This window comes from Eleutherodactylus coqui, chromosome 1 (assembly GCF_035609145.1).
Source record: "Eleutherodactylus coqui strain aEleCoq1 chromosome 1, aEleCoq1.hap1, whole genome shotgun sequence".
In the NCBI taxonomy this organism is placed as follows: Eukaryota; Metazoa; Chordata; class Amphibia; order Anura; family Eleutherodactylidae; genus Eleutherodactylus; species Eleutherodactylus coqui.
The window spans coordinates 387,986,635-388,274,992 of record NC_089837.1 but is presented as its reverse complement, the minus strand read 5'-3'; the positions used below and the strand labels follow the sequence as shown (position 1 = coordinate 388,274,992).

Below are 288,358 nucleotides of genomic sequence, written 5' to 3'. Positions count from 1 at the left end.
CTCCGCACAGCGTCCCACGATCTTACTGGACAGGCTTAATAGAAGCCTGTCCAGTCCCTGCACAGAATGATGTAATGCCATTGCATTACATCATACTGTGTAGGACAGATTGTTCACATCTTGCAAAGTCGTAAATCGAACGTCGCAAGTCGGGGACTATCTGTACACGGAGAAACAGAGCATGCTGTGATCTATTTCTCGCACGTATCTATGCGCTAATGGGAACAGATCAATAAAAGTCCATGTACTTTCATTAACCACATACCACGCGGCCGTGCATCATGTGTGTAATACGCACTGAAATCACAGTTAAGTGAATGAGTCCTTAATTAGGTGGATGTCGATATGTTTTGGTTTTTTTAACTGCATAGGAAAGCACAGCAGACTGCAGTTTCCTGTAGTGGGAGCGACATGGGGAGTGATGACGACCCGACCCTGGGTCACATGAGCGCCGCAGCTATTAACCAGGCTGCCAGGGAGGCAGTGATTGGCTACATCAGTTATGTGGCCCATTTGTCGGGGACGTCATCGCCAGTTGCCTACAGTGGGAAGTGAAGACCAGCGAGGACCAGAGAGACGGCAGCAGGGAGAGAACGCGGAAGGCTGAAGAAGTTTTCGAACAAAACTATGGCCCAGCATACCCCCTTTAATATTGGGACTCACAAGACAAAGGAGACTCTTAATGCGGGTTGGAAGTTTGTGTAGTTTGGCCAAAATACCAACAGATACCTCATGATTATTATTTTAGGAAGAAGCTGACAAGTCTTAGGATTCTGGGGGAGCCTGTGGTGACGGTACTTGTCCTATCATTCTGCAAGATCAACCATTGTTTTAAATGGGGAAGGCCCTGCTGAAAACAATGGCAGAACTCTGTGATCCTCTGCTGCAGCTGTGACAACTGCAGCGGGGTGTCCCTTGGGCTTTCCCATGGTAACAAGTGCCTTATGTGGGCGGGAATGACGGTCTGATATCGCCCTCGCCAGTGTGAAGGAGCCCTAAACAATAGGCTGTAAATCTGCATGGTGACTGGCACCCTATATGAGCGTGCAGTATAATACATAGCTGTCCCCCCCTCATGAAAATAGTAGGTGTGTGAGTCTGTGTTCCACCAGTATTTTGCACCTGGTAACACCCATCCTGGAATTGGTGTTTGTACCTCTGCATAAGTGGGGTATTTTCTGTGATTTGAAAGTTTATCTCAACTTTTCAAAATAAGTTGCTGTGTGTATACATGAGCAATGTTACACTCCATTGGGCCATTCTATGACTTGAATCCTGTATGTTTTGCTCTTTTCCGGCTATACCGTATAGCTACTGTTCAGTTTTCTCTAAGACAGTTGGAAGAGTCTAGATGTTTTGCTGTGTTCTATACACTGTACATAGAGAAAACTGAAGATTGTGTACCCTGCCAATAACACACAGACCCACAGTCAGGTTGGGACAGAGGTCCGTATTATGGACACAAAAACACGGCTAAAATATGGTGGTGTGTCACTGTCCTTATGCAGTTAAACAAAAAATAAACCTTAATAGTAGCTGCAGTAAGTGTCTGTGTGAATCTCTATCCCTCCTGTAGCTCACTCCCACCTCTTCTCTCTATAGACGTCCATGAGCATCATGAGTCAGCACTAGAGATGAGCGAACGTACTCATCCGAGCTCGATGCTCGGGCGAATATTAGGGTGTTCGGGATGCTCGTTACTCGTAACGAGTACCACGCGGTGTTCGGGTTACTTTCACTTTCTTCCCTGAGAAATTTGCGCGCTTTTCTGGCCAATTGAAAGACAGGGAAGGCATTACAACTTCCTCCAGTGTTGTTCCAGCCCTATACCACCCCCCTGCTGTGAGTGGCTGGGGAGATCAGATGTCACCCGAGTATAAAAGTCGGCCCCTCCCGCGGCTCGCCACACATGCCTTGTGAGTTAGCTGAGGGACAGTGGTATCGTGCTGGAGCTGCTGTAGGGAGAGCGTTAGGAGTTAGTGTAGGCTTCAAGAACCCCAAAGGTCTTTCTTAGGGCCACATCTACCTGTGTGCAGGCTGCTGCTAGCAGTGTTTTTTTGTTTTTTTTTCTCAAAATCGGCAGTGCAGAGCATTGCACCCGGCATTAGGGACAGAAGTGGTGCTTAGGCAGGGAGAGTGTTAGGAGTGAGTGTAGCCTTCAAGAACCTCAACGGTCCTTTCTAGGGCCAAATTTAACCGTGTGCAGTACTGTGCTGGCTGCTGTTAGCAGTGTTGCATTTTTTTTTTTTTCTAAAAATCGTCTGTGCAGAGCATTGCACCCTCCATTGATACTACAGGGACAGAATTGTGTAGGCAGGGCCACAACACAGTTATTGTTCATTGAATATACGCAGTGGGGCCTTTCCTTTGCAAAAAAGGGAAAAAAATTATATTTGGCCTGCCTGTGTCAGTCCTAAGGTCTCCGTGTACGTGTGTGCTGCGTGGAGAACGTACAAAAATCAGACGCAACCAGCTACGGTTTACTGCAGGCTTGCGCCATTTTCTTTCCTGACTGGCAAATACCTGCTCTCCCAGAGTTAATAACTCTGCTACACTAAAGTTGTGTGACACTTTTTCTGGGCCACACCACAGTTATTAAACGTATACTATTGTTCATTGAATATACACAGTGGGGCCTTTCCTTTGCAAAAACGGGGAAAAAATTATATTTGGCCTGCCTGTGTCAGTCCTAAGGTCTCCGTGTACGTGTGTGCTGCGTGGAGAACGTACAAAAATCAGACGCAACCAGCTACGGTTTACTGCAGGCTTGCGCCATTTTCTTTCCTGACTGGCAAATACCTGCTCTGCCAGAGTTAATAACTCTGCTACACTAAAGTTGTGTGACACTTTTTCTGGGCCACACCACAGTTATTAAACGTATTGTTCATTGAATATACGCAGTGGGGCCTTTCCTTTGCAAAAAAGGGAAAAAATTATATTTGGCCTGCCTGTGTCAGTCCTAAGGTCTCCGTGTACGTGTGTGCTGCGTGGAGAACGTACAAAAATCAGACGCAACCAGCTACGGTTTACTGCAGGCTTGCGCCATTTTCTTTCCTGACTGGCAAATACCTGCTCTGCCAGAGTTAGTAACTCTGCTACACTAAAGTTGTGTGACACTTTTTCTGGGCCACACCACAGTTATTAAACGTATTGTTCATTGAATATACGCAGTGGGGCCTTTCCTTTGCAAAAAAGGGAAAAAATTATATTTGACCTGCAGGCTTGCGCCAATTTATTTCCTGCCTGTGAAATCAAATCACTGGTAATACAGCATGCTGAGGGGTAGGGGTAGGCCTAGAGGACGTGGATGCGGCCGAGGACGCGGAGGGCCAAGTGAGGGTGTGGGCACAGGCCGAGCTCCTGATCCAGGTGTGTCGCAGCCGACTGCTGTGCGATTAGGAGAGAGGCACGTTTCTGGCGTCCCCACATTCATCGCCCAATTAATGGGTCCACGCGGGAGACCTTTATTAGAAAATGAGCAGTGTGAGCAGGTCCTGTCCTGGATGGCAGAAAGTGCTTCGAGCAACCTATCGTCCAGCCACAGTTCTGCGCCGTCCACTGCTGCAAATCCGAATCCTCTGTCTGCTGCTCCTCCTTCCTCCCAGCCTCCTCACTCCACTACAATGACACATGCTCAGGAGCGAGAAGACTCCCAGGAACTGTTCTCGGGCCCCTGCTCAGATTGGGCAGCAGTGGTTCCTCTCCCACCAGAGGAGTTTATCGTCACTGATGCACAACCATTGGAAAGTTCCCGGGGTCCGGGGGATGAGGCTGGGGACTTCCGCCAACTGTCTCAAGAACTTTCTGTGGGTGAGGAGGACGATGACGATGAGACACAGTTGTCTTGCAGTGAGGTAGTAGTAAGGGCAGTAAGTCCGAGGGAGGAGCGCACAGAGGATTCGGAGGAAGAGCAGCAGGACGATGAGGTGACTGACCCCACCTGGTGTGCAACGCCTACACAGGACAGGTCTTCAGAGGCACGGGCAGCAGCAGGGCAGGTTGCAAGAGGCAGTGCGGTGGCCAGGGGTAGAGGCAGGGCCAGACCGAATAATCCACCAACTGTTTCCCAAAGCGCACCCTCGCACCATGCCACCCTGCAGAGGCCGAGGTGCTCTAAGGTCTGGCAGTTTTTCACAGAGACGCCTGACGACCGACGAACAGTGGTGTGCAACCTTTGTCGCGCCAAGATCAGCCGGGGAGCCACCACCACCAGCATGCGCAGACATATGATGGCCAAGCACCCCACAAGGTGGGACGAAGGCCGTTCACCGCCTCCGGTTTGCACCGCTGCCTCTCCCCCTGTGCCCCAACCTGCCACTGAGATACAACCCCCCTCTCAGGACACAGGCACTACCGTCTCATGGCCTGCACCCACACCCTCACCTCCGCTGTCCTCGGCCCCATCCACCAATGTCTCGCACCGCACAGTCCAGCCATCGCTAGCGCAAGTGTTGGAGCGCAAGCGCAAGTACGCCGCCACGCACCCGCACGCTCAATCGTTAACCGTCCACATAGCCAAATTTATCAGCCTTGAGATGCTGCCGTATAGGGTTGTGGAAACGGAGGCTTTCAAAGCTATGATGGCGGCGGCGGCCCCGCGCTACTCAGTTCCCAGTCGACACTACTTTTCCCGATGTGCCGTCCCAGCCCTGCACGGCCACGTCTCCCGCAACATTGTACGCGCCCTCACCAATGCGGTTAGTGGCAAGGTCCACTTAACTACGGACACGTGGACAAGCACAGGCGGGCAGGGCCACTACATCTCCCTGACGGCACATTGGGTGAATTTAGTGGAGGCTGGGACAGAGTCAGAGCCTGGGACCGCTCACGTCCTACCCACCCCCAGAATTGCGGGCCACAGCTCGGTGGTGGTATGTTCGGCGGTGTATGCTTCCTCCACTAAAGCACCCTCCTCCTCCTCCTCCTCCTCCTCAACCTCTGTCTCGCAATCTAGATGTGTCAGCAGCAGCAGGACGTCGCCAGCAGTCGGTGTCGCGCGGTGTGGCAGCACAGCGGTGGGCAAGCGTCAGCAGGCCGTGCTGAAACTACTCAGCTTAGGAGATAGGAGGCACACGGCCCACGAACTTCTGCAGGGTCTGACAGAGCAGACCGACCGCTGGCTTGCGCCGCTGAGCCTCCAACCGGGCATGGTCGTGTGTGACAACGGCCGTAACCTGGTGGCGGCTCTGCAGCTCGGCAGCCTCACGCATGTGCCATGCCTGGCCCACGTCTTTAATTTGGTGGTTCAGCGCTTTCTGAAAAGCTACCCACGCTTGTCAGACCTGCTCGTAAAGGTGCGCCGGCTCTACGCACATTTCCGCAAGTCCCACACGGACGCTGCCACCCTGCGCACCCTGCAACATCGCTTTAATCTGCCAGTGCACCGACTGCTGTGCGACATGCCCACACGGTGGAACTCTACGCTCCACATGTTGGCCAGGCTCTATGAGCAGCGTAGAGCTATCGTGGAATACCAACTCCAACATGGGTGGCGCAGTGGGAGTCAGCCTCCTCAATTCTTTTCAGAAGAGTGGGCATGGTTGGCAGACATCTGCCAGGTCCTTGGAAACTTTGAGCAGTCTACCCAGGTGGTGAGCGGCGATGCTGCAATCATTAGCGTCACCATTCCTCTGCTATGCATCTTGAGAAGTTCCCTGCAAACCATAAAGGCAGCCGCTTTGCGCTCGGAAACGGAGGCGGGGGAAGACAGTATGTCGCTGGATAGTCAGAGCACCCTCCTGTCTATATCTCAGCGCATTCAGGAGGAGGAGGAGGAGGGGGAAGAGACAGCTTGGCCCACTGCTGACGGTGCCCCTGCTGCTTGCCTGTCATCCTTTCAGCGTGTATGGCCTGAGGAGGAGGAGGAGGAGGAGGATCCTGAAAGTGATCTTCTTAGTGAAGACAGCCATGTGTTGCATACGGGTACCCTGGCACACATGGCTGACTTCATGTTAGGATGCCTTTCTCGTGACCCTCGCGTTGCACGCATTCTGGCCACTACGGATTACTGGGTGTACCCACTGCTCGACCCACGCTATAAGGAGAACCTTCCCAGTCTCATTCCCGAAGAGGAAAGGGGTTCGAGAGTGTTGCTATACCACAGGACCCTGGCGGACAAGCTGATGGTAAAATTCCCATCCGACAGCGCTAGTGGCAGAAGGCGCAGTTCCGAGGGCCAGGTAGCAGGGGAGGTGCGGAGATCGAGCAGCATGTACAGCCCAGGCAGTGCAACAGTCTTTAAGGGCCTGGACAGCTTTATGGCTCCCCACCAAGACTGTGTCACCGCTCCCCAGTCAAGGCTGAGTCGGCGGGAGCACTGTAAAAGGATGGTGAGGGAGTACGTAGCGGATCGCACGACCGTCCTCCGTGACGCCTCTGCCACCTACAACTACTGGGTGTCGAAGCTGGACACGTGGCCTGAACTAGCGCTGTATGCCCTGGAGGTGCTTGCTTGTCCTGCGGCTAGCGTCTTGTCGGAGAGGGTGTTTAGTGCGGCTGGGGGAATCATCACAGATAAGCGTACCCGCCTGTCAACCGACAGTGCCGACAGGCTAACACTCATCAAGATGAACAAAGCCTGGATTTCCCCAGACTTCTCTTCTCCACCAGCGGACAGCAGCGATACGTAAGCAATACGTAGGCTGCACCCGCAGATGGAAGCTACGTTCTCTCTCACCATCCAAAACGGGGACATTTGTGCTTCATCAATCTGTGTCTAATATTCCTCCTCCTCTTCCTGCTCCTCCTCCTGAAACCTCACGTAATCACGCTGAACGGGCAATTTTTCTTAGGGCCACAAGGCTCACTCATCTAATTTTTCTAAACAATTTTTATATGTTTCAATGCTCTTAAAAGCGTTGAAACTTTAACTTGAACCAATTTTTCGTTAAACTGGGCTGCCTCCAGGCCTAGTTACCACTTAAGCCACATTAACCAAAGCGATTAATGGGTTTCACCTGCCATCTTGGTTGGGCATGGCCAATTTTTACTGAGGTACATTAGTACTGTTGGTACACCAATTTTTTGGGGCCCTCACCTACAGTGTAATCATAGCAATTTGTATGTTCTTCGCCTGCACTCATGGTACAGAAGTGTGTGTGGGGTTGGCCTACACTTTAGCTACATAAATGTAACTTGGGCCTTGGCTATACTGCAGCTACTGAAATGAAACTAAGACTGCGCTCCCACTATACTGCTGCTTCGGAATTGTTACTGGGGCCTGTCTTGAGTGCTACTATTGCTGACATGGAACGAAGACTGCGCTCCCACTATACTGCTGCTTCGGAATTGTTACTGGGGCCTGTCTTGAGTGCTACTATTGCTGACATGGAACGAAGACTGCGCTCCCGCTATACTGCTGCTTCGGAATTGTTACTGGGGTCTGTCTTGAGTGCTACTATTGCTGACATGGAACGAAGACTGCGCTCCCACTATACTGCTGCTTCGGAATTGTTACTGGGGCCTGTCTTGAGTGCTACTATTGCTGACATGGAACGAAGACTGCGCTCCCCCTATACTGCTGCTTCGGAATTGTTACTGGGGCCTGTCTTGAGTGCTACTATTGCTGACATGGAACGAAGACTGCGCTCCCGCTATACTGCTGCTTCGGAATTGTTACTGGGGCCTGTCTTGAGTGCTATTATTGCTGACATGGAACGAAGACTGCGCTCCTCCTATAATGCTGCTAGTGATATGTTAGTGGGGCCTGTCCTAATGCTACGGCTGAAATGTTACGAATTCTGGGCTCTGCCTATACCGCTGCTAATGGTATGTCTCTGGGGTGTGGAAACAGAGGCTTCCCAAAGACATGATGGCGGCGAGGCCATTTCCCACCAACGCGGTTACTGTTAAGGTGCATATAACCACGGACACGTGGAGAGGACACGTAGTGCCTCAAAAACATCCCCCTCCTCCTCCAACAGGGAAAACATTCTTGCCAAATGCCTTTGCATTGGTTCGTCTGGTGGCAGTCCAAGAATTTCACCTTTACCGACACTACAAGAGAGCCCCCCCACCATCCCCCCGCCACGGCCCACTTAATCCTGGCCACATTCCGAAAACCAACAAAATAAAACCGCGCTACTAGGTCCGCAGTCACCACCACATTACCACCAACGCGGTTACTGTTAAGGTGCATATAACCACGGACACGTGGAGAGGACACGTAGTGCCTCAAAAACATCCCCCTCCTCCTCCAACAGGGAAAACATTCTTGCCAAATGCCTTTGCATTGGTTCGTCTGGTGGCAGTCCAAGAATTTCACCTTTACCGACACTACAAGAGAGCCCCCCCACCATCCCCCCGCCACGGCCCACTTAATCCTGGCCACATTCCGAAAACCAACAAAATAAAACCGCGCTACTAGGTCCGCAGTCACCACCACATTACCACCAACGCGGTTACTGTTAAGGTGCATATAACCACGGACACGTGGAGAGGACACGTAGTGCCTCAAAAACATCCCCCCGCCACGGCCCACTTAATCCGGGCCACATTCCGAAAACCAACAAAATAAAACCGCGCTACTAGGTCCGCAGTCACCACCACATTACCACCAACGTGGTTACTGTTAAGGTACATATTACCAGTTTGACTGGGGCATGCAGACACCTTTACAGAATGAATAGTGTGTGGCACATAGGTTCCCCATTGCTATGCCCACGTGTGCAGCTCCTGATGGCGGTGGCACAGGATTCTATTTCTCATTGCTTCTGTACAGCATTGTGGGCTATCGCCCCACCACTTTTAAAGAGGGTCGCTGCCTAGCCGTGCCAACCCTCTGCAGTGTGTGCCTGCGGTTCCTCCTCATGGTAGACACACTTATAAATAGACATGAGGGTGGTGTGGCATGAGGGCAGCTGAAGGCTGCGCAGGGACAGTTTGTTGTGCGCTGTGGACACTGCGTCGTGCGGGGGGGGGGGGGGTTGGGCAGCATGTAACCCAGGAGAAGTGGCAGTGGAGTGTCATCCAGGCAGTGATTGTGCTTTGTTGGAGGTAGTGTGGTGCTTAGCTAAGGTATGCGATGCTAATGAGGGCTTTTCAGAAGTAAAAGTTGTTGGGAGGGGGGGGGCCCACTCTTGCCGGTATTGTGGCTTAATAGTGGGACCTGTGAACTTGAGATGCAGCCCAACACGTAGCCCCTCGCCTGCCCTATCCGTTGCTGTGTCGTTCCCATCACTTTCTTGAATTGCCCAGATTTTCACACATGAAAACCTTAGCGAGCATCGGCGAAATACAAAAATGCTCGGGTCGCCCATTGACTTCAATGGGGTTCGTTATTCGAAACGAACCCTCGAGCATCGCGATAATTTCGTCCCGAATAACGAGCACCCGAGCATTTTGGTGCTCGCTCATCTCTAGTCAGCACCATTCTAATTCACTTCCTGTTCTCTGTCTTATTATCTTTGTTCTTATAGTCATTCATTACTTGGCAACAGGTAGTGGCCAGCATATTAGACTCAAGGGCAACCCATAGTAGCCAGCAAGTCAGAGGGATTTTTCAGCAAAAAAAAACAAAACATAATTTTAGGCCACATTCAAATCTGTGTTCCTGCTCCACTATGGGGGAACTTACACTTGTGCCACACAACCTGGGAGCATGTTCAGTGAAAGAAGACATATCTACCTACACCAGGGCACAACCAACTGCGCATGCACAGCTCAAGTACTGGAGGTGTCGGGGATGATGTAGGCACATCATCCTCATCAATCAAGCGAAGTCTAGCCAGTTCAAACAGAATATTTGGACCTAATTACCATATGGAGCATCAGTTTTGAAAAGAGCCCTTTTTTTTACAGCAACATCAGAATTATGTAAACTGAGATTTTGGAATTATTTTTTCCACATAGTTGCATTAAACGTTAACCCCTTAGTGACGAAGCCTGTTTGCGCCTTAGTGACGGAAATCAAATTTTGGAAATCTGACATGCGTCGTTTAACGTAGCATAACTTCGTAAAGGCTTTACATATCCAAGTGATTCTGACATTGTTTTTTCGCCACATGTTCTACTTCATTTTGGTAAAAAGAGACCGATATAATTTGTGTATGTTTATTAAAAGTGCCAAAATTGGGAAAATTTTGAAAACATTTTCATTTTTTCACATTTTCAACTGTAATATCTCAAATATGTCCAAAAATACTGTACAAATTTTTGATAAGATATATATTTCCATCTGTTTACTTTATTCTGAATGCACATTTGAAAAACTTTTGTTTTTTTAACCATTTAGATGACGTACAAATTTAACATTACTTTTCAGCATTTTGAGGAACACTTTGTTTTCCTGCACCAAGCCAAGTTTGCAAAGGCTCATGAGTGTCAGAATAATAGATACCCCCCTAAATGACCCCATTTTAAAAACTACACCCCTTAATGTATCCACTGAGGGGTGTCATGAGTATTTTGACCCCACCATTTTTTTTCAGGAATTAATTAAATTTAGAGGAGAAAAATTAAAATTTTATATTTTTGCAAATATGTCATTTTAAAGATATATTTTTTCCTATAGTGCCCATGAAAATGAGGATTTACACCCCAAAATTGATACCCCCGTTTCTCCCGTGTTCAGAAACATACCCATTGTGGCCCTAATCTTATGTCTGGATGCACAACGGGGCCTAAAATGAAAGGAGTAGTCGGTGTCTTTCAGAACTGAAATTTTGCTTGAAGGCGTTTTAGGCCCCATAGCACTTTTGTAGAGCTCTTGAGCGGCCAAAACCATAGAGAACCCCCACAAATTACCCTATTTTGAAACTAGACCCGTTAACGAATCTATCTAGGGGTGTACTACCTATTTTGACCCCACAGTTTTTGAATGAATTCTAGCAAAGCAAAAGGAAAAAATTGTGATTTTCGTATTTTTGTCAATTCTGTCATTTTAAAAACAGCACACACATGAATGAAGCCTTGCACCCCAAAATAGATACCCCTGTTTGTCCTGTGTTCAGAGACATACCCATTGTGGCCCCTTTTGTCTGGATGCACAACGGGGCCCAAAATGAAAGGAGTAGACGGTGGTTTTCAGAATCTAAATTTTCCTTGAAGGCGTTTTAGGCCCCATAGCACTTTTGCAGAGCTCTTGAGCGGCCAAAACCAAAAAGAACCCCCACAAGTGACCCCATTTTGAAAACTAGACCCCTTAACGAATTTATCTAGGGGTGTACTGACATACCCATTGTTGCCCTAATCTTTTGTCTGGATGCACAACGGGGCCCAAAATGAAAGGAGTAATCGGTGGCTTTCAGAACTGAAATTTAGCATGAAGGTGATTTAGGCCCCACTGCACACTTGTAGAGCCCTTGAGCAGCCAAAACGACAGAGAACCCCATCAAATGATCCCATTTTGAAAACTAGACCTCTTAACGAATTTATCTAGGGGTGTACTGACATACCCATTGTTGCCCTAATCTTTTGTCTGGATGCACAACGGGGCCCAAAATGAAAGGAGTAATCGGTGGCTTTCAGAACTGAAATTTAGCATGAAGGTGATTTAGGCCCCACTGCACACTTGTAGAGCCCTTGAGCAGCCAGAACGACAGAGAACCCCAACAAATGATCCCATTTTGAAAACTAGACCTCTTAACGAATTTATCTAGGGGTGTACTGACATACCCATTGTTGCCCTAATCTTTTGTCTGGATGCACAACGGGGCCCAAAATGAAAGGAGTAATCGGTGGCTTTCAGAACTGAAATTTAGCATGAAGGTGATTTAGGCCCCACTGCACACTTGTAGAGCCCTTGAGCAGCCAAAACGACAGAGAACCCCAACAAATGATCCCATTTTGAAAACTAGACCTCTTAACAAATTTATCTAGGGGTGTACTGACATACCCATAGTTGCCCTAATCTTTTGTCTGGATGCACAACGGGGCCCAAAATGAAAGGAGTAATCGGTGGCTTTCAGAACTGAAATTTAGCATGAAGGTGATTTAGGCCCCACTGCACACTTGTAGAGCCATTGAGCAGCCAAAACGACAGAGAACCCCAACAAATGATCCCATTTTGAAAACTAGACCTCTTAACGAATTTATCTAGGGGTGTACTGACATACCCATTGTTGCCCTAATCTTTTGTCTGGATGCACAACGGGTCCAAAATGAAAGGAGTAATCGGTGGCTTTCAGAACTGAAATTTAGCATGAAGGTGATTTAGGCCCCACTGCACACTTGTAGAGCCCTTGAGCAGCCAGAACGACAGAGAACCCCAACAAATGATCCCATTTTGAAAACTAGACCTCTTAACGAATTTATCTAGGGGTGTACTGACATACCCATTGTTGCCCTAATCTTTTGTCTGGATGCACAACGGGGCCCAAAATGAAAGGAGTAATCGGTGGCTTTCAGAACTGAAATTTAGCATGAAGGTGATTTAGGCCCCACTGCACACTTGTAGAGCCCTTGAGCAGCCAAAACGACAGAGAACCCCAACAAATGATCCCATTTTGAAAACTAGACCTCTTAACAAATTTATCTAGGGGTGTACTGACATACCCATTGTTGCCCTAATCTTTTGTCTGGATGCACAACGGGGCCCAAAATGAAAGGAGTAATCGGTGGCTTTCAGAACTGAAATTTAGCATGAAGGTGATTTAGGCCCCACTGCACACTTGTAGAGCCCTTGAGCAGCCAAAACGACAGAGAACCCCAACAAATGATCCCATTTTGAAAACTAGACCTCTTAACGAATTTATCTAGGGGTGTACTGACATACCCATTGTTGCCCTAATCTTTTGTCTGGATGCACAACGGGTCCAAAATGAAAGGAGTAATCGGTGGCTTTCAGAACTGAAATTTAGCATGAAGGTGATTTAGGCCCCACTGCACACTTGTAGAGCCCTGGAGCAGCCAGAACGACAGAGAACCCCAACAAATGATCCCATTTTGAAAACTAGACCTCTTAACGAATTTATCTAGGGGTGTACTGTGTATTTTTGCCCTACAATTTTTGAATAAATCTAAGCAAAGCAGTAGGAAAAAAATTACAATTTTCATTTATTTGGCAGTTGTATCAATTTAAAAACAGGTTTTTTTGTACAGCACACATAGGAATGAAGACTTTCACTCAAAATGGATACGCCTGTTTGTCCCGTGTTCAGAACCATACCCCTTGTGGTCCTAATCTACTCAAAGGACACATGGCTAGGCCTATAATGGAAGGAGCAGCCGTTGGATTTCAGGGTATAACGGAATAAATTCCAGGCCCTATTGCCCACTTATAGAGCCATTGAGCGTCTAAAGCGATAAAGAACCCCCACAAATTACCCCATTTTAATAACCAGACCCCTTAACGAATTAATCTAGGGGTGTACTGCGTATTTTGACCCCACAGTATTTGAGTGAATCTAAGCAAAGCAGAAGGAAAAAATAACCATTTTCATTTTTTTGGCAATATTGTCAATTTAAAAACATTTTTTTTGTACAGTGTACATAGACGTTCACCCTAAAATGGATCCCTCCGTTTGTCCCGTGTTCAAAAACATTCCCGTTGTGGCCCTAATCCACTTATAGGACACATGGTTAGGCCTATAATGGAGGGAACACCTGTTGGATTTCTGGGCACAACTGAATACATTCCAGACCCCATTGCTCATTTGTACGGAATAAAAACTGACTCCCTAAAAATATCCCCCTCCCTCCGCGCCCTTTTTGGCGTTCCCCAAATCTTAGATAAAAGTAATAATGTGAACTGTGTAGTATTTCCGAAGACAGAGGTAACTACGGAGGCTGGTTGGGATGGACCCATGGGGCAATAAAACCGGGTATCCCCCCTCCTCTCATGCTTTTTGAGGGTATTTCGTGACCTCAGTAGCGGGTATGGGGTGTAAAAAATGGCGCTCTGTGAGTCTCCGTAATCTTGTTTAGGTGCGGCGGTCTCGCACAGAAGACGCTCAACAAGCTGCTCCTGGAACTGCAGGAAGGCGAGCGTTCCCGGGGCTTCTTGTAAATTACGTATTACAGGTAGCAGTCTAAATAACACTGGGCTCACACGGCCGTAGGTGGAATCCGCTTGTGGAGGCCCGCAGCAGATCCCAGCTGTGAGCCGGCCGTGACCCTGCGCACGGCCGCGTAATGTACTGCGCATAACTGCCTACTCACACAGGTGAGTTGTGTATGGGCAGCAGGTATATCCGCGACCACGGAGCACAATGGGCTCTATGTTGCGAATATCCACGGTAAAATAGAACATGCTGCGTTCTCTTTTCTGCGAGTGGATTACACAATTCCAACCCACTAATGTGAGCGGAATTGTGTAATCCAATGCAATTGATCTGCATAATACCATGGATCAGATGCATGCAGAATCCGTAATTCTTTCCGGTCATGTGAGACCGACCTAAGGTAGATCACTACCTTTTTATCACGTGACCGGGGACCGCTCAACGAGGCCACCCATCACTGCTCCAGGCTCTCGGCGACCGTTGGTCACTGGGAGCAAGGTGATTTTAAATTTCCTGTGCTCCCCGACCCCTGCGCATGTGTCCGGTATTTTGCCGGCGGTCGCATGCGCAGAATCCGGGAAAGTTCACGGATGAGGATCGCGTCGGGGTGCAAATACGGAGGCCTCCGGTAAAAAGTTTCATCTCCTCTCACCGATCGCATCAGTGAGGGGAGATAAACCTTCAACTTTTTTTTTACTTTTACGTGATTGCCGTTATCCATTGGATAACGGCGAACACGTGACCAGAAACCGCTCACCGCGGCCCCCTGTGAAATCTCCAGGCTCTCGGCTAAATTTTGTAGCCAGGAGCAGGGAGATTTTAAATTACGCTGGCAATCCGCAGCTTTTGCGCATGCGTCCGCCACTTTGGGACGTGCGCAGAACCTGGGGTAAGGTCCGCGGATTTACGTCATTTCATCCTCCCTCACGGATATAATCCGTGGGGAGTGATGAGACGTAAGATTTTGTAACTTTTTAAAACTTTTTTCTTTTACTTTTTACACTTTTTTTTTACATTACATGATCACTGTCATCCATTGGATAACAGTGATCATCTCTGCAGTGACATCCCTCTGCTCCTGGCTACACATGGCAGCCAGTAGCAGAGGAATTTTTTCCGGGGCTCGAGCCCCTCTGTGCACGCGCCCGATGTCAATCATCGGGTGCGCATGCGCAGAGGGGGACTTCGGGTCCCGGAACATCGGGACACCGCTGAGGACCAGGGGTGAGTATTTTCACCTCCCCTCATGGATCCGATCCATGAGGGGAGGTGAAACGGACACTTTTTAAAAACTTTTAAAACTTTTTCGCGATCGCCGCTATCCATTGGATAGCTCCGATCGCAATGCCGGGAGCTGTCACGTCCACAGGCAAGTGGGCATCAATCCAAAGAGGATGCATAAAACTACGTCTTCTAGGATTGAAGCCCACTTTCTGAGGACGTAGTTTCCCGATGGGGCCGTCGTTAAGGGGTTAAATAACTTTAATGCTCCGTGAGAGCTTGTTTTTTCCGAGATGAGCTTTAGTTTTTATTTGTACCAATTAGGGATACACACGGCTTTTTTGATCACTTTTATTGCGTTTTTGGAAGGCAAAAAGAACAATATAAGCATTTTACCTGTTTTTTAGGGTTTTGATTTCTTTTTTTTGCCTTGCAGGGTAAATAGTATGTTTAATTTAGTGTACAGGTAATTAAAGATATGGTACCAAATATGTGCAGACAAGGAGCGGAAAAGGATGGTTGCTTAGCTCCGCCCCATCCCGCCCACTTCCATTGGAAACAGGCGGAGGAAAGGAGAGAGGAGGTGAGCCGACAAGCGGGATGGAAGGGGAGGCAACCGGATATGTGTCGGGCCTGTGCCATCTTAACGGGCGCACAAATGTTAGGTTTGTGCGCCCTTTCCACGTGTTTTTACGGAGCTGGTCGGTGAACATAAAAACGCCTACGCTGGTGGGAAAGAGGCCTAAAGCAGATGAGTTTAGCTTCCTTCTTTTGTGAATCCATTGTGAGAATGGTCCAACCTAAGTCAAGATCGTTCCAGCCATTAGCTTCCATTCACAGTGAGAGCCCTTTCACACAAGCGTATGAATTTTTACATTCTCTTGTTCTCGCCGTATATTCGCATGAATGGACATTTTTCTGCGATCATAGCCAGAGATAATTAGCGTTTTCCTGATCATTCACACGACTGGGTGCGATGTTTTAAGCGAAAAAAAACGTTGCACCTCAGAAAACCCTCGCTCCTTATAAATCCTCGGATTGCCTTCAATTGCCCAAATAGAGGCACTTGTAAGCTTTTCGCAGCATTGGACACTGCTAAAATGCCCCCCCTGCCTTTTTTTTCTTCAACTCCCATAGGAGCTTATGGGAGACGTTGCTGTATACCAGTCAAAAGATAGAACCAGAACTATCTTTTTACCAACCGTATACTCATCGGCGCGTATTTCGGTCATGCATGTTCCACTTTTTACAGTGAGACGTTTTTACGGGCCGTATATTTGCCAGTGTGAATGAATGCATTGGAAACTAATGCCTCAGTACAATAAAAAATGGAATATTTGTTAAAAATAAAATACATATAAAACATTAATTTATTCAAACAAGCTTAAAAGTAAAACAATGGAATAAATCACTATAAATATATAAATATAAGGAAACAAGACAAAATCTACAAAAGATTGTAATCTATATGTATATACATATAACAGATGGTGTGTACAGATGAGCGAGCGTACTCGGAAAAGCACTACTCGCTCCAGTAATTTGCTTTATCCGAGTATCGCTGTGCTCGTCCCTGAAGATTCGGGTGCCGCTGCGGCTGACAGGTGAGTCGCAGCGGGGAGCAGGGGAGAGCGGGCGGGAGAGAGGGAGAGAAAGATCTCCCCTCCGTTCCTCCCGGCTCTCCCCTGCAGCTCCCCGCTCCATGCCGGCACCCGAATCTTCAGGGACGAGCACAGCGATACTCGGATAAAGCAAATTACTGGAGCGAGTAGTGCTTTTCCGAGTACGCTCGCTCATCTCTAATGGTGTGATGTCTATTAATTACAAGAATAGTGCTAAAGCACAATAGTAGCTTGTATTGGTAGTATACATTGCTCACCATTTGACCAATGACATTACAATATCAATGTTACATGACTAAGGATGTCACAAAACGTAACTGTCACACAACTTGTGATGTCACTAGTATGATGTCACAATAGATCGGGAAGTTCAAAATGCCATGTAACGGATAATTCCATTGAGGGTTGTTGAAGGAGTTCTATAGAGAGGATCGCGCTCTTATATGTCTACAGAGATGGCGACAAAGCGTCCAAGATATCTTGTATGGTCTGACGCAGACGACAGTAGCGGGGATGAAGATTTCCATCAGGTGAGCCGTCACTTCTCTTTAGTCTTATCCAGGTTCATTTTGGTTTTTTCTTCCTCGCTTTCAAAACATCATAACTCTTATTTTCCCATTGAAGTAGTAGTTGTTTTTTGCAGGATACGTTGTTGTATTTTTCAATTCTACCATTTAATGTACCACATAATATACTGCAAAACGTTTTTAAAATTTCTAAAAAGTGTGAAATGCAATAAAAAATGCAATTCCACCATTTTTCAGATGGGTCTTGTTTTGCAGCAAAAATCACATGATAACTTTATTCTTTGTGCCAGTATGATTTTGACGATAAGAAATCTATATAGTTTTGGGGTTTTTTGCTATACTACTTTTGCCACATTCTCATTGCCATAACTTTTATAGTTTTCCATTGATATATCTGTATGAGGGCTCTTTTTTGCGAGATGGACTGGTACCATTTTGAAGTGCATATAACTTTTTGATCGCTTTTTATTTCATCTTCTCTTAGAGACAGAGTGACCAAAAAATGTAATTCTGGTGTTGTGTAATTTTTTTAAATTTTTTATAACATTCCCCGTTCGAGATGAATAATGCATTACTTTGATGAATCAGACTGTTATTGATGCTGCAATACCAAATATGTTTTTAGGCGTTTTTATTTTGATATTTTTTATTACAAATACAGGGAAAGGTTTTTTTAGATTTGCATTATCCTTTATTTTTTGCAATAATACTACATTTTTGCTAATACTACATTTAGAGAAGCCAATACATTGCATGAAAAATCTAGAAGTAGTTAGTCCTTATGTATGTAATAGTTCAATCAGAAGACCGGAGAACGGTCGAAATGTTGCAGTGCTGTGGAACGCATTTTTTGAATTAAAGCACTTCTGATCTTATGATCCTCTTGTGAGTGTATGCATAACTAACCCCCTGATACTGCTGCTCTGTCATACAATATATGGAGTGATATTTTTGGATCCTGCTGTCCGGATCTTTACACAGAGCGTGCAACATAGTGTGAAGTTCTGCTGCTCTCCCCTGGTGGGGTCATCTATTGTGGTGCCGCTGTATTTGTGGAGTATTTAATAATTCAATCACAATATGCAGAGAGATTTATGTAAAGCTTGTCCCTGTTTTTTTGTCATAAACTGTGCAACAATGTAGCACATGCTCCATAGATATTACTTAAATTAAAGGAGTTTTCCTTTTCTACACCGCGGCGGTTCTCCCAACGGAAATCTCGCAGTTTTTCGACGGGAATCCGCCCTGTGTGAACCCACCCTTACAGCTCCTATTACAGGGAAAACAAGGTCAAAACATGACATTTTATTAGTTGCAAATAGTTGGTTAATACTAGTTTTAATGTTAAACGCCTCATCTTCTTTATCATCTTCTTCTTGTCTTCTAGTCTCCTCCCAGTAAGAAACGGAAGCTTTCAAATAAAGACCAGGAAAGCGGTTTCCCAAGCACGGTTACACCAAGAAAACCAGGTACCGATCTCCTATATAATAAGGTCTCTATTACGCTGCTGTATGTCTTTACAATATCTTGATGTAAAACAATAGCAGCAAAATCCGTGTTTAGTAGTTTCGCTCCCCGGATCACTGACATCTGAAGTCAGGTCCAAATTGTCCTGGTAGATAAGATCTGTCTTAAAACAATTAGCTTTTTTTGATTTATGCCATTATTTAGCTAATACAATCAGACTAATACACTAAGACACATCTAATATTAGATCATCTTTAGAGTGTCCAAATGGAGAAAAGCTAAAATGTTCTTCTAGGGTTCTGATGAGGCAAATTTCACTGCAGTGTCAAAAAGTTTCCCTGGTTAGGATAGAACTACACATAGACCTGACAATACTTCTAATGCTGGTATGCACCGTACATGTGTGAGATTTCAGTCCCCATATAGACACTGATGGGTACAAGTGCATCCACCCGCTCATCAGTATTACAGCTTTCCATTAATAACCTCATACACTGGTCCATCATACTGGCAGATAACCTGTTATTGAGGAGTCTTGTAGGTAGCTGCCCTTCCAATAGACATTATTAGCTGTGCACACTATAATACATTTGTCTTCCTGAATTGTAAGCTCTCGTTAATATAAACCTTTCTGTACTAATTGTATCATAATGGGAGATTTTCACTACTTTATATTTCTATGCAGATAATGAAGTATTTGAACATGGAGATGAACCCAGCTCAGAAGAAAGGTAAGTTATTTGAAGTTTCATGTTCCTGCAATTAGTTTTGAGGAAGGTACACTTTCCTGCCTCCACCTGTCCGTACCTATTTCTGCTGCTTCATGCCCCTATGGTAGGTCCACCTTTTACTGATATTGCCCCTAGAGCAGCTCCACCTCTTTCCGATATTACCCCTACGGCAGGTCCACCTCTTAATCTAATTGTCCCTTATTTGTGATTTATTTTTGAAATGAACAAGGACTGATTGATACATGATTTCTTATTCTTTCCAGCAGACCTACTTGTAACATCAAGGACTGCTTTCTTCATGAAATTACCGCAGCGACATCCCCATATGTTACAAACTTCCAGGGGACCAAACAGGAGCTAGCACAAAGACTATTCAATCTTTACAATCAAACTGTGTTTGAGAACAAGGTACATTATACAGTATTTAGTCTATGGATTACACATCTTGCTGTCCATCTTCTTGGAGCTCTGGAGCCCTAATGCAAAATCTGTATTAGAGTCTCTCACCTAGCATGTGCCAGTTATAACCCTGGTGTCGTCTGATGTGGCAGAATGGTGTTCTGCCCTCTTAGGCACCAGGGCCAGGTTGGGCCTGCTACCTCCTCTGCACCCTATAGCTAGGCCCCTTAATGAGATTGTTAAGTTTTAACTTTATGGTCATGATTTGGGGATGAAAAAGGTTTTTAAAATTAACTTTAATCACCACTGGAATTAAAACTATTAAGTGATCATGTAGCTTCAGTTTTGAATGGCTGGAAATAACAAATAGGAAACAAGTCACAACATAGGTATTTGGGCTCTCTGGGGTGATGTGATTGCATTTAGCTCTGTGGTGATGGAAATGAAGGTTTAATGTTTTTTTTTTTCACCTGCTTCTTTAGCTTTCTAATTCCGTACTTGGGACCTGGATTGCAAGTACGACGATAGCAGCAGGAGCATGTTATAATGTAAATGACAAAGGGATCTGTTATTCTGTGATTGAGCTATATGAGAACATCTGTAACTCTGCTGGTAAGTTCCACAATCGCTCTACCCATTTTGGAGCTGCTTTGGAGTTTACATTAATGATACTTGTGATACATTGTGTTCTTATTACTGTGTATACTTTTATCTTTAGACCGTTTGAGAGACACTTTAGCACATGAAATGTGTCATGCAGCCTGCTGGCTCCTTGATGGAATCCTAGAGGATAACCATGAACACCTGTGGCTATTCTATGCAGAAAGATTCTCCCGTATCCATCCGGAGCTACCACCAGTGCAGGAGTATCACGATTTCTTGACCAATTAAATATTCCAGAGAGAACTGCGGTCCAAGTAGAAGATCAGTATCTGGAACAAACCAGCCAAAAACCAGGATGAGACTCACTGCTGGCTGTTCCATAAAACGCAAGCGCCCTACCAAATGTAAGTATATATGCTATTCATAATTAAATTGTAGAGTAACATCATACACAAAGGAGGTTTACAGGAGAGGTTTCCAATGACATGTGGTTACCTGGATAATCACAGGCTGTCTCTCCTGGCCCGGCACTGACCAGCACTGGAAGCTTTAGGATCATTTTCTTAGTTTATTCTGTCTTAAATATCATTGTTTATCTTAAAATAATCCCATTCAATGTATTCATCTAGTAAGGGCGCCTGCACACGAGCGGAAATTCCGCGGCGGGATTTCTCGCGGAATATCCGTCGCTGAAAGCTGCCATAGGATTGCGTTAACAAACGTAATCCTATGTAGATGGCCGCGATTTGGCTGAGCGAAATCTCGCACGGCAAACAAATCGCAGCATGCTCTATTAACATCACTGCCCGGCCGCCGGCTCCGCTCTGCGCATGCGCCGGCTGCCCGGCAAGCCGGCACATCAAACAGCCGGAGCCGCGGGCGAGTACGCGCCGCTCTCTGCAGGCGCTCGGGTCGGGTCCCGCGGCAAGAATCCTCACAGCCGGATCCGACCCATATTTAGGCTGTCTGCAGGCGGCCTAAATATGCAAAATAGATATGTTATATGTCATTTATAATTTATTCTATTTATCACTCTTTATAGAATACCATCAAGGACGCGTTTTGTCTTTTTTTGGAAGATCCTGTATGACAGCAAGCAGAGATCTTGAAGACCAAGAGGAACTAATATAGAAGGTATGAAGGACAATTGCAAAAATTACATTAATTTGATAATGAGAATAATATTTAATGGTTCGGTATATAAACTTTCTCATCCACATGTTAATATCTCATGTCTCATATGTATCAGGTTTTTCTCCCACCCAACCTGATACATATGACTGGGGTAGTGCTAAGTAACTCTTATAGCTTCTCTCACACAGAAAGTGAAATTAAAACATTTCATTTTGCCTATGAGTGGCTAATAGGTGTTTATTACTGGTTACTAAGTATTTATCTTTAGAATATATTTATTGGGCTGCTTGGAAAACATTTTACAGTTCAGTTTCTTATCTTGTTTCTTTCTTCTAGTCTCATCCAAATAAGAAACCAAAACCTCCAGATCAAGAGCAGGAAGGAGGTTTCCTAGCCAAGATAAGACCCAGCGAACCAGGTACTGATCTCCTATATAATAAGGTCTCTATTACGCTCCTGTCTGCCTTTACAATATCTGGATTTAAGACAATAGCAGCATAATCCGGGTTTAGTGGTTTTGCTCCCCGAATCACTGACATCTGAAGTCAGGTCTCAATTCTCCTGGTAGATAAGATGTCTTTTACCATTTGCTTTCTTTTGATTACTGCTATTATTTATCTAATACATCCATTTTTGTCTTTTTTTTCAGCTACAAATCCACCTAAACCATCATCCAGCAATGACATCTACAGGCGCTGAGCTCAGATCCATCAGCGTCTATTATCATATAAGATCCGGCTGGTTCCCGGGCTCTGGATTATTTCACCTTCTCTCATCTACTGATATCAATGATTTAATCCAGTTAATAAAACTTGTGATGTTTCCCAGCAGAGAATGGAACAAGAGCCTGAAACTAACAGAAAAGTACAAGCTTAAAGTTTACCTTACTCTTGTTACCTTGTAATAATAAGAAAACATGCTGTGTATGATTACCAAAGTTTATTCTATGTATAATGAAAACTAGAAATAAAGAATTAAAAAAAAATAAAACTTGTGATGTTTCAACAATCTTATTGCGATTTCTGATGATGATTCCACAAGCGAGGAAACATCAATTTGCAAAAGTAAGGAGTAATTTGCCAAGTTTTATAGATACAACCCAGAATTCTGGTATTGAACATAGTACATTGCTCACTTCTCTCTATTGTTATGTGTTCACTGGACTTCTGATACAGAAGCAGTTGATGCCTAATCCATGCCGATCTTCAGTGCTGATAAGTGACAGCGATGACGATTGCATGATAACACCGAGCACCAAATCTCTCCCCACCTTCCTAATCCAGTGGGGAAAAAAGTTTCCCCTTGCCAAAACTTTCTCCATATTTTCCAATTTAAAAAAAAACAAACCTTAATAGTCCTCTGCCTTCTTCTCCTAAGACTGGTTAATGGTCAGACGACACATATTGTGTACAGTTTTCGGCACCGGTACGCAAGAAGGACATATCAGAGCTTGAGCAGGTTCAAAGGCGGGCAAACTAAAGTAATAAATGAAATGAGTGGACTACAATACCCAGAGAGGTTATCAAAATTGGGATTATTTTGTTTAAAAAAAAGACGGCTGAGGGGCGACCTAATAACTATGTATAAATATATCAGGGGACAATACAGAGATCTCTAACATCATCTATTTATATCCAGGACTGTGAGTGTACCAAGGGGCCATCCTCTACATCTAGAGGAAAGAAGGATTGTACACCAACATAGAAGGGGGTTCTTTACCGTAAGAGTAGTGAGACTATGTAGCTCTCTACCCGAGCACATGGGGATGGCTAATCTACTGAGGACTTAGTCACACGGGCGCATCGGCCCGTGTGAAGAGACAACATGCGCTCCTAATGTATACAAGAATTGCTTAATTTGCTATTAAAAGTGAGAAGTAGGCGCCTCTGATCTCCAGTACTGATAAGCAGTCATACTGCCAGCCGTTTAACTGAAAGAAAGCTGCTCTGCGATGGTTGGCTAAACCTGCAGTCAGTCTGCTAAACCGTCTCCTGATCCGTTGGGGCTTCTCACTTGTATCGTAATTAGTGCAGTGTAAGAGCTTGCGGCGAGGCTCCCTCTACTGGTAGTAGTCAGTACTGGTTAGAGTAATATTAGTTAGCTGTTCTGGTGGTCTGTAGTCATAAATAAGAGCGATTTTTAACCAGTTTAGTTTTTTTTGCTGTCAGCCAGGAAGGAAGAAGCCCCCTGGGCTAATGTACTATTACTACACACTGCAGCTAACATGGCACGGCTCAGGGTATTTGTACGGACTGTGACTGCCATGCCAGAAGCTCAGGGTATTCCTACATACTGCAACAGACTTCTTGTAATTCAGGGTCTCCTACCGACTATGACTGGGGTGCCACGGCTGGGCGTCTTCCAACTGACTATGACTGGTGTGCCATGGATCGGGGGTCTTCCTACAGACTATGACTAGCGTGCCACGGCTTAGCGTCTTCCTACAGACTATGACTGGAGTGCCACGGCTCGGGGATCTTCCAACTGACTATAACTGGGGTGCCATGGCTCAGGGGCTTCCTACGGACTATGACTGGGGTGTCACAGCTCCAGGCTATAGTAGAAAAAATAGCTGTAAACAGCAGCAGCTGGAGACCACTAGAGTCCCCTGGTGTTATACAAGCCTGACTTCCAAGGCAAGGAGAGTATGATGCAAAGCCCAGTTATGAGGTCCGGATCCAGACCATAAATTCCAACTAATCAGCATAGCTTTCATTTCAAGAGGCGTATTTATCATTGCAGGCAGAGCATGCTCAGAGTGCAGAAAGCATGCCTAGCCTGTTCATCATTGCTAAGAGCATCTCTGGAGCATGCTCAACCAGCACTCCATTCAGAGTGAGGTCACTGCTGGGGAAGAAGTAACAGCAGAGCGGGACATGGGAGTCCTGTTCTTGAGACCTCCACCGATCAGCAATTTATTCCCTGTCTCCTGCTTTTCCCGCATCGTTGCTAAGCCATGACGTGGAATCCACAACCTTTCCATAATGTCAGTTGCAGAAGGGCTGCGGATCGGATGGCGCCCATTGACTTCTATGGAAGCCATCCGCATAAAATCCACGTAAAAATGGAGCATGCTTCCCCAGCAGCTCTACCCCACCCCTTATATGATTTGACCCCCATGTCCTTTTGTGTTCCCTGGTCTTGTCTAGTGTCTTTGTATACTGTTTAGCTAAGTTTTTTTAAATTTGCGTACAGTTTGTTTCCGTTTCTAATTAGACTAGGTCTCTTTTCGGTAAGCCGGTAGAGGCCCTGAAGAGCTCATGATATTTAAGTTATGAATCTTGCAATATAATTGAGTTCATGCATATTCTTGTAATGTGTTGGAAAATTTTGAATAAAATATTTTGAACCAAAAATGGAGCACGCTGCAATTGTTTAATCGTGAGCAGAAACCACAATTGGTTTCTGCTTGTGTGCATGAAGAATTATTTTGTCATAGCATGCCATTGGCGGTATTTGCTGTGGAATCCAAAGGTAGACACCAGCTCCGCAATTCAAATCCATCCATGTGCATTCACCCTTATTCAGAGGTCCTTATTTTGGGTGGTTGTGGCTTACCTCCAGCTATCATTCCAGTCGCTATACATGTAGTGCTCTAAGCACATCATCACAAGGGAAGCAGATTCAGTCTTTATTCCATTTGCCCTTTGTGGGGACTACTACCCAAGGGCATTCTCTGCCTTTTGTTTTTAGGTTCTCTATAGATGATATATAAGTATAGTAAAGCCCCCAGCATGCATATACCAAATATATCTGATGGAGCCAGCAGTGTGCTATTAGTCTTACGGCTCATTCATACAACCATATGCAGAAAACGCTGCGTGAGCCAGCTGTCATGTACAGTGTCACTTTTCTCTTTTTTAAAAAATGTTATTAATACATGCTCTATACATGCTCTGTCTCATAGCGGCGTTGCGTATGTATTGTCGCTCAGGTGCAATGTATTGCGTATGGACGGCATTGCTTACACTGCCCATAGAAAAGAATAGGGCTGATGCTGCATAGTACAGATGGTCCCCTACTTGTGAACAGGTTCCATTCCAGTAGCTTGCTCGCAAGCACATTTTATCGTATGTCCGAACAAATGGTTGTATGGAGGGGATCGCGGGTAGTTCCCGCTCCATACAACATCGGGTGCAGGATGTTCTTACAGCCAGCACCCGGTGGCAGCAGTTCCGACGCGCCGCACCACTCATCAGTACTGTTAACACTTTAAATACCGCTGAGCGGCGCGTCGGAACTGCTGCCGCCGGGTGTCGGCTGTAAGAAACAGCAGGCACCCAACGTTCAAGGGTCATGTACAGTGTCCTGCGATAAGATCGCGGGACGCTGTGCGATAGCTAGGCAGCCGGGGGTCTTCTAAAAGGCCGCAGGGCTGCCTATGCAGAGCGCCTATCAAGTGCACGATTTGATAGGCACTCTGCATAGGCAGTCCTAGGGCCTTTCAGAAGGCCCCTGGCTGCCTAGCCTCCGCACAGCGTCCCACGATCTTACTGGACAGGCTTAATAGAAGCCTGTCCAGTCCCTGCACAGAATGATGTAATGCCATTGCATTACATCATACTGTGTAGGACAGATTGTTCACATCTTGCAAAGTCGTAAATCGAACGTCGCAAGTCGGGGACTATCTGTACACGGAGAAACAGAGCATGCTGTGATCTATTTCTCGCACGTATCTATGCGCTAATGGGAACAGATCAATAAAAGTCCATGTACTTTCATTAACCACATACCACGCGGCCGTGCATCATGTGTGTAATACGCACTGAAATCACAGTTAAGTGAATGAGTCCTTAATTAGGTGGATGTCGATATGTTTTGGTTTTTTTAACTGCATAGGAAAGCACAGCAGACTGCAGTTTCCTGTAGTGGGAGCGACATGGGGAGTGATGACGACCCGACCCTGGGTCACATGAGCGCCGCAGCTATTAACCAGGCTGCCAGGGAGGCAGTGATTGGCTACATCAGTTATGTGGCCCATTTGTCGGGGACGTCATCGCCAGTTGCCTACAGTGGGAAGTGAAGACCAGCGAGGACCAGAGAGACGGCAGCAGGGAGAGAACGCGGAAGGCTGAAGAAGTTTTCGAACAAAACTATGGCCCAGCATACCCCCTTTAATATTGGGACTCACAAGACAAAGGAGACTCTTAATGCGGGTTGGAAGTTTGTGTAGTTTGGCCAAAATACCAACAGATACCTCATGATTATTATTTTAGGAAGAAGCTGACAAGTCTTAGGATTCTGGGGGAGCCTGTGGTGACGGTACTTGTCCTATCATTCTGCAAGATCAACCATTGTTTTAAATGGGGAAGGCCCTGCTGAAAACAATGGCAGAACTCTGTGATCCTCTGCTGCAGCTGTGACAACTGCAGCGGGGTGTCCCTTGGGCTTTCCCATGGTAACAAGTGCCTTATGTGGGCGGGAATGACGGTCTGATATCGCCCTCGCCAGTGTGAAGGAGCCCTAAACAATAGGCTGTAAATCTGCATGGTGACTGGCACCCTATATGAGCGTGCAGTATAATACATAGCTGTCCCCCCCTCATGAAAATAGTAGGTGTGTGAGTCTGTGTTCCACCAGTATTTTGCACCTGGTAACACCCATCCTGGAATTGGTGTTTGTACCTCTGCATAAGTGGGGTATTTTCTGTGATTTGAAAGTTTATCTCAACTTTTCAAAATAAGTTGCTGTGTGTATACATGAGCAATGTTACACTCCATTGGGCCATTCTATGACTTGAATCCTGTATGTTTTGCTCTTTTCCGGCTATACCGTATAGCTACTGTTCAGTTTTCTCTAAGACAGTTGGAAGAGTCTAGATGTTTTGCTGTGTTCTATACACTGTACATAGAGAAAACTGAAGATTGTGTACCCTGCCAATAACACACAGACCCACAGTCAGGTTGGGACAGAGGTCCGTATTATGGACACAAAAACACGGCTAAAATATGGTGGTGTGTCACTGTCCTTATGCAGTTAAACAAAAAATAAACCTTAATAGTAGCTGCAGTAAGTGTCTGTGTGAATCTCTATCCCTCCTGTAGCTCACTCCCACCTCTTCTCTCTATAGACGTCCATGAGCATCATGAGTCAGCACTAGAGATGAGCGAACGTACTCATCCGAGCTCGATGCTCGGGCGAATATTAGGGTGTTCGGGATGCTCGTTACTCGTAACGAGTACCACGCGGTGTTCGGGTTACTTTCACTTTCTTCCCTGAGAAATTTGCGCGCTTTTCTGGCCAATTGAAAGACAGGGAAGGCATTACAACTTCCTCCAGTGTTGTTCCAGCCCTATACCACCCCCCTGCTGTGAGTGGCTGGGGAGATCAGATGTCACCCGAGTATAAAAGTCGGCCCCTCCCGCGGCTCGCCACACATGCCTTGTGAGTTAGCTGAGGGACAGTGGTATCGTGCTGGAGCTGCTGTAGGGAGAGCGTTAGGAGTTAGTGTAGGCTTCAAGAACCCCAAAGGTCTTTCTTAGGGCCACATCTACCTGTGTGCAGGCTGCTGCTAGCAGTGTTTTTTTGTTTTTTTTTCTCAAAATCGGCAGTGCAGAGCATTGCACCCGGCATTAGGGACAGAAGTGGTGCTTAGGCAGGGAGAGTGTTAGGAGTGAGTGTAGCCTTCAAGAACCTCAACGGTCCTTTCTAGGGCCAAATTTAACCGTGTGCAGTACTGTGCTGGCTGCTGTTAGCAGTGTTGCATTTTTTTTTTTTTCTAAAAATCGTCTGTGCAGAGCATTGCACCCTCCATTGATACTACAGGGACAGAATTGTGTAGGCAGGGCCACAACACAGTTATTGTTCATTGAATATACGCAGTGGGGCCTTTCCTTTGCAAAAAAGGGAAAAAAATTATATTTGGCCTGCCTGTGTCAGTCCTAAGGTCTCCGTGTACGTGTGTGCTGCGTGGAGAACGTACAAAAATCAGACGCAACCAGCTACGGTTTACTGCAGGCTTGCGCCATTTTCTTTCCTGACTGGCAAATACCTGCTCTCCCAGAGTTAATAACTCTGCTACACTAAAGTTGTGTGACACTTTTTCTGGGCCACACCACAGTTATTAAACGTATACTATTGTTCATTGAATATACACAGTGGGGCCTTTCCTTTGCAAAAACGGGGAAAAAATTATATTTGGCCTGCCTGTGTCAGTCCTAAGGTCTCCGTGTACGTGTGTGCTGCGTGGAGAACGTACAAAAATCAGACGCAACCAGCTACGGTTTACTGCAGGCTTGCGCCATTTTCTTTCCTGACTGGCAAATACCTGCTCTGCCAGAGTTAATAACTCTGCTACACTAAAGTTGTGTGACACTTTTTCTGGGCCACACCACAGTTATTAAACGTATTGTTCATTGAATATACGCAGTGGGGCCTTTCCTTTGCAAAAAAGGGAAAAAATTATATTTGGCCTGCCTGTGTCAGTCCTAAGGTCTCCGTGTACGTGTGTGCTGCGTGGAGAACGTACAAAAATCAGACGCAACCAGCTACGGTTTACTGCAGGCTTGCGCCATTTTCTTTCCTGACTGGCAAATACCTGCTCTGCCAGAGTTAGTAACTCTGCTACACTAAAGTTGTGTGACACTTTTTCTGGGCCACACCACAGTTATTAAACGTATTGTTCATTGAATATACGCAGTGGGGCCTTTCCTTTGCAAAAAAGGGAAAAAATTATATTTGACCTGCAGGCTTGCGCCAATTTATTTCCTGCCTGTGAAATCAAATCACTGGTAATACAGCATGCTGAGGGGTAGGGGTAGGCCTAGAGGACGTGGATGCGGCCGAGGACGCGGAGGGCCAAGTGAGGGTGTGGGCACAGGCCGAGCTCCTGATCCAGGTGTGTCGCAGCCGACTGCTGTGCGATTAGGAGAGAGGCACGTTTCTGGCGTCCCCACATTCATCGCCCAATTAATGGGTCCACGCGGGAGACCTTTATTAGAAAATGAGCAGTGTGAGCAGGTCCTGTCCTGGATGGCAGAAAGTGCTTCGAGCAACCTATCGTCCAGCCACAGTTCTGCGCCGTCCACTGCTGCAAATCCGAATCCTCTGTCTGCTGCTCCTCCTTCCTCCCAGCCTCCTCACTCCACTACAATGACACATGCTCAGGAGCGAGAAGACTCCCAGGAACTGTTCTCGGGCCCCTGCTCAGATTGGGCAGCAGTGGTTCCTCTCCCACCAGAGGAGTTTATCGTCACTGATGCACAACCATTGGAAAGTTCCCGGGGTCCGGGGGATGAGGCTGGGGACTTCCGCCAACTGTCTCAAGAACTTTCTGTGGGTGAGGAGGACGATGACGATGAGACACAGTTGTCTTGCAGTGAGGTAGTAGTAAGGGCAGTAAGTCCGAGGGAGGAGCGCACAGAGGATTCGGAGGAAGAGCAGCAGGACGATGAGGTGACTGACCCCACCTGGTGTGCAACGCCTACACAGGACAGGTCTTCAGAGGCACGGGCAGCAGCAGGGCAGGTTGCAAGAGGCAGTGCGGTGGCCAGGGGTAGAGGCAGGGCCAGACCGAATAATCCACCAACTGTTTCCCAAAGCGCACCCTCGCACCATGCCACCCTGCAGAGGCCGAGGTGCTCTAAGGTCTGGCAGTTTTTCACAGAGACGCCTGACGACCGACGAACAGTGGTGTGCAACCTTTGTCGCGCCAAGATCAGCCGGGGAGCCACCACCACCAGCATGCGCAGACATATGATGGCCAAGCACCCCACAAGGTGGGACGAAGGCCGTTCACCGCCTCCGGTTTGCACCGCTGCCTCTCCCCCTGTGCCCCAACCTGCCACTGAGATACAACCCCCCTCTCAGGACACAGGCACTACCGTCTCATGGCCTGCACCCACACCCTCACCTCCGCTGTCCTCGGCCCCATCCACCAATGTCTCGCACCGCACAGTCCAGCCATCGCTAGCGCAAGTGTTGGAGCGCAAGCGCAAGTACGCCGCCACGCACCCGCACGCTCAATCGTTAACCGTCCACATAGCCAAATTTATCAGCCTTGAGATGCTGCCGTATAGGGTTGTGGAAACGGAGGCTTTCAAAGCTATGATGGCGGCGGCGGCCCCGCGCTACTCAGTTCCCAGTCGACACTACTTTTCCCGATGTGCCGTCCCAGCCCTGCACGGCCACGTCTCCCGCAACATTGTACGCGCCCTCACCAATGCGGTTAGTGGCAAGGTCCACTTAACTACGGACACGTGGACAAGCACAGGCGGGCAGGGCCACTACATCTCCCTGACGGCACATTGGGTGAATTTAGTGGAGGCTGGGACAGAGTCAGAGCCTGGGACCGCTCACGTCCTACCCACCCCCAGAATTGCGGGCCACAGCTCGGTGGTGGTATGTTCGGCGGTGTATGCTTCCTCCACTAAAGCACCCTCCTCCTCCTCCTCCTCCTCCTCAACCTCTGTCTCGCAATCTAGATGTGTCAGCAGCAGCAGGACGTCGCCAGCAGTCGGTGTCGCGCGGTGTGGCAGCACAGCGGTGGGCAAGCGTCAGCAGGCCGTGCTGAAACTACTCAGCTTAGGAGATAGGAGGCACACGGCCCACGAACTTCTGCAGGGTCTGACAGAGCAGACCGACCGCTGGCTTGCGCCGCTGAGCCTCCAACCGGGCATGGTCGTGTGTGACAACGGCCGTAACCTGGTGGCGGCTCTGCAGCTCGGCAGCCTCACGCATGTGCCATGCCTGGCCCACGTCTTTAATTTGGTGGTTCAGCGCTTTCTGAAAAGCTACCCACGCTTGTCAGACCTGCTCGTAAAGGTGCGCCGGCTCTACGCACATTTCCGCAAGTCCCACACGGACGCTGCCACCCTGCGCACCCTGCAACATCGCTTTAATCTGCCAGTGCACCGACTGCTGTGCGACATGCCCACACGGTGGAACTCTACGCTCCACATGTTGGCCAGGCTCTATGAGCAGCGTAGAGCTATCGTGGAATACCAACTCCAACATGGGTGGCGCAGTGGGAGTCAGCCTCCTCAATTCTTTTCAGAAGAGTGGGCATGGTTGGCAGACATCTGCCAGGTCCTTGGAAACTTTGAGCAGTCTACCCAGGTGGTGAGCGGCGATGCTGCAATCATTAGCGTCACCATTCCTCTGCTATGCATCTTGAGAAGTTCCCTGCAAACCATAAAGGCAGCCGCTTTGCGCTCGGAAACGGAGGCGGGGGAAGACAGTATGTCGCTGGATAGTCAGAGCACCCTCCTGTCTATATCTCAGCGCATTCAGGAGGAGGAGGAGGAGGGGGAAGAGACAGCTTGGCCCACTGCTGACGGTGCCCCTGCTGCTTGCCTGTCATCCTTTCAGCGTGTATGGCCTGAGGAGGAGGAGGAGGAGGAGGATCCTGAAAGTGATCTTCTTAGTGAAGACAGCCATGTGTTGCATACGGGTACCCTGGCACACATGGCTGACTTCATGTTAGGATGCCTTTCTCGTGACCCTCGCGTTGCACGCATTCTGGCCACTACGGATTACTGGGTGTACCCACTGCTCGACCCACGCTATAAGGAGAACCTTCCCAGTCTCATTCCCGAAGAGGAAAGGGGTTCGAGAGTGTTGCTATACCACAGGACCCTGGCGGACAAGCTGATGGTAAAATTCCCATCCGACAGCGCTAGTGGCAGAAGGCGCAGTTCCGAGGGCCAGGTAGCAGGGGAGGTGCGGAGATCGAGCAGCATGTACAGCCCAGGCAGTGCAACAGTCTTTAAGGGCCTGGACAGCTTTATGGCTCCCCACCAAGACTGTGTCACCGCTCCCCAGTCAAGGCTGAGTCGGCGGGAGCACTGTAAAAGGATGGTGAGGGAGTACGTAGCGGATCGCACGACCGTCCTCCGTGACGCCTCTGCCACCTACAACTACTGGGTGTCGAAGCTGGACACGTGGCCTGAACTAGCGCTGTATGCCCTGGAGGTGCTTGCTTGTCCTGCGGCTAGCGTCTTGTCGGAGAGGGTGTTTAGTGCGGCTGGGGGAATCATCACAGATAAGCGTACCCGCCTGTCAACCGACAGTGCCGACAGGCTAACACTCATCAAGATGAACAAAGCCTGGATTTCCCCAGACTTCTCTTCTCCACCAGCGGACAGCAGCGATACGTAAGCAATACGTAGGCTGCACCCGCAGATGGAAGCTACGTTCTCTCTCACCATCCAAAACGGGGACATTTGTGCTTCATCAATCTGTGTCTAATATTCCTCCTCCTCTTCCTGCTCCTCCTCCTGAAACCTCACGTAATCACGCTGAACGGGCAATTTTTCTTAGGGCCACAAGGCTCACTCATCTAATTTTTCTAAACAATTTTTATATGTTTCAATGCTCTTAAAAGCGTTGAAACTTTAACTTGAACCAATTTTTCGTTAAACTGGGCTGCCTCCAGGCCTAGTTACCACTTAAGCCACATTAACCAAAGCGATTAATGGGTTTCACCTGCCATCTTGGTTGGGCATGGCCAATTTTTACTGAGGTACATTAGTACTGTTGGTACACCAATTTTTTGGGGCCCTCACCTACAGTGTAATCATAGCAATTTGTATGTTCTTCGCCTGCACTCATGGTACAGAAGTGTGTGTGGGGTTGGCCTACACTTTAGCTACATAAATGTAACTTGGGCCTTGGCTATACTGCAGCTACTGAAATGAAACTAAGACTGCGCTCCCACTATACTGCTGCTTCGGAATTGTTACTGGGGCCTGTCTTGAGTGCTACTATTGCTGACATGGAACGAAGACTGCGCTCCCACTATACTGCTGCTTCGGAATTGTTACTGGGGCCTGTCTTGAGTGCTACTATTGCTGACATGGAACGAAGACTGCGCTCCCGCTATACTGCTGCTTCGGAATTGTTACTGGGGTCTGTCTTGAGTGCTACTATTGCTGACATGGAACGAAGACTGCGCTCCCACTATACTGCTGCTTCGGAATTGTTACTGGGGCCTGTCTTGAGTGCTACTATTGCTGACATGGAACGAAGACTGCGCTCCCCCTATACTGCTGCTTCGGAATTGTTACTGGGGCCTGTCTTGAGTGCTACTATTGCTGACATGGAACGAAGACTGCGCTCCCGCTATACTGCTGCTTCGGAATTGTTACTGGGGCCTGTCTTGAGTGCTATTATTGCTGACATGGAACGAAGACTGCGCTCCTCCTATAATGCTGCTAGTGATATGTTAGTGGGGCCTGTCCTAATGCTACGGCTGAAATGTTACGAATTCTGGGCTCTGCCTATACCGCTGCTAATGGTATGTCTCTGGGGTGTGGAAACAGAGGCTTCCCAAAGACATGATGGCGGCGAGGCCATTTCCCACCAACGCGGTTACTGTTAAGGTGCATATAACCACGGACACGTGGAGAGGACACGTAGTGCCTCAAAAACATCCCCCTCCTCCTCCAACAGGGAAAACATTCTTGCCAAATGCCTTTGCATTGGTTCGTCTGGTGGCAGTCCAAGAATTTCACCTTTACCGACACTACAAGAGAGCCCCCCCACCATCCCCCCGCCACGGCCCACTTAATCCTGGCCACATTCCGAAAACCAACAAAATAAAACCGCGCTACTAGGTCCGCAGTCACCACCACATTACCACCAACGCGGTTACTGTTAAGGTGCATATAACCACGGACACGTGGAGAGGACACGTAGTGCCTCAAAAACATCCCCCTCCTCCTCCAACAGGGAAAACATTCTTGCCAAATGCCTTTGCATTGGTTCGTCTGGTGGCAGTCCAAGAATTTCACCTTTACCGACACTACAAGAGAGCCCCCCCACCATCCCCCCGCCACGGCCCACTTAATCCTGGCCACATTCCGAAAACCAACAAAATAAAACCGCGCTACTAGGTCCGCAGTCACCACCACATTACCACCAACGCGGTTACTGTTAAGGTGCATATAACCACGGACACGTGGAGAGGACACGTAGTGCCTCAAAAACATCCCCCCGCCACGGCCCACTTAATCCGGGCCACATTCCGAAAACCAACAAAATAAAACCGCGCTACTAGGTCCGCAGTCACCACCACATTACCACCAACGTGGTTACTGTTAAGGTACATATTACCAGTTTGACTGGGGCATGCAGACACCTTTACAGAATGAATAGTGTGTGGCACATAGGTTCCCCATTGCTATGCCCACGTGTGCAGCTCCTGATGGCGGTGGCACAGGATTCTATTTCTCATTGCTTCTGTACAGCATTGTGGGCTATCGCCCCACCACTTTTAAAGAGGGTCGCTGCCTAGCCGTGCCAACCCTCTGCAGTGTGTGCCTGCGGTTCCTCCTCATGGTAGACACACTTATAAATAGACATGAGGGTGGTGTGGCATGAGGGCAGCTGAAGGCTGCGCAGGGACAGTTTGTTGTGCGCTGTGGACACTGCGTCGTGCGGGGGGGGGGGGGGTTGGGCAGCATGTAACCCAGGAGAAGTGGCAGTGGAGTGTCATCCAGGCAGTGATTGTGCTTTGTTGGAGGTAGTGTGGTGCTTAGCTAAGGTATGCGATGCTAATGAGGGCTTTTCAGAAGTAAAAGTTGTTGGGAGGGGGGGGGCCCACTCTTGCCGGTATTGTGGCTTAATAGTGGGACCTGTGAACTTGAGATGCAGCCCAACACGTAGCCCCTCGCCTGCCCTATCCGTTGCTGTGTCGTTCCCATCACTTTCTTGAATTGCCCAGATTTTCACACATGAAAACCTTAGCGAGCATCGGCGAAATACAAAAATGCTCGGGTCGCCCATTGACTTCAATGGGGTTCGTTATTCGAAACGAACCCTCGAGCATCGCGATAATTTCGTCCCGAATAACGAGCACCCGAGCATTTTGGTGCTCGCTCATCTCTAGTCAGCACCATTCTAATTCACTTCCTGTTCTCTGTCTTATTATCTTTGTTCTTATAGTCATTCATTACTTGGCAACAGGTAGTGGCCAGCATATTAGACTCAAGGGCAACCCATAGTAGCCAGCAAGTCAGAGGGATTTTTCAGCAAAAAAAAACAAAACATAATTTTAGGCCACATTCAAATCTGTGTTCCTGCTCCACTATGGGGGAACTTACACTTGTGCCACACAACCTGGGAGCATGTTCAGTGAAAGAAGACATATCTACCTACACCAGGGCACAACCAACTGCGCATGCACAGCTCAAGTACTGGAGGTGTCGGGGATGATGTAGGCACATCATCCTCATCAATCAAGCGAAGTCTAGCCAGTTCAAACAGAATATTTGGACCTAATTACCATATGGAGCATCAGTTTTGAAAAGAGCCCTTTTTTTTACAGCAACATCAGAATTATGTAAACTGAGATTTTGGAATTATTTTTTCCACATAGTTGCATTAAACGTTAACCCCTTAGTGACGAAGCCTGTTTGCGCCTTAGTGACGGAAATCAAATTTTGGAAATCTGACATGCGTCGTTTAACGTAGCATAACTTCGTAAAGGCTTTACATATCCAAGTGATTCTGACATTGTTTTTTCGCCACATGTTCTACTTCATTTTGGTAAAAAGAGACCGATATAATTTGTGTATGTTTATTAAAAGTGCCAAAATTGGGAAAATTTTGAAAACATTTTCATTTTTTCACATTTTCAACTGTAATATCTCAAATATGTCCAAAAATACTGTACAAATTTTTGATAAGATATATATTTCCATCTGTTTACTTTATTCTGAATGCACATTTGAAAAACTTTTGTTTTTTTAACCATTTAGATGACGTACAAATTTAACATTACTTTTCAGCATTTTGAGGAACACTTTGTTTTCCTGCACCAAGCCAAGTTTGCAAAGGCTCATGAGTGTCAGAATAATAGATACCCCCCTAAATGACCCCATTTTAAAAACTACACCCCTTAATGTATCCACTGAGGGGTGTCATGAGTATTTTGACCCCACCATTTTTTTTCAGGAATTAATTAAATTTAGAGGAGAAAAATTAAAATTTTATATTTTTGCAAATATGTCATTTTAAAGATATATTTTTTCCTATAGTGCCCATGAAAATGAGGATTTACACCCCAAAATTGATACCCCCGTTTCTCCCGTGTTCAGAAACATACCCATTGTGGCCCTAATCTTATGTCTGGATGCACAACGGGGCCTAAAATGAAAGGAGTAGTCGGTGTCTTTCAGAACTGAAATTTTGCTTGAAGGCGTTTTAGGCCCCATAGCACTTTTGTAGAGCTCTTGAGCGGCCAAAACCATAGAGAACCCCCACAAATTACCCTATTTTGAAACTAGACCCGTTAACGAATCTATCTAGGGGTGTACTACCTATTTTGACCCCACAGTTTTTGAATGAATTCTAGCAAAGCAAAAGGAAAAAATTGTGATTTTCGTATTTTTGTCAATTCTGTCATTTTAAAAACAGCACACACATGAATGAAGCCTTGCACCCCAAAATAGATACCCCTGTTTGTCCTGTGTTCAGAGACATACCCATTGTGGCCCCTTTTGTCTGGATGCACAACGGGGCCCAAAATGAAAGGAGTAGACGGTGGTTTTCAGAATCTAAATTTTCCTTGAAGGCGTTTTAGGCCCCATAGCACTTTTGCAGAGCTCTTGAGCGGCCAAAACCAAAAAGAACCCCCACAAGTGACCCCATTTTGAAAACTAGACCCCTTAACGAATTTATCTAGGGGTGTACTGACATACCCATTGTTGCCCTAATCTTTTGTCTGGATGCACAACGGGGCCCAAAATGAAAGGAGTAATCGGTGGCTTTCAGAACTGAAATTTAGCATGAAGGTGATTTAGGCCCCACTGCACACTTGTAGAGCCCTTGAGCAGCCAAAACGACAGAGAACCCCATCAAATGATCCCATTTTGAAAACTAGACCTCTTAACGAATTTATCTAGGGGTGTACTGACATACCCATTGTTGCCCTAATCTTTTGTCTGGATGCACAACGGGGCCCAAAATGAAAGGAGTAATCGGTGGCTTTCAGAACTGAAATTTAGCATGAAGGTGATTTAGGCCCCACTGCACACTTGTAGAGCCCTTGAGCAGCCAGAACGACAGAGAACCCCAACAAATGATCCCATTTTGAAAACTAGACCTCTTAACGAATTTATCTAGGGGTGTACTGACATACCCATTGTTGCCCTAATCTTTTGTCTGGATGCACAACGGGGCCCAAAATGAAAGGAGTAATCGGTGGCTTTCAGAACTGAAATTTAGCATGAAGGTGATTTAGGCCCCACTGCACACTTGTAGAGCCCTTGAGCAGCCAAAACGACAGAGAACCCCAACAAATGATCCCATTTTGAAAACTAGACCTCTTAACAAATTTATCTAGGGGTGTACTGACATACCCATAGTTGCCCTAATCTTTTGTCTGGATGCACAACGGGGCCCAAAATGAAAGGAGTAATCGGTGGCTTTCAGAACTGAAATTTAGCATGAAGGTGATTTAGGCCCCACTGCACACTTGTAGAGCCATTGAGCAGCCAAAACGACAGAGAACCCCAACAAATGATCCCATTTTGAAAACTAGACCTCTTAACGAATTTATCTAGGGGTGTACTGACATACCCATTGTTGCCCTAATCTTTTGTCTGGATGCACAACGGGTCCAAAATGAAAGGAGTAATCGGTGGCTTTCAGAACTGAAATTTAGCATGAAGGTGATTTAGGCCCCACTGCACACTTGTAGAGCCCTTGAGCAGCCAGAACGACAGAGAACCCCAACAAATGATCCCATTTTGAAAACTAGACCTCTTAACGAATTTATCTAGGGGTGTACTGACATACCCATTGTTGCCCTAATCTTTTGTCTGGATGCACAACGGGGCCCAAAATGAAAGGAGTAATCGGTGGCTTTCAGAACTGAAATTTAGCATGAAGGTGATTTAGGCCCCACTGCACACTTGTAGAGCCCTTGAGCAGCCAAAACGACAGAGAACCCCAACAAATGATCCCATTTTGAAAACTAGACCTCTTAACAAATTTATCTAGGGGTGTACTGACATACCCATTGTTGCCCTAATCTTTTGTCTGGATGCACAACGGGGCCCAAAATGAAAGGAGTAATCGGTGGCTTTCAGAACTGAAATTTAGCATGAAGGTGATTTAGGCCCCACTGCACACTTGTAGAGCCCTTGAGCAGCCAAAACGACAGAGAACCCCAACAAATGATCCCATTTTGAAAACTAGACCTCTTAACGAATTTATCTAGGGGTGTACTGACATACCCATTGTTGCCCTAATCTTTTGTCTGGATGCACAACGGGTCCAAAATGAAAGGAGTAATCGGTGGCTTTCAGAACTGAAATTTAGCATGAAGGTGATTTAGGCCCCACTGCACACTTGTAGAGCCCTGGAGCAGCCAGAACGACAGAGAACCCCAACAAATGATCCCATTTTGAAAACTAGACCTCTTAACGAATTTATCTAGGGGTGTACTGTGTATTTTTGCCCTACAATTTTTGAATAAATCTAAGCAAAGCAGTAGGAAAAAAATTACAATTTTCATTTATTTGGCAGTTGTATCAATTTAAAAACAGGTTTTTTTGTACAGCACACATAGGAATGAAGACTTTCACTCAAAATGGATACGCCTGTTTGTCCCGTGTTCAGAACCATACCCCTTGTGGTCCTAATCTACTCAAAGGACACATGGCTAGGCCTATAATGGAAGGAGCAGCCGTTGGATTTCAGGGTATAACGGAATAAATTCCAGGCCCTATTGCCCACTTATAGAGCCATTGAGCGTCTAAAGCGATAAAGAACCCCCACAAATTACCCCATTTTAATAACCAGACCCCTTAACGAATTAATCTAGGGGTGTACTGCGTATTTTGACCCCACAGTATTTGAGTGAATCTAAGCAAAGCAGAAGGAAAAAATAACCATTTTCATTTTTTTGGCAATATTGTCAATTTAAAAACATTTTTTTTGTACAGTGTACATAGACGTTCACCCTAAAATGGATCCCTCCGTTTGTCCCGTGTTCAAAAACATTCCCGTTGTGGCCCTAATCCACTTATAGGACACATGGTTAGGCCTATAATGGAGGGAACACCTGTTGGATTTCTGGGCACAACTGAATACATTCCAGACCCCATTGCTCATTTGTACGGAATAAAAACTGACTCCCTAAAAATATCCCCCTCCCTCCGCGCCCTTTTTGGCGTTCCCCAAATCTTAGATAAAAGTAATAATGTGAACTGTGTAGTATTTCCGAAGACAGAGGTAACTACGGAGGCTGGTTGGGATGGACCCATGGGGCAATAAAACCGGGTATCCCCCCTCCTCTCATGCTTTTTGAGGGTATTTCGTGACCTCAGTAGCGGGTATGGGGTGTAAAAAATGGCGCTCTGTGAGTCTCCGTAATCTTGTTTAGGTGCGGCGGTCTCGCACAGAAGACGCTCAACAAGCTGCTCCTGGAACTGCAGGAAGGCGAGCGTTCCCGGGGCTTCTTGTAAATTACGTATTACAGGTAGCAGTCTAAATAACACTGGGCTCACACGGCCGTAGGTGGAATCCGCTTGTGGAGGCCCGCAGCAGATCCCAGCTGTGAGCCGGCCGTGACCCTGCGCACGGCCGCGTAATGTACTGCGCATAACTGCCTACTCACACAGGTGAGTTGTGTATGGGCAGCAGGTATATCCGCGACCACGGAGCACAATGGGCTCTATGTTGCGAATATCCACGGTAAAATAGAACATGCTGCGTTCTCTTTTCTGCGAGTGGATTACACAATTCCAACCCACTAATGTGAGCGGAATTGTGTAATCCAATGCAATTGATCTGCATAATACCATGGATCAGATGCATGCAGAATCCGTAATTCTTTCCGGTCATGTGAGACCGACCTAAGGTAGATCACTACCTTTTTATCACGTGACCGGGGACCGCTCAACGAGGCCACCCATCACTGCTCCAGGCTCTCGGCGACCGTTGGTCACTGGGAGCAAGGTGATTTTAAATTTCCTGTGCTCCCCGACCCCTGCGCATGTGTCCGGTATTTTGCCGGCGGTCGCATGCGCAGAATCCGGGAAAGTTCACGGATGAGGATCGCGTCGGGGTGCAAATACGGAGGCCTCCGGTAAAAAGTTTCATCTCCTCTCACCGATCGCATCAGTGAGGGGAGATAAACCTTCAACTTTTTTTTTACTTTTACGTGATTGCCGTTATCCATTGGATAACGGCGAACACGTGACCAGAAACCGCTCACCGCGGCCCCCTGTGAAATCTCCAGGCTCTCGGCTAAATTTTGTAGCCAGGAGCAGGGAGATTTTAAATTACGCTGGCAATCCGCAGCTTTTGCGCATGCGTCCGCCACTTTGGGACGTGCGCAGAACCTGGGGTAAGGTCCGCGGATTTACGTCATTTCATCCTCCCTCACGGATATAATCCGTGGGGAGTGATGAGACGTAAGATTTTGTAACTTTTTAAAACTTTTTTCTTTTACTTTTTACACTTTTTTTTTACATTACATGATCACTGTCATCCATTGGATAACAGTGATCATCTCTGCAGTGACATCCCTCTGCTCCTGGCTACACATGGCAGCCAGTAGCAGAGGAATTTTTTCCGGGGCTCGAGCCCCTCTGTGCACGCGCCCGATGTCAATCATCGGGTGCGCATGCGCAGAGGGGGACTTCGGGTCCCGGAACATCGGGACACCGCTGAGGACCAGGGGTGAGTATTTTCACCTCCCCTCATGGATCCGATCCATGAGGGGAGGTGAAACGGACACTTTTTAAAAACTTTTAAAACTTTTTCGCGATCGCCGCTATCCATTGGATAGCTCCGATCGCAATGCCGGGAGCTGTCACGTCCACAGGCAAGTGGGCATCAATCCAAAGAGGATGCATAAAACTACGTCTTCTAGGATTGAAGCCCACTTTCTGAGGACGTAGTTTCCCGATGGGGCCGTCGTTAAGGGGTTAAATAACTTTAATGCTCCGTGAGAGCTTGTTTTTTCCGAGATGAGCTTTAGTTTTTATTTGTACCAATTAGGGATACACACGGCTTTTTTGATCACTTTTATTGCGTTTTTGGAAGGCAAAAAGAACAATATAAGCATTTTACCTGTTTTTTAGGGTTTTGATTTCTTTTTTTTGCCTTGCAGGGTAAATAGTATGTTTAATTTAGTGTACAGGTAATTAAAGATATGGTACCAAATATGTGCAGACAAGGAGCGGAAAAGGATGGTTGCTTAGCTCCGCCCCATCCCGCCCACTTCCATTGGAAACAGGCGGAGGAAAGGAGAGAGGAGGTGAGCCGACAAGCGGGATGGAAGGGGAGGCAACCGGATATGTGTCGGGCCTGTGCCATCTTAACGGGCGCACAAATGTTAGGTTTGTGCGCCCTTTCCACGTGTTTTTACGGAGCTGGTCGGTGAACATAAAAACGCCTACGCTGGTGGGAAAGAGGCCTAAAGCAGATGAGTTTAGCTTCCTTCTTTTGTGAATCCATTGTGAGAATGGTCCAACCTAAGTCAAGATCGTTCCAGCCATTAGCTTCCATTCACAGTGAGAGCCCTTTCACACAAGCGTATGAATTTTTACATTCTCTTGTTCTCGCCGTATATTCGCATGAATGGACATTTTTCTGCGATCATAGCCAGAGATAATTAGCGTTTTCCTGATCATTCACACGACTGGGTGCGATGTTTTAAGCGAAAAAAAACGTTGCACCTCAGAAAACCCTCGCTCCTTATAAATCCTCGGATTGCCTTCAATTGCCCAAATAGAGGCACTTGTAAGCTTTTCGCAGCATTGGACACTGCTAAAATGCCCCCCCTGCCTTTTTTTTCTTCAACTCCCATAGGAGCTTATGGGAGACGTTGCTGTATACCAGTCAAAAGATAGAACCAGAACTATCTTTTTACCAACCGTATACTCATCGGCGCGTATTTCGGTCATGCATGTTCCACTTTTTACAGTGAGACGTTTTTACGGGCCGTATATTTGCCAGTGTGAATGAATGCATTGGAAACTAATGCCTCAGTACAATAAAAAATGGAATATTTGTTAAAAATAAAATACATATAAAACATTAATTTATTCAAACAAGCTTAAAAGTAAAACAATGGAATAAATCACTATAAATATATAAATATAAGGAAACAAGACAAAATCTACAAAAGATTGTAATCTATATGTATATACATATAACAGATGGTGTGTACAGATGAGCGAGCGTACTCGGAAAAGCACTACTCGCTCCAGTAATTTGCTTTATCCGAGTATCGCTGTGCTCGTCCCTGAAGATTCGGGTGCCGCTGCGGCTGACAGGTGAGTCGCAGCGGGGAGCAGGGGAGAGTGGGCGGGAGAGAGGGAGAGAAAGATCTCCCCTCCGTTCCTCCCGGCTCTCCCCTGCAGCTCCCCGCTCCATGCCGGCACCCGAATCTTCAGGGACGAGCACAGCGATACTCGGATAAAGCAAATTACTGGAGCGAGTAGTGCTTTTCCGAGTACGCTCGCTCATCTCTAATGGTGTGATGTCTATTAATTACAAGAATAGTGCTAAAGCACAATAGTAGCTTGTATTGGTAGTATACATTGCTCACCATTTGACCAATGACATTACAATATCAATGTTACATGACTAAGGATGTCACAAAACGTAACTGTCACACAACTTGTGATGTCACTAGTATGATGTCACAATAGATCGGGAAGTTCAAAATGCCATGTAACGGATAATTCCATTGAGGGTTGTTGAAGGAGTTCTATAGAGAGGATCGCGCTCTTATATGTCTACAGAGATGGCGACAAAGCGTCCAAGATATCTTGTATGGTCTGACGCAGACGACAGTAGCGGGGATGAAGATTTCCATCAGGTGAGCCGTCACTTCTCTTTAGTCTTATCCAGGTTCATTTTGGTTTTTTCTTCCTCGCTTTCAAAACATCATAACTCTTATTTTCCCATTGAAGTAGTAGTTGTTTTTTGCAGGATACGTTGTTGTATTTTTCAATTCTACCATTTAATGTACCACATAATATACTGCAAAACGTTTTTAAAATTTCTAAAAAGTGTGAAATGCAATAAAAAATGCAATTCCACCATTTTTCAGATGGGTCTTGTTTTGCAGCAAAAATCACATGATAACTTTATTCTTTGTGCCAGTATGATTTTGACGATAAGAAATCTATATAGTTTTGGGGTTTTTTGCTATACTACTTTTGCCACATTCTCATTGCCATAACTTTTATAGTTTTCCATTGATATATCTGTATGAGGGCTCTTTTTTGCGAGATGGACTGGTACCATTTTGAAGTGCATATAACTTTTTGATCGCTTTTTATTTCATCTTCTCTTAGAGACAGAGTGACCAAAAAATGTAATTCTGGTGTTGTGTAATTTTTTTAAATTTTTTATAACATTCCCCGTTCGAGATGAATAATGCATTACTTTGATGAATCAGACTGTTATTGATGCTGCAATACCAAATATGTTTTTAGGCGTTTTTATTTTGATATTTTTTATTACAAATACAGGGAAAGGTTTTTTTAGATTTGCATTATCCTTTATTTTTTGCAATAATACTACATTTTTGCTAATACTACATTTAGAGAAGCCAATACATTGCATGAAAAATCTAGAAGTAGTTAGTCCTTATGTATGTAATAGTTCAATCAGAAGACCGGAGAACGGTCGAAATGTTGCAGTGCTGTGGAACGCATTTTTTGAATTAAAGCACTTCTGATCTTATGATCCTCTTGTGAGTGTATGCATAACTAACCCCCTGATACTGCTGCTCTGTCATACAATATATGGAGTGATATTTTTGGATCCTGCTGTCCGGATCTTTACACAGAGCGTGCAACATAGTGTGAAGTTCTGCTGCTCTCCCCTGGTGGGGTCATCTATTGTGGTGCCGCTGTATTTGTGGAGTATTTAATAATTCAATCACAATATGCAGAGAGATTTATGTAAAGCTTGTCCCTGTTTTTTTGTCATAAACTGTGCAACAATGTAGCACATGCTCCATAGATATTACTTAAATTAAAGGAGTTTTCCTTTTCTACACCGCGGCGGTTCTCCCAACGGAAATCTCGCAGTTTTTCGACGGGAATCCGCCCTGTGTGAACCCACCCTTACAGCTCCTATTACAGGGAAAACAAGGTCAAAACATGACATTTTATTAGTTGCAAATAGTTGGTTAATACTAGTTTTAATGTTAAACGCCTCATCTTCTTTATCATCTTCTTCTTGTCTTCTAGTCTCCTCCCAGTAAGAAACGGAAGCTTTCAAATAAAGACCAGGAAAGCGGTTTCCCAAGCACGGTTACACCAAGAAAACCAGGTACCGATCTCCTATATAATAAGGTCTCTATTACGCTGCTGTATGTCTTTACAATATCTTGATGTAAAACAATAGCAGCAAAATCCGTGTTTAGTAGTTTCGCTCCCCGGATCACTGACATCTGAAGTCAGGTCCAAATTGTCCTGGTAGATAAGATCTGTCTTAAAACAATTAGCTTTTTTTGATTTATGCCATTATTTAGCTAATACAATCAGACTAATACACTAAGACACATCTAATATTAGATCATCTTTAGAGTGTCCAAATGGAGAAAAGCTAAAATGTTCTTCTAGGGTTCTGATGAGGCAAATTTCACTGCAGTGTCAAAAAGTTTCCCTGGTTAGGATAGAACTACACATAGACCTGACAATACTTCTAATGCTGGTATGCACCGTACATGTGTGAGATTTCAGTCCCCATATAGACACTGATGGGTACAAGTGCATCCACCCGCTCATCAGTATTACAGCTTTCCATTAATAACCTCATACACTGGTCCATCATACTGGCAGATAACCTGTTATTGAGGAGTCTTGTAGGTAGCTGCCCTTCCAATAGACATTATTAGCTGTGCACACTATAATACATTTGTCTTCCTGAATTGTAAGCTCTCGTTAATATAAACCTTTCTGTACTAATTGTATCATAATGGGAGATTTTCACTACTTTATATTTCTATGCAGATAATGAAGTATTTGAACATGGAGATGAACCCAGCTCAGAAGAAAGGTAAGTTATTTGAAGTTTCATGTTCCTGCAATTAGTTTTGAGGAAGGTACACTTTCCTGCCTCCACCTGTCCGTACCTATTTCTGCTGCTTCATGCCCCTATGGTAGGTCCACCTTTTACTGATATTGCCCCTAGAGCAGCTCCACCTCTTTCCGATATTACCCCTACGGCAGGTCCACCTCTTAATCTAATTGTCCCTTATTTGTGATTTATTTTTGAAATGAACAAGGACTGATTGATACATGATTTCTTATTCTTTCCAGCAGACCTACTTGTAACATCAAGGACTGCTTTCTTCATGAAATTACCGCAGCGACATCCCCATATGTTACAAACTTCCAGGGGACCAAACAGGAGCTAGCACAAAGACTATTCAATCTTTACAATCAAACTGTGTTTGAGAACAAGGTACATTATACAGTATTTAGTCTATGGATTACACATCTTGCTGTCCATCTTCTTGGAGCTCTGGAGCCCTAATGCAAAATCTGTATTAGAGTCTCTCACCTAGCATGTGCCAGTTATAACCCTGGTGTCGTCTGATGTGGCAGAATGGTGTTCTGCCCTCTTAGGCACCAGGGCCAGGTTGGGCCTGCTACCTCCTCTGCACCCTATAGCTAGGCCCCTTAATGAGATTGTTAAGTTTTAACTTTATGGTCATGATTTGGGGATGAAAAAGGTTTTTAAAATTAACTTTAATCACCACTGGAATTAAAACTATTAAGTGATCATGTAGCTTCAGTTTTGAATGGCTGGAAATAACAAATAGGAAACAAGTCACAACATAGGTATTTGGGCTCTCTGGGGTGATGTGATTGCATTTAGCTCTGTGGTGATGGAAATGAAGGTTTAATGTTTTTTTTTTTCACCTGCTTCTTTAGCTTTCTAATTCCGTACTTGGGACCTGGATTGCAAGTACGACGATAGCAGCAGGAGCATGTTATAATGTAAATGACAAAGGGATCTGTTATTCTGTGATTGAGCTATATGAGAACATCTGTAACTCTGCTGGTAAGTTCCACAATCGCTCTACCCATTTTGGAGCTGCTTTGGAGTTTACATTAATGATACTTGTGATACATTGTGTTCTTATTACTGTGTATACTTTTATCTTTAGACCGTTTGAGAGACACTTTAGCACATGAAATGTGTCATGCAGCCTGCTGGCTCCTTGATGGAATCCTAGAGGATAACCATGAACACCTGTGGCTATTCTATGCAGAAAGATTCTCCCGTATCCATCCGGAGCTACCACCAGTGCAGGAGTATCACGATTTCTTGACCAATTAAATATTCCAGAGAGAACTGCGGTCCAAGTAGAAGATCAGTATCTGGAACAAACCAGCCAAAAACCAGGATGAGACTCACTGCTGGCTGTTCCATAAAACGCAAGCGCCCTACCAAATGTAAGTATATATGCTATTCATAATTAAATTGTAGAGTAACATCATACACAAAGGAGGTTTACAGGAGAGGTTTCCAATGACATGTGGTTACCTGGATAATCACAGGCTGTCTCTCCTGGCCCGGCACTGACCAGCACTGGAAGCTTTAGGATCATTTTCTTAGTTTATTCTGTCTTAAATATCATTGTTTATCTTAAAATAATCCCATTCAATGTATTCATCTAGTAAGGGCGCCTGCACACGAGCGGAAATTCCGCGGCGGGATTTCTCGCGGAATATCCGTCGCTGAAAGCTGCCATAGGATTGCGTTAACAAACGTAATCCTATGTAGATGGCCGCGATTTGGCTGAGCGAAATCTCGCACGGCAAACAAATCGCAGCATGCTCTATTAACATCACTGCCCGGCCGCCGGCTCCGCTCTGCGCATGCGCCGGCTGCCCGGCAAGCCGGCACATCAAACAGCCGGAGCCGCGGGCGAGTACGCGCCGCTCTCTGCAGGCGCTCGGGTCGGGTCCCGCGGCAAGAATCCTCACAGCCGGATCCGACCCATATTTAGGCTGTCTGCAGGCGGCCTAAATATGCAAAATAGATATGTTATATGTCATTTATAATTTATTCTATTTATCACTCTTTATAGAATACCATCAAGGACGCGTTTTGTCTTTTTTTGGAAGATCCTGTATGACAGCAAGCAGAGATCTTGAAGACCAAGAGGAACTAATATAGAAGGTATGAAGGACAATTGCAAAAATTACATTAATTTGATAATGAGAATAATATTTAATGGTTCGGTATATAAACTTTCTCATCCACATGTTAATATCTCATGTCTCATATGTATCAGGTTTTTCTCCCACCCAACCTGATACATATGACTGGGGTAGTGCTAAGTAACTCTTATAGCTTCTCTCACACAGAAAGTGAAATTAAAACATTTCATTTTGCCTATGAGTGGCTAATAGGTGTTTATTACTGGTTACTAAGTATTTATCTTTAGAATATATTTATTGGGCTGCTTGGAAAACATTTTACAGTTCAGTTTCTTATCTTGTTTCTTTCTTCTAGTCTCATCCAAATAAGAAACCAAAACCTCCAGATCAAGAGCAGGAAGGAGGTTTCCTAGCCAAGATAAGACCCAGCGAACCAGGTACTGATCTCCTATATAATAAGGTCTCTATTACGCTCCTGTCTGCCTTTACAATATCTGGATTTAAGACAATAGCAGCATAATCCGGGTTTAGTGGTTTTGCTCCCCGAATCACTGACATCTGAAGTCAGGTCTCAATTCTCCTGGTAGATAAGATGTCTTTTACCATTTGCTTTCTTTTGATTACTGCTATTATTTATCTAATACATCCATTTTTGTCTTTTTTTTCAGCTACAAATCCACCTAAACCATCATCCAGCAATGACATCTACAGGCGCTGAGCTCAGATCCATCAGCGTCTATTATCATATAAGATCCGGCTGGTTCCCGGGCTCTGGATTATTTCACCTTCTCTCATCTACTGATATCAATGATTTAATCCAGTTAATAAAACTTGTGATGTTTCCCAGCAGAGAATGGAACAAGAGCCTGAAACTAACAGAAAAGTACAAGCTTAAAGTTTACCTTACTCTTGTTACCTTGTAATAATAAGAAAACATGCTGTGTATGATTACCAAAGTTTATTCTATGTATAATGAAAACTAGAAATAAAGAATTAAAAAAAAATAAAACTTGTGATGTTTCAACAATCTTATTGCGATTTCTGATGATGATTCCACAAGCGAGGAAACATCAATTTGCAAAAGTAAGGAGTAATTTGCCAAGTTTTATAGATACAACCCAGAATTCTGGTATTGAACATAGTACATTGCTCACTTCTCTCTATTGTTATGTGTTCACTGGACTTCTGATACAGAAGCAGTTGATGCCTAATCCATGCCGATCTTCAGTGCTGATAAGTGACAGCGATGACGATTGCATGATAACACCGAGCACCAAATCTCTCCCCACCTTCCTAATCCAGTGGGGAAAAAAGTTTCCCCTTGCCAAAACTTTCTCCATATTTTCCAATTTAAAAAAAAACAAACCTTAATAGTCCTCTGCCTTCTTCTCCTAAGACTGGTTAATGGTCAGACGACACATATTGTGTACAGTTTTCGGCACCGGTACGCAAGAAGGACATATCAGAGCTTGAGCAGGTTCAAAGGCGGGCAAACTAAAGTAATAAATGAAATGAGTGGACTACAATACCCAGAGAGGTTATCAAAATTGGGATTATTTTGTTTAAAAAAAAGACGGCTGAGGGGCGACCTAATAACTATGTATAAATATATCAGGGGACAATACAGAGATCTCTAACATCATCTATTTATATCCAGGACTGTGAGTGTACCAAGGGGCCATCCTCTACATCTAGAGGAAAGAAGGATTGTACACCAACATAGAAGGGGGTTCTTTACCGTAAGAGTAGTGAGACTATGTAGCTCTCTACCCGAGCACATGGGGATGGCTAATCTACTGAGGACTTAGTCACACGGGCGCATCGGCCCGTGTGAAGAGACAACATGCGCTCCTAATGTATACAAGAATTGCTTAATTTGCTATTAAAAGTGAGAAGTAGGCGCCTCTGATCTCCAGTACTGATAAGCAGTCATACTGCCAGCCGTTTAACTGAAAGAAAGCTGCTCTGCGATGGTTGGCTAAACCTGCAGTCAGTCTGCTAAACCGTCTCCTGATCCGTTGGGGCTTCTCACTTGTATCGTAATTAGTGCAGTGTAAGAGCTTGCGGCGAGGCTCCCTCTACTGGTAGTAGTCAGTACTGGTTAGAGTAATATTAGTTAGCTGTTCTGGTGGTCTGTAGTCATAAATAAGAGCGATTTTTAACCAGTTTAGTTTTTTTTGCTGTCAGCCAGGAAGGAAGAAGCCCCCTGGGCTAATGTACTATTACTACACACTGCAGCTAACATGGCACGGCTCAGGGTATTTGTACGGACTGTGACTGCCATGCCAGAAGCTCAGGGTATTCCTACATACTGCAACAGACTTCTTGTAATTCAGGGTCTCCTACCGACTATGACTGGGGTGCCACGGCTGGGCGTCTTCCAACTGACTATGACTGGTGTGCCATGGATCGGGGGTCTTCCTACAGACTATGACTAGCGTGCCACGGCTTAGCGTCTTCCTACAGACTATGACTGGAGTGTCACGGCTCGGGGATCTTCCAACTGACTATAACTGGGGTGCCATGGCTCAGGGGCTTCCTACGGACTATGATTGGGGTGTCACAGCTCCAGGCTATAGTAGAAAAAATAGCTGTAAACAGCAGCAGCTGGAGACCACTAGAGTCCCCTGGTGTTATACAAGCCTGACTTCCAAGGCAAGGAGAGTATGATGCAAAGCCCAGTTATGAGGTCCGGATCCAGACCATAAATTCCAACTAATCAGCATAGCTTTCATTTCAAGAGGCGTATTTATCATTGCAGGCAGAGCATGCTCAGAGTGCAGAAAGCATGCCTAGCCTGTTCATCATTGCTAAGAGCATCTCTGGAGCATGCTCAACCAGCACTCCATTCAGAGTGAGGTCACTGCTGGGGAAGAAGTAACAGCAGAGCGGGACATGGGAGTCCTGTTCTTGAGACCTCCACCGATCAGCAATTTATTCCCTGTCTCCTGCTTTTCCCGCATCGTTGCTAAGCCATGACGTGGAATCCACAACCTTTCCATAATGTCAGTTGCAGAAGGGCTGCGGATCGGATGGCGCCCATTGACTTCTATGGAAGCCATCCGCATAAAATCCACGTAAAAATGGAGCATGCTTCCCCAGCAGCTCTACCCCACCCCTTATATGATTTGACCCCCATGTCCTTTTGTGTTCCCTGGTCTTGTCTAGTGTCTTTGTATACTGTTTAGCTAGTTTTTTTTTTTATTTGCGTACAGTTTGTTTCCGTTTCTAATTAGACTAGGTCTCTTTTCGGTAAGCCGGTAGAGGCCCTAACGAGCTCATGATATTTAAGTTATGAATCTTGCAATATAATTGAGTTCATGCATATTCTTGTAATGTGTTGGAAAATTTTGAATAAAATATTTTGAACCAAAAATGGAGCACGCTGCAATTGTTTAATCGTGAGCAGAAACCACAATTGGTTTCTGCTTGTGTGCATGAAGAATTATTTTGTCATAGCATGCCATTGGCGGTATTTGCTGTGGAATCCAAAGGTAGACACCAGCTCCGCAATTCAAATCCATCCATGTGCATTCACCCTTATTCAGAGGTCCTTATTTTGGGTGGTTGTGGCTTACCTCCAGCTATCATTCCAGTCGCTATACATGTAGTGCTCTAAGCCCATCATCACAAGGGAAGCAGATTCAGTCTTCATTCCATTTGCCCTTTGTGGGGACTACTACCCAAGGGCATTCTCTGCCTTTTGTTTTTAGGTTCTCTATAGATGATATATAAGTATAGTAAAGCCCCCAGCATGCATATACCAAATATATCTGATGGAGCCAGCAGTGTGCTATTAGTCTTACGGCTCATTCATACAACCATATGCAGAAAACGCTGCGTGAGCCAGCTGTCATGTACAGTGTGACTTTTCTCTTTTTAAAAAATGTTATTAATACATGCTCTATACATGCTCTGTCTCATAGCGGGGTTGCGTATGTATTGTCGCTCAGGTGCAATGTATTGCGTATGGACGGCATTGCTTACACTGCCCATAGAAAAGAATAGGGCTGATGCTGCATAGTACAGATGGTCCCCTACTTGCGAACAGGTTCCATTCCAGTAGCTTGTTCGCAGGTACATTTTATCGTATGTCCGAACAAATGGTTGTATGGAGGGGATCGCGGGTAGTTCCCGCTCCATACAACGTCGGGTGCAGGATGTTCTTACAGCCAGCACCCGGTGGCAGCAGTTCCGACGCGCCGCACCACTCATCAGTACTGTTAACACTTTAAATACCGCTGAGCGGCGCGTCGGAACTGCTGCCGCCGGGTGTCGGCTGTAAGAAACAGCAGGCACCCAACGTTCAAGGGTCATGTACAGTGTCCTGCGATAAGATCGCGGGATGCTGTGCGGTAGCTAGGCAGTCGGAAGTCTTCTAAAAGGCCCCAGGGCTGCCTATGCAGAGCGTCCATCAAGCGCACGACTTGATAGGCGCTCTGCATAGGAAGTCCTAGGGCCTTTCAGAAGGCCCCTGGCTGCCTAGCCTCCGCACAGCGTCCCACGATCTTACTGGACAGGCTTAATAGAAGCCTGTCCAGTCCCTGCACAGAATGATGTAATGCCATTGCATTACACCATACTGTGTAGGACAGATTGTTCGCAACTTGCAAAGTCGTAAATCGAACGTCGCAAGTCGGGGACTATCTGTACACGGAGAAACAGAGCATGCTGTGATCTATTTCTCGCACGTATCTATGCGCTAATGTGAACAGATCAATGAAAGTCCATGTACTTTCATTAACCACATACCACGCGGCCGTGCATCATGTGTGTAATACGCACTGAAATCACAGTTAAGTGAATGAGTCCTTAATTAGGTGGATGTCGATATGTTTTGGTTTTTTTAATTGCATAGGAAAGCACAGCAGACTGCAGTTTCCTGTAGTGTGAGCCACATGGGGAGTGATGACGACCCAACCCTGGGTCACATGAGCGCCGCAGCTATTAACCAGGCTGCCAGGGAGGCAGTGATTGGCTACATCAGTTATGTGGCCCATTTGTCGGGGACGTCATCGCCAGTTGCCTACAGCGGGACATGAAGACCAGCGAGGACCAGAGAGATGGCAGCAGGGAGAGAACGCGGAAGGCTGAAGAAGTTTTCGAACAAAACTATGGCCCAGCATACCCCCTTTAATATCGGGACTCACAAGACAAAGGAGACTCTTAATGTGGGTTGGAAGTTTGTGTAGTTTGGCCAAAATACCAACAGATACCTCATGATTATTATTTTAGGAAGAAGCTGACAAGTCTTAGGATTCTGGGGGAGCCTGTGGTGACGGTACTTGTCCTATCATTCTGCAAGATCAACCATTGTTTTAAATGGGGAAGGCCCTGCTGAAAACAATGGCAGAACTCTGTGATCCTCTGCCGCAGCTGTGACAACTGCAGCGGGGTGTCCCTTGGGCTTTCACATCGTAACAAGTGCAATATGTGGGCGGGAATCACGGCCTGATATCGCCCTCGCCAGTGTGAAGGAGCCCTAAACAATAGGCTGTAAACCTGCATGGTGACTGGCACCCTATATGAGCGTGCGGTATAATACATAGCTGTCCCCCCCTCATGAAAATAGTAGGTGTGTGAGTCTGTGTTCCACCAGTACTTTGCACCTGGTAACACCCATCCTGGAATTGGTGTTTGTACCTCTGCATAAGTGGGGTATTTTCTGTGATTTGAAAGTTTATCTCAACTTTTCAAAATAAGTTGCTGTGTGTATACATGAGCAATGTTACACTCCATTGGGCCATTCTATGACTTGAATCCTGTATGTTTTACTCTTTTCCGGCTATACCGTATAGCTACTGTTCAGTTTTCTCTAAGACAGTTGGAAGAGTCTAGATGTTTTGCTGTGTTCTATACACTGTACATAGAGAAAACTGAAGATTGTGTACCCTGCCAATAACACATAGACCCACAGTCAGGTTGGGACAGAGGTCCGTATTATGGACACAAAAACACGGCTAAAATATGGTGGTGTGTCACTGTCCTTATGCAGTTAAACAAAAAATAAACCTTAATAGTAGCTGCAGTAAGTGTCTGTGTGAATCTCTATCCCTCCTGCAGCTCACTCCCCCCTCTTCTCTCCATAGACGTCCATGAGCAGCATGAGCCAGCACCATTCTAATTCACTTCCTGTTCTCTGTCTTATTATCTTTGTTCTTATAGTCATTCATTACTTGGCAACAGGTAGTGGCCAGCATATTAGACTCAAGGGCAACCCATAGTAGCCAGCAAGTCAGAGGGATTTTTCAGAAAAAAAAACCCCATAATTTTAGGCCACATTCAAATCTGTGTTCCTGCTCCACTATGGGGGAACTTACACTTGTGCCACACAACCTGGGAGCATGTTCAGTGAAAGAAGACATATCTACCTACACCAGGGCACAACCAACTGCGCATGCACAGCTCAAGTGTTGGAGGTGTCGGGGATGATGTAGGCACATCATCCTCATCAATCAAGTGAAGTCTAGGTGTGTTTACAGAGAAAACCCCAGCCAGTTCGAACAGAATATTTCGACCTAATTACCATATGGAGCATCAGTTTTAAAAAGAGCCCTTTTTTTACAGCAACATCAGAATTATGTAAACTGAGATTTTGGAATATTTTTTTTCCACATAGTTGCATTAAAAGTTAAATAACTTTAATGCCCGGTGAGAGCTTGTTTTTTCCGAGATGAGCTTTAGTTTTTATTTGTACCAATTAGGGATACACACGGCTTTTTTGATCACTTTTATTGCGTTTTTGGAAGGCAAAAAGAACAATATAAGCATTTTCCCTGTTTTTTAGGGTTTTGATTTCTTTCTTTTTTTTTGTCTTGCAGGGTAAATAGTATGTTTAATTTAGTGTACAGGTAATTAAAGATATGGTACCAAATATGTGAGATTTAAAAAATTTTTTTTACAAAAAAGGCAAATGCAGAGCTAAGCTCTGCCCCCTCCTATTGCTGGCTGCAGACAAGGAGTGGAAAAGGATGGTTGCTTAGTTCCGCCCCATCCCGCCCACTTCCATTGGAAACAGGCGGAGGAAAGGAGAGAAGAGGTGAGCCGGCAAGTGGGATGGAAGGGGAGGCAACCGGATATGCGCCGAGCCTGTGCCATCTTAACGGGCGCACAAATGTCAGGTTTGTGCGCCCGTTCCATGTGTTTTTATGGAGCTGGTGGGTGCACATAAAAACGCCTTCACCTTCATCTTTATCAATGATTTCACCCAGATAATAAGACTTGTGAGGCTTCACTATTACACTTTATCCACTGATGTATGTATATTTGTTTTCACAGATCCAACCATGTCATTGTTATTTCTGATTATGAGGATGATTTTACAAGCGAGGAATCAATTCCCAAAAGTAAGGAGTAATCAGCCAAGTTTTATAGCTACATCCCAGGTTTCTGGTATTGGATATAGTACATTGCTCACTCCTTTCTACTCTTATGTGTTACTCACAGGACTCAAGACTTCTGATATAGAAGCAGTCGATGGCAAGCAGTGCACATCTCCCATTGCGATTAGTGACACCGATGATGATGATGATTGCACCAGAATACCAACAACCCATATCACTGGTCAGTTCCAAAAACAGTTTTCTGGATCTTTAGAGATAACTTCAATAAAAGATCAATTAGACTTTATATATTTTAAACTGTATCGGACACCAATATGAGCTCAAAATATTATCTTCCCATGGTGATTCTTGTACTAAATCCAGGCATAATTAATTATCTCTTTTGCCTGGAACATAACATGGAGTTAGTCACTAAGACACATCTAATATTAGATCATCTTTAGAGCGTCCAAATGGAGAAAAGCTAAAATGTATTTCTAGGGTTCTGATGAGGCAAATTTCACTGCAGTGTCAAAAGGTTTCCCTGGTTAGGATAGAACTACACGTAGACCTGACAATACTTCTAATGGTGGTATGCACCGTACATGTGTGAGATTTCAGTCCCCATATAGACACCAATTGGGAACAAATGCATCCACCCGCTCATCAGTATTACAGCTTTCCATTAATAACCTCATACATCTCTATCCCTCCTGCAGCTCACTCCCCCCTCTTCTCTCCATAGACGTCCATGAGCAGCATGAGTCAGCACCATTCTAATTCACTTCCTGTTCTCTGTCTTATTATCTTTGTTCTTATAGTCATTCATTACTTGGCAACAGGTAGTGGCCAGCATATTAGACTCAAGGGCAACCCATAGTAGCCAGCAAGTCAGAGGGATTTTTCAGCAAAAAAACCCCCATAATTTTAGGCCACATTCAAATCTGTGTTCCTGCTCCACTATGGGGGAACTTACACTTGTGCCACACAACCTGGGAGCATGTTCAGTGAAAGAAGACATATCTACCTACACCAGGGCACAACCAACTGCGCATGCACAGCTCAAGTGTTGGAGGTGTCGGGGATGATGTAGGCACATCATCCTCATCAATCAAGTGAAGTCTAGGTGTGTTTACAGAGAAAACCCCAGCCAGTTCGAACAGAATATTTCGACCTAATTACCATATGGAGCATCAGTTTTAAAAAGAGCCCTTTTTTTACAGCAACATCAGAATTATGTAAACTGAGATTTTGGAATATTTTTTTTCCACATAGTTGCATTAAAAGTTAAATAACTTTAATGCCCGGTGAGAGCTTGTTTTTTCCGAGATGAGCTTTAGTTTTTATTTGTACCAATTAGGGATACACACGGCTTTTTTGATCACTTTTATTGCGTTTTTGGAAGGCAAAAAGAACAATATAAGCATTTTACCTGTTTTTTAGGGTTTTGATTTCTTTCTTTTTTTTTGTCTTGCAGGGTAAATAGTATGTTTAATTTAGTGTACAGGTAATTAAAGATATGGTACCAAATATGTGAGATTTAAAAAAAATTTTTTACAAAAAAGGCAAATGCAGAGCTAAGCTCTGCCCCCTCCTATTGCTGGCTGCAGACAAGGAGTGGAAAAGGATGGTTGCTTAGTTCCGCCCCATCCCGCCCACTTCCATTGGAAACAGGCGGAGGAAAGGAGAGAAGAGGTGAGCCGGCAAGTGGGATGGAAGGGGAGGCAACCGGATATGCGCCGAGCCTGTGCCATCTTAACGGGCACACAAATGTCAGGTTTGTGCGCCTGTTCCACGTGTTTTTACGGAGCTGGTGGGTGCACATAAAAACGCCTTCACCTTCATCTTTATCAATGATTTCACCCAGATAATAAGACTTGTGAGGCTTCACTATTACACTTTATCCACTGATGTATGTATATTTGTTTTCACAGATCCAACCAAGTCATTGTTATTTCTGATTATGAGGATGATTTTACAAGCGAGGAATCAATTCGCAAAAGTAAGGAGTAATCAGCCAAGTTTTATAGCTGCATCCCAGGTTTCTGGTATTGGATATAGTACATTGCTCACTCCTTTCTACTCTTATGTGTTACTCACAGGACTCAAGACTTCTGATATAGAAGCAGTCGATGGCAAGCAGTGCACATCTCCCATTGTGATTAGTGACACCGATGATGATGATGATTGCACCAGAATACCAACAACCCATATCACTGGTCAGTTCCAAAAACTGTTTTCTGGATCTTTAGAGATAACTTCAATAAAAGATCAATTAGGCTTTATATATTTTAAACTGTATCGGACACCAATATGAGCTCAAAATATTATCTTCCCATGGTGATTCTTGTACTAAATCCAGGCATAATTAATTATCTCTTTTGCCTAGAACATAACATGGAGTTAGTCACTAAGACACATCTAATATTAGATCATCTTTAGAGCGTCCAAATGGAGAAAAGCTAAAATGTTCTTCTAGGGTTCTGATGAGGCAAATTTCACTGCAGTGTCAAAAGGTTTCCCTGGTTAGGATAGAACTACACGTAGACCTGACAATACTTCTAATGGTGGTATGCACCGTACATGTGTGAGATTTCAGTCCCCATATAGACACCAATGGGTACAAGTGCATCCACCCGCTCATCAGTATTACAGCTTTCCATTAATAACCTCATACACTGGTCCATCATACTGGCAGATAACCTAAAAGAAGTTAATGCAACCACAGCACTCACCAGAGTTGAAAGACTAAAACTCCGGATTCCACCAGAAAATCATCTGTTGTGGATATGGGGAGAAACATGCAAGAGCCTGGTGTGGTCCGGATCCAAAAACCAAACACAGCTAAATTTGTAAAGTAACCAGGCAGCAGCTGATGATTTTTTATAAAGATAGAAAAAACTTGTATTCCTCCATAAAAGTCAGACTGGCGACGTTTCGGTTTCGGTTTTCACTGAGAAAGGTTTCAGTGGAAACCGAAACGTCGCCAGTCTGACTTTTATGGAGGAATAAAAGTTTTTTCTATCTTTATAAAAGATCATCAGCTGCTGCCTGGTTACTTTACAAATTTAACTGGCAGATAACCTGTTATTGAGGAGTCTTGTAGGTAGCTGCCCTTCCAATAGACATTATTAGCTGTGCACACTATAATACATTTGTCTTCCTGAATCGTAAGCTCTCGTTAATATAAACCTTTCTGTACTAATTGTATCATAATGGGAGCTTTTCACTACTTTATATTTCTATGCAGATAATGAAGTATTTGAACATGGAGATGAACCCACCTCAGAAGAAAGGTAAGTTATTTGAAGTTTCATGTTCCTGCAATTAGTTTTGAGGAAGGTACACTTTCCTGCCTCCATCTGTCCGTACCTATTTCTGCTGCTTCATGCCCCTATGGTAGGTCCACCTTTTACTGATATTGCCCCTAGAGCAGCTCCACCTCTTTCCGATATTACCCCTACGGCAGGTCCACCTCTTAATCTAATTGTCCCTTATTTGTGATTTATTTTTGAAATGAACAAGGACTGATTGACACATGATTTCTTATTCTTTCCAGCAGACCTACTTGTAACATCAAGGACTGCTTTCTTCATGAAATTACCGCAGCGACATCCCCATATGTCACAAACTTCCAGGGGACCAAACAGGAGCTAGCACAGCGACTATTCAATCTTTACAATCAAACTGTGTTTGAGAACAAGGTACATTATACAGTATTTAGTCTATGGATTACACATCTTGCTGTCCATCTTCTTATTTTTAACTCTAGTCATAATTTGTGAGATTTATGGATTTATCCCTAGCAGCAATTGGTGGCTCCAATTCAACTTCAAGTGTGGTCGGATGTAGAACTTGGAGCTCTGGAGCCCTAATGCAAAATCTGTATTAGAGTCTCTCACCTAGCATGTGCCAGTTATAACCCTGGTGTCGTCTGATGTGGCAGAATGGTGTTCTGCCCTCTTAGGCACCAGGGCCAGGTTGGGCCTGCTACCTCCTCTGCACCCTATAGCTAGGCCCTTAATGAGATTGTTAAGTTTTAACTTTATGGTCATGATTTGGGGATGAAAAAGGTTTTTAAAATTAACTTTAATCACCACTGGAATTAAAACTATTAAGTGATCATGTAGCTTCAGTTTTGAATGGCTGGAAATAACAGATAGGAAACAAGTCACAACATAGGTATTTGGGCTCTCTGGGGTGATGTGATTGCATTTAGCTCTGTGGTGATGGAAATGAAGGTTTAATGTTTTTTTTTTCACCTGCTTCTTTAGCTTTCTAATTCTATACTAGGGACCTGGATTGCAAGTATGACGACAGAAGCAGGAGCATGTTATAATGTAAATGACAAAGGGATCTGTTATTCTGTGATTGAGCTATATGAGAACATCTGTAACTCTGCTGGTAAGTTCCACAATCGCTCTACCCATTTTGGAGCTGTTTTGGAGTTTACATTAATGATACTTGTGATACATTGTGTTCTTATTACTGTGTATACTTTTATCTTTAGACCGTTTGAGAGACACTTTAGCACATGAAATGTGTCATGCAGCCTGCTGGCTCCTTGATGGAATCCTAGAGGATAACCATGAACACCTGTGGATATTCTATGCAGAAAGATTCACCCGTATCCATCCGGAGCTACCACCAGTGCAGGAGTATCACGATTTCTTGACCAATTAAATATTCCAGAGAGAACTGCGGTCCAACTAGAAGATCAGTATCTGGAACAAACCAGCCAAAAACCAGGATGAGACTCACTGCTGGCTGTTCCATAAAACGCAAGCGCCCTACCAAATGTAAGTATATATGCTATTCATAATTAAATTGTAGAGTAACATCATACACAAAGGAGGTTTACAGGAGAGGTTTCCAATGACATGTGGTTACCTGGATAATCACAGGCTGTCTCTCCTGGCCCGGCACTGACCAGCACTGGAAGCTTTAGGATCATTTTCTTAGTTTATTCTGTCTTAAATATCATTGTTTATCTTAAAATAATCCCATTCAATGTATTCATCTAGTAAGGGCGCCTGCACACGAGCGGAAATTCCGCGGCGGGATTTCTCGTGGAATATCCGCCGCTGAAAGCTGCCATAGGATTGCGTTAACAAACGCAATCCTATGTAGACGGCCGCGATTTGGCTGAGCGAAATCTCGCACGGCAAACAAATCGCGGCATGCTCTATTAACATCACTGCCCGGCCGCCGGCTCCGCTCTGCGCATGCGCCGGCTGCCCGGCAAGCCGGCACATCAAACAGCCGGAGCCGCGGGCGAGTACGCGCCGCTCTCTGCAGGCGCTCGGGTCGGGTCCCGCGGCAAGAATCCTCGCAGCCGGATCCGACCCACCGTCTGCAGGCGGCCTAAATATGCAAAATAGATATGTTATATGTCATTTATAATTCATTCTAATTATCACTCTTTATAGTGTCAGGGTAAAATTCTAAGTACAGCACCAATCAGGCCCACCCCACTTGCCCCGCTGCCGGCGGAAAGAAGAAAACACCACACGGAGGTCTGGTATCGTTCCTCACACGGGGACATGACTGCGCTTCGCGCTTTATTACAGATTACATGAGATCTTATACCCTTTTGTCCCATCACCAGGAATGGGTGATGGGCTCATAACCATATATGGGAAGTCTGGATTTCCGGCCTGAGACAGTGAAAGTTATGTACATAGTTGAACAGTTGTTATCTTAATACTGGCGCCTCCGGGAAAACAGCCAAGTACGCGTCCTTCGTCCGATTCTTCTTTGCTGTGTTTAAAATACATTTTGTTCAAGATACATTTTGTCTTCACCTTGCAAGGCCTTTGGAATATCTGATGTAAAGCGACATATAAGTTTTTTCTCATTTGGAATTGAATAGAACTTGCATATAGGTATAAAGCATAAAAAACATTTGGCAATATATACATATACCCTCACAATAGAATACCATCAAGGACGCGTTTTGTCTTTTTTTGGAAGATCCTGTATGACAGCAAGCAGAGATCTTGAAGACCAAGAGGAACTAATATAGAAGGTATGAAGGACAATTGCAAAAATTACATTAATTTGATAATGAGAATAATATTTAACCCCTTGAGTGGCACGCCCGGAAATTTTCCGGGACTAGCTCCACTGCTCATAGCGATACTGCCCGGAAGATTTCCGGGCTGTGTATCACTATGGGAGCTGCAGAGCACAATGCCACAAGCTGTGACAGTGTGCTCTGCCTGCACAGACCCACACAGAGCAGTGCAAGGGCTTTGAAAAACCAGCAGAAGATATTGCCGATATGTCGGCAACCTCCTGCTTTGTTTACAGATTGCCATAGAGACAAGCCGATGGTCTCTGTGCAGGGAGAGCTTGGTGCTTGGCTGTCAGAGGACACCTAGGTACCTGCTCTTACAGCAGAGATCAGAGAAAACCTCCGATTGACTGCAGCATGTAAAGGGCTGTCACTGCAGCATGTACAGGGCTGTCACCATCGGACCCCTGGAATGTGATCAGGGGTCCTGATGGGTCCCTGTGGAAGTCCCCTAAAGGGACAAAAAAAAAATTTAAAAAAAAGGTAAAAAATTATTTAAAAAAATTATAAAAACACTTGTCTCCCTTTACTTTGTAAAAAATCAAAAATGCAATCACACATGTGGTATCCATGCGTCATAATGACCCAGAGAAGGAAGTTAATACATTATTTAACCCCTTAAGGACATGGCCCCTTTTTTTCTTTTTTCCCCATTTCTTTTTTTCCTCCCCCCTGTTTAAAAAAATCACAACTTGTCCCGCAAAAAACAAGCCCTCATATGGCCGTGTCAATGGAAAAATGAAAAAGTTATGGCTCTTGAGACGCAACTGCAAAATTAGTTGAAATTCAATGATTAGACCATTTTAAAAAATCTGCCCTTGTGGGCACGACAGGGTGGTAGGAAACCCGCCACTCAAGGGGTTAATGGTTCGGTATGTAAACTTCCTCATCCACATGTTAATATCTCATGTCTCATATGTATCAGGTTTTTCTCCCACCCAACCTGATACATATGACTGGGGTAGTGCTAAGTAACTCTTATAGCTTCTCTCACACAGAAAGTGAAATTAAAACATTTCATTTTGCCTATGAGTGGCTAATAGGTGTTTATTACTGGTTACTAAGTATTGATCTTTAGAATATATTTATTGGGCTGCTTGGAAAACATTTTACAGTTCAGTTTCTTATCTTGTTTCTTTCTTCTAGTCTCATCCAAATAAGAAACCAAAACCTCCAGATCAAGAGCAGGAAGGAGGTTTCCTAGCCAAGATAAGACCCAGCGAACCAGGTACTGATCTCCTATATAATAAGGTCTCTATTACGCTCCTGTCTGCCTTTACAATATCTGGATTTAAGACAATAGCAGCATAATCCGGGTTTAGTGGTTTTGCTCCCCGAATCACTGACATCTGAAGTCAGGTCTCAATTCTCCTGGTAGATAAGATGTCTTTTACCATTTGCTTTCTTTTGATTACTGCTATTATTTATCTAATACATCCATTTTTGCCTTTTTTTTCAGCTACAAATCCACCTAAACCATCATCCAGCAATGACATCTACAGGCGCTGAGCTCAGATCCATCAGCGTCTATTATCATATAAGATCCAGCTGGTTCCCGGGCTCTGGATTATTTCACCTTCTCTCATCTACTGATATCAATGATGTAATCCAGTTAATAAAACTTGTGATGTTTCAACAATCTTATTGCGATTTCTGATGATGATTCTACAAGTGAGGAAACATCAATTTGCAAAAGTAAGGAGTAATTTGCCAGGTTTTATAGATACAACCCAGAATTCTGGTATTGAACATAGTACATTGCTCACTTCTCTCTATTGTTATGTGTTCACAGGACTTCTGATACAGAAGCGGTTGATGCCTAATCCGTGCCGATCTTCAGTGCTGATAAGTGACAGCGATGACGATTGCATGATAACACCGAGCACCAAATCTCTCCCCAACTTCCTAATCCAGTGGGGAAAAAAGTTTCCCCTTGCCAAAACTTTCTCCATATTTTCCAATTAAAAAAAAAAACAAACCTTAAGGCCTCATGTCCACGGGGAAAATCAGATCCGCTGCAGATTCTCCATGGAGAATCTGCAGCGGGTCCCTCCTGCCCCGCGGACATGAGCGCCGAAAATAGCAATTTAAAAGTATTTACCTATCCGGCGCGGGCGGGGAATGTCAGCTGTTCCTCACGGCCGGATCTTCATTTTCGGCCGGCGGATGAATTCCTGACGCCGGCGGCACGTCGCCGGCACGTCGTCGACGTGCCGCGCGCATGCGCCGGGCACATCCGCCGAGCCGAAGCAAGGGAGATGCGGCCGTGAGGAACAGCTGACATTCCCCGCCCGCGCCGGATAGGTAAATACTTTAAATTCCTATTTTAGGTCTCCCGCGGATCCGGACGGCTTCCATAGGCTTCAATAGAAGCCCGCGGGAGCCGTCCCCGCGGGAGACCCGCACGAAAATGGAGCATGGTCCAGATTTTTTCATGCTCCATTTTTTTTAAAATCCCTTTTATTGACGATCCGCGGGTATTTATCTACCCGCGGGTGGTCAATGCATCCCTATGGGATGCGGATCCGCACGCGGGAGATCCGCTGCGGATCCTAAATCATATTTTGCCCGTGGACATGAGCCCTAATAGTCCTCTGCCTTCTTCTCCTAAGACTGGTTAATGGTCAGACGACACATATTGTGTAGAGTTTTGGGCACCGGTACGCAAGAAGGACATATCAGAGCTTAAGCAGGTTCAAAGGCGGGCAAACTAAAGTAATAAATGGAATGGGTGGACTACAATACCCAGAGAGGTTATCAAAATTGGGATTATTTTGGGGCGTGGCCTGGACGGAGACGATGGCAGACATGTTCTGAACAGCTCTGTCACTAAAATCAGCCATAAGCAACACAAAGCAAGCAGAGACTGCTAATTTTCACTCCAACTGACAGGGGAAGCTTTCCTGAAGCTGACAATGTCCAGGAGAAGAGTGGTGAAGTCCGGACCAAAGCGCCTGACAGACTTTTACCCAGCGTGCAGTCCGGAGGAAAAGACAAACAAGATGGCGATGCCTGCACGCAGGGAGAGGGGAGAACAAGTGACTGCAGCGGCAACCCCGACGGAACTCCCAGAGGGAAACAACGGTAAGCAAAACTTACCTAACATCCAGCAGCAGCTGTCTGCCCGCTCCGGAGCCTCTGCATCTCCTCACCCACGTTCCCCCAGCCCTACAACAGAGCAGACAGAGGGGAGGGGGACGGAGTGTGACCGGAGTGCTACAGGAGAGAGAGGGGGGCTGAGGGGGGGCCACCAGCTCTCCCAACACAGAATATAACTAAGAAAAAGTCACCTAACACCCAGCAACAACTGTCTGCCGGCTCTGGAGCCTCTCACTCACGTTCCCCCAGCTTTACAACAGAGCAGACAGGGGGGGGAGAAACGGACTGTGACAGGAGAGATGCAGGAGAGAGAGGGGGGGGGGGGGGGCTGAGGGGGAGCCACCAGCTTCCTCAACACAGAATATATCTAAGCAAAACTCACCTAACACCCAGCAACAGCTGTCTGCCCGTTCTGGAGCCTCTAAATCCTCTCACTCACGTTCCCCCAGCCCTACAATACAGCAGGCAGAGGGGAGGGAAACGGACTGTGACAGGAGAGCTGCAGGAGAGAGAGGGGGGGCTGAGGGGGAGCCACCAGCTTCCTCAACACAGAATATATCTAAGCAAAACTCACTTAACTCCTGGCAGCAGCTGCCTGCCCGATCTGGAACCTCTAAATCTCCTCACTCATGTTCCCCCTCCCCTACAAGAGAGCAGATGAAAGGGAGGGAGACGAAGTGTGACAGGAGCGCTGCAGGGGAGAGAGGGGGGGCTGAGGGGGGGCCACCATCTTCCCTAACACAGAATATATGCAACTCCGAAAAAAGAAGTATAAGCTCCCCCAAAGGAAGCCCTGAAAAAAGACGCCCCAGGAGAGAGAATACCTCTTCCCCCCCGGCCTCTAATGAAACAGAGTGGCTGGAGGAAGAGGACACTACAGATCCCCTATTCAATATTCAATGTTCCAACCAAACAGCCTCCGAATTCTTCATCCGGGATATGATCATAGCCCTAAAGGGTTCAATTAAAAAAGACATATCCCAAATGAATAAAAAGATTAATAATTCTATTGAAGAACTGGAGGAAAGAGTAGACCATCTAGAAAAATAAAACAGGAGAGATCACTAGCTCTCACAATGAACTCATTGATGCCCACTATAAACTTGAAGAAGAATTCGAATCCCTAAAAAACAAAATGGCGGACATGGAAGACCGCAACCGCCGCAACAATTTAAAATTCAGATGAATCCCCGAAACAGTCAAACCCGATCAACTGAATAAATACGCCCAAGACCTCATAAGAGCCCTCCTACCAGACTCAACAACCAATGACTGCATACTAGACAGAATACATAGACTCTCTAAACCAAAAGGTGTACCCGAAAGTGCTCCCAGAGACGTTATAGCAAGAGTACACTTTTACCACATAAAAGAAAATCTGATGAGAGCGGCCAGGGGCCTGAGAGACCTCCCTCCACCATTCGAAAATATCAAGCTGTACTCCGATTTTTCTCAGATAACTATGGCTGCGCGCAGAAAACTCTCCCCCATAACAATGTCTCTGAGAGAGAACAATATTCATTATAGGTGGGGTTTCCCCACCAAACTCTTCATCAATAGAGACGGAAACATCACCACCATAAACACTCAAGAGGAAGGCTTCAAGATCCTACAAAAATGGAACATCCCACTATCTAAAGCCTATAATCCAAACCACATCCCCAAGGACTGGTCACGGAAACAACCAAACAGAAATAACAAGGGAGGCGCCCCCAATCGCTAAGCCTCCCCAACCAAGATACAAACGATCTTTATCCAGATCTCGTGCTAAAAGAATAATGCTCAGAACACCGGCTGATTTACAAAGAACCCCAACCAAGACCTTACTCCAAAGACTCAAACCCAATCGTTGGAAAGGTCCTTTTCTGTTAATTCGTTATCAACGGTCAAAATACAGCTCAGGTAAAGTTCCTTACCTTGAGTATGAAGATCGCAACTGTTATCACCCCACCCCCTACTCCCTCTCTCCTACCCCCAAGTGGATTACATTCGCAAAAACATGGACCAACACTTCCACCAACCGAACCACAAAAAGAAGTCGGCTCCTCACTAACCTATAAACAAGGACAGTCAGTGCAAGCACTCTCATCAAGGGACCATACATGGATCTAAAACTAGTTTCCCTCAACGTTAAGGGACTGAACTCTCCCTACAAGAGATCTACTATGTGGAAGGAGGCTATCTCGTCGGAGGCAGACATATTTTGTGCCCAAGAAACCCACCTACCCAACCAGAATACTCCAAAGATGACTCATCCCAAATTCTCAAGACTCTTCATGGCCAACTCTCCCAAAAAAAAATCAGGAGTCCTGATTGCAGTTAAAGAAACGGTCAACTTCCAACTGGTAGAAGCAATAGAAGATGCAGATGGTAGATTTTTAATTCTAATTTGTAAACTCGATAATCTCCTTGTCACCCTGGTCAATATCTATGTCCCGAATTCTCGGCAACTTAAATTCTTGAACAGAGTGACGAGGAAAGTAAAGAAGGTGCAACAAGGCTCATTAATTATATGTGGGGATTTCAATGCTATTGCAGACGAAACCTTAGACTCCAGCAACATAAAAAGAAACAAGGGATCAAACCTGACCTCTTGGTTACATAATAACGAACTTTTTGATGCATTTAGGGCCCTGAATGTTAATTCCAGGGAATACACCTTCTACTCATTTAGACACAGGTCATTCTCACGAATTGACATGTTTCTGGTTGACTTCCAAATCCTTAGTAGAACACAAGAAGCAAAAATAGGGGTCACTTCATGGTCTGACCATGCCCCGACCACATTAAAACTAAAACTAGGCCCCAAAGCACCACACTTCAACAACTGGAGAAACAATACCTTCCTTATGAAGCTCCCGAAATACCAAAAGAAAATTAATGATACATTAATAGAATACGTTCACATTAATGATACCCCAGAAACATCTCGATTCACCCTTTGGAACGCCCACAAACCGGTGGTGAGAGGAACGATGATACAACAGGGCTCTATCTATAAAAGAGAAAAAATGGGCCTACTCAATAAAACACTAGAGGAACTAAAAATACTCGAGAAAGCTATGAGATCCAATCCCTCGCCATCCATTTCCAACGGACTCAGAACTACTAGACTAAAATTTCATAACATTATGATTGATGAACACGAAAAAAATCTAAAATCTATAAAATCAACTTATTACTCTGACAACAACAAAGGAACTAAATGGATGGCCAACAAAGTTAAACAAAAAAGAATTAAAGCAAAGATACCCTTCATAATTGACCCTCTAACAAAAAATAAAATAACCAACCCAATAGACATAGCCGAGGAATTCAGGAAATTCTACGAGGCACTATATAATCTCAAGAATGACCCATCAGTAGTCCAACCTACAGAAACAGCCATAAACGGCTTTCTATCCTCCTTACAGCTCCCTAAACTGTCAGAGATACAGATAGATAAACTGAACTCCCCCATCCCATCTCAAGAAATACTTCAAATCATCAACAAAACTAAAAAAGATAAAGCACCAGGCCCCGATGGTTTTTCGTATGAATATTATAAAAATTACAAAGACACCCTAATCCCACATATGAAAAATCTATTCAATAAAGCCATGATAGTCACGATCCCCAAACCAGGCAAGGAACCCTCTTCCCCCGCAAACTTCAGACCCATCTCACTGTTAAACAATGATACTAAAATTTTTGCAAAAATACTTTCCTTAAAGGGGTTGTCCCGAGGCAACAAGTGGGTCTATACACTTCTGCATGGCCATAATAATGCACTTTGTAATGTACATTGTGCATTAATTATGAGCCATACAGAAGTTATAAAAAGTTTTATACTTACCTGCTCCGTTGCTGGCGTCCTCGTCTCCATGGTGCCGACTAATTTTCGCCCTCCGATGGCCAAATTAGCCGCGCTTGCGCAGTCCGGGTCTTCTTCTTTTCTGAATGGGGCTCCGTGTAGCTCCGTGTAGCTCCGCCCCGTCACGTGCCGATTCCAGCCAATCAGGAGGCTGGAATCGGCAATGGACCGCACAGAAGCCCTGCGGTCCATGAAGACAGAGGATCCCGGCGGCCATCTTCAGCAGGTGAGTATGAAGACGCCGGACCGCCGGGATTCAGGTAAGCGCTGTGCGGGTGGTTTTTTTAACCCCTGCATCGAGGTTGTCTCGCGCCGAACGGGGGGGGGGTTTAAAAAAAAAAAAACCCGTTTCGGCGCGGGACAACCCCTTTAAGATTACTAGAGGTGATTCCGGATCTAGTTCACAGCGACCAAACCGGCTTTGTAAAGGGCAGACAGGCATCAGACGCAACAAGACGCTTGTTGGGGGTTGTGAATGGGGCCGAGAGCTCCCGAATGCCTTCTCTGCTCCTAACTCTGGACGCGGAGAAGGCATTCGACAGAATCCATTGGGGCTACGCCTTTTCAGTACTCGATAAAATGGGATTTAAGGGAAATATCATGCAAGCCATCCAAGCCTTGTACAGGTCACCCTCAGCAAGAGTCCTCACCAACGGAGTTATCTCCAAATCTTTTGAAATCACCAATGGGACCAGGCAGGGGTGCCCTATGTCACCTTCGTTATTTATACTCACAATGGAACCATTAGCTGAAGCAATACGAATCCACACTGAAATCAGGGGTATACCCTTGGCAAACAGACAGCATAAAATCGGCTTATTCGCAGATGATATAGTACTTATGCTCTCTTCCCCTCTAAGTTCACTCAGAATAGCCTCGAACCTCTTGACCCAATTTGGAACGATCTCTTTTTATAAAGTCAACCCATCCAAATCTAAAATCTTACCAGTTAACTTACAACCCGATCTTACAGAATTGATAAAAAAAGAATTCCCATTTGACTGGGACCCTGCCGGTATCCAATATCTGGGCACTACTATTAATCTACCACTAAACAATCTTATGGACCATAATCTCTCCCTGCTGACAGATAGTATCCAAAGGGATTTAAATAACTTCAACAAGACAGAACTTTCCTGGCTAGGTAGGATAGTTATTTACAAGATGATGGTCCTTCCAAAAATTTTATACATTTTCAGAACACTGGCCCTTAAATGCAACCCCAAAATACTAAAAACCTTACAAAAACAACTAATGACATTCATATGGAACAACAAAAGACCTAGAGTTGCAGCGGCCATAATGTACAAGCCCAGAAGGCTGGGAGGTCTAGGGGTGCCCAACCTAACTGCCTATTATGAAGCTAACATTATAGCCCAACTAAGACCTTGGGGGGTCCCCTCCAAAGAAGTAAGCTGGCCCACAATTGAGCAAAGCTCTCTGGGCAATAAATCCCTTGGGAACCTCCTACTAGCCTCAAGCATTAATGCAGATTCTGACCCTGCAAAAAATCCAATAGTCCAAAACGCTATTCACACATGGAAACACATCCTTCGTATCACGAAAAACTTCTCCCCTAGAACGGAGATCCCCCTCCCAATAGAGACGTTTGAGTTCCAAATAAAAAATCTTAACACAAAAAATTGGAGAAACAAAGGAATTAAGCTGATCTCCGACCTGGCGCTAGGAAGCAAAATAAAACCTTTCAACACTCTTCAAGAGGAATATGATCTCTCAAGTGGTGATTTCCTTATATATTCCCAAATTAAAAGTAAATGGCAAACTACAACAAGGAAAACCTCCTTGCCCTCCCACTAGCCAAACATCTTTTCTATCCCTCACCCTGCAAACTCCCTCTGAAGGACATTTACGAACTTATATGTAACGAAGGCAAACCCATACAAAACTCTCAGAAAAAGGCACATATTCTCAACTGGAAAAAAGAACTGGGAGAACCCCACTCAACTACTAAATGGATTACAGCATATAAATGGGCAAACCAAGCATCGGCTTGCGCCTCCCTGGTAGAGGTCCATTACAAGACATTAACCCGCTGGTATAGATCCCCAGTGAGACTAGCAGACTTCTTCCCGGGAACTTCGGATAGATATTGGCGGGGTTGTGGGAAAAGAGGTTCCCTTCTCCACATATTCTGGGGTTGCCCTATCATCAACTCTGTGTGGCTTGAATTTTTCATCCTTATAAAAAATATAACTGGAGAGCAGGTTCCCCCGTCTCCGGAGTTAGCAATATTGCTATTGGGCATAGAGAACATTCCTCAAAAATTTAGAAAGATGGTAGCTCACGGTCTACTAACCATAAAATTACTGATAACTAGAAACTGGAAGTCTTCAAACTCCCTTTCTTTATCAGACATAACTCATCAAATTTCCGAACATATAGCAATGGAAAAAATTTTTGCATTCAGACAAGATAGAGTCACCAGATTTAAAGAAGAATGGACCCCATAGATAAAGCACTTCCAATTAGACCAGGCCAACATTAGACTAGACCCCTAGAGGAAGTTCTTGACAACTCAATCTGTTCTAAAATTAAAGTGAAAAATAGTCACTGTAGTACTAAGTTGGATCCAATTAATGTATTATGCGAACAGATCCCTCTCCCTCCTCCTCCTTCTCCCACCTTCCCAATCAATCCTCCCCTCCCCCCCCCCTCCTCCTACCCTCCACAATTAAAACATCTTGAAATGTTATTCAGTTAATACGCTTTGTATTCAAGTGCATTTTGTTATCAGCAGTTTACCTTTAAATGCAATGTTGATGAACAGCTTGTTTACATGCTTATGTTATGTTATGTTAACTCTCAACATTTTACAATAAAAATTATTGAACAGTAAAATTGGGATTATTTTGTTTAAAAAAAAGACGGCTGAGGGGCGACCTAATAACTATGTATAAATATATCAGGGGACAATACAGAGATCTCTAACATCATCTATTTATATCCAGGACTGTGAGTGTACCAAGGGGCCATCCTCTACATCTAGAGGAAAGAAGGATTGTACACCAACATAGAAGGGGGTTCTTTACCGTAAGAGTAGTGAGACAATGTAGCTCTCTACCCGAGCACATGGGGATGGCTAATCTACTGAGGGCTTAGTCACACGGGCGCATCGGCGCCCGTGTTACTGCAGGTAGAAGATGGACGCACTTCAGGACCGACGTCTCTCTGCGGTGCCGGAAGAAAGAACATGTGGCCAGCTTCATTGCCAGTCATGTGTTTTTTCTTCAGCGCTGCGGGGAGTCGTCCATCTTGAGGTACGGCTGTCTTCTTCCTGCAGTAAGGGCTCGGTCACACGGGCGCATCAGGTTATAGTCACCAATTACTTCAGAAGGGTCACTGACCCAGGGATTATTCCAACTGCCAGATTAGAGTGGGGAAGGAAGTTTTTCTTAATAGGAGGAAAATTGGCTTCTAGCTCATGGAACTTTTTGCCTTCCTCTGGATCAACAATGCAGGATAATAAGCTGAACTGGACAGACAAGTATTTTATCAGCCTCACATATTATTTTACTAAGTTGTTAGTGAGAGCAGCAGAGACCATGGAACCCAGGAAGAGAGAAGAAATCACTGCAACTGGAGACCACACCATAGGTCCAGGGTCATGAGAATAGCCGCTGATGATTGGGCGGCCCAGCATGTAGAGCACCAGTGCATGGGAGCAAAGGACTGCCATGTCCGTTGAAAACAGCAGGTGATGTCAGCTGAGATGTCTCGACTTGTGAGAGATGGCACAGCAGACCAGCAGCAGATTGGTGTGGTGGGAGACGCAGGCTCAGAAAGGAGGGCATGGTGATCATTACTCCAAAAGAGTAATGATAGTGCATCCCTGGGGCACAGGAAGCCATGGGAGTAATGGAGGGTAGCTAACCAGGAGAAATGGCAATGACCCTCTCACGGCCCTAGCCTAATGATCTTGTGGGCATTAGGTTCTGTTGTTCTGCATTGAGCGGGCGTTGTGGTTGTCGACAATTTACAATATTAGAAAGTTTTATTGTGTCATGCAAAAAACTTGTGACGCTTCTGCCTGGTCACTGCATTCCCATCATAACAATTAACCAACATCTTGCAACTTCACTCTACACTACATTCCATGTATATTCATATATATTACTGTGCATTTACTAGACAACCCTGAAGTCATTATATACAACACCAGTATATGCATGCATCCTTGGGTCCAATGTACTCATAATTCCTCTCTATACACAAACTCCCAGTGTTAACTGGCAGGCAGATGATGTGGATCCAGCTTGCCACACACCGGTTTGACTTTGGGTTTTCTGAGGTCGAGCTCCTGTGCAACCCCAGTTTTCATGCTTAACTCCTCCAATAGGGATATCGGTTTTGCTGCATGGTCCCCAAACCACACACAGATAGTCCCGGTTATGTGGGACGGTACCTGTAGGATTGAATAGAGTCATAGTGAGGAAACAAGCTATACACAGGGCAGGTAGCACAGGTGTGTAAAAGAAATCTAAGCCAAAATGTCAGGTCAGACAATAGCAGAGTCCAAAATACAGAGCAGAGGTCGGGGGAACACATAAGTTAGGATGGTCAAAAAATGGCAAGGGTCAGAACTAGGAATGCATGTTAACTGGGGATTTGTCACAATGGCTAATGAGCCGAATTGCTTAAGCATCCTACATCGGCCCTTTAAGAAAATAGCGGGAGTGCGTGCAAACACTACAGAGACCCAGGTTGCCCAGCACCACTTGACAGACAGCATTTCCGACTGCAAACCTAGGAGCAGGTGAGCAGTGACATTGTGCAACAAAAATGACTGACACATACCTACTGGTAACTGAGTCATGAAAGGGTTATCCAACGAGGGAAAAACTTACCTCGTCCAGTTTAGGCCCAGTGGCACTGGCATCTCCAATTCAGGCACAGTTCTGACACGATCACATAGTACAGACCGTTTGTTTGCCAGTGACAGCAGCTCAGAATGTGCACTGACCGACTGTCTCAAGGTAGAGACAAAGAAGGAAGTTGGTTTAGTTCTTGACATCACCAACATCATGTCATCTGTACCATGTGCCCCAGTAGTGAAACCAGGCAAAAAGTGAAGGGGCCAGCACTACTGGACCAGGCACATCTCTTTCTCCCAAAACCACTTTTAAACTACTGTTAGTGGTCAGAGGTGACTATCATGTTACAGCATAACCACTATGCCAATAATACTAAAACAGGGGGCAAGAGGGGGTTTAAATGCTGAGTGAGGGCCATAAACATTGAGCTTCGGGTTCTCCAGAGGCTTAGGGCTCATGTCCACGGGCAAAATAAGAATTAAAATCCGCTCCGGTTCTTCTCTTCTCCGCGGCGCCATCTTCTCTCAGTCGCGGCCGGATCATTTTGCTTCGGCCCGGCGCATGCGCGGGGCACGTAACCGACGTCATCATGCACATCCGCCGAGCCGAAGAAAGAAGATCCGGCCGCGACGCAGAGAAGATGACGCCGCGGCGAAGAGAAGAAACGGAGCGGATGGGAGGTGAGTTTATTCTCATTTATTCTTATTTTCAGCCCTCATGTCCGCGGGGCAGGAGGGACCCGCTGCAGATTCTCCATGGAGAATCCGGAGCGGGCCTGATTTTCCCCGTGGACATGAGGCCTTAAAGATTGCCTCTGAGTCTGCTGGAGGCAGGTTCTCATAGGCCAATATAATACAGTACAATACTAAAAAGTAACATTAAAATTAAAAAAACAAAACAAAAAAAGAAAAAAATAATTCATAGCACCATTTAGGCTGCCTGTCCACGGGCGTATTTTCATTGCAGCGATAATCCGGCCGTGGGGAACACTTTCCATAGCGTTGCTATGCAAATCACAGCCCCCCTGTCCATGAGCGGACAATCATAGCTAGAGTTGAGCGAACATGCTCATCCGAGCTTGATGCATACTCAATGGTGTTCGGTACTCAAGCGAGTACCATGCCGAGTTCGACCCCTCCCTGTATTACCACTTACTGCTGTAACGTGCCAGCGTGCGCCCGTCCACAGCAGTATGTAGCTTCCTGGGAGAGAGAGAAAGAGAGGGGGGGGGAGAGAGGGGGAGAGAGAGGGAGGGAGGAAGGGAGAGGGAGAAGAAGAAGGAGAGAAAAAAAAAAAGGCTCGGCACTCGGCGGGTCCAATCCAAAAATTCTCGAGTCCCCCAGTGACTTCAATGGGGTTCGTTACTCGAATAGTGCTCTCGAATATTACGAAAAGCTTGACTCGATTAACGAGCACCCGAGTATTTTGGTACTCGCTCATCTCTAATCATAGCGATTCCCCGCTTGTGGCCGGCAAGTCACAGCATGCTGCGAATTGCCGCGATTCTTCACGGTCAGCCTGCCAGATAGGCTGACCGCGAAGATTCGTCTGCAGACTCCTGCTCCCGGGTGGCGGAGATCCGTCGCGGGATACCGCAACGCCCGTGGACAGGCAGTCTAATAGGAAAAAGTGTTAGGTGTCTTTGAATGTGCAAAAATATATAAAACGGGGAAAAAAAAGTAGCAAAACAAAAAGTAAAATAAAAGCCACAGTATAAACCTGGTATTACTGGAATGGTGCTGATCCAGAGAAAATTATGTTCAAAAGTTTTTTGTATACTTATGGGCTTTGGCTTATTTAGAAGACTATAAGAGGTAATGAAACTTTCCCCAACAGGCAGAAAAAGTAGATTCCCTAGCTTTATGCTGTGCTGATGCATCATGGGACTGATTTTAAAGCGTAAGTAAAAAATGTCACTCTCAAGATGGTGCCTGATAAGCATCAGACTGCAATACACAGAAGAGACTTCTGGAATGTGAATCAATCAGGTGAGGGGGCCAGGGATGGAAAAATGCGTTTTCAGTGAAGTGGCCCTTTAACCCCTTAACGACCGCCCCATCGGGAAACTACGTCCTCAGAAAGTGGGCCTTAATCCTAGAGGACGTAGTTTTATGCATCCTCTTTGAATTGATGCCCACTGGCCTGAGGACGTGACAGCTCCATGCTGTCGGTGCCCGCAGGTAGCCGACAGCATGGAGCTGTCATCCCAGGATGCGGGCAGTCCCCCCCCCCCCCCGGCATTGCGATCGGCGCTATAAAATGAATAGCGCCGATCGCAAAAAAGTAAATAAAACAGTGTAAAAAAGTAGTAATTCAGCTGCTATGATGGATCGGATCCATCACGGCAGCTGAAAATACTCACACGGCTTGTTGGCAGTGTCCCCCGGAGATCTGGTCCTCCCGGACCCGCCGGCGGCCTTCTGCGCATGCGCGCCTGACGATGACGTCACGCGCACGCGCAGAAGCCCGGGTGCAAATTTAAAACCTCCTGGCTCCCGGCTCCTAAAGGTAGCCGGGAACCAGGAGGTGTTACCGGGGACCACTGTGAGCGGTCCCCGGGCCCGCGATCACCGCTATCCATTGCGATAGCAGTGATCGCGAAAAAGTTTAAAAAGTAAAACAAAAGTAAAGTTTCACCTCCCCTCATGGATCGGATCCATGAGGGGAGGTGAAGATACTCACCCCCGGTCCTCTGCGATGCCCCGATGTCCCGGGACCCGAAATCCCCGTCTGCGCATGCGCGCCCGATGATTGACATCGGGCGCGTGCACAGAGGGGCTCGAGCCCCGGGAAATTCAAAATTGCTCTGCTCCTGGCTGCCATGTGTAGCCAAGAGCAGAGGGATGTCACCAGGGACATGATCACTGTCATCCAATGGATGACAGTGATCATGTAAAGTAAAAAAAAAAGTAAAAAAAAATAAATAAAAAAAGGGGTAAAAGGTAAAAAAAAAAAAGTGCAAAAAGTAAAAAAAAAGTTTTAAAAACTTAAAAAAAAGCTTGCGTTTCATCTCCCCCCATGGATCATATCCGTGAGGGAGGATGAAATGACGTACCTAAGGCCTGTGGATTTATCCGCGGACCTCACCCCAGCTTCTGCGCACGCGCCCGTCACCAATGTGGCAGGCGCATGCGCAAAAGCCGTGGTTTTTTAAAATCTCCCTGCTCCTGGCTACAAAACTTAGCCGAGAGCCTGGAGATTTCATGGGGGGCCGCGGTGAGCGGTTCCTTGTCACGTGTTCACCGTTATCCAATAATGGCGGTCACGTAAAAGTTAAAAAAAGGTGAAGCTTCATCTCCCCTCACTGATGCGATCGGTGAGAGGAGATAAAAATTTTTACCGGAGGCCTCCATATTTGCACCCCGACGCAATCTTCTTCCGTGAACTTTCCCGTATTCTGCGCATGCGACCGCTGGCAAAACACCGGACCCATGCGCAGGAGTCGGGGAGCCCAGGAAATTTAATATCTCCTTGCTCTCGGCGACCAACGGTCACCGAGAGCCTGGAGCAGTGACGGGTGGCCTCAGTGAGTGGTCCCCGGTCACGTGAAAAAATGGTAGCGATCTACCTTTGGCCGGTCTCACATGACCGGATAGGAATTACGGATTCCGCATGCGTTTGATTAGCGGTAATACGCAGATCAATCGCATTGGATTACACAATTCCGCTCACATTAGCGGGTTGGAATTGCGTAATCCACTCGCAGAAAAGAGAACGCAGCAGGTTCTATTTTACTGCGAATATCCGCAACATAGAGCCCATTGTGCTCCATGGTCATGGATATACCCGCAGCCCATACGCAACTACGTTGTATACGGGCTGCGGGTACCCGCGTCATCGCTAAGCGACGGTGTGGGAAATACAAACAAAAAAAAAAGTGTACTGCGCATGACCGCCCGTGTAAGTAGGCAGTTATGCGCAGTACATTACGCGGTCGTACGCAGGGTCACAGCCGGGATCCACCTACGGCTGCGTGAGCCCGGCGTTATTCAGACCGCTACCTGTAATACGCAATTTACAAGAAGCCCCGGGAACGCTCGCCTTCCTGCAGTTCCAGGAGCAGCTTGTTGAGCGCCTTCTGTGTGAGACCGCCGCACCTCGGCAAGCTTACGGAGACTCACAGAGCGCCACTTTTTACACCCCATCCCCGCCACTGAGGTCAAAAAATGACTCCCAAAAAGCATGAGAGGAGGGGGGGGGGTACACGGTTTTATTGCCCCATGTGCCCATCCCAACCAGCCTCCGTAATTACCCGTCTTTGAAAAAACTACACAGTTCACATTATTACTTTTATCTAAGATTTGGGGAACGCCGAAAAGGGCGTGGAGTGTGTGTGTGTGTGTGGGCGGGGGGGGGGGGATTTTAGGGAGTCAATTTTTATTCCGTACAAATGAGCAATGGGGCCTGGAATTTATTCAGTTATGCCCTGCAATCCAACTGGTGTTCCCTCCATTACAGGCCTTGCCATATTTCCTGTAAGTAGATTAGGGCCACAATTGGTATGTTTTTGAACACGGGACAAACGGGGGTATCCATTTTGGGGTGAACGTCTTCATTCCTATGTAAACTGTACAAAAAAAAAAGTTTTTAAATTGACAAAATTGCCAAAAAAATGAAAATTGTAATTTTTTTCTTCTGCTTTGCTGAAATTTATTCAAATACTGTGTGGTCAAAATACGCAGTACACCCCTAGATGAATTCGTTAAGGGGTCTAGTTTTTAAAATGGGGATATTTGTGGGGGTCTTTATAGTTTTGGACGCTCAATGGCTCTACATGTGGGCAATGGGGACTGGAATTTATTCCGTTGTACCCTAAAATCCAACGGGTGCTCCTTCCATTATAGGCCTAGCCATGCGTCCTTTAAGTAGATTAGGGCCACAAGGGGTATGGTTCTGAACACGGGACAAACAGGGGTATCCATTTTGGGGTGAAAGTCTTCATCCCTATGTGTGCTGTACAAAAAAAACAGTTTTTAAATTGATATAACTGCCAAAAAAATGAAAATTGTAATTTTTTTCCTACTGCTTTGCTTAGATTTATTCAAAAATTGTAGGGTAAAAATACACAGTACACCCCTAGATAAATTCGTTAGGGGGTCTAGTTTTCAAAATGGGATCATTTGTAGGGGTTCTCTGTCGTTTTGGCCGCTCAAGGGCTCTACAAGTGTGCAATGGGGTCTAAATCACCTTCATGCTAAATTTCTGTTCTGAAAGCCACCGACTACTCCTTTCATTTTGGGCCCCGTTGTGCATCCAGACAAAAGATTAGGGCCACAATGGGTATGTCTCTGAACACGGGACAAACAGGGGTATCCACTTTGGGGTGCAAGTCTTCATTCATGTGTGTGCTGTACCAAAAAAGCAGTTTTTAAAACGACAGAATTGCCAAAAAAACGAAAATCACAATTTTTTCCTTTTGCTTTGCTTCAATTCATTCAAAAACTGTGGGCTCAAAATGGGCAGTACACCCCTAGATAAATTTATTAAGGGGTCTAGTTTTCAAAATGGGGTCACTTGTGGGGGTTCTCTTTGATTTTGGCCGCTCAAGAGCTCTACAAAAGTGCTATGGGCCTAAAACTCCTTCAAGGAAAATCTATGTTCTTAAAGCCATCGACTACTCCTTTCGTTTTGGGCCCCATTGTGCATCCAGACATAAGATTAGGGCCACAATGGGTATGTCTCTGAACACGGGAGAAACAGGGGTATCCATTTTGGGATGAAAGGCTTCATTCATGCGTGTGCTGTACAAAAAAAAGCTGTTTTTAAAATGACAGAATTGACAAAAAAATGAAAATCACAATTTTTTCCTTTTGCTTCGCTTGAATTCATTCAAAAACTGTGGGGTCAAAATGGTCAATACACCCCTAGATAAATTCGTTAAGGGGTCTAGTTTTCAAAATGGGGTCACTTGTGGGGGTTATCTTTGGTTTTGGCCACTCAAGAGCTCTACAAAAGTGCTATGGGGCCTAAAACGCCTTCAAGCAAAATTTATGTTCTGAAAGACACCGACTACTCCTTTCATTTTGGCTCCCGTTATGCATCCAGACATAAGATTAGGGCCACAATGGGTATGTTTCTGAACACGGGAGAAACGGGGGTATCCATTTTGGTGTGTAAATCCTCATTTTCATGGGCTCTATAGGAAAAAAATATGTCTTTAAAATGACATATTTGCAAAAATATGAAATTTTATTTTTTGTCCCCTAAATTGAACTAATTCCTGAAAACAACTGGTGGGGTCAAAATACTCATGACACCCCTCAGTGAATACACTAAGGGGTGTAGTTTTTAAAATGGGGTCATTTGTGGGTGTATCTATTATTCTGACACTTATGAGCCTCTGCAAACTTGGCTTGGTGCAGGAAAACAAAGTGCTCCTCAAAATGCTGAAAAGTAATGTTAAATGTGTACGTCCTCTAAATGGTTAAAAAAAACACAAAAGTTTTTCAAGTGTGCATTCAGAATAAAGTAAACAGATGGAAATACATATCTTATCAAAAATTTGTACAGTATGTTTGGACATATTTGAGATATTACGGTTGAAAATGTGAAAAAATGACAATTTTTTCAAAATTTTTCCAATATTGGTACTTTTAATAAATATACACAAATTATATCGGTCTCTTTTTACAATCTAAATGAAGTACAACATGTGGCGAAAAAACAATGTCAGAATCACTGGGATATGTAAAGCCTTTACGGAGTTATGCCACGTTGAACGACGCATGTCAGATTTCCAAAATTTGGCTCCGTCACTAAGGCGCAAACAGGCTTCGTCACTAAGGGGTTAATCCCTCTACACTTTGGGGCATCCATGTGTGTCCTACAGCATTGGAGTTTGTATGGAGCGGGATCAGGAATCGATCGTACTACATACACAGCGGGTGCCAGCTTGTTTCTCACAGCTGACACCTGCCGGCAACAACCACAATTATCGCTGCTGCTGATCACAGCTGTTAACTCTTTAAATGCTTCTATCAGAGTTCAGGGCTCCTGAACAGCCCCCTTGTGATGAGATCGTGAGGTGATGGTTCCATTGTCACGGCACCTCGAAGCCTTCTGAAGGCTTCATCTTCACATTCCAGGAGCCATAACTTTTACATTTTTCCGTCGACATAGCCATATGAGGCCTTGTGTTTTGCAGGACAAGTTGTGAGTTTTAATGGCATCATTTTTCAATACATATAATGTACTGTATAACTTGTATTCATTTTTTTAAAGTGGGATTGACGAAAAAAATGAAATCTCCCCTTTAGTTTTTTGGATTTCATTTTTACAACATTCACCGTGAAGTAGAATTATGTTAAATTAATTTTGCATGCGGTACGATTACACGAATACCAAATTGATATCGTTTTTATTTCCTTGCAACTTTTTCCCCCACATTAAAAAAAAAATGTATTTTTTGTTTATCGCTGCATTCAAAGACCCCTGAGATTCTTCTTTTGCCAATTGTATAGTGAAAGGGGTTTTTTGGAATGAGTCGTACTTTTTAATGGTACCATTTGTTGATCCATGTGACATTCTGATCACTTTCTAATCTATTTAGTGGCAAGAATTAGCTATTTTTGCCATGTATTTTTTTCTTAATTCCGTGCACTGTACCGATTAAATAACATACTAACTTTTTTTCTGGGTCTTTACAAATGCTACAGTCCCACATATGAGAAGCTTTTTTGTATTTTTATACATAGTAAAGGGGCAAACATTTTTGTTTTTTAATTTTTTGTCCTTTTTTTTTAATACTTTAATTTTTTTTGTCCAAATACATCAGTATAGTAGTGCATTAGAAAGCCTAAGAAGTCAGCCAGAGGCTAAGCCTCATAGCCCACCGTAGCTGGCAGACCCGGAGGCTATATACAAGCCTCCAGGTGCTATAACAACCCATTGGGACCCTGCGGTCATATTGCAGGAGTCCGTTGGGCGACAGAGGGAGCCCCCCTGTCAGCGTTTTACTTGCACAGGACTAATTGGCTGTGTCGTGTAAAGGGTTAAACACAGAGGATCTGCCGTTTTTCTGGACCAGATTCTAGAGCAAGTGCTTGGCTGTCATCTGACCCACGCTGGGCTGTCAATAGACAGAGCTGCAGATTAAAGCCCCATAACAGCTGCCGTCAAAAGACGTATGGGGGGTTGTTAAGGGGTTAATGTGCTACTGAGCAAGAGGGACGGATTATGCGGATTGAGATAAATTTGGTGCTTACAGTGCTGGGGCTCAGACAAGGGCACTGATACTGCTACAGACGAGGGGGTAGTGGTCCAGGGCGGCCTTGCTGCTTTTCCCCTACAAGATACACTCCTTTTGTGAGAAAGCAGTATAGAGTTGTAGCTGTAGCTATCAAAAAGTTGTAAAATTTTTGCACAAGCATGGCTTGCGTCAAATTTTGTGATTTTTGTGAGTTTTTTGACATTAAAAAAAGTATGACAAATCTCCCCCAAATTTATATAAAAACAGATCAGGTTATAGTCTCAGCCCATAAAAGTGTATGGAGGGGAGAGTGGGAGAAGTAGGCTGCTGGAGGAAAACAAAGGCATGGAGACACACACATACATTCAACTGCAGCATCTAGTAAGAGTTCTAGCTCACCCCAGTTCTAGATTCACAGCTACACTGCTTAGTACTGCTGTAAAATATCTTTCATATTATTGTGTGTGTGCTACAAACAGTTAAGAAATAGAATCTGCCGTTTTCTCCATGTGTAGTGCATATATGACATAATAGTAGCTTGTCTCCACCCACCAGCTTAGAGGAAACTGACAATTAGAAATGAAAACATATCATATTAGCAATAAATGCTGTTATTCCTCATGTACATATTTGTACACATTGGGGAGGGGGGTCGACATTGGTGGAGGAGGGTAATAGGCTAAACTGGATGGATAGATGTATTTTTTCAGCCTTACATACAATTTTACACATGTCAGTTTATTCTGGAAAGTCATCCAAAAGTTTATTAGATCATGAAGACTCATGAAGTCACGTTGTTCATGCCAAAATAAACAAACAATGAAAGACATATTCCCCCCCCCCCCCCCCCCAATCTGACCTGTACTGCAAATAAATAAGAAATCAGTTTGACCGTATTGCAATTCTTCATACAGCTTTGGTCTACAAGTGCCACAAAAAACATGCAAATGGTGTGTAGTGCAGTTCCATTAATCTGCTATGGCCAGGGTTGGGCAGATGCCAGTTTATCAGATGTTCTGGGTGAGCAGTGTACAAGGCCCCCTTCACACAAGCATATGCATTTTTGCACATGTCCGAGTTCTGCATATTTGCGGCATCAGTATATTTTACTGTAATTTTTCCACCTGCCAGGCATGTTCATTTGCATGCAGCAAATTGATTGAAATGGCCAAATAGTCTAATGAGTTCCAGATTTGTTCCTTTCGCTGCGCAACTACGCAGTGTTTCACGCATCCCATAGCTGTTGTTCGCGCATTTGTGCATCCCTATTGACTTCTATGGGGACCTTTGGTGAACAAATGCACCAGAAAATAGAGCAAGCTGCATTTTTTTTGCACGCCACCGAAATGTAGAGAAAAAATGCGTGCAGGAAAATATGCCATTCTCTATGTACCGCATATGCAAATTTTGTGCGTGCAAATATACCCATGTGAAAGGGACTAAATATATAATATGAGTCTTTGGCTTTGTGTTCTATTTTTGTTTCTATGGTAACGAATGTTACATCACATGAAAGCCTTATGTGTCTAATACATGTTTTCAAAATTTTGCGTTTGTAGTTCATGGCAACAGGGATCTAGGCACGCGGGAAAACAGAATGGCGGAGTCTCAGGTGATATTCACGGCAAATGAGAGCAGAGGAGTGATACAATTATTGTTTCTAGAAAGAAAGTCTACGCAGGATATTCATGGTGATATGTTGCAGACATTGGGGGATCAATGACCTTCATATTCTACAGTTAAGGACTGGGTTGTCAAATTTAAAACGGGCCACTTCAGCACCAATGAGGAGGAACGTCCTGGACGACCGAGAGAGGTGGTTGTTCCAGAGATCGTTGATGCTGTGCACAACCTCATACTGGAGAATCGACCAATTTCAGCTAAAGGAATAGCAGATATCATGGGGGTTTCTCGTGAACGTGTTTGCGTAGTTATCCTTGAGCATTTGAACATGAAGAAGCTATCTGCAAAGCGGATCCCCAAATGTTTGACAACAGATCAGAAAAGCATGTGAGTGAAAACTTCCTGGTCCATTTGTCAGTGTTTCCGGACTGATAGGAACTTCCTAGATCGACTGGTCACTATGGATGAGACCTGAATTTATTTGTATGACCCTGAAACCAAGAAGCAGTCAAAAGAGTGGAGGCACAGTTGTTCTCCTCGCCCAAAGAAGTTGATGGCGTCTGTGTTCTGGGTTAAGAAGGGCGTGCTGCTAGTGAACTACCTTCAAAATGGTTCCACCATTAATGCAAGGTATTGCATTGAACTTTTGGACCAATTGAAGGTAGCTCTGAAGGCCAAAAGGCATGGCAAGCTGTCCAAAGGAATCTTGTTCCTGCAAGACAACACCTCCGCTCACACTACACAAGCGACCACGGCAAAACTGGTGGAGCTAAGTTTCCAGCTGGTGGACCACCCACCCTATTCACCAAATCTAGCTCCCTCCGACTATCATCTGTTTCCAAACCTGAAGAAACACCTCAAGGGTACCAAATTTCACACCATTGCTGATGCCTTGGCTGCTACGGATGACTGGTTTGAGGCACAACCGAAATCCTTCTTTTTGCAAGACTTATCGAAACAGCGTAAGGCAATGTATTTGATTGCCTGCGAGTTATCCGTATCGCACGTGTAATACATGGTAATCTTACACTCGCGTGAGCCCTTAGTGATAGGTTTCTGTTACGGGGGCTCAAATCTTAAAGGGGTTGTCCCGCGAAAGCAAGTGTGGTTATACACTTCTGTATGGCCATGTTAATGCACTTTGTAATGTACATCGTGCATTAATTATGAGCCATACAGAAGTTATTCACTTACCTGTTCCGTTGCTGGCGTCCCCATCTCCTTGGTGCCGTCTAATTTCAGCGTCTAATCGCCCGATTAGACGCACTTGCGCAGTCCGGTATTCTCCCTGGTGAATGGGGCCGCTCGTGCCGGAGAGCTGGTACTCGTAGCTCCGCCCCGTCACGTGTGCCGATTCCAGCCAATCAGGAGGCTGGAATCGGCAATGGACCGCACAGAGCCCACGGTGCACCATGGGAGAAGACCTGCGGTCCACCGTGGGTGAAGATCCCGGCGGCCATCTTAGCAAGGTAAGGAAGAAGTCGCCGCAGCGCGAGGATTCGGGTAAGTACTAAACGTTTTTTTTTTTTAACACATGCATTGGGTTTGTCTCGCGCCGAACGGGGGGCCTATTGAAAAAAAAAAAAAACCATTTCGGCGCGGGACAACCCCTTTAATTCCTACCTACTCTGGCGTTGTGAAAGGCACATCACTGCATAACTCAGAGAACTGGCCATTCAGGAGTCTGGGAAAGCTGGGGCCCACCCCATTGTGACAGAGACTTTACTACAAACTTTACAGACGAGATCAGCTGATGAACTTATATTCTCATTTTATGTAACTGTGAAAGGGACTAATTTTTGGGCTTTTCCCTGAAACGTTCAAGAACAGCAGCTAATAGTTGGCTATATAAAGACCATTCCGGGTCCAGACAGCAACAACGGTGAGGATCCCCTACCCACCGTCACCATGACACGCTGTAGCCACAGATGGGTCATCTACTCAGCACTACGTATTAGGGGGTGTCTCACACCAGTGTGTTACAGCGGGCAGAATATGCTCTACCAATCTCCCATAGGCGGCCATGGTGCCGCTCACACAAATTGTGTGAAATATGCACGCTAGAAAAATCGCAGCATGTTCTATCTTGGCCCGTATTACACGCACATACTCTGCAAGACAGTAAATGGTGATGGGCAGGACGCAGCAAGTACACAATGTCACTGCATACTTGCTACGGGCCGCTTGTCTCTGGCAGGTGGGACGCTGAGAGATACGCTTGTGCGAGCCCGGCCTGATGCTATAGGAAAATGGCCACAAAAAGAACAATATTTATTTAGGGCAACATGGGAGACATTTGTACAAGAGGAGATGAAACTCACAGTAGCAAAATATCATATGTCAAATGTCCAAAAATTGGCAACAATGTTCTTCAGGGCTTGTTCACACGTAAGCGCCCTTCGGGCATACAGATAGTCCCCGACTTGTGTACAGGTTCCGTTCCAGGAACCTGTTCGCAAGTTGATTAGTTCGCAAGTCGAACAAATGCTTGTATGGAGGGGATCGCGGGTGGATCCCGGTCCATACAATGTCGGCGCCGGCTGTTCTTACAGCGGGCACCTGGCGGCAGCAGTTCTGACGTGCCGCGCCCCTTGTCGGAACTGTTCACACTTTAAATACCACTCTGACAGCGGTATTTAAAGTGTTAACAGTTCTGACGAGCGGTGCGGCTCGTCGGAACTGCTGCCGCCGGGTGCCCGCTGTAAGATAGAGCCTGCACCCGACGTTCAGGGGGCCCGTACAGCGTCCCACGATGAGATCGCGGGACGCTGTGTGGTTGCTAGGCAGCCGAGGACCTCCTGAAAGGCCCCAGGGCTGCCTATGCAGAGTGCCCATCAAGCGCACGGCTTGATAGGCGCTCTGCATAGACAGCCCTAGGGCCTTTCAGAAGGCCTCCGGCTGCCTAGCAACCACGATCTGACCGGACAGGCTTCTATCAGGCTTGAGAGAAGTCTGCCCGGACCCTGCACAGTATGATGTAATGCCATAGCATTACATCATACTGTGCAGGACAGATAGTTCGTATCTTGTGAAATTCGTAAGTCGAATGTTCGCAAGTAGGGGAGTATCTGTACAAGTGACATGTTGGTGTGACCGACATGTACTTACGCTGCGTATTTCGCCTGCTTCAGAGTGTAATTGTGTGTGCAAATGCAACAGGTGTTTGTGCACACAAAAAATACACATGATCACGTTGATTTTTTTACGTATGTGGCGCAGTGAATACGCAGGTTTTCTGCGCATGTCATGTGTGTTTACGTATGCCCATCAACTTCAATAGGCTCTAGCGGTTGTGCACCAGGATCGGTCAAGCTACGCATTTTTTCAAGCGATTGCACATCATGTGAAAATACGTTTATGTGAACAAACTCAGTGACATCGTATTACCCGCACAAATACGCTTGTGTGGACAAGGCCGATTAGGCTACTTTCACATCTGCTTTACAGATTCTGCGTGGATACGGCAGAACATAAATACCAGCCAGCTGAGCAGAAACTGAACAGACTCCATTATGGTCAACGGGATCCGTTCAGCCAGGGGACTCCCCATTCCTGCTACCATAATGGAGCAGGAGAACGGATCCCCCTAATGCAGACGTGAAAGGGCCCTTAGACAGATGGACACATGGACCATCCTAATCCCAGAAATTACTCCTCTTATGTAATATTGTATCATCACACACAGAGCAGCAGTGACTGAAGGGTTGAAGAGACAACATGCGCTCCTAATGTATACAAGAATTGCTTAAAGGGGTTGTCCCGCGCCGAAACAGGTTTTTTTTTTTTTTAAACCCCCCCCCCCCCCCCCGTTCGGCGCGAGACAACCCCGCTGCAGGGGTTAAAAAAACAACCCGCACAGCGCTTACCTGAATCCCGGCGGTCCGGCGTCTTCATACTCACCTGCTGAAGATGGCCGCCGGGATCCTCTGTCTCCATGGACCGCAGGGTTTCTGTGCGGTCCATTGCCGATTCCAGCCTCCTGATTGGCTGGAATCAGCACGTGACGGGGCGGAGCTACACGGAGCTACACGGAGCCCCATTCAGAAAAGAAGAAGACCCGGACTGCGCAAGCGCGGCTAATTTGGCCATCGGAGGGCGAAAATTAGTCGGCACCATGGAGACGAGGACGCCAGCAACGGAGCAGGTAAGTATAAAACTTTTTATAACTTCTGTATGGCTCATAATTAATGCACAATGTACATTACAAAGTGCATTATTATGGCCATGCAGAAGTGTATAGACCCACTTGCTGCCTCGGGACAACCCCTTTAATTTGCTATTAAAAGTGAGAAGAAGGCGCCTCTGATCTCCAGTACTGATAAGCAGTCATACTGCCAGCCGTTTAACTGAAAGAAAGCTGCTCTGCGATGACTGGGGGCATCAACCTGACTGACGCTCCCTTAACTAATAACAAAAACTTACCCGGAGACTTCTTGTGTGTAAATGTGGGGTAGGCCACAGCTTTTATTAAATATTTAACCTCTACTATTTTAATTTAACTATTTTAACTCCATAACCCTTCCCATGCTACAACCCGCTTAATTTAAACTGATTTTAGCTTTAACTATTCCACAGGACGTTTGTAAGCCCGCTTTCCTTGGGCTTGTAAACCCTCCTCTTCTCCAGCATGGAAAGTTCAGGCCACACGGGATGCGCCGTATCCCTACGGCGCATTCCGCCCCACCCCACGGACCCGAGCTAAAGCAGCTTCCACGCCATCCTGCAGTCCGGACAGGAATGTGTCCAATCCCACCTCATTTAGGTGTATTCCATCATCTCGCAGCGCACCTCTCTCTCTGTCCTCCAACTCCCAATGGCGTACAGCAATCCCTCCCAAGGATTGCACGAATCTCGAAATCCTCTGGTTGATCACTTTCCTTACGTTTTCGATCGCCTCGGGGTTCTTTGCCCCCCTCCAACATCTCCTGGCGATAATGTCCGACCATACGAGCACGGATTCTTGGAAGCACTCCCGAAAACGGAGCAAGTCCTGTTTTATTAGAACGAGTAAATCGCCTAGTTTTACTTTTCCTAGGTCGTTCCCCCCGGCGTGCACGACTAGGATGACTCGCCGGGGGGTCCACCTGCTAATCTCCGTCACGATCTGCAGCAACCTTGGCCATTGTAGTCCTCGAATCCCATACCAATTTACCACAGTGTCCATCATTCCTAAACTCCTTCCTAATGGCCGAGTTGCTGCTCTCCTTTCGGCCCAGTACACGAATGAATGTCCGATGATCCAGACTCTCCACGGCTCTGCAGCTGCAACACATAAAAAACAAAAAACCAAAACCCGTACCAAGCAACCGAAAAAACGCCATTTTCCAGGCCAAAATCATACCACTTCGCGTTCTTATAATATTAAGTCCGGTCTAATGTATGATTTATACGCCTGCGACTTCCATCTACCTAGCCGTTTTAGATCCTCTTCCCGCATACCATGTGCTTCTGCCATGGTTGCCGCACCTATCCTAAACGAATGCGTACCAAACTCCGACACATCCAAACCTGCTGTGTGTAATGCTGAACGGAAAACCGCCGTAAACTGAAAACGGGTGAGGGGATCGCCCGCCGCGTGCACGAAAAATTGGTCGCAAATATTACGCGAGCTCATGTAATCTCTGACCGTGCTCACCGGGCACCACTTGGATCCAAGGCTATTAATTGCTATCCACTCGCCTCTTCCATAAATGTCCATCTTGGACTTCCTGATACATATACGTAGTGCTGCACCCGAGCAAATAACATCATTATGCCGCAAGCCGCCAGGCTTATTTTTACTCGCCAGGACCAGCTCTCCGATTCGTAACGCCGCAAAAAACGCCACCGAAAAGGCCGCTCTAAATAGCAACGCTTCCGAACTATTCACGCACACGCTTTCCAACAATTCTAATAGCTTAATCAACATGGAAAACGTAATGGGCCGTCGTCTATCAATATGCGTCTTATCTTTTTTCAACCCGCGAATTATCTGGCGAAAAATAAACTCTTTAGTAACGTCCGCCTTACCATTTAGTTTAAGCAGAAAAGCTACTCCCGCTAAATATTTTTTAGCTGCTCCGACCGACCGATGTTTGTTCCGTAAATCTAACAACATATCTAGCGTGGCCGCCCGCGCCCTTTCACCGTCGACCACACAACCGCCTGCCAATGAAAGCCATTCCAACCATATAGAATTGTAACTCTTCCACGTCGCGCCCGCGACCGATGCCTCCACCAGCTTCAACAACTCTGCTCGACCAGATCCCATAAGTGAGGAGGGCATCGGACCCCCCCGGCCTCCGCCTGTGGGTGCCGTTCCCTGAACGCCTCCATCTGTGAACGAGAGAGTGCGTCAGCCGCTCCATTGTCATGACCCGGAACATGCCTGGCTCGCAAATAAATATTGTTCTGCAGGCATCTCAAAACCACATGTCTCAACAATGCCAACACAGGCGGAGACCCAGATGTCTGCCTATTGATCACCTGTACCACCGCCGCATTATCAGACCAAAAACAGACCTTGCGGTCCTGAAGCTCTGAATTCCACAGTTCCAACGCTACCACCAGTGGAAAAAACTCCAATAGTGTCACATTCTTGGTCCATTTTCTATTCACCCAACTCACCGGCCAGGGTTCCCTGCACCAATGGTTATTAAGAATTACACCAAAACCTCCCGACCCGGCCGCGTCCGTAAATAGGCATATGTCGCTACCCGTAACCTCCTCCTTTGGGCACATCACTTGCCCATTGAAGGATTGCAAAAACACTTTCCATATATGTAGGTCCGCTCTCATCCCCCGTGTAACCCGCACGAAATGATGGGGTTCCCGTACCCCTGCCATAGCTAACGTCAGTCTTCTTGAGAAGACCCGTCCCATAGGGATGACTTTACACGCGAAATTAAGCAAACCTGCCAGCCTCTGAATCTGCCTCAGCGTGACTTTTTTGCAGCTGGCAACTTCATTGACTGTCTGGTTTAACCTGGCTACTTTTTCCACTGGTAACCTGAACACCATATCCTCAGAGTCGATCTCGATTCCCAAGAATGTGATCCGAGTCACGGGGCCCACCGTTTTCTCTTCTGATAACGGAACCCCTACCCTCAGCATGAGGGCCTGGAAGGTTTTAAGCAAGAATACGCAATTGCCCGAGTTCTCGGACCCGACGAACAAAAAATCATCTAAGTAATGTATCACCGATGAGATGCCCGTTCCAAACTTGAGTAACCACTCTAAAAAGGAACTAAACACTTCAAAATAATAGCATGAAATGGAGCATCCCATCGGCAAACACATATCAATAAAAAATTGGCTGTCCACCCGGCATCCCAAAAGGTGGAAACAATCGGGGTGGACTGGTAACAATCGGAAGGCGGATTCAATGTCCGTCTTTGCTAACTGGGCTCTTTTTCCCGCCGCTCTTACCAAGCGAACCGCGGAATCAAACGACGTATATGAAACAGTTGCCTGTTCCTTTGATATTCCGTCATTAACGGAATCTCCCGCTGGGAAGGATAGGTGATGTATTAAGCGGAATTTCCCAGTTTCCTTCTTGGGTACCAAACCCAAGGGAGACACCCGCAAATTCGTAAACGGCGGCGCTTCAAAAGGGCCGGCCATGCGGCCGAGCTCCACTTCTTTAATCAATTTTTCTTTGACTAAATGGATATTGTCCAACGCCGATTTTAGGTTAGGGGCGAACGTCGACGCGGGTGAAAACGCAAACGGAATCACGAAACCAACTGAAAAACCGTCCTTAAGAATTCTTGCCGCCTGCTTCATGTGGTATCTGTCTAACCACAGATCCAGGACCCGGCTTTTCACCGGTGTTCGGTACTCCACCGGCACCACCCACTGCGGCAGTCGTTCTCTGTTTTTTGAAGCAGCGAACTGCTGCGTGCTGTCCCCCGCAAACCGAGCACTCGTGTCGGAATTTGCAGGTGGCATAAAACCTGCAATGGCCCTCGTTGTAGAGCCAACATGAGCCATTGGGTCTCTGAGCAGCCGCGGGGGGCTGTTGCCCGCCTCCCGCGGCTCCCGTAGGAAAGGACGCTCTAGCGGGCCTTTGCGCCAGAATAAGCTGTATCCACACATCGGTTGCTTTTGTGGCCCAGCTTATGTGGCTCATACCCGAAACCCGTCGCCTGTAGTCCTCATCATAACGCCACCAAGCTGACCCACCGTGCAGCTTGTAGGCGCTATAAATGGTATTCAGATAGACCATCAACTCCGGTCCTTTTTCAGGCTGATGTTGACACGCTACATGGGCCAACACCAAATAAGCTTGCAGCCAATTCCCAAACGTCTTCGCGATTTTTGGCTTTTTCTCACCACGTTCTGACAACCGTTCCTTGTCTACAAGCACATGGTCCGCTGATAATAAGGACCAAATATCCACATATAAACCTTTTTTAATCTTTTCAACCAAATCGTCAGTCAAACCTACCCCTAGCGGGGCAACACCACAATACATTGAATCGTAATATCTTAAACCTTCCGTTGGGTCACCATCCGTACACCGGGTTGAGCTTCCAGAAACATTACTCACAGGCGGGCCTCTGCCCCCTGGTGAACCACAGGACACTAAAAGCCCTTCTTGCGTATCAACCTTGCTCAACAAAGATTTTAACACCGTGACCAAATCTTGTTTATCCGCACCCTTTGCGGGATCCATCACATTACACCAAGCATTATGCAATGATAACTCACCAGCTCGACCGACCTCCGGCGATGCCAAGGGTGATGTCCCAGCTGTCTCCCTCGTGCGAATCCTTCGATCGGGCGTGGGCTCCCGACTGACCGTGCGCATAGCCTCCTGCGCCCTTTGTTGTGGCGCCACACCAGGCTGGTGTCTGCTTGACCGTCCTTGCGCGTGGCCTTGACTTTTGTAATTCCTGTGTTCTTTTCCATGTTGCCTCGACTGCGAGTGAAGCGTATGACGCTGGTCTTCTGAGCGCCGTGTCTCTTCTTCTAAACTGCCCCTCTCTATCCTGCTTACTCCTTGCGCCCTGCAGCTGCTGCTACTGGAAGCTCTACTTGCCTGCTCTAACTGCCTAGAACGCCTAGCCTCCTGTCTTAGCGCTCTGGTTCTATCTCTTTGCCTACGCCTGGCGCCCTGCCCTTGGCTGCTACTGCTAGCGCGGTTGTCGGACGTTTGGGAAGAGTAACCCAGCGTTTCTTGTAGCACTGGGTCTAAGTATCGGGGGTTAACGTAGCAACGGCGCTGTATGCCCGAAGCGGGTGGCGGAACTTGTGAAACGTGTCTGCTTTGCGTTTGGGTGGGGTATACCACCTCCTGCTGCCCCCGGTACGGGGCAGCCTCGGCTCTATTTCTATGATGGTAAGGGGGTCTGCTATGTCTATGTGTCATGTGGCTAGATGCATGGGGCTCAGGGGTCAGGCTACGTGACCCCGAAGAAGGGCTACTCCCCCTTCGTCGTCTCCTCCGCGGGGGTAACAATGCGGGGCCAGGGCTACTCGCTGCGCTGCTGGTGGAGGTGCTAAATGGGGCCGCTGCCTGTAATCTATTCCCCCCTGTACTTGTCCCCCCCCCCCTCTGTCTCCTCGCCTGTGCTGTGCTGCATCCTGCTTGTGGCGCTCTGCCATCTTGATGGGGTACGCGCCCTCCCCGCGTGTCCCTTCCTTCTTCTGCCTCACTCCGTGGCTCACCTCTCCCTCTCTGCGTTGTCCTGAGCCCAGACGTGCGCTGTTCTTTCGCTGCAGGGCTCACTGTTGCTGCTGCTTCCTGCAGCATGTCTCCTCTTCTGCTCCCGCTCGCCGGTGGTGAGCGCTGCCTCGTGGCGGGCCGTTTTCCCGCCACTCGATTTGAATTTGGCGCCATCTTTTTCCCGGCGCTCGCGGCTCCCGCCGCTCTCTCATCTCCTCGGCTGCTTCTCTGACCACGGCGCTTGTTCGCTGGGCTCAGGCTGAGCCTCACTGGCGGCTGTTTTCTTCATTGCGGTCTTCCCCGCAACTGCTCTTCTGCCTCCGGCGGTGCTTCGCTGGCTCCGCTCTGCTGCGTCCCGGCTCCCTCCAGCTCCGCCGCACCCGCGGCCGTCCTGCAGCTCGACAATATCTCCTCCAGCCAGCCGGTGCCATCCTGTACGACCGCCGCTTGGATTAGTGCCCTCAGGTTCTCCATCTTCCTCTTCTTTCGCTCTCCAGCCGACTCTCCTCTTCTTATCTCCCAATGATTCCCGACCTCCGCTATTCCGTCAGCCGCTTCTGTCTTCTCTTCTTCTTCAACTTTCTCTGCCTACAGTCTTTGTCTTTATAAGTCTTCTTGCGTCTTGCTCGGCTCCGTCCTCTTTCCTCCACGCTTCTTCTCTTTCTGTTCTTCTTCCTGTCTTCTCCTTCTTCTTCCTTCCTTAGCTCCTCCCCCCATCTAGCTCGCTGATCCCCTAAGCCCCGCCCCCAGTCCCATGCAGCATCGTTATTCACTGTGCTGCATAAGAGGTTGGCTAAACCTGCAGTCGGTCTGCTAAACCGTCTCCTGATCCGTTGGGGCTTCTCACTTGTATCGTAATTAGTGCAGTGTAAGAGCTTGCGGTGAGGCTCCCTCTACTAGTAGTAGTCAGTACTGGTTAGAGTAATATTAGTTAGCTGTTCTGGTGGTCTGTAGTCATAAATAAGAGCGATTTTTAACCAGTTTAGTTTTTTTTTGCTGTCAGCCAGGAAGGAAGAAGTCCCCTGGGCTAATGTACTATTACTACACACTGCAGCTAACATGGCACGGCTCAGGGTATTAGTACGGACTGTGACTGCCATGCCAGAAGCTCAGGGTATTCCTACATACTGCAACAGACTTCTTGTAATTCAGGGTCTTCCTACCAACTATGACTGGGGTGCCACGGCTGGGCGTCTTCCAACTGACTATGACTGGTGTGCCATGGATCGGGGGTCTTCCTACGGACAATGACTAGCGCGCCACGGCTTAGCGTCTTCCTACAGACTATGACTGGAGTGCCACGGCTCGGGGATCTTCCAACTGACTATAACTGGGATGCCAGTTAGAGCACTGCCAGATAAAGCACGTTTGGGACGTGAGCCAAGGTTGCTGTGGTCTGTGTTTAACGGCTCGAGTCATGGGCGGTGCCGCTTCATCCAGGGCACGAATGAGGGTGGTGTGGTAGTGTTTGGCTGCCAGGTTAGGGCAGGGGAGGAGAGAGATAGTGGACGGGGGGACTGAATGATCAAACGGTTTAGTGCGGACGGACAGGAGGTTCCTAGAGATGCGATAGATAGGAGGGTCGCGTGAGATGCTAAGGTGCCTGATGGAGAAAGAGAGGAGGTTGTGATCTGAGAGCCCTTATACATAGTTAAAAAAGCTTAAAAATAATATTTCAGGAAGACTAATCATATGTGGCAATTTCAACATTATCCATGTCACCATTTTAAATATGACTTCTAGGTGCAACAGGCCTGCCCCTCAATTAGGCTGATTTTGAATCATCGCTAGCAGTAGTCACCAATATTTTATAAAAATTTGACTCACTTTCATATTATAAAATCAACTCTGCAAAGTCCTTGATGATGGGGATAAACTTGACAAAATGCAAACAGCAGTACTTAATATCTAGAGATGAGCGAGCACCAAAATGCTCGGGTGCTCGTTACTCGGGACGAAAATTTCGCGATTCTCGAGGGTTCGTTTCGAGTAATGAACCCCATTGAAGTCAATGGGCGACTTGAGCATTTTTGTATTTCGCCGATGCTCGCTAAGGTTTCCATTTGTGAAAATCTGGGCAATTCAAGAAAGTGATGGGAACGACACAGCAACGGATAGGGCAGGCGAGGGGCTACATGTTGGGCTGCATCTCAAGTTCCCAGGTCCCACTATTAAGCCACAATAGCGGCAAGAGTGGCCCCCCCTCCCAACAATTTTTACTTCTGAAAAGCCCTCATTAGCAATGCATACCTTAGCTAAGCACCACACTACCTCCAACAAAGCACAATCACTGCCTGCATGGCACTCCGCTGCCACTTCTCCTGGGTTACATGCTGCCCAACCCCCCCCCCCCATGACCCAGTGTCCACAGCGCACACCAAATTGATCCTGCGCAGCCTTCAGCTGCCCTCATGCCACACCACCCTCATGTCTATTTATAAGTGCGTCTGCCATGAGGAGGAACCGCAGGCACACACTGCAGAGGGTTGGCACGGCAAGTCTGCGACCCTCTTTAAAAGGGGCGGGGCGATAGCCCACAATGCTGTACAGAAGCAATGAGAAATATAATCCTGTGCCACCGCCATCAAGAGCTGCACACGTGGGCATAGCAATGGGGAACCTATGTGCCACACACTATTCATTCTGTCAAGGTGTCTGCATGCCCCAGTCAGACCGGGGTTTTTTATAAATAGTCACAGGCAGGTACAACTCCGCAATGGGAATTCCGTGTGCACCCACAGCATGGGTGGCTCCCTGGAACCCACCAGCTGTACATAAATGTATCCCATTGCAGTGCCCTGGATAGCAGAGCTAACGTCAGATTAAATGCAGGTGGGCTTCGGCCCACACTGCATGCCCCAACCTGACCGGGGTTTTTAATTCATAGACACAGGCAGGTACAACTCCCTATTGTGAAGTCCGTGTGGACCCACAGCATGGGTGGCTCCCTGGAGCCCACCGGCGGTACATAAATATATCCCATTGCAGTGCCCAGCACAGCTGAGGTAATGTCATGTTTAATACATGTGGGCTTCGGCCCACACTGCATGCCCCTGTCAGACTGGGGTTCTTTAGAAGTGGACACATGCAGTTACAACTCCGTGTGGACCGAGAGCATGGGTGGGTGCCAGGAAGCCACCGGCGGTACATACATATATCCCATTGCAGTGCCCTGGACAGCAAAGCTAACGTCAGGTTTAATGCAGGTGGGCAAAAAATTAATTGGATTACACTGTAGGCGAGGGCCCCAAAAAATTGGTGTACCAACAGTACTAATGTACCTCAGAAAAATTGCCCATGCCCAACCAAGAGGGCAGGTGAAACCCATTAATCGCTTTGGTTGATGTGGCTTAATTTGTAACTAGGCCTGGAGGCAGCCCAGTTAAAATAAAAATTGGTTCAGGTGCAAGTTTGAAAGCTTTAATGAGAATTGAAACGTATAAACATTGTTTACTAAAGTAATATGACTGAGCCTTGTGGGCCTAAGAAAAATTGCCCGTTCAGCGTGATTACGTGAGGTTTCAGGAGGAGGAGCAGGAGGAGGAAGATGAATATAATACACAGATTGATGACGCTAAAAGGTCCCCGTTTTTCATGGTGATAGAGAACGATTCTTCCATCCGCGGGTGCAGCCTACGTATTGTTTAGGTATCGCTGCTGTCCGCTGGTGGAGAAGAGAACTCTGGGGTAATCCTGTCGGCACTGTCGGTTGACAGGCGGGTACGCTTATCCGTGATGATTCCCCCAGCCGCACTAAACACCCTCTCTGACAAGACGCTAGCCGCAGGACAAGCAAGCACCTCCAGGGCATACAGCGCGAGTTCAGGCCACGTGTCCAGCTTCGACACCCAGTAGTTGTTGTAGGGGGCAGAGGCGTCACCGAGGACGGTCATGCGATCGGCTATGTACTCCCTCACCATCCTTTTACAGTGCTCCCGCCGACTCAGCCTTGACTGGGGAGCGGTGACACAGTCTTGCTGGGGAGCCAGAAAGCTGTCAAAGGCCTTAGAGAGTGTTCCCCTGCCTCTGCTGTACATGCTACCTGATCTCCGCGCCTCCCCTGCTACCTGACCCACGGAACTGCGCCTTCTGCAACTAGCGCTGTCGGATGGGAATTTTACCATCAACTTGTCCGCCAGGGTCCTGTGGTATAGCATCACTCTTGAATCCCTTTCCTCTTCGGGTATGAGAGTGCAAAGGTTCTCCTTATACTGTGGGTCGAGCAGTGTGTACACCCAGTAATCCGTAGTGGCCAGAATGTGTGTAACGCGAGGGTCACGAGAAAGGCATCCTAACATGAAGTCAGCCATGTGTGCCAGGGTACCTGTACGCAACACATGGCTGTCCTCACTAGGAAGATCACTTTCAGGATCCTCCTCCTCCTCCTCCTCAGGCCATACATGCTGAAAGGATGACAGGCAAGCAGCATGGGTACCCTCAGCAGTGGGCCAAGCTGTCTCTTCCCCCTCCTCCTCATGCTCCTCCACCTCCTCCTCCTCCTCAACGAGCTGAGATATAGACAGGAGGGTGCTCTGACTATCCAGCGCCATACTGTCTTCCCCCGCCTCCGTTTCCGAGCGCAAAGCGTCTGTCTTTATGCTTTGCAGGGAACTTCTTAAGAGGCATAGCAGAGGAATGGTGACACTAATGATTGCAGCATCGCCGCTCACCATCTGGGTAGACTCCTCAAAGTTTCCAAGGACCTGGCAGATGTCTGCCAACAAGGCCCACTCTTTTGTAAAGAATTGAGGAGGCTGACTCCCACTACGCCGCCCATGTTGGAGTTGGTATTCCACTATAGCTCTACGGTGCTCATAGAGCGTGGCCAACATGTGGAGCGTAGAGTTCCATCGTGTGGGCACGTCGCACAGAAGTCGGTGCACTGGCAGATTAAACCGATGTTGCAGGGTGCGCAGGGTGGCAGCGTCCGTGTGGGACTTGCGGAAATGTGCGCAGAGCCTGCGCACCTTTCCGAGCAGGTCTGACAAGCGTGGGTAGCTTTTCAGAAAGCGCTGAACCACCAAATTAAAGACGTGGGCCAGGCATGGCACGTGCGTGAGGCTGCCGAGCTGCAGAGCTGCCACCAGGTTACGGCCGTTGTCACACACAACCATGCCCGGTTGGAGGCTCAGCGGCGCAAGCCAGCGGTCGGTCTGCTCTGTCAGACCCTGCAGCAGTTCGTTAGCCGGGTGCCTCTTCTCTCCTAAGCTGAGTAGTTTCAGCACAGCCTGCTGACGCTTGCCCACCGCTGTGCTACCACGCCGCGCGACACCGACTGCTGGCGACGTGCTGCTGCTGACACATCTTGATTGCGAGACAGAGGTTGCGTAGGAGGAGGAGGGTGGTTTAGTGGAGGAAGCATACACCGCCGCAGATACCACCACCGAGCTGGGGCCCGCAATTCTGGGGGTGGGTAGGATGTGAGCAGTCCCAGGCTCTGACTCGGTCCCAGCCTCCACTAAATTCACCCAATGTGCCGTCAGGGAGATATAGTGGCCCTGCCCACCTGTGCTTGTCCACATGTCTGTTGTTAAGTGGACCTTGGCAGTAACCGCGTTGGTGAGGGCGCGTACAATGTTGCGGGAGACGTGGTCGTGCAGGGCTGGGACGGCACATCGGGAAAAGTAGTGGCGACTGGGAACCGAGTAGCTCGGGGCCGCCGCCGCCATCATGCTTTTGAAAGCCTCCGTTTCCATAAGCCTATACGGCAGCATCTCCTGGCTGATCAATTTGGCTATGTGCACGTTTAACGCTTGAGCGTGCGGGTGCGTGGCGGCGTACTTGCGCTTGCGCTCAAACACTTGCGCTAGCGACGGCTGGACAGTGCGCTGAGAGACATTGGTGGATGGGGCCGAGGACAGCGGAGGTGAGGGTGTGGGTGCAGGCCAGGAGACGGTAGTGCCTGTGTCCTGAGAAGGGTGTTGGATCTCAGTGGCAGGTTGGGGCACAGGGGGAGAGGCAGTGGTGCAAACCGGAGGCGCTGAACGGCCTTCGTTCCACCTTGTGGGGTGCTTGGCCATCATATGTCTGCGTATGCTGGTGGTGGTGAGGCTGGTGGTGGTGGCTCCCCGGCTGATCTTGGCGCGAAAAAGGTTGCACACCACTGTTCGTCAGTCGTCTGCACTCTCAGTGAAAAACTGCCAGACCTTTGAGCACCTCGGCCTCTGCAGGGTGGCATGGCGCGAGGGGGCGGTTTGGGAAACAGTTGGTGGATTATTCAGTCTGGCCCTGCCTCTACCCCTGGCCACCACACTGCCTCTTCCAACCTGCCCTGCTGCTGCACTTGCCTCCCCCTCAGAAGACCTGTTCTCAGTAGGCTTAGCAAACCAGGTGGGGTCAGTCACCTCATCGTCCTGCTGCTCTTCCTCCGAATCCTCTGTGCGCTCCTCCCTCGGACTTACTGCAATTACTACTACCTGAGTGATAGACAACTGTGTCTCATCGTCGTCGTCCTCCTCACCCACTGAAAGCTCTTGAGACAGTTGCTGGAAGTCCCCAGCCTCATCCCCCGGACCCCGGGAACTTTCCAAAGGTTGGGCATCGGTCACGGCAAACTCCTCCGGTGAGATAGGAACCATTGCTGCCCATTCTGGGCAGGGGCCCGAGAACAGTTCCTGGGAGTCTGCCTGCTCCTCAGAATGTGTCATTGTAATGGAGTGAGGAGGCTGGGAGGAAGGAGGAGCAGCAGCCAGAGGATTCAGAGTTGCAGCAGTGGATGGCGCAGAACTCTGGGTGGTCGATAGATTGCTGGATGCACTTTCTGCCATCCACCACAGGACCTGCTCACACTGCTCATTTTCTAATAAAGGTCTACCGCGTGGACCCATTAATTGTGAGATTAATCTTGGGACGCCATAAACGTGCCTCTCTCCTAATCCCGCAGCAGTCGGCTGCGATACACCTGGATCAGGAGCTCGGCCTGTGCCCACACCCTGACTTGGGCCTCCGCGTCCTCGCCCGCATCCACGTCCTCTAGGCCTACCCCTACCCCTCAGCATGGTGTATTACCAGTAGTGCAGAAACAGAACGCTGTAATTAAATGTGCCGCTTATTGGCCTGTGGTTGGAGGCTGACTTCGCTTGCGGAACGCACAGCAGAGCCAGGAAAGAATTTTGCGCAAGCCTGTAGTGAGACGTAGGTGCGTATGACTGAGCTAGTGGAATTCACAGAGCAGAAGCAGTCAAGTGTCCAAAGGCCACTAGTAGGCCTTAAGTGTTTTGCTTCTATTTTTTTAAGGGCTCATGTCCACGGGGAAAATAGGATTTAGGATCCGCAGCGGATCTCCCGCGCGCGGATCCGCACCCCATAGGGATGCATTGACCACCCGCGGGTACATAAATACCCGCGGATCGTCAATAAAAGTGATTTTAAAAAAAATGGAGCATGAAAAAATCTGGACCATGCTCCATTTTCATGCGGGTCTCCCGCGGGGACGGCTCCCGCGGGCTTCTATTGAAGCCTATGGAAGCCGTCCGGATCCGCGGGAGACCTAAAATAGGAATTTAAAGTATTTACCTATCCGGCGCGGGCGCGGATGTCAGCTGTTCCTCACGGCCGCATCTTCCTTGCTTCGGCTCGGCGGATGTGCCCGGCGCATGCGCGCGGCACGTCGACGACGTGCCGGCGACGTGCCGCCGGCGTCAGGAATTCATCCGCCGGCCGAAAATGAAGATCCGGCCGTGAGGAACAGCTGACATTCCGCGCCCGCGCCGGATAGGTAAATACTTTTAAATTGCTATTTTCGGCGCTCATGTCCGCGGGGCAGGAGGGACCCGCTGCAGATTCTACATGTAGAATCTGCAGCGGATCTGATTTTCCCCGTGGACATGAGGCCTAAAGGCTGATCTGAGACAGCAGACAGATACTGTAGGCAGCGTATATATGTATACTGTTTCCCTCTGGACGGGATGATGGCGGTGATGTAACGGGCAACGCAGAGCCAGGAAACACTTTTGCGCAAGCCTGCTGTAACACTTAGCTGCGTATTAATTAGGACTACTACCCCCAGCAGAGACGCAGTACACTGAGGACGGTCACAGGCAGCCCAAATATTTATTTTTTTTCCCAAATTTTTTTGAAAAAGCCCACTGCCTATATAGACAGTATATCTCTTTCACCTTTCCCACTGTCCCTGCCTCACCACTACTGGCCCTATACTATGTAAAATTACTGCAGACTGAGGACGCAATGCTCTGCACGGCCGATATACAAAAAAAAAAAATGTGCAACACTGCTAAAAGCAGCCTCAACAGTACCGCACACGGCCCTAAGAAGGACCGTTGGGGTTCTTGAAGCCTAAAATAACTCCTAACACTCTCCCTATAGCAGCTCCAGCATCAGCAGCACTTTCCCTGATCTATGTCAGAATGCATCTGTGGCGAGCCGCGGGAGGGGCCGATTTAAATACTCGGGTGACACCTGATCTCCCCAGCCACTCACTGCAGGAGGGTGGTATAGGGCTTGAACGTCGCAGGGGAAAGTTGTAATGCCTTCCCTGTCTTTCTATTGGCCAGAAAAGCGCGATAACGTCTCAGAGATGAAAGTGAAAGTAACTCGAACATCGCGTGGTGCTCGCCTCGAGTAACGAGCATCTCAAACACCCTAATACTCGAACGAGCATCAAGCTCGGATGAGTACGTTCGCTCATCTCTATTAATTTCCAATTTTCTCAATGGAGTCCTTATTCATTTCCTTATCTGGGTATTCTATTAACCCCCTCCACTTTTGATCTAGTTAATATTAATTTCCCTCCTATAATGCATTCAGTTCGAAAACAGTTAGATAGACTTTCCTCATACGAATTCAGATGAATGGGAAAAATCTCTCTATATAAAATGCTCATTCTTGCTAAAAATCCTATATTATATCAGGATGCTACCAGTTTTAATCCCAGCTACAATCTTTTCTTCTCTCCACAAACAAATGAACCTGTTTATTTAGCAGAAAGATAAATTCCGAGTAGCCTTTTCCGTTATGACGAGAAGCAGTACTCATGGAGGTATGGGACTACCTAACCTGCAAAATTACTGCAACTTTGCTTTACTAGACCAGGTCAAATTTCTCTGGGCCGACAATCCCGATAAAATCTGGCCATAGTTAGAGTCCAATTTCTCACGAATATCTGATTGGAAAAATAATCTTCTTACCTTCCTTAGCTACACTAGACTTCTGCTATCCCCATGTACACTCCCAACACAAGATACTTTGATGGCATGGAAAGTGAGCGGTACAAAAGGCTTGTCTCTACAAGATAGCCTAAAGTGCCAAATCCCTTTGCTACCATTAAGCTACCGGTATCATATTCCTAATACATCTCTCTATAATGGGATTAAATCTGTTCTTGACTTCTATTTTGATGGACAACTCGTGTTGTTTTTCTAAATTCAAGAAAAATTTGCAATCCCCATTTCCAAGTTTTAAACATTTCTCCACATCAAAAAAATTCCCAATAATACTAAAAGACCAAAAATATCTATCCTTTGACAAAAATAAATAGGGTATAAAGCTAATCTGTGCATTTTTATCTGATCAGTATAACTGTGCGATAGCAGCTTTTAGGAAAATGTTTAAATAACAACCGTAAAAATAATAATACGCGTATGAAAGAGTGAGACTTACCTGGCATGAGCAGGGCCCTCCAAAAAGGGGTAACCCGCTGACGCCCGTTGCCTCAGTAGATTTCTTGTGTAGATCCTTGTATCCAACAGGATATCCAAACTTGCGGAGGGCAGCAAGGAAAAACGCCTGAAATCCAGTGGACAATGGTTAAGGTAATGTACAGAGAAATAAAAAACACCCTTGCGCTCACTGAGACTCTTTAGACAGAGGGTATTTTCTCAAGCAGTCTAGATGAGAAGGGGGTTAGGAGAGTGCGATCTCCTGTCAGGGTAAAATTCTAAGTACAGCACCAATCAGGCCCACCCCACTTGCCCCGCTGCCGGCGGTAAAGAAGAAAACACCACACAGAGGTCTGGTATCGTTCCTCACACGGGGACATGGTTGCGCTTCGCGCTTTATTACAGATTACATGAGATCTTATACCCTTTGTCTCATCACCAGGAATGGGTGACGGGCTCATAACCATATATGGGAAGTCCGGATTTCCGGCCTGAGACAGTGAAAGTTCAGATGCATAGTTGAACATTTGTTATCTTGCTACGGCGCCTCTGGAAAAACAGCCAAGTACGCGTCCTTCGTCCGATTCTTCTTTGCTGTCTTTAAGATACATTTTGTTCAAGATACATTTTGTCTTCGACTTGCAAGGCCTCTTGGCATATCTGATGTAAGGCGACATATAAGTTTTTCTCATTTTAAATTGAATAGAACTTGCATACAGGTATAAAAGCATAAAGAACATATGGCAATATATACATATACCCTCACAAACCCCCCTAAAAACTTATATGGAGATCAGGCATCAGACCTTGCACTCTTCCTCGGTCGTCTCTCCCTTGCGTCAGGGTTTCTCCACTGCCCATAAGTCCCTACTCCTAGGAGGGGGGGATCCCTACCTCACCTCAGAAGGAGGCCATGGATTCCCTGGGCTTATTTCCGGGCATCCATACCCTCTATCTGTACGAGTTAACACCCCACAGGGTGTGCCCTCGCCGGAACCTAAGGTCTTCTGCACTATCCCTAGGCAAATGGGAATTCCACTGACAGTCCATCTTATGAGATCGGGGCAGGCGCAGTACTAGTACATTTCTCTCCATTCTTCTGGTAACGTACGTGGTTGGCATTATCGGAACTGGCTCTTCATCTTTTTTTTTTTTTCAAACAAGGGAAATTTTGGTCACATTATCCAGTCTCTTACTCATACTCTTTTTGATCAAAGGGATAATACACATACAGAAAATTACATACCCCACCTCTTTCTGCTAAAATCATATCCAGGCCACTCTATTTTGGAACGCCACGGATGCAGTGGGCCCTAACTGGTCAGCTAACCCTTGTAAAGCATCCCTGGTGTAGTTTACAAACCTCTGCTGATTGTAATAGATATAATTCATCCAATCTACATTATTATTAACAGTGACAATAGCAAATAAGGACTCAAAACCTGCTTTAACCTGATCTCTAGAATTAAATTCATCTGGCACCCCCCTTGGCACTCCTATTGCATCTATGTATACATGTGGATCAAGTTACCACCTGGAGCATCAACTTCTCTCTTAGCACGATGCAGTGTTGGATTCTCACCCTCAGTGTAGTCTTCATATTGCACATTTGATTGTATTAATTTGTTCTGAAACAGGGGGCTAGTGTACAGTAGTTTAAGGTGTGTGTTAGAGAAATTGTACCACAATGTCACTGTGACAGCCACTTCCGCCAAGGTCCCCAACCCTGCCCATAGCATGTAAAGGATATGCAGGATCATTAGTTTTTTCAGTGCGAAGTGTGGATCCAAGTGGGCTTTCCTTCAAGCTTGACTGCAGTTGGGGTGGTAAGCAACATCTGGTAAGGACCTTTAAACTGGGTTTCTCGCTCAAACTTTTTTACATAGACCCTGTCACCTGGTTTCAGATTGTGACACTCATCTGTAGGACCTGGGAGAAAAGCAGAGACTGCAGAATGCATTATTGACAATTCCTTGGGGAGGCCTATGACAAAATTAACAAAAAAATCATTCCCCAAACTCAGCTACTGTGGCATGTTTCCTCCTAAGAAAAAGAAAAACTAATAGAAGACACTCAATTCAAAATTTGCCCATTTTCTTCATTGCCTTTTGTATCTACTTTCCCACTACTCCGCGGATGGTAGGGTGTGTGAAAAGCCTGGAATATACCCAAAACAGACATGATGTGTTGCATTATTTCACCTGTGAAGTGTGTACCTTTGTTTGACTCAATTACTTCCAATACCCCATATCTGCGGATTACCTCGTTCATGAGCTCCTGTGTGATTACCTGCTTATTTACCTTGGTAACAGAGTAGGTCTCCAACCTGAAAAACATCAACAACAACAAGCACATATTCATGCTTCCCAACAAGTGGGAGCTGAGTGTAGCCAATTTGCAATCCCTGAAATGGGTAGAGTGGTCTAGGCAAGTGTGATGTGGCAAATTTACTTCTGCCCTGTTGCTTACGGCAAAGATCATGCAAAATTGGACAAATGATGCAGCAGCTACAGAAAACCCAGGAGCCACCCGTCCTCGTTCAAGCGTCGACACCATTGCTGCTTTGAGAGGTGCGTCTTTCCGTGCGTCAGCTGGGCCATCATGGGGCACAGGGATCGTGGTGGGCAAGTGTATGCTGTTCACCATATGCCGTCCCTTTTTAGTCCATTTGTCTTTTTCTTCCTTGCTGGCTTGTAACTGTAAAGTCCTTAGTATATCAAAGTTCAAGTTTCTATCAAAGTCCAAGTTTTTATCAAAGTCCAAGTTTCCATCAAAGTCCAAGTTTTTATCAAAGTGCAAGTTTCTATCAAAGTCCAAGTTCATATCAAAGTCCAAGTTCATATCAAAGTCCAACTTTTTATCAAAGTCCAAAGTTATTATCAAATTCTTCTTCTTCTTTTCTTCCACGGCTTGAGGGCCGCTGCTTTTGCTGTGTGGTCTGTGATGGCATTGCCTCTTGCTTCTTTGGTGTAGGAATTGGTGTGAGCTTTCCACCTTGTCAGGTAGAAATAGGGTCTCCATGAGACTGCGCCGCTGCATCATTCTTAATTGGCTGTCCTGCTGAGGTAAAAAACTGTCTGGCCTTCCATGTTGGGCCGTAATCATGAGCTATGCCAAATGCATACCGGGAGTCAGTGTAAATGTTTGCCGTCTTACCTTCTACCACTCTACACGCCCCAGCGAGGGCTTTTAGTTCCGCTTCTTGTACTGCGACATGCGGAGGCATTCTGCTTTTAGGACATCTTGTTGTGTAACCATTGCATATCCAGTGTGGAGTCGTCAATCACCCTGGTACCATCTATAAAAAACAATTCAAAATATGCATTGTTAACAAGGGCTTTCAGTAACTTTTTTAAAACTTAAATTTTCTTGTTGCCTCACTGCTAGACAATCAGGCTGGTATTTTATTTCAAAAAGATTAGAACCTTGTTGCAAAAAAATGTAAAAATTTAAAAATGGCTGATTTGCAAAAAATTTAAAAATGGCTGACTTGCAATACCTAGATCACCTATGCCTTCTCCTCCCCCCCTTTGAACCAGGGTACCCAATTGGAAGAAATAGTAGCCGGGTTCAAGTTAGTACAACATTATAAAAAGATTTGATGGATGCAGATAAGGCCTGTAAGATGTCAGCACCAATAACAGAGACATGAGTTACATCGGGGCAGAATAATCTACAAACATCTATTAATATTGGAAATGTGATATTTCTTTAAGCAAATTCATTATTAGTCTGTTCCTGCCTGCAATGTCTTATCAAATTTGAGAGAGAAAAAAAAACAAAACAAAAACTTTTACTAGCTGCTCAAGATCCTCACCCCCTCCCTTGTCGAGAAGATGGATGAAACATTACGTACTTTTACATCATCTAGCTCCACCCCTTCGATATTGGCTGCGTGCGTCTTTTTTCACAGCTCATTTCAGCTTAACAGTCTACACGTCCACATCTCAACCAAGCAAAGTCCCATGCATGGGGGGGACTTTTATCCCCAGTCATTACCTGCATCACACACTCACCACAGCCCGAACACGGGTCACTGACTCTCATCCATCCATGCTCTCAAGTTTGCTCCGTCACCCCCCTTGAAGGTGCACCAGTACATACAGATGCACAGACAAAAAAAAAGTTTGACAAACAAACATACATCAGTTGAAAAACATTGAGGTGAGTGCTATAATGTTATAAAGTACATGATTCTATTGAGATGAGATTGTGAATGAGCGCTATTTTTGACAAATTATGTGAAAAAGTTTGCTGAGTGACTGAGACATTCTATATTTCTTATCTACTGAAACTATTATATGCTGTATTAAACGCTGAAGTATTTTAGAATGCGTGGCCCTGAGCTTAGAGTGAATCTGAAAGCCCCCACCTTTGTCCTTGAAAACGAGACACAGACTCTACAGCTTTAGGTAAACAAACCCTTCTCTTCTAAAAGCAAGCTCAGTTAACTATTTGCACATACAGTATATACATATATACACACATATATATATCTATTATCTATCTTGTATTATACACCTTTTCTTCTTTCTCTCTGCCAACAAATCACATGCATTGTAACTTTCTTCTCGACTTTGCTTGTTCCTTCAGCACTTTCTCCCTACCTAACTGCCAATATAACCTTCAAAAGACACTCTCCTGACGCCCTCTTGATCACTTACTGTACTTTTCAACATTTCACTTACGGATACTTTCTTAAACAAATAATGTGTACCTACTTAACTTTCTCTGACTGTCTCTATCTCTCCTCCTCCTCCAGCACTTTCTAGCAAACCTTGATCTTCCAAGGCACTTCTCGGTCCTAAAAACCTCCTCCCAGACACCATTTTTGTAATCTACCGTGCGGGTCGATGTCACACATTTTCATAAGTTTTCTTACATTCTACAAATTCATCCACACGGCGGCAGCCCTTGAGGGGCTCTGTCTTCTTTAATAAGGTCTTGCGCATATTAGAACATCAACAACAATAATAATAACACGCTCCATAGAGTGCATCCCTCTTAATTCCAAATTGTCAGCCCCTTATATATGGCAAAACAACCGAAGGCATCTTCTTCTATGGAACCAGTCCCAAAGAGTGCATCCCTCTCCTCAGCTAAACCATCAACAACTAAACTAAACTAAAACCGAGGGTCTCTTCTTCTATGGGACCTGTCTCACAGAGTGCTTCCCTCTCCTTAGCTAAACCATTAACAACTAAAACAACCGAGGGTTCCTTCTTCTGTGAGACCAAATGAAAAGTAAGAGAAAAAAAAAAAATTCTGCAGATACAACAAACAATCTCCACTATTGTTAAAACACTACGGACTTCAAAGTACAAATAGACTACAGACTAGTTTCTGGGTGACCGATTGGTGCGCATATCACGGTCAGTGGTCCATGACGGCAAACCCGAAGCCCACGAGTTACCGTGTAGAACTCTTAACCCAACCCGTCCAGTCACAAACCACAGATAGTCAGTCCCGCTGCAAGACTCTCAGCGTAAAACACAACATAAATATATGCTGGTCTTACCTGGAGTTCTGTGAGTTGATCAGGCTCGATTTGCAGCAGGACGGCTTCTCCGTGGCTTGGATCCGGGTGGAATGCGTTGTAAGCTCCGGTGTTTTACCGCCCCACGTTCAGGCGCCAAATTGTCAGGGTAAAATTCTAAGTACAGCACCAATCAGGCCCACCCCACTTGCCCCGCTGCCGGCGGTAAAGGAGAAAACACCACACAGAGGTCTGGTATCGTTCCTCACACGGGGACATGGTTGCGCTTCGCGCTTTATTACAGATTACATGAGATCTTATACCCTTTGTCTCATCACCAGGAATGGGTGATGGGCTCATAACCATATATGGGAAGTCCGGATTTCCGGCCTGAGACAGTGAAAGTTCAGATGCATAGTTGAACATTTGTTATCTTGCTACGGCGCCTCTGGAAAAACAGCCAAGTACGCGTCCTTCGTCCGATTCTTCTTTGCTGTGTTTAAGATACATTTTGTTCAAGATACATTTTGTCTTCGCCTTGCAAGGCCTCTTGGCATATCTGATGTAAGGCGACATATAAGTTTTTCTCATTTTAAATTGAATAGAACTTGCATACAGGTATAAAAGCATAAAGAACATATGGCAATATATACATATACCCTCACACTCCTTCCTGGAGGCTTCATTTGTCCTAGAGAAAAATAAAACTATCAGAGCCCAAAGGTAATTAGAAAGGGGTCGTTATTTAATTTTCAAAGTGCCAATAAAAAAGATTCTACACTGGTCCAATGCATAGAACAAATTTTGGCACTCTGGAGGCACCCTTTTCGAGATACTTGTTGGTCATCAATACAAACAATTTTAAAAAGTTCCAGAATACCTTTTTAACTTTTGAGTTTTCTGCCCAAGCCTCCAACTTATCTAGATCCATTTGCAACTATATACTGTCCTCTTTGTGTTACTATATGAGCTAAATACTGCTGTTTCTCCTCCCGGATCCCCACTGTACTTCCTTGCCCTCAGTATCCCTCTCCAATCCTGTGGGTACATATCTTCCCACTATCAAATTAAATAATGAGTAATGAACTTAAAAGAGAAATTAGATATTTTATCCCATTGTCTTACCACCTTTCTTTGGAGAGATGTGCCAGCACATCAGATCCTTGGCTCATATATTCACTCCGCCCACCTGTTGGTGGGTCTCCTGGAAGGCAGCACCTTCGTCCTTTGACCTTTGACACCCTTCCTAGAGTCTCAGCCCTGGGCTCACACCTGGGACAGAGACCTTCAGAGTTCATTGAGTTTACTCAACCCCTCTTTTTCCAATCTTTCTCCTCCATTGTGTTGATGACATGCTAATTTTATTCTTTGGGTCAATATGATTATCTTTTTTTTCTTCTTTTTTTACTACTTTTGCATATTAACCCCCCTTTTTTTAAGAAAAACAATGAATTGCTTTACTGCATTCCAAGAGCAATAACATGTTTAGTTTTCCACCAACGAAGCTGTGTGAGGTATGATGATATTTGTGGAAAGAGTTGTAGTTTCCATTCATACCATTTTGGGGAATATTAAACTTTTTGATCACTTTTTTTATTGGATTTTGAGAGGTGGAGAAACAAAAAGCAGCAATTCTGACTTTTGCAAAGTAAAAATTTTTTTTTGCACTTTGTTCACCATGTAGAATAAATAGCATCATATTTTTATAGTTCAAGTTATTATGAACGTGAAGATACCTATGTGTATTTTTTTCTGTAAAAAAGGGGATTTTGTGGGGAAACCTGTGTCGTTCTTATTGTTTATACTCTGGATTTTTTTGTTAATTAAACTTTTTTCTTTTTCTTTTCACACAGTTCTTTAGTCCATCGGGGAAAGATGCAATCATTCAAGCACTAGTATACTACACTGCACTTATGTAGTGCAATGTAGTGTCACTTTCACAGCTCTCCTTTTGGACCCTCTGGCTGCCATGGCAACCCATTGTCAGCCCACGATAGCTATGCTGAGAGTTACTTTATTGAAAAGTAGCAAAAGTGGTGTAAAACCGAAGAATGCACACATTATTGCAAAGATATAATGTACATTAAAAATTAAAAGTTGATTTTCTTTTTCAGCCAGAAAACTGGTACAAAATCCTTGATAAATTCCTCACGTAATGTATTGACAGTGAATTGTAAGGCCCCCTGTCCACGGGTGTTGCGGTATCCCGCGGCAGATCTCCGCCGTGGGAGCCGTCGCCCGGGAGCAGGAGCCGGCAGATGGATCTCCGCTGTCAGCCTATCTGACAGATAGGCTGACCGAGGAGAATCGCGGCAATTTGCAGCATGCTTCGAAATACCGGCCACGAGCGGAGAATCACAATGATTCAACACTTGTGGACAGGGGGCCGGAGCTTTCCGTAGCAACGCTATGGAAAGTTTCAGACAGCTTCAAATGGCGGAATCACCCCCGTGGACATGAGGCCTAAGACAGCTCTGAAACTCAACCCATACTTAAATCCCGTTCATATAGCATGTCTGAAGTATTCATTTGTAAAGCAGTGCAGCTGAAAGGCTTGGACTGGCTGAGCACATTAGTCAGCTACATGGGTAACCACAATCAGATCAATAGGCTAACAGGAACAAAGGGTGTAAAATGTTCAGCTGCCACATTACCGTGTATAATACCTGCCACCCACAGAATGCAGAACAAATGGAGTCTACTAGGATAATCCTAGTAAATGTTCTTAGTAGTGTTAAACTTTCAGTACAGTTCATGGCTTTGTGTATCATTATATTTACTAGACTCTCCAATCTATCATAAGGGCTGAATTGTGAAACATTAAACAAAAATGGTGACAAAGGCAGTTCTGTGCTGTGTTGCAATTCAGTCTCAAAAACCTACTAGTACTAACTTATAATATAAAAGGGAGCCAAAAATGCACCATCTGATAAACTTGCGGGGCAGGTTCAATCACCACAGACCCTGGTAGTATGCAGAGAGTCAGATTTCAATATGAACAAGCTAAATTTTCAGTGCAGACTAATATGCAGCCACCCAGCTCAACCCAGCCCAGCAAGCATAGTCAGCACATATGAACTGATACCAAGGATGTTAGCCATAAGTGTCCCGTCAGGGGTCATGGTGGCAACCCGGCCCCTGCGCTCAGGGGGCCTTGAGGCCGCCCTTTGCAATACCCATATACACATTCAGTGCATTAAAGGCTGGTTGCTCTGTCTGCAGCACTGCACCGATCACGTGGCAAGCAGAGCGGACAGCCTGAGAGGAACAGGAGAAGAGCGGGGGAGAGAAGGGAGGGAGGCAGTCACATGGGCCTGCAGGGCGCAGTGATGATGTAATCATGTGCTGCCCCTGCCTTCTGCTACCACATGGAGGAGAAGTGGTCCGGGCCCCGGGGTACGTGTATGTATATCTATCTATTTATCTATCTCATATCTATCTATCTGTTCTATATCATATCTATTTATCTATATTCTATTTATCTCATATCTATCTATCTCATATCTATCTATTGATCTATTTCATATCTATCTATGTATCTCATATCTATCCAGGTATTAGTACAGGGGAATGTAGGGTGGAGGTACGGGGGAGTGGGGGGTGGAGGGCCGGGCTGGGGGGGGACACGAGCTGAACTTTTGCACCCGGGCCCCTGAGCCTTTAGGTACGCCCCTGATGTCAGCCATAGATAAGTGTGTCTCACCATACAGTTATGCAACCCCTACTGGCAAAGCAGTGGATTGCCCTGTATTACCACAGTGCACCACACTGACAGCATCTACAGCAAACCACATGCAAAAAAAAATTATATGTGCTTCCTTTTATGCCCTTATATTATTTTCCCATGCATGTATGAATGCATATATTGTGGATTTTCCAACCACGTCTGCTGGAAGTTTGTTCCAAACATCTACTACTTTTTCAGTAAAATAAGATTTTCTGACATTGATTATAATTTTTATCCAAGTAATGTCAGATAGTTCCCCCTTGATCTCAAGTTTAGTTTCTTAATAAAAACGTACCCCTCCTCAATCGTATTTCAAATTTTGATCATGTTCCCTTTTCCTACTTTTCTCCAAGCTTCAAATTTATATTTTGCATTTTCAATTTTTCATTTATATTGTATTCTCTTTTTTAATCTATAAAATATTTTATTCTATAGTCTATTTTACTACAGCCACTTTAACCCCTTAACACCACAGGGCGAAAGTATACATCCTGGTCGCGGGGTACTTAACGCAACAGGACGTACACTTACACCCTGTGGATAGTGCGAGATCAGAAGAGATCCAGCGCCATCTGGGAGCAAGAGACGGCTGTTACTGAAAGGCCATGTCCTTAAGGGGTTAAGCATCTAATATCTGATTTTCAAAATCGATAGCAGTAATGAATTAGATGTCAATCTTACTTTGACATTTTCTTGTTCATTAGTATTAAAATAACCTTGATAAATCCACTGTAATTCAATGGTTCAAAAATGTAAAAAAAAAGTCTAAGCGTGTGAATATTTTTCAAAGTTAGGAGATATTCATAAAGTTTATTTAAAAAGACTGTTAATTAATAAATGTACCATTATATGTTTTCTCTGATTATTCAACAAATGTACTAGTGTCCTCCCCTCTACGCAAACAGAGCCCTTGTCCTCACAGTGGACATTCACTGGACCCTGATCTTTGAACTTTAACAAAAAAAGTTTCTTCTCTTCACCAGCTCTTAAAATAACATTGCTTTCCATTTCAGCAAGGGAGCAAAATGGCAAATTCTGTTCAGCTATTGTGCGTTTCATTCTTAATTTTCCTCATCGCACAGACAGAACAAGCAGGTAGGATTTAATTTTTAATATCTGATAACGTTTTCTGTTTGATTTGATCTGAAAATGTAGTAACAAGTAAAAAATCAGTAGCCTTTTTATGTCACTAGTACCAAAAACATTTAGTTCCAACTAGTGGATTTACATTGGTTGGAACTAGTGATGAGCGAGCATACTCACTAAGGGCAATTGCTTGAGCAAGCATTGCCCTTAGCAAGTATTTGACCGCTTGAGAGAAAAGGTTCGGCTGCCGGCGCGGGTGACAGGTGAGTTGCGGCAGTGAGCAGGGGGAGCGGGGGGGAGAGAGGGAGAGAGAGATCTCACTTCTGTTCCTCCCCGCTCTCCCCCGCAGCTCCCTGCCCGCCGCCAGCAGAACCTTTTCTCTCGAGCGGGCAGGTACTCGCTAAGGGCAATGCTCGCTCGAGCAATTGCCCTTAGCGAGTACGCTCGCTCATCACTAGTTCCAACCAATGTAAATCCATCCTCAAGAAACCTAGTATTCACCATTTAACATATTTTTGGTTGTCGTTTTTACTTTACTGTCATCGGAGTGAAAGATACATGTGGATGTCAATGCAAGGATACAAAATTTCACACAGTACAAAAAATTTGACACCGTGACAGTTCATATCAAAAGTAATGACTGTTTGTGCATAAAGCTTTCCTGACAAATGTTCCAAGCACAAGAAAAATTGGAAAGTTCTTTGAGATTGGTGGAGAATCTTACATCTAAGTCTAGCTTCAGTTTTATTACTTTTAAGGACACTTCTGGCTATTTATAGTCATCCTGTTTATAAGCATGACTATAAATAAAGTCCAGCCGCCATGAAAAAATTTCATACTGCAGTGATTACAGTCCCAGCGCGATTACTGGTGTTAGCACTAAAGTTCTAGCCTAAGGCCTCATGCCCATGGCCATGTCGGACTCCGCCAGTGGAATATCGCATATCACGTGACACGCCGGCGGTGATACATAATCACGTGATACTTCAGCTGTGCTCACAGCGGAAGTATCGCGTGACAGACGGTTTCCATTAACTACCATGGAAGCCGGCCGCACGTTTTTCTGCGGCAATTAGAACATGCCACGATTTCTTTCACACTGCAGAATTCCATAGTAGAATTCCGCAGCAAGAACATTGAAAGGCAGAAAGCTATTAGGTTCAATAGAACCTAATAGCTGTGGGATAACGCCGCGGCAGAAATCCGTCTGTGGGCATCAGCCCTAAGACCGTCTTGAGATGAGCGCATAAAAACACATCAGTAATACGGCGCTGTGTTATGGACATGTTTCAAAAGACCTTACAACCATATGTAATCAATTTTCATTCGTATTTGTCTACGTATTTTTCTGTTGAGCAAATCCAGATCTATATTTGCTCAACAGAAAAGAATATTAATACGGAGACAAATACATAACAAATAAAGAGTGCTGCGTTTCTGAAAAACGGACGTAAAAAATACAGCCATGTGATAAGCCCTATAGATTTATTTTAGCTCCATAATACTCTATATGAACATATTGATATCTAGTATTGACAGACTTGTGACTTACAAACAGCAGTGGCTGTATAGCCAAATCCCGGATATTGTTCAATGGACTGCTGTATCTTATTTTACTGCGCAGAAGTCAGTACTTCACTTACTTAAAGGGTCAGTCTGGGATTTTAGTAAAAAGCAGAGATAAGACTGCCACCTACTAGTTCGAAGTATTAGTGTATTTCACACTCTCTTTGGATGTAGGTCATGTCGAAAAGTTGCACTCAACAACACATATGCAGAACTGTGAGTGGAGTTTTATGTTTCTTATGAAGATATTAAAAATCCCCTTGGCTATCATGTCCTTCATGCTATATTGTATTGTGCCATTTGTGCAAATACTAGGCATCAAAATATCTAGTCTAACAATACTATTTTCTCTATACAGTTTTCTTATCTAGTGAAAATGCTAACCAAGTAATACAAAGAACCAAGAGGGCGAACTTCTTATTAATAGAGGAATTTCTGAAAGGAAATCTAGAAAGAGAATGTCTAGAAGAAATATGTACATATGAGGAGGCGAGAGAAACATTTGAGGACACAGAGAAAACTGTGAGTTCTCATTGGGGTGATTTCTTTAAAGTTTAATAGCAATGCAAATTTAACATAATTTAATTTTCCTATATCACACAAAGAATAAAGGGTTTTCCAACAGAGGTTCTACTATAGAAGAAAATATCCTAAAAATATACGTTGACTATTTAATTGGTGATTAGTGCACATTTAATTCTATGTAAATTCAAATAGGCAACAAATCCAGCTAAATGTGATATAAAATAGTTGCTAGTTATTCAGGGATGAAGATTATGAAGCATAGTGCTGAGATGGTTAAGTGCAGTTGTCCAGCTACACCAAGTCTAGGGATTTAATATAAGGGTTTCTAAAATAATATTCTTATGGTAAAAGGTCTTAGAAGAAGTAATCTAATATGTTTGGCCAAAAAAAGACATATGCCCATCCAGCCTATTTTTCCGCTCCCCTCTGTTTCATCTTTTCTATGGGGGCACACTCAACTTCTATGCCTCCGAGTATGAGAGCCCTTCTAAACCTCTTAATTTCCTTAAAATCCACATTTTGTGGATCTATAAAGTATGGGACTTCCCAGAATGAGAAAATAATAATAATATCAACAACATATTCTACAGTACTTTATAATTCAGATGGTACAGCATGAAGTACATGACAGGTTTCCTTTAACCTTATTATCTGGGGTGCTGGATTGAAGAGAACTGATGCAACTCTAGAAAAGTTTTGGAGGTAGGAGGTTCAGATTATGGAGGATGTTAGATCATTAGTAGAATGGAGAGCATAAGTAGGGAGATGAGGGAGGAAACATAGGGACGTGCAGCACTGTGGAGAGCTTTGTACATGATATGGTCCCATTTGTAATATAAATATGGTAATAAGAGGCAGATTAGTATGTGGTGTACTGAAAATGAAGTTTAAAGCCCATTTAGACCCAACGATTCTAGCTCAAAAATAGCTCAAAGCCGTCTATTGAGCGAGAATCGCTGGGTTTAACTGCACAGACATCGTGCAGTTTTCATTAACTAGTCGTTCATTGTTGTCTTTCAGCAAGCTGAAAGAGAACAATGAGCCTTATCAGTGCCACGCACTGAGTTCTCAGAGGGATACTGCTGATACTATTGTTTCAGCTGGCATCCCGCTCGGAGAACAAAGCAGGAGTATGAAGAAGACAGCAGTCCAGTTGTGCGCTCCATGAACACAGCAGGAGTATGCAGAAGACAGCAGTCCAGTTGTCTTCTGTATACTCCGCTCAGAGCATTCTGCTGTATACCAACTGAGCGCTCAGAGAAGAAAACAGCTGTATACCGAACACAATGAACTAGATACCAGCTGAGCACTCCGAGAAGAAAACAGCTGTATACAAAAGACAAGCTGTATACAGTATACCAGCTGTGCGCTCCATGAACATAGCTGGAGTATGCAGAAGACAGTGCTCCAGCTGTCTTCTGTATACCCCGCTTGGAGCGCTCAGCTATAAGCCAGCTGAGTGTTCCGAGAAGAAAACAGCTGTTTACAGAAGACAAGCGGTCCCGCTTGTCTTCTGCATACCCCGCTCAGAGCGCTGAACTGTATACCAGCTGTGCGCTCTGAGAAGACAACAGCTGTATCTAGAAGATAGCGGTTCTCCTTGTCTTCTCCATACAGCGTGAGCCTTCATTTACACATGCAAAGTGAACGCTCAAAACTGTCACTCAAACTGCAGTTTGAGCGAATTTTGAGCAATCATCTTGCTGTGTAAATGCACACAACAATTCGCTCAAAAGATGTCTTTTGAGCTACTTTTAAGCGATAATTGTTGTGTCTAAAAGGCCCATTAGTTTAGCCCTATCATGATTTTCAATTGTAAATGTAGAAGTACTATAAAAATAACTCTCCCTTTAGTGAACATAAGGATTCTTATTTTGACTGGTTTAAAGACACCACAAACATGATTGCCTAGGTCTATGAATAGCTCCCAGATCTCAATCCTGAGTATGTGAAGGAAGGAGGAAGAAGAAAGAAAGAAGGAGAAGCATGGTGGATGAGTACTGGTTAGTACTGTTCCTTGCAGTGACAGAGATCTACATTCGAATCTAACCAAGGACAATATCTGCATGGAGTTTTACAAAGTCCAGGCACATGTTGTCAGATTTGAACCTAAGACCCCAGCAAGGCAATAGTGGTAACCACTAAGCCACATCCATCGAAGGATCTTCCATGTTGTTGTCGTCATCGTCTTCTTCCTCAATAGCTATGAACTTCCGGTTTGCTTAGAACTAATTCTGACTGAACTAAATGTTGTGATGAAATTCAGCATACCACCTGAACCAAACTTTTGAAAAGTTCACCCATCTCTGCTCAGTATTTTCTATCATCTAACTCTTACTGTATTTTTACAGAACGAATTTTGGAGGACTTATTATGGTAAGTTGAGAAGTCTATTGATTTTTGTATTAACAGAACAAATCACTGAAATTCCTTAGGTAACTTTTAAATACTATTATAAAATGTGTCATTCTGAATTCTAACATGTCACCATTAGAGATGAGCGAGCATACTCGCTAAGGCAAACTACTCGAGTAGTGCCTTATGCGAGTACCTGCCTGCTCGTCTCAAAAGATTCGGGTGCCGGCGGGGGGCGGGGAGCGGCGGGGGAGAGCAGGAAGGAACGGGGGGGGGGAGATCTCTCTTTCACTCTCTCCCCCTCGTTCCCCCCTGCTCACTCCCGCAACTCACCGCTCTCCCCCGCCGGCACCCGAATAGTAGTTTGCCTTAGCGAGTACGTTCGCTCATCTCTAGTCACCATCATCATTATGCACTAAACATAGCTCTAGGAGTTCTGAAGCCTCACGAGGGAGAAAACGAAACCATTCTATTTATGTCACCCTATAACTAAATAGTATGGCAAAGCAGATAGAGCTCTCTGATAGAGTAAAACACTAGGTAAACATAAATGCCCCTGCATATGTCTATTGTTACGGACATTTGTCCTGCGTATAGCATTGCTATGTCCTCCTTTAGGGCCTGTGCAGAGCATTTGCGAATCCTAAGGTAGTTATTAATGTGATGTGATTTCAAGTCAGTGCTCTGGGATATGCAGAACAATTGTCTAAAAGAGGATTAGATCATTACAGGTATCCTATCCTATACTAGAATCAATGGGACCTGATAGGAGCTGGATGAACAAATATACATAAGCAGACTGCTCATAGAGACGTGTATAAAATTCATTTATTGGAAATATTGAATTCAGGATTAGAAGAATTCCACTCTATTTAGAGTAAATGTTTTCACCATCGGGAGACCAGTGTCACTTGACCTCTACTGTACATCCTTATGAATACGTTATATTATTACAAAGAGTTGCTTGTTCAGAGGCAAGCTACAGTACTGTGTAAAAAGGTTTTAGGCCAGTGTGGAAAAAATGCTGCTAAGTAAGAATGCATTCAAAAATAGAAGTGGTAATAGTTTATATTCGTCAGTGAACAAAATGTGAAGTGAATGAACAAAAGAGAATTCTAAATCCAATCAATATTTGGTGTGACCATGCTTTGCCTTCAAAACAGCATAAATTCTTGTAGGTACATTTGCACACAGTTTTTGAACAAACTTGGCAGAAAGGTTGTTCCAAACATCTCGGAATAATAACCGCAGATCTTCTGTGAATGTAGGTTTGCTCAAATCTTTCTGTGTCTTCATTTAATCCCAGACAGACTGGATGATTTTGAGATCAGTGCTCTGTGGGGGAGGGGGGGATAGCATCACTTCCAGGACTCCCTGTTCTGCTTTATGAAAATAGTTATTAAAGACATTGGCTGTATGTTTAGGGTTGTTGTCCTGTTGCAGAAAAAATTGGAGCCAATCAAATGCCTTCTGTTTTTGAAAAAATTCCTTCTTTGCAGCTTTTTTCCCTACTTGCCTAAAACTTTTTCCCAGAACTGTGTAAGCCCTAGTCTATGACATGGCAGAAGAGGTAGTATGAGAATATAAACTGTTAGGTAAGGTACAGAACTGTGTGGTAAGTAGTAGCTCGATATACAATTTCATCATTTAAAGGGGTTTTGTCATAAAAAAACAAACAAAAAACAATACTTATCTATTTCTCCCTAGACTGCCTTCTTACTGTTTCTTCTCCTCACCGATCTTCTCCAGTCCCCAGGGTCACCTTACTGCAAGCCAGCCAGATCCTCTTCTTTTTGTTATGGAGCGTCCATTCTCAGCATTCTCCTTCCTACAGGTCAGTGTAGGTTACATCACTAGTGACTAGAGATGAGCGAGCGTACTCGGAAAAGCACTACTCGCTCGAGTAATTTGCTTTATCCGAGTATCGCTGAGCTCGTCCCTGAAGATTCGGGTGCCGCTGCGGCTGACAGGTGAGTCGCAGCGGGGAGCAGGGGAGAGCGGGCGGGAGAGAGGGAGAGAAAGATCTCCCCTCCGTTCCTCCCCGCTCTCCCCTGCAGCTCCCCGCTCCGTGCCGGCACCCGAATCTTCAGACCCGAGCACAGCAATACTCGGATAAAGCAAATTACTCGAGCGAGTAGTGCTTTTCCGAGTACGCTCGCTCATCCCTACTAGTGACCGAACATTCACTGCCTAGGAAGGAATGGCGATCTGCGCATGTGCGCTGTCTAGTCGAGAGAGTTCATATTATACTATTGCAGATAAACAGCGCGCAGTCTCGGCAATAGCTCGGCACTCCCTGCTAGGCTATGAACGCTAGTCACTAGTGACATAGCATACATTGCCCTGCAGGAAGGAGAGTGCAGAGAATGGACGTTTTGTCACAGGAAGAATTGTCCGTCTGGAGGTGACTGCAGGAGACAGGAGAAGATCGGCAGGGAGAAGTTGCGGGTAGAAGACTGACGGGAGAGGAATAGGTAAGTATATATCATTTTTGTTTTCTAATGACAGAACCCCTTTAAAAATATAATTTTACTTCTATCCACAGGAGGCAGACCATGTTCAACTAACCCATGCAAGAATGATGGAGTGTGCACAAATTCTATTAGAAGTTACACCTGCACTTGTGCTGATGGTTATATAGGAAAGCACTGCCAGTTTGGTAAGTACAAGGATCTATAAGGCAATAAAATTATGCAATAATGTGAAATGAAGTTGTGGAATTTGTTAATTTTTGTCTTAAATTTAAATAAGGCTAAAATGCCCACAGATAAGAAAATCTGAAGAAGTGCATCATTAAGATATTGTATAATATGAGTGTTGCTCACTCCTTTAGAAAGGTTAGCTTTGAGATGTCCTCTTCTGCTGGGTTCTTGATGAATTATATTTTTAGTTACATACTTTGGGTTTACAGTGTAAGCGTGTGTTTGTGTCTGTCTCGCTTTAGCAAACCCTATTGAGACCTTATGAAAGTAGCAAGAATTTCAAGATGTCCAATTTTTCCTCGCTCAGAAGATAAATGTGACTAGAAGTATCAGGGAGCTGCTTATCCTAATCACTACTGAAATAAATGTGCAAGCTTGGTCTATTTGAGGAGTTAGAATAGAAATTGGATGATAGTTATCTGATGTATTTTTGTATCTTTACAATTCATATTAACGTGTTGTAGTCATAGTGGGTCTAAAGGTCGCAGTCGTACCCTAGTCCATGGGACTATCTGCCATATAGGAGGACAATAGGATTGTATGTGGTGTTAGTGGATCTCGTATGTGCTAGTCAACATTTTTTTCTCTTTAGCCATCGTTCCTCATAATTATCTGTTTTGGCAGCGGCAAACGAATGCTACCCTGATGCAGAAGATGGGTGCCAGCAATTCTGTGAACCTAAATATGGCCTTGATTTTTACATTTGTTCCTGTGCATCTGGCTACATACTTGGTGAAGATGAAAAGTCATGCCACCCAAAAGGTAGGTGAGACCAATATTGAAAACAACCACTTGCAGAATATTTTCAATTGGTTAAACTTGTATATTGAATAGATAGTATATGTGTAAAAACAAAATAAAAGTATAGATTATTGAGAGAGATTCATCACAGTGGCCATGGGAGGTGGCATCTTGTATATACATCCCATCACCTGTACATCACTACCTTACTGTTATTATCTGCTAGGAAACTCTTAAGATCTTGATTTTAAACCCCTTTGATCATAAAATCACAGAGAAAATATGTTAATAGACACTCTTGGCCCCTCCTATAGAGGGCAACACTGAGAACAGATATTGACTTTATAGCAGTTTAATACAAGGAGATTGAATGGCGCAATGGTTGAGTGAAGAAGAATCTATTAAAACTTACTAACTTTATTGAAAAAATGTTTAAAAACTTGAGTGGACAGAACAAAACATATATAACAAAACTTAGGAGTCTTGTGAGTTATGATTTATGATGAAAATATCCCTTGGCCCCAAAAGTAGAAAAACAAACCCGTTCCCAAATGGCCACACTGACCAACGGAAGCTGAGTATCAAACCACCCTGTAAAATAGTGTGCAGCTAGTGGAGTGATGACTTATAACCATTAGTTTAGAGTGGTTATAGGCTGGGAAGGGTAACCTCAAGTCACAGCATCACAGAAGAATTTGGGAGTATAAATTTATGACCATTTTTGAATTAAATGAACCTTGGAGTGGGGTTCTAGCATCAGTGGAGAATATGAAAGGTCTGAAGGAGGTCAAGACAGATGTCCTTGCTTGGGGAGGGCACCCAGGGGGTGTGTGGGGATGCCTGGTGGGTGGGTAAGTCGGGGGATGGCAGTGTCCCTCTCCGGGGAGGAAAGGGTGTTACCCAGAAGGGGTGTTTTAAAGATATGGTAAAAAGTCATACATTGATTTATAGGAATGCTGCTATCCAATAGGTGGTGCTGAAGAGGTATTGTTTCATCTTCCTTATGTGCAGGTGGGAAGGACAGATAACACACAGGCCTGTCACTTCCTAGCACCAATGTAGAAATCATAAAACTGTCACATTCCTTTCCAGTGGACTGATTAAGTATTTACTTCTCTGCTTGTCTGGCATTGTTTTAAGTATAAATTCATCTCGATTTCAGTGCCTTTTCATGTGCCTATATGTCCCATCCAAATCTATTTCATTATGCCTGAAGAAGGATTCTGAGAGGTCCAAACACTTGCAATAAGATCATGTATTTTTGTTAGCCATTAAAAGTTATCATATCTACAGGATTACTTGGTTTTTCTTACTGAGAGCAATCACATTTTGTCCTCCTGAGACGCTGTAATGCTTTCCTGTAATGCTTCTCTGACACTGAGTTTTGCCATCTCTTTTATTTCACTTTCTCTACACAGTAGAGCGTGAACTGCCCTCATATGCTCCCTACACATAGAGTTCAGTGTGCATAGCTTGGGCTACAGGTGCTCTCCCATGCAGAGGTTGCAGGAACTTAAGAGTTAAAAAACCACATTAAAGGAGATGTCCCGCGCCGAAACGGGTTTTTTTTTTTTTAAACCCCCCCCCCGTTCGGCGCGAGACAACCCCGATGCAGGGGTTAAAAAAACCACCCGCACAGCGCTTACCTGAATCCCGGCGGTCCGGTGACTTCAATACTTACCGCTGAAGATGGCCGCCGGGATCTTCTACCTTCGTGGACCGCAGCTCTTCTGTGCGGTCCACTGCCGATTCCAGCCTCCTGATTGGCTGGAATCGGCACGTGACGGGGCGGAGCTACACGGAGCCGCTCTCTGGCACGAGCGGCTCCATAGAAGAAAGCAGAAGACCCGGACTGCGCAAGCGCGGCTAATTTGGCCATCGGAGGGCGAAAATTAGTCGGCACCATGGAGACGAGGACGCTAGCAACGGAGCAGGTAAGTATAAAACTTTTTATAACTTCTGTATGGCTCATAATTAATGCACAATGTACATTACAAAGTGCATTATTATGGCCATACAGAAGTGTATAGACCCACTTGCTGCCTCGGGACAACCCCTTTAAAGAACATTATTAAACATAATGGTCACCATTATCAACATAACTCTACATGATGACCAAACAAATAAAGAAAAAAATCATCCCTGACAAATTCCAAGAGCCATAACTTAAGTATTTTTACATTGATGTAGCTGTGAGGGCTTTTTGTTTCTTTACCATTTGCGGTATGAATCCATCTTGATTCTATGGACCATAATGATTGCAGAAGTACTACATTTGTATTTTTATAATTGAAAACTCATTAAAAAAACAACAATTATTTTTATTTATTACATTTTTAAGGGAGGTTTTATATGAAACTTTATTAAACATAATTTTACTTTTTTGTCCTACTTAGAGACGTTAAGTAACAAACCTTTGATCACTTATATAATCCTTTGGAATACTTAGCATTCCAAAGTATTAGGCTTGTCAGTGTTACGCCAAGAGGCACCCTATTAGACCACATCTCTAACATGACCTAGTAGACAAATACAGTATTGATGGAAGAGCTGTAGGCTTTTGTTAGGTCCCTGGTTGTCATGATAGCCTATTGACATGTTGGATGGCACCAATGGGCTGAAACAGGGAGGCCTTCCAACCCCCCATCAGTACCCGAGAAATCCCAGTTACAATTCTATTTGTTACATAGCATGAAGCAGGACTTGCCTGTAACTGATATATTTGTCACTTGTCGTGCAGATATTCATTTACAGTATTGTAATCTACAAGCATGCTCTTAAGAGGGTTATCAAGGTCTGAGCTATTGATGATTTATCCTCAGGATAGGTCATCAGTAGTTGATGGGTGGGCTCTGCCGCTTAGGACTCCCAATAATCAGGTAATCACTGGGCTGCTGTGACGCTGTACAGAACCGGAAGCTGACAGCCACATACACATTGCAGCAGCCCAAGTTGGTATTGCAGGCACTGTTCCCAGGGCTTTAAGGGGCCAAAATAAATTATATTTAATTAAATGAAAAATGATCAGGGATATAGTCAGATATTCTTTGGAATTGTATTTCATTACTTGCCGTTTTGTCCCTCCATTGACAGATCCCTATGCTTGTGGACAATTGCTGAATGATAGGACTACTACATTGCTAAGTATTCAGGACAACTACACCAATCCTTTCCCTTGGCAGGTAAAGCTAAATGAAACATGATGAGGATATTTATGAAAACTGTTGAGGACATGATAAATAGTCTTTGGGGTGTGAGAGGTGTAGGTAGTCTAACCATTGACTCTGACCGTTGGTACTCTGCTCTCTATTAACCAGAACCCTCACACACCTGAATCTCTATGCCCATTACTTCTTCTATATAAATTTGGTTGTTGGGGAGGCTTAACAGTAAATATCTGTTCCTATCCTAGTCAACATATTTGTTGGTTTGTCTATTTGTTCTGTCAGTCTGTAGCCCACAGTTGTGTGTTTTTATACATATTTCGAAATCATAATAAAGGTTAAGTTTTATGGTACTCATCTGTGAATAGGCTTTATATTTAATTGAGTTCTCTCTGCCCCAGTGATTCTCTAAAAACTTACACAAAACCCTCTAAAATTTTACCCAAACCCATAAGAACTGTGTCTTTTCTTTTAAGGTATTACTATCAAATTCAGAAGGGATGCCATACTGTAGTGGAGTCATACTCAACCAGTCTATGGTACTTACAACTGCAAAGTGCAGCAGCCAGCCGGGTCCAATTTTCATCCTTGCCGGTATGGAGCAACCATTTTTGTTATTACTTTGATTGGAAGGGTTTTAGCTTGGTCTTCATACAAGATTGTGAAGCTATATATGTATCTAAACAATCATTAAAACTTTTACCTCTCGCATAAGAACACACTTGACATACTTATAAATAAGCTCTATGTAAAATTTTCCAGGAAACAAAGACACTGAGGACCTGCAGAAGATCGAGGTAGCAAGCCATCGTATTCACACCAAATATTCCAAGGATACCGGAGAAAATAACATTGCTCTGCTTAAACTTGCACAAGATATCAAGTTCCACAAACATATTCTACCCATCTGCATCCCCCAGAAAGACTTTGCAGAGGATGTGTTGATTCCACGTATCCCTGGCACAGTGGCTGGCTGGACACTGGACTCGGATGACTTGGAAATGATACCAGTTCAGTTTCCTGTAACGGAAGCAGCCAGAGAAACTTGTGAAACTGCTTTCAATGTAACTCAAACAAACCGAATGTTTTGTGGAACCTCAAACAGGACCATAGACTCTGTACTGGCTGATGGGAGCCACATTGCTATTGAACACAATGGTGCATGGTTCTTAACCGGTATCATGGGATCAATAAAACTTGAATCATGGAACCCAAATGTATTCTCATTTACCAAAATATCCAGATATCTTATGTGGTTGAAGCAGAACACCAGCTAATGTTTAACTGTTAATACTGCAAATACTAACATAAATATTCGCTCTTCATAGATGATCATTTATATACCAAAAAGATAAAATGTATGTGTATTATAATGACATGTAAATAAGACGAATAGGGAAGATTATGCTGAATTTAAATATATTAAATATTGTAACTTAATCGAATGAGTATTTCACTGTTAAGAGACTGCAACAGCAACGGAAGATGTAACATGATTAGGGTGGGATTTACCAGGAGGCCTTGTCTGAACCAATACCATAGGAATACACTGAACAATGCATGTTCATATGTATATTGTGTATGTATATGCATGTTAATTAGCTACTCAAAACACTGTGTCAATGAGAGGAGGACACCTGGGAGGAACAACAGAAAGGTTGCACAGCGGCTAAATTTGTTTTCGTAAGGTGCATGCTCTTTAAGCTTTAAGTTCCTTCACACATGGTTCATCCTACTTTTCTGTGGATTGTGGGGTAGTGATTTTACTGATAAAAGCCCCTTAAATTGAACTTATGTTTTTATAAAAAAGAGAATATACATTAGAGCCTGAAAAATTGCACATCACAGTACCCTCCAGGACTTTGGAAACACCTCATGTTTCAAGTATCAAATCACTAGTTGGAAACATCTCTGGGGGGATTGCCACCAAGGATAGAAATGTATCACTGCAAAAACTTTGTAGTTGATCTACCTAATGTCAAGAGTATGCAGAGCTGTTAGGCCCCTTCAAACGGGTCCAGAAATGCTGTGGAATTTCCACAGCATTAATAGTACAAGCCATGTGGAGGTGATTTAATCCCTTAAGGATCCAGCTTTTTTTTTGCCTTTTCATTTTTTCCTCCCCATTTTCAAAAAATCATAACTCTTATTTATCTATTAACATAGCTTTTTTTTGCGGGACGAGTTGTATTTTTCAAAGGTACTATTTAATGTACAATATAATGTATTGAAAAACGTAAAACAAATTCTGCGTAGATGGAAATGGGAAAAAATGCCATTCTGCTATCTTTGGGGAAGTCTTGTTTCTATGGTGTAAACACTGCTACAAAAATGACATGATAATATTATTTCATGTGTCAGTACAACTGTGAAAATACAAAAATTATATATATATTTTTTGCTGTACTACTTTTAAAAAATAAAGTATTTTGGAAAAAATACAATTATTTTACCATTCCGTACATCCTGACAGCACACATGGAAGTTACCAACTAACCCTGCTCGGACAAAAAGAGGAAAGTTCAAAAGGCCACCTCCTACCACCAGTCTCCACGGAGAGAAGGAAGAGGATGGAACGGTTGCTTACAGTCCAGCACAGCAGATCAACGAAGCGCACGATTCTGCGCCTGCTCGGCTGTGCGGAGGCAGTCTTCCGATCTTTGGACCCATTTTCATATGAAATGCATCCATGTGTATAGACTCGATGTGGAGATGTGACGTAGCATCCGGTGCAGGGGCGCTAGGTAATAACAAGGCGCCACATCGCTCTCTGATTACGTCAGATGCACGCTCCGGCGGCTCTGCCAAAAATCAAAAAGGTGGTGGCTCCATCCAATATCCAAGCAGCCTCACTTGTGCGATTAAGGTTCACTTCACCTTGAAAACTCTATGGATAGCATGGAAGGTGAAAGGGAAACCCACAAACTGTGAGTAGTCCACGTGGAGAAAAAAGCTCATATACAGGTTGTCTATATTTGGTAAAAATGGCTTCTCGTGTTATTGCTGGATTGAACTCCAAGTCGAAAGCCTGAGTAAAAAAAACATGCATTTTACCTCCTACACCAGAAAAAGGCTCCGTACTCTGGGCTATATTTCCTCTACATTTGAATTATCAGGTATAGAATAATCTGAGGGCGAGTTCTCTAAATTAACAGACCCCTCTGATCGAAGACAATAAAAAATATTACTTTTCTATCAGTAAGACTGGAGAACTGCTAAAACCCTTTCAAGATGCTATGGAAGTCGTAGACGCCCAACAACCGCGGTCAGTCTAGGATGAAATGTTTAGGCTTAGGGTCAATGTTGCAAAATAATCTTTCTAGTAAACGAAACGCTAAAGCACCTCGTAACGGATGAATGGGAGAATGTGAAAAAATTCTCCTGAGAATTTAAGAATAGGCTTTTATTCGCGCCAGAAGATACAAAGCGCTGGAGGGAAGTGCCCAAAGTGGACATACAAGTGGCAAAAGTAATTAAGAAAACCTTCTTGCTATTCAAGGATTCCTTTCAGCTGAAGGACCCAATGGGTAAAAAGGCTGACCTTCTCCTCAAAAACTCATGGGAGATTACATCAAGTCTTCTGGAAACAAATATAGCAGCCAATTCTGTGGTGCACTCAATGTACCTGTGGCTCTCGCAACTAGACAACGAGCTGAAGCAGAGGACCCCAGAAAAGGAATGATCACATGCGTGTTATTGCTTAAAATGTCCACCGGGTTTCTGGCAGATGACTCAGCAGAGTTCGTGTGTTTTTCAGCCAAAAAAGCAGTATTAGGCAACTCCACAAGGTGTGCCCTATGGCTTAGGGCATGGACAGGAGGCAGTGTCTCCAAAATTACATCATGCTCCATTCCCTTTCAGGAAGAGTACTTATTCGGGCCAGAACTAGACAAGATTCCGGAGAAAGCTGGGGATAAGAAAAAAATATTCCCAATTGACTACTCATCCTGGAGTAAATTCTTTCGCAAAAAGGCGTATCAGTCTAGGGATCAGAAAGGCAAGGGCAAAATGGATAGATAGCCTTACTCTAAAGGAGGCAAGAGCAAGAACTCCCTCTTTATCTCAACACAGCCTGACTCCAGATAAAGATAGAGAGCCCGTGGGATGTAGGCACTCCCATTTCTTAGGGAAATGAAACCAAATAACTGGGAACCCCTGGGTGCTGCAGATAATACCTGTGGAATATAGAATAGAATTCTCATCCCTTCCCCATAAAAGTTTTATAAACAATAAAAAAGGCAAAAATTACAGGTGGTCCGGTGTATATTATAGATGAGGAGAGAAGTATACAAATACGAACTTGGCACCCCTGATCCCAGACAGCGTATAGTATCGCAGACGTATCAGAGTGGAAAGGTCCAACAGGTGGATCTAACAATTTTATTAATCCAATAATGCCATGCGTTTCGGCTTACAGTGAAAGCCTTTCTCCAGCTGATGGACCTTTCCACTCTGATACGTGTGAGATACTATACGCTGTCTGGGATCAGGGGTGCCAAAAGACCAGGCACCCCTGTGAAGTAAGTTTGTATTTGCATACTTTTCTCCTCATCTCTAATATACACCGGAGCACTGGTAATTTTTGCCTTTTTTATTGTTTATCTTCATCTTTCAGGGTGCCTGCACGTACTGGAATTATACCATGATGCTCTTCCGAAGGAATACCACATCTGACGGGTGCATTAGCTAGTGTCCTATCAGACACTAGCTTTACAAGCTTTCCTGAATTGTGACGTACTGGTGCCCCAAACCAAGGGTTGATCCAGTGACATTGGGTGAGTCCTAATTCCATTCCTTTTTCTCAACATTCAATTACATCTGTCCTTTGGAGCGCTACCTATTGATTATTGTTTTCATAAAAGGTTTATGGGGACACCAGATCAGTCTCCCCTTCTCTTAAAAAGATTGGAACAGGGAGTTTAAGACCTAATACAATTGGGAGCTGGTATCCTAGTTCCTTCAGAAAAAATGTTTTTGGGTTATTATTCCACTATTTTTAGTTACCAAACAGTTTTTTTCGAACCATACTTACTTTAAAGTCATTTAATAGGTACATTTCGGAGTTTAAATTTAAAAATGTAGACTATCAGATCCACGATGAGCCTGATTAGTCGAGACAGCGTTATGTGCACAATCGCACTCAGAGACGCATACTACCATATCCACATCCATCCGATATTCCAAAAATACCTTTGCGGTTAAAATGGGATTAAAAATTGTCCATTATCAGTTTCTCTGTCTGCCCTTTGGCATATTCACTGCATCTAGAGTGTTTTTCAAAGTAATGAAAGAGTCGATAGGACATCCAGGTAAGGAATGATGTTAATTCCTATTTCCCTGAGATAGCCCAATTATCTCAGATAGTTCGGATTCTACGGAGAGTCAATTGGGTCAGACAGTTAATCTCCTATCCAAGCTGGGTTGGTTTATTAATTTTGAAAAATATTGCCTAAACTCAAGACACTCAAAAAAACCTTTCTTGGGGTACTCCTTAACTCATCAAAAGGCTTTTCTTTTTTACCTCAAGTAAAAAGGGAGGATATTGTCCAATCCATCAGCAGATTTAAGGGAAAAGACTCTGTCTCTAGAAGAGAAGCCATGAGAGCCCTTGGGCAGATTGTTTTGGTCCCTTGGGCCCAATTCTACTCTGGGCCCCTCCAGCAGGAAATCCTGTCGGCACGGGATAGGAGGCAATCATCATTAGACAAAAAGCTTAAATTGTCCACTCACGTGAAAAGATCTCTAGAATGGTGGCTGTCACCCCGACACCTCCAGAGAAGTTTAATAGTCCCTATCCCTGTTCAGTTCAGTAACCACCGATACAAGTCAAAAAACTTTAGGGTTCCCACATCCGCTTTCAATTCTCGAACACTAGAGAACTTATAGAAGTATGGGAGATGCTTATACAATAAGAATAAATAAAACATGGGAAACATCTAAAAATATGTTCCAATAATGTTACAATGGTGTCTTTTATTTGTAGCATCAGGATGGCACCAGACATTTACATCTCCAAGAGCTGTCACAAAGAATATTCTCCTGGGCAGAGGACAAATAAAGTCCTTATTGGCCATTAAAAGGCTCCCAAAAGGTCATAGCAGACTTTTAAAGGACATTTTTAGACTTCTGGAGGTTACTGTATTTACATGCCGTTTGTAGTTTGCTTTTTTCATACTTAAATCCAATTCTCACCATACCAAGTAATGACACATCAGTAGAAGCGAGGCATTTGGGCAGTCTCTTGGTGGGTTGATAGAGACTTCGCTGACATTTCCAGCCTGTCACAAATGTAATTTATGTACAATCAGCATAGCAGTCCACTAGAAGCTTATAACCAGGCTGCATGTACAGCACCTCTATTAACTCATACTCTTTGATCTTATTACTGGTTGCCAACAGTCACATCCTTTCCCAAAATATGATTGTTCTTAGCAAGAGAAACAAAGTAATCTTGTATATATGATACCTTTTATTTGCTAACAAAATACATCTTATAAGTGAGTTTTCAAACCTACTTCAGGTTCTTCCTCAGGCTTATGCAATAGATCTGAAGAAACATGCATTTATATATACATACGAAAAAGCACAGACGTGGTGCGATTAATTTGCACTTTAAATAATACCAGAACAGGATGAGCAGAGGAGCAAATGCTTAATAAGTCCACGGTTAAGGATGTGAAAGTTTTATGGTCTCTGCATTAGTGTTAGGTGGTCACCAGGCCAGTATGTTATCGGTGCTATAGATTTTTCAGACTTCCTAGTCACACATGAACCCTTTCAGGGATCATTTCTAAAGTGTTTAACTTGGGAAACTGCATCCTAAAGTGTGCCCTCTTGAAAAATGTAGGCCTCTGTTGAAAGTGTCAAAGGTGGTTATAAGCTTGTACTCACAAATTCTTCTATGGCTTTAGGATTTGAAGTTGCTTTTAATATTGTGACTCTCATATGTTCTATGTTGTGTCTGTGACTAGAAAACTGCTCGGCCACAGGTAATTCTTTCTTTCTCTCTTTGTGTGGCGATGAGGTCTCATCCTTGCGGTCAGTTTTTGTCCTGTTTCTTCAACATAAAGGACCCCAACAGGACATTTACTGCACAGGATCAGGTACACAACATTGGACGAGGAACATGTGAATGTCCCCGGGATCTTATAGTCCTGCTGTGTGTTAGGGATTTGTATTTCCTGTCCGCGGTCAGTACATGTGAGCAGGTCTTACAGCTCCTTATATTGCAGGGATACGTTCCTTTTTGTGAGTCAGAGGGCAATGCACTCCTGATTATAAAGTTCCTCAAATTTGAAGATTGCCTGTAATACAGAAGGAGAGGGTGCGGAAATATAGTTTTCAGACGGTCATCCTTGTGTAGGGTATGATGGAGTTTCTTTGCAGTTTTCCTTAGTACCTTTATCGGTGAATTGTTTGTCACTATCAGAGGTACACAACTGTTTTCTCCCTTCTCTGTGTATTGGAATAGTTGATTTCTAGGTATCCTGGTGGCTCTAGTGATTTGGTCGTCAATTGAGGTGGGATTTAAAAATGTCCTTTTAAAGATGGTATAGATGTTCCTTTCAGTCTGTTGGGTTGGAGAAGATCTGGTTGTATCTGATGGCCTGGCTGCAGACAATGGACTTTTTGATGTTTTTATCTAAGGTACATGGGCTGATCAATTGGTGTTTGGTATAGGGATGTGTGTATTGAGTTGTTTATGGTGCTGTCCAAAAAGTTGACTTCTGTATAGTTGTAGCTTAATGTCATGTTTATGTTGGGGTGGAATGTATTGAATCTCTCATGGAATTTTATTAGTTCTTGTTTGGTGTTGGTCCACATGATTATGATGTCATCAATGTAGCAGAAGTAGGCCAATGGTTTGCTGCAGCAGGAGGCCAGAAAGTCACTCTCCAGTTTTGCCATGAGAAAGTTAGCATATTGCGGTGCTATTTTACTACCCATGGCAGTTCCGTTGAGTTGCAAGAACACCCCTTTGCCAAAGGAGAAATAATTGTGTGCGAGGATGAATCTCATGAGTTGTAACACCGATTCAGAGGCAACCCCATAGGCCTCAAGATGTGCCTGACAAGCGGTCAGTCCATTTTTGTGTGTGGGATGTTGGAAGATAAGGATTCCACACCCATGACAGCCAGGATGGCACCATCGGGGAGGGGACCTACGGTTGACGAAGTCTTTGGTGTTTCTTTTCCTTGTTCTTTTTTTAGACACAACCATAGTGTTGTATAATAGCATTGCATTTTCAATTTCAAGTCCTTTGTAAGTGTGTTCCTTAGAGTTTGTATCTCCATAAAAGCCTTTTTCTTGGTGCTGAAGACGTGGATAAGGTGGTTTTGCAGTCTCTCCTGTAGCAAAGACACTGTGTGCATAAGGGGTATTATAGGTGTGCAGAATAGGATTCCTCAGGCAAAGCCCGTTGCAAATTAAAATGTTCCTCCTAGCATCTGGTTAAAAAGAAAGTGTCGCTGTCCAGTACTGCCAATTTCTACAGCAGATGTTTCAGTTCCATCTGTGTGTGGTACATTCTAGTATCCTCTATTAGGTAAACTGAAAAAGGTTTAGTACCGTGTTAGCCAGTAGAGGAAAATCTGATTGTTCTCAGCAAGAGAAACCAAGTAATCTTGTTGATATGATACCCTTTTCATTTCTCCAAAATACTGCATCCTGTGTGTATACTAGAGACCTCCCTGACCTTTCTAACCTCTGTCAAAAGTGTGACTAATGCACAATCAGAATAGCAGTCTCACTGGATAGCATAGCAGCTCACATGCTATGTGAATATACAGACATTTCTGACATTTCCAGCTTTTGTCACAATTGTGGCTAAGGCATAATCAACATAGCAGTTCACTTGAAGCTTAAAATTTGGCTGCTTTCTATAGCACCTCTATCAACTGACACCCTGTGCATCCCAGTATTGGCTGCCTACAATTACATCATTTCCCCAACCACTGCATGCTGTGTGAATACAATAGTGGCAAAAGATTACTGCCCTTACAGCTTGCCTAGCTAACATATACTTAGCTCTTCTATGGACTTAGTCAAGATCTAGTTCAGCCACTTTGAGCGCATATATGTTAATAAAGTATGCATTTTTATCATTGTGTGTTAGGCTATTTTCTTGCCAGGTATACCCTAGGACTGCACCTTTTCTTTACAATTCATATTAGTAGGATCAAGGCCAAGCTAAATGAAGTGAACGGTCCTGAACAGGACCCCATTACAGCTCCAGAACAAAAGTAGTAGTGTGCAGAGAAAATTCATTGTAAGGGGCAACTTTGCCATACCTAAATCTGCAACCTATTACTCTAGAAGCAGATAGGGTGTAGGTAGTCACCCATAAGAAAATCTGAAGCAGAATATAAAAAAATGTTTAATTTGACTTTACACAATTCTATATCTGAGCCAGAAAAACTGAAATTTATTATACAAATCTAACAACTTGGCATTTAACAACAATAAAAAAACTAGCTCCAGAGTCCCAGTTCTGCTGACCATTCATTATCTTCTGTGTGTCTGTTGTTAACTGACTGATGACAGGGGAGGAAAGGGATTTTGTCTGCTGACCACAAGCTTTTGATGTTGATGAGAGATGTAACCTTTAATGTGTCCCTAGAAAGGAAATAACAGGTTACTTTATATTGCAAAACCACCTGTGAATATTTAAAAAAACATAATAAAATCTTCAATTTAACTCTCTAATGACCTTCAGGAGTCTACAGACTCTGTACTAATCTAATACAGGGCAACACGGCAGGTTACATATTGGTGATACTAAACAAAAGGAAACCGGAGCAGGGGTAGCCTATAACTATGTCTGTCCTGAAGACAAAGTACAAAACTACTTATATTAAACTCTATAGAGCAGATTGACTAATACTGTCAATAATTAGACAGTGCAAGCTTAGACTAGACAGTCTTAAAATGTGCCATATTTATCAATGGCTCATACTGGATGATAAATCTGGCACAAGCATAACTTTATACCACCCATTAGCTGGCTTAGTTAATGCGCAGCAGTCTTTAGCCCCAAAAGTTTCATGCAAATTTGGTGCAAGATAATGTATTTAGGCCCCACCCCATTTTCAGAAATAGCAATAAAGAGGTGTGAAAACCACATCGTAAAACTGGTGCATTCTCAAATCTGCTCCTATGCATCCACTCTGCATCATTTTACCATCCCATTGAGTCCAATGGAAAAAGTGAAAGGGAAGACGCTTTGGAAAAAGTGACAAACACGAAAAAATGGCAGGAATTTTGTATACAAGTGTACCAAAAAATCCACTGATGCATGGAGAGCTGCAGACCCCCAGAAACTCTAAAATGAGCATCCAAGGAAAAAAAAAAAAGACTTAAAATCACCTCAGTGTAACACTGAAAAAAAAAACAAGAAAAAAAAACACTGGGGTCAGAGCTACTTAGAGGATTCTGTTTAAACTGTTGTAGAAAATGACGGAATCACTTATTTTAGGAGGGGTCCCCCCAAGATAGAGACCCCTCAAAGATGTAGCTTGCCAGTCATTAAGGATGGTAAAGGTAAACCCTTTAGTGAACAGGTGCCCAAGAGGTCTCCATTCAATCAAGAAGGTATAGTCCTTATCCTTGTTTTTTCTTTTTCAAAATAATTTATTATTAAACAAAAAGCAAAGAAAAGCATATACAAATTCCAGTGCGTCTGGAAAGGAGCTGATAGGTGTTGCACTAGTTTTGGCGTACTTAGGCACCTTTCTCAAGCATCAACGCGTTTCGCCGCCTATCTCAAGCATGCTTGAGAAATGCACTTATCAGCTCCTTTCCAGTTGTACTGGAATTTGTATATGTTTTTTGTTGCTTTTTGTTTAATAATATAGAAAAAAGAAAAACAAGGCTAAGGACTATACCTTCTTGAATGAATGGAGAACTCCTAGGAACCTATTCACTAAAGAGTTTACCTTCACTATCCCTAATGACTGGCAAGCTACATCTTTGAGGGGTCTCTATCTTGGGGGTACCCCTCCTGAATTAAGCGATTCAGTCATTTTCTACAATGGTTTAACCCTTTGCAATCCAATTTTGGATTCAGGGTTTCCTTGGGGGCTTTCTCTTTCTGCCATTATACAATGGTACCATCTGCTGGCTAGAGGCAGTACTGCAGTATGGGACATGCTGGAGAGGCCCCCAACAACAGAGCGGCCAGTAATATACAGTAAGAATACCCTGCTGGACGTCTTTCAACATCGGAGCTGTACAGCCTTCAATCAGAATGTCTTAAAATGTCAGAGAGTGGATTGGAAAGGGTTAAACAAATATTAAGTCCAATGGGAATTCACGTCATATGAACTATGGCTTTCAAATCTGTGATGCAGGTGTAAAAAATAAGAATTGGCATGTCAATTCTGACGTAGATTCTAAGTCAGAAAATCTGCAAGTGGATTAACCTCATTAAGTGGCGCTGCCCCAATATCTTCAAATGCAAGTCCGGCTACTGCAGATTTCACAGATTTTCATTAAAATATGCTTAGGATTTACACATGTGAATGAGGTCTATGCGACTGAAAGGTGTCTATATATTCCATGCATGCTCCCTCCTAGCATCAAGTTCGCTGTGGCAAAATTCTAAGCATTCCCACACCAAGTAACATATTTTTTAGGTAGTTCATTAGTTAACTAATGATCTAGTAGTGCATAATTCTCAAAATATGTAGGGATGTGGGTGATATCGAGGGTGGAAAGACCAAACTTGAAGCTTGACAAAGCCTCCGGTGTTTCAGCAGCTTGCCCTAGGCTAGGCCACATATGTCGCTGCAGGAAGAAATGTAGGACTACAAAGTGCCCACTAAAATGAGTGCAAGACCTTCTAATACACGATTCTGTTGAGTCTTTCAGAGTGAGCGCCAATCTCCCTCCCCCCCATGATGTTCATAAGACGTCCCCTTAAGGTTAGAAGGATTTTCAAACTGGGTATTATTTCTTGGCCTGAAATTCTTTACCCCACAAATATTAGTGCACCTTATATGTGAGACGACTCCTTAGTAAATAAGAAATATGCCAGCAACTCCATGCATACCCATCATTGGACCTGCTGAGAGGCATTCACTTAGTTCATAGCAGCTAATCCTAAGTATTAAATGCATAATCCATTAGTTTACCATGTAGATCAAATTGGATATAATACAATAAGCTTCATCAATGTCCACATCCTTCACTTGCATAAACTTCAGAGCAACCAGAAAGGCATCCAGTGAGAGTTGATGTGTCCGAAGTAACAAATATCTACGAGAGAAGTAGTGCAAATTTGGTCAAGCCAAAAAAAAAATATGCAGAACACAACATAATTCTATTTCCTACTAAGGGCTCATTCACAGGGCCATATGCGTGCAATGCTATCTCGCAGCATCACAGCCCATTCGCCCCCACCAATTCGGACAATGAAGAGGCCATGGTGCTCCTGACAATAGGCTAGCAATGTTACTCGCCAAGAACCTATTAATGTACATTTAGAACTGTGGGAAATCGAATTTTACGCAGATGACAAAGTTAAAAAAAGTAATAGCATTCAATAGATCATTGAATAATCTACAAAAGCTCTCACAGTGCTCATGTTGTATTGATGGATTGTAAACTGTGACAGAATATAAAGATAACATCTCTTTACTAGTCCTGGTACTAGCCAAGATCAAAATTTCCAATGGTAATGGCTTTCTGCCGATTACACCAGGACCAATGATAACAATGTCTACCCGTATCGTAATGTTTCTTGGTGCTCGAGTGGACAGGAATTGCATAAATACACATGGTGTCCTCCATAGCACACTGATGCTTTTGGAGCAAGCAATATTTTGTGTCCCATTACCAACAGCACTGAAGATAATAACGGAAGGTTTGAACATAGAACTAAAAATATGTAAATTGGATCATCTCTAAAAATAAGCAAATGACTGCCTGTAAAGTACCGTAGTAGAAGAGAACAACAACTCAGCAGCTCAAGTCAAGTGATTGCCACATGGCAGGGTGACATCCAGTAGGCTGCATTGAGTTGCACAACGTAATCAAGCTGTTATGACGCCTTATATGACAAAGATTTCAACAATGCTAATGGGAACTTACACTTTCTTAAAAAGATTCCTGTATGTGATGATCTTTAGTTTCTCCAGGATCAGGAAGATGCCACAACGAATGAAAAAAGTTTCATGTTTGGTTAAAGCCTCAGTCAGCAGCAAAAGATTCCCTTCACTGAAATCACAAATAATATATTGAAATGTAAGGTTTACTTGTGTCCCGATAATTCAGATAAAAAGGTCTCATTATAACAAACTACTTAGAAACAAAAATGCAGTTCAGAGTAAATCATATCATCAGCATATTTCTCAGATATGAAGCCCAGTGATTAACTAACCCTGCTTCAAAACATAGTAAATTGTGTACACTGTAATGTAATATTACATGTAATGAAGCATATTGGACTTCTGCTGTATTCAAAATTAAAAGGGGTTTCCAGGCAATGCCTACTTCCAGTGTTGGAATACACCAGGGTCAGAGCAGAAGCTGCTGTTCCGACTCCTATGTAGTGGCCCGTGCTCATAATTGCAGGTAGGGCTTTCACTGAAATCATTAGGACCCCAGCTTGCAATTGCAAGCGCAACTCTCATAGATTTCAATGAGAGCTGTGCCTGCAATTACAAACTCTGGCCACTACACAAAGGTCGGAGCAGTGGCTTGCACTCTGATCTCAGTCTAAGTTCATTAGTAGAGATGAGCGAGCGTACTCGGAAAAGCACTACTCGCTCGAGTAATTTGCTTTATCCGAGTATCGCTGTGCTCGTCCCTGAAGATTCAGGTGCCGGCATGGAGCGGGGAGCTGCAGGGGAGAGCGGGGAGGAACGGAGGGGAGATCTTTCTCTCCCTCTCTCCCGCCCGCTCTCCGCTGCGACTCACCTGTCAGCCGCAGCGGCACCCGAATCTTCAGGGATGAGCACAGCGATCCTCAGATAAAGCAAATTACTCGAGCGAGTAGTGCTTTTCCGAGTACGCTCGCTCATCTCTATTCATTAGAATACTTCTAGATGACAAATCAGGGAGCAGGATACATAAAAAAGAAATTCAGAATTGGTTGTTTCAGCAGAACTTCCCCTGTTTGCGTCTATGGCAATTTGGGTGATTTCAAAGTTTTAAAAAAAACAAACAGATACAGACATAGCAGACTTATTACCTAGAGGAAAGGTGGGCAAGTAGATGTGCGGTCATGATGGAGTTGTTAAAACAGAATTAACAGTAGGACATAATTCCTATATTCCACATTCTCCAGTCATGACAGCACGACTGGAGCAATAGGAGATTACAATTCTATGGGGCAGGGTGGCTACAGTCTGCAGAACCTTACGTCTGAAAGAGTTCTTCATCCAATCTAGTGTTTTCCAAAAGTATGAATATTGGACCAGACAGCGGCTCTGTGTATCTGCTCAACTGAAGCCTTTGCACAATCAGCCCCAGATGAGGAAAGGGCCCGGAGTAGAGCACTTTCAGAGCATCTGGAGGCATCTTATCCTGAGCCCTGTAAGTCTCCGAGATTGCCAGCCTAATCCACCTTGCAATGGTACTTTTCGACGCCGCTCTTAATTTATTTGGACTGTCAAAGGCTTATAAGCCTTTGAAGTATGATAAAACACATCTAATTTATGAAAATGTCTCTATCTTTTCTGGGTTTTGGCAAAGACAGGTTAGAATTATTTCCTGTTCTCTGTGAAATAGAGACTACCTTGGGGAGAAAGGAAGGATCCAACTTTAGAATTTATCTATCATTTCAAATTCTGAGGTATGGCTCTTTACAGGAGAGGGCCTGAATCTCTCCCGACTCCAGGCAATGTAATAGCTACCAGGAAGATCACCTTCAAGACAGCAGTTTAAATAAGGGCTTAAAGGGGGGGAAATACAAAGACTCTTTAAAACTAAGTTAAGATCCCAGTCAGGATCTTACCTTAATAAACTGGCCTTCTGATAAATGGTTTGTCTATTTGAACCCTTAAAAAACCATTTAATCCATCCATCTTCCACAAGAAACCTGGACCTTAAGGGCTGTAGGACTCAGACCCTTATCAAACCCAGTTTGTAGGAAGCCAGGGACTCTAGGTATATCCAGATCTTGTAAATCTGGTTAATCCGAACCACACCATAAACAAAACTTCCTCCATACCTTCATATAAAAAGAGGAGATGCGAGGTTTACAACTCTGTAATAGAGTATTTATTAACTCATTATAAAGACCCTGCTCTAAAAAAGTCTTTGCTTTTCCAGATCCACTTTACTAGTCTTAACATCTTGATCTCCCGGCAATAAATTGGACTGACATAGAAGGTCCTGCCTTGGTAGAGGATTGGGGTCTTGGACTGAAAGAGAGGTTAATAGTGGGAACCACGGTTTTTGGTCCATTATAGGAGCTCTAATAATCACTGTAGTTCTGCTTTCTTGTATTTTGAATAGAACCAAGGGAAAGACATATGCCAGATCCATGTCCCATGGTTGGAAAGCACATCCTGACTTGTCGGGTTATCTCTTTGGTTTAGGGAAAAGAATGTGTGGCAGTTTGATTTTTTTCTGGTCACAAATAGATCTATTTGAAGTTGTCCCCACTGTTCTATGATCATTAAGTGACCATTCTCCTAGATCTAGCTTCTTCCGATTCAAATAATCCGCCACGGTATTTTGGGCTCCCTTTAGATGCACTGCTGAGAGAGAGGTAACTGTAATCTCCACCCAGATATTTGCTGTAGGAGTTTGAAGTTGAGGATACCTGGTACCTCCATGATGACGACAGTTACATTGTTAGAAAAAAACTTTACCATGTTTTCCTCTTCTGTTTAAGGGCTTCCCAAACTGCTCTCAATTCTCTATAGTTAGAAGATTGAGATCTGAGCTTTTTTGTCCAAGATCCCTGGAATAGCAGTCTGCTACCTGAGCACCCCAACGTATCAGACTTGCATCTGAAGTTACTGATACAAAGGGAGACATAGACCACTGGATTGCTTTCCTGATTTATAGGTTTTAACCGCCAGATAAGGGATTTTGTTACGCAAGTGGTTAAAATTAAACTTGTTTTCTAAAAGAGGAATGCTTCCTATCCCCCGGAAGACAGAATGAGCTTTTCGTAAGGGTCTGGCATGGCATCAAGACCAACAGACCATTTGTATGCAGGAAGTCATCAAACCCAGCATACTCATTGCCTCCCTCAGGGAGTAATGTTTTTCTTTTAAAAGGCTGGAAAGAATTTAATAATTCTTTCTTCTTTACACCAGGGAAGGAAAGACTGTCTTAAGCCTGAATGCAGGATATCAGGAACTAATTTGGATTTTTTAAAATAAATTATCCAACCTAGGCTGGAGAAGAGAGACAACACCTGTTCTAAGTGGTAATTCAGGATTTCCAGTGAATCTGTTACGATGAGGAAATCATTCAAACCAAAAAGTGTAGAACTTTTGAATTTCTTCGAATGACAAATCTGATACCTAGAATCAATTAGAATACCATAATAGGCATCTTTAAGATCAATGGTGCACACAACAAAATTGATCAAAGGAAGCGTAGATTTAATGGTTTCCATTGTAAAACTTATAATAAGACATTTATTTAAAAGGTTTTAGATTAATAACAATTCAATACGACCCATTTGGTTTGCCTACTAGAAATAGTGTAGAATGACATAATCCCTGCTCCTCAAAGGGGACTGGAACTGAAAATTCTATCTTGTAACCTGAGGAAACTGTATGTAGGAACCAAAGGCTATTGGTTATCTGCCTCCAAGAAACCTGGAAATCAGGATAATCTTCCCTACACTCGTTCTACATCACTGCTTGAGGTCTGAATGTCTTCGATTAAGGCTGCCTACACATGGCCAAGCACGATCATGAAAGTCAATCTGATATCACGCTCATGCACGTGCGCCGTACTTGTGAATGCAAGGTGTTTTTCTATCCCATCACTTTTGAAACAACCTGATGCCTGCCCAATTGCAATCATGGTATATAGCATCTAGCTGTAACAGATATTTGTCCTATGGAAGGTAGTACTATAGACCATGTTGGATATAACATTTCACAGTAATACAGAGATGGTGAATGTAATGTGACTGTCTGATGCTAGCAACCTTGTCCTCTAGAGTCTAACCGTAATACAGATACCAATTGTATGAAGGCAGCATGTGAATGGTGGATACCTGCAAGCACTGCGTAATCATTCTAGCAGTCATCCATTTAGTCCCCCGATGGAGGGTAGAATGTAGCGATCTATGCTTGCAATCACCGCATAATCATATTGGAAATACAGTATGGCTGTAACACTCTTCTTCCTATGGGAAGGGGGTAAAGTGCATCTGTAGTAGATTCACAGCCATGTAAATTACAGGGGCATCTGTGTCCCAAGACATTGTTTTTTCTCACTAAATGATGGATTGGGTTTCCTGTCCCCAATGTACTGGATTCACCTCATCCAGTGTTGATGTGAGCAGGAAAAAAAAACGGGTGCATCACCCTGGAGTAACATGCAAACCATGGGACATGGTTATTATGGATAGTGCGATACCGTCAAGGAGAGTGACCCCACCCACTCCGGATGAGTGGGTCTCACATGAAAGAGTTCACCAAAGTCAGTTGCCTGGCCCCAAGATGGGCTAAGGGAGAGGGGATCACTGCCCTCCGGATCTAATTGAGGTAACAGTATCACCCTGCAGTCATGGGCATCTACGACCGGGTATCACCTCTATAGCTGATGTAAGGGGGAAAAAAGTATCACCAAGGTCAGTCATACCCTGGGGACATCAGGGGCTGACAAATCACATAGACACACTCTGGCATACAATGGGTAGCCAACGAGTCCCTGTCTGAGGGCGTCTTATGTCCTTTGGTGCAAGGGACCGTGGAAGGGGAAGGTGGAGGGGAGACCACCCCTATGGAGAAAGCCTACCCTGACTGAGACAGATCAGTAATCTAATGGATGGCTGTTGGAGAGCAGCTATGGCTGCTCCTAGGGACACTGCTGAAGAGGCCATCAGCATAGGGACATCTGGGAAAAGCTGCTGTGAGAGGAGTTAACTGGGGAGAAGAAAGGACCTGAGGCTGCGGGGGCGGAGCAGGACCTCACCAACTGCACTGTACTTCAGTGAGGAAGTCCTGCAGTGTTCTCCTCTGACTTACCTCCCCTTGGTTAGGGAGGAAGTGCTCCGGTCAGGAGCTCACCATATTAGGGGGATCCTAGAGCTGGAGGGTCACAGAGGAGTTAGGGCTAGTCTGTGCCTCTTTTTCTTCTGGGAGGTAGGGCAGGCAACAGACAGGTTAGGGGTCCACTTTGTTTTCCCTCCACATGTGGGGGAACAGGGTGATCAGGTGATAACCCTATATTCCCAACCTAAAAGGGGAAAAACAATAAAAATAAAAACTGCAAGAGAAGACCTGCAGAGCAAGAGGTCTGCCTCCTACAGATATTAAGCTAAAACTGATTAGCTCCGTGCCTGCAGGAGGGGTATAGCTGGTGGGAGGAGCTAATTTGCTTTTGTGTTTAGTGTCCACCTCCTAGTGGTAGCAGCTGTACCCACGGTCTTGCAGAGTCTCCCCAATGTCACAGACTAGAAAGACAGTTTTTATGCAGTTTTTTGAGCGAAAGCCAGAATTGGATCCAGCAGGAAGGAGAAGTCCTTTCTATGTATTTCCAATGCCTTTTGAATCCACTTTTGTTTTACCAAAGCCAGAAGTGTTTTCTTAAGAGAAACAAAACAAAAAGGACTGTGTGTGAAACGACCTTCAAGGGAGCTTTCCTGATTTATGCAATCCAAACATTACCTTTGTATATTGAAAAATTTAACACCTTCAAAATATACTTTAGGTCACAATTGCTCAACATTTTCAGATCTGCCTTCTTGTCAATGGATGAACACATGTTCTTAGCTAGAAGCCCCCTTTTTTTTGTTTTCTTTTTTAAGATGCCCATGATGATCCACTACATTAGTTACTTGTACTTGCCTTACAGGCATGCGCAATCATGCTGACTTTTGTAGAGTGTATATGAGACTCGCTTCCAAGTCCCACATGCCATTTCACTAGAAAAGGTGGTAACAGGCACACTGAAAAAACCTAATTGCTAAGGTTGCAGTATTTCCAATTCTGTGCTGCGGTTGGAAAGAGAATGATCTGCTGGCCTAATTTGAAGATCTACTGGTCCCTACTCAAAGGGCTAGTAGAATATCTAGAGTGATTCAACCACCAGCGACTTGCAGAATAAGCCTATGTATCTTTAGATGAAACCACAGTGTACATACCGCACAGCCTTTGTCACTTCTGCAAACTGCATCAAGTCATATTTTTTCAGAAGCTGAATGGTTGGCATGTGACCCTAAGGGTTAAAGAAAATCTAGTTACATCTTTTGTATTAAAGGGTGTATTCACACATGGTGGATTTGATGCAGATCCACAGTAGATTTCACCCTTTCTATTGGAGGAGGGAAGTCTGTTAAGGTCCCACATCAAAATCCTTTCATGAGGAACCGGACGTGGCTTTTGGGGCAGATTTTCCACTGCGGTAAATCTGTACCAATTTCACAATAAGAACGTACAGTAAGTAAAGAAGATTGCACAATAGATTTGGAAAAGAGTCAATGTTATTTAAAAAAAAAAAAAAAAACACATCCTAACTATTGTAGCATTTTTTTTTAGCCTTTCATCCCATTTAATTTTTTATAAAGTTTTGAAGTACATTAAATGGCTCTGGCTAGGCGAGGATGAAAAATGAAAAAATAAATAAAGAAATAAAATTTAAAAAAGGGATTAATGGCCATTTCAGACAGCAGACAATTGGTACATGTGTGCCAAGAAAGAGCAATGGAGTCAGGAATGGTACTGTTTCTCCTTAAGGCCATCCATGCTCTTCTAGGAAATATGTAAATGGCAAGATGGAACAATACCTCTACAGCCCTACCTATTGAATGGCAGCATTCCTGCAAGTCAATGTCAGAGGGTACAATGCCTCTCACTAGCCAAGCCAGGAATCTACTGCACACTGATGAGGGGTAATCACCCCAAAACAGCCGTCTGTGCATTGCTATTCTGGCTTTGGTTCCCATTCATTGTTACAAGGCTTGTTCAAAAAGTCTGACATTGACTTGCAGGATTGCTGCCTTCCAATAGGTGGTGCTGCAGAGGTATTGTTCCATCTACCCATTTGCAAGCAAGTGAAATTGTGACCGGGATCTGAAATTTACCCGACATGTGTAGGTTTACCTAAAGTGCCAGTTTCGCCTACGACTGTGGTTAATGTAGTCGTACTAAATATAAATAAAAGAAGGACCACAGAGCAAAATTCAAGAACTGACTGCGAAAAAATTAAATTTTACAATTAAATGTGCATCCCCTAAAAGTGAATTTAGATTACACACAAGGGTAAAAGTCTGCCATTGGGCTATAAAATGCAGCTAGAAAACACCAGGGTACTCACCAGGAGCATTTTTACAGGCAGCAAATATATGAGAATCATCCTTTTATTCTTCTGGCAGGAGCGGAGACAGTTCCTGAAGGCAAATGATAGATATTCCTCAGCTTCGGAGAAGAAAAAAAATAAAAACTGAATGTTTTACTTTCTTTGAATGAAACCAAAGATTAAAATATAATATACTATACATCTCTTTATTTTAGAAGCCAGCCAGGAAAAGATAAATAGGCTGGGCACACTGTAATGACCAAATTTATGCTTATGTGTAAATAACTGCTATTTATTTTTTAGTGTATTTTTGTTAAAGATTTTCAAATAAAGTACAAAACTGCTGCAACAATGTAGGAAAACAATAAAAAAATATTAATTTATTATGGTTATTGATGGCATATTAATATATTTTTTATATATATATACATATTATAAATTTTATTCTATAAGTAATGAGAATATTGATGCACAATGAGAATGTTTTTAAATACTATTTCGTTTATAGCAATATTAATACACTATAATTAAGTGTGGCTAGATGCATTTAAATTTGAACCTGACCGTACCGTGTTTTCGGTCGCTTTTAAATAAAGTTTTATTAATGAATATATGGAACGCTCACAGCGTTCCATGTGATGTAGTTCTAATTTATACTACCAGTGACGTAATTGTGGGACGGGAGGGGTGTTTCCCACACCTCCTACCTTTCCCTAGGGAGCAACCTTGATTGCTACTTTGAAAGCATATGGAAGCATGTGAGTAGACTATTTAAAAACCTGCTTTGTAATACTTGTATGTATGTTTTTGAGCTTGAAAAAGGCGATTGTATTCGCCGAAACGCGTCGCTCGTATCTATGTAAATAAATTTAATTATATTTACACTTTTCATCTTTTATCCCGACGAGCGCAAAAGCAGCTTTTTTCTCTTACTATTGCCGTCTATCAAGCACCGGACAGGTGCTTGTTTGCTGTGTACTCTTTTGCTGCTCTCCGTCATGCTGCGGATGTGGGAATAAAAGAACCTGTGCAAAGTCTTCCTGGACATCGGTGCCGACTGGGTTTATCAGGCTGATTTTCCCGTCAGGCACCAGGTGAGTGAATATTGGCTCATTGCATTATACTGTTTTAATCACCTGGCGCGTCTCTGACCTACTCTTTATAAACTAAGTTATGGTGCTGTTCCTCTAGGCGACAGGGAGTTGGGAGATATAATTTTTGTACTCACGCACTCCCCAGTTCTTCCATTGTTCACTAGTGAAGATATAACTCTTCTGAGTCACATGCATGCACTCTCCCATACAAGTCTACAAGACTTAGCAGCTAGTTTTTACCTTCCATGATGTTTCCCATACACCACATACATACAAAAGAACAGATCCTGCCCCCATCTCTCTTTTGTAGCAACTCTCAGGAGCATGGAAGACATTATACAGCAGTACTGAGCAGTGTAGCTGTGAATTTAACACTGGGATTAGATAAAACTCTTACTAAAATAAGCAGTGTGCGTGCGTGTCTCTGCAGCTGCTCTCATCTGCATAGACTTCTAGGAGCAGCCACTGATCCTTCAGTCAAGCTGCTAAAATTAGAAAGCAATACATTTTCAATGAACTGACAGTGAACGAGCACCGGCTCATAAGAGTAGAAAGAGGCATTTACCCTAATATGTATATATTACAGAGCTTTTTCATGCATTAGATTAATGTAAAGTTAGTTGGAACAACATTACTGCTTCAAAAAAGTACACACTGCTCTGCAAACTGCTTGCTCTTTGAATACAATCAATACTGGATAATTGCTTTTGGATAACTTACCTTGTATGAAATCACTGTCAAACATGGCTTTGCGACCAACATAATATTTGTAAGTGACCCTCTGTGAAATGGTATATTCGTCCTTAAAGTTGGAGCTTTCGATCGCTCTGATCAAGGGCTTACACAGGTGAAGTTTACTGATCTGTAATTGAAGTAAATACACGGTCATGAGGTCACGTGTGGCACCCACTAAACTCCTGATCAGGAGCAGGACATGGAAACATTTTATACATTCCCTATGTGAAAAGTCTCAGGACAGCTCTTGTTTGAATGCACCTAAAAAGGTGTATTGCTTACCTGTTGCTTATAAAAAGGGTTATCTGGAAATGATCAAAAATTATTGCTGTCAGTGCAGCCAGTGGAAAGCAGTCCAAGGATAGGAGAATTCAAATGTGACATGGAGGGAGTATGGGGCGTTGACTGACAGAAGAATTTATGTGCAGCCTGCAGGGGGCGGGACTCTGCAGAAGTTAATGCTACACTGTTCAGAACAGTATAGAGTTAGCCGACCCCCAGCCTCCTCCCCTTCTAGCACCCACACCCCTTTCCCCTCTCCATGCTACCAATGAATTCTGCCCAAGGATGGGTTTCCACTACTAGCAGCCACTTTATGCCATTCCTGGACATCCCTTTAAAGGAGGTTTAAGTAACCAAAGGGAGACACAAACAACGGTTGAGGACTTCTCTATATCTTCCCTAGAGTTCTATGGAGCGGTAATAAGCAAGCTCAGCCATCAAGCCATACAATTCCTGCACACTGTGGCCAAGCTGGCGAGGAAGGATAGAGATCCACGGTTGCAATTAGGACCCCCAACAATCTCAAGGGTAAAAGTGATAAATATTAAAAATCAGTAGCAAGCCCCCTGTGAGAAAAGAAGAAACATCTGGAAACTTACCTTAAAATAAATTTTGAAAAGCTGATTAACCAGAAACAACATGCCCCACTTTTTAGAGTCCTCAAAGGCCGCACGGCTGTGATAGAAACAAAGAACAGTTACTAATACTGGCAAAGCGAAACTAAGCAAACAGAGTGAACGATCTCAGGGGAACACTGAATATTTGTTATTTGGAAAGGATGCAAAAACTAAAAACTGGTCATTGATTTAGCAGCAGAGCTTTAACCTTGTTTACAAAATATTCAAAAAAACACAACAACAAAAAAAACGCCATTGCAATTTTTTATGTATTTTTTTTCTGAGCAAAAGCCAGAAGTGGATCCAGCACAAAGTACAAGTCTTTCCTTTATAGTTCCCACTCCTTTTGAATCCACTCATAGCTTTGGCTCAAAAAAACTGCAACTGTGCTTTTCCAAAAAAATACTTCTGTGAAACTACCCAAAAGAGTTTTTAAGGACTAAAATACTGATGGACTGCGGGGCGTGGCCAGCAGTGCATGGCAGAGGAGGTGTAGATCCAAAGCTGCCAGCATACACGGCAATTCAGCGGCACAAACAAGGTTAGAAACACCCGATCTACAGCTCACTCACCTCTCCTCAGCTCCGCTGACAGTCCTGACTGTGGAGAGCATCATGGTTCGTGGCAGGGTTAAGAAAAGTCCTCTAAAAGTGACAAAGTTCTTCCCGGCCGGCAGGGCTCTGCAAGATGGCGCTGCCCAGCAGCAGGGAAGCACGGCACTCTCTCACAGTGTTATCTCAGACAGCCGCTCACCGGCAGTGAGTGACACGCTGCTATCTGAAGCTGATAAGGCAGGGAATGATAAAGCAAGCAGCCCTTCATCTGTAGCTGTAATAATAAACCCAGCAGCAGAAGTAGAAGAAGGAGAGAGCTCAGTAACAGCAACAGTCACTGCATTAACCCCTTCATTGCCTACTGCTCCAGGTACTTGGGGGAAGCAGAATGTTACACACTCCAAAAGCACTCCAGCACAGAATATGGAGTCACAAAGTACAGATATGCCCATAACTGAAGCAACAATGCGTCTGCTACTCACAGACCTCAAACTCTCCATTCAAAAAGATATACAACAAGCAATGTCTTCTATACAAGCCGACATTACATCACTCGGTGACCGAACATGTCATATTGAAAATAAAGTGGCTGAATTGACGTCAGCCCACAATGAGTTAGTTGACGCTAATAACAACATGGAGGAAGAAGTGGAAGCTCTAAAACTAAAACTAGCAGACATTGAAGACAGGTCTAGACGGAACAATATTAGATTTAGAGGGATACCTGAATCGGTCAAAACAGAGGATCTTGGGGAATTCCTCACCGATTTTTTCACTGTCCTCCTCCCCAACGCCACTCACTATGATCTAGCAATCGATCGAGCACACCGGCTCCCTAAGCCTAAAGCTTTACCCGCATCTGTACCAAGAGACGTCATCGCACGTATACACTTTTTCCAAATTAAAGAAAAATTGATGGAAACCGCTAGAACCCCACCTACTCTTCCAGACCGCTTTAAAAATGTTACACTGTTTGCAGACCTGTCAGCGGCGACACTTTTACGAAGAAGAGCATATGCTACGAGCACAAAAATACTTCGCGAACACGGCATCATATACAAATGGGGCTTCCCGGTGAAACTGATTATCACTAGAAATGGCACTAAATTCTATGCACAATCTCCGGAAGAAGCCTTACAGTTTTGCAAGGACTGGGATATTCTCCCACAGGGCCACCCTGGACCACTTGGATCTAATGGAAAAAGGAATTCCCCATCCCTACGGGAGGAATGGTCCACAGTTCCATATAGCAAGAAACGCACTGAAGAACATTCTGTGGCCAATTAACACGACCTCCTACGGAACAATCATTACAGGACTGGGGACTCTCCTTACTCGGGTTGTTTCTCTTCTAAAACTGCCGTATCTGGCACGTAAACTACTGGTAACCGGTAAATCCAGTCCCCCGCGAGAACTATGGTAATATGTGTACCATTTATCTCAATGTTTCTTTTGTTGGCCTTACAGGCCCATATTTCTAGCCATTGTGTTTGGTATTTTGAGTTTACTTTGTTTCCCTTTGCTAAAAGGTCTGGGATGTGCTTGTACGTGATGGGGCTGTGGTCGTATTGTGATCGGGGGTGGAGCTGGGGGGCCCCACATAATAGAGATAATTCTCTTGGGCCCCACAGATCCCTCCCTGAATTCAGTGCACCTAACTTCTTGTATTATGGTACTTAAAATATTATCGATCAATGCCAAGGGTCTAAACTCACCCTTTAAAAGATCAATGGTGTGGAAGGAGGCTCATACAACTAATACAGACATACTATGCATTCAGGAAACGCATTTAAACAAAGAAGACATATTTAGGCTGACACACAAGCGATTCCCCCATATTTTCTCTTCTCCTGCAACACATAAAAAATGTGGTGTGTCCATAGCCATCAAGGATACAGTTGCACTTACGGTCCATAAAGAGATCATAGATGACAATGGACGCTACGTCATACTGATATGCTCTGTTAATAGCCTTAAGTATACTCTAGCCTCAATATATGCCCCTAATTCTAAGCAACATACATTTATTAAAAACATCTTAAAAACTATAGATCAGGTTAAAGAGGGCCCATTAGTGCTACTGGGCGACTTCAATAAAACTCTATGGCCCTCAGTGGACACTTCATCCACTACTCAGAATACAAACCAACCAACCTCTATTGTTCCCCTACTAAACAACAAAAATCTTTTTGATATTTGGCGCCTACAACATCCGACTGAGCGCGACTATACCTATTTTTCACACCCTCACAAAGTATATAGCAGAATTGATTTTATTCTGATAGATCAAAACCTTATAAAAAACGTTACATCTACGACAATAGGTGCCATAACATGGTCAGACCACGCGCCAGTAGCAATGTCTCTTCAAGAACAATTTAATCAACCACCTATTGTGACTTGGCGCCTTAACAATTACATACTACAACACCCAAAATATGCACCCCAGTCGCTGCAGGCCCTCCTAGATTACTTCGATCTCAATGACAATGGCGAGATCTCTGACCCAACATTATGGTGCGCACATAAGGCTACTATTAGAGGTCATTTTCTTAAACAAGCTGCTTATGATAAAAAACGCAGGAACGCCTTGCTACTGTCTTTACAAACGCAATTAGGTACATTACATGGATTAAATAAAACATCCTACTCCATAGATAGAGCTAGAGAGATATCAGCTTTACACCAGCAGCTCCAGGAGCTTCGTATCTATGAACACGATCTAGCTCTAAGGAAATTAAAATTAACATACTACGGGGGGCGTGGCCAAGCAGCCGACCTGACCGGCCGCATGTAAGAGGGGCTCCTGCCTAAACTGACCACCATTAATCCTTGAATAATCCTGAGGACTCCCAACCCCGACAGAACATCACCGGAGGAGAGGGGGAAGAGACTGGACCCCGAGGCACTTACCCCTGGCGAGCGGGGGGCAGCGAAACCGGAGCTAGCGGCGAGCCTGTGGAGCGGGGAGCGCCTCCGGTGCGGAGCGTGTGTCACCAGCCGACCGGCGGGCTCTGGACCAGGAGCTGCACACAGCGGAGGGTGAGGAGCGGAGTGCCTGAACCGCCGGCGGGACTGCGAAGCGCTGTGACGCCTACCCGACACCGCAGTCTGAAGATCCTGAGGGTGAGCGCGGGAAGCTGCGGCCGCCATCTTGCGGGGAGGATCCTTGATCGGTGAGCGACTCCTCGAGCCTGTCGCCCCCCCTGCCGATACAGAGAGGAGAAAAGTCGAGCGCTGGGTGAGGTGTCTGTGGCGCCGGCAGCCATAGCGACGCCGGCGGCGGACTCGCAGCGCCGCGGCTGACACGGCCGCCATCCTGAGGACGGGGCAGACGGGCCTAACAGCGGAAGGCCGCATAGGGAGGCCGCATAGTGGAGGGCGAGGGGCGGGGGTGACCGGAGGCGCCGCGGGGCATTGAGGCATTTATAAAGTGTCCCCCGGCAGCAGGGATCCGGAAGGAGACCACGAGGTGCCGCAGCTACCGCCACCATCTTGCGGGGCAGACTCAGCCAGCAATAACCCGGGCCCGGCGAGCCTCTACTGATACAAAGAGGGGAGCGGGCGCCGGGTGAAACAGCCGGAGTGCCGGCAAATACAACATTAGGAACAGCTCTACACTACCGCGGCTGACAAAGCCAGTACCTGGTGGACTGGGCAGGCGAGCCTGGCAGCGAGGGGCCAGGAGAAAAGACCACACAGAGGTCCCCTACCTGAAGGAGACAAGCAACGCCAGCAGCAATAACCAGTTAAGTGTGCCAGGGGGGAAGGGGGAGAAAAGGAGCAGCAGTTATTATACCTTATATAAACAAGCCCCTAGAGAGTGGGACCCCCCCCCCCCGATAATACCCAGAGAAAAGACCAAAGAAAAGACCAAAGAAACAACCCCAGAGCACCCCCAAACCAAGGGCGTAAGGCCTGCAAGAGATCACTATTGCTGATAACAGAGAACAAAGCAGACGTCACGTGCGTAAGCTCTGCACCGAGTATACGGGTGAATCCAGCACTATAAAATACAGGCAGCAACCGAATACGCCGCTAAATACCTCTGACAAAGCAGCATGGGGCCTACCAGGCAGAACACTACAGCTGATAAATTAAAGGCATTTGCCAGAAACGAAAATCGCAGAGATGCAAGCTCCGACTCCGCGCAGCCGGCCCCGGGGGGCTCAACCCCTCCGACAAAGAACGCTAATCCAAACCCAACAGAAGGGACAGTCCAAACCTTACAACAACTGTCCGACCAGCTGCTGACAGCAATCCAGACATCCACGACTACTCTCACCAGTAAAATTGATGAAGTTAAGATGGATGTCAGTCTCCTCAGGCAAGACCTTCAAAACTTAAGAGAAAGAGTCACAGCTACGGAAGATAGAATATCTACGCTGGACGACACTGTCCCCCCAATGTCAGCCGCAATAAGAGATCTTACGCAGAAGGCCGACTACTGGAGACAGAAAGCGGACGACCTCGAAAACCGTTCACGACGCAATAATTTGCGCATAGTCGGCCTGCCAGAAAGAACTGAAGGACAGAGACCGGAAGAATTCTTAGAGAAATGGCTCCGCGAACTTCTCCCTAACGCAGAACTATCGCAGGTCTTTGTCATCGAACGGGCGCACCGCGTGCCAATGAAGCCACCCATACCCGGTGCCCCGCCCAGACCGCTACTGGCAAAGCTACTCAACTCCCGTGACAGGGATAACATCCTGCAAGCTGCCAGAAAGGGAGGACCCCTACGCCATGATAATGCCACAATCTCCATCTTTCCGGACTTTTCGGCGGACCTCCAGAAGCAAAGGGCCTCGTTCTTCAATATTAAAAGGCAACTCAGAGATCTGCAGCTTCCGTATTCTATGATGTATCCAGCGCGGCTGCGAGTGATTGACGGAGACCGCACCCGATTCTTCTCTTCACCATCCGAGGCAGAAGAATGGTTGATCGCCAGACGACGGCCAGAGAGACTGTAATGTATATCAAACCCTAACCATTATTTTTACCCTCCTCTAGATGACGGGACTTTCATACCACATACAAAGGGCCCAACAGGGCCGCCTAATTGTGCTGCGGGCTGTTGGCCTGGGGGGGGGGGGGAAGGCACCCCCTCCCCCCCGGAGTGCCCCTGGCAATAGCTGCCCCGTGCTCGCCTCCCCCCCCCTCCCCTCCTTTCCCCCCCCCCCCCTTTTTTTTTTTTTTTCCTCTCTCTCTCCTTCTTCTCTTTCCCCCCCCCTCCCCCCCATTCTCCCCTCCCCCTCCCCCCTCCCCCCAGACTCTCTTGTTCCCTCCCGCCTCTCCGGAAGGGAGTCCACCTAACTAAAACATAATAAGGCATGGTCGGTTCACATCACTGTACCAATAACCAAACAGAACCACAAGTATAGCGACGATAGAGCTATGCTAAGTTGGTTACCCCGAGTTAAGGTTAGCCACGAATACTAAAGCAACGAAGATATAATCAGTATTCAAAACCTGTTCAGTTATAAGTTGTTGTAAGAGTTGTAAGTCGGTAGTACGCTACCATAATGTTTACAGAGTATATGCATCAGATGTTCAATGTTTTTCCTATAAATGTACTGAAGTGTGATTGCATGGCGGATGGGAGAGATGTGGCGGGGCGTGGTGGGGGGTCTCCCAGCGGTCAGAACGACATAAACAATCTCATCCGGACCCAATTAAACCATCTTCGCCAATGGCTGAGATAACTTTTGTGTCCTGGAACGTCAGAGGCATGGGATCCCCCAGGAAGCGAGTCATAATAAACTCCTTAATACGCTCCTGGCGACCGCATGTGTTGTGCCTACAGGAGACCCACCTCACGCCCGAAACCTCTAAATGCCTGCTAAAGCCATGGGTTCAGTGGTCAGCACACTCACATCATACATCGTATTCCAGGGGGGTGTCTCTATTGATAGAGAGATCCATCAGATGGGAGGTAGAACAGCTAAAAAGAGACTCAGAGGGTAGGTACATCTTTGTAAGAGCCAAAATAAACAATGAACCATATGTACTCCTATGTTACTATAACCCACCAACAACGTCAACAGCCCTGCTGGCAGAAGGCATACAATTTGCCTCATTCACACCGGATGTAACGACTATATGTATGGGGGATATGAATATGGTCATGGACCCACACCTGGACAGATTCGGGGGGAGTGCTCGGGGGGCGGGAGACGGGGGCCCGACCCGACTGGCCTCTGTGATCTCAGTGGCGGGATGGCTGGATTTGTGGCGAATATTTCACCCCCACCAACAGGAGTTTTCTTGCCATGCAGCCCATAATCATGCACTGAGCCGCATAGATTATATATTTGGATCCCCCCTGTTATTTACAAAAATAGAGTCCATAGAATTTCTCCCAAGAGGGGTCTCAGACCACTCACCGCTCTGCATGGTCCTAAAAAAACCAGGCCCCCCTGCAATTAGGAATCAGCGGATACACCCGTTCTGGCTCTCACTGCTTGGCCCAAATGACCGAATAATAGACCAAATTCAGATATACTACGAGGCGCACGAGGAGAGCCGGGATAGGACGCTGGTATGGGAAGCCTTTAAGCCATACCTTAGAGGATGCTTTAAGTCCTCAATCACTTTCATTAAAAGAACCGCAGCTAAAGAGGAGGAACAGTTAGCGCAACAATGCCAACAACTAGAAAAAGAATTTATAGCCCATCCCTCAAACGATAAAAGAGATAAATGGCTACAGGTAGGTAGAGAATATTTGATGCATCTAAAAGAGAAGGCTCAGAGGAGGCTGTTCTTCACCCGCCAGTCCTTTTTCGAGCTAGGTAACCAGTCTAGTAAACTGCTAGCATATATGGCTCGACAAGAGACTACTTCCCCGGCTATACTAAGGGTCAAATCAACTGAGGACACAGTACTCACAGACCCCCAAGATATACTAGGAAGGTTTCAACAATTCTACCAAGACCTATACCAGTCCCAGATTAACTATACCCCAGCAGAGCTAGAGAACTACCTAACCAGCATAGCATTTCCAATAATACAAGAAGCACATAGATCCCTACTAGATGGCCCTATTACAATGGAAGATATACAGGAGGCAATGGAGGGCATGGCAAAAAATAAGACTCCGGGCACAGATGGCATACCAGTGGAAGTTTATCTCCAGTACAGAGAGGAAGTAACACCACAACTACTCTCATTATATGAGGATATATTTGAGAAAGGACGCCTTCCAGAGTCGATGTTAGAGGCTAACATAGTCCTCATACTAAAACCTGAAAAGAACCCGGAGGAGTGTGGGTCGTACAGACCTATCTCCCTCTTAAATACAGATTATAAAATCCTCGCCAAGGTATTGGCTCTCAGGCTGAACCAAGCAATCAAGGATATTGTACACCCGGACCAATCCGGATTTATTCCGGGAATGTCTACGTCCGATAATATCAGAAGAACGCAGGTAATTACGCAGGTGGGACGGAGGTGGAGAAAAGGATGGGCCCTGGCCTCATTGGATGCCGCCAAGGCATTTGACTCAGTGGAGTGGCCATATTTGATGGAAGTTCTGCGGAAATTTGGGTTCGGGGAGCCGTTCATCAGGTGGGTCTCCATCTTATATACTGCACCGACGGCGAGAGTAGTGGCAAACGGCTTGGTCTCCACCTCCTTCCCACTTCACAGGGGAACCCGGCAGGGTTGCCCACTCTCCCCCCTTCTATTCGCGATCGCTATAGAACCCCTAGCACTAAAAATTCGGCAACACGCACTATACAGGGGGATTCAGATCGGCCCCAGAGAAGACAAGATAGGATTGTATGCGGACGATATAATACTCTATATGTCGGAACCCCAAAACACCCTGCCCCTGGCCGTCTCCCAGATAGACGAATTCGGGAATTTCTCGGGCCTACGTATCAACTGGCAGAAGTCTACCCTTATGCCGCTGAGAGAGGAGGACTGGGGGGTGGGAGAGGTATACCATAACCTGCAAATTGTCCCCCAATTCAAATACCTGGGAGTCTACATTACCAGGGACCACACTCAAAGTTTTAATCTAAACATTGCACCCCTAATAACAACCCTGCAACTAAAATTAAAAGCTTGGAGCTCCCTGCCACTATCTGTGGCAGGGAGAATAAATCTTATTAAAATGATAATTCTCCCCAAATACCTATACCGGCTAGAACATGCAGAAATAACTGTACCACAAAAATTCTTTAAAACCACCAACTCATTAATAACATCGTTCGTGTGGGGAAAGGCTAGAGCCAAGCTCCGTATGGAAACTCTACAGAGGCCTAAAGAGCTAGCGGGGATGGCGCTGCCGGACTTCAAAATATACTACCTGGCAGGACAGATCCGATATATACGTCACTGGTTGTCGGGCGCCCCTCTCCCGAACTCCGAGCACCACTTGATGTACTTCCTCTCGGAGGCATCCCTTTGGATCATTTTGGAAAAACCAGGGCTGTTGACGAAACCAATGCTACCCATTCACAGGCTCGCGGTAAGTGTGTGGAGGACATGTAGGAAACTGACGGGGCAGGAGGACACCCCCCTGGAAACCCCCTTATGGAACAATAGAGCGCTGCCGCATTTGTTGAACCTCCCAGACAGACAATTTTGGCTAAATCTGGGAATCACCACATTGGAACACCTATACATTGACGGAACACTAGTCTCCTTTGAGCAATTGCAGCAGATATACCAGGTACCTAGAACAGGATTTTTTAAATATCTGCAACTCAGACATGCATTGACTGCGCAATTCCCAGAACCCAGAAGACCCTTCTCCACATATCCATTAATAGGCATACTGCGCACACAGGGCCCTAGGGGCTTAATCTCAAAGCTATATACACACTTGTTATACTCTAAGATTCCTGGTACACAAATGGTGGTAATGGAGAAATGGAGGGAACTTATCCCAACACTGACTGATGAGGACTGGGAGACCGCAATGGCCACCTACACCAGGGTCTCGCCAGCCGCGAACAATAAACTGACCCAGTTATATATCTTACATCAATGTTATCTAACACCAACTAGACTCCATAAAATGAACAGATTAGTGTCCAGTCAGTGCCACCGATGCAGCGCTACAAGCGCAAACTTCAACCACCTAATATGGGGATGTCCAAGGGTATACACGTACTGGGAAGAGGTCACAGAGTTCCTGACCCAACTGATGGGAATACCAGTACCGCTGGATCCAGCAATGTGTCTGCTAGGGATCATAGATGAGGAGCAATGGCAACATTATGATAAAATATTCCTCACTAAAGCATTATTTTATGCCCGCAAAGTCATAGCGCTGAGATGGATGGACAGGCGCCCTCCGACAGCTACAAAATGGCAGAGTATTATCAATACCATCCTACCATACGAGAAAATAGTATACAAAAACAGGAAACACCCTGAAAAGTTCGACAAGGTGTGGGGGATTTGGTGCGGGACAACAAACACAAACTTCACGCAAGAAATGTTCCAAAATTTATTAAGACAGAATACACCCAGACTTGGCAGGTAAAATGAGCAATAAAGATATGAATATTGCAGATGTATATACTGAGAAAGGCTGAGTAATTGTAGAAGAAATGTAACACACTTCAGTACTGAACACTGTTACCAAAGAATTCTCTGTTGTATGTAAAGTTTAATCACTTGTTAGTGTATGTAAATGCACACTGTTTGAGAAACTGCTTATTCATGTAATGTAAAATACATGCTGTTCAATAAAACGAGTTAAAAAAAAAAATTAACATACTACTGGCAAGGCAATAAGACTGGGTCTACATTAGCGAAACAAGCAAAAATCCGTACAGCTAAAGCACGCATACCCTTCCTTTATGACACTCAGGGCGTTAAGATATATGACCCTCAAGGCATTGTTGATGTACTGGCAGGCTACTACAAGACTCTATATAACTTAAAGGAAGATTGTTCAATCACCCAACCCATAAATACTGAAATATCCTCGTTTCTGGAAAACGTACAATTGCCCACACTATCTCCCGGGGAGTTGAATGCCGTTTCTCAGCCATTTAACTCAGCTGAGGTCCTCAAAGCAATAAAAGCACTGAAATCTAACAAATCCCCTGGACCTGACGGTCTCACTAGTGAGTATTATAAGACCTATAGGTACATTTTGGCCCCTTATCTCACCAGAGTATTTAATGATATAGCTATGAAAGGGCAACCCCCTCCAGAAATGTTGAGAGCTCTCATTATTACTCTACCCAAACCTGGCAAAACTCCTGATACCCCTACAAATTTTAGGCCAATCTCCCTCCTAAACACGGATATAAAGCTATATGCAAAAATACTGGTAAACAGATTAATGATGATCATGCCAAATCTAATCGACAAGGACCAAGTCGGTTTCATTAAAGGTCGTCAAACTAGTGATGGCACACGCCGTTTCATTAATATCATTTCTGTAGCTTGTGCCCGTGGAACCCCTTCTCTGCTCCTTACTCTGGATGCAGAGAAGGCGTTTGATCGCGTACACTGGGGGTATCTTAAAAAAGTGCTTCTGAAATTTGGCTTTGGCAGTCATCTGACTTCCTCTATAATGGCCTTGTACTCTTCCCCTTCTGCTCAAGTATATACCTCTGGTTCTATTTCTAAACCATTTGATATTTCAAACGGAACTAGACAGGGTTGCCCACTATCGCCAGCAATATTCGCTCTGGTGATGGAGCCCCTCGCCCATATGATTCGCTCATCTCCAGACATTTCCGGCATCGTAATAGGTAGCACTGAACACCGCATAGGCCTATTTGCAGATGATGTTATTCTTAGTCTAACATCCCCAGAATCCTCCCTCAGTACTTTATCAGAAATTATAGAAAAATTTAGTCGAGTCAGTTACTACAAAATCAATGCTTCCAAATCTCTAATTCTCAATATGGGAATTTCTAAAAACACCCAAGCAAAACTACAATCACTATACCCCTATCAGTGGGTAGATGGACAAATCCCCTATTTAGGTATTACCCTAACATTCCCTACTAGCCAATTAGGGCATATTAATTTAAACATTTTACTGTCTAGTTTAGAAAAAGACATCCAAAACTATATTAAATTACGAATCTCCTGGATAGGCCGCATTGCCCTTGTTAAAATGTTGTTACTTCCAAAAATTTTATATTTATTCCATAACCTCCCTGTGGTTATACCCAATAGCACTTTAAATAGAATACAAAGTTTGTTGATGCACTATATTTGGGGCAATAAGAGAGCGCGTGTACCGGCCAAAATATTATACCTCCACCCATCCCAAGGAGGGCTAGGGTGCCCTTGTATAAAGGATTATTACTATGCATCATTACTTGATCAACTTAAAAGCTGGTGGATAAACGATAGTTCTAAACACTGGATTCAAATTGAGTCTGATATTACTGGATACTCTAAACTATCAAATCTCCTATGGGTCTCCAGACTAACTAAGAGTTTCCCTACATCCTTTTCCCCTACTATCACTGCTACCCTTTGCATGTGGAAAAGAATGACTATAGTAACTAATTTCCTTCCCTGCCGAATCTTTAAAATGCCTTTGGAAGTGATCCAATCACTAATACCAGATATAAACCTTGACATGTGGCTGGATCTGGGCATTGGAAATATAGAGGATTTATTTGAAGGACCTGTTATGAAATCTTTTGCTCAGCTACATGCAACATACCTATTACCACATAAAGAGTTCTATAAATACCTTCAAATACGACACTATCTCTCATCACTAAAACCCCCGCCTACAGCCTTACTTACAAAGTTTGAGTCATTCCTATACAAGAGTGGGGAGCAAGCTGGAGGCATATCTAAAGCCTATGCGTCCCTATCATCTGGCTTACACCTAAAGAATTTTCTTTTTCAAATCAACTGGGAAAGAGATTTTCAGAAATCCTTCAACTCTGATCAATGGTCACTAGCATTCCAACTCAGTTTGAAGACCTCTCACTGTGCAAATCACCTAGAAACCAATAGGAAGCTTTTATACAGATGGTACCTGACTCCTTATCGTCTAGCAAAGATTTCACTACAGCATTCACACCTATGTTGGAGATGCCACAAACAAACAGGCACGCTGATGCATGTCTGGTGGTTGTGTGATTTGCTCAAGCCTCTATGGGAGCGAATACATCTGTCACTTTGCTCCATTCTACAGATTGACTTTCATTGGAGTGCAAGTGTGGCTCTTCTATCACTAGGCATAGAACAGTGCAATCCCCCTGACCTTGTGATCTTATCCCATGTACTGACGGCAACTAGATCAGCTATTGCTAGAAGATGGAAAAGCTCTGATATTCCCTCCTTATCCGAAATTTTCTTAATGGTCCAACACAACTGCGTAATGGAACATTTAATTGCCACTAAACTAGACCAGGTGGGGAAATTCAAAAACAACTGGGCAAAGTGGCTTCAATTCTCAGGTTATTCCTGTTAAGTCTTTTTCCCCGCACTATGATCATTGGGTTTAGGAAGGAAGAAGATGTGTGGTGTGTTGTGGCATTTGGCATGTATCTTACATAATCGACCACACTCAGCAGTATGGCCTGTCTTGGTGGTGCTTAACCCAGACCAACAGTTCCTAACTTTAAAATGTTGTTCCTAATAGTAATTGTTGTTACTGTTTTCCACAGGAGTTGTACTCTTGCATGGTGATTTCTCATCAGCTTTATGTCCACAACTGATGGGAAATAGCCATTATGGCTACCCTATAAGTGGTTATGCATATATAAGATCTGAAAGAACATAGTTATAATGGAAATATTCATCCAATGTCTATCAATACTGTGGACAGATATGCACATCTGTATGTATCGGAATCTCTATGCTTGTCTATAATGTACTTTATTTCCACTGTGAAAATTAATAAAATATTTGTTTAAAAAAAAAAAAAAAAAAATACTGATGGACTATTTTTCAGATTTATCACCAATATCAAAATCAGTGTTGGGAAGAAGGGGGGGGGGGGGTTCATCCGCTCGCACCGCTCCAGATCTGCTGACTGAAGGAGCTTAGCACAGTGTACTCTTCATTGTTTACTACAGCTACGAACTTTAGGAAGTGGCTGTGCTTGGTACTGCAGCTGACTCCCATTTTGTCATCATATTGTGAATGTGGGCGTCATAATGCCGGAACCTCTTCAATCCTCAGAATAAAGGGGTTTAGCGGTGAGCTACATCCACTTTAAAGGTTTTCCCTTTAACACATTGTAGTTCCTGACCGCTGGCTGGATAGGGAACTCCAGCAAACTATTTATTTGATCCCTTCAAAGTGTAACTGCCAATTCAGAATAAGTGGTCACGTGTGTAAGTGAGAAATAACAGTGTATTACACAGGTCATATATTATATGACCTGTGTACTGTATTTTTCATCAGTCCCACTACAGTCTCCATCAGTTTTCCTCGAGCTCAGTTTTAGAGTAGGTACGGACTGGCCGCTAGATGTCTCCCATACACAGTACACATAGCAAGGACAAGATCCTGCTCCTCCATCTGCTTCTCTCACACCCTGAGGCAGCATAGAGGACATTAGACAGCTGTACTGAACAGTGTTGCGGTAAATTAAGCACTGGGGTGGGACACCAGAGCAACTATGAGAACTTCCTCTCTGCAATTGCTTCTTCCTCCTTCCTGTTTTCTCTCCATAGACTACTAAGGGCAGCAGCTGTTACCTGATCTCTTAATGGTGGACTTTATTGATGAATTGAGAGCAAGTGACCAGTGCAAAAGGAAGGGCTTATGAGAGGAATCTAATAAGGGAAGAAAGAAGCATATATTGTAGGGATTCTTATCACTGCTTGTACTATTGACGTACTGGAGAGTACCTCTTTAAATAATGTACAAAATTAAATCCTGAAACCATCTGTAATATCTTAAGATACAATGCATGGATCTCCTGCAAGTACGAATCAAGCTGAAGAACGGCTGCACATTTTAGAAAGTCATTTCCCATGGAAGGACATACTCACGTATCACTAGCACACACTCTGAAACAGCTCATTAACAGTTCTGCAGCTTTTTCCAGCATATCACCAATTTTTCCTTTGCCTTTTTTCACTAGCTGTTGATTGGCCTAAAGAGAAAAGATGAAGTACAATGTTTAAAAAGGGGATTTTGAAGTCAGCAAATAAAGCTTTATTCTGTGCTGAAAAGCTATATCCGTGTATTCATTCTTCATGGTTTTATGATCTGGGTCATTGAATTGGATCCTGCAGTATACTTCCAGAGGGGAAGAATCTGCTCTGCTCTTGTGATACTTGTTACAGTACAACTAGCCTTTTATAACACCTTGTGCCCCAGTGCGATTATGAAATGCCCAAGACTGATTTCATTCCCAGAACTACTCATTCAGTGAAAGCAAAAAGATTTTTTATTTTATATGCATACTATAGCAATATCAAACAAGCCCATCCCTGTCAGCCCCATACCAAGCAGACAGAAAGAAAAAAAGAAAAAAAGCTGTAGACTACCACCAATTCTTCCATATTTTTGAATCACATTTTGATTCTTACTTGAAGTTTGCACAAAGTATTCTTTCTTAAAATGTAATCTCTGTGACCATATTCATTCATTAGGCAATTTTAGTGAATGTAAATTCTGCATTTGACTCATTCCCAGGATATCTAATGTAGGAGAGTAGGGACACTTAGCATCACATTTGGAAATCTCATTCCCTCCAGTAGTTACATCATGCTACATGATCCCAAATCCTGCCTCAGATTTGTTACATCTTGGGTACATGGAGTTGTCTTGGTGCTTATTTAGACGTGCTGGGAACATGTGAAATTGTGTAACTCTATAAATGATCCAATATTTCTTCAACCTGCAGATAAAAATAATCCCAATTTACTAGATGTTGTAGTACCTGCTCACTATTTATCCTACTACTGAAAGAACTTTCATCAGGAAATCCCCCCAGAGTAATTGAGTAGCGTTTTTCCAAATTGTGGAATTGTTTTAGAGAATATCTGAGGTTTTTGTTTTTAACGAAAATATATTATAGAAGTTTTTTAAAAAAATGAAATTATATTAGTAGAGAGGAGCGAGCACCCAAATGCTTTGGTCCGCGTTATTCGAGTCGAGCTTTTCCTAAAATTCGAGAGCTCTACTCAAGTAACGAACCCTATTGACTACAATGGGAGACTCAAGTATTTTTGTATGTGGAACACCGGGTCCCGAGCTTTTTTTTTCTTGGTTCGTGTCTCTCTCTCTCCCTCCCCCTCCAGACCCAAAATTTTCAAATGACCCGCGCTGCGTCGTGGCAGGGGGGGGGGGGGGGGGGGGGGAGGGGGCAAAACAGGCACAATACAGCGGGGAGAAGCCAAAAACTGGGGCGGGGTCGAACGTGATTTGATGCTCGTTCGAGTAACGAGCACCATCGAGTACGCTAATACTCGAACGAGTATCAAGCTCGGCAGAGTAGGTTCGCTCAACTCTATATATTACACATACACACACACTTTTTTAATTTAATTTTTTAGGTATTATTGTACTGGGACCATATGAAATTCTGAATTTCTAGTCCTGCCTTTTACTGTATTATTTTGTGAACCAAGTAAAACTGGTTTTATTTTGACAAAGCGGATGCGACTGAATTTACTATGCTGCTGCTTCAATTTGTAAACTAACACTCTCACCGCATGATTAGTATCTTAAAACTAAAATACTGTTCTGAAATCAGGCAATACAGCAGCCCTTTTGGTTAACGCAAATGTTTTTTAAGATTAAAGTCATAGATACTGTAGTTGATTTACCACATTCAAAGTTTATGGGTCATTTGCCATCAGCATCCAATTAGATTCCTTAGTCCCTGACAATCAGCTTCAGAGCAGATCTACAAAACTGCAGTTCTTCGTGCTCATAGCGCAGTTCACCAATAGGTTTTTCAAATTAGGCTCTCCACACCAGACTCTTAAGGACTGGGCTTTACCAAAGACCATTTTTCCTCTTTTTATTACATGTACAGAATCCAAAATTTCGCTATTAATGTTTTGCTCAGATTTGATGAAAATGTTTCCAAATTGAACTAATTAAAAGTAAAGATGGCAGTTGACTTAATCGTGAATCTAACAGATGCAGGCGGCTTCATGTAGGATTCACACAGCCCTGATAGCATTAAATAAAATTGCTAAATACAGGGCCAGATTAATGGTGCAAAAGGAGCCCTTGCTCTAAGCCCCATGGTCTCCCGATGTTCAAAGAGGCGCCGGATCCCCTTCAGTGGGCTGAGGGGGCCCCAAACACTGGTTCCCACTGGTGCAGCAGATCTGGCCGGATGCCGTCAGACTGATTTTGCAGTCTGTGAACTGGTGACACGGTCATTGATGCGAATGAGGAGCCTGTCTGGCCTGATCCAACAGAAGAGCTAATGTAGCACAATATCTGTCTTGGAGGAAAGAGATAGACCTAGCCAATGTTAGATGGTTCTAATGTCATGACTGCCCGATGTAAAGGACTACGACTTTTAGGACAATATGTCAGCTTCATCCACAAATGTTCTGTCAAGTTATCTTGACAGCAAAATATGAATTCTACAGGTCAACAAGACAAGTAGGGTCACTAGATGCTCCTGCGTGTAAGACCACTTGATATATTAGCATTAGTGTTTAAGAGAAGAGAATTTGCGTCAAGCAAAATACATCAATTTTTGTGTTTTAACTTACGCTGTTGGCAAAATTTCTCAAATCCAGAGTAATGGCATACATAATAGGCAATGCCCTGTAACAAGAAAACACACAAAAATAAAAGGTATTACATTACACTGCAGGAGAAATCAAAAGATCATAAGTGCAAGTTCCCCATGGGGACTAAAAAAAAAAAAAAATACAAAAAGGAGTTTAAAAAAAATGTAAAGAGGTATTAAACGCCGCTTTCTCCTTCCCATATTTATAATTTTTAAAAAATATATATTTGTGCTCGCTACATCTGTAGAAGTCTGGCATTATTTATCTTGCATGGTAAATGTCGCAAGAAATAAAAAATACCCATCTTCAAAATAATAAATAAAAAGTGATCAAAAATTCCTATTTACTCCAAAATAGAAACTGCATGATGTCCTGCAAAAAACAAGCCCTTACACAACTAGGTCAACGGAAAAAGAAGAAAATTATGACTGTCAGTAGAAGACAGCAGAAAATAAAATCTCTTTAAAACAAAAAAAAATTTTTTTTTCCAAAGTGGTACAGCAAAAAATAAAAAATAAAACAATCTACATTTTGTACCGTCATAATCGTACTGACCCATAGAATAAAGTTATCATGTCATTTTTGTTGCAGTGTGAAAACTCTAGAAACAAGATTCCCCCAAAGATGTCGGAATTGTGTTTTTTATTTTCCATTTTACACCACTTAGAATCTTTTTAAGCTTTCCAGTACATTTTATGGTACATTAAATAATACCACTGAAAAACACAACTCGTCCCTCAAAAAACAAGCCCTCAGATAGCTATGCTGATGTATAAATAAGAGTTATGATTTTTGAAAGCAGAGAGGAAAAACAAAAAAGTAAAAAGAAAAAGTCTTTAAAGGGTTGACTTATATGGGAATTATGGAAACAGTGCAGCTGTGTCTTTAAGAGGTTAAAGACATTGTTCCCGTTCGCAGACTCACTGACAATTCAATTCTGCTATCAAAATCCCAACAATCAGCGGTATAGTTGGATGAAGTTGCAGGAACTCAATTAAATGAATAGGCAGCCATATAGGAAGGTGCTGTTCACAATAGTTCTCCATTCTGGCTAATAGAGAAGGGTCCAGAGAAGGGAACACTTCTCCAAACTTCTGATGTTCATATGGCTACATACAGCATAAATTGCATGGGTTGTCCATTCAGGAAAGTACCTTCTTTCAAAAATCTAGGAGTGTTTAACTTGCAAAAAAGAAGGCTGAGAGGAGTGAGGGTGATTAATGAGTGGAACAGGTTGCCACAGCAGGTGGTGAGTTCTCCTTCAATGGAAGTCTTCAAACAAAGGCTGGACAAATATCGGTCTAGGATGATTAAGTGATCCTGCATTGAGCAGGGGGTTGGACCAGACGACCCTGGAGGTCCTTTCTAACTCTACAATTCTATGATTCTAAATACTTTTACCCTGCAATGTCATTGAACTGATAATCATGTGATAATACATGATGGAGCCGAGTCCTCCTGAACAGAATCCATCACATCATACTCACCAATTTTCTTCTTTATGGGCTTGGAAAATTTTCAAAAATGATGTGAACTATGTTTAGGCAAACATTTAGAATAGTGGATGAAAATACAGAAATACAACTTTCTAAGATGTGTCTAGTAAAACATTCAATACTATAGTCTTGACAGATTTGTACCACTTATAAAGGATATTGAACAACAACAGTCTGGAATTTGTATGCCTCCACAAAGTCATGGTTGGAAACAGCATAGGTGCACCTAAAAATCAAAAAGTTCAGAAGATATTAATAGAATTATAAATACAAGAGGCTAAAAACATGACTGTCGTTTCCTAAATATGGCCTAACTTATACCACATAAAACATATCAATTCCGCATTTGCTCAGCACTTTTTGAAGATTCAGAATATACTATGTGGAAAACTTCACAACTGAGTGATAATACCTGGTGTATTTGGCATACAGCAGCCAATGCCAATAGGCAGACATGCAGTCTAAACCAATGATGTGATGAGAAGTATCTCTGAACCAATGATGAGACAGGGGTGGGCCTCAGACTACTGTAGACACTGGAGCTGAACTGTAGTCACAGATCACAGCGCTGAACCAATGGAGATGAGCTAAATGAGCAAGCAAAAAGGACAGGCCACACATTCCCAGCTCTGTGCAGAGATTTGAGTTCTAACCAACTTTAATTCAAAGTTAACAAAAAAGTGTCTATTTCTAAAATGCTCCCTTTTCAGGTAAATGGTGGGGATCTAGCTCTATAGCCTCCATTACTTCAATGTATCAATTAAGGCCCCATTCACACTAACATTTGGTCGTTCGAACCCACTGGTAACAGTGGAGCTAGACAACTCTGTAATGTGGATGGTGGTAGCTCAACATTTCCCTTACAAATAATGTTGGGCAAAAGAAGGATAGGGGGATACAGAATTTCAACATTCGACCCTCTTGTTCCCAGGGAGATGAGCTGCCGCCAGAGGTTTCTGGCTGTAGATCATCTCCCTAACCGCTGCTTCAGCTGAGGCAAACGCTCATGTGTATGCCAGTGGAAACAGCAGTTAGACCAACAATTACTTGCCTGAAAGTTGTTGAAGCGTATGGGCTTCTATAAGACATATCCTAGAAGTTTTAAGCACTTGAACTGATGCTATATTGAGTACCTTAAGTGAGCTGCAAACATTTCGTCATAGGGAGGTTCTAACATCTGTTGACATTTGTCTTCTGGGGTGGACAACTGCGTGATAAAAAAGCAAATTGGCAATGTGAGAAGTGTAATGCAATATATTCATAATTAGTATCGCGTATCGTAACTTAAGGGGTATTCCGGTGGTGAAGCGAATTTTTAAAAATTCTGATACGAAAGGTTTTTGCTCCAGGTTTATGCACACCGGTTTATGGGTATAAATTGCGCAGCCATAACCTTCTTATCCTGTCCGCCATTTCAGATGTTTCCCCACATTGCTATTTTCCGAAACGGTTGCTGCACCCCTGTTGACATGCACCTTTAAACTACATTTCCCACAATTCCCTGCTCTGTACTTCCTTACTGGGCATGTCCCCACTAAATGCCGGCTTATGACTGGTCAGCAATCCGGGGCTGAGAGCCGAATAGAAAAAAAGCCGTCCCTGGTCCTTCTTTTTGAGGGAGCCAAACCGGTAGCGCTAGAATGCCCACAGGTTGTATCTAGGCGCAACCTGTGAGTAAACACTTCGGAAGTGCCAGGAGAAGGGAATGGTTTATAGAGCTACAGATGCAAAATCCAAAGCAGAACCATATTGCAAACTTTAATGACATTTGATTAGCATTCGTGAGACAGAAACCGGAATACACCTTTAAGTAAGAGAACAGCAATAAAAAATAACTATTAGAAGTAACAAAAAAAATAAATAAATAAAATGATAAGCTAAAGCTACTGTCACAACAGTGAAACAGTCCTACCTGTAGTCTTGGGTTTGCAATGTGTGCATGTCGAAATGAAATGAGTTCTGCACAAGTAGGGCCATTCTTCTCTTCAATGACCTCGGTCACCTAGGTTATTGCAGAATACATAGAAAGGAGTTCTGTTTTAGTCGCAATGTTAGATCAAATAGCAAAACTTGTGTGTTCTATGTCTGTTGGAACCTGCAAGTTACCACAAGATAACAGCTGCAAGAAAGCCAGCAGGTTTGAATATCTTGCGAAGGTCATGTCATACTGTGACCATATTCACTTAAGGCAGCCTTCACACGGGCGACAAAATTGTGCGATTTTCTTGCGGTGTGACAGCGCTACAAATAGCATGTATGTGAAGCCCTTGCATTCCAATACTACGTGGCACACATGGTTTTCACTGGTACTGGCAGCAATAGCTCTGCCGGTATGTTATCTATGCCTGGTGCTTTATTTTTGGCTAGTTGTTTCATTGCCAGAACCACTTGTGACTCCATAATGAGGGACTCCAAGTCCACGGGCTCCCCCTCATGCAATGGGCCAGGTATGTGGTTGCAAATTTTAAAAAGCAAGTTGTTGCCAATACATCTTGCCTTCTTCATATAAGCATTATGGTAGTTCTTTCATTTACAGTTTTTATGTGGTTTCACAAAACTTCTACTTATTGGTTTTAGCAATGACATATCAGCCTTGTTCAGCGCTCCTCACAAGGGAGAAACTACTGGCATAGGGGCTAATAGACCTTCCATGAGCCTGTGCACCTCTGAGGAGAGCCAAGCAAAGGCAATCAGTCCATTTTTTAATAAGGAAAAAATACTACAGGTTTAAAAAAAAACAAAAAAAAAAAACCCTAAATTTCTACACAAGCATATAAGTACAATTAGGTAACAGGATTAGAATGGAGTACCTGTTGTAAATATTGGTTGATGGTAATATGCGCCATTTTTCTCCAAATTAAGAAACACGGGTCCTATCAAGTAATAAATGGTATAAACTTAGCAGATGAAGATAATTTAGGAAACCATACAGAACTGTCTCAACCATATAAAATAGTCACAACTACGTGTGTAGTGTAAGATACATATGTTATACAGTAGCAAAAAATGTAAGCCACCTCCATAGCCTGAATCGAGGAGGAGACGGCTTACTAGGCACTGATGAATTACATAGTTACATATGTTACATAGCTACATGAGTTACATATCAATTTTAAGATCCTTACTAGAAGGTCGCTTTAAAACGAGTTGTCCAGGACTTTTACGATTGATGATCTATCCTCAGGATAGGTCATCCATAGTTGATCAGCGGGCATCCACCATTCAGGATTCCTGTCAATTAATTGGTCACCGGGTGCTGTTAACATTGCAGCAGCCCAGTTTAATGCTACAGGCACAGCTCCCACTGAAATCAATAGAAGCTACGCCTGCACTACCAAACTGGACCACTGCAATATAGACAGAGCTGTTCGCTTCCAGCAAAGTCCGCACTGATAGCGAGCCGGGTGGTCAGTTGATTGGCGAGGATCTCAAATGGCAGATGTTTGCCGATTAACTATTGATGGCCTATACTGAAGATAGGTCATGAATAGTAAACATCCTGAACAAACCCTTTAAACCTTTCCAATCCAATTTTGGATTTAGAGTTTCCTAAGGCCCCCTGTCCACGGGCGAGGCAGAATATCGCAATGCTATGGAAAGCGGGCACTGCGCTACCCACGGCTGGATTTTCGCCACGAGTAACGCAACGCACAATTGCCCGTGGACAGGAGACCTAAGAGTCTTTCTCTTTCTGCCATTACACATCTGCTGGCTAAAGCCAGTACTGCAGCATCTGAAGCACCCTAGAGGCTCCGACAGCAGAGCAGCCAGCAATATACAGTAAGAATACTCTGTAGGACGTCTTCTGACATCGGAGCTGTAAAGGCTTTAAACAGGATGCTGGAAGACGTCTGCTCTAGTGGATTGGAAAGGGTTAAAATGGGTTGTCCAAGGGATAGGATTTTTTTAAAACTCATCCAAATCTATTAAAACAATAACATTAGTGGTACTGGTACTTACCCGTCCTCAGCCCAAGCAATCCATCACTGTAGCCCCACAGTCCTTCCGGTCTCTGTTTAGGAATGGCTACCGCCTAACCACTGCAACCAATCAGAGGCCGTAGTCATGATACCAGAAGAACAGTACCTGACCGCTGCAGGCTCTGGTTGGTCACAGTGACCTGGTGGTAACCATCCCTAAACAGACAGGTGGGACTGTGGGGCTACTGTGCTGGATAGCCAGGGGTGAGGATGGGTAAAGCTGATTTCGGGGGTTTGTCAAAAGAAAAGTCAAAGATGCTATAGGATGGTTACAGGATGAAAATGGTGATTTGGTTAAGAATGATGTTGAGAAGGCCAAACTTTTAAATTCCTATTTTGCAGCTGTTTTCTCTCAGAAAGTTAATGTAACAACTGATCTTCCCTGTGCTATTGGGGGATTAAAGAATGCAGGCTATCTGTAAGCAGAGAGATGGTGAGGGAACACTTAGCTAACTTAAATGAATTCAAGTCTCAAGGTTCAGATGAATTACATGCTAGGAAGGAAGCAGATAAGGTAATTGCTGAACCACTCGCCATAAAATTTGTGCAGAACAGCAGAAGTCCCTGAAGATTGGAGAAGAGCAAATATTGTCCCTATCTTTAAAAATAGAAAAGAAGGTGGATCCAGGAAACTACAGGCCTGTGAGCCTGACTCCTATACCGGGAAAGATGTTTGAACAAATTATTAAACAGCATGTATGCAAGTACTTGGATGAAAGTAACCAGAGTCAGCATGAGTTTGTAACAAACAAGTCAGAATGACAGAATTCTATGACAGAATCACCGACTGGGTTGATCAGGGAAATGCAGTGGATATAGTATATCTTGACCTTAGTAAAGGATTTGACAAAGTATCTCATACCATACTTATTGAAAAAATGACCAAATATGGGATTGACAAGGCAACTGTTAGGTGGATTCCCAACTGGCTGAGTGATGGTACTCAAAGAGTGGTCATAAATGGCTGCACACCAAGTGGAGGAATGTATCATGTGGGGTACCACAAGGTTCTGTCCTAGACCCAGTGCTGTTCAACATTTTTATAAATGATCTGGAGGAGGGAATTGAGGGGAAACTGATTAAATTTGATGACGACACAAAGCTAGGAGGGATAGCTAACACTAGGGAAGAAAGAGTATTCCAAATGATCTAGAAAAGCTTGCACAGGTGGCGGTGACTAACAGAACGGTATTTAACAAGGAGAAATGCAAAGTCCTACATCTGGGCAAGAAAAATTAAGAAAGCACATGCAGAATGGGAGGAATTGGGATAAGCAGCAGCGCATGTGAAAAAGACTTGGGTATACTAATAGATCACAGACTGAACATGAGTCAACAATGTGATGCAGCAGCCAAAAAGGCAAACACAATTCTGGGGTGTATTAAGAGAAGCATAGAGTCTAGATCATGTGAGGTCATTATCCCCCTCTACTCTTCCTTAATCAGACCTCATCTGGAATACTGTGTCCACTTCTGGACACCCCACTTTAAAAAGCCATGGACAAACTGGAGCAAGTTCAGGGAAGAGCTACCAGGATGGTGAGCGGTCTATAAATCATGTCCTATGGGGAACGGTTAAAGGATCTGTGAATGTTTAGCTTGCAAAAAAAGAAGGCTGAGAGGAGACTTAACCCTTTCCAATCCACTGTCTGACCTATGAAGACATTATGATTTAAGGCTGTACAGCTCCAATGTTGGAAGACGTCCGTTGGGGTTTTCTTACTGTATATTGCCAGACTTTCTGCTGTCGGAGCCTATCCAACGTATCACCTCATGCAGTACTGGGTTTAGCCAGCATATAGCGCTGTTGTATAACAGCAGAAAAAGAGTAAGCCCCCTAGGAAAACCAGGATACAAATTGGATTGGAAGGGGTTAATAGCTGTCTACAAATATCTGAAGGGCCGTCACAGTGCAGAGGGATCAGCCCTATTCTCATTTGCAGAAGGAAAGACTAGAAGCAATGGGTTGAAACTGAAAGGGAGGAGACACAGATTAGATATTAGACAGTGAGGGTGATCATTGAGTGGAACAGGTTACCACGGGAGGTGGTGGGTTCTCCTTCAATGGAAGTGTTCAAACAAAGGCTGGACAGACATCTGTCCTGGGTGATTTAGTGATCCTGCACTGAGCAGGGGGTTGGACCCGATGACCCTGGAGGTCCCTTCTAACTCTACCATTCTATGTACCGCTACTTTTATAGTTTTAACAGATTTGGATCCATTTTGATAGGTTACACCCCACCGGACGCCCCTCTAACTTCTCAGATGCTGACACACCGTCAGGTCATCATGTAAACAGAGGCTACAGCATGCAGGTGAGGAGCACTGCTACACTAATGGTCTGTATCAGTATGCGCCCGTTCCAGCAGTATAACTGGGTGCCGCTACTCCGGGCATCAACAAGCCATTCTGCCTAGACTAAGACGTGCAGGTGAAAGCCCCGCCGAGCTCCTGGCAGGATGCCCGTCCACATTACCCAACCAGCCAGACTTACCCCAGGTGACCGCGCATGCCCCGACTACTCACCGCCGACGATTACTGATGACGCAGCGACCTCCCAAACTAGGACTCATGTCCCCGCAGTGCGCCTGCGCGGCGAGCTCCCGCGTCATTAGTAATGTCTGGCGGTGAGAGGCTTCATGGCGCATGCGCGATGCCTGCTTGGTGAGTCCCCGAGATGTAGCGGCGCTTGTCCCGGTGTTACCGGAAGAGAGGGGCTGCACGTTGTCCTTGTGAGCCGGGGAGACCGGGCTATCTCACCAGTGGGGGCTTGTCATTAGTACGCGAGGCTCGTGGACGTGCGGCCTGCCGTGTCATAAGCTTGCTCCCGGGCACTATGGCCGCTACTAGCAGGGAGCCGTGCGCTGTATAATGGAGGAAGCATGCGGCCGGCACATAAATAAACTGCTGTATGATGGTGGCAGCAGGTACAACGTGCCCACTGCTGCCTCTACACCCAGCGCTGTCACCCATAGCAACCAGGAGGCGGGGCTTATTCCCAGAGGCCACCATTGGTTGCTATGGCAATGTTGTAGGTTTCCCTTCTGCTAGTTTTCAGAAATCTGCTTGGATTTTTTCCCCCAGGACGCCACACTGTGGGCACACAGAGCGGCGGGGTCTGCCCTATGGGAAGCGATCACCCCCTCAGAGATGTAGGGACTTGTGCTGCGCAGGAGCGCGCCATCAGCGCTGCGCAGGCAGCCGCACCTCATTTATAACATTCACGCCTGCACTCGGTGGTTCTGCTTTTCTGCTGTCTTTGGGGAGTACGAAAGGGGAACCCCCGCTGACGAAGGGTTCTGACTGGAACCGAGCAGACCCCGCTGACATTAATGGGGTCTGCCCACTTTCCACTTGGCTTTTGGACGGAAGAAAAAATGTTGCATGCAGCGCTTTCTCTTCCGGTATCTTCAGTCGCATCGGTGACAGAACCTCCGACCGCAAGGATCCAACGCAGACGTGAAGCCATCCTAAAGTGACCCTCCAGGTCTAGACAAGGATGGCCGCACCACTCCTGGCCACCTGATGTGCCCTAGTACACATCTGTAGTCTAAGGCTGGGTTCCCACAGGATGAAATCCGGCTTGAAATCTCGCAGTTTGGTCGCAGCGAGCAACCGCAAGATTTCCACAGGGAAAGGGCTACTTCAGGACTTGTGCCTCCCGGCCGCGGGCTCTGGGGCAGCTTGGCTGCATGCTTTTGATTTGCGGCTGGCGCTCCCATAGAAAAGAGCGCAGCTGAAAAAAATTGACATGCTGTGGCCGGGGAATCTGCGCTGCAGTGCCAGCTTTGCCGCGACAGATGGGCCGTCCCGTGTGGACGACATTTTTGACAAATCTCGTTCACATGGCTGGCTGAACCCGGGATTAGCGGCCGCAGGCGGATTTGCCACAGAAAAATTCCAGACAGACTTTCCGTGACAAATCCGCTCTGTGTGAACCCAGCCTAAGACTGTCTGGCATTGCCCATGTGGGCAGCACTGGTCAATCACATGTGTGTAGTATCTTAGAACGATGATGCATACACAGCGTGCAGCAGGTAGTCAGAAGTGATGTCGCCATCTTTGTCCAGGACTGGAGAGTCGCTTTAATGCATAATTTGGTGGCATTGAAAAGGATTGTGCTGGCAGCTGGCGCCCACGTGCTGTGTGTCTCGGTACCCGTCCACGTACTGTCCACAGACCCCACTGAAGACGGTAACAATACTCTTAAGCAGGCTCATGGGTGTATGCATTGATGTGTGTGCTCAGCTCTAGGAGGTAGCCTCACCACATTGTAGGACCCGTCCAGTAGAGGGTGCTGTACAGCCAGGTGCTGGGTATTAAAGAGGCTACCGGAAAACCCCTGTAGTAAAATAATAAATGAACTATACTTACCTCTGCACTAGGTCCCAGCGGTGGTTGTGACTAATGTCAGAGGAAATCAGGTGACACGTTCCTGAACTCCTGGCATCATTGTGCTCAGCGTGTGAGTGCCGCTGCCAGGAGAGTGAGTGGTGGCACTGCGGCCGATCATCGGCTGCCGCGTCACCTGATTTCCTGTGTCAGCATCCGTCCCAACAGACCCCAGGACCAGCTGCATCACAGCGGAGAGGTAAGTAGAGCTCAGTTTATTATTTTAATACAGGGGTCACTCTTGAAGAGGGGTTGTCCGGTAACCAGAGGCCGCAGTACTTGACTTTCTCCTTCTAGGAAGATTATATACACAAGCTTTCAAGGTTACTTAAAGGGCTTGTCTGAGATACCAGTTTTATCTAAAAAGGGCTTCCCACTGATCTCAGTAGCTGCCCCCATTTTCACTTCCTGCCACAACTGTACCAGTAGTCACAGCATGCCCCACCTTCACTTAGCCATTAGTCACAGTGCATGCAGCACTTTTTCCTCTGTTACAATGCTGGACAGCTCAGCGGAAACTGAATAAACCCCATTATAGTCAGTGGGGTCGGTTCAGTGCTCTTCAGCTTTGTCATAAGATGGATCGGTTCGGGCAGTGGATTCTCTCATTCTGCTCCCCAAACACAGCAGGAAAACTGATCCCTCGCTGCAAATGTGAAAGCAGCCTAAAGGTGCATTTACACACACAGATAATCGCTCAAAATTTGACAGAAACTGACCGTTTTGAGCGATCATTTTGCATAATCAGCCCTTTAGTACTTTATTGCATGTATTTAGAGAACAGTGGGTGGTCTGTTCTCTAAATACATTGCTATCGTTCTCCAGCAGGACAGCAGCTATTAAAGAATGTTATCAGCGCTGCACGTAAAGAACTCAGCGTGTGGTCCTCCTTATCTTATCGTCCTGAGAGATAAGGATGTCATGCGGACCTGAAGCCAGCGATGGACAAAAAGTGCACGGCAGGTGCATGATGGGCACACATTTATACACAACGATTATGGCTCAAAAGATGGCTTTTGAGCGATAATCGTTGTGTGTAAAAGGGCCTTAAGGAAACACATTGCATGCACCCGGTGCCCTTAACCCCTTAAGGACACGGCCTATTTTGGGCTTCAGGTGCAACAATTTTTGGCGGATTTTCATCTCAATTTTTCAAAAGTCATAACTTTTATTTTTCTGTCCGCACGGCCGTATAAGGGCTTTTTTTTTTGCGTGGCAAACTGTAGTTTCTATTGATGCCATTTTGGGTACATAGACTATATTGTAAAACTTTATTATTTTTTTATGATAACAGGGAGAGAAAACGCATCAATTCTGCCATAGATTTTTTTTTTCAGCGTTAATCCTGCAGAATAAATGACACAATCCATTTTTTCTGCGGGTCAGTACGATTACAACGATACCAAAATTCTTATATTTTCTTTAGTTTTTTCCACTTTTCTGCAATAAAAACCCTTTTTTGGAAATCTTTTTTTTCTAAATCGCTGCATTTTAAAGTCCTATAACTGTTTTATTTTTCCCTTTGTGAGGGCTTCTTTATTGCGAGACGAGCTGTAGTCTTTATTGGTACCACTTTGGGGTACATAGGGCTTTTTTGATCATTTTTATTGTGTTTTTTGGGAGGCAAAAGGCTAAAAATTAGCCTTTTGCCTCAGTTTTTTAGTGTTTTTTTTTTATGCTTCTTGCCATGCAGGATAAAAAGCGTGTGCAACTAATTGTACACGTCGTTATGGACACGACGATACCAAATATGTGGGATTTTAATTTTTGTATGCCAATATGAGAAAAAGCACAAAAAAAGGTGGTTTTTTTAATTAATTTTTTTTTTACCTTTTTTCTTTTTTGTACATTATTTTAATCGTTTTTTTTTTTTTCAATACCATTTACACCATACCAACGATGATCGCTTTGATAAGGCATTGCAGGACTTCTCTCCTGCAATGCCTTATCGCTTATTACAGCGATTATAGGCAGTGGTACTACAGGACGCCTATAGGTGGCGTCCGATTACCATTGCAAACTGGATTATATCGCGAGAGCCCGCTGACGTCACAGAGGGAGCGTGCTCCCTCTGTGAACCCTTCCCATGCCGCGATCTACATAGAATTAACTTGTGTTATCTATCCATAGGTGATAAAAGTTTGATTGTTTAGGGTTTCGCCGCTGAAACCGCCATCGATCCGGAAGACTGGGGTACTATTTCCCCATCCTCCTCACTGTGAGCCTGCTGCACCCCCATAGTGCGGGGGGACATTGAATGGACTGATGGCCATGTGTGTGCAGTGCCGCTCTAGTCATTTTCAATGGACATGCCGGAGGTAGCTGAGCTCAAGCACTCGGCTGTTTCTCTCAGCCCTGTTGAAATAAATGGTGCTACGGCCGCCTATGCGTGGCCATCGTTCCATTTAACCTGACATCACTGTGGGTGGGTGCAGCAACTCCACAGTGCCAAGAAGAGGGAGACACGGGTCCTCTATTCTTGGGATTGGTGGGGAGCTCGGTAGAGTAAAAAATCACCCCTAAGGCTTTCTATGGGAATGATAATTTTCTTCTTGCTTTGGGACTTTTTCCTAATTTTGTGTAATGTGGGTGACAGGGGAACGGATTTCTCATATGTCAGTGCAGATTCATCCGAAGTGTAAGCACCGATGACCAGAGCAAGGAGGTAAGCTATTCCCCACATGTTGTAAAGGGTATTTTAGGGAAGACTTGTTGTAGTTCTGGTACCAAGCTTGCATTTCCATGTATTGTGTCCCTGTAATAAATACCTTCCAGCCGTATTAGTTTCTGTTTGCACTTTGACCAGGATTTAATATTAACCTGGTTAACACAGTGTGACCTTTTTTCCAGTTTATAGCTTGTTTTTTCCTAGAAGTCAGGGAAATTATGGGGACACAAAAAGGAAACCTTCCTACACACTTTTGTGTGATGCGTATAATGGCCTGGGCACTGAAACCAGCCTGCGTGGGGAGCTCTGTGCTGCTGCTTCTGTTATATGTATGGAATGTTTGCACACACAGGCAATGATATAACTTCAACCCTCACACAAAGAATAAGGGACAGTTGTAGCACTATTACCAGATACCAAATGCACTTACAGGGGTTTTCCAGGAGTAAAACTATTGGTGACCTATCCTCAGGATCGGTCACTAATAGCAGATCAACAGGAATCTGCCATTAGGGACCCATGCTGATCAGTTGATGAGAAGCCACTTGGAACACAAGGCATGTCAAAAGGCTGTCCATATCACAGTGTCCTAGTTTGTTATTGTAGGTCTCTCCCATAATTTAAATGGGAGAGAGCTCCATACCAAACCAGGCCCCTATGTTTTTACCGTTCCGGCCATCCATAGCAGCTACTTATCAAATGATTGTTGGGGGTCCCGAGTAGCAGACCCCCGTCGATCTGCTATTGGTGACCTTTCCCGAGGTCACCAACAGTTTTACTCCTTATGTATTTTGTGCTGTGTTATTATACTGTGTTATGATCTATGTCTTGTTTCTTTTATATGCCTAGACTTCTAAATAGGGAGTTAATAATAGTCATTCGACTGAGGACACCTACTTGAAATCTTCTACTTTTTGGTGTGCCGAACTGCGCTGCCATGGAGGAAGACACTCAGAGAAAAGCAAGCTTCTCAACACTAGTTAAACATACCAATGGACTGACTAAAAGTTCTGCCCTGGCCACCAAACCCTCAGCTTCAAAGAAACTGATAATTAAAAATTTTAAAGGTAAGATTCTGAATTTCTGTCAAGTGTCTTATTGTGGGAATCTGCCGATACGTGTCTGTATACATTATTGGGATCAGCATATTGAATTGTCTGATTTGCTGTATATAGTATACAGTAGGAAAATCAATTTGTCTATGATTCTTATTAATTTTCCAAAAACCAGTCTTAAACCTAGGGCATCAACCTGCCAATGGCAAACCTAACGCAAATAGGGCGAATAATCTCTTCACCTCTACTAATTGAAATGTTAGGGCACACAGATGATACCAGAGCAAGAAGAAGAGCTGCACTTCAGGCAGTCTTGGGGCAACCATGTATTGTATAGTCACCCATCTCTGTTCATGTTCAGCGTGATATCTTCATTCCAAAATTCATTAGCAAAAGCCAGGTCCAGCATATTGTTTTACTAAGTAGACTGAAGGGCACCATAGCCCCCCAGCAGGTTAGGATCAGCTTTGTTCTTCTTCAGGTAAAAGGACATTACGGTTTTGGACAAACAGAGCTTGTTGCAATCTAAACTTCGCTGGACCCGTTCTATCAGGGCTACCAGCATGCTTCGGTGTCATTTTAAAGCTTTAACCCCTTAATGCTCCAGGACATACAGTTACGTCATGGAGGTTCAGGGTTTGTATGGAGGGTGATCAGGGGTCAATCCCGCTCCATACATTGTGGGTGCCAGCTTTTTTTTTTTTTTTTTACTGTTGACACCCGCCCATAACAGCTCCAATCAGCACTCCTGCTGATCAGAGCTGTTAACCATTTAAATGCCCCAATCGATAGCCATGGCAGCCGAGGGCCTTCGGAAAGCCCGGGGCCATCATTGGAGATTTCCTGTCAAGCCATGCCTGTGGCGTGGCTTGTAAAACTGCCTTGTAGATTGCAGTATAATGTAATACTATGGTATTAAATCATTTTGCATGAGTGATCAAACTCTCACAAGTTCTTGTACCCTATGTGGACTAAAAAGTAAAATTAATTTTATTAATTATTGAATAAATAAAACTAAAAAAACAACAACCCTTTGCTGTATTTATAATAAAAAATCTAAATAAAAAAAACTCAAGAACATATTTAGTATCACTGCATCCACAAAAGTCCAATCTGTCAAAGTAGCACATTATTTACTTAGCACAGTGAACGTTGGGGAAAGAAAAACGCCCAGGATTGTGCTTTTTTTTTGGTCCCCCAACCTCCAAGAAAAAAACGTGTGATGGCAGCAGAAAATGACTTTAATGTTTTCCAAACATACGGCAAAAAAAAAACCTTTTATATAAATTTGCTGTCATAGTAATTGTACTGATCCATAGAGTAAAATTATCATGTCACTTTTGCTGCAGTGTGCACACCGTAGTACACATAGAAACAAGAAGACCCCCTAACCCTTACCTCCAAAGATGGCGGAATTTAGTTTTTCTTCCATTTCACTTTACTTAGAATTTTTTAAAACTTTTCCAGTACATTATATAGTACCATTGAAAGATACAACTTGTCCTACCAAAAAAGGCCTCAGACATCTACGTTGATGGATAAACAATAGTTATGATTTTTTTTTTCAAGTGGGGAGGAAAATCCGAAAATGTGGGTGTGGGGCGCATCCTTAAGGGTTTAAAATGACAGCATGTCCGTAGCCCTTACAGAACTGGACCTACTGTTGCTTGCAGTTTATTTGGGAATGCTAAATCTACAGCTGTCAGTTTCAGTCAGTGTGTGTGCAGAGGGGAGGAGTGAAGACCGGCTGAAGCAGAGAAGATCTGGGATGCTCCTGTCTTTCTCCCTGTACAAGGGAAGGGGTGACATGACTTTTTGTTATTGTTATCACCCCCACATTACTAAGAGAGCATATTTGCTCTCAGGTTGCCACTTATGGGGTTTTCCCCAGAAAAGGAGTGAAATGATGAGGACTTGCTTATCTAATCACTTCTCTACACCATTTAACTCTGCAGATGCTACAGTCAATGCTATACATGGCTTCTAAATGTTTTTACAGAAAAAAAAAATGTTTTTTCCTTACTCAAGGCTTTTTAATATTGCCACAACCGAAACAATCTGTATTATAAAATATTGTATTATTTATCCAGCATGGTAAATTTTTTTTAAAAAGTAGCAGTTTTCTGGTCATTTTGTTTCCGCAATTGGAAATAAAAAATTGTTAAAAAGCCGTATATATAGCTCAAAGTTGTCCCAAAAAAACCAAAACCTTCGTGGCGCCACACAGTCTTTTTGTAAAGAAAAAAAAGTTTTATATCATGTAAAAGTGTTAAAAGATAATCAAAATAATCGTATTTACCCATAGAATAAAGGTAACATAGTATTTATACTACACTGAACACAATAAAAATAAATCACAAAAAGCAATGGTGCTTTACTACTCCCAGTGAGAACATTTTTTTTTGCAAAATCTCATCCACATGGCTGGCTTATCCCGGGATTAGAAGCCACGGCCGGAATTGCCGCTCGGAAATTCCGCGGCAATTCCGTCCCATGTGAATCCAGCACTGAGATACGTTCATATGTTGTGGAAATGTTGCAACATTTCCACATCAGATTTGCAGCAAATCCGCTTGTTAGAATTAAAGCTTATGTCCACAGACGTTTTTTCACTGCGTGTGATGCACAGCTGTGTAATGCGTGGTGAATGGAGTCAGTGAAAGTCATTGGACTTTAAATGATCCATTTACATGTGCATATAGACATTGCGTGTAGACATACAAGAAATAGATCGCAGCATGCTCTATTCCTCTGCATACTACGCAGCGTGAGCCCTGTACTTTTGCATAGGCAGCATATACAAACGCTGTTTATACTCAATACTTTGCATATGTGCGGTAATTCATACACAACTCCGCTATTAAACAGTCATACTGTGCATGACTGCATGCGTGTGATACCTGGTCATGCGCAGTACACTCGCAGCCATACGCTGTCTCTGCAGGCAGACCTTGTTTTTACAAAGACCGGTAAAACGCTGCAGTAACACCCGCAGTGTTTTTACTGGTACGTCCGTGGACATGATATCTTACAGTACAGTTATTGTAGAAAATTTGCATTTTTTTGTTTTTTTTTGTTTTTTGTTTTTTGTTTTTTTTGTTTTTACTCTACATGTAATTGGGATTTGCTTGATAGTAGACTTTTCCACTGTGGATTTCCTGCAGTGTTTCCACAATGTGTGAATGCACCCTTAAAAGCACTGTGTATGGCATTCTGAGCAGGGGACTGAATACTTGCTTCCAGGTTTACCTGCAGAACGGAGTAATTACGATTCCCTTTTGCTGTACAGTCCCACGGTCAGTGTTCTAACACTCCATAAAGTTTATCACGGGCGTCTAAAACTTTACAAACTGTTAGCTATTGTTTCTGAAAGCTTTGTTACCCGTGTAACTGGTTAACGCTACTATATGTTGTATATTCTGGTCATACACCTGTTATTAGAGCCATTTATCCTGACACTCGTTACAACTAAGCAGCAGCTGTAAATGACTCTGCACTCCCGACTCGGAGGATGCAATCATACAGCTGTCCTTTCAGTGTGTGATGCAACTTCATTTCTTTCCAAAAATAGGAACAGAAGGCGGCAGGTACAAATATGACCAATAAATGTCCTTATAAACCCAATGCTTGGGTCACATGAAAGCAGCATTACTGCTGAAGCTCAGGTGTTGCATCAGCTTGCAGGTTACGTACTGCTTGCAGTGTATCTTCTCTGTTTGTAGCAATGCAATATTAAGGTGGTGGACCCCAAACAATGAGCTATTACTGTGTTCGGACATTGCGCTCTACTTTGCACGTACCATCAGCATATTGTGTATTTTTGCAGACAAACCAAAGCTGCCTGACAATTACACTCAGGACACGTGGCAGAAGCTTCAGGAAGCTGTAAATGCCATAGAAAGCAGCACTTCCATAAAGTACAACTTGGAGGAACTTTATCAGGTATGACGTTTCTCTCTTCCCCAAGCCCCTTTCTTGTGAGGTGTCCTTCCCGGTACAGCCCCAAACTACCCCTTTTGAGGCTTCCATATATGTTTTTATCTGCAGTACCGATACAAGAATACCCATGTAGAATGGCATAACCATTGGTTACCAATGGAGCACTATAAATGGGCTCTTCATGCAGCAGCTGCTCCTGTTATAGATGGCTACGACAGACTGTATGTGTAGAGCAGGAACTGAGAATGTGGAGATACCAGGTTAAAATTAAACATGCCCATATTCATCAAACGAAGGCCTCTTTAACACGGGCGACAGTGATTTTGCCATGATTCCCACGCATTTTTTACAATAATCCCTCATCGAGATCGCTTGCAATAAACTCACGTGATAAAATGACGCAATTTTTTTTTTTGAAAGTCAATAGGACTTTCCAATGGGGTCATTCCATGTCAGTTCAACCAATGCTCCTAGTCGACCATCTCAGATTTCAATGAAACTTTGCACAAAGATAGACCCTGACCCTAAACTAAGATAGCCACAATATTAGGCTTCAAAGTGCTTTGGTTCACGAGCCACATGTCTTAATCTAGGGGGTTGTCATGTGATTACAGCGCGCAACCTGAAAAAAGTGGCCATTTCAATCCCTTGCCAAGCCAGTTCCAATGACTCTAGAGCAATGAAACTTCACACACTAGGAGAACTTTTGGTGCTGAATCCAGCTAAGCTCCTCAGACTGCCACTCTTATCATCATTCTGCCACCATTGCATGTCAAAGTAGCTGAAAAATTCTATCGCGCAAAATAAGACTCATATTTTAAGCAGTAATAACTCCTAATCAATGCAATCCAACTCAGCTATGAATTTATCAATGTGTACTCCATAGAAATGTTTCTCATTATTCACATTATGGACCCAAAAGGATGCATAGCTCTTAAGATACAATGAGTCAAAAATGGCAAAAAACATTTGTATGCAAATGTTTACCTTTTTTCAGAGGCGAAAATCGGAATGTACTCCATTTTTATTTTTTTTATTTTTGCTCTATTTGGAAGAGAATTTTTTGCTCTACAAGATGTGAAATGGGTTTTTTTTTTATTCAATAGCCCCCCCGTTCGGCGCGGGACAACCCCTTTAAGACCTGTAGCTCGTGAACCAAAGCACTTTGAAGCCTAATATTCTGGCTATCTTAGTTTAGGGTCAGGTTCTATCTTTGTGCAAAGTTTCATTGAAATCTGAGATGGTCGACTGGGAGCGTTGGTTGAACTGACATGGAATGACCCAATGTTAAAACCGTGTCGCATGCAAATTGCAAGTTCATGAGATGCAATATACAGGGAGACTCCATAGGGAAACATGGGCTACAAAAAAATTGCAAATCGCAGCTGTATAGTGCATGCCGCAAATTTTTATTTTTTTTTCTTCTCACAACATCGCATGAGACAAAACCTCACTAATTTAAGGCCTCCTGCCCACAGGTGTGATTTCGCCGGCGGTAAATCGCTGGCAAATCACGCTGTCTGAAGTTTTCCATAGCGTTGCTATGGAAACCGACGGCCCTGTGTCCACGAGCAGAAAATCATAGCGATTCTCCGCTCGCGGCCAGCAATTCGCAGCATGCTGCAAATTGCCGCGATTCTCCGTTGTCAGCCTATCCGCCAGATAGGCTGTCTACAGGGATTCGTCTGCCGGCTCCTGCTCCCGGGCGGCCGCTCCCACGGCAGAAATTCGCCATGGGACTTCACAACGGCCGTACAACCCATAGGAAAGTTTGGGCTTCACATACATGCGATTTGTAGCATTGTCGCATCGCGAGCAAATCACTCGCTTTTGTTGCCTGCGTGAAAGCAGCCTAAAGCTGATGAAAATGGACAATTTCAACCAAAACTATAATTTTGTGGGGTAAAATCTAACCATGAACAATCTTTCTAGCCAACCAATGACAGACCGTTCTTTTCTGGAAAGAAGGCTGCTGTGTTTTACATTTTCCTCCAATTGTCAGATGAAAGATCTTTCATTTACTAAAGTTTTGTCTTAGAAAGAACATTTGTTTGTTACCCGATGTCACAAGTTTGAACAACTGTAGTGGCCAATGTGGACTTGTGTATGACTGTCTGCAGAACAAATATTCACCAGGTGATGCTTGGGTCAGCAAATGTTCAGCCGTCAACCTGCCTCTGTCTAATGTGTATGGCCACCTTATGGACTAACTGGTTCAATCAGCGGTCTGTTACATGGGCAGTGCCGTCAATGGAATAGTTGAGATTTCTCCCAAATCTCTCTTTGCCCATTTAAAGATGGTGCCTTCTTGGTAAAAGAGTCAGACCAGCACACCTCGGCTCCCCTTCTTGGAGGATCTCTTCTTGTTTGCTATGGTACATAAAGTGTCCGGTTTATACGGTAGGAAGAAGTACAGAGACTTTGTTGGCTTCCAGTCAGCAGGAGAACCCTGAGTATTTCCTGCGGTTCACAGTGTATCTAAGCTGTGCATACACATTTAGTGTGTAGCCTAAACACATTATGACTCTGAATGCCATCTTGTACCAGGGCATTGATATCCCAGTAACTTGGCACCACCTCTGTCTTTGCACATACCAAAGTCGCACGTACAAACTTGTAAACTTCGGTCGTGAGAGTTGGCATCGTAAGTAACTGCTTGTTAAATCAAAGGGCTCTTATGTTTTGCATGCTAGCGCCAAGTTCTTTTGTCAGCACTCTTATGTTTCTTTTGTCCTCTGTGGCATTAGCAATCTGGAAGTGCCAGTTGTAGTTAAATACTTCTGTTATCAGTCCATAACAGCGTATATGTATGTGTCGGTCCTCTCAGGAACTGTAACTATTGATGTATTTTCTCTTCCAGGCTGTGGAGAACCTATGTTCCTATAAGGTTTCACATACACTATATAAACAACTCCGCCAAGTGTGTGAGGAGCATATGAAGTCCCAGATCTACCTGTTCAGAGAATATCCTTTACCTCTTTATTGCATGTACATTTCAATATATTGTCAGGTTTGACATCCACAGATAGAATTGCTGTAAGCGTTTTGCCATCAACATGCATTGGTCTGTTTCTATGTTATTTATGTATTCTATTGCTCAGGGCCCTTTTACATGGGATGACTGTTCAGCGCTTAAAGGGGTATTCTGGTGATTCAAACTGAAAGCTATATGCTTCATAAGGCACTGGCATGTAATTCTGCAATATAATGTTATAACTTGTTTTACAAAACTGAATAGATATTGCTTTAGATGATTGCCCCCTTTCCCGCTTATCTCTCCATTGTTTACGACCTGTACACTCGGCTGTTTTACTGGTCAGGCTGCTTGATGCCTTAACCCTTTGAAATCCAATTTTAGATTCAAGGTTTTCTAGGGGGCTTTCTCTTTCTGCCATTATACAATGGCGCCATCTGCTGGCTAGAGCCAGTACTGCGGTATGGGACATGCTGGAGAGCCCCCGACAACAGAGCGGCCAGTAATATACAGTAAGAATACCCTGCTGGACGTCTTCCGACATCGGAGCTGTACAGGCTTCAATTAGAATGTCTTTAGACGTCAGACAGTGGATTGGAAAGGGTTAACATTCTGTAGTGATGGCACAGTTTGTACAGTTGTGAATGGGCTCTCATCACTAACTGGCAATGGAGCATTGTGGGAGATGTAGTTTTTGAACACCCGACACCTATTTTACCTAACGATGTGGAAATCTGGATGGAAAGCAGCGTCGGCATAGGTCAGCAAAGACTGGTACTAGAGTTCAGTTTGATGCTGGACCTTTGAAATAATGGAAATATTATGGAAACCTTTGAATATTTTTGCCTAGTCTCCGGAATACCCCTTTAAAGGCAATCTGACAGCTTGAATGTGCTGTCTAAACTAGAGGCATGATGTTATAGAGCAGAAGGAGTTGAGCAGATTGTATATAGTTTAATGGGGAAACATTCAGTATAACTTGTATTTTATTCATTTATATCCCTGCTGATTCTAAGCTGAACAGTCCAATGGGCGGAGCTATCGGTGATTGACAGCTACCCCTATCTGTACAGTCATATACAGCTGTCAGTCACTGATATAAATGAATAAAGTACAAGTTCTACAGACTCGTTCCCCATAAAACTATATACAATCTGCTCAGCTCCTCCAGCTCTAGAGCATCGTGCCTGCAGGTTGGACAGCGTGTTCTAGCTGACAGACTCCCTTTAAGTGCCTGACATTGGTTGCAGCAATCATCGCTCCCTGAATGGAGGTGGAACGCACTGGTGATCTCTTTCGGCCGCCCCATTCTATTCAGAGTAAACAGGCAGTCGCTCGTATTTGGTATTCAGGTTTTTTATGCCCACATAAACTGAACAACTAACGAAGAGTGAACATATTATCATTCAGTCGCTGGCAGTGTTTACACTGAACAATTATCGTTCAGTTACTCCCGATCCAGCCATAAACTGAATAATTGTTCTGTGTAAGCGGGCCCTAAGGCCACCTGCACATGGGCGGAAATCCTGCGGGATTTCCGCCACTAAAAGCCTGCATAGGAGTGCATTACAATACGCACTCCTATGCAGACGGCCGCGGTTTGGCCGCGCGAAATGTTGCGCGGCAAACAAGCCGAGGCATGTCCTATTTCTGTGCGGGGCTCGCAGAGCCTCGCACAGAAACGTCACTCACCCAGCCGCCGGCTCCGGTGTGCGCATGCGCCAGCTGCCCGTCAGCCGGCACATGAAAGAGCCGGGGCCGCCGGGCGCGGGTGAGTACGCTCTCCTCCCTGCAGGCGCTCGGGTCGGGTCCCGCAGCGAGAATTCTCGCCGCCGGATCCGACCCGCCCGTCTGCAGGCGGCCTTACTTTCCGAAGTCCCAGATCTTGTCATTACATTTCCTTAACCTGTGGATTGTGTACAGAATCTCTCGATAGCTTCCTGTTTTTAAAAAAGGTGAACTTGTGTTGGAAAGATCACTGTAGACAAATGGTAAGTATATCACGTCCTAAGGTTATGTCCACACCAGATTACAGTTTATATAGCTATCCATATATATATATGCTAATTTTGTACCTGCATTGCATTATCTTATACTAGTTAGCCAATGTTACAGTGGAGAGCTGAATTCGCAATTCTGGGTATCGTCGGAAACCGTCAACAAGGTTGTCATCTGTGTCATCCATAAAAGTTTAGCAGAGCTTCTATAATCCATTGGGTCCATGTTTCTTTTTTCCTTCCCCAAATTCAGGTACTTTTAATCGGGGTGACTGTCGGTCCTGTGATTTCGCACAAGAGCAGTAGTCATTCAGAGAATGGTGGAGATCTCTTCCAGCTGTTCACATTCATTCACTGCAAGCAGGCAGTCGTTAATAAATGATAGTCACTTGGTTCTTCGGTGAACTAAAAACCAAGCGACTGCAACAAGTAAACAATTCCTCGCTCAGTGCCCTGTCAGTGGCCGCATGTTTTTTTGGGGCAACCTGTGTTTTATAAAGAAATTGAAATAAAAAGTGATCAAAATGTTGGATGTACCCCATAATTGTACCAGTAAAAACTACTGCTCAACTCAGCAAGAACAAGCCCTCACACACTTGCATTGACAAAAAAAAAATAATTACCTTATTGGTTTCAGAATATGGCAAGTCTTATTTATTTTTAATTTTTTTAACTTTAAAATTTTTAACCCTTTCCAATCCAATTTTGGATTCGGGGTTTCCTAAACGGCTTTCTCTTTTTGCTGTTCTACAACGGTGCCATCTGCTGGCTAAAGCCAGTGTGTGTGCACCAGAGAGGCTCCGACAGCAGAGTGGCTGGCAATAGACGATAAGAATACCCTGTCGGACGTCCTTTGACATTGGAGCTGTGCAAGCTTCAATCGGACTGTAGGAAGACATCAGACAATGGATTGGAAAGGGTTAATGGTACTAAAGCAAAAAAAAACTATATATATTTGGTATTGCTCCTGGCTGGCTGCCATTTATCCTTTGGTCCTCCTTTGTCATCCTTGTCCATTTTCTTAAAAGCAGACAAGCAATTAACATTGCATATGGATGCGGTTTGCTTTCACATTGATAGGAGAGCAGATAACAAATGGTGTAAAAAAGCAGGAATTGTTGGCAGACAATGCAGGACAGTCTGGGGAGCAACACAACCATCCAGACTGCTGTTTGCAACCTCCGCTTGTTCTTCTGGGCTCTTCCTCCACAAGAATAAGTGGGTTTTTAGAAAGTGGTTTATACTACTTCCAAAAAAATTCATATAAAACCAGCCAAGCCTAGAGAGCAGTATCCTGTTCTGAAGGCAATCAAACAAGACAGCACAAGAGAATGTCACCTGGGCGGCCGTCAGAGGTTGCCTGTTTCCAGGGGATCGGACTACTTTCTGATATCATTCCCTGCATTCCCAATCTTTTCCCCCGGCCGATACGCTGTCCATTCGCTCGTTTGAGTCCCGCCTTAATGCTCCTTCACACAACCAAATTGTTACAGCGTATTCTGTGCGTAGGTTGGGCGCGTAGAATATGCTATACCAATCTGTCACAGGCACCTGTCCTGCCTATCACACACACTGCGCAAAATACACGTGCAATAAAGATCACAGCATGTTCTATCTTAGCGCGTATTACGTGCGCATACACACCAAGGTAGCACATGGCAATCAGCTGCACGCAGCAAGTATGCAATGTCATTGCGCACTTGCTGCATGCCACATGACTGTCACATGCGGGTAGCAAGTAGTAATTGTGCCCGTGTGCAGCCAGCCTTGTGTAGATCATGTTGGTGTCCGAAGGGGCGCCTCGTGGATGCTACCAGTGCTATATATGATGCTATAGAGATACTATACAGTTTGAGGAAAAGGATGACAATACTTGTTGAATACAGAGTAACCTCAGATGTCTCTGCATAGCAGATAGAATCACATATGGTGACGTAAGGTGATCTCTGGAGAACTACTTGTGCTTGTTGGAGCATCTAGATACTACGATCCTAGTCTTGTGTTCCTGGGGAGGACTAAGGGAGATATAGACTGATAGCGTAAGAGCGATCTATAATAGTACACCCATGTATATTTAGCATCTTGTGTGAGAACGGATTCACTTTCTGCATACTGTATTTTTAGAATAGGTATAAATAAAAGTTATGTTTTAATCCCAGATTTTTAGCAGTGAAGCAGCTAATAGAGCGGGATGTACATCAGATACTAATTATTCTCAGTGAAGTGTACTTCTGTGCATTAGAACACCTACCTTGCCATATTCTAAGACCCATATATGTATTATTGTCTCATCAACAGAGCTGTGTGAGGGCTTATCTTTGCAGAATGATTTGATGTTTTTATTTATACCATTTTGGAGTCCGTACAGCTTTTTGAATGCTTATGAGCCAGGATACTAGTTCTACACAGTGATAGTGATTACAGTGCAGTTACCTCCAGTGATCACAGCTGCCATCTTCTCTGGTTACACCCGATTTGGTTTTACTTCTCGAGCTGGGCCCACACCACTCATTTCTGCACACTCTTCCCATCCTGCCTCTACCAACAATGCCCCGCTCAGTAACTCCCCCATAGTAAATAGTGCCCCTCTGTGGCCTCTTACCTATGCTGACCCCATCGCCTCTCTTACCTATGCTGACCCACTGTGGCCCTTCTTAGTTATAATGATCCACTGTGGCCCCTTTGTTAAAGTGCCCACCGCCCACGAACTCCTCCATCATCCAGTTCCATGTAAAAATAAAAAATCTCCCTCCCTTTATCTCTTCCATCATTCAGTCCCATTCAAAGAAAAATCAGTCTCCTCCCTTCAACCCCAACATACAGTCCCATGCAAACATCACTCTCCCTTCCACTATCTCCTCTTACAGTCCCCTCCATGTTAAAAATAAACCCTCAACTCTTCCCCCCCTACCTTCAACCCCTCAACATACCACTACAACATAGAGTTCCATGTAAAACATCTCTCCTCACTTTTCAGAAGATCTAATATACAGTCCCATGTAAAACACATCTCTTATCCTCTTCTGCCGCATCCAACATATAGTCCCATGTAAAATCCTTCCTCCCCCTCCTTTCACCAGTACATACATGTAGATGAGCTCTGCACGGTCTCCTGCTGTGTGCCACAGTATAGCTTCGCTCCTCACTTACCTCGGCTCTTGTTCTCAAGATCACCGAGAGTCCGGGGAGGAGCTACGCTACAGCATCACGTCCTGAAAGGAGGACCATGAAAGGAGTCCGTGTGGGGCAGCAGCTCCTTCTCCTGGTCCAAACAGCTGGCAGCCGAGGTCAGCATTTGGACCCCTGTTCACCTATTGAGTACCTCTGATTCGTGGCTAGAAATATATGCACCTTATTGTTAGTTTCTCAGAACGTCCGTTGTATGTAGACATTCTGTATATTAAAGTAGCTAAAAATGTCTGTTTTCAATTATTTAGATAATGATTCGAAGCATTTTCTTATTTTTGGACCGAACCTACGTCTTGCAAAACTCTATGCTTCCTTCTATATGGTAAGTGTCCTGACAACGTACTCTGTGCACCAGACCTACCTGTTATCAGACGGTGCCAAAGTTTCAAAAATATGATTACCTGATGGTGTCAGAATCCGTATTTAAGCCAGTTAATTTACAATGCATGAAAGAAACTAGATAACCGTTTGCTTTCCAACTCGTTATGTGGCATACTTGCCATGTGTGGCAAACTACGATCTGGCATACATTTCAGCTAGAATTTATGCAAGCCTCCTGTGCACATTCCAGTAAATGTGATTAGACACGAGTTTTTATGTCCCATAATGCTAAGCCCTGCCTTTTTTTATTCAGGGTCAGCATAAGACTCCCAAAAGTCTTATATTTTGATGCAGATGTGGCATGCACCAAATGTGTGACTTTTATACACTACTAAACTGGCATAAATTAACTGTTTAAATCTACATAGCACAGCGGAAGTATAGTCTGAATATGTGCCCCACCCACCGCCGGCCGCGTCATGTGACACTGCCGGTGCATCATGCGCTGTGCGGTGCATGCGTGCCAGCAGTGTCATGCGGGAGCTACGCAGGGGATCCGGAGGGGAGTATGGGGTCTTTGGGAGGGCGCCGTGATGGACTCAGCTGCGGTATTCTGCTTGCGGAGCCCGACACGGCTGTGGGCATGAGGCCTAACCTGACGTGACAGTTTATTAAACCACTTTGCCCTCATGTATACATTATGTAACGTTACACGCTAGCACGTGCAGGGTGGGCCATGGAAAAGTAGTCCGACACCACACTCTTATAAAAAGGTATATTCATCTTCACATTGTTGGATTAGTCCCGGAGTAATGTCTGGTTTAGACACAGCGATTCTCGCTCAAAAAACTTCTTTTGAGTGATAAACGTGTGCATTTACATGGCAAGGTGATAGCTCAAATGGCAGTTTAACAGTTTTGAGTGATCACTGTGCGGTCCGAGCGGGGTATACAGAAGACAGCTGGAGCGCTGTCTTCTGTATACTCGTGCTGTGTTCACGGAGCGCACAGCTGTTATACAGCTGAGCGCTCCGAGCGGGATATGCGGAAGACAAGCAGGGCCGGTTGTCTTCTGCATCTAGCTGTTCTCTGCTCGGTACGCTCAGCTGTTATACAGCTATGCCCTCCATGTTGGAGTATGCAGAACACAGCTGGAGTGCTGTGTTCTTCATACCCCAGCTGTTCACTGAGCGCTTAGCTGGAATATAGCTATGTGCTCTGTGCGGGGTATGAAGAACACAGCTGGACTGCTCTGTTCTTCATACCCCGGCTGTGTTCAGGGAGCGGGATACAGCTGAAACAATAGTATCAGCTGTATCCCGCTGTGAACTACCAGTAAGGCTCATCGTTCTCTTTCAGCATGCTGAAAGACAACGATCAGCGACTGGTTAACGAAAATTGCACGATGTAAGTACAGTTAGACCCAACGATTCTCACTCAAAAGACGGCTTTGAGTGATTTTTGAGCGAGAATCGTTGTATCTAAACCAGCCTTAATCTGGGACATCCTAGTGCATAGCGCTCGAGCTTTACTTGATGCAATCATGAACAGCCTGTAGAAGGATCTCTTTCAACCCACTCCCTTCTAACCTAGTTCAGTACAGACCAGCCAGATGACACTATAAATAATAATCGCACCAAGAACTGGCCTTATACTTACTTGACAGGTAGGTACATCCTATAGTTCCTGCATCTATTTCTGTGCTGCACAACTATCTCTCCAGGATAAACTGCATAAGCGGTTTTGCACTGGGCACTCCCATCTTGATGCTCTGCTTTCAACTCTGCTTTTGAATGCAGCACATCCAGCACAATCAGAGTGCCCCCAATAATAAAGATCTGCTAAATAATGTGCTTAAGAGATGCTCCTGGTATCTGTGAGCAGCCAGAGCATGTGTCCTGCACTCTGAGCATGCTCAAAATGTAAAAATAAGTAGGCCTAAATTTGTCTAAAAGCCAATCACAGCAGAGCTTTCAGCTTTCATAAGCGTGTGGTGCCGGGCGAGTTCTCCATGGCCCACCCTGTACAACAAACTTCATGACTTACATCATTTACATCCACACAAGCGGGTCAAAACTACCTCTTTCAGTCAAATGCACACACAAGCCTGTTGCTTTTCAGTCAACTTCAGATTTCCACATTATTTAAAATGGCCGAGGAGTGTAAAACTACATCTCCCACAATTCCCTATTGCCAGTTACTGATGAGCACACATTAACGGCTGTACAAACTGTGTCGTCATTACAGAATGTGAAGGCACTGAGCAGCCTGACCAATAATACAGCAGAGCTTACAAGTCGTAACCAGTGGATACCAATAGTGAACTAAGTAGGGAGGGGAGAACACGTAAAGCCATATCTCTGCAGCTTTGTCTAAGACAAGTTCTAATATTATACTGCAAAATTACATGTTATCGTCTTATGAAGCTTTCACTTTGAATCGCCCGCATACCCCTTTAAGTCCTGTGAAATTATGGGACATCATTAAATATATGATAGCAAAGGGGAGCACAGAGGTGCACAAGCAGAGAGAATGAGACTGCAGCAAGTGGCTCCTAAGCATGGAGATATTATATATTAATATTAGCTGATATACCTGGCTTTGCCCGAGTTAATTTGATACAGGTGTTTACGAGTTGTTTGCACAAAAAAATTGATGAAGTCAAGGCTACTTTAGTAACCGAGAAATAAAATCTGTATACACATAGAGGAGCATTAGATTCTTCTCAGGCTGCATATACAGATGTCCCACTGCAGAATGTGCCACCCCTCCCACTCTCCTCATTTAGGACCTATAGAATGCTTGCGCCAAATTTCACGCTTGTACAACACTCAGAAGTAACATTACATAGGAGTGCACATACTTCTGCAATTAGCATTGAATAATAGAGTTGTGACCCCTTTGATTTTCCTATTTAGGACCTGAAGAATGGTCATGCCAAATTTCATGTTTGCATGACATCGGGAAGTTAGAGAATTAGAGTAGGTACATTTACATAGGAGTGCCAATACTTTTGCATTTACCATTGAATAATCAAGTTGTGACCCCTTTACTTTTCCTTTTTAAGACCTAAGCAATGGTCGTGCCAAATTTCATGTTTGTACAACACAGGGAAGTAACATTACATAGGGGTGCCAATACTTTTGCATTTAGCATTGAATAATTGAGTTGTGACCCCTTTACTTTTTCTATTTAAGACCGAAAGAATGCTTGTGCCAAATTTCATGTTTGTACAACATCGGGAAGTTAGAGAATCAGGTTTGGAACATTACACAGAGGCGCCAATACGTTTGCATTTAGCATTGAATTTTCGAGTTGTGACTTCTTTAGTTTTCCTATTTAGGACCTAAAGAATGGTCATCCCAAATTTCACTCTTGTACAACACCGGGAAGTTACATTACATAGGGGTGCCAATACTTTTGCATTTAGCATTGAATAATCGAATTGTGCCCCCTTAACTTTTCCTATTTAGGACCTAAAGAATGATCATCCCAAATTTCATGTTTGTACAACATCGGGAAGTTAGAGAATTAGATTTGGTACATTACACAGGGGTGCCAATACTTTTGCACTTGGCATTGAATTTTCAAGTTCTGATCCCCTTTCTTTTCCTATGTGGGACCTAAAGAATGATCATCCCAAATTTCATGTTTGTACGACATCCGGAAATTAGAGAATTAGTAGTCAGTCAGTGAGTGAGGGCTGATAGATAGATAGATATTACGGGCTTTCTGCTAGTCTTGTAATACGGCAGCTACAGGAGCATAAAGAAACTTTTTTTTTTTTTGTTTATTCTGAAGATAATTCAATTATGTGCTGCAGACGATTTGAGCGATTTCATGGTTTTCAGATTCCTACTTCATACTTGCACATACTTGATCATGTGATCATTAGCTACTGTACATTATTTCTTGTTGGAGTATGCATCTGAAAGCTAATCATATGCCTGCTTTTGTTCCTTCTCTCCATGTAGGGATATGGGCTTGGAGTTATTCCGTTGTCATGTTATAAGTGACAAGTTGGTTCAGACAAAAACAATAGATGGCATCCTCCTTCTAATTGACAAAGAGCGCTCGGGAGAGGCGGTGGACCGAAGTTTGTTGAGAAGTTTGCTCAGCATGCTCTCTGACTTACAAGTAAATGTTCTAAATACAGGAATCCGTGTGTCAATGGGCTTCTTTAAAATGTTATAATGCCAGGTATGCTTGTAACCACATCCGTAAAAGGATAGGCAGTATTTTGTGTAGTGTTTGTAAGTCAAAAGCAGTGCAACTTAAACACATAAGATACAACTCTTTTCATTGTTACATGGCACTTTTTGGAAAATTGCAGTTTTGTTTTTATTTTGATTTGGGTTTTTTTTTTCTTTCATTTTTTTTTTTTGGGGGGGGGGGTCCATGGCTCTTTTCTGTATTTCTCAAAATGCAGCAGTGTCTAGGTGTGATTTATTTATTTTTTTTCTCCTCAAGTGTTTTCCCATAGACTGTTCAATATAAAAAAAGATGCATCATTTTCCCCTGACAAATTCATCATCTTTTAAGGACCAGCATTGTAAATGGAAGTAGTCTTTCGCCAAGTCCCCTTTTGAGGCAACCAGGTCAGCCCTCGGCCCTCTTTGCCTCACCCTGGGTTTGTAGGGGCACCTCCGAATGGGCGAACCAACTATGCCGAGGCATCCTATCCGGTGCCACCCAGGAGGAGTTAGCTGAGCTGCTCTTCAGTTCTCCCAGGCAGGCAGGTTTTTCTGTGAGGCCTCCTTGGATGCTGCCAGGCTTGTAGCTCATTCCTCCTTTCTGTTGTAATTCACTGCATCTTGTGGCTGAGGTGCTGGTCCACAGACTTCACCTCCTAAATGTCTCTAACTGGACTTTTTATTACTGGAACTTGCATCTTCTTCAATCGCCTAGACAAAATTATTTCTGAAGTGACGGATGAAACAAGTTCTCATCTTCTGCAATATAGGTCCACTTGTAAGTACACTGCTAAGGAGTCCTACTTTTCGTTTCTTTTGTCACTGCAACACATTGCCTTTGGAGTCGCATCAATCTCCTCAGGATTGCAAAAGAAAACGTCTATCTTTCAAACCACGGCCTTCCTGCAATCCCCATCTGCAAGCAACCAAGTCTTCGTCTGCATTAAGGGCGGTTCCCATCCCAATCATGCAGAGTGGGGGGCTGTCTCCTGCTGAGGCATGTGTGGTTTGCTCACATCCATGATTTCTCGGTGTGTGAGATCGTCTCTTCAGCATACGCAATAGATTTTTGTTCTACACCCACAGAGCACTTTTTCCTCCTCTTCCCCACCGTTCCATCCGGCCAGACTCTCCCAGTACCTTTTGAGCCATTCCAGATTTATTTGACCAGTGCTTCATCGTCTTTGCTCATTTTGAATGAATGATTGTATTCCAACCTGTTTGTTCCTAAAAAGGACGGATCGCTTTACCCTGTCCAAGACCTGAAAATGCTGAATCGCTACGTTAAAGTACATCATTTTCATATGGAATCCATCAGAGTAGTGGTTGTTTTTTATGGATCAGGGGGAATGTCTATCGTTGATAAGCATCTTTGATGTCTATCTCCACAGCTTGATTCGCCCGTCCCACCAGCACTTTCTTCGGTTTGCAGTCCTGTCGAATCATTTCCAATTTATCACCTTGCTAATCAGCCTAGCAATAGCTTCCCGAGGTCCTATCAGTTGTTGTAGCAATATTTCATTCCAGGGAGATCATGGCGATCCCTAATCTGAATGAGCTACTGATGAACGCTCCATCCTTTATAGCCAATGAGGAGAGCTTCAAGATATCGCTGGATGCTCTCAGGTGCTTTGGGTGGATCATCAATCGTCTGAAGCTCAACCTGGACCCATCATGTCGGCTCACTTTTCGCAGCCTGTTCTTCAACACTGTCCAGGCAAAGATACAACTTCCCAGAGATCAGCTCGGACTTCCCCAGTAACCTGTATACCCCCTATGGTTATGAACTCCTGTCTGCATTCGCCAGGGCATGCGGATGCTGGGGCTCCTGGTAGCAACATTCGTGGCGGTGTGCAATTCCACACTTGCTAGGATGACCTGGTGTAGTTAGCCAGATGGAACAAATCATGCAAGTTTCTGGATCGGCTCTCCTACTGCTTCTGCACAAACCTGAATTTAGCTAAGTGACTACAGCAGGGTTTTAGGCTGGTACAAGGAGTCAACACTTCCTTTGCTTAGTGGCAGGGGCTGTATCTGAATTCTTCACTATGTTCCCCACTGAACATTCGAGAAAAGAATTTTACGATAAATAACAAAAAATCCATTTTTTTCGCCTCCTTTTGTTGATTGTCATATTTGACAGTAAAATAGTGCTGCATCTAAGCTACTGGGGCCGATTTAGGCAATGTTATAAACAAGGACCCAAATGCGAACAGAGCTTTATTGATAAAATAGCTTTTATTGATGCATATTTAGAATGTTAACGGGGTCCACCCACCTGAAACTAGTGAAGCAAGGATAAATGTACCTTGTTGCAGAAGCCATTTGTGTATTGGTTCCAATTTTATTCTTAATTTCTCACTTATTTTGTATAGGTGTACAAAGATTGTTTTGAAGGAAGGTTTTTGGAGGCAACAAATTGCTTGTATGCAGCTGAAGGGCAGAGGTTAATGCAGGAGAGAGAGGTAAGTCCTCGTGTACGGACACATCACACATTATAAGGGGTCTCCCTAAAGTGCTAGCATGTTACAAATTGCATGAAGCCCTTTGTTTGCAATTGAGTTGATTTCTCATTAATTTTCAGGAATGTAGCTGGCACTAAGGGTATGCTTACGGCTGTGTGAGCCTGCTGTGCGGTCTGCCACGGGGCTCCTTTGCTAACTGTCTGCATATGGGCAGTGACATCACTGGAGCTCCGTAAGATATCCATTCAACAGAGGTGTGTGACAGATGCTGTATAGTGGCATCCGTCCCCCATAGACTATGATGGTGTGTGTTAAACAGGTTTCTCTTTTTAAGGCCTCCTTCACACGGCGAAAGTCCGCTGCGTTGGCCGCAGCTATTAGGTTCTATTGAACCTAATAGCCCAGGGCTCACGGTGCGGGATTCCGCACCGTGAAATCTCCCGTCCTCACCCGCGGCATGCTCTATTTGCCGCGGGTGTATGCGCGGACGGCTTCCATTGCAGTCAATGGAAGCTGTCCATTCACGCTATCTTCCGCTGTAGCACAGCGGAAGATAGCGTGAAAACGCTTCCCCGCCGCCACGTCACGTGAGGCGGCCGTCCGTGTCACGTGACGCGGCGGGCGGGGAAGCGTCATGCGGGAGCGAGGACGCCGGATCCGCAGGTAAGTATGGGGTCTCCTGGGGGGCGCCGTGACGTGCTCCGCCGCGGAATTTCGCGGCGGAGCCCGTCACGGCCGTGTGCAGCCGGCCTAACAGTAGTCTGAGGGTTGAAATAGCATAGTCTACTACATTACTCCATCCCTCTTTTTTTGTGGTACGTTAACATGTACGTGACGTAACTGTTCTGAATACATGACCAGGTTAGGCTGTGTTCACACTGCCTCTCAGCGTGCTCCCAATCTTACTGCCTATGTGTCCCTCTGAATCTCCACAAACTGTTCTCTAACAGAGCAATAAACTTTAATTAGTCAAATGGAAACTGAAGATGCAAACTTTGTTTTTCTTCTGACCTTGTTTATAGTAATTGTCACTATAGTACTCAGTCCAGTAAAAATAAGGAATACTTAGTCTCCTTTTGACTAATAATAGCCCGTGGTTTCTATCGGGGTTCTAGCTGCAGGCCGTTTTTGGCAATTTAGAAAAAACCCTGTGGTGGAAAGCCAAGGCGCACAATAAAACGCAGCGTGAACCCTGTATTAATTGTTAGTTTCTAACACCATTCAGGCATTAGTCTGGCAATCTCTGAAATGTAATTAGGTCAGCACTAAATTCTTTACATGTGGGGCAAAAACAGGGCAGAACATGTATATTTGTATGATTGCATAAAGTTGAATTTTTTAAAGGCGATAGCTAATTATGTGTGTCTTACATTAATTATGCATACTAACACACAGTGTGCATCAGACAGTCAGCGAAGCTAGTATGGCCATCTTTGTTTCTCCAGGCCCGGAGGGTCCCTTTAACAATTGCAATTTTATTTCCAAGTGTACTCTGCTCTATTCTGTGCCTGTGGAATTGTACTGCTTGTTACTTGTAAGTCTTCTAATCCTTTATAGATGTACTGCTAGTGAGCACGCTTCTATGGCAAAACTAGTTTGTAAATATACGAGTCGTACTAGTTGTAACAGTTTTGTGTATATTCTGATGTTCCGTATTTTATTTTTAGATTCCTGAATATTTACATTATGTAAATAGGTGTTTAGAAGAAGAGACTGACCGAGTCATTACATATTTGGACCATGGGACACAGTAAGTCATTTGAAGAAGCTGTCTCAAGAAATTACCTCATCCCCTAGCCATAGGATAGGCAACAAGGGTTGGTGGGAGATTAGTGTACAGGGGTCCTGAGTACTATGAAGAAATGAAGCCATGGTTAGGCATACACACTACTTCCTCATTCATTACTCCATTAATTTCATTCATGTGTGACTCCATGAATGGTGCTGTAATGCAGTCACATGACCACAGCTACATACATTTGGGGACACTAAGAACCTCCGTTCTTGTAATCCATGGTCGGACGCCCAGCAATCAAAAACTTGTCACCTAACCTGTGGCTAGGTGGAAAGATTAGTTTTGTGGGATGACCACTTAATAAAACTAATATGAAATGGGTTGTCTGCCTTATACAATTCGTATTCATGTGCTCCATTAGGACAAATTATAGGAGCGGTCCCTTGTTGGCCAAAGTTCAGAGCTGCTACAAAAAGCAATTTTCTATCTGTAAAGGCTTGCTGCTTCCGTGCATGACATGGACGGCTCATTGATGTTAGTACACACCATATTGTGCTTCATGCATTAATTACGTGGAGAGAGAAACACTTATGGGCCATTAGATGATCAACCTCACTTCCTCTGCCCTCATGATCAGTACATCTTCAGGGCAAAATTGCCAGAATCAACCATGTGCAATTGTAGAATTTTAGGGCCAAAAATGAATATTTTACTTTTTAAATTTAATATTACCCTACTAGCAAAACAAATGAAGTTTATTGGACTTGGTCTGTACAGGCAATGGGGAAAAAATCCAAGAGAGCAACAAGGACCGCTTTTAGATTGGGACCATTCATGCAGGGAAAGAGCAGATGCAGAATGAGTTACACTAATTGGCCATTTCAGTGAATGGGCGCATGGTTGTGTGTTTTATTTATTTTTTTTTTTTGCATGCAAATATGCAACACCCATTTGCGCAAATGTGTGTAAATGCGCTGTAAATGTGACATCAGCCTAAATCACTGTAACTACAAGAGCCACTGAGCCCTAATAAATGCATAAAGACAGAGGAATGGAGCAAACATTTTCTGGGAAATATTTTATAAAGTCTAAGTAGCGCAGGCCTCCGATTTCTCCTTCAGACGTGATCACACACCGCCGGTGTGGCGCCTCCTATTTATTATTTATTTTTCCTGCTGCTATTGAACAATTAGCATGGCTTTAAGAAGTAATATCCTGTATTTTATCACACAGTAAACCTTTGATAGCTTGTGTGGAGAAACAGCTGCTAGGAGAACACTTGGTTGCCATCTTACAAAAAGGTAATTCCTATTTAGTTTCCTTTTTCTGCATAATTATTTTTGGTTTAATATCGTAAACAATGGTGAAATCTGTAAGGCGATTGTTCATCTTGACCTTTTTCTTTTTAAAGGTATTGTCAATTTAGGTAACAAATGTCTAATAACAAAAATAAATGTATATATCTTTTCTATTTCATGTCTGCCCCATTTCTCCAATCATTGCTTATTTGCCTGTAACACAAACAAATTGCATTGCTGTCTGATATCTGTGTTTCATCCATTGACGTCACTGTGTCTGTGAATGAAGAGGTTACTGCCAGGACAGATATCAGCGCTTTACCAAGTAATGCCACAACTCGGAACAGTTTGTTCTCAGTGTACTAGCTGTGAAGGTGTACATAACCAGACGGGAAAATTATGTAGATCTGGAGTGGTGCTGCCAACCATGAAGCTATAACTAAGTGTCCCGCCGCTGTTCTCTTTACAAGAAACTATGGTGCAGTGCTAGAAAGCCCCTTACATGAGCTGTTACATTGCTGTAGGAGCTCAGTATTTTTCTTTACATGCTGTGAGAGTGCCCATACACTCTATGGCTGATCCATGATAACCACATGAGGATTACGGCTAATTGCCTGGCTGCACTTGGACTTGCCAGGCAAGATGGTAAGTTCAGGTGCTGTCGAGCAATTGGCAGTAATCCTTATGGTGGCGCACACCTCCCTAAGTGCTGCATGACATCTTGCTAGCAGACTTAAGGGCCATTTACATGGGACGATTATCATTCAGAATTGTTCAAACTCCTGTGCACCCATTGTAATTTGAACAATAGTCGTCCTGTGTAAATGCATGCAGCGACTGAACAATACGCCGTTCAGTGTAAACCGCAGTCGTTCAGTTCTGTCTGCTTACAGTAAATGGAGGCGGTGGGGGAAGAACGCTCCCCGTCCCGCTCTGCCTCCATGCCGGCAGCGCTTTCAGTGATGCTAGCGATAAGCGCTCCTGTGTAAAAGCACAGGAGTGAGCATCACTGGGACGCGCTGTTGGGCATCGTTTGCCCGACAACTCATCCCATCTACATAGGTCATTAGACAAATGCCACCAACAAATGGCCTTTAAATCCAAAGCCACACCCCACCCTTCCCAGTTTAATAGTCCTATCGATAGTACCGTACCTTCCCATATGTGGCCATCACTGGGTAATCATTCCTAGAAACACGAAATGGTGTATAGCGCATGCGTAATGGGTGAATGGGCTCCTATTTTATTACTTAATAATGAGTTTGTTTTTAGGAATGATTACCCAGTAATGATTACTTATGGGGGGTATGTTACTGTCCATGGGACTATCCAACTGGGGGGTGAGGGTGCGTGGCTTTGGATTTAAAAGCCTATTGCTGGCAGCATTTGGCTACATCTGCTATTAGGATGTCATGTACCACTTGGGGAGGTGTGCACCACCAATACCCTGGTCAATTTATGTCATATAATTTTTGCCCTGATGAACCCTCCTTTCCATTCTGAAGGGGGAAAGCATGTTGGGGTTAATTTTTGGGATTGATTCTCTATTCCTGTTTTCTATGTGCCCTAACATTACAGGGTTTAATAAGTATATTAATAGGGGCAAGCCATTCTTTTCAAGGAGATGTCCCTGCAGCTAGGTAGGGATAGCGCCCAAGTTTACTAAAGGGAAGTATTAGTTCATGGACTTTGGCCTTATTTCAGATAAACTAGATATCCTATATGGAATTAAAATTACATCGATCTGCTTTGGAATTGGCGTACTAACTGTAAGTTGTATCATATATGAACTGCCTACATTGTCTCTATTAGGAATTATATGCAAATATATATATATATATATATAATTTATTTTTTATATATTTTTTTTTTTTATACTAGTTTTCTGCCATCAGTGTAGTATGTTTGTTTATATAAATAAAGGTATTTGGTCTTATGGGGGTATTACTGCTACAGTTCTGGCTACTCAATGCATATGGATGGCGATATCTTAACAGGGTGAGAAACAGTTTGCTCCTGTTTGTTTTATTTAGCATTTCAGGTGCTTTATACTTAAAGGAGACCATATGAGATATATATGTAATCCTGCCTGTGATAATTAGCTGACTGCTGAAATGTTTTATCAACCGAACAGGAAGGGTTAGTATCAGTGGTCAGTGTAAAAAACAAAACACAATTTTAGGATTTTTTTTCTTGGTTTGTGACATCGAACATTGGAAAAAAAAATAACTAAGGAAAAAAAGGCATACCGTATATTTATTTTAAAAAATGTTAAACACAAAGCCTTGATTTGTATAATAGGTCACTTTGTGGTGATATATTCCATGTAAAGAGTAACTAAACTTTTTAAGCTGTGTTCCCATAACTCAGAATTACAAGCTAACGTAAGAAAATTAGCAAAATCTCATATTACAGAAAAATGCATTTTTTTTCAACACCTCTTCCTTTTCAGCATCCTTCGCTGCATATTCATTTTGTGCGTACTCGTACAGGGTGATTGAAAAAGAATGTCGAAAAAGTAAATCCGAGTGATCATTTTGCATAAACTACTACTTGGAACTAATGTCTATGAGTACCAATTAGTAGCGTTTGAGCCGCGGGAGCTGTATGCAGGGACCAAACCACCTGCCGCGGGACTGACAGCTGAGAGAATGTAATCAGCGCTCCCCAGGCAGAGCACTACGTGCGGTCCTGCTTATCGGCTGTTCTTCCGAACGATGGTTTTCAAGCAGAACTGAAAACCATCATTCGACAGAAAACTGAAAGATGGGCAGATTTACACCCAACGATTATCACCCAAAAGGTGGCTTTTGAGTGAACTTTGAGCGATAATCGTTCTGTCTAAATGGTCTCTCCCTCCCCTCAGGAGTTCCTTCTTTCCTCTATCCCTCCCATAGACTTCTGCATCTGTGATCTGCTCTTATCAGTACATGCAGAGTGAGTGGTGTGAGAAAAGTGTCTAATGATGATGAAAAATGCTACTTTCTCCACTTAAGATACTTACTTGTAGCGTTAATGAAGAAATGTTTAAAAGTTTAGTTACTCTTTGATTTTTGTTTAGCAGCTATTATTGTCATCCTCCTTTCAGTTTTCTGCTCAATATCTCAATATTAAACTTCCAACCTTATCTGTCACAGACACTGAGTCCGTAGTAAAGCACAGCTGACAAGGACAGACAGCTGTGGGTTACTGAAACAGAATAACTTGAATGTTTGCAGTACTAGTTGTGTACTGCTTAGACAATAACTTTTGTAATCAGTGGCTGAAAATCCAATATTCGGACATGACAATGTGATTACTATAACCTGCTCAGTGTTTCTGAATTGTGTTAAATGCCTTTAACCCCTTCCCTCCATATGACGTAAGGGTATGGCATGGCACCAGGGTACTTCCCACAACTGGACGTACCCTTACGTCATAGGGATAACGCGAGATCATAAGAGATCTCGCGCTATGCGAGAGCCGACTGTCAGTGATAGCCAGCCTCCCGCTGCAACATCTCGCTATTAACCCCTTCCCTGCCGGGATCTATGTAGACGGAAAAAGAAAGTTATAGCTTTTGAAAAATGGAGATTAAAATCTGCCAAAAATCATTGCGTCCATAAGCCCAAAATGGGACATGCCCCTCTCATCTAATTGCCTGTTACATTCTGGAGATCTCCTCTGCGTATTCCAGCGACTTCCATAGGTTGCAGCCACCCTGCTTGTCAGACATCATCTAGAGGTTGAGATTTCCTACTTTCACATCAATCCCATGATGCATTCTCACAACCTTAGCTAAGAATATACCATTCTGCCTGCTGGTGGGGGACAGTTTAATTATCATTACCTTCTATAGTGACCTAAATAAGTTACAGACCATAAGTAAAAAAAGAAATATCAAGCACCTAGGAGGAGTTGTCAGAACTGAATGAAACTTTGTGTTAATGTAACGTTGATATAAGTGATTATAATAGCCTTGTGTGGGTTAGAGTGTTAAGGCAGCAAAAATGCAGTCCTAAGCTCCCGCTCACGACCTGAAGGTTGTGGGTTCAATCCCCGCTTGGTTCAGGTAACCGGCTCAAGGTTGACTCAGCCTTCCATCCTTCCGAGGTCTGTAAAAAGAGCACCCAGCTTGGTTAGGGGTAATAAATAAAAAATTACCTGAAAGCACTGTGGAATAAGTTGGCGTTCTACAAATAGCAAGATTTATTTTTTATTTATCAGTGCCAAAGGACAAGTTATTGTGGAAAACTGAACACTTGAAGGGAGGGTCTAGTACTGTGTTGTATTCAAGCTAGAGGCGGTACAAGATATGATATGGCGGGCATGAAGGCATGCAGGTTCCGTACGGTGTCCTACGGTATATGGGTCCACATTTGCTGTAACTGAGCTTATAGATCGTGCAAACTTGTAGACTGTCCCATACATGTTCTCTTGGTGATAAATCTGGTGACCGGGCAGCCACGGAAGTGTGACAATGTTGTGGGGACATTCTTGTGACACACTTGCTGTGTGTCCTAGTATTATCCTGCTGTAAAATGCCTCTTGGAAGCCGCCATGAGAGGAACACATGTGGCTGCAGGATGTCCTGAACATATCGCTGAGCTGTCATTGTCCCTCGTACCACTACTAGGGGTGATCTGCTGTATACGATGGCTACCAGACCATCACACCAGCAGTGGGGGCAGTGTGCCGCTTAACAGCAAAGGCAGGACTGAGGCGCTCAACCCCAAGGTCTCCAGATACAGTCAATGCCCAAACTAACTCTGGATTCATCATTGAAGGCTACCCGGCTCCACTCTATAGCAGTTCAGTTTCGTTTTTCATTTATGTCCCTGCTCATTCTGAGATGAACAGTCCAATGGGCGGAGCTATCAGTGACTGACAGCTGGGTATGACTGCACATTCCATTGGACTGTTCATCTCAGAATGAGCTGGGATATAAATGAATAAAATACAAGTTATATTGATTCTTTCCCCATCTTCTATATATTTGCCAATGTCTGTTGGAGCATCACGCACAAACTGTACAACCGATTGACATGACGTTTTGCGCACAGTATAATCTCCACCCGGAGAAGGTTTATAGGCTAAAAAAATTCTGAAATGTTGTCTTGGCAACCTTATTTGCATATTTTTGCCTTTCCTTGAATCTTAATGCAGCAACCCCCAAATTTGCTTTCACCAATGGATTCTACAGACTGGATTTAGTATTCCTGGTTATTTCCATCAAGTAATTCCCACTAGAAGAGTCAGACTGAGCGCTGAACATTGGTGTCTCAGGAAATGATCTGTCCCCAGTCAGGAATACATGGAGCAACCAATCGCAGCACAGCAGTATAATATATAGCAACCAATCACAGAGCAGCTTTCATTTTACCTCAGCACTATTAAAAGCTGCTGCCTTTAGCAACCAATCACAGCACGACAGTATAATATATAGTAACCAATCAAGGTGCAGCTTTCATTATCCCTCAGCAGAATAACAAATGAAAGCTGAGCTATGATTGGTTGCTATTGCAAACAAAAAATGCACAATTTCACTCAAATCAGACCAGAACTGGGGATTTGTATACGACACAAACAGATTTTGTGTTTTAGATACAAGTAGCTTTCATTTTACTTAAACACTAAGAGGATTAAAAGCTGTTGCCCATAGCAACCAATCACAGCGCAGCTTTTATTTTACCTCAGCAGTATAATATATGGCAACCAATCACAGTGCAGCTTTCATGTTATCTAAGCAGTATAATACATGGCAGCCAATCACAGCGCAGCTTTTATTTTACCTCAGCGGTATAATATATAGCAAATAATCACTATGCAGCTTTTGTTTTACCTCAGCAGTATAATATATGGCTAATACATTCACATAGCAGTAATCAGCATCGGTTGCTACCACGTATTTATGCGTACGTTCTTATACCCTCTTTTCTTACCTAAAATGTCCTGTTTTGTATCGCCTGCATTCTGTATCGGGTACCCGGGAAATATATATATAAAACACTCAATCTGTTTGTTTCTGTCGTATACAAATCCACAGTTCTGGTCTGATTTGAGTGAAGTCTTGCCTGAGCGTTCTTCAGCACCCGGCGACAAATACTGGCGGAATCAAAAATCGAAAGCTCACCGACTTGCCCTATAATTTTTATTGCCAACAGCAGCCAATCACAGCTCAGCATTCATTTCTTATACTTCTGAGGGAAATTAAAGCTGCGCTGTGATTGGTTGCTATGGGCAACAGCTTTCTAATTTGGACGACTTCCATAACCATGTGGTGCGTGGCTCATTGTTGTGGCTCACGTTGTATATTCCAGGACTGCTGGTCATAAATCACTGTGCAACGCAGCGTTGTATTTTCTACTATACACTATATACAATCTGCTCACTCCTCCTGCTCTATAACATGCAGCGCTCTCATGAAGACAACTCCTTCCTAAATGTAAAGCTGGTTCCTCTAACTTGTGGCGGTCAGCTGTTCTCTGCAGGGAGAGGGGTGTCTGTCCATATGGTTTCTCCACATGGAAGTCTTGGAGTGTCTGCTACATAGCATCTCCCTGCTGCGGAGCAGGAACCCCGCTGGATGATGTGCCCTAGCAGGGATGATTGGAAGACAACCTCTCTCTTGTGCACTCCAAATAACTGTCTCCCATGATTCCCTGGTACATAGTGACGTATGAGCATGGGGCTTCTTGTTGGTTAAATCTACCTGTGTGCTCTGGTGTGTTGTAATAGCTGTGCGTGGTTTTTTACACGCAGGTCTGAAGAACATGCTGGATGAGAACAGAGTTGCAGACCTGACTCTTATGTATCAACTCTTCAGTCGGGTCAGAGGTGGTCAGTCAATCCTGCTGCAGCACGGGGGGGAGTATATAAAAGTATGAAACCTGTTCTTTTATCATATTTGCACGCACGTCATCAGATAAACATGTTCTCTTCTATTCATGCATCTACATAGATTTCCACACATGGATAGTTCTATGCGCTATGTGGTCTGCCAGCTTGTTAAGATTGGATATATATATTTTTTTTTTTTTTAAATCCATTTTATTAATGAGTTGTAACAAACATACAAAGATTGTAGATGAGATGAAGTACCGATTTAATTCCATTCATGAGCATAAGAGATGAGAAATGAAAAGCACTGTGAATGTAAATTATAATGATCCAGAAATGTGCATACAAAGTTTCATAAGCACTAGTTATGACAGTGTAGTATGTCAAACAATGTGGAACAATGTCCATAGTGAGCCACTAACCATTCAATGGTGGCTAATAAGCAAGGCAAAAGAAAGAAGGGGTTAACCTGTTAGCAGTAGCAGAAGCAGGCTGGGTAAGCTTCTGGAACCTTATACAATAGGGAGATATAAAATGCCTACATGGATGCAGATATTAGTTGTGGTAGAGTGGATCCATCCCATACACTGGAATTTACTTTGCATGTAATTGCCAGGTCAGGGCATATATTTCCTATGGGTCAGGGACTAAAGGCCCATTTACACGTAACCATTATCGCTCAAAATTAGTTGAAATTAATTTGAGCGATAATCTTTTAGTGTAAATGCACAAAAAATCGCTCAATTGTCGAAGCGCTGAGTGAAAAGTGGATGAGAAACCGGCGATCCAGCAGCAAGTCTCTCTGTGTAAATGCTCTGTACGAGCGCTGACGACCTTAGCGGTGACATCAGCGCTTCTGCAGTCTTTTGGAAGACTGTCGGCCCATGTAAAAAAGCCATAAATCAGTAGTTGGCAAAGACAAATTGGCTGTCCACTTTTTCCCCCCATGTATATACATTGGAAAAAAAGTGACCTGGTTCTAATTTTGGAAAATACCTCATTTCACAGGGTTTTTATACGCAGCCTCATACTTGCAAATTCTCTCCATTCCTCTCCCTTTGTAGTCTCAGCCCAATCATGCTCCCCTTTAACCTTCATCCACAGCCCTGGTTCCTTTCAGCACTGGTGTTGTTCCTATACACAGAAGAGTAATCACAGCAGTGAGCCCCTTTTTTTCCCCATGTAGTCACAGCAGCATCCTAGTAATACAACAGAGCCCCCCTGACTTTCAGTAAAGCAATCACAGCACTGTCCCCCCTTACTTCTAGTAGTAAAAGCAGCATACCTCCTCTGATTAGTCACAGCTTGTCTTCTTCCATCAGCAGCCACAACAGTTTCTCAGTCATGTAGTTCCAGAAATTGTTTCCCCCCCTCTTCCCTATATAATCACCCTTAGCACACTTCCGTGATGCATCAGCTATTGTTTAGCTTCCTCTTTCTGTGTTAAGGCCCATTTACAGAGCAATGATCGCTCGAACGAGTTTGAGTGACATCTTTGAGCGATCATTTTGCATAAACTATGATGTAGCTACTCAGCTACTTAATAGCTTATTAGCATGCAAATGAAGCCTTTAGCTGAAATCAGTTAATAGCCGGAGGGCTCTTATCTGCATTCAGCTTCTTTGTTCTCCGACGGGTAACAATGCTATCAGCACTCCCAGTGGAGAACTGCTGATAAGGCGGAGCGACGATTTTTAGGTTGGACTGAATTTAACAATGAGCTAGTAGTGCACGAAAAGTGCACGATGGCCGCCCGTTTAGACGCAACAATGATCGCTCAAACGATCGCTTTTAAGCAATTTTTGAGCGATCATCAGTCCGTGTAAATGGGCCTTAAGCCTTCCCTAGCGGTTCTTTCATTTGACAGCTGTTATATGCCCTTTTTGTTTGGCAGAAGCAAACGGCTGTTGCTGTCAGTGCCTGCTTGTATGCATGCTTTGGCAGTGGGTGGAAGCACCTTGCTGCCAAATTTAGAAAGGGCTGAAAAATAGACCTGAGCACCACTTTTTATGCCACACCAGTGTAGATCATTTTCAGGCACTCTGCCTTCTATCATTTCAAGGGGTTGTTTAAAGTTTTACACTCATTCCCTGTCTTGTGGATAGAGAATATGTGTCTGGTCAGTGAAGGTCTGACCACTAGGACTCTCTCTGATGAGAAGAACAGGTGAATGGAGTTGCACTCAAGCATGTGCGCTGCCAATCCATTCACCTCTATGGGCTGGATATTGCTACAGTTGGCTATCTCCATGCGGTCCCATAAAGATGAATGGAGCATCAGCGCATATGCTCAATTGCCTTTTAATTCATATGAGGGGGGGAGGAAGCAGGACTCCTGTTCTTATGGTCAGATCCACACCAGTCAGACATATATTCCCTATCTTGTGGATAGGGAATAAGTGTCAAACTTAGCACAGCCCCTTTAATTAGGTTTTCCATTCTAACCTCCTTTCTGCATCTGTGGGCACGATATAAAATGCTTTTAAAAATCCAAATATATTCCATCAGAACACGTTTATCACTGCGGAAAGTGGCTGGCAAGTTCTTATTTTCCCTGCAGTGACAAAACATAACACCCATTGAAATTAAAAGGATGGGCAAGCCAGGTCCCCCAGAGGGAGAGCAGGTCTCTGCTCCAACTGCTGGCGGCCAGACCTGAGCCCTATTACCATGCTTGTATATGAGTTGTCTAAAGCGCACTACACTTCTCTTTGTGATGGAAACTGCTATTCAGCTCTGTAAGTTGTTTTATTTTTATTTGTAATGATTTTTCTTGGTGTGTACCCATTATTGAGATTGCCTTATGTATTTTATATCTTTTGTAGAGTTTTGGGAGCTCGATAGTTGTGAATCCAGAAAAAGATAAGGACATGGTGCAAGAGTTGCTGGATTTCAAGGACAAAGTAGACCATATCATAGAGGTCTGCTTCCAGAAAAATGAGAAATTCGTCAATGTTATGAAGGAATCGTTTGAAACATTTATCAACAGGAGAGCAAATAAGCCAGCAGAGCTGATAGGTAATCAGCGGGTTCTTTACTTATTGACTTGTCAATTCAGTAAGAACAGATGCGTATATGTGCTAAATATATTGTGCTGACATGAAAACTGCTACATATTGTTATGTATCAATACATATTTATTGGAAAGGAAATAGATCTGTTTTCTCCCTGACTCTCTGAAGTGCTCCTCTGAGGTGCAGTAATACCACCTGCTTGATACTCCAAACAGTAAGGCCTCATGTCCACGGGGAAAATCAGGCCCGCTCCGGATTCTCCATGGAGAATCTGCAGCGGGTCCCTCCTGCCCCGCGGACATGAGCGCTGAAAATAGGAATAAATAAGAATAAACTCACCTCCCATCCGCTCCGTTTCTTCTCTTCGCCGCGGCGTCATCTCTGCGTCGCGGCCGGATCTTCTTTCTTCGGCTCGGCGGATGCGCATGATGACGTCGGTGACGTGCCCCGCGCATGCGCCTTCCCGAAGAAAAAAGATCCGGCCGCGGCGGAGAGAAGATGGCGCCGCGGCGAAGAGAAGAAACGGAGCGTGTGAGTAAATTCCGAATTTTGTCTCCCGCGGATCCGGACGGCTTCCATAGGCTTCAATAGAAGCCCGCGGGAGCCGTCCCCGCGGGAGACCCGCATGAAAATGGAGCATGGTCCAGATTTTTTCATGCTCCATTTTTTTTAAAATCCCTTTTATTGACGATCCGCGGGTATTTATCTACCCCGCGGGTGGTCAATGCATCCCTATGGGGTGCGGATCCGCGGGCAGGAGAAGAGTTAAAATCCGCAGCGGCGCCATCTTCTCTCAGTCGCGGCCGGATCATTTTGCTTCGGGACGGCGCATGCGCGGGGCACGTCACCGACGTCATCATGCAAATCCGCCGAGCCGAAGAAAGAAGATCCGGCCACGACGAGAGAAGATAACGCCGCAGCGAAGGAAGTATCCGGAGCGTGTGAGAGGTAAGTTAATTCTAATTAATTCTCCTTTTCAGCGCTCATGTCCGCGGGGCAGGAGGGACCTGCTGCAGATTCTACATGGAGAATCCGTAGCGGGCCTGATTTTCCCCGTGGACATGAGGCCTTAGGCCCAATGTCCATGGGCGGATTTTAATTATAAAATCCGCGTGTGTCTCCTGTGAAGGAGATCCAAAGCTCTAGAAGCCCATAGGGATGCATTAGCATCTGTTGGGCAATTTAATGCATGCGGATGTGATTTTTTTTTTTTTTTAACTTTTTTTCCTGGCGTGGGAAGAAATGGCGCGTGCCTAATTTTTCTTCAGATCCCGCAGGGACGTCCTCTATTAACATGAGGCCTAAACGTGGTCAGGACTGCAGTTGCTCTGTCACCAGTTAGGATGTATACTTGTACTGGACCGATATTGAGTCGGAGTAACAGTATATATTTAGAGGATGGCTGTTGGAGCGACTGTAAATTTGCACACACCAAGAAAGTGGTGGAAGCTTAGTGGCCAACATCAAAGCGGTTTTCTCATGGAGACAACCCCTCTTCAGAGGATATTAGGGCGTATGGATGTCATAGATGTGAGTCTTCCACTTGTGATCACTCGATATGAGCTGAAACCAAGAACTGCTCTGTACGAGTGGCTGCCGTTCTGGCGGACGTGATCCTTACAAAGACAGCCATTCATCAGGCTGGTGACCTACTGGACCAAACTGCCGCTGCAGGGTAAATGCCTGGCTGGCCACAGCTTTCCCCTGCAGTTGGTCACTCTGAGGCTTTATTCTAAAAGCGGTTGTCTCTAATGAAGAGGAAGCCTTTTAATGAAGCAAAACCCTACGCCAACCTCCATTCTAGTCATGGGGGAGAGCCAGCTGAGAAATATTCACATCATGAAGCTGTTTACATGAGGTTTTTTTTCCATACACTTAATTCTTTTTGGTGTTTTTTTTTTCTTTAAAAGTACAGCAGGCTACAATCCCGAAAAACATCCAGCCATAGACTGCTTATTTTACAATGATGGTTACCGTCAGTGGAGTGCAACTATATAGGCATCCTTATTACATCCTTTTTTTCTTGCACTATATAAATGTATGCCAGGCGTTCATGGCAAAGCATGCATAGAGGCTAGCTGTAAACGACCATACGTAGTCATAATGTGACTGGATCTCATAAACAGAATGAAGTGGCTTGCTGTTTGCTTGACTTTGTGTTTTACAAGGTTGTATCCGTATGTTTCATTTTTATTACAGCTAAGTATGTTGATTCTAAACTGCGCTCTGGGAACAAAGAGGCCACCGATGAAGAACTGGAGCGATGCCTTGATAAAATTATGATCATTTTTAGATTCATCCACGGTATGTCGGTTATTTTGTACAATAAACATTATGCTACCCCTTTGACAGTAGTTATAAAATATTAGAAAATATACTACTGTAATATTTTTTATTACCCATTTTGCCTCCTTTGTCTTGTTTGGTTTCTGTATTTGCTGCTGGTACAGAATTCTGTGGTGAACCAGTAGATCCTGACTGCAAATAGTCTCTTCTACAGCCAGGTCCTGTCAGTAGAAGGTGCCGTTAGGCTTCCCAGAACTGGTACCAAACATGTTTCATTCATGTTGAAGGGACATCCCAGAACTTTGGGTTTAGTGATTGATCCTGCAGCTGCATCTTCTCACAGATCTCCTAAACCAGGCGAAGCAGCAGCAGGCGGACAGAGAAGACATCCCAGTCTAAAGTGGTGTTAGGTGATAGGATGAAGAAGCCACATCAGTGTTAAAGGAGAACGGGAAGTATGTAGTATGTGCTGTTCACTGGGGTGAGACAGGGCCCTTAGGCCACCTGCGCACGGCAGAGCCGGAATTAGCCTGCAGGAGCCCACAGTGGAATCCGCCCCTGACCGCAGCCAGCGTCCGTGCGTACCTGTCATTTCGCTTTGTATCTGTACTGCAGATGGACCCGGCTGCTTGCCGTTATTTTTCCCGCACTGTCGCTAGGCAATGATGCGGAATCCGTGACCTATCCGCAATTTTAATTGTGAACAGGCTGCAGGTCGAACGGCTTTCATTAACTTCAATGGAAGCCGCCTGTGCAGACACCGCTCGAAAATGGAGCCTGTTGCGTTCTTTTCTCCACTTACGGAACCCGCTATTAGTTTCCGTAAGTGTGCAGGAAAAAGTGTTTTTCCCTAGCATGCTATGGACTGTATTTGCTGTGGATCCACAGTGCACTTGCCAACCGTGGATTCTGCAATGCATATCTGCCTGTGTGCAGGCGGCCTTACACTGAGCAATTATCATTCAGTTTATTGCTGGATCGTGTGAAACTGAACCATAATTGTTTCGTGTAACCACTGCCGGCGACTGAACGAAGAGTAAATAAATGACTGCCTGTTTACGGTGCCTGGAGGCATCCAGAAGTGACATACAGGCTGCTGCACCTCCATTCACTGAACGATTCGCTCCTGTGTGAAAGCACAGGGCGATGATTGTCCAATATAAAAGGACGCTCAGTGATCAAACAGCAGGTGGGAGACAACTACTTTATATCCCTGGAAGGACTAGCTTGCTGTTCTCCTATTCCCATCAGTCTAACAGTTTAGGTACCGCACACAGGATTGATCGCCCAATTCCTGTGATGCGTTAGTCATGTGATCCCACGTCTGTGTGCACATGTCGTGCATATTTGCATGTGCAAAAAAAAACATTCAAACATGCTCACATTGATTTCAGTGGACAATTACGTTAAATTAGTTTACTATGTGCAATATGCACAAAAATAGAACGCGGTGCGTTTTATTGGGGGGGGGGGCACAATGTGCATGCAAAAACGTTCCTGTGAATGAACCCATTCATCTCAATGGGTCCTAGTCACTGCTTATTGTGCGCGCAAATTTTGCATGCGCAATACGCTGCACAAATGCATTAGTGTGAATAAGCCCTAAGTCTGGTGGTATTCTGGGCTGTCGCATGATCCCCGGATCTAAGCCCTAATGTTCTAGCCGCAGCAGCATATTACATACTTCCTTAGCTTCTCTGAGCTGAAGACCAGTGTGACAATCCTGAAAAATATTGGCACTCCAACTATTTCTTTGTAATACGTTATGCAGATACATTAACATCAGATCTTGTTTTTTGCTTTCACCCAATGATTAAATACAGATTTTCACTTCTCTTGCAGGTAAAGATGTGTTTGAGGCGTTTTATAAGAAAGACCTTGCTAAAAGGCTATTGGTGGGGAAAAGTGCGTCTGTTGATTCGGAGAAATCAATGTTATCTAAGCTTAAGCATGGTATGTATAAATGTTTGTAGTGGGGGCACACATTGAATGCGTGATTGTAGAGGATGATAATCAGGCATGAATGTTCCTAGATAAGTGTGTTTGCCTTATCATCAGGCCATGTGAATATGTCTCCGATCAGCCAACAAACGAGGAAGAATACGTCTCCGATCAGCCAACAAATGAGGACATGCTTGCTCGTTCGCTGGCTGATCTGCTAGTTTCTGTTGAAGTAAAAATCTCTGTTGTGGGCAGCATATCTCCCCGTGCACATGGGGAATGTGTTGCAGTGATGAACAATCATTCATCCCCCTGAACAATATGAATTAACCCCTTAGTGACTGCTAATACACCTTCTTACAGCAGTCACTAATGCGCTTTAGGGCTCATGCTACAACAGCCAGGGAGGAAATAACCTCAGATCCTAGCATTTTAAGCTTTTTTATGCCACAGGCAATAACAGCTACAGCATGTAAGCAGATGACAGATGGAGAGGGGCTCCTATCGCCCATCGGCACCTCGCAATGCGGTTATAAGATACTTATGGGTTAATAGGCCTCTATGTCTGCTGTGTAACTCAATCTGTTAGACCTATACTCCGGCAGAGTGTAATGGGCTGATGTCATAGGCGTAATACAATGCACTACATAAGTAATACAGTGTACTATCATAGAGATTGAACCATCACATCTTCAAATCCTCTTAAGGAGGGATTAAAAAGTAGTGTCAAAGAAAGCTCAAAAAAGATGTGTCAAGTTGATAGTCCTCATTGCACATTGTCAATGGAATCTGGTGGTATCAATTGTTAGTGGTGGGGACCGCCCATATGACACATTCACAGCATGGAAGCGGAGTCTGAGAGCCCGTACAGGAGAGTGGGGTGAAAAGGGATTAAAGAAGAGAGGTGATAGTGTGAGCAGTGCTGCAGCTTAAAACCATACAACTGACAAAGTGGCTCCAAGATGAATCTTTAACGTGAATAACATTTTCTGAGCTGTGAAGCACAAACCTTTAAGGATATGTTCACCCAGCAGAATCCGACACCGATTTTTCACATAAATTCCACCTTTAAAACCGAGACAGAGATCTGTGGATTTAGCCCTTATGAATGGCCAAAGTCCGTGTGCGGAACCTCTGGAGCAATTTTCTTAATAAAGTGACATGTTGCAACTTTTTTGCCCAACACAGATTTCAAATCTGTAACAGAAAAATCTGCATCGTGGGCATAGTGATGCAGATTCCCTTTTCGAATGTTTGGCGTGGATTTTGGCACCGAATCCGTGCCAAAGTGCACCATGTAAACATATTCTTAGGCCGAGTGTCCAAGGGCGATCTGTCATAGCGTGATTCTTGGCGATAAATCACACACAGAGCATGCATGACACGCTTTCCATAAGATAACTACTGAAAGCGCGCAGCCCAATGAACACGAGCGGAAACTCGTGCCAGATGGAAAAATTTTAACCTTTAAATTCAGGAGGTGAAATACTGCTGGAAACACCATGAAATTTTCTGGTGGAAAAAGTCATGTTGACCGGTGTTATCGGTGTTTAAATCTAACTATTTTACACTTTAGTGAAAGCGGTTTTATTCCAGCCAGGCCCTGGGGCATGTCCTTCCCAGATTGTAGACTGACTAACTGTTTTGGTACTTGTAGAGTGCGGTGCGGCATTCACCAGTAAGCTGGAGGGAATGTTTAAGGACATGGAGCTATCAAAGGATGTCATGATCCAATTCAAACAGGTAAAATCATCTTTTCTTGCCTTTTTTTTTTTTTTTTTTTAATCAATATTCAGAAAAGTCCAGAAACGACATGTAAAGCTAATTGTACATTATGTGACGTATGATTCTGCTTATCCAGCTGTTGCTTCTCATTGTAATGTCATGTATCTTTGTGGCTCTGCCGTGTCTGCATTAGTAAATAATGGTGTTCCCCTGTCCTTACAACTATTATGCCATTCCTTTGTTGTTCCTCCTAGAATTGTAGGAACAAATTGCCAGTGGGGGAGGGGTTTCCTTTTAAAGTACCAATCAGTGCTGACTATGGAGGGACACGCCCCTTTGACGAGGGGAATAGTAACGCCCAATTGTCAGTTTATTCATAAATATCCAGGAGGAATAACTGACACACGCAGTAACACACAATTCTCATAAAGATTATCCAGAATTGTGATTTCACAGAGAGTACAAGCATTTACAACAACAGACATGTGAGGGGAGTTGACAAGTCTTCTTGAAGGCTCTGTTCTCACTAGCTTCCTGTCTCCCATATTTCTCTGATCCATGACCTCTATGATGGGTTCGCTTTCAAACAGATCCTAACAACTCCTGATGAATCCCATTGACTTGTAATGGGATCATTTGGGATTCCTGTATTTCAGACTGCAAGAAAAGCGCTGCGTTCTATTAGTTTTACCATTAAAAAAAAAGGCGCTGAACCACAACATTGAGGGAGGGACGTGGGGTGGAGTGAACGTGGACTGAAGTCTTTCCAGTTACTAATGGTCTGCGTTTTTATTTGTGCTTTTAGATTTTGTCTGATAAATGCTAAATTTTGGGGGATCTTAAACAGCCGCCAGTTAACTCATATGGCTTCTAAATACCCATAATTTCAAAACGTCCTGCAGTCCAGTACCTCCGCCATTCTGGGGGTGCCGGATTATGCCAGTTTTAGGCCCCCTGCACACGGCAGAGCTGGATTCCGCATGCAGAATCCAGCTCTGGCAGCAGCGGCGTCTGCACGTACCTACTCTGTTGCCGTCTCCTCTGTACTGTGGATGGACCCAGTGGCTCGCTGTCACACATATGCAGTACAGTTTTGTTTTTTTCTTCACTGCTAGGCAACGATTAGGAATCTGTAACCAGTCTGCAATGTTCATTGCGGACGGGCCGTGGGTCAGACAGCTTCCATTGACTTCAATGGAAGCAGTCCGTGCAGAGCCTGCATGAGAATGGAGCATGCTGAGATTTTTCCTACGTGAGCGGAAATCGCAATTCATGTGTAGGAAACAGCGGATTTCCATAGGAAGCAACGGGCGATATTTGCTTCGGATTCACAGTGTGGATGCTGACTGCGGATTCCGCAGCAAATATCCACCCATGTGCAGAAGGCCTTACTTTATTTCATGCCACGCTCCACTGATAATTGGCATTGTGTGCACAGTTGAGAAATGTGAAATCCGTCATCTGTGTAACTTTTCATCATCTTTGCCATTTGCACAGTCAGCATATTTTTATCTTTTGCTACCTGGAAACCTTTAACAAGCCGCTGGCTCTTAGTTTGCCTTTCATTTTATTCACTGTGTGGTTTGTGTACCTTAATGCTTTGTGCAGCCCAGCTGGGTGTTGTGGGGCTTTTTAGAGTCATTATGCTTTCATAGTGCCAAATATAAAGGTAACAAGAATAGCAGTTCTGTCAACAATATCTCTACACTGTGATAAATGATATGGTGTTTTTTTCATACAGTATATGCAGAATCATAGTAACCCTGGCAACATAGACCTGACCGTCAATATACTGACAATGGGTTACTGGCCAACCTATACACCAATGGATGTCCACTTACCAACAGAGGTAGGCAACAGTAAAGATTTCTCTATTCCCAATAACTTGTCTTGTCCTATGTTTTATACTGCCGGGTCGAAAATCTGGACGCACCCTTTTAACCCGTGTAATTAGGAGAAAATTGACTTCCAATATGTGAACGTTTTAATGTAAAGCACTTAGTCAAACTTTGCCCTCCCTTAACTTCTAAACTAGTAAAGATAGGGCACAACTGACACTTCCAGTGTGTTTCTGAGTAAGGGTCAGTTTACACCAAACTATTATTGTTGAACATAAGAGTATAGGCCCATTTACACATAACGATTATCGCTCAAAATTAGTTCAAACGACCGAAAATGAGCGATAATCGTTACTTGTAAACGCTTGCATCGGACACTCTTCGTTTGAACAATGATTTTAAGGTGAACTTAAAATCCAACATTCAGCTACTAGAGATAAAGCAAACACATTTATCTGTCACTAGACCACAGGCTGTTATCTCTGTGGGGAGCCAGCGGATAACATTATAGCCTGCCTGCAAAGAGAACAATGCAGCAGTGCACACAGCTGGATGTGTGATTAACCACACGCTGGGCTCTGCAAACAGCTCCTGGAGGCCCTTTTACATGCAAATGAAGATGATAAAGTGTTAATGGCCTTTAGTTTGTGCGCTCGTGCAGCCTGTTTATACAGGAAGATTCATCGTTGGCCCATGGAAACGAGAAATCTTTCAGTCATATTCGTTGTATAAGTGAATTTGAATGACTGAACAAGATCTATTTAAATTGAACGATAAGTTAATGAGCTAACGATGTTTTTTATGCCTGCGTTAGATGAACGGCAAATGAAAAGTGAACAATTATCGTTCGGGCGTTGCTGAAACTGAACAGTTGTTGAACTTTGGATTGCTTTTTATTACATTTTTTTAAATTATTTTTATAGTGTTCACTATCTAAGATAAAAAACAAAATATTTTCATTGAGTTGTTATGAACATCATTATACCTATTATGTGTTTTTTTTGTTATTTTAGCAATTTGTGGGAAAAAATAAATTTTCTTTTATTTTTTCTTTCAATGTAAACGTCCTGAAGGGGACTTGTCGATTCGATCACTAGGATAGCAAACTGCAATGCTTATAGAATGCATCTGCTAAGCCTATGGCAGCAGCCTATTAGACTGCGGGAGATAGAGCCTAATAGGCTGAGTTACATGGCAGACAGAGGCTTTTGTCGGGCTTCCAGCTGACATGGGAACCCATTTGTATCTTACGATTACACTGCATGGTGCTGATGAGTGACAGAAATGGTCACGCTGCAGTTGCTATTGCTTGTGGCATGTAATGGGTTAAACTGCAGTGATATGAGGTTTCTCCATTCCCGGCTATTAGAGCAGGAGCCTGGCTGTCAGTAGTCAACCAAGCTACTGCCTTAAAAAGATGTATGTACAGGTTTAAAACCCATTAGTGAGGTCAGTAAAAAGGAGTGTTGTGATCACGAAGGGGCTAAAGTGTATCTGTCTTTGCGAAAAAATACATTTATAGCAGCAGTCGTTTGTGTCTCACCCCCACCCCCCACAAAATAAAGCAGCACTCACCCCTTGTGTCCCTGACGATCCAGCGGTATCCAACTGGTTTCCACATCCAAGTGGGTGGGCAGCAGTGACATTTTGTACTGCTGGTGACCATTGCAGCCAATCAGTGGCTGCAGTGGTCATGTGACGTACTCCTAGTATCATGGCTGCCACTGTTGAAAGGCTGCTGCTGTTCCATGCTGCCTGCTTGTAAACATGGACTTGGAGGACCACAGGATCGCTAAGGGAAAACGAGGTGAGGGCTGGTTTATTTTCTTTTTGTAAATCTAAATGGCAGCTATTTTATTTTTTTGCCACCCTCTACATTTGGTACAGTGGGCAAAGGGGTTCTACACTTTGGGAAAAGCATTGAACGCACATAATGTACGCTGATCACCATCCACACAAGCATTCTTGGATTTACTCATAAAAGCTAAGATGGTTCTTTCTCTTTTTCATGTTGCTATGAAAACTATATTCGTTGTCTTATGAAAGTGAAGTTGTGTTGGGAGATGTTTCTAACCATTCTTTATTCACATGGTCAAGTCTACCTTTTATTCTGTGTGATTTTCTTCTCCTTCAGATGGTAAAACTTCAGGAAATCTTTAAGACGTTTTATCTGGGTAAACACAGTGGAAGACGACTTCAGTGGCAGTCTACACTGGGGCATGCGGTTCTGAAGGCAGAGTTCAAACAAGTAAGTGACTGCTAATTGCTCCATGACCTTATTATCAGATTGCTCTCTGGTGACCTGTACTTTGTCCGGCTGTATTATAAGATTATTTAGTCCGCAGCGTAAGGTTTCGGCATCGGAACTGAATTGCTGTGAGCACAGGGGAATATTGCTGCTGTTTCACCTTTTTTACATTCAATGGGACAGGAGCTTGAGCAATATTTAAAAATATATGGAAACTTTACGTAGTTTAAAACTGAGACATTGAGCTTGACATGACAGAGAATCTGTTAGCAGATAGAGATTTTTATTTTAGGGCATTTATAACTTGCCCTTCTACATATGATTGGGAATAAGAATGTTTCCATGTCATATGCAATTGTCAGAGCTTCATACTGTCAAAGCTGATACTGGCATGGATGTCAACCAACTGAAAACGAAAAACATGGAGGGGGTAACCTTTAGGGTCGGCGAGGGTCATCAACGACTAAACGGTCAACAACAATATGCAAATGAGAGCAAAAATCCAAGCCGTAAGGAATAGTCTCCAGTACCCTTGTTTTCATATGATGTAGCTGCCCATATGATAGTAGACTGCTAGTGCTGACTTTAATACAGTATTTATGGCTGCTTTTAGCCTTTTCCTAGGAGGTCAAAGTCTGAATGTGAAAACGCTATGCACCTTGCTCTCTGATAAGATGTCACTAGAGCATGTCTTTCAGTTGCTTAGAGCCTACTTTTGTGCTACATACTTGGCATTTTTTCCTGTGTTGTTTGTTTTTTAAGATGCCTTGTTAGAAGCCACGTTATGTGATTGTTCTCAGTAACAGAAACCAAGTAATCTTGTAGATATGATACCTTTTAATGGCTAACAATGATACATGATGTTATAGTGAGCTTTCAAACCTCTCAGGGTCCTTCCTCAGTAAGGCCTCATGCCCATGGCCAGGTCGGATTCCGTCTGCGCAATATCACAGCGGAATCAGACTCAGCGCCCCCCCAAAGACCCTATACTTGCCTCTCTGGATCCGCCGCGAGTGTCTCTTTCGGCGAGCCGGCGCGCATGACTCGACGGTGGTGACAACGCAGATTCCCACAATACTTCTGCTGTGCTCACAGCGGAAGTATCACGGGGCAGACAGCTTCCATTGACTGCAATGGAAGCCGTCTGTGCATTTTTCCGCACAGAATAGAACATGCTGCCATTCTTCCCCCGTGAGCAGAAAATCTCAGTTAATTTCTGCTTGTGGACAGGGGAGAATCATTTAATACAAGATAAAGAAAAGCAGCTCACCTTTCCACACTCTCCTGCAGCCGCCCGTCTTTGCAGTCCACTTCTCCAAACCAGCTGTACCACCCAGTCCCAGCGGATCTTCAGATAAATGAATTCACACACAAGGGGAGCTCAGTTCTTTACATGAAGTGGTTTTGCTTTTATTCCATAAGTGCCATAAAATGCAGGGATCGCTGGAGAACGTGTATTTTATGGCACTTATGGACTAACAACAAAACCACTTTATGTAAAGAACTGAGTTCCCCTCGTGTGTGAATTCGCAAATCATTTAACATAGCATTAGGGATGAGCGAGTATACTCACTAAAGCACTACTCGCTTGAGTAATGTGCTTTAGACGAGTATCTCCCCGCTCGTCCCTGAAGATTCGGGAGCCGCCGCAGCTGACAGGTGAGTTGCAGCGGAGAGCGGGCGGGAGAGAGAGATCTCCCCTCCGTTCCTCCTCGCTCTCCCCCGCCGGAATCTTCAGGGCCGAGCAGGGAGATACTCGTCTAAAGCACATTACTCGAACGAGTAGTGCTTTAGCGAGTATACTCGCTCATCCCTACATAGCATGTCTATGGACGGACATTGCTGCGTAATTTGCGGTGGGTGTCTGGCTGCGATTTCCACGGTGATGATCCATCCGTGGGCATTAGCCCTAAATGGAACAAATCTAAAGATGTATTTATATTAAAACTTATACAATGTAAAAGTGTAGAATATACACACATAATCACGTTTTATATAAATACGTCTTTAGATTTGTTCCATTAAGCCTGAGGAAGGACCCTGAGAGGTTTGAAAGCTCGCTATAACATCATGTATTTTTGTTAGCCATTAAAAGGTATCATATCTACAAGATTACTTGGTTTCTCTCACTGAGAACAATCACATTTTGCTCTGCTGGCTAACATGGCACCAAACTTTTTTTCATTAAGCCATGTTATGTGATACTGATGACATCTTTTTGCTCTAACCACTTCTTAGTCATGCCGAATTGCTCAATCAAGTTTCTCAAGCTGAGATGTTTAAAAATAAATGTGTTAGAAGAGGTCATGCAGCTGGCAAATACCCTTCCTGAAACTTGCTGTTAACACTAAATCTAATGAAGTTGGCCATACTGTACACGAGACAGTTGCTGACCGAATGCTTCCGTTCAAACTTGTACCTATAAAATGTACAGCATTTTTGGACTATAAGACACACCTGACTATAGAACTCGGGGGGGAGGACTATAGCTTAATGAACAGGGGCCCATATAAATGATCATTTAGAGCTCTATGGAGTGAGGGACAAAACAGCGTATGGACAGTGGTTGTACCAGCAGCTTTAATCGTCATTTACATCGAACTGCAATTTCCCCTTTTAAGCAGAATAATTTTGGATGCCAATGACTGCAAAATACCTTTCGTCAAGTCAAGCTGGAAAAGTGTAAGAGCAACCAAGACCCACTAGTGCCCAAATAACACACAACATGATCCTGACATGAGCAGCAACATGTACTCTATGACCAGCAGAACAGGACATTAGACCGTCTACTCATACAGGCAGCAGAATGGTTGTCATATGATGTTCTTCGCCTCTGCTATCAGAACTTGGTGATCTGTGTCTGGTCGGCTGTAGATTGAAAAGTGCAGCACTGGAACATGATTGCATGCAGAGGCAGAACAGCTCCAATAATACATATGAAAGGAAGGGAAGAAATTAGGACAACGGGCACAGGAATTAATACAATAGAATTTTTAATTAGTTTTAAAATGTATCCTGATTAAAAATCTGTCCACCATAACTAGGAGGATCTTGGCTTACTGAACTTCTCTTAGGATTGATGGACTGGATTTTCCCAATGTAATCATTAGCAACCTACCCTACCCCACATTAATGGATTTTTATATACAGATATTCTTAAGGCCTCATTCACACAACTGTATGCGTTTATAGGTTTGCCCATAAGCACCGTATAATCGCATAAATCAAGAATTGCCGCGATTGAGTCCCGATCTTCGCGTATTTTCGGCCATTCATACGGGTCGGTGCTGCATATCGACAAAAAAATATGCAGAAGCTATAAAAACCATCGATCGCTGTTAAATGCTCGGAATGACCAATACGGCTTAAATCGGGCCAGCTGTCTTCTTTTCTCCTCCCTTTATTCCAGTTTCCATTGATGCCTAGGGGAGCTTCCTGCGTATTTCAGCAAAAGATAGGGCAAGACCTATGTTTTCACGCAACGTATAAAATCGGTGACCGAAAACGGTCGCTTATGTGCTATTTTACATTGGAATCCAATGGTTCGGATGGTCGCAATTTTTTTACGCGGCTAAATACCTGTGTAAATATGGTCGTGTAATTAAGCCCTAGCATTGAATTTACTCGGGTCAGCATTTTTAGCAGCTTATGAGTTACATGGAAGCTGAAGCCCCTGTACAGTGTGGGAAGCTTCCACTGTCCTCCACATCTTATCAGGCTGACTGTGTCAGTTTGTTTGTTACAAGAGCACTAAGTTTCCTTAGTATTTCCGCATGCTTCAGCCACCGATAAGCACAGATAACGCTGCACATGATCAGGGGAAGTGCCTTCATCAGTTGTATCTTCCCAAGAGCAGACATGCGAACGGCTTCCTCTTTTACAGCTGTGGTTCTACTATTCATTCCGTCTGACCCTTGTGATAATTTCTTCTAACCCTGACCAGATAGCACTTTACCCAGCGAGCATTTACCCGAATGTGACTCATCTTCTGGGGAACAGAACACCACCCATAAGTGGTGGGGACCAGCCACTGTCGTGACCTGAGTCTACTCAATGCAGATTGGTCTTGGGATAATACTTTTCCTGTAGTTGACTTGACTGAGATGACTGTGCTCCAGTGCCGAAGCTGTTGGCATATAGGTGATTATAAGCATTCTGCCTGATGTGCACAGGACTATAAGACGCAGGGACTTTTAACAAGATTTTTTTTTCTCTAAAATTCTGAATTCTTAAAGTCTGAATAATACAGTAAAATTTGCCAACGGGGGAACAGAACAATCTTTATTGTTCACTTTGCTTTTACTGGTCTGCAGTAATGTTGTGTCTGTAGTGATGTAACATCATCTCACCCTGTCATCTTTTGTTGTCATGAGACTTAATGTCACTACAAGGAAAATACCACTGTGGAGTACGAAGAATAGACAGTGCAGTCATGTGATATTGCATCACTATGGATGTGGCCTGATGAACACAAAGGACAAAGATGTCAGTGGGGAATAAGATTCATATAAGGAGTATATTCTAGTTTTATTTTTATGCGTTTTTTTTTTTTATATAGGTATAAGAGTTTTACGTTTTCACTGATTTTTGCAATAACCTGAGAATCCAAAAACCAAGGAATGTAGAACTCAATTGTTACAAACTTGTAGTATCAATTTCCTGAACAATACCTTGGTAGCGGAGACGAGACCCCGAGCGTGAATCCACGGAGCAAGAATCTAAATACAATTTTTTTAATTAAAAAAATATAGGCATATAGGGAAATTCTTCAGTATACAGATGGTTATTTTCTTAGCTTGTAACTTACCAAGTGCAGACTACCAGGGTGGTTAATTTACACTTTGACCTACTTTACAATGGGTTTTGTGTTAAGGTAAGAGAACTATAGCTTTTTAATGGATCAACATAAGATAACCACCTGTGCTGACACAAGGTAAAAGTTGTTGTATCTGTAACATTTTGACACACAAATGTCAAAAGGCCCTTTTACACACAAAGACAATCTTTCAACCGACTGAAAGATTGTAAGATTTAGCAATCTATTTTCATAAAGTGTTAGTGGCCATTAACACCTGCAGGAGTTGTTTGCAGAGCCCAGCCTGTGTTTAAATACACACCCAGCTGAGCAAACAGCTGCTGGCATATTACATTGTTCTCCTAGCGGCTAGTACAAACATGCCGTGAGGAGAACATTGTTAGAGAAATCATCAAAGGGATTTCATAATGTTTCATTGCCTGGTCCAAATTATAAGAGAAGTTGTGTACACAGATCACTGACACAGGCAGTATCATCCGACACTGATGGTCTTCTGAGTTTATTAGCAAGCAGACAATGTATATATGTATACGTTCTCTTATGCAGATCAGAAATACATGCCCCCTGTAATTTTAAGAACTCATGATTGGCTCTAGGTGCTAATGGTTTAACATATGTTAACACCTCAAGGCGTGTCACTCCAGACATGTAATTCTCAGGAATAAAAACTGGATCCTAGTATACACCGTTCTAGTATTTTCTAGATGTATGGAGAGATAGACATTTCTAGTTATCTTTAGACATTTCTAAGCCATGACAGGATATGGGGGGAAGATGAGCCTCCATCTACATACCAGTGTACAACACGAACTGAGTTAACCATTAGATGCTGGTTATGAACTAAAGAGGAGGATACACCAGTATCTACAAACACACACATATTATATATATGTGTTTGACTAGGCTGATGTGAGAAACATATATTATTACTGTAAGAACATCCTGCAGTCTTTTGAAAGATGGGCGAAATGCATTCAAATGTAATGTATTTGCTCAGTCTTTCGGCGGCTGAACAATGGATTTTATGTGAACTAAAATCCATTGTTCAAACAAAAACTGCACAATCCCTGCGTGTAAAAGGGCCTTAACCCCTTAAGGACCAAGCTGCTTTGTACCTTAAGGACCAGACACTTTTTAGGGATTTTACCCATGTGGCAGTTTTACTGCCCTATTTTTTTTTCCTTTAGCTACCAAAATTATTATTGCTGTTTTTTTTTTTTTCCGGGACATATAGGACTATAATTGTTTATCTTTTTCACTGACTTTTTTTCTGTTTTTTAAGTTTTATTGGGGGTAAAAAGCTAAAAAAAAATCATTTTTTTTAACATTTATAATTTAAAAAAAAATTATTTTCATATTTACACTAAAATAAAGTAAGGGAATGGGTTCCTCTATTTATTTCGGATATTTTGATATATAGTATGTATGGTTTTGGTTTACAGGGCGCATACAGTGACTGTTTTGGTTGGCGTCGGCTTTGTATTATTTTCTTTCTTATGTATATATTATTGTTTTATTCTGTTATTTTGTTTTACTTATGTATGTAATTGTGTTTTTTACTATCTGTGTCCCCCAAGACGTCATATAAGACCTCTGGGGGACATTCACATTTTTTTTTTATTTGACACTTTTCCACTGTAGCTGGGGCGTCCATAGGAGCCCTAGTTACAGGGGAAAGCAACCTCTGTGGTGACATTAGTCACTTGCAGAGCTGCCAGGGTCTAGTCTGACCCTCCAGCTCTGCAGTAGCAGGAAATCCCGGGAGGTCACATTACCCGGGTTAAAAACCCCTCCTGCCTTCTGCTCTGGGTTATCAGCTGTCACTAACAGCTGATAACCCGTTTCTGCCTCTGACTGATTGCAGAGGCAGGAGGCTTAAAGCACCGCCGTAATTTTACTATCGGCGGTGCTCTAAGCCCAGGACCAGCCACCGTAAATTTACAGTGGCTGGTCCTAAATGGGTTAATGTTGCAATAACCCTCCTACATGGGACGGCAGTCAGCTAAATGACTGCACAACAGCAGATGTCACCACATGTTTTCAGGATATCCTATAGTAAGGACCCCTGTGGCAATGTCTGAGGCACCGACAATAATTACATCACCTGTGCAACACTGAGGAAATCCTGAAAACATGACCTGTTGGGCGTCCCCGAGGACTGGAGTTGGGAAACACTGGTTTAGATTGACAGACTTCGCCGCTGGGTTCTCGATGACTTTTTACTCAGTTCTTCACCTTCTAAGTAAAGCGCTGAGCAGGGAGCATTTACATGGAACGAGAAGCCAGCGATAGTTTTTATGGTGACTGAAAGTCAGTGAGAACGACCTGCGAACGAATAGTGAATGATTTAAATGTAAATTGCCCATAAGGGCGAGCACCCACTGGCGTTTTTTTACCTGCGTTTTGCGTTTTTCCTGCACAGGCATAGAGATAACATGTGTTCCTGTCCACTGGTGGTTTTTTTGCGTTGCGTTTGCGTTTTTAACATAGGAACTGTCAGTTGCATATGTGTCCTTATTTTTCTCCATGGAAATTAATGGCAAAGCCGCGAAAACGCCGCGGAAAACACGCGGAAAAAACGCGGGACACGCGGCGAAAACGCTGCGTTTTTTTCCCGCGGGAAACGCAAACGCCAGTGGGTGCTCGCCCTAAGGCTGATCAGCTAACGTAACAACACAGCAACAATATACACACTCATCCAACTGAATGCACCTTCCCCCATTTAAGAGACTTTTCTCTAAAATTACTTGGCCCCTAGCTAACAGTTCTTTCCTTATTTCTGGAAGCTACGGAGATGTAATCACTTCTATTTCCTGACCTTCTTTTTTTGTTTTTTGGGGGGACCTCTAGGAGAAGAAAGAACTTCAGGTATCTTTGTTTCAAACACTGGTACTAATCATGTTCAACGAGGGGGATGAATTCAGCTTTGAAGAAATTAAAGTGGCTACAGCGATAGGTGAGAGGCCTTTTATTGGGGGAGCGCAGTTCTCATTTCTTATAGTGTTCTCAAAAATGAGAGCTGAGCTGTGAATGGTTACTGTGGTCACAGGGACAGTCTTTCTTTCAGAATGTATTATGAATCTGCTCCAATTGTCTATCATATTAAGAATGCCTTTATTACATAAGCCAAGTGTAAGAGTCTTTTAATGGTTTGCCACATGTATTACTCATGTTACACTAATGCAAAAGCAAAACCGCACATAGAAAGCATAGAAGGAAAATTAGACCATTCCAAATGCTCCAGATTCATTAAGAAGAGTGCAGCTTTTAATACAGTTCTGTAGGTACAGTTCTTGCCAACTGACCCCTCCAATATTGTTAGTGCAAAATATGCCATAATTAATACAAATGGGCCATTGTATCTGAGCGTTCTTGTGGAGACAGCTAGTTTGGTGAAATCCACCAGGAACTCGTTCAAAACTCTTTTAATTCACAAATGGTAATTAAACACAAATAATTATGGTCCTGCTGTTAATATAAGGGTTGGGTGCATTGTTTTTCTTTATATCCAAATTAAATAAACTGATTGAAGTACATACCGTATTTTTCGCTTGGTAGGACACTTTGGATGAGAAGATGCACCCCTGTTTTACAGCGGGAAAATAGTGAAAAAATATTTTGAACTCGCCCAGGGACAGTGCAGGGATAATGCCGGGCGACGGAGCAGCAGAGCTCTGGAACAGCGGAGCTCCGTGTCACAGTGGTGCTTCTTCAACAGGAGAAGGGAAAAGGCGATTGGTGGAGGCGGGGGAGCAGCAGCAGTTCCCACTGGCGCTCATAACCAATCAGCGGCACGTATGGGTGGCAGTGGGGAGGAGAGAATACTAGTAAATTATCGCACATTTGTTCGTGCGAGCGCAAGTTTTTTTGCGCGACTGCGATTTAGTTAGCACAAACGTGCGAAGAAATGCTGGTTTGATGAATTTCGGCACATTTGCTTTATAAGACTTAGCAACTTTTCCCCCCCACTTTGGGAGGAAGAAAAGTGCATCTTATAAAGCGAAAAATACGGTACTACACAGGAAATACGGCAACTCTACGGAACTACTGTAATATTTCTTATTAAATATTTCTTTAAAAGGGTTGTCCAGGGTTAGAAAAAAAATGGTCAGACTCTTTCACCAGCGTCACACCTGCTCTCAGTTTGTGTGTGGTACTGCAGCTTATCCCATTCGCTTCAATAGAACTAAGCTGCAGTACCAGAACAATCCATGGACAAGTGTGGCGCTGTTTCTAGAAGAAAGCAGCCATGTTTTTCTAGTCCTGGACAAACTGGTTAACTGTGCAGCTATCATTCAAGAGAGGGAGCAAACCACATTATGCTCTATATGAACCACACATATCAAACTCCAAAAGATAAATCTACGACAAACTTATTCATAAACTATCAAATAATATCCATTAATATAGTTATAGCACATAGTTAAACCCCAAACCGGGCTTCAATAAAAGATATATTTAAGGTCAATCCTCCATCAATGGCAACTAGGTCCAAAATTAGTACAGCAGATTGTTCCAAACTGGGGATCCTATTCCTAAATAAGGTGCAAGCACATAGATAAATGTGCTCCTCCAGTCGAAAACAAAAGGGTATTTGGTCTTACCTACAGTATGTTCATAGACAGAAAGTTCTCATTGTAGTGGTGCCTTTTCGAAAACTCTACAATGTTACCCGTTTTTGTTATGCCCCATTCAGACAGCAGTATTTGGTCAGTATTTTGCATCTGTATATGGAAGTCAAAACCACAAGTGGGTCCAAAATATGGAGAAGGTGCAAATGCTTCCATTGTACTTTTTCTCTGTAGGTTCCGTTCCCGGTTTTGCTTTACGGATACTGATGCAATATAGTGACCAAATACTGGTGTGTGAATAGGGCCTTATACCGTGATCTTGTTTCTCCGACAGAGGACAGTGAGCTGAGGCGGACTCTACAGTCACTTGCTTGTGGAAAAGCAAGAGTGCTAATCAAAACACCAAAGAGTAAGGACATTGAAGACGGAGACAAGTTTAACTTTGATGTGGACTTTAAGCACAAATTATACCGAATCAAGATCAACCAAATTCAGATGAAGGAAACTGTGAGCTGGTTTTAGTTTTTATTCAATTCAGTTTTTGCCCACATTTCTCTCGTTTTTTTTTTTTTAAAGAGATGACAGATTATTCATGTCCACATCTGTCTTTGCAGGTGGAAGAACAGGTTACCACAACAGAAAGAGTTTTCCAAGATAGACAATACCAGATCGATGCAGCAATCGTACGCATTATGAAAATGCGAAAAACCCTTACGCACAACCTCCTGGTCTCAGAGCTGTATAATCAGCTGAAATTCCCTGTAAAGGTAAATATAACCTTTGTGTGTGGTCTCCATGTTTTTTTCATACAGGATATTTCTTGTTCATGTTATTGGGGGACACAACTTGGACCATACTGTACCCCTCCTGTAGGCACAAAGCTAATCAGTTTTTAGCTTAGTATCCATAAGAAAAAGACTTCTCTATTACCAGTCTTCAGTCTTTTTTCGCCTGCTATCTTCAGGAACACAGGGTTGGTATTAGACTCCACCAAGGACTGACAGCATGGAGCCAACCACCCTGCTGTATGCCTGACTCTTAGAAGAAAAGGAGGTAGGGTCTAACACTAGTTTGACTGTACTCCACCAACCATAGCATGCACCATCCAATGAGAGCATTCCATCCCTCTACAAAGGTTAGGCGAGCACTTGAGCACACGCTGCTGAAGTTACTTCTGTAATCTATGGATGGGAGAGCATACTTCAGCATGAGGTAAGTAATCTTGCCCTCCTCACTCCTAAGATCTCATCCTCTGGATGGGAGCCCAACCACCTCTTTGCTAGGGCCCCTACTACAACCCCCATCATACTTGCTCGAGGCTCTTCATCTCTGTTTAGCTCCCCTTAGCCCCCCCCCCTTCCTCCTCCTCCCAGTGCTCCAGGTTGTCACTTTCGTTTGCCAAGTCTCAGAGCTCACAGTTCTTTTGGCTAAGCCTCCCTTTATTGTAGTACACCAGGATAAGGTGGTCCTTGTCCTGTGCCCTCCTTCCTACCAAAGGTGGGATCATCATTCTTCATCAATAAGGACATTGTGCTACCATCCTTCTTCCCTTCTGACTCCTATCTGAGAACACACCAGCTTCATAAGCGCACTCAATATGGTCCATGCTCTAAGAATCTCTTTGGCTCAAACTTTTGCTTTCAGGGGCGCTGAATCCCTTTTTGTGATTCCGGAGAGTACTAGAAATGGCCCTGTAGCTTCCAAGGTGATCATTTCACACTGGAACAGATCAGCTGTGGTAGATGCATTCTGTGCAAAAGGCAGAGATCCTCACTTCCGCGTTACTGCATGTTCAACTCGGGCTCTGGCCACCTCTTCGGCAGTGCATAACGCCGCTTCTACACTTCAGATATGCAACGCAACCAAGTGGACCTCTTTACACACCATTACAAGGTTCACACTTTGCATCTGCTGATGCCTCTCTTGGTCGGTGCCTTTTGCAGACAGCCATGTAACTGACTGCATGTCGTCTTACATATTTTTCCCACCCCCTGGGACTGCTCTAGAATGTCCCATAGTTAAAGCTGTTCCCCCAACGACATGGACGAGAAAATTAGATTTTTGTGCTTACCGTAAAAATCTATTTCTTGTCTCGTTTGAGGACACAGCACCCCCTGGCTCTCCTTTTTTTTCTATTGTGAGATTTGTTTGATATCTCCTTCCCAGGAGCTATGCATGGCTCTCCACTGTTACGGTTGAATTCTTAATGTTTTGTACGTTACACTACCTGGTTGTACCTTCTTCATATCCTACTCTGCTGCTCCTACTGCTTGCATAGAAACTGATTAATTGGTGCCTACAGGAGGGGTACAGCTGGTAGGAGGAGCTAGCGTTTTTTCTGCTTAGTGTCTGCCTCCTAGTGACATTAGCTATACCCACGAACCAAGCTGAAGGAGACAAGAAAAATAATTTATGCTAAGTACAAAAATCTCATTTTTATTCTAATTATAGTACAGTGTAACTAACTATTCAAAGAAGAGAATCTATTCTTATTCATGTAGGTGGGAGACACAGATGGCCATGGCTATAGCTACTGCCACTAGGAGGCGGGCCCATCATGCAGGCATTGAGTTCATCAGTTTTATCTTTAGTGTCTGTAGAGGAAAGACTCCCTGCTTTTACAGGGTTTGTCATCTTTTATTATTTTAGTCTAGTATTTTTCCTATCTCTCCCTTCTAGGTGGGAAATAGGGGCATTACAGTCTCCCAATTTTTCCCAAGGAGGATGAACAGTGCTGAATTAACACACTGTTACTCCCTCCTCTAGAAGACAAAGTTGAATAGAGCAACCTAAGCCCCTCTGTTGCCCACCAGCCATGGGGTCACCTAGTGTTCCTGGCTGCTCTCCTCCATCTAACGTACACTCGCAGCCGAGTGAGAGTCGTTGAAAGGAATGACCCTGCTGGAACTCCAAAAGAGCCGAAGTGAACCGGATAAAGACTGGGTGAGTATACTACCCTTGTTTCAGGCTCTGGTCTTAAAGGATAATATCTCATCTACACATTGAAAGGAAACCAAGCTTCATGCCATGTCTTTCCTGACACCGACAGTCCCAACCCTCCATTAGGGTTTGCAAGTATCCTCCTTAGGCCTGCTCAGATAGTCGGGTTTTTTATTTCGAGGCTCTTGGTTTGAGCATACCTAAGTTATGAGTCTGTAGAGTATGCTCTATGGGCTACAAAAAAGCTGGTCTTCATGGCCCCAGACCGCTTCTTTCTGTTCATTCCTCCTAGCCATCGCACTGTAGACTTACTTCTTCCAGGGTATAATCAGGAGGAAAGAGTCAGGTGCTTTTTTTTACTCCAGTCCTTTCTAGGTCTTCAATAGGGACAAGTGTGGATATTCGAGCAGGATCTTTAGGTGCCTTGTTTTGTCTTGGTCTGATACTACTTTGAAATGGAGCCACTGAGAAGGGGATCACCTCCTGGAAAAAAGGCAATTTTATTCTTTGGTGGATACCTAGGATTCCACATCACAATAGGCCCAGTACATACATTTTTTTCCTAAGAGATATACTTTTCAGGCAATGGTATTTACTGCATGCCCTTCTTGCCCTCAATAGGCTGATTTCTCTTCTAAGCTCTTCATAGAGAATGTCTATCCCTTTTTGCTCAGTGTCTCAGACTCACCTTGTTCTATGGACAACTCTGACCCGCTCCGATCGGGTTCCTGATACTCTAGATCAGTGGGGGGCTTTCCTCTCCAATCATTTTCCCAAGCCTCTCCCTCCACTGGACAGTCATTAGAACAGATGCCTGTGGTAAAGACTCTGTCAGTATGTTACATGTGTCAATAGGAAGTGACTGTACTTCATACCAACATTCTGAAACTATGGATGAGTTACCACTCTTTAGTAGGCTTCACTGCAAGTGAAGCTTCTTATCTGCAACCAGTAGGACGTTCAGGTGGGACCTGCAACTCAATAGGAGTATTACCCTCTTGTACTTCTTGGGTTCAACATCCCAGGAGTAGACCTCTAGATCTTGGGCATCCTCCGCATTGAGGACAAGAAAACATCCCCACCTCAGGATTTGGAAATCTCTCTCCTTTGCTGGCGCAAGGAGCAACTCTTTCCTCCTCCTCCTTTCTTTTTGTGTCAAACATTCTGGGGGGATTGTATTATGTCATTTGCATCTGAATTTTGGCTGAAAATTTTGGCACACTTGTGCAAAAAAATTGCAGCTCTCTGAATTTTTATGACATAAATCCCACCTTTGGGGGGAGTGGGTGGGGTTTAGTGGAAATGGTGTGGCCTTCATGGTTTACTGTAATTGGTACAGTCTAGGGGTTTCTTTTGTTAAATTCCCTTACTTATCTTTCTCTTGTATAACATGATTCTTTGGTACTGACAATCTTTACTGCATATGTCCTACTATCAGGACCTCCAATATATGGATACAGGGTGCTGAAATCCTAGCACCACTGTTATGTAGTGTTCATCATCTATTGTCAGAGAAGAGAGTGATCCTTCTCTCTGCCTCATGTTAACCCTTCTTTGGCTCGGAGCACGGATCCCTAATAGAGCAGGGGAAAGAAAAATGTAGCCAATCCAAAGTCCAGCTCCACAGACACGGATCACACGTTATAAATCAATCAAGTCCACCATACAGGACCTCTTGACAGATGTACCCATGATTAAGAGCGCAGATTGTATTCAAAACACGTGTGTCAAGAGGTCTTGTATGATGGATTTTATAATCAAGTGTGTTCTGTGTCCGTGGAGATGGAGATTATTCTTCTACAACATGATCTGTTGTACCTATTTACTTGCAGTCCCCCGATGAACCCAGAAATGTCAGACGCTAAAAGTGTTTGTTATTGAGGTCTCTATAGGATTGTTTTAGGGCACAGAGTCCTTGGAAAGCAGGTGCACCTTTGTCAGGGCGACTACTCTGCTGTTAAGTAGGGGTAGTGTCAGATTTATAACCATATATGCATTTCCCTTTCCCGCCTACAGCCAGTATGTTCACTACACTACTTGAAGAGATTTGGCCTGGATATTAGGGAGATTCTACAGACAAGGGGTAAATGGGGGCAGTGTCTCGACACGCTAGACTCTCCTATCATTGTAGTGTTAGCCCTACTTTTGTATATTTATCTGTGTTCTCCTATATTTTATTAATGGATTTATGTTGGGTGTTCTATCTTATAATTTTATGATATTATAGGGGTTAACTATCACAGTAATATTTGTCTGTGATCTCTTAACTATTATCTCTTGTTGGAAGTATTTGCAATATGTTTTGCCCTATGGCAAGGCTCTCACTTTGAGTGCACATTCTACCAGAGCGGTGGAAGCCTCATGGACGGTATGCCTAAGACCTCGGCTCATCAAGTACAGGAGGCCGCTTTACGTGTCCGCACATTTTTCTACCCTTGCCTGATTATTCCAGTCGCAGGCCTCTGCAGGCAGCACTGTTTCAGTTGGGGAATATTGCTTCCATGGTCTCATGCCCCCCCTTGTCACCTGTAATCTGCCTCTCTTAGGCTAATTCCACATGGGAATTTTTTCGGACCTGTAAAAACGCCCTTAGAGTGTGTTCACAAGGGCGAGTGCAATATCTGTCCGAGGTTATCACCATTAAAAATAGAGAGATTCACTGTGAGTGCATTACGATTTGTGAGAAAATCACATCGCTGTTTCCAATGGGTGAGAAAAAAAAATCACATCGCAGTCACATCTACATACGAGTTTCATGCGAATGCAATTTTTAATTTTTCCTATTGAAAATACATGCAGTTTTCACACACATGAAAAAGGCATGTGAAAATCGCATGTTGTGTGATGCAATCCTCTCATAAAAAACATAATGAACATGACAATCTCACAAGTGAAATGGCGCTCGGCCGTGTGAATGCACCCTTACTGAGCTAATTGCAATTAGTATTTTGAGTGTTTTATCCTAGATGTACTGTTGACCTTTTGTTGGCTTCTCCTGTTTGCTCCCTCTGTGTACAAACTGATTAGCTCAGTCTCTGCAGGAGTATATCATGATAGGAGCAGCAAACATTTAGTTTGATTAGTGTCTGCCTTCTATCCGCAGTAAGAGAACAATGACATGAATTTTTTTATGCCTCTCTTTTAAGAAGAGTCTATAATAGGCCAGATTTCTTCTAAACCTCTCGAATTCCCAAGTATACACTTTGTTATGGAGGAAGGCACTAAAAAAGGGACATGTGAAAAATGTGGACTTTAAAGAAAAAACATATGTATAGGGTCACCTGCTACATTTTGACAACCTTGTATATCTTTATAGGAAAAGTCTAAGGTCCCTGTTACACAGGCCGATAAATCATTCCGTGTCCCGCATCCAGCCGGAATGAGAACGATTTTCATTCAGTCGAAATGCATGAACCAACTGAACAACGAATAAGAATCTGTTTGCTTCTTGTTGTTTGTTCAGTTTCTGCGTACATAAAACTGAAGCCGATCGGCCCGTGTGAACAGGTAGTCCATTTATTTAGGATTGCGTGTTTACTGTTACTGGAGGCGGGTGGCCCCTCCATTCACTCAGCGATGCTCATTCCTATGCAAAAGCCCAGTAACGATCATCATTGGCACAACCTGCTGGGCATCTGCGCCTGACAGATCGTCCCGTGTGGGCCTAACTGTTATTTTTACATTTTGCTCAATAATGCATTTAAATGTTTTTTTTTCTTTTCCAGCCTGGAGACCTAAAGAAGAGGATTGAATCACTAATTGATAGAGACTACATGGAAAGGGACAAAGAAAACTCAAAGCAGTACCATTATCTGGCATGAGAAGCTTGCTGCAGCTGCTGTAGTGTGATGACGTAGATGGCATCCAGTGCTCACCTGAGGCTTAATGGCAAGAGTAAGGGCCCTTTTACAAGGCCAGATCATCATGCAGGTTCTCGCTGGGTTGCAGGAATCTGAACGATGATCAGGCCGTGGAAATGCCCGCAGCAACTGAACGACTATCGGTCCTTCGATCATCGTTCTGTTTCTGAAGGCATAAAAATTGAAGCGACGATCGGCCTGCGTAAACAGGTCGCCGTTCATCTATAAACGAGGCCTGTATACTGTGAATGGAGGCGGGCGGGCCGGAGATTGTTCTGGCTCATCCATCTCAATTCAGTGAGCGCTCCTCACTCCTGTGGGATAGCACAGGAGCGATCATCGCTGGGACTGGCCATTGGATATTAAAGCGCCAAACAGTCGTTCCGTGTAAAAGAGCCCTAAAGCAGCAGTTGTTTGACATCCCAGCATCAATTAATCTTAGTAATATTCAATTAGTGTTTTAGTTTAAAAAAAAATAAAATGAAATATTTTTTTTTGTGTGCGTGACTGTTTAAAGAATGTTTTACTAGTTGTTTTGGCCTAAACGCATAACATGTAGACTTCTGTTTCCCTAGTCTGGCATATACTTTTCTTTCCCTCATATTGTTTTGGCTTGTCACACACATCACCACTGCAACAACGTATAGGCCCTTAATGCTGCAATCCTTATTATTGGCTGAGAATTACAGTGCAGGAGACCCCGCTATTATGGTCTCCGTTCTTCTAATATAGCCCTACAACTAAACTAGCAACTGGAGATTTTACTGGGCACCAGTCTCATCCTCCAAGTGTATGTGACATTGGGACACTGTAACGTAACGTGGCGCAAGGCTGCCGATGTCCACTCCATGCCTAATGAAAGGTGAACCATATTTGCTTGTCTTTAAATATCAATAACCCTGTTTTGGACACTCTGTGACATCACAGCTTCTCAGTGTCTATGTGGTAATTAACATATAAACCAGTGATTCTGCCCAACTTTCATCTGTAATGTAAAATGTAACGACCCCCTTCTCTGGTAGAATCGGAACATCCATACCTGGGACAGCGACTAACTTGCCATTGTCTCATTCTGATGTCATAAGACTGCAAATAGCCATTGGTGAAAATGACTAGAGTTCAGTTAAGTCTACTTTACCTGGGTGATTAATCAAGGTCACTCCTATTACTGCACTAGAGCATTCTGGGTGCTCATCTTACAGGTCTTTTACCATTGCACATAAAATGTAGTGAACGTTATTGCTGCCTTGAGATGTAATTGACCTTAATTAATCATTCCTGTTGGAGCACTTAGTAGGGTTTTGAAAGAAAAGCCTCACCCACAAATAAGTTATTGCTGCCGTTTTCAGAAGAGCTTACAATATGCAATTTCTAAGCGTAAATGACATTTGAATGAGGACATTTGTACACTGTAAACAATGTAAAAAGATATGGGCATTTGCTAATAAAATTATTTAAGGCACGAATGTCTGTCTGTATTTGTATAGAATGTAAGTTACTATATTTACTACTAGCTGATATTCCGAACTTCGCCCAAGTTGATTTGCTACAGGTGTTTACCTGTTGTTCGCATGGGAAATGTTATGAAGTGGTGGGTACTTCCGATGAATAAGATATGTATACACCTAGAGGAGTGAGCATCACTGGGACGTGCTGTCAAGCATCAGTTGCCTGACACTTGTCCCATGTAAATGGGGCTTTACACAGGTTCCTTACTTCTCTCATTATCTGGGACTCCTACTGTATGTCAGGCTGTGCCTACCGCCTCTAATTGGTTATGACTAGAGATGAGCGAGCACCAAAATGCTCGGGTGCTCGTTACTCGGGACAAAATTTTGGCGATGCTCGAGGGTTCGTTTCGAGTAACGAACCCCATTGAAGTCAATGGGCGACTCGAGCATTTTTGTATATCGCCGATGCTCGCTAAGGTTTCCATTTGTGAAAATCTGGGCAATTCAAGAAAGTGATGGGAACGACACAGCAACGGATAGGGCAGGCGAGGGGCTACATGTTGGGCTGCATCTCAAGTTCCCAGGTCCCACTATTAAGCCACAATAGCGGCAAGAGTGGGCCCCCCCCTCCCAATAATTTTTACTTCTGAAAAACCCTCATTAGCAATGCATACCTTAGCTAAGCACCACACTACCTCCAACAAAGCACAATCACTGCCTGCATGACACTCCGCTGCCACTTCTCCTGGGTTACATGCTGCCCCCCCCCCCCCCCCCCCGCACGATGCAGTGTCCACAGCGCACACCAAAGTGTCCCTGCGCAGCCTTCAGCTGCACTCATGCCACACCACCCTCATGTCTATTTATAAGTGTGTCTGCCATGAGGAGGAACCGCAGGCACACACTGCAGAGGGTTGGCACGGCTAGGCAGCGACCCTCTTTAAAAGGGGTGGGGCGATAGCCCACAATGCTGTACAGAAGCAATGAGAAATATAATCCTGTGCCACCGCCATCAGGAGCTGCACACGTGGACATAGCAATGGGGAACCTATGTGCCACACACTATTCATTCTGTCAAGGTGTCTCTGCATGCCCCAGTCAGACCGGGCTTTTTAATTCATAGACACAGGCAGGTACAACTCCCTATTGTGAAGTCCCTGTCGACCGACAGCATGGGTGGCTCCCTGGAACCCACCGGCTGTACATAAATGTATCCCATTGCAGTGCCCATCACAGCTGAGGTAACGTCCGATTAAATGCAGGTGTGCTTCGGCCCACACTGCATGCCCCAGTCAGACTGGGGTTCTTTAGAAGTGGACACATGCAGTTACAACTCCCTGTGGACCCACAGCATGGGTGGCTCCCTGGAACCCACCGGCGGTACATAAATATATCCCATTGCAGTGCCCAGCACAGCTGATGTAACGTCAGCTTTAATGCAGGTGGGCAAAAAATTAATTGGATTACAATGTAGGCGAGGGCCCCAAAAAATTGGTGTACCAACAGTACTAATGTACGTCAGAAAAATTGCCCATGCCCAACCAAGAGGGCAGGTGAAACCCATTAATCGCTTTGGTTAATGTGGCTTAATTTGTAACTAGGCCTGGAGGCAGCCCAGTTAAAAAGGTGCAAGTTTCAACGCTTTAATGAGCATTGAAACGTATAAAAATTGTTTACAAAAATTATATGACTGAGCCTTGTGGGCCTAAGAAAAATTGCCCGTTCGGCGTGATTATGTCAGGTTTCAGGAGGAGGAGGAGGATGAATATTATACACAGCTTGATGAAGCTAAAAGGTCCACGTTTTTGATGGTGATAGAGAACAATGCTTCCATCCGCGGGTGCAGCCTACGTATTGTTTAGGTATCGCTGCTGTCCGCTGGTGGAGAAGAGAAGTCTGGGGAAATCCAGGCTTTGTTCATCTTGATGAGTGTAAGCCTGTCGGCACTGTCGGTTGACAGGCGGGTACGCTTATCTGTGATGATTCCCCCAGCCGCACTAAACACCCTCTCTGACAAGACGCTAGCCGCAGGACAAGCAAGCACCTCCAGGGCATACAGCGCGAGTTCAGGCCACGTGTCCAGCTTCGACACCCAGTAGTTGTAGGGGGCAGAGGCGTCACGGAGGACGGTCGTGCGATCGGCTACGTACTCCCTCACCATCCTTTTACAGTGCTCCCGCCAACTCAGCCTTGACTGGGGAGCGGTGACACAGTCTTGCTGGGGAGCCAGAAAGCTGTCAAAGGCCTTAGAGAGTGTTCCCCTGCCTGTGCTGTACATGCTGCCTGATCTCTGCGGCTCCCCTGCTACCTGGCCCTCGGAACTGCGCCTTCGGCCACTAGCGCTGTCGGATGGGAATTTTACCATCAGTTTGTCCGCCAGGGTCCTGTGGTATAGCATCACTCTCGAACCCCTTTCCTCTTCGGGTATGAGAGTGGAAAGGTTCTCCTTATACCGTGGGTCGAGCAGTGTGTACGCCCAGTAATCCGTAGTGGCCAGAATGCGTGTAACGCGAGGGTCACGAGAAAGGCATCCTAACATGAAGTCAGCCATGTATGCCAGGGTACCTGTACGCAACACATGGCTGTCCTCACTAGGAAGATCACTTTCAGGATCCTCCTCCTCAGGCCATACACGCTGAAAGGATGACAGGCAAGCAGCATGGGTACCCTCAGCAGTGGGCCAAGCTGTCTCTTCCCCCTCCTCCTCATCCTCCTCCTCCTCAACGCGCTGAGATAGACAGGAGGGTGCTCTGACTATCCAGCGACATACTGTCTTCCCCCGCCTCTGTTTCCGAGCGCAAAGCGTCTGCCTTTATGCTTTGCAGGGAACTTCTCAAGAGGCATAGCAGAGGAATGGTGACGCTAATGATTGCAGCATCGCCGCTCACCATCTGGGTAGACTCCTCAAAGTTTCCAAGGACCTGGCAGATGTCTGCCAACCAGGCCCACTCTTCTGTAAAGAATTGAGGAGGCTGACTCCCACTGCGCCGCCCATGTTGGAGTTGGTATTCCACTATAGCTCTACGCTGCTCATAGAGCCTGGCCAACATGTGGAGCGTAGAGTTCCACCGTGTGGGCACGTCGCACAGCAGTCGGTGCACTGGCAGATGAAACCGATGTTGCAGGGTGGCAGCGTCCGTGTGGGACTTGCGGAAATGTGCGCAGAGCCGGCGCACCTTTCCGAGCAGGTCTGACAAGCGTGGGTAGCTTTTCAGAAAGCGCTGAACCACCAAATTAAAGACGTGGGCCAGGCATGGCACGTGCGTGAGGCTGCAGAGCCGCCACCAGGTTACGGCCGTTGTCACACACGACCATGCCCGGTTGGAGGCTCAGCGGCGCAAGCCAGCGGTCGGTCTGCTCTGTCAGACCCTGCAGCAGTTCGTGGGCCGTGTGCCTCTTCTCTCCTAAGCTGAGTAGTTTCAGCACGGCCTGCTGACGCTTGCCCACCGCTGTGCTGCCACGACGCGCGACACCGACTGCTGGCGACGTGCTGCTGCTGACACATCTTGATTGCGAGACAGAGGTTGCGTAGGAGGAGGAGGGTGGTTGAGTGGAGGAAGCATACACCGCCGCAGATACCACCACCGAGCTGGGGCCCGCAATTCTGGGGGTGGGTAGGATGTGAGCGGTCCCAGGCTCTGACTCTGTCCCAGCCTCCACTAAATTCACCCAATGTGCCGTCAGGGAGATATAGTGGCCCTGTCCGCCTGTGCTTGTCCACATGTCCGTTGTTAAGTGGACCTTGCCAGTAACCGCGTTGGTGAGGGCGCGTACAATGTTACGGGAGACGTGGTCGTGCAGGGCTGGGACGGCACCTCGGGAAAAGTAGTGGCAACTGGGAACTGAGTAGCGCCGGGCCGCCGCCGCCATCATACCTTTGAAAGCCTCCGTTTCCACAACCCTATACGGCAGCATCTCCAGGCTGATAAATTTGGCTATGTGTACGTTTAACGCTTGAGCGTGCAGGTGCGTGGCGGCGTACTTGCGCTTGCGCTCCAACACTTGCGCTAGCGACGGCTGGACGGTGCGCTGAGAGACATTGGTGGATGGGGCCGAGCACAGCGGAGGTGAGGGTGTGGGTGCAGGCCAGGAGACGGTAGTGCCTGTGTCCTGAGACGGGGGTTGGATCTCAGTGGCAGATTGGGGCACAGGTGGAGAGGCAGCGGTGCAAACCGGAGGCGGTGAACGGCCTTCGTCCCACCTTGTGGGGTGCTTGGCCATCATATGTCTGCGCATGCTGGTGGTGGTGAGGCTGGTGGTGGCGGCGGCTCCCCGGCTGATCTTGGCGCGACAAAGGTTGCAGGACCGTTGGGGTTCTTGAAGCCTAAAATAACTCCTAACGCTCTCCCTATAGCAGCTCCGGCACCAGCAGCACTTTCCCTGATCTCTGTCAGAATGCATCTGTGGCGAGCCGCGGGAGGGGCCGATTTATATACTCGGGTGACACCTGATCTCGCCAGCCACTCACTGCAGGGGGGTGGTATAGGGCTTGAACGTCGCAGGGGAAGTTGTAATGCCTTCCCTGTGTTTCTATTGGCCAGAAAAGCGCGCTAACGTCTCAGAGATGAAAGTGAAAGTAACTCGAACGTCGCGTGGTACTCGTCTCGAGTAACAAGCATCTCGAACACGCTAATACTCGAACGAGTATCAAGATCGGACGAGTACGTTCGCTCATCTCTAGTTCTGACCCTCTCTGTGTACTGTAGTAGTAAACCAGTCTGGGAACTGTACTGGTTGCTCAGTAACTGCTCAGACCCTGCTGTCCTTTTACAAATGGCAGGGGCTCTGCCTCTAAATATGCACCTCACACGTATGCGTATTTATGCTGAGGAGAATATACCTCACATATGTGTATATACTAAAGAGAATATACACTAAAGAGAATATACACATCGTTTGCCCGACACTCGTCCTGTGTAAATGGGCCTTAATTCTACTAGAGTGTGTGTGTGTGTGTATTTATTGTGATGGTGATTAGCTAGGGATCACCTGGGAGAGGCACCATAAGTCACACTTTCAATGCAAGCAGATCTGGACACTGATCTTCCAAACTCAAAAGGGCGGTTATTTTCTTTAATTTAGGGCTCTTCCACACGGGCGTAGGCGTTTCTACGTGCACCTGTCGGTGCCAGAAAAACGCATGAACAGGCGCGTATATGACGGGGCCGCAATGCCGCTGTGCGTGGGAAGACAGCTCCGCTGTCTTCCCCATCCCCTCCGGCTGTTTGCAATGGGAGGGGGCGGAGCTAAGCTCCCGCCCTTTGTCCGCAGCCACCAATGGGACAAGATGGAGCTTAGGTTCGCCCCGCCTCACCTCCTGTCATTGCAAACAGCCGGAAGGGAGGGATTTTAGCAGTCACGCTGCTAAACTACCTCCCTTCTCCGGCCGCTGTCATTGGCTCCCATAGGAGCCCATGCAGTGGCCGACGTATTCCGGCCGGAAAGATAGTTCCAAGACTATCTTTTTGGCCCCATGTAAAAGCGCCTGGCGCTGTATTGGCCCGGCCAGGCGCTTTTACGCCATGGGAATATGGCTGTATGATCTGATGCATTGGAATCCACTGCATTAGATTGTAGCGTATATCGGCCGGCCGTAAAAATGGGAGCCGATATACGAACGTGTGAAAGAGCCCTTAAGGTGCAGCTACACAGACATCAACCATTTTTGGTATTAACGCAAAATAAAAAATCTGCCTGGCCGGCTCTAGCTTTAACTGGCGGGCTACCCCAGCCAGCCTAACCATATAAGTAACACAAGTCCAATTGTTATAAATCCTGTATGGCCTATCTCAATGTAACAGTTCCCACAGCTTTGGTTGTCTGTGTTTTCAGAAGAGAGAGACTGCACAACTCTGCCCTTTTATCACACACCCACTGGAGCTGGCCATTAATTAACTAGCATGTGAGCCTACTCCCTGCCGTTTCACAGAATGACAGGAGTCTGGGAGATATAGACTTGGTCAAAAAAAAAATCAAGCTCTTAGGAGTAGTACTTTTGTTGCAAAACACTGCATGCAGTTACATCTCGGGCAGATATACAAATGATTAGAGTTGTGGCGTGATTAGATGAACAGTCTCGCTACCTGAGGCACTAAAAGTGGTTCCACCCTTGGCCTATGAAAAGGCTCTGAGAGGCTACTTATGTGTAGTGACCTCTGCTTGTGTAGAGCTTGTTGACCATTAGACGACTCTATGACAAGGAGATTTCACCCAGTTAAGTGTTTGAAAGGGGGCGCATTATTAGAATGCAAGAAGCTGGATGGTCCTATTGACGATTTGCCCGCCACCTGGGCCATTCTGACGAGACTGTTAGGAGGTATTGGAGCCAGTATATACATGAGGGCACGCAAACAAGTTAACTGGGCTCAGGACACGCTCCACAGACCACCAATAGAGAGGTTCATCTGATTGCTCACGCTTGTCGGACAGGTCACACTGTTTCGTTGTCCACCATCCAGAGACAGGTGGCACCTTTATTACAGGCCGCTGTCTGTCCGAACTATTTCTAGGTCCTACGCTTGAGATTATTTGGCCTCACAGCGTCCATTATGTGTAATGCCTTTGAGACCCACTCACCGTCGGCTCACTTTACAGTGGTGTTGTGAATGACGAAACTGGTTTGATACAGAATTAGTTTGTGCATTGAGGACGGCTATGTTAGTGTCTGGAGACCTACTGGTGAGCGCCTCAATCATGCCTTTGCTGTGGAGCAGCACACTGCCCCCACTGCTGGTGTGATGGTCTGGGGGGCATCGCATAGGACAGTCGGTTACCCCTAGTAGTGATATGAAGGATATCTCAGCATTATGTTCAGGACATCCTGCAGCCACATGTGTTCCTCTCATGGCAGGACTTCTAAGAAGCATTTTCCAGCAGGATAATGCTCTGCCGCACACACAGGGGTATAACAGGAATGTATCCATAACATTGACACACTTTTGTGGCCTGCCTAGTTGCTCTATTTATTGCCAATAGAACATGTATGGGACTATCTAGCATGCTAACTTTGACATCCTACAAGTTTGCATGATCTAGAGGCTTAGTTACAGCAAATGTGGACCGGTATGCTGCAGGATACCATACAGAACCTGTATACCTCTATGCCCGCCCGTATCAGATCTTGCATCAAAGCTAGAGGTGGTACAACAGGGTACCGGAGCCTCCATGCCGCCCATATCACATCTTGCATCCAAGCTAGAGCCTCCATGCCTGCCCGTATCACATCTTGCATCCAAGCTAGAGGCGTTACAACAGGGTACAAGAACCTCCATGCCCGCCCGTATCACATCTTGCATCCAAGCTACCGGTAGAGGCAGTACAACAGGGTACTAGAGCCTCCATGCCTGCCCATAGCACATCTTGCATCCAAGTTAGAGCCTCCAAGCCCGACCATATCACATCCTGCATCCAAGCTAGAGGCGGCCCAACAGGGTACTGGAGCCTGGATGCCTGCCCCTATCACATCCTGCATCCAATCTAGCGGTGCTACAACAGGGTAGGTACTAGATCCTCCATGCCCACCCTATCACATCTTTCATCCAAGCTAGAGGCGGTACAACAGGGTACTAGAGCTTCCATGTCCGCCCTTCTCACATCTTGCTTTCAAGCTAGAGGTGGCCCAACAGAGTACTAGAGCTTCCATACCCGTCCATATCACATCTTGTATCCAAGCTAGAGGCGGCACAACAGGGTACCAGAGCCTTCATGCCCACCTGTATCACATCTTGTATCCAAGCTAGAGGTGGTACAACAGGGTACTAGAGCCTCCCTTCAAGTTTTCAGTTTTCTGCAATAAATTATCATTTTGCTCTGATATTGTAATCACTTACTTAGTTCAACATTACAATCGCACATATATTGTCATTCCCTTCCGACAACTCCTTCCAGAGGTTTGTTTTTCTTACGATGAGTCTATATATACACTTGCCCATAACCTTTCTGACAACTGCCAGAAACCTTACTGATAGCTATTGGTAACTTTATCGGCAACTGTAATGTTACTGACAATGGTCAACTGTCAGCAAAGTTACTGATAAGTGTCAGTAAAATTACTCACAACTGTCCGTAACATGACCGACACCTGTCAGTAACATTACTGACAACTGAAATGTGACGGACAATGGTCAACAATCTGTGACCTTTGCAATATGAAGGATGGATTGTATTTGTTTGATTTTCTTTATTAGAATAATAAAAGTGTACGGTCAAGTTATATTATGTTCCCACTCTTAATAACGAGATCTTAGAGAGCTAAAACATAATTTTTAAATGTATAATTCAAACAATACGCTCCCATTAGTGTCCAACATGCTCATTATTTTTCTCTCTACTCCTATGACTCAGTGCTGTAACCTGGGCTCTTTCAAGTGGAGATACTGTAAATTAAAATGGACACATTGAATGGATTAATAGCTACTCAGGCAATTCAATAATACCAGTATTGATGCCAGATATATAGAAAGGCACATTCTATGGCAAAACTTGCATTGGAAGGGCTTTTATGACAAGAGGTACCAATGTCTCCGAAGATCGACGCTACTTCAGAAGGTTGCAGAAAAACATGGAAAGTCAAGCCTCCACATAAACTTGGCCTTTATTATAAACTAAATCTCAGTAGGACAAATGCATTAAATAGGTGTTCCTGAGATTTTATATGTTCATGCTTTTATGGAGGCTGGATTTTTCCTGTTTTTCCTGAACCTATTATTCCATAAATCCATGCGTCCTTTGTCTTGAGTGAGCCGGTTTATCTGTTTTTCTTCTTCAGAATGTTGTTTCGGGTTATACTTGAAAAAATTCATGTCTAGGCAAAAAACTCAAAACCCCCAAATTGCCCAGTAAAAGCAGTCTCATCTGATGTGTTACAATGCAAAGATATCTGTGGTGCTCTGAACATGGTTCCTAATGATTATGGTTCCTAAGTTGTATTGTCATAAGCCATCCAAGGTATCTGCGCAAAGAAGAAGAGAACCTAAGAGATTGACATTCCTATACCAAAGACCAAGACCACTCTGAGGGTGAAAGCCTGGGTGGTGTCTGGGCACATCAAGTACTTTGTATTTCATTTAAAAGGACTTTCCAAGTTTTTTTTTTAAACCCGCTGACCATATTGAAAACTAATAAAATAACATTTACTCACCCATCACTCGCACTCCAGTGCCGCATCTGCTTACATCCTGCAGTCTGCGAATAGGACAACCCAGACTGTTACAGGATGTATATAGAACCAACAGGAAAAACTGGAGTTGTGAGGGACCAGGGACAGGTGAGTATATGTTATTTTATTATTTTCCAGCATGCTCAGCTGGTTTAAAAACATCTTGGAAAACCTATTTAAGAATGTTTTCTGGGAATTTATTTTATTTTGCAGAAATGTAAGTAAAATACCCATCTATTTCCTGATGAGATTCCCTTTCCATTAGTGAGACCATGATATGATATCCTTATGACATCACTTTTGTTCCAAGGCTCTACAGCATGTATTCCTATTGGTAAGCCATTTAGATTATATACTTCCTTGTAGACTAAAGGCCCATTTACACGCTATGATTATTATCGCTCATAATTGGTTCAAACGAGTAAACATGATCGATAATCGTTACATGTAAATGTGCAGCCCTTGTGCACTATTCGTTCACTTGTCGCCTATCGCTGAATTTAAGCCTGCATAAAAATAGTCATTAGGTAGTTCGCTTATCCTGCAGTTTAAATGGCGTTTGTTCAGTCTTTTGGGCGGCTAAATGACTTGAGGGGAGGGGTGATTGTTTGCACTTCTAAAACACAATGACTACTTGTTCACTTATGCTGCAGAAGACAATGGCTTTTCCTCACACTAATTAAAATCCTGCTGGCCAGAGATTCCTCGCATAAACACATGTCCATCTGAGCAAACAACATATACAGTGTTTACTTTAGCTAATGAGGGAAATGGAGAAGATTTTAGATAATAATCTGTACATTTAAATGTTTAACATAAAGTTGTTAATTTGTTCAGTGATTCGGCCGTTAAACGATAATCATTGCATGTACAAGGACCTTTACCCTATACAGCCAAAAGTATATGGACACGTGACCATCATACCTACATGAACTAATTGGACAATCCTATACTAAAACCGTGTGTGTTAATATGATATTGGATTTATTAGAGGCTCCAACTAGCATAGATTATGTCAGAAATGTATGCCTAGTCAGGACTGGCTGTATATTTCTGTGAAGGCGCATGAAGAGGCGTGCGCCTCTATATGTATTCAGCACACCATGCGCTGGGGGAAATCTTGCTAAGTGCGGTGCAGGGAATGCCAGGCTTAGTAAATTTCCCCCTATGTGCTTCGATCTACTGTTTCATGGCCGAGCTGTTGCTAGATGCTTTCACTTCACACTAATAGCTCTTACAATTGACTGGGGCAGAAGTAGCACATCAGAAATGTCATGAAGTGACTTGTGGCATCCTATGATAGTGCCACGTTTAAAGTCACTGAACTCTTCGATTCTATTACTCATGCTTATCTATGCAGATTGCATGGCCATGCTATTGTTAACCCTTTCCAATCCAATTTTCATCCTGGTTTTCCTAGGGGGCTTACTCTTTTTCTGCCATTACACAACAGCGCTATATGCTGGCTAAAGCCAGTACTGCATGAGATGACATGTTGGATAGGCTCCGACAGCAGAGAGGCTGGCAACATACAGTAAGAGAACCCCGACGGACGTCTTCCAACATCGGAGCTCTACAGCCTTAAAGGGGTTGTCTCGAGGAAGCAGTGAAATTTCTTTTTTGCCCAGTCCCCCTTATTAAGCATACATTACTAAGCCCCCCTGTAAATGACTTTTCTAGCTGGTTTGTACTTACAGTTCCAGCGTTTCAGCAACTTATAAAAAGTTTCCCCAAGATGGCCGCCGGCTCTTTTCCCGTCGCTTGCTGTAGCCCGACATTCGCGCTCCCGAGACGCTACCAGCTGTGTCTCCCTGACAACCAGACGTCCCGCAGCCGCCGACCGGACCCCGGGATTGAACGCGGCCGACCAGTCACCCACCGCCAGGCAGCAGGTAACCGGCGCTAGCCCCCGGCTCCCCCGCGCTAGCCCCCGGCTCCCCCGCGCTAGCCCCCGGCTCCCCCGCGCTAGCCCCGGCTTCCCCGCGCTAGCCCCGGCTTCCCCACGCTAGCCCCGGCTCCCCAGCGGTAGGCTCCGGGGCCCAGCGGTAGGCTCCGGGGCCACAGCGGTAGGCCCCGGGGCCCAGCGGTAGGCTCCGGGGCCACAGGGGTAGGCTCCGGGGCCACAGCGATAGGCTCTGGGGCCACAGCGGCAGTCCGTCACGCGTCACCCCGTCAGTCCGTCACCCATCACTTACCTGGGCGGCTGGGCTGGGCGGCTGGGCTGGGCGGCTCTGCTGGGCAGCTGGGCGGCTCTGCACCTTCCTCTAAGAGAGGATGGTAGCAGAATGGCCGCTCCAGCGCACTCCCGTGAGGATACAGCTCATCTGCGCATGCGCAGAAGAGCTGTAGCGGCGAGCACACTGAAGCGGCTCGTGCTCAGAGCAGAAGAGCGGACTGCGCAAGCGCGTCTAAAAAAGCAAGCCGCCAGCGAACTTAGACGGAACCATGGAGACGAGGACGCCAGCAACGGAGCAGGTAAGTGAATAACTTCTGTATGGCTCATATTTAATGCACGATGTATATTATAAAGTGCATTAATATGGCCATACAGAAGTGTATAACCCCACTTGATTTCGCGAGACAACCCCTTTAAATCATAATGTCTTCAGAGGTCAGACAGTGGATTGGAAAGGGTTAAGTTAATAACCAAGTAATCTCTGTGAAACCTAGTTCATCTGCTAGAAAATTGACTGGAACTGATGTGCTTAAAACTCTACCAGCCATCATGATTTTAGAGTGTACATATCATCGGTAGGAGAAAAATAAGATGAGAATTGGGTCTACCCCAATAAAATGTGTGTGTATGAATGGCTGACTTATCTAATTTCAATATCTGTAATATCAGTTTGAAATCTGTGTGTGTAAGGCCAGGTTCACATCTGCATTGGATCCTCCATTCGGAGGTTCGGTCGTAGATCCGGCACGAAATACCAGAAGAAATAGCGCTGCAGGCAGGACTTTCCTTCCAGTAAAATGCGGAGCAGCTGAGCAGAAGGCGAACGGCCCCAATTATAGTCACTGGGTCCATTCTGCGTTGTTGGGTTCCATTATAAGACGGAACCATTCAGCCAGGGATTTCTCCAACCTATGGCACTTTAGCTGTTGCAAAACTTCAATTCCCAGTTGCAGGCTGCCGGGGCATAACTGTGATAGTAGTTCTGCAACAGGCAGAGAACACTAAGAATGCAGTATACTGTAATTTAGATTAAAAAAGAGGCAGTACTTGGCCCCTGGCCCTAGCTATGAAAGTGCCACAGAGGATTTCCTTTCAAATAGAAACTGGGTGTCTGGATGCTCAATACACTAAAGGCAGAAAGGAAACAAGAAATTCAAGTTTGACAATGGAGCAGCTATAGTGGTATACCTGCCATAGAGGCAAGCTCCACCTTTCTACTAATGTAGAGCCTACACCAAGGAAGGCCTTTAGTATGGTAGCCTGCTTTGAAGGTTTACACCCTGTAATACAGAACTTTATAGGGCAGCACGGTGGCTCAGTGGTTAGCATTCATGCCTTGAAATACTGTAGATCCTGGTTTTAAAATTGAGGAAGGACACCTGCATGGAGTTTGTAAGTTCTTCTTGTGTTTGTGGGTTTCCTCTTTGGTTTCCTATCACACTACAAAATCGTACTGAGAAGTAAACTAACTTTCTATGAAATTAGGGAAATTAGATTGCGCATCACAAGCACTAATGTAAGTGAGTGGTGACAATATTTGAAGAGCATTGATTATGATGGTGCTAAATAAGCAACATGAATATAGGAAGACTCTTTTAAAGGGATTGTCCAGGACTTTTACTGTTGATGACCTATTTTAAGGAGTAGTTGATCGGTGGGGGTCTGATATTTGGGATTCCCCTCAATTTCTGATCGCCGGACTCTCTGTCAGTGCAGAGAGCGCTGGAAGCAGATAGCGCTGTCAACATTGCAGCAGCCTGGTTTGGTCCTACACACATAATTCCAATTGATTTCAATGGGAGATGTGCCTGCAGTACCAAATTGGGCTGCTGCAATACAGGCAGCACTGATTTGCTAAAAGATTTGCTAACTCGTCACCTGACTCCTGGATATAGTTTACCTTTGAACATGTTTTATCGCTGTGGTTCTGCTGCCCTGAATGTCATAAACATTTTATAACTTGATGCAATATGCTTCAAGTAAATAACGCATACAATCAGCTATTGTATTGTTAACTAGGAAGTTCTGCCATCTGCTTTCGCAAGCTAACTGCAAAATATACCTAATTGGAAGCGGTTCGCCCAGTATAGGAGCAGTGTATTTAATATAACAAACAGGTAAATCATTGTCTGGTTTACGGAAATATTTTTTTTTATTCAAAACAAAACATGCAAAACTGTATGAACAGTAAAGTCATGAAGTAATGACCGGGACCAAAAATAAAGGAATAGATTGAACTAAATAGGCAACGAGTTGCAGAGTATAAAATTCTGCTCTAGTGCCACCTATATATATTAAAGGAAGGGGTCTCCAAAAAGAAGTAATCTCAACAAGAAACTTAGACCCCCGTTTACACTGAAAGATGATCTCTCAAAAATTGCTCAAACGACAGTTTGAGTGACAGTTTTGAGCGATCATCTTTGCAAAGTCTATAGTAGCTAATTAGCTATCAAAGAGCTATGCAGGCGGAGAGGGACACCGTCGTTCTCGTTCAGCGAACAATACAGCTGTTTTGCATAAGCAAAAAGCTGCATTGTTCACCGTGCTTACAGATAATTACCAGCGGGACATGAGCTGAAAGAATCTTAGCAGCGCTGCCGACTGTGATAACAGCCTGCATCACTGATAAGAGTTCATTGCTCAATTCTAGAAAACTAGAATTGAGTCAGGAATGACTCATGCACGAAAACTGCAGGATGTCCGTGCATGTAGATGCAATGGTTATCGCTCAAAAGATGGCTTTAAGCGAATTTTGAGCAAGAATCGTTGTGTCTAAATGGGCCTTTAGGGAGCAAGACTGACACAAAAAGTGACAGATTAAAAGGAGGGGGAAACAGAGTGGGCCAATCAACTGAAGATAGTGGGAGGGGACCGTGTAGCCCTGCCACCCTCCAGATAATGAGAATAAATTAAAAAAGGGGATTGGGTAATAAACTGACAAATATTTATGGGAAGAATCTGGGCTTGGATTGTGGGGATCCATAACCACATGGTAAGGGAGTATTTATTCCAGGGTGCCCAGGTTCTCTTAAAACGTTCCTCATGATCTGTAAGAGTGGCCGCCAATTTCTTATTGATCATTATCCAGGCCAATTTGATTTTAATGAGGTCCATACTGAGCAATGTTTTCCTCCCGGAGTGAGCAATAGCTATACGGGCAGACAGAAAACTTAATGAGACCCACCTAAATGTGTGCATAGCTATATCAGGAATTTGCCTGCTGAGGCGCGCCTCCCAAGGTGACTTACATAAGCTTAATTTTGTGATGGTAAGTATTAAAGAGTAAACTTGAATTCAGAAATGACAGAGCCTAGGGAAATTCCGCTAAATATGTAAAAAGGTGCCGTCAACCCAAAAGCCCCCAAAACAGAAACCCAATATCCCAGGGAACAACCAGGCCAATCAAAAGTTTGTAGCCCGCTTTCATGATCAACATGTTAATTGAGAGCTTAGCAGTCAAAGTGGCCATTGTATGCCATTCCATGATCAGCAGCTCCTCTCCCAGGTCTGCCTCCTATCTGTGCATGTAGGAAAGTTTAACTGTAGGTGAAATAAAGTAGAGCTTGGTGATGATTCCCCAAAGCACCCAAAACTGAGTAATAAATACATTTATATATGGACATGTGAGCTAAAGTATAACTATTTTTGGTTAAGGATAAGACATAGTGCTTGATCTGCTGTAAATTGAATAATTCCAAGTCTGGGATTGAATGAGTCAACCGGAAATACTCAAACTGTCTTAAACACAGCCTGTCCACTACATCAACAATTCTAGTGAGACCCTTGGAAATCCACCACCCAAACTCAGCAGTATCCAGACCTGGAGGGAAAGCAGGATTGCCAAACAGATTAGACATTGATAGGTGCTTGAAGACCAAAATCATACGTCCTAGATAGTCTGTCCCACAACACTAAAGAAGATGTTCTTATTGGCCTTGAGCAGGGATGCCAATGGTTCGATTGCTAATGTGAATAACAGGGGTGAGAGGGGACAGCCTTGCCTTGTTCCCCTTTCAATTGCTATGGTATTGGATTCCATGCCATGGACCCTAATAGAAGCTGATGGGAGAGAGTATAGGGACTGTATGATAGATCTAAAAGTGTCTCTAAAGCCCATCCCCTGAAGAACAAAAAATACGTAATGCCAAGAAACCGAGTCAAAAGCCTAAACTAAGAAGACAATCTCACCTATCCGCACCCTCATTCCAATCTGAATGCAGTGCTGAAATTATGTCTACTGCCCATCTGGTCTGATCTGTGGCTCATCGGCCTGGAATAAATCCGACTTAGTCAGAATGAATATATTGGCTTATAAAAGTATTAAGCCTGGTGGCCATTATTTTAGTGAGCATCTTTAATTAATAATTATTTAAAGAGATAGGGGGTTAGTTTTCACAGGTAGTGGGATATTTACCAGGTTTAGGAATAACTTGATTAGCTATAGGAGAAAAGTGTGGCTCCCAATGGAGGGAATTGAAAAAGCCTATTAGAGGTTCACCTAAGGCTGAAAAGCAGTTCTTATAATAAATATTGGAAAAGCCATCTGGGCCAGTGGCCCTAGATGGCTTGAGCAGTTTAATTGCTTCTCGCGCTTCTTCTAGTGTGATTTCTCTTTCTAGGAGATCACAATGTCCTGGCTTCAGTCGGGGTAGTACCTCTCCAATAAGTTTTTTTACACATTTTGTCGGGAAGCTGCTCCCTCGCATACAGACTGCTGTAAAACTGACAAAAGGCCTTACCAATACTTTCTGGAAGAAGTGCAGTACTCTATGATGTTTAAGGGGCTTCTTGCCCTTGATTAGGGATAACGAGAGTGAGAATGTAGGTTCTTTATACTAACATGTATTGTAGGTGTTTACTGTTGTGTATGGGCGTACACATTATTTTTCGTTTGTTCTACTCATTTTGACTATTTAGTGAAGCTAATAGCCCTGTGATGTGTGCGAATATTCGCGCATGCGTGTTATACACAGTGATACTGGTAGTGCTGTTTTCTTTGGTCGCCGCAATGGTCCCGCGATATGTGCGAATTTTCGCGCATGCGTGTTGTGCGCAGCGATATTGCACTTTTTTTTTCCCGTAATTGCAGAGATGGTTCTCGCGATGTTTGAGAATTTTCGCGCATGCGCGATTGGGCGAATGACGTCGGCGGCTCTGTTGCCGCGTCATTTAACTCTCGCAATTCATTAGTGTATTTGCACATGTGCACCACACCCTGGAGACGCTGCAAGACATCATGGAGAGGGAGGACACGTTAGGGTTACACCAATGCTATGTTTGTAAGCACACACCTGTTGATTGTTTGAGATTTTATTCTGCTGCTATATATGGAAGGTGTAATGTGGGTCTCGTTATGCTTGACAAAGATCTCTTGATCAAAACGTTGCAGCTTTTACTCTGGAGGTAAAATAAAGCTTTGATTTTTATTGCATCACTTTATGCTGCCACGAACTACTTTTTCCTGAATTGGAAAAGCCTGTTAGGCCGCCTGCAGACGAGCGGAAATCCCGCCGCGGGATTTCCCGCGGGATTTCCGCTGCTGAAAGTCTGCATAGGAGTGCATTACAATACGCACTCCTATGCAGACGGCCGCGGTTTGGCCGCGCGAAATCTCGCGCGGCAAACAAACCGCGGCATGTTCTAATTTTCTGCGGGGCACGCACTCACCCGGCCGCCGGCTCCGGTCTGCGCATGCGCCGGCTGCGCGGCAGCCGGCACATCAAAGAGCCGGGGCCGCCAGGCGCGGGTGAGTACGCGGTCGTCCCTGCAGGCTCTGGGGTCGGATCGCGCGGCGAGATTTCTCGCTGCCGGATCCGACCCGCTCGTCTGCAGGCGGCCTTAGAGGTTCACCTAAGGCTGAAAAGAAGTTCTTATAATAAATATTGGAAAGCCATCTGGGCCAGTAGCCCTAGATGGCTTGAGCAGTTTAATTGCTTCTCGCGCTTCTTCTAGTGTGGTTTCCCTTTCTAGGAGATCACAATGTTCTGGCTTCAGTCGGGGTAGTACCTCTCCAATAAGTTTTTTACACATTTTGTCGGGAAGCTGCTCCCTCGCATACAGACTGCTGTGAAACTGACAAAAGGCCTTACCAATGCTTTCTGGATTTTGACTCATACCATTCGGGGAACACAGTTTACGGAGAGCTTTGAGAAAACATCTAGGTCTTAGGTGATGTGCCAAGAGACTACCCTGCCTGTCTCCCTACAAAAAGAACCATAATTGAGACCATCTCAATTGTTTCTCAGCTTCAAGATCAAGAGATGGGTTGGTCTTATGGCACTGTAATAAGAAGACCTCATGCGCTTCCTTATCCTTGAAGTCTGATGCCTCATAACACCTTAGCTTTAGAGGCCAATTGAATGAGTTTTCCCATTACTACTACCTTATGAGGCACTTAAGGGCCATTTACATGCAATGATTATCACTCAAAATTTGTTCAAAAGCCATCGTTTGAGCGATAATCATGTGTAAATGCTCCCATCTTTCACTCTTCGGCTGAACGAGGATTTTTAAGTGAGCATAAAATCCATCGCTCAGCTGGAGAGAAGATAACACAAACCACATGCTGTATTCTCCCCAGGAGCGCTGATTACATTGTAGCCATCAGTGTCCATTAGCATTCTATGCAAAACAATCGCTCAAAACCTATCCTTTGAATGATTATCTTTGCGTATAAATGGGCCTTTAGTTAGTAGAGTAGAAGGTGTCCTCAGGGCGATTGAGCACAAAGAATTCCTCAGTGGAATGGATTTACCTCCCTGTATATTGATTCATTGTTAAGGAGGGCTACATTCAAGCATCCATTTCTTGTAGAAGCATAATTCAGCATGCGAGCAGCTTTGCTTCATTTACTTTAGGAATTAGGCCGCCTGCAGACGAGCGGGTCGGATCCGGCAGCGAGAAATCTCGCCGCACGATCCGACCCCAGAGCCTGCAGGGACGAGCGCGTACTCACCCGCGCCTGGCGGCCCCGGCTCTTTGATGTGCCGGCTGCCGCGCAGCCGGCGCATGCGCAGACCGGAGCCGGCGGCCAGGTGAGTGCGTGCCCCGCAGAAAATTAGAACATGCCGCGGTTTGTTTGCCGCGCGAGATTTCGCGCGGCCAAACCGCGGCCGTCTGCATAGGAGTGCGTATTGTAATGCACTCCTATGCAGACTTTCAGCGGCGGAAATCCCGCGGGAAATCCCGCGGCGGGATTTCCGCTCGTCTGCAGGCGGCCTTAATCTGATATGGATGAAACCTGATCAATTTTCCTAAACACATTATGTGCCACAGAGTAGGATGTAAGTCTAACCATAAGGTGAGAATTCTGCCATATATCCACAAGTTAAAAGGCATGTAGAAGTTTAGCAAAACGGAGGCCGGATGCAAACGGAGCATAAATGCATCTGAATTGGATTTATTAAGTGAGATGTCTGAAGCTAAGTTAGAGTCCCCTCCCACTATCACTGGGCTCTAAAACTGTGGAAGCCATGTGAACAATACATTTAACAAAAAGGGAAGCTGTATAGAGTTATGGCCATAGAAATTCATAAAGGGAACACCTGAAATTACTCTGAACCTGTCCTCTGGGTCCCAAAGGATCTCTTGTGAAGAAAAAGATGCTCATTGTTTGATGTTCACTTCTGGTGAGAGAACTTGGACTTTGGCCCAGGCTACACCTTGGTAACAATAAACACAGTGAATTATAATGCTTCCACTGTGAGGCAAGGCAGATTGACCTCCACTACTGTGATAGATGGAGGTCCCTTAAGAAATACAGGAATACGGACTTAAAGTAGGAATACATGATAATGATCATGCTTGTTCCAATCATCACACACTACTGTATGTTTTTCTGTGGCTATTGCAATTTACAAACCACAATCATTTTAATGATTTGCACAATCTATATCTAGTTTTGCAGGTTTGTAGACCTGTCTGCTAATTTACCTAGTATCGCTTCAGCCCCTAGTGGTGGTTAAGGGATGAATTGGCCCATGTACCAAATTCTGGCACCTTTATGGTCCTGAAGAATCTAGCAGAAGTCAAACCTATTTAAAACTGATTTGGAGGCAATCAGTTGCTGCTAGGGACCTGTTAAAACATAATAATAATATGACCTGTGTTCAATAACAGCTTAATTTAACAAGGAAGTTAAAGGGATTGTCAAGTAATAAACTATTCATGGCTTATTCTCAGATAGGTCATCAATAGTTGCTTAGTGGCGGTATGTCAATAGGGACTCCCATATATCAGGTGTTTGCAGGGCCAATCTGCTTGTACACTAAACTGAGTTTTGCAGGAAGCAGACAGCTCCGTTCCCACTGTAGTGGCCAGGTTTGGTATTGAAGGCATTGAAATGAATGTGAACTTTGGTGCAATACCTAGCTTGGCCAATGCAGTGAGAACATTGCTGTTTACTTCCTGCAGAAATCAGCTCAGTGCACCAGCCCAGAAACAGATGATCAGCTGGGATCCTGCATGGTGTAGCCCTGCTGATCTACTATTGATGACCTTTCTTGAGGATAGGCCATCAATGGTTTACAATTGCACAATCCCTTTAAAGGGAAGCTCCACCCCAAACCAAAAGTATCCCATGTGTTCTATTAAAGGACTTCTGCAGGTATATTATATCCAATATCCAGCATGAAGAGGCTGAGCAGCTGTTTTAGGCCGCTTTCACATAGGTGACAAAATTGCACAATTTACTCGCGATGTGACAGCGCTACCACTGTATGTGAAGCCCGTGCTTTCCAATAGGTACCTTCACATTAGCAATGTCTTGTAGGCTACTACATTGCGATAAAAAATTACGGCATGCTGAATATTGCCGCAACTTGTGAGGTTTTGTAGCCATATTTCCCTATGGAGCCTTCCTTTGTGGTTCTTGTGCAGTGTGATGCAACTCTAACAGTAGGAAGTTCTACTGTGTCCCCTAAAATAAGCCCTAGTAGAACTTTATGATGAGTGGTGGACTATATGCAGGGATCTTCCCCTACCATCCCAGGAACAGTCCTGAAGGTTACTGTATGACTGAAGCTGCAATTTGTGATGCTCCTATTGAAATGAATGGATGCACTACCACCATCTCAGTGGAGATCCCACCAGTCATCCCCCCACCAATACTAAACTTTACATCTTCACACAACCCCAAAAAATGTTTAAAAAAACAAAAAACACATATAACCAGCATGAGTAGGAAATAGCTAAACATTGAGTGGTCATAGAAGTCCAAATGACTGTGTTGAGGGGTTAAGAATACTTAGCACACACATCTTGTCAAGAAATATCATTTATGTAGCTTTTCCTTTCAAAATTCTATACATGGGTGTAAGAGCAAATACTAAAAACTTGTTACATTCCACTAAACGTTTACTTAGTCTGGCTGTTCTAATTTGACTGCCCTCAGTCCATGCCATACCGACTGCAGCGACAGATTTATTAGGCAGTGTTCTCGTGTGTCAGGTTTGCATACTGCAAATCCAACATGTATTTTACTATAACATCTGCAGCAGAAATCCAAGGCTTCTATTCGGATACATGCTGCGGATCTGTATGAAGCTTTATTCACACCAGCATTTTATCGCGGCTATTTTGTAATGAAAATTTTCCATTACATGTGATTAAGGCTTCTTTCCCACAAGCGTATATTGGCAGGCCATTTTCATGGCCGGCTGATATACGCTGTGATCTGATATATTGGATTCCAATGCATCAGATCACATGGCCGTATTCCTGAGACATAAAAGCGCCCGGCCGGACCAATATAGCGCCGGGCGTTTTAACGTCGGGCCCAAAAGAAAGTTCTGGAACTATCTTTTGGCCTGGAATACGTTTGCCGCTGCATGGGCTCCTAGGAGAGCCCATGGCAGCGGCCGCAGTTGGGAGGGAGTTTACCAGCGTGGCTGCTAAACTCTCTCCCTTTGTTCTCCTCCCACCCATGCAGGCTCACCTGTCCTCCCTCTAGCTTGGATACAAGATGTGATACGGGCAGGCATAGAGGCTCTAGCACCCTGTTGTACCGCCTCTAGCTTAGATGCAATATGTGATTCGGACAGGTATGGAGGCTCTAGTACTCTGTTGGGCTACCTCTAGCTTGGATGCAAGATGGGATACGGATGGGTATGGTGGCTCTAGTACTCCGTCGGGCCACCTCTAGCTTGCATGCAAGATGTGATATGGGCAGGCATGGAGGCTCTAGTACCCTGTTGTACCACCTCTAGCTTGAATACAAGATATGATACAGGCAGGTCTGGAGGCTCTAGTACCCTGTTGAGTCGCCTCTAGCTTGGATACAAGATGTGATACAGGTGGGCATGGAGGCTCTAGTACCCTGTTGTACCACCTCTTGGTTGGATCTGAGATGTGATACATGAGGGTATGAAGGCTCTAGTACCCTGTTGTACCACCTCTAGCTTAGATGTAAGATGTGATACATACGGGCATGGAGGCTCTAGTGCTCTGTAGTTTGGATACAAGATGTGATAATGATGGGCATGGAGACATACAGGTTCTGTATGGTATCCTGCAGTATATCGCCCCACATTTGCTATAACTGAGCCTCTAGATCGTGGAAACTTGTAGGCTATCGAAACTGGCGTCCCATATGGTCCTATACATGTTCTATTGGTGATAAATCTGGCGCCCAGGCAGGCCAAAGTGTGACAATGTTGTGGAGATGTTCCTCTGCCCCCCTTGTGTGTGCGGCCGAGCATTATCCTGCTGGAAAATACCTCTTGCTCTTGAAAGCTGCCATGAGAGGAACACATGTGGCTACAGGATATCCTGAACATATCGCTGAGCTGTCATTGTCCTTCATATCACTACTAGGGCTGACCGACTGTCATATACGATACCCTCCCCCCTCCCCGAATCACACCAGCAGTGGGGGCAGTGTGCCGCTCCACAGCAAAGGCAGGATTGAGGCGCTCACCCCTAGGTCTCCACATATGAACATGGTCGTCTGCATTGCCAAAACTAAATCTGGATTTGTCGCTGAAGACAACCAGTCCATAGCTGTACAGTTTTGTCATTTGCGACACCACTGAAACGGAGGCGATAGTAGGTGGGTGTCAAAGGCAGTACACATAATGGGCACCGTGAGACCAAATGTTCTTCAGCCAAGCACCTGGAAATGCTTCCACGGACACAGGGGACCGTAACGATGGCACCATCTGTCTCTGGATGGAGGACAACGAAATCTGCTGTTGTGCGCAGTTTGACTTTTTTTTTTTATTTCTCACTGTTTTTTAATGATGCTGCGTAAAAACCCTGCATATATGTAATGTATGCACAGCTTTTATTACTCACCCATAGAGAACAATAGGGCTCTATCGCGCGCAATATGCGGTAAAATAGAACCTGCTGCGTTCTTTTTTACGCATCTATTATACGCAATAAAAAAACGCTAGTGTGAGTGGGTCAGTGAAAATCAATGTACTTTCATTAACTCCATTCACCGCGTCTTATACAAGCATAATATGCGATAAAATTACACTTGTGTGGGTCTACCCTCTATCACATTCAACAGTTTGCAAACACCTTTTAAGCCGTCAATTCGTCTTCTCTTAAATCTTGGTAGACATATTTCTTAGGCCTCCTGCACACGGGCAGGTCGGACCCCGCATGTGGGATCTGACCCAGTGCCTGGCAAGCGACCCCAGTGTACCTCTCCGGTGTCTTCTCTTCTCTGTTGCAGATATGCAGTAGAGATGACGCCACACTGTTGCTATGGCAATGATGATTGCAGAATGGCCGCGGGACGGATGGCTTCCATTGACTTCAATGGAAGCTGGCCGTGTGTAGCCCGCACAAAATCGCGGCATGCTGCGATTTCTTCCCCACAAGCAGAACATCGCAATTGATTTCCGCTTGTGGGCAGAAAATCGCGTATTATCATAGCATGCTATGGGCTGGATTTGCTGTGGAATCCCGCTCCCGATTCTGCTATGCAAATCCGCCCGTGTGCAGAAGGCCTAGGCGTCCGATAGTTCTGCATATAGTATGATTTAATGCTCCTTCTGTCATCCAGTATGGATTTACATACATTACATGATGTGGAGGCTCATGTAAATGTCTCGGGGTAACTTCAGGACACTGCAGCGAACAATGGAACAAAGATTTTGTTAGCTATTTAGTGTGCCTAGCAGCTATGGCCTTATGTGTAATCTGAATGCTAGCTATGCTAGTCAGATGGGAGCTGTCACAATGCCTCAGTCTGTAGACGTTCCTTACAGTACACGGATACCAGGGAATCTGGTTGGATAATATTACATTTCACATGTATTGTCCTCTTAGATATGCCCGGATATACATACATAATCAAAGGTTTTCGATTTGGTTGAGGACAGGACTTTGTGAAGGGGAATTACTACATTAAACAGGATATGGCCTTAACCCTAAAAGGATTTTTCTGAAAGTTTTTTGTTGTTGTTGTAAACCATGATGTCTCGCCAGACACTGCAGCATTATTATGTAAGTGGAATTTATCAAACATTGGACCATAAAGGGCCATTTAGACGCAACGAGCCAGCTTTTGAGCAATTCTCGTTCTGTGTAAATGCAGGGATAACGTGCAGTTTTCGTGCACGAGTCGCTGAACGCTGAATTCTAGCTTGCTAGAATTGAGCGATCAGCTGTTATCAGCGGAGCAGGCTGTTATTAGCCAGCTGCACTGATAAGATTCTCTGTGCCTGTGTCCTGCTGTGAATTCACAGTGGAGACACTAGCAGTAAATGCTGAGAAGAATGCTGCTGTTTGCTTATGTAAAACAGCTGTATTGTTCTATTAGAGGCCGCTGTGGTGTCCTGCTCTGCCTGCATATTATATAGTAGCTACTTAGCTACTATAAAGTATGCAAAGATGATCGCTCAAAATTGTCACTCAAACTATAGTTTGAGCAACTTTTGAGCGATCATCTATCAGTGTCAATGGGGCTTTAGTGACAGAGTGTGTGGCAACCTGCTCATAGACTGCAGGATATAAACAGATGCGTCCCTGTAGTTGTGGAGCCAGGATGGGGGAGTATATGTTCTTTATTGTTTTTCAGTATTCTCAACCAGTTTTAAAAGAATACTAAATTTCCCATAAAACACCTTTAGAAGGAACCTGTCAAGTACTTGATGCTGCCATCACTGGGGGCAACATAAAGTAGACATAGTCACACTCATTCCAGAGATCTAGCACTTGGGCAACATTTTGTAGATTCCAAGCAGTTACACTAGTGGCCAAAATTGTGGAAACCTTTTGGAAAAAGTCCTTATTTGATGTCTGATGGCTAATAACTCCAGTTCTCTGTAATGATACCATAAATGATATATCATTGGGAAAATAATTTAATGCAAATGTAGTGCAGAAAATTTTGTTTAATTGAATTCTATCCAAAGTTATAGCTTAATAACCAGAAGAAGCGAGCGCAACACTGTTACATTGATATGAACCGGCTTTCCTTGACTCGAACATAACTGTTTGAAGAGCTAGTTTAAAATCAGAGCAAGAACAACAGCTGTATGGAGTTTTATGTACTCTTTGTCTTTATTCTTCTTGTACTTCTCCTCCGCTGAATCAAAGAATAAGTGTGGTGGCTCAGTTGTGTTAGCACTGTTAACTTGCAGTACTGGAGAATGTAGGTTCAAATCTAACCAAGAGCAACATCTGTATGGAGTTCCTCAAAGTCAATGTTCTCCTTGGTGAGATTTGAACCACCTCCACTTGCAGGTATCCTAATAGGAGCAGAAAACCATGTATGGTGCATGCTCAGGAAATAAAGCTAGAAAGTAAAACGGATTGTGTTCTAGAATCATCTGTCTCTCATTCACTAAAATGTAATTAAACAACAGATCTGTTCATTTTTCTAAATAGAAACATAAGTGTTTTTGTTCCAGAATAAGGCCGCCTGCACACGGCCCGATTTGTATTGCGGAATCCAGAGCCGGCGTCCACCTCTGGATTCCACACAAATACCGCCCATAGCATGCGATGGAAAAGTGTTTTTTCCTGCACACGAGTGGAAATCAATTGCAATTTTCCGCACACGGGGAAAAAATCTCAGCATGCTCTATTTCAGTGTGGATTTTGCATGGACGGCTTTCATTGAAGTCAATGGAAGTCGTCTGACCCCAGCCCTTTCCAATGAGATTGTGGAAAGGTCGTGGGTACCCACGTCATCGCCTACCGACGCTACGGCGAAAGCAGGGATAGAAAAAAGAAAACAAACTGTACTGTGTGGACCATCCACAGTACAGAAAACGAAGAACGTCAGGTACGCATGGATGCAGGCCGGGCACAGGGTCGGATTCCGCTGCAGGATCCCGCAAGCAAAATCCAACCCGGTTGTGTGCAGCCGGCCTAAAAAACGGAATGGAGACAGAAAATAAAAGAGGCGTATTGAAACTGAAAGTCGTTAGTTTCCGTATGTTTCTATGGGCTGGAAACCTTCTCTTTCTGTTTTGCTGTTTCCACAACACTGATGTGAGGAGGTCCCTTAGGCCGCCTGCAGATGGCCAGGTCAGATCCCCTGCGAGAATTCTCGCAGCGGGATCCGATCCGCGTCCCTGCAGAGATCAGTGCGGCTCTCGCGGCTCCAGCTCTGTGATGGGCCGGATGCCGCCCAGCCAGCGCATGCGCAGAGCAGAGTCGGCACGCCGGGAGTGACATTTCTGTCCGGGCCTCTGCAAAACCTGGACAGAAATAGAACATGCCACGACGCAACAATCCAATGCAGGCGGGCATGGGCGGAAATTCAGCGGGAAATCCAACCACGGAATTTCCGCCCCTGTGCAGGGCGCCTATGGGCTCCTTCACACGAGCGAGGCCGATTTTGGGCTGTGGTTCACCGTATCGCGCTCCCCACCACGTGAAACCCCTGTGGATGTGAAGCGTTTTCATGTAAAAACAGCCTCTCATTACTGCGGGAATCCCCGACGCGGCTGAGGATCGCGGAGTTCTCCCATTGCTTTTAATGGGGTCGGCGCTGCTGCCGTTGGCCCCACTGAAAACAATGGGCTATCTCGCAGCTATAGCGGACATGCTATGACATCACACTGCCATGAAGGTAAACATCGCTCATGTGTATGACCCCCAATCAAAGCGATGGGGTTCAGATTTGTGCGTCTCGCAATGCACAAAGCGCGCACAATTTTCTCCCCAGTGTGACGGGAGTGTGCCATTAGGGAGTCGGGAAGGAATTTTTTCCCCGAAAGGGCTAATTGGTTTCTGGCCTTGGGGTTTTTTGCCTTCCTCTGGATCAACAAAGTAGGATAGACAGGCTGGACTAGATGGACATTGTCTTCATTCGGCCTTACATACTATGTTACTATGTTACTATGAAGGCCCCTTGCTGACATGCCGAGGAGGTTCTAGAAGCTTCACTCTTGTTGTCTACTATTTGTTGCATTATATTCTAAGTTACATCATATTTCCAATTCCTTATAATTTAATGGTATTACTACAAAAAAATCTGGAGTTATGAGCATCGAAAATGCACTTTTTTTCAAGAGGTTCCCACCATTTTACTTAGTGAGGCCAGCGTCCGACATCCAGCGTATCTCTTGTATAGGAACTTATTCCAGCAGTATCTACAACCTGCACAGCTTGCGGCTGCGGCCATTATAACAGTTTGAGTGTATTTGCGCATTATAAACTTGCACACACAATACGCAAAAAAAAAATTGCTGTCAGCGCGTATTTGGCGTGCGCAATTTCATAATAAAAAATGTGCAGCGTGCTCTATTTTGTATTTGCATTTGTGTAGGGAAAGAACCCATCCTGGCATTGTGGGGGAGGGGTGGGCTGCCCACTAGTTTTACTGCAGCAGGAAGTCCGCAGCGTTGCTGCTACCTGTGAACAAGTCCTGAGAAAGTCTGCACCCCTCCCCCCCTAGGCAGCCCCATAGGCCACACCCACGACCACGCCCACCGTGGGACGCCCTGGCCCTGCCCAGGGCTCGGTCACGGGACCCTCGGAACACTCTGGACGTTCTATAATCTCAATATCTACAAACAATTGCCAATAAAGTTTGGAGCCGTCTCCTAGCGCAGTCTGGACGGCTGCAGGAACCCCATAGAGGCGGCTCTTCCGCAGCGCAAACACATTATTATCTCGTGTCCTCGCACAAGGGCCATCTTGGGTGCGGCCAGTACGTAGAGTTCAGTACAAACTGGTCTCCGGAAAGATGGCGGCCGCTGTGTTTGCGCCTCCCCCAGCGCCGCGGCCATCCGCCTGGTAAACAGGCTGAGTCTTGTGATGCCGTGACGTCACTTCATCTGACTTGTACCGGGCTGTGCGCGTCTGCTGCTCCGTGCAGAGGGAGGACGAGTCACCATGAGCGGCCTCACGACACTTGGGGAAGCGGCGCTTGGGCTGGTGCTGCTGCTCGGTAAGTGCGGCCTCGCCACGGCCGGGGTGTTCTTGTAGTAGTGGAAGCGGAGCAGCCCGGGATGTCGGCCATTGTCCTCCCCTCCGTCGTTGCGGACTGCACGTAGGCATCCTACTGGCTGGTAACAGGGAGCACTAGCTTGCTTGCAGTAGTAGCCGGGAGGATTAAGGCCAAGGATGAGTGTGAATGTTGTGGGCTCAAGTTCTAAAATCTGCCATTTACAACATGGAGACGGTACCAGAACCAAGCTGACTGCATGGATATGGTACCAGTAGTAAGCCTCCTAAGAATTAGACTAGAGGTTTCTGACCATGCCGGGTGGTACGGCCATCTTGCCCTGAGTTCAGTGGGGTGGTGGTGCAGCTTGGCGGTTACCACAGAGTGCCAAAATAATCCGAGCTGGGTGGGTGACAACACGTTGCCAGTGTTGCCGTGTGACCGTTCGTTTCAGTAGCGGTGAGAATGGGCGGCCATGCGGCGATATCTGGTCATGTGATCACGGTTGTGGGCAAGAACTGCCATGTGAGCTCAATGAGTCCGCTGTCTGGGTAGAGAAAAAAGTAGTCAAAAACATCAACTGTAGTATAAAGATGTATTAACCCCTTCCTGGTGTGTCTGTATATAGCGGGTGCAGGGGTCACGTCCCCGTAGGCATGCGGGTGCTGCCATGTTTGGTAGCTGACCTCTGCTGGTAACTGATCAGCAGTCATGGCTGGTCACCCTGTTAAATGCCTCTGTCCATTCTGAAAGCTGTATTTAAATGCCCAGACCGGCTCATGGCTCCCGCACCGGAGCGCTCGGCGGATGGAGGATGGTCACTGGAATCCGTGTAAACGGCGGCAGTGACTCCACAACAAATGGCTTGTTTGTCGTTCAGTTTCTGTAGACTTTCTGTGAGCGATGGCCGGGCTCCTGGGGACAGAGGTGGTGCTGAGTGGTCACTGGGACGCCCGCTGCACCCAGTGGGTATTCTGTGTAAAAGGGCCTTTATGCCAGATTCAAACGAGCGCGCATAAATATACAGTTTTTGCTGACTGAACATTGCTATTTTTTTGCACAAATCCGTGTTTCACACTTGTGCATTCGCATTGACTTCTATGGCGCGTGCTGCGTTGTACCGCCTTCAGTGAGGACAGAATAAAGTACATGACTTCTATCGCCGGCAGTTACCGAACTAGTGTGAACCCCCTGCGTGGGATTCACGGGCAGACTTCACTACACATCGTACCCTCCACAGTGAGGGCAATGCCCAAATATCAGCGCCTGTGCCCTGTGTAATAGTCTTGTACCCTCTGATGGGGTCAGTTGTAGAGCTGGTCCTCCCCCTCCGTGGACACAGCCACACCCGGTCTGCTCCCGGGACTCTGCTGGCGCTGCACTCCAGCGCATGTACAGTGATGTTCGTCTCTTCATTGGTTACATCTGCTATGGAGGCCACGTTCGGGGTGTTTTGGCGTCTTTCTGTTGAGATGCCCAGAGTTTGCGTGTAAATGTAACACGGTATCTTCAATGGGTTAATTTACAGGAGTAAGTTTCTGCTGGTACAGATGGGACATGCGGCCATTTTTCATTCTTGTACCTTTTTTGGGGGGCAGTTCTGTTCAAGAATTGCCCATTTCCTGTGCGAGTCAAAATAATCGCATCATGCGAGTGTGCTGTTTTTTTCATTTTTTAATTTATTTTCTTTCTATTTTTACTGTTGGAATGTGATTTTCACACATGTGAAAAACGCATCTTAAAACTGCGCGTACAGAAAAGCGTTTTTTTCCCCCTGCAGAACACATCACAATTGTGTATTTATGGGTGTGATGTCGGGCTGGCTTTCTCAGCTCTATAATGCACTCGCCCGTGTAAATGGCCCCTCGGACGGCAGTATCTGGTCAGTATTTGGAAGCCAAAACAGGAAGTGGAGAGCGCAGAGAGGGCATGATGGGAAGAGCTGTACCTCTTCCGAATACCGCGGTGTGAAAGGGGCCGTAGGGTAGTGGCTTAAGAATAGTCAAAGGAGATTTTCCTGCCAATCCCTGCTATGTACTAACCTCCATACAATGGGCACTACGGGCAGCAGTTACAGCTGGTCGCCACGCACTGAGAGCAGCTGTATGGGACCAAGTGGTTGGGAAATGAGGGCGACCGGAGCAGCAGGGCCGAGGACAACTTCTTTTAAAGGTATTTTCTTCAAAATTGTTGGCTATTAAAGAACATCACAGAACTTGTCTCCCACAATGCCCGCTGCGCCCCTACTGCCGCGCCAGTCTGTCTTACATTGCTGCAGCTAACGTCCTGGCCTGATATGGTCATGCCCTGTAGCTAGGCTGGAGGCTGTATAGAGGACCTCTGGGGCCCGGAGACCCAGTGACATCATGTGATAGTGCCTGCAACGATTAATGTTTGAGACTGGATGAGGAAAACAAATGGCACCTGAGGAGATCCCCAGCAGTTTGTCTTGGGTCATCTTTGGGCATGCAGTGGGCAGATGGCCCCTTGTTGCAGAGCTCCTATAGAGCTACATTCCCCCACCCTATAAAATGGTCTTGAGTAGATTTTCCTTTAAAGGGGTTGTCTGCCAAAAAAATTAAAAACCCCGACTCGCCTGCCCATAGTACAGCTGATGGCTGTATGATCACTGGGATTGGACTGCTGGACCCCCCAGGGGATTATGAGACGCCCATGCATGACCACCACTCTGTGGAGCTAGTGGAGATAGCAGAGCCCATCACTAGCTTATCTCCATAGAAGTGAATGGAGCGGTGCTGACACATTGCTGCACCGTTCTCATTATCCCTGGGGTCCCAGGATCAGTCATCGACCACATACCCTGTGGTTGCGTGAAATTTTTGGTGGGATACCCCCTTTAAGGGACACTGCCTCCTTCCCACGGTGTGTGCTTCACGCTGTGTAGAAGCTGCAGGGATCCGGTTCGGTCGCTCCGACTCCAAGGTGTCTGCGTTCTCTATGGGAGCCTCTCTGTATGAGCGGCAATACTGTTTGTAGAACGCCATCCAGGCCGGCGCTGCACACGCTCACAGGACAGCGTGGAGTTAGTGTGGCTCTTCCTCCTTCTGCTGGTGACTGCTTCCTTATTGCCCTTGCATCTCCCTGTCACACAACAACCAGTTACGTAACATTCAGCTTTGTTTTCCTCATGTTATAAACCGGTTTCCCCGGAGGATTGGCGTGGTGACGGAGGACCTGCCAGCAAAGAATGATCCCGCAAGTAAAGATTAGGTGTTGTGTGTCCTGTAATAAGCTGAAATACTTCAGTAGTGCAGTATACAGCTCTCCTGTGGATGCTGGCCGTACTCCCTGGATACTGAAGCAGGGCCGTCCTGAGGAAGGAGCTGCATCCTGCATTTAAGTATAGTGTATCTCTAGTTGATGGGGGTTTTTGAACCCAGAACCCCTCCTGTTACATTCTGTCCTCATGTAGGAGCCGGAGAAGCACTGCTGTTACGCCTCGTTCACATCCGTTTTTGGTTCCCTGGAAGCTCTCGCTGTGTGCACTGAGCTTCCCATAGGACTCCATTAGTCAGAGGCCAAAGAGGGTCCTGGTATGGGATGGAGATGGTATAGGTCAGTTAGAGCTGGGGATATGGTGAAAAAAGGAAGATGTTATGTGGCATGTATTTCCCACTGCATATGGGGTCTTCTGCGTTTAAGAAGGGACCGGACCAGTCCGAAACCAGACGTTCGTTGTCCGAAAATAAAGATTTTTGTTCCTCACCTCAGTGACTGTGGGGTTGGTACAGCAACGCCTGCTGATGACCGGATTTTGTCCACTTGTACTATTTGTACCCCACTGTATGGTGTATGTCACGGGCAACTATTAAAGGTAGAACGCCATGACCCATCTGTTACATGGATGCCGTTGTAGCCCATGGGTGACTGATGACTAAGGCGGGTGCGTTATTTGCCCAAGAATCTTGGAATAATGAGCATGTTCTCTGCAATTGTGCCAAGCTCTCACAACCGCAATTAGCTGCGCATATCTCTCGCAAACGAATATGTAGCAAGTATGCAATGACATGCGTACTCGCTGCGTGCCGCCAATCCCCATACACTATCTTGGCATGTATGCTCGAGTAATGCGTGCCAAGATGAAACCTGCTGTGAGGTTTTTCACGCTTATTGTGTGAGCCGCACAATTGAAGTCAATGAGATATTGATACTGTCTAGTGAGCATACGCTCGTGAGGGAGATCTAACATTGTGAACAAGCCCTAAGGCGCCAGATCATAAGGTTAACCTCTTACTGACTGCCCATATGCCTTTTGATGGTGGCAGTGAGGGGCTTTATTTTGATGCTGCCAAATATGTGTTAAATGCGCATATTACATGCATATTTATTGCATATTACGTGTGTTAAAAAAAAACTAACAAAAAACCTGCATATAATTCGCAGACAACACACGTGGTGAGCCCTAAGACTGATAATGCATCATAATGCACAGTGTGCAGATGGTACAGCCATCTTTCTTACTCCAGGCTCAGAGGGTCACTTGAAGGCTTCCTAGAAATACTGATCAACTAGAACATATTTTCCAGGGAGGAATGGTCAAAAATTCCTCAGTTCAGTCTGAAGTGGCATTAAATGGCCTCAAACTCATGTATATATGAATGTATAGATAGTTTTTCTGGTTGGTCAATAAATGTATCCCCTCTAATACTTTGCATTTCTCATTGTTAAATATTCTTGTATAAAAATGACAGTCCTACATCTGGGCAAGAAAAATGAAAAAAAGCACATACAGAATGTGAGAAATTGGGCTAAGCAGCAGTACATGTGAAAAAGATCTTGGTATACTAATAGATCATAGACTGAACATGAGTCAACAATATGATGCAGCAGCCAAAAAGGCAAACACAATTCTGGGATGTATCAAGAGAAGCATAGTCTAGATCATGTGGGGTAATTCTCCCCCTCTACTCTCCAGTAGTCAGACCTCATCTGCAGTACTGTGTCCAGTTCTGGACACCCCACTTTAAAAAAAGACAGAAAAAAAATTGGAGAAGAGTTGAGCCGCCTGCACACGGGTGGATTTGCATTGCGGAATCCGGGGCTGGCATCTGCCCCCGGGTTTCGTAGCAAATATTGTTCTAAGCATGTTATGGAAAAGTGATTCTTCCTACACACGAGCGGAAATTGATTGCGATCTCCGCATTGTGGAGAGAAAAAAAAATCGCAGTATGCTACCATTTCATGGTCCTAATTAGCAATACGTAATGTAGTACAAGTCTTACTTGCAGCTACAGGAGACATTTGGTGGAAGTGACTTCTGCCAGAAGCCTACAGGTTATTATATTACTTAGTCTCCCTCCACTATAGACTGTGGATTTGCGCTGAAGCGTCTGACCGGGGCTGTGGCGTCGGGAAGCCAAAACTCCAACTTCTCTTTTTACAGGCTCCGACCCCCTTCATATGACTCATGTTTAAGTGATACACTTACTGTGTTAAAGCGGTAACCTGCGGCTTTTCATCACCATTATGATGAAATCATCCAGCTACTTCCTAGCTACCAATGTTTTAGATAAATAGAACATGTATAGGATATCCCCAAACTTCACTACAGTCCTAAGAAAGAAAATATGCCACAAATGTGTATGTATATAATAATAGATATAGCGTATGTGTATATACGCACACGCCTGAGTTAGTGCATTTCTACCGTCACCATCTACACCAAAATTGCCCCTGACACAGATGTGAACAGTCTTGCTTAGATTGTTATCCAAGTCACCATTCTAAGCAGTTAGACCACATTTTGTCAGTAATCATGGTGATTCCATGGGGTTCACTTCTTTTTTTTTTTTTTGCATCGCTGCATTGATTACCCTGTTTCCCCGAAAATAAGATGCGTTTTATATTAATTTTTGCTCCCAAATATACGCTATGTCTTATTTTCAGGGGGTGTCTTATTTCGCCACGGCAAATCCGTCTGTGGCTGCTAATCCCTCAATTGGCCAGCTTTGGGGCCGAAATTTATCAGAAATCTCGTCCACATGGGACAGAAAATCTGTCACGGCAAAGCTGGGAGAAGCCGGTGTTGTGGTGCGGATTCACCGGCCACAGAAATGGAAAAGCGTGCAGCCAGGTCGCTTCAAAACAAGCGGCTGAGTGCCGTGGGTTTTGACGCAGCGCTTTCCCGGCGGAAATCTCGCTGTTTATCGCTGTGGCCAAACTGCGAGATTTCTGCTGGAAATACGCTCTGTGAGAACCCAGCCTTAAGAATCACACACAGGTTGCCTGACTCACACACAGAGCCATAAAAAAATAAGGGCTGTAAAGTAATGTACCTGTCTGCAGACAGAAGTTCCTGTACCACTTGTAAGCAGGGATGGTATTGCAGCTTCCGGCCACCAGGGGGAGCTCATCACAGCAGACATGTACAGCAGGAACAGAATGTACAGTGTGGACTTTTCCAGCCAGCAAGGGGAGCTAACGAGCATACTCGTACAGCACAGCAGGGACAGGATAACAGCAGACTGTCTGCAGATCTACATATACATCTGGAGGTAGGAGACAACAGGGATGGCAGCAGGGGACAGGCCTCTTGACTTGCCTGCACACTTTACTATGCCTTACTATTGTGGGGTGCCTTATATTTGGGACTTCTGCAAATTTCAGGGGGTGTCTTATTTTCGGGGAAACGCGGTAGTAAGATTTAACAGCCTGTTCACATATAATGCAGGGGAAGCATTCCCTCATTCTTACTGAATGAGCACAGCGAAGCTTACTCCCATATCCTGAAACCTAGTTTTGTTCAAAAACTTCCTTAGCCTGCGGCAGTAAACTGGCAGGATTCATACTCGCCCTTTCACAGTCCCCACTGTCTTTACTTCCTGGTGCAGGGAACTGACAATAACATCCCTGACAAAAGGGCCATGTGACCACTGCAGCCATCATGGCTTCCTTCAGCTGGTGAGTAGCTGCTCATGTCACCCAGTGTTGGGTCAGCATTCCCCTCCAGAAAGCGAAGTTCAGCTAGAACCGGAGAGCCAGCATTGGTGGGGGAGCGTGGAAGGGCGAGTACGACTCCTGTGACTTTACTGCCATAGGCTGAAGACGGTTTTGAGAAATACTGTTTCCAGATAACCCTTATAAAACCAACCCTTCTTCCACAATTAGAACTGAGCCTTGAAGTCACATTTCTGGCTGACCCGTTAGGGTCAGTTCACAGCAGCAAATCCACTGTGAATTTGCAGCATATTTTGATTTAAAACCCCTTCTAACTTGCCTCGGCATGTAAAACGCTGAAATCCGCACTGAAAATCTGCGCATAAATTGACATTCTGCAACCTGAAAATTCGCACAGATTTCGTGAGGACTTTGTCCGCAGCGACTGGATGAGCGGTTTAAAATATCATCCGTTTTGCGGCTACTATAAATGCTGCAGCTTTTCAGCGTGTAAACTGCACAGTGCGTCCACCCCGTGTGAACACCGCCTTACTGGAGGGTCTGTTCAGAACTATCAGGTTGCAATTATTGGAATTTTTTTTCTGCTTTCCCATTCCAAGCCCCCTACATCTGCCTTATAAGGGTCTTTAAACTTCGGGAAAATAGGAAGACTGGAGGCCCTTTTACACAAACAATTACCATTCAAAATATCATTGGATCAGGCAAATTTGAACAGAAATGGTACAATGTAAACCCGGCCAATGATTGAATGACCAACAAGAATTTGTTTGCTTCTCATTCGTCCTGCAAACTGTTTATTGCTCCATGTAAAAGGATTGTAATCCCTGGAGTGTATGAAATCGCTCCAACCCTCATTGACTTACCTTGTACATGGCGGCACAAGCCCTCGGACATTGTTATATCACGCCACCTCATATACAGCAGCACAGTGTAATGCCCGTTTACATGAATGGTGATCATGTACAAACTTGTTCAAATGAATGAAACTGAATGATCATTCAGTTTAAACACGGGCAAACAAGCCTAACTATTCTCGCTTGTCATTCATTTAGCTGGCATAAAAAGTAGTGCTGGTTCGGATACTTATCATGCCATTTAAACCTTGATCAGTGTGTTCCACATAGGAACAATCTAAACACGCTGCCCGAGTGCCAACGAGCTGGTGAACGAGCTTTTAATTCAAAGAAAAAAAAAATTGTAATGGGCCGAGAATGTGTAAATACTTCTGGGGACGTGTAAGTGAAGCTGGAGTTGAGTTCCTGGGATGTATATTGGACCTGCAGGGATGCAATCAGCAAGTAACACTAAACTTTTGGATTTCCCCTTTTTATTCCTTAGGTATTTTCCAGTCCGGCTGCTCTCTAAGATTTGAGGTGAAAGATGAGAGTAACAAAACCTGTATATTGGCGGACCTCTCCGTTTACTTCACCGTTGACTATAAGATGGCTGACACAAAGGTAAGGTCTCCAGATAGTTTGCCCTTAGCGAGTATGCTCGCTCATCTCTAGTTAGAATGTCCCATCTAGTTGTATAGCACGGTTTCTGCATCGGCAGTAGAGTACCAATATTTTCATTAATCAAATCTGTAGGACAGCTTCTTGGCGTTTCGTTTGTAGTCTATTGGTGACTGCTCCAATCCACCCAATGGGCTGTTGGTCATTATTAGAATAGTGCTTAAAGGGGTTGTCGTGAGTTAAGGTACACTGATCTCAATGGATGATCTCTAATGGTCCCCCATGCATTAAAATAACAAATCGCCAGTTATTTACCTCTCCTTACTGCCGACTCCAGTCTCAGCTATCTATTTACATGCAGCTGTCACACCCTGTAAACCTGCTGCAGCAGCCAATGACAGCGCTCGGCTATGATCGCTGAGCACTGTCATTGGCTGCTACAGGTTCAGCCTGCCAAGTGATGTCACAGGAAGACCAGAGGATGAGCGCTAAGAGGCAAGTTAACTGTTAATTTTATTCTGATGCGTAGGGGACACGTTGACATGGGTTTTCCTTAGCCTTAAAGGGGGGGTTGTCAGTGTTAACAGCCCCACTGGTTATTTAGTTTTGATCATAGGTGCTGTTGTGGGCATAAGAACTTCTATTTACTGTACATTTAGCCCTGTTCAGGGGTGAAAAAATGCATACAGGTTACCCAATGCCGATGCACATCACTCCCCCCCCCCCCCCCCCCCCCCCCCATATGGATTTCAAATTCTCAGTTGGAAAGAATCCCCCCCTGTTGTCTGTACCAGGTTGTGCTTGTGATGCATTGTGTTCTTCACTGTTTGCAGGACAGCCCAAAATATGGGCTGAATGATGTGACCGAGGGTTAGGTATCATTAGTTGGTCAGTAATTGCCTTTTAAATGCTTAACTAATTTTAGTGCAGATGTAAACCCAACCTCACAATAGGTATTTTATCATTAGCTGACCTGAGTATAGGCCGAGTTAATAAGTTTTACCACAAAAAACTGGTAACTTATTGACTAGAGTATATACTAGGTAAATAAATGTTAAACGCAATACTCGCCAGCCAGCGTCTGTGTCTCCGGCATGATGCGCTCCCGGCAGTGTGGCAAGCTGCTTCAGTCTGCTCCCCGCTGTCATCTCCCTGGCTTGGTTTTGAAATCCCCTGCCGTCAGCGCTGTGTGAGGAAGCGCTGTGATTGGATCAAGCACCAGCCAATCGCAGCTGGCACTCGATAAACCAATCACAGCCATTGCACCGTGGACACAGACGCCGGCTAAGAGGTAAGTATTGTGTTATTTTTTTTATTTTTTTTTTTACCTCACTCGAGTGTAAGCCGAGGGGAGCTTTTTCCGCACGTTTATTTGTGCTGAAAAACTCTGCTTATACTCGAGTATATATGGTAATTATATTTGACCTTTGTCATAAGGGAGGATCAATGTTTAAAAAAAATAATAAAAATGGATGTCATTCCTATACAGTTAATACAATATGTTTGTTAAATTCTCTAAATAAATGTGAAAGTCCACACTTCAATAATATATTGATAGCTTTGTCTGAAAACCATTGTGGTGGTGTACCAAGGCAAAACGTATGAAAATTGTCACTGTCCCAACCCTTCCGGCCCTGATGACTACAGTAGTAGTGGTCAACAATCCATCTGCAGTGGAGTTCTATTTAGTAACATGGCTATGAAGTGCCCAAGCATAATACTTATAACCTTCTTTTTTTTTTCGCCCAGACTGGAAAAAGCAATTTTACCCTACCGAACACTGCGGTCCTCGACAACAGCAGCTCTTGTGGTGTGAAGAATGGCTCAGCAGTTCCACTTTTGGCCATTGTGTTTGACTCCGGCAACGTCCTCAGCATGAATTTCACTAAAACTGATACGGATTACAAAGTTGATCAACTAATGTTTACTTACAATCTTTCAAACCCTGTTTTATTCCCTGGTTCAACTGAAAATGGTGAGCAAGATTAGTTTTGGCAGTGATGAACGTATATGAATAGGTTTGAAAGGGATTTTTGGCATCAGAAAATGACCCATTGTATAAATCCAAGGTTTCATGTTGAAGGGGTTGTCTGGTTACTAGACCGTAGCGCTCAATGTAGTAAAATATCACACTGATCAGACCTTGCCATGCCGACATCACTGGGAGCCGGCGCTGCAGCCCTGTTGTGGTCCCTGTGTCTGCTCTGGTAGCCGGCGCTGCAGCCCCATTGTGGTCCCTGTATCTGTGCTGACAGCCGACATCACTGGGAGCCGGAGCTGCAGCCCCATTGTGGTCGGCTGTCAGCGCAGATACAGGGACCACAATGGGGCTGCAGCTCCGGCTCCCAGTGATGTCGGCTGTCAGCGCAGACACAGGGACCACAACGGGGCTGCAGTGCCGGCTTCCAGTGTTGTCGGCTGTCAGCGCAGATACAGGGACAACACTGGAAGCCGGCACTGCAGCCCCGTTGTGGTCCCTGTGTCTGCGCTGACAGCCGACAACACTGGAAGCCGGCACTGCAGCCCCGTTGTGGTCCCTGTGTCTGCGCTGACAGCCGACAACACTGGAAGCCGGAACTGCAGCCCCGTTGTGGTCCCTTTGTCTGCTCTGGGAGCTAGCGCTGCAGCCCCATTGTGGTCCCTGTATCTGCGCTGACAGCTGACATCACTGGGAGCCGGAGCTGCAGCCCCGTTGTGGTCCCTGTGTCTGCGCTGACAGCTGACAACACTGGAAGCCGGAACTGCAGCCCCGTTGTGGTCCCTTTGTCTGCTCTGGGAGCTGGCGCTGCAGCCCCATTGTGGTCCCTGTATCTGCGCTGACAGCCGACATCACTGCGAGCCGGAGCTGCAGCCCCATTGTGGTCCCTGTGTCTGCGCTGACAGCCGACAACACTGGAAGCCGGCACTGCAGCCCCGTTGTGGTCCCTGTGTCTGCTCTGGGAGCTGGCGCTGCAGCCCCATTGTGGTCCCTGTATCTGTGCTGACATCACTGGGAGCCGGAGCTGCAGCCCCGTTGTGGTCCCTGTGTCTGCGCTGACAGCCGACAACACTGGAAGCTGGCACTGCAGCCCCGTTGTGGTCCCTGTGTCTGCTCTGGGAGCTGGCACTGCAGCCCCATTGTGGTCCCTGTATCTGTGCTGACAGCTGACATCACTGGGAGCCGGAGCTGCAGCCCCGTTGTGGTCCCTGTGTCTGCGCTGACAGCTGACCTCACTGGAAGTCTGGTGACTGCTGCATAATCCCCTCTCGTTCTCCTGTCATTGGTGCGCACATCCTGGGCACCATGATGCTAGGAGAGCCAAATGATGCTGCTGCAGTCACCTGACATCTGGGGACGTCAGCTGTCACCACAGACACCAAGACCACTGCAATGCTGGATCCTGATTGCGGAGGAGTGGTAAGTACCGTTCAGTTTATTTTACTACAGTCAGTTATTGAAGGGATATTGTCAATTTACCTTGCAACCCCTTTTGACGATTGCTATCCATTTAGAGGTAAATAAATATTCATAGTAAAGGATCCACCATTCAAAAGAGCTGATTGTTACAGCTCACCTCCTTCCCCTCCCTGCACAATGACTTCTGCACATGCCTGGATCATTCTCCCATAGAGGTTGCTCATCTCCAGTCCTTTGTTTCCTATGCTGTGAAGCACATCTAGATGCTGTTGCCAGAAGCTCAGGCAAGATGGCCGCCCGCATAGTCACGTACAAACAATGGGAAAATAAACACTATAATGATGGAATATTTTTCGCCATCTGGTTCTAACTGGTAAAAATGTAGGCGATAAATTTCCTCTAGTTACTTGTTGTATTCTTTATATTCCAGGTACCAAGCAAGTGGCATCAAGCAATACGGAAATGTCTGCTCACACTAACAAATACTACCAGTGTTCCAACCCGCACCTCATCAGAATGGGAAATGCAAATGTAACATTTCATAATGTGAAGCTGGAAGCTTATTTAAATGGCAACAATTACAGCAAAGATGGTATGAGAGGCTCAGATTACGGTTACTGCTAGTTGCCAGACCCTTATTGTGTGGATGACCTCAGCTTGGCAAGGCTTATGTTAAAGAGTTTGTCACGGATGCAGAACTTTCTGTAAGGCGTAGGGCAGCTGTTACATAAGTGTCGTCCTGCCCTGCGCAGGTTCCCGCTGGGCCTGAATATGCTCATATGTAGTGTCCTCAGATGTCGGAGGCCTCTGTGGCTTCACAAGGTGTTGGAGTGCTTGGTTTCATCACACTATTTAATGAGATCTGTCGCCTCTCCTGACATGTCTGTCTTAGTAAATACTTCTACTCCCCATAACATAGCAGTTCTGGAGCATCTTTTATTGGCAGTATATTGTACAATTCTCTGCTGTTCCCCCTGAAAGGGTATGAATAAACTGCCAACTGGGCGTTACCAATGTGGCATGCCCTGCACGGTCCGATATGGCGAGGCCAGTGCGGGCTATATACAGGCACTGCCTGGTGATACGGGGATTAGTACCCAGTTTTATGCTCTAGTATGCACTCTTCCTCTTCCAGGAGAAATGACAGGAACGACACAACATGCTGTATAAAGATGCTCCGGAGTTCTTCTATGGTAATAGCCATGTTTGGAGAGCTGGTGGGGCCTTTTAAATGTGACTGTTTCCTTTCAGCGTAGATGGCTATTACTACAACACTTTGCGTGCTGCTCGCCATAGCTGGGACATGTGGTGTTGGGGCTTCTCCCATTGGTCCACTGCATGGCCGTCACTTACATTACATAGACTCTTCAATGTCCAGCTTTTTCTTCCGTGCTAGGAAAAATGACTGACATTGCGGAGTAGTAATGGATCCCTGTATTTACCCTGCTCATCGGGTAAAGTTCACGCTGAATTCCTGAACGTCTCTATACTGTTTGAAAGTTGGTCAAGTCTTTTTGTTTCTGGCTCTGTGTAACCTGAATGTGTCATTAATTCAAGCATGTTGTATATATCTTTACAGTTGATGTATGCAAAGAAGATGTTACACCTACTGTCACTCCTACTGTCGCACCCACTACGCCACCAGTTAACCCCAAAACGCCTGACACTGGAAATTATAGAGTTAATGGAACCTCAGGTGCAGCCTGTATATTGGCCAAGATGGGTTTGCAGCTAAATATCACCTACAAGAAAAAGGACGGCAAGGTTTGTGTATTCTTTTTTTCAAGTGGGGTCTTGTTTTGCCCTTTTGAGGGGATTAGTTGGTTTTACATTAACCTTGAACTGTGGATATGATTTATTTGTTACCCTTCCGTGGACGTGGGGTCGCGCACACCTATATATTGGGGTAAGCGTAAGCTACTGAGCCAGTTGGTTGTGGGGAAATACGCAATCCTCGGAAATATCTAGATTGAGCAGGGGGTCTGCGTAAAAACTCCACGTCCACAATTAAAGGTTAATGATCCTCCTACATGGGACGAGCTGTTCGAAAAACGATGCCCGACACTCGTCCTGGTGATGGTTGCTCCAGCGCTGTTACACAAGAGCGAGTATCGCTGGCATTGCTCATAGCGCTGCCGGCATGGAAGTTGGTTGGCTGGAGAGCGTTCTCCCCACCCGCCTCCGTTCAAGGTAAGCAGACAGTCGCTCAAATAGCTGTTTACACAGAATGTCGTGTCGTTCAGGTTTCTGCATGCAGAAACGGACCTATTCAATCGCTGCATGTGCATTTACATGGGACGATTATTGGACACATTCCCTCTGGAGCATGGGATTTTGAACGATAATCGCCCGTGTAAAAGGGCTGTTAGTGTTGTCTGCCTTATGTTAGGGCTTAGTGTGTGTGCATGTTTTCATTAGAGACATGGGAATAAATACACTTCTATTCCATTGCAAAGATTGGGCGTTGCTGAAGCCTTCTTGTGCAGTCCTCGTTGTATTGGACAGAGACCACTTCCCATCTGACTCCAGCTTGATCCCTAGATCTGTGGGGACCTCTGTCATTTTACAACAGTTGAATCAAAAGTTTATCATTTTAAAGGGGTACTAACTTTTCAGACAACTTCTGCTCATCTACTAGCTTGTGCAAGTCTCTAATATACTTGCACTAAAAATGTTGCTTTACCACTGTAAATCTCCTTTGAAGTAGCTGCCACTAGGGGTCTCCCTTCCAGCTTCTCTGCAATCCACCCTGTCAAAAGAAGGTTTCTACACCAACATAGAATGGTAGAGTTGGAAGGGACCTCCAGGGTCATCGGGTCCGCTCCGTGCAGGATTCACTAAATCATCCCAGACAATTGAACCTTTTTTTTTTTTCTCCTGTAAGGCTGGGCTCCCACCGGACGGAAATCTCGCAGCTAGGTTGCACCGAAAAGCCACTAGTTTCTACATGAGAGCCGCAGCCGAGCGGTTCCGCCGTTATTTCGTTGCAGCATTCTCTCCCCATAGAGAGGAGTGCGGCTGCAACGGAAAAAAAATTGACATGCTGCGGCTGTCAATTCGCGCCGCATTTCTGGTTCCACCTAGCTTTGCTGCGACAGATTGTCTGCCCCGTGTGGACAAGATTTTTGCATAATCTCATGCACATGGCTGGCTAATCCCGGGATTAGGAGCCACGGGCGGATTTGCCGCACAGAATTTCTGTGGCAAATCCGTCCCGTGTGAACCCAGCCTAAGAGCAGTGAGACTAGAGAGCTTTTTGCCCGAGGGCATAGTGATTGCGAACTCATTAAAAGAGTTTAGGAGGGGCCTGCATGCCTTTTTGTGAGTGTAATACATGCTATAGCCACTGATTACTTCAGAAGGGTCGGTGATCCAGGGATTATTTTTCCAAGACTGGAGGAATTTTTTTTTCTTAAAATGTGGAAAATTGGCTTCTAGCTCATTGAGCCTTATTTATTTAATTATTTTTTTTAAATATATAAACCTTTTTCTTAACATTGGCGGCTAATCATGTTGTAAGGCTAAAAGAAGCCCTACGTCCATCCAGTTTCTATGCAATAGAGGTGTGTGCTAAATTTAACATGTCTGGAGAGATGACAGATTCTTTATAACATAAGTCCATTCATGCACTCGCAGTGTCTTTACACCAATTGTCCCCTTCTATCCCATGCAATGCAAAGAAAGAGGAAAAACAAAACCCTACTTATTTGGGACCATTCCATGCAATTGTTGCAAGCATCACAATGTCTGCATTTGCCTGCAGTGGTTGTGTATACCATTTGGAGAGGTAGGAGGATTTGGTGCCAGTAGTGGCTCCTGTCCTGGTTCTTCATGTGAATTCAGAGTACAAATGGAGCCATTCTATAAATTGGCGCATGTATAATGAAAATCTTGACGTCCAGGGTTAAGCTTTAAATCTGAAAAAGTTCCATTGTCCGGTAAATGTAACACTTGTGCTTTTTGCAAGGATTAATTTATTGTGCGTTTTACACTTTTTGAGAATCTGCTGCGTTGCACGGTGGCTGAGAATAAGAATTTTATCTAATTTTTTTTTTCTTCTGCAGGAAGCTTCTTTCAGGTTTAATATTGATCCCAAGCTAGTCACTGTGAGTGGAAGCTGCTCTAACACTTCTGCGCTCCTGCGGCTTTCATCAGATAACCTGGCCCTCCTGTTTACCTTCACACTGGTAAGCCTATGGTTACGTTTGCAAGTAGCTCATATGGTGCGGGATGCCCTACCAAAAGTCAGCAACAGACTACATTCCCATGAAGCTAAAATTTTCAGCATGCCTGTTCTGTGGTGGATTTCTTCTGGATTTGCTGCAGGTTTCGCACATTGCAGATCTCAGCCTTCAGATAGCAACACAATCCACTTGTAAGCATATGTTCACATGTGGTGCGTATGGTGCGTATTTGCCACAGCTGAGTTTGCATTTAGAAAATCGCAGCCTATTGTAGTACAGTCATGATATTGGAAAAATCTCCTCGCACTGTGAAATCCACTACATAAACTGACCTGCGGTGTGGATTTTAAATCTCCAGTATGTTAATCTATACTGCAGAATCTCCACCCCACCCCCCACCCCCCCACGCCTAATAAGAGGGGGTGAAATGTGGCAAATCTGCACTAAAATCCACTTCTAATGTATGCAGATTTTGATACAGATCCATTGCAAATGGTCTGTTCTGTGGACCTACCCTTACATTTGCCGTTTATGTAGCAGGAAATACTGCGTGCACACATAGTGGGGCATCTTCCAACATCTGCGCACACACACAGGACGTACAAGTACTAGCGAGCGCTGGGGTTTTCTCACACCAACTCCTTTCTGTTTTTCAGAACACCACAGCAAACAAATTTTACCTTGGCCGTGTCTCCCTGAACACAAGTGTCCCAGATGCAGCAGGTAATTTACTGTCAGTGATTCTGTTTGTCAGGGTTGAACAGTCTTGGGGTATATTTACACATTGCAGAAGTGCTGGAGGTTTTCTGTACATCTCAAGAATTCTCATCCACTTGATTTGGGGACAAATGCCCAGCGTCAATTGCCCTGTGGCCTGGATTATACAGTCAGGGTCATCATTGACACCCTTGGGGGTTTAATATATTCATAAGTAATTGAATATGTACTAACTTTGTATCCTTTAGATTTTAATGTGATTGTTCTCAGTAAGAGAAACCAAGTAGTCTTGTAGGTATGATACCATTTAATAGCCAACAAAAATACATGATGGTAATGTTAGCTTTGGAACCAACGCAGGGTTCTTCCATAGGGTCAAATGAAATGGATCCAAAGAGGCATGCATATTTATACACACATACTTATGACAAGCCAAAAACATGATGTGATTAATTTGCAGTTACAACAGGAATCCAAACCTATTTAAATAGTCACTGATAAGGATGTGAAGGTTTTTGTGGTCCCTAAAATAGTGTTAGGGGGTCACCAGGCCAGCAGTGTATTTTTGTAGCCATCGGAGCTTCTTGCATCTGTCTGCTGGTAGTTTCTTCCACTGCCATTCTCTACAGCTCTTGGATTTTGGGATTTCTTTTCCTAATGATAAGATTTCGGCTCTCTCAAATGACCTTCAATGGCATTGTGATCAGGACTCATTGCTGGCTAGTTCAAAACAAGTTGTTTTTTTGTTTTTTTTCCCCTTAAGCATTCTTGAGTACTTTTGCCATAGAGCTCTGGTTTGAGTTAATCTAGACAAACTAGCTCTGTTCTGCACGAGAAGGACCTTACAGTTTGTAGAACAAGCTGTGTTTGTCTAAAAGTCCCAAAGGTATGGGGACACCTCAATAAATGGAAAACGGTGGATGGGAATGCCAGTCTGTGTGGCATGTTGGGGAGGGGGGCATATCTGAGAGGGGCAGTGTCCAATATGGATGCAATTTTGAAGTCTGCCATTTTGGACCAAGTCGATATTTGCAAATGGGTTGTGGTGCATGTCACACATGTATCTAATAGAGATTTTGACGAAGATTTCATATCTGTGCTTAAATGTCATGTAGCTTTCATACCTGCCAAAGTGTAACAATTTTTCCGTGACATGGAACATGATTACCATCCACTAAAGGATATGCTTGATGTGCTCCTCATTGTTTTGAAACATCAAGGCTATCCTTGTCTCACATTCATGATGCACTGAGAACACCTTAGTAGAAATGCTTTCACAGGCATCCAGGATCCGCTATTACATGACCACCACACTCTGGATTTTCACTGCGTACACCTTGGACTTGACATCACCACACAGAGTCTAAGGAGGTGACATTTGGCAAGCGCAGGGGCTCCTCCACTGGGCCAAGATGCCTAATCCTCTTGCCCACAAATTGCTGATCCGAAAACTCGCAGACATCACGTCCATAATGTTAGGGAGGGTGCGGTGGTGGGGACGGGGCACCATCCTGCTGGAAGAACACTGGTACTGTGATGGAGACACCTTGCATTGTAACAATTGCAGATACTTGTCAGTAAGGTTACCATTGAAGAATGGGCCAACTATCTTCATGCGCATATAATATTTGAGTGACCTCTTGCATGAGCATTCTTCAGCATCAGGTGACTGGCAGAATTAATAATTGAAAGCTCACTGACTTCCCCTGTAATTTTTATTGCCAAGAGCAACCAATCGCAGCTCAGCATTCGTTTCTTATACTTCTGAGGTAAAATAAAGCTGCACTGTGGGCAACAGCTTTTTATCCTGGACGACTTCCATAAGAGTGCAGTGCTCAGCTCATTGTTGTGGCTCACTCTGTACCAGGACTGCTAAAATCACGGGTATATCTTCTAGTAAAGCGTAAAAGAAAAAAAACACACATTCAGTATGTCACGTATATAATTACCTGTGCAAAAGAAAAATTGGACACCCTTTTATCTTGCATGACAAATGCTATAAAAAATGAAGGCAAAATGCTTTTTATGTTTATTTCAAGAAAGCCGTATGTAGCACTAAGGGCGCTTTCACACTACAGTTTTTATGTTCAGTCTTTTGTGAGCCAAAACCAGGGGTGGAGAGAAGGTATAATGGAAAGATTTGCATGTCTTCCCTATTTTGCACCCAGTCCTGGTTTTAGCTCACAAAAAAACTGAGCCCAAAAATGCAAAAAAACAAGTCCTCGCAGAGCTCCGTTAGTAGGGAAAATAGTTATGGAACTTTGAATGCGGCGATGCATAAAAAATTATTTTTTTTCCAAAAAAGGGTTTTAGTTGAGCAAGTGTCTGTATGTACCCAAAAAATATACTAACTGCAGCTTGCCATGCAAAAAGCAAGCCCTCATACGGCCATGTCAGCAGAAAGATTACGTTTTGGCTTTTGAAAAGTGGAGATGAAAATTCTTTTCCTGCCTTTAGGACCAAAATAGGCAATGTGCTTAATGTGTGAACTGTGTCCTGGCTTCTCATATATTTACTTTTTTGTCTTGTACTCTTCTATATCAACATGAGTTGGTGACACTGGCTTGGATATCTGTACACAACTTCATGGTGCTCTTAATATTCAGAGGTGACCATGTTGACCCCAGCATGTTCATTTATGGTGTGCATCTTCACTACATATTTCTGCTTCTCAAGTTAAGGAGAAAATGTGGATCCCCTCCAAAACTTGCAATGTGTGAACATACCCTTAAGCAAAATAAGGACCTGCATACACTGGCGTTGGGCTCCGTTAACTGTTTTTTGTTTCTCTGTTCCATTAAAGAGAAACAGAATTTTTAAACACTTGTTTCAGTCCCCATTGGTTTCAATGGCTTTATTTTCAAATGAAAAGAAGCAGTAATGGCTTCTACCCACTTGTGGTTTTCTTGTGGGTTTTTTTTTTTTTTTTAGCTGGCTTGCCTGTATCATTACATGTATGTTCTCTGTTTCTGTAGAGCCCAACTTTGTTGTAGATAGCGGCAGCCTCTCCTTCCTAGAGACTGCAACGCACAAGTCCTACAAATGCAACACCAAGGAGACTCTCAAGATTACTGACAAGTTTTCCATGGACACCTACAGTCTTCACGTTCAGGCATTTGATGTAGAAGAGAACAAATTTGGACCTGGTGAGTCAAAGTGAATTTTAGGATATCTATCGTACTTATAAGATTGTAGATTACCATAAACTGATTACTTTCTCCACCCATGTTCTCATACTTGCTGGGTGAACTTTTTTTTTTTTTTTGTTTTCATGTACTAGGCACATCATAGCAATATTTTATGGTGATTGCTATGGGGACCTACACTAAGAAAAAAAAGCCTAATGTTAAAGCAACCCTTAGGTCCTGGAAACACTGGCGTAACTATAAGGGATGCCGTTGCACCTGGACCCAGGAGCCTTAGGGGCCCATAAGGTCATTGTTGTCCTTATAGGAAGCCCAGCACTATGAATAAAGCATTATATTTAGGGGCTCTGTTACAGGTTTTGCATTGGGGCCCATGAGGTTCAAGTTATGCCCCTGCATTAAGGGGGTTAAGAGAAATTAAGGGGGGGGGGGCAAGATAAACTTTTGCACCCGAGCCCATGAGCCTTTAGCTACGCCACTGCCTAGAGAAGCGAGGATGGACGAACTGCTTCTTTGACCAGGTGCACTTTGCATTATTATTAGAGATGAGCGAACGTACTCGGTAAGGCCAATTTGGCAATCGAGCACCACTATTTTCGAGTACTTCACTACTCGGGTGAAAAGATTCGGGGGGGGGGGGGGCGTGGTGGAGCGGGGGGTAGCAGCGTGGAACGGGGGGAGCTCGCTCTCTCCCCCCTCCCCCCCAAATCTTTTCACCCGAGTAGTGAAGTACTCGAAAAAAGCGGTGCTCGATTGCCAAATCGGCCTTACCGAGTACGTTTGCTCATCTCTAATTATTATGCATCAGTAGTCTAAGGCCCTACCTGTTGATGTGACTGGCCGGCGCTTGTCTGTGCAATTATTGAAATCTGGTCAGGAATGACGTGTTTTTTTTGTTTGTTTTTTTTGTTTTGCTTTTTTTAAAATTGTGAATCAGAAAACTTGATTCTGACTTCCATTAAAATCAATGAGTAAAAAAATCGGGTTCTCTAATTTGGCATCCAAAATGTTCTTTGAACACGTGGTAATGATGCTGGCGGCAACCCAGGTTTTAATCGCCATCAAGCTCAGATTCAAACCTAGAACTCCAGCACTGCTTGGCCAACACACCTGTCCTTTCTGCTCAAAATGTAGTGTCAATATTTTAGCAATTTGTTTTGCAAAAATCGTGTCGGGATGATCAGATTTTTGGCAAAAAATCTGCCCAATTTTATTCTTTTACTAATGCACAGTGTGCATGAGGCAGTCAGAGAAGCTGGTGCAGCCACTTTTGTTTCTGGATCGGAGGGTTGTTTTAATATAAAATTCATGTTTAGTGGCCCAGCTGCTTTCCTTGATGTTGCTAGTCACTGTATTTTTACACAGTTTATACTAGCTTAAGGCCATTTACACACCAAGATTATCTTTCAAACGATTGAGGGATTAAAAGTTTTAACAATCTTTTTGCATAAAGTGTTAATGGCCATTAACACTTTATATGCAAAGGAAGATGATAAAGGACCTCCAGGGGCTGTTTGCAGAGCCCAGTATGTGATTAATCGCAAACCCAGCTGTGCACATAGTTGCATTGTTCTTGTCGGGGCTGCCGCATTACAATGAAGAACACAGCATGTGGTCTATTAAGAGACACTTTAAGTTCACCTTTAAAATCATCATTCAGATGAAGCCCGGTGCCTACGTTTACATGTAATGATTATCGCTCATTTGCAGTCGTTTGAATGAATTTTGAGTGATAATCATTACATGTTAATGGGTCTTAACTATCAGCAGGCCTGTGGTTGATGCTATTAGCCATTGTTCCTTAGCTGTGTCTCAAGGCCCATTTACGCAACGATGATAGCTCAAAATTAGTTTTAAACGACAAAAAATGAGCAATAATCGTTACGTGTAAACGTGGGCATTAGGCAATTTTTATTTGAACAATGTTTTTTTTTTTTTTTTTTAAGGTGATCCTAAAACCTATTCATCTACTGGAGATAAAGCAGTTTGCATTTATCTCCAGTAGACCGCAGGCTATTCTCTCCGGTGATCCAGCAGATAACCTTGTATTCTGCCGGCAGCCTCGACTAGAACAATGCAGCTGCTTGCACAGCTGAGTGTGACTACTTACATGCCAGGCTCTGCAAACAGCTCCTGAAGGCCCATTTACATGCAAACGAAGATGATAAAGTGTCACTGGACATTACTGGCCATTAACACTCTATGCAAAAAGAGCGCTAAAACTTTCAATCTTTGAAAGATTATCTTTGCGTGTAAATGGGCCTCTATTGTACATTATCTGATGACTGATCTGTTCACAGCATTGATAAAAGCTGCTCATCATATTTCTAGATTGTGTCAGGTTACTTATGAGATATGGTTCTCTGTCCAATTTACACCCTAAACATTCCACTAACTGAATCCTATAGTGAATGGGCGCTGTGTGGCCATTGCAATCTCGCATGCAGCTATCACAGGCTGGAACAGCGACCCAAGTGGTCTGTTTGACCATAACTAACTTGAAGAATGGAAAGTTGTCTGTAGTAATCATGTGGACTGATGTATTTGCTTTCTCTTGTAGCTGTGGAATGTGCTGACGACCAGAACGGCATGTTGGTTCCCATTGTCGTCGGAGCGGCGCTCGCTGGACTTGTTCTAATTGTGCTGATTGCCTATCTCATCGGCAGGAAGAGAAGTCATGCCGGATATCAAACAATATAATTGTGACGTGTCCCGTAAATGTTACCACTAGCTCAGTCCAGAATTCCAGTGAGCCAACAGTTCTGATTAGGGAGATCCCATTGTGCGGGAAAGATTTCATACAAATTGCTTCATAAAATATTCTGCAGATTTAATGTGAACTACCATTACAAAGCATATACTGACTATGCACTGAGTATCTTCACCAATATCTCTATTGTTTTTCCATGGGAAATGGATCGTTAGGAGAAGCAAAGTTCTTTTTAAACGGCGCAAAAAATGTAAGTGTGAATGCACTACTTCATCATCCAGCTCTTCTTCCTCCTTAACTCTTCATACACAAAGGGAAGCTGTTCATTACTATTACTACATTTACTAAGTATTGCAGATCATCTTGCATTGTGATTTAAAGCTGAATGACTTACATCTATCTAAAGGTAGCAATTGTAGTGTTTTTTGGGGGTTTCGGTGATCATTCTATCTGCCAGCTAGAGCTGGCAGGAAATGCCACGCAGGGCATTAACAATGCACTATCTCAATTCTTTTAAATCTTGTTTGCTGTTCTGGAGGCTCTGCTTTTTCAGGGCTGTTAATTTTCTAAAAAAAACAAAAAAAAATGTAAAAGGAAAATGGATGTTTTTGTTTGTTTAGTTTGAAATCAGATTGGATGATATTTTTCTGCACACGTGTACAGTATAGATATGTAAATGCAGAACGCCTTGCTTGATGCCTGGTTGGGGTTGTACTATTAAATGTTTGCATTGCCTTAACAATGCTAATAAATTTTTTTTCTTTTACGTGTGGTTTCTTAATTCTGTCTTATGGGAATTCTTCATGCACATCTAGAAATATACTCTACTTACTGGAAAACGCTTTTTAAGCGCTGGCTGTGAGTGCCTGGTAACGTTGGGGTTGGAGTGGAAGACGCTGCTCTGAACCCATGTAGTGGCTGGTGCTTGGAATTGAAAGTGCAACTCATTGACAGCAATGGGTGCTGCACTGACCACCTACAAAAGGTCAGAACAGAAGCTTCTGCTCTGATCCCAGTGTAGCACAGCACTAACAGCCGGTGCTGCCTGGGAAAGCTCCCTTTTAAATGGACATAACTTTTCAAACAACTTGTGCTTATGAGAGCAGTTTTGCTAATTATCACACTGGCTGTGTACTTTACCTAAAATAAGGTTTTTGTTTTGAAAAATCACTCTAAAGGTCTGTCTCCTTCCCCCTACTTTGCTGTCCATTGTTTGTTCCATT

At 44.6% G+C, this 288,358-nt stretch overlaps 4 protein-coding genes across 6 annotated transcripts; 3 read left to right on the top strand and 1 right to left on the bottom strand.

The window, feature by feature from the left end:
* The first annotated feature begins 112,215 nt into the window (after positions 1-112,215).
* On the top strand, positions 112,216-125,701 carry PROZ (protein Z, vitamin K dependent plasma glycoprotein). The gene is made up of 8 exons (XM_066592916.1): positions 112,216-112,294; positions 114,210-114,373; positions 116,728-116,752; positions 119,277-119,390; positions 120,058-120,195; positions 123,268-123,356; positions 123,815-123,932; positions 124,101-125,701. The coding sequence occupies exons 1-8, from the start codon at positions 112,225-112,227 to the stop codon at positions 124,613-124,615; spliced, it is 1,233 nt and encodes a 410-aa protein (XP_066449013.1). The 5' UTR covers positions 112,216-112,224; the 3' UTR covers positions 124,616-125,701.
* A 6,995-nt stretch (positions 125,702-132,696) lies between these two features.
* Positions 132,697-168,083, bottom strand: PCID2 (PCI domain containing 2). Of its 2 annotated transcripts, XM_066579680.1 has the most exons (14): positions 168,021-168,083; positions 167,123-167,212; positions 166,344-166,417; positions 165,371-165,436; positions 165,202-165,243; positions 163,694-163,748; positions 161,000-161,103; positions 146,485-146,560; positions 145,589-145,730; positions 143,793-143,893; positions 142,621-142,694; positions 136,428-136,553; positions 135,470-135,593; positions 132,697-132,953 (listed from the first exon to the last, which is right to left on the bottom strand). In XM_066579680.1, the coding sequence occupies exons 1-14, from the start codon at positions 168,054-168,056 to the stop codon at positions 132,864-132,866; spliced, it is 1,200 nt and encodes a 399-aa protein (XP_066435777.1). In that variant the 5' UTR covers positions 168,057-168,083; the 3' UTR covers positions 132,697-132,863. The 2 variants fall into 2 exon arrangements, with proteins under 2 accessions (XP_066435777.1, XP_066435778.1); XM_066579681.1 differs by lacking the exons at positions 161,000-161,103; positions 163,694-163,748; positions 165,202-165,243; ... (2 more) ...; positions 167,123-167,212; positions 168,021-168,083 and adding an exon at positions 147,075-149,611.
* A 3,693-nt stretch (positions 168,084-171,776) lies between these two features.
* CUL4A (cullin 4A) lies at positions 171,777-236,933 on the top strand. Of its 2 annotated transcripts, none has more exons than XM_066579678.1 (21): positions 171,777-171,853; positions 177,099-177,316; positions 181,131-181,246; positions 184,104-184,208; positions 186,140-186,208; positions 189,652-189,725; positions 193,698-193,860; positions 196,292-196,381; positions 198,049-198,131; positions 199,350-199,417; positions 206,156-206,274; positions 209,058-209,250; positions 211,446-211,550; positions 213,375-213,485; positions 215,131-215,216; positions 216,940-217,047; positions 219,171-219,284; positions 226,951-227,056; positions 229,006-229,178; positions 229,286-229,438; positions 235,337-236,933. In XM_066579678.1, exons 2-21 carry the CDS (start codon positions 177,187-177,189, stop codon positions 235,430-235,432), a joined length of 2,262 nt encoding a protein of 753 aa, XP_066435775.1. In that variant the 5' UTR covers positions 171,777-171,853; positions 177,099-177,186; the 3' UTR covers positions 235,433-236,933. The 2 variants fall into 2 exon arrangements, with proteins under 2 accessions (XP_066435775.1, XP_066435776.1); XM_066579679.1 differs by lacking the exon at positions 171,777-171,853 and adding an exon at positions 176,227-176,246.
* Positions 236,934-264,455: 27,522 nt separating this feature from the next.
* Positions 264,456-287,901, top strand: LAMP1 (lysosomal associated membrane protein 1). Its single transcript, XM_066579677.1, has 9 exons — positions 264,456-264,612; positions 272,866-272,984; positions 274,731-274,956; positions 276,809-276,970; positions 277,958-278,142; positions 280,443-280,565; positions 281,219-281,285; positions 284,255-284,425; positions 286,986-287,901. Exons 1-9 carry the CDS (start codon positions 264,558-264,560, stop codon positions 287,123-287,125), a joined length of 1,248 nt encoding a protein of 415 aa, XP_066435774.1. The 5' UTR covers positions 264,456-264,557; the 3' UTR covers positions 287,126-287,901.
* Positions 287,902-288,358: the final 457 nt, after the last annotated feature.

Coding starts and splice junctions, on each gene's coding strand:
- PROZ (XM_066592916.1), top strand. CDS start 112,225: ATGGCAAATTCTGTTCAGCTATTGTGCGTTTCATTCTTAATTTTCCTC. Junction 123,357..123,814: donor CCAATCCTTTCCCTTGGCAG/GTAAAGCTAAAT, acceptor TTTTCTTTTAAG/GTATTACTATCAAATTCAGA. Junction 123,933..124,100: donor TCCAATTTTCATCCTTGCCG/GTATGGAGCAAC, acceptor AAAATTTTCCAG/GAAACAAAGACACTGAGGAC.
- CUL4A (XM_066579678.1), top strand. CDS start 177,187: ATGGAGGAAGACACTCAGAGAAAAGCAAGCTTCTCAACACTAGTTAAA. Junction 184,209..186,139: donor AGATCTACCTGTTCAGAGAA/TATCCTTTACCT, acceptor GGATTGTGTACA/GAATCTCTCGATAGCTTCCT. Junction 215,217..216,939: donor TCATGATCCAATTCAAACAG/GTAAAATCATCT, acceptor TTTTTCATACAG/TATATGCAGAATCATAGTAA.
- LAMP1 (XM_066579677.1), top strand. CDS start 264,558: ATGAGCGGCCTCACGACACTTGGGGAAGCGGCGCTTGGGCTGGTGCTG. Junction 276,971..277,957: donor CAACAATTACAGCAAAGATG/GTATGAGAGGCT, acceptor ATATCTTTACAG/TTGATGTATGCAAAGAAGAT. Junction 281,286..284,254: donor AAGTGTCCCAGATGCAGCAG/GTAATTTACTGT, acceptor CTGTTTCTGTAG/AGCCCAACTTTGTTGTAGAT.
- PCID2 (XM_066579680.1), bottom strand. CDS start 168,056: ATGGCGCATATTACCATCAACCAATATTTACAACAG. Junction 163,749..165,201: donor GCCCATAAAGAAGAAAATTG/GTGAGTATGATG, acceptor TTCTTGTTACAG/GGCATTGCCTATTATGTATG. Junction 161,104..163,693: donor TGAGAAATTTTGCCAACAGC/GTAAGTTAAAAC, acceptor TTTTCTCTTTAG/GCCAATCAACAGCTAGTGAA.